The sequence below is a fragment of the Sturnus vulgaris genome, chromosome 20 (assembly GCF_052056855.1).
Source record: "Sturnus vulgaris isolate bStuVul1 chromosome 20, bStuVul1.hap1, whole genome shotgun sequence".
Taxonomy (NCBI): Eukaryota; Metazoa; Chordata; class Aves; order Passeriformes; family Sturnidae; genus Sturnus; species Sturnus vulgaris.
In genome coordinates this window covers 7,136,679-7,400,415 of record NC_142262.1, presented here as the reverse complement: position 1 = coordinate 7,400,415, position 263,737 = coordinate 7,136,679, and the positions used below count along the sequence as shown (strand labels likewise).

The window sequence follows — 263,737 nt, the reverse complement described above, 5'->3', positions numbered from 1 at the left end:
AGGAGGAGCAGCAGCCCTGTTGCCTCCTGCCCACATGTGGTTGGATTTATAAGATTTCTGGGAACTGAATGGCAAAGGATTGAGGATGAAATGTCAGATGTGCTGGGAAGCTTTGGAATCCTTGCCACCCGATATTTCCCTAAAGGCCTATGCTATTTTTAGAGCTCTAGCATTAAGGGCAATGTTATCTGTTGAAGTGGGAGGAGGGTTCCCTTCTGAGATTTCCTCTGGCCTCACTCCACCGCTGTCCTGGAGAGCTGGCAGCTTCCTGAGAGAGACCAGCTCCTCTTCTGGATGCCAGCTGGACAGGCAGCAAGCCCACAGTTCCAACTGGGATCCCTACAGCCACCTTGGGGACATCCCTCCACTGTGGGGACACTGCTGGAGGGGGCATGGTCACTCCCCCAGGCTGACCTCCCTCCTCCAGAGCAAACAGACAGACAGGAACTCCTGCTTTGCTCGCCTGTGCTTTTAATCATCCCCAGGAACAGGTTTATTATGTCTCAAAATATCCCCAGGACTCCACTAATGCCACTACAGCCACCCTGGCCTTGCAGTTCTGTCCCTCCTACATCCCACATTACCACTGATGGAGAGGAGCAGTGGAGCCTGGAGCAATGGCACATTCTGGGCTTCCACGGAGAGCTGGGTGGCAATAACAGCTCGGGCACAGCTGTCCTGGGCATGGCAGCGTGCAGGATCCCGGGGGTTGTAAAAGGAAGGGGCAGGCACAGGGTGACAAGTGATGCTGCTTTGCTCATGGGGTGGACTGTCAGTCAGAGTCAGCACCCCCAAAATTCAGCCCACCAGCCTGCACTGCTGAAGGTGCCAAGAGCTGCTGCCTCCAGCTTCCCCTGGAGTGTCACAGCAGCTGCTCATCCCTCGAGTGGAGGCATCCCTCAAACGGCTGCTGCTGCCTGGGTTAGGGATGGATGGGGAAAACCTGTTCAGCCATTGCCTTCCCTCCAGTGCAGGACTGGAGAGGGATCTCTTGGATCAAGACTGTTAGATGATATTTTGTGTGTGTGCACATCACGGGACTCTCACGAGCACAGCTCTGCTGATTCCTGCCGGGGCCCTGAGGCCAGCAGCACATATTTCTGATGAGTCCGTGTACTCCCTGTGCTCTGCGGATGCTGGGCCAGGGACGTTTCCGTACAGGGATGTTTCATCTTTAGACAAATTTTGCACATTAACCTTTGAGGTTAATAATCTCCAGGTGGGAATTTTATTTTTGCAGCGCAAACCCTTCCCCCCCGCACTTCCCACAACCAAAACTGGGCTCCCAGTCCACAGAGAAGCCACTTTGGAGTGTCTGGAAATTCTCCATGTTCATACCCAACCTACCCGTGTGCCTTGGCTTTTGGGGAGCAGCAGCAGGGAGGTTCCCCCATGTCCTCATTAAACAGTGCTTTGGTTTCTCCTTTTTTCTTTTACATCCCTAGAAAAAGCTGACCCGCTGCCTTGTGCGCCTACGTGTGCGTGTGCTGGGCTTGGGGTTTTTTCCAGGCACTTTTTCCTAAAGCAGATCCAGATGTGTGCAGCTGCTGTCCCTCGAGGAGCACCCCCCCATCAGCCAAATTGCAGGCCACTCCAATAGATGCAAACAAAAACATGTTTATTTTTATCAGCTTCGTAGGAAGTAACATGAAGCAGGAGGGGGCAAAGCTCAGGAGGGGAGGAGATGGAGATGAAACGAACGCCCCCTCTTTGGGGAGGAGGCATTGCTTCAATCCAGGAACATTCTCATCTGGGGAGAGATGAAGATAACACAATAAGGAAAAAGTACCATTCCAGAGTGACAGGGCTGATAAATGCCATGTGGAAGAGCAGAAAGGGGGGCCATGTCCTGGCTCTGTGCGTGGCTCTCTGGCACACACTCATCCATGCACAGCCATTCCCTGTCACTGCCAGCCCATCGCTCCCCCTGATCCCACCACAGCTGACTGGGGGCCCCTTTATCCTCATTTTGTTCAGGTCTTGCTCTCTGGGCCTTGACCTTTCACTTCCTGGCACACTTAGGCTGAGCTAAGGGCACTTTGGGCTGAGCTTTACTCTTCTTGGTGGTGGCAGGTAGGGACCAACTTGCAAAGTCTTTTCCCCAAAACTCACAGGTGAGAAGCTGAGGCTCAGGGCATCATTGCCAGCACACATTGGGGGCTGGCTGGTCTCTCTCTTGCCCTGTGGAAGACCCCTGTGCCCCAGGCCCAGCCAACCCCTGGCTCAGCCAGCACCTTGGCATGATCATCAGGGCTGGGCTTGGAGCTGTGATCCAGGTGGGAAAGCCTTTGTGCCCCTGCCAGAGGTAGAGAAATGCTGAGAGAAGGGGGGATTTGGTGTCCCCAGGGCAGGGTCTCCCTCGAGCACCTCGTCCTGGCTCTTTGGCAGCACCTGCTCATTTCAACAAACTCTTGTCACCTCCCCTGAAGCTCAGCGTTTGGTCAGAGGGAGTTGAGCACTGGAGGGAATGGGAGGCACTGGGCTGGGAGGGGGCACAGATCCCACCCACCCTGTGTCCCCATCCCATGGCCAACATTCATGGCAGGTTTAGCTCTGCAGGCACCCAGATAGAGACACCCCCCAACACCACCAGAACCCTTGCAGGCCTTCTGCCACCAACCTCATCTTCCCTTGGGGGGTGACAAATCCCTAAGGCAGAGCCTGATCTCTCCCAGGGGAGTCCTCTCGCATCTCTGCCACTGTCCCAGGAAAGAGGTCACAGGTGTCCCCACTCTCTGAGGGGATGCTAAGCGACTTCAGAGGGGACCAGATTTCACCTGGCTGGACTCTGGTGCCAGCACTCAGCCTTCCCTGCCCCTTGCCATGGGGAAGCTGCCCTGGTGTGGGGATGTCGGAGCAAGGGCTGCTCGGGGCCAGCACCACCAATGCCAGACAGAGGGGAAAAAAGGAAAACCCGCGTGCTGAGCTTGGACCAGCTTCGGGAAAGGGAGGGACAAAACCACCTGCCTGGCTCTGACCTCTTTGCCAGGCTGCAGCACTAATTATTTTCCATAGCTGAAGTTGTCTCTAATTGTTAGTATGTCTGACCCAGCCCCAGCGTGACCCACGGACGTGAATGTGCACAGTCTGATGTAACTCCGTGTCTTTCCTGTTCCTGCTGCAGATCCTGTTCATGTTTCGTGTTCCTCGGCGCTTCCGTGCTGGTTTTATACCTGCGTTCCGTGTATATGGGTGTAACTTGTTTTTCTTTTTGTAGGTTTTTAGTATGTTTGTAACCGGACAAAATGGTGTTATTAAACTGAAACTTGTATCTTCAGTGGATAAATCAATCAAAACCCCTCCAGCTCTGCTTGGTTTCTTTCTGATGGGGTGGCTGGAAGGTGAGGGGTGGTGGGGGGCTGCCCCGTGGCCGTGTGGGTCTGGGGGTTCCTGCTCACTCTTGGGGGAGCTTTTTGGCTGGAAAGCAGCAGCAAAGGGAGTGGATGTGCCTTCCAAGGGTGGTAGAAGTGGCTGGAGGCATCTTAGCAGTGCACCCAGGGAGGGAAGGGTTTGCCAGACCTCCAGGCTCTTCACTTGGCTTCCAGGTACCAGGAGGGGCTCTCCCAGGATCAGGAGCTATCCATGTGCCTTTGGCAGCCCAGCCAGTCCAAAATGCTCGCTGATGGCCACAACATGCAGCAACCACGACCACCAAGCTCTGTGAGACTGCTCCCAGCCTGTAAAAATAACAAACAGCTCCCTGGGCAGCAGCAGCCCAGTTTTCCACGTCTCAGTCCCTGGTGGCTCCTCCTGTGCCTCTGGCTGAGGCTGGATCACGTTGCAGGGGGACGGGTCCCAGAAGAGTTGGGTCACTTTGTGGTTTCCCCCCATAGGTCTTTCCAGCTCCCTCCTTTGCCAAACAGGACCTCTCAAGTTCAGTTCACACTGGCCAAGCTTTCCAAAGCTGTTGGCAGAAGATGGATGGACAGACAGACTCGTGCTGTGGTCCCATAAACTCCATTGCTGTGGGATACAAGGCTTGGAAAACAGATTCAAGCAATCCTGTTTATTGTGCTCCTCTTTACTCTGAGTACAGAATGGTCTTTCAGGGATGGGAAAACCCATCCCACCAGCACCTGCCCACAAGCACTTTCAAGGGGAGCAATCCCAGCTTTGGACTGAGGCTGGGAGGACACAGTTCTGAGGGATGAGGGCAGAGATTGGTGCCTTGGAGGCTCCTCAGGGTCTTGGGGAGCCTGGTGCCAATTTCTCCTGTTGGGCTGAAGGTAACAGTGCTGCTCTCCAGCCCTGCATGTTGGAAAAAAACAGCAATTGAGTGATGTTGTTTTGCATGAGCAGGCACTTGAGCTACTCTGGAATCCCCAAGCCACAATTGCAAGGGTGGCCTTGCAAGAGGAACCTTTTTTTTGCCCACAGCTTCATAAAACTGAGCCCAACCAGCCATGGCCACCCAGAGAAGGGATCCAGAGTCCTACTCATGTGGGGAGAGGAAAAACTGCCTGGTTCAATCTGTCTTCTCCTGCTGTGTCTTTTCTTGTGGGGTAAAATACCACTTGGTGTTGTTAATGTGATTAATAAGCCATCCTCGGAGTCTCTGCCACATCCTGTACACGCTTCCAGGCGGAAGTGAAAAGGCAGCAGAGCCTGCACACTGCTCTGCTCCAGATGGGAAACATCGGCTGGGAAACCACGAGCTAAAGGATTCAGCTCTGCAGTGGGGAGGCTGCAGTGGGGACCCAAAGCTCTCAGACCTTTGCACGCTGAGCTGAGAGTAGCCAGGACCAGCAGAGTGGCCAGAGGGTGCTAAAATGGGGCTGTTTTTTCCAGCAGCTTGTTGAAAAGGAGCAGGGAATTTCAGCATTACCTTGCAGGGAGAAAATATGTACACAGCCCTTCACTTCATACTAATATTTACCCCCAGATCCTGTCACGTCAGGGTGGCTGTGACGATCACGCCGTGACCCAGACCCTGTGGCCTCGCCAGGGCTCTGCAAGTGCTGGTGGAAAAGGACACGGTGGGAGGGTGAGGCTCACACCACACTGGGAAATTGGCCCAGAGTGGGACAATGGGCTCACACCCTCACTGTCCTGTCCTCGTGGAGTGCTAAACCCACCTTGTTCCCAAGTGTCCCAGCCTGGGGATGCTGCTCTCCAGGAGCCACCCTTCACCCAAGGGAGCTGGTGGAGATCCAGCTCTGAGAAAGTATCTTGATGGCCCTAGTGATGTTCTGTGGGCTGGAGATGGAGGGAAGGAGGAAATTGATAGCTAAGGCATGGCACAGGGTGTGCTCCTAGTCCACTTGCCATGCTCCAGTTCGAGGAAAGCCCCTCCAGGCACAGCACTGGCCACAGGCTGCAGTGCTCCTGCCCAATGCCTGTCACAAGCTGGGGGAATGATGGCTCCACCACCCTGGTGCTGGTGTGGGATCAGAGGTGACACATCTGCACCGTGTGTCTGTATCCTGCTGGGCCCTGGTGACAGCTGAGGGGAGGGCCAGGAGGTCGCTGTGAGGGACAGGCAGAAGTAAAGGTGCAGTGGGGAGATTAAGAAAGAGAACATGCAATAACTGCACTGCAGTTTTTAATATGGCTATTGAAATTCCTATGAAACCCCATCCCATGGAAGCTGGCAGTGAGGAGAAGTGCCCACATGGGTGTGGGGTGCCACAGGGTGAGAAGCCTTGGGAGACAGAGCTTGCAGATTCCCACCAGCTGGAAGGACACGTCCCTGCTTCCTCTGTTATCTGCCCCAGGATAAGAGCCAGGAGCTCCAGGTTTCCCCACCATGGCCACCCTCACCAGTGTGGGGGTTTTGGTGGCTCCTTGCTCTGAGCAAAGCCCCCAGGGAGGAGAAAAAAGGCAGGAAAATACCCTGGCAGCCCGGTGGGGCTGACACTGAGCAGGAGCCAGCCCTTCCTTCCGCGCCCGGCTCCTCTTCAGCTGCGCCGGCTGATATGGTTTATCTGAGCAGCGCCGAATGTAAACGCTGTCAGCGCCGGCCGGGATTAATTCCCGGGAGTTTGGCAGCCGAGATGAAATAACAGCGCTGCGGGGGGGGAGAAAGGGGGGAAGTGCACATCTCAGACTGAAAAATCCTCCCGGTTAATTTACAGCCGGGTTTCTCTTCTCCCAGGCACTCTTGAGAGAGAGCAAAGCCGGGGGCAGAGGGAGGATGGGGAGAGGACCAGGAGCAGGAGGAGGGCGGCTGGAGCAGGAGGCTGGGATGCCAGGGAAGGGGGAGGATTGTGAAACCACACTTTCCCCACCAACAGGAGTTGTCCCCATGGTGCCAGGGGCCATAGCCCGCAGCCCCCAGCCCAGCCCACCCTCAGCACCCCCCGGTGCCGCTGGGGAAGCAGAGCTGAAGGCACCGGGATGCTCCCGGACACCCGAACCTCGGGAGGTCCCGAGCAGGAGCCCCCTCTGCTCCCTTCTGGCCTGGGGGGCCGCTCCCAGCCCCTCTCTGACCAGCACCCACCGCCCTCTCCTTGGGAAAAAACCACCCAAACCCCACGTTCCCCTTGAACATCTCCATGTCCCACTAAACACCAAGAGATCACCCAAGGACTTTGCTGCCAGGGGCATTCCCAGCACAAAATAGGTGGGACTTTTACTGCTGTTTATTACAAATCTTTTTTATTAATTGACAAATGTGTTTTCTTTAAGGGAAAGCTTTGGAAAACTGCCCCACAGACACTGTTGTTTTGAGGCTGGTGTTCCAAATAGATCCTGAAATAAAATAGTCATCAAGCTCTGCCACATTGCTATGGTTTATATTTATACAGCAGAGAATTTGGTTTGAGGATACTTTTCTGAGGAATAGTGTGGTTTTCATTCACTTTCTTTGGATATTTAAGTAAATAACCACAAATGCTTTCACTTCTTTTCATTGTTTTCTTGGTAGAGGATTAGCTGGACTGAAAGCCCAGCAATGCATAGGCAGATAAATTACTTTATTTTGAACCTAGGAAAGTCCATGCCCCATCTGACTGCCAAGAGCTGTGCACCACTTGGGGTTCTGACAGCCAGCAAATTATTCTTTTAGTCAGGATTTAATATATTTTTATATATTTTATATCTACCTACATAAAATGTAGTCCTTGGCCTGCATCTGCCAGGGCACTGGGTGACATCTGCACCAGGTTGAGAGGTGAAGAGAGGTTGCAAAATGCAGGAAGCAGATCCTGGAAATGGTACTGTTTGTTTTGGGAACCTGATTTTAAAATAATCCTCATAGTCCTGGCTGAGTAGGAGGTCAGTGAGACAGTGGTTGTTCCCTGCTCCATGAAAATCTCCCTGTGCCATGGTTCCCTTTTGGATCAGGGGCTGGCAGAGGGTTTGGGGTGATGAGAGAAAAGGGTTTCCTGCAGGGTTGGAGTGTTTGCAGAGGTGCTTTGCCTACAGCTGCTGGGGTGCCTATGGAGAGAAGGGGTTCCAGCAGACCTGGGGGCTGCTGACAATGCACAGGGGAAGTGTCTGTCTTGGCAGTCCGGCCCTGCTCTCTACCCTGGGATGTTGAAGTCCCCCTGGACCCCTAGCCAAGAGAGTTTGGGGCTGATGGAGCTCTGCATCCCGCCCCCGCCCAGCTGCAGGCGTGGAAGCTCTCTGGAGGTGAACGCAGGTGAACACCGCGCTGCAGGTGAACACCGCCCTGCAGCCTCTGCTCAGCCAGCCGCGCATCCGCCGAGCCCCGCACACCGGCAGGCTCGGCAGAAGGAGCCCTGGGAATGCTGGATAAATAGCAGTGGGCGAGGAAGATCGCTTCTCAAAGGTCAGCGCTTCCTCCACAGCGCTGCTGTGAACTCGCCCACTTCGATCCCTGCTGCTCTCCAGGGCAGCATCCTCTGCCCCAGCCCCGCTCCCAGCGGCTGCCGCTGACCGAGCCCGGGGCAGAAACAGGTCCCCACCAAGCCGAGCTATTCCCAGTTTTGTCATCCGACTGGGCTGTCACTAGAAGGGAAATTCCCAAGGCTGGACTATCCTAGGTTATTTCACAGAATCATGGAATTTGCTGAATTGAGGGAGCAGGCAGCTCCCAGCCTCCTGCCCTTTCCTGTTCCACTAAATCACTCCAGAGTCCTCCCAAGTGTTTATTCTTTGAGAAAGCAATAAAAGAGGAGGAAACCCCAGAAGACAAACTCCCACCAGCCTGCCTTTGATTACATTTGATATTGTTTTATTTCTTAATGCTTTCCCACTGCAGGCTGGCTGAGGAGGGAGTGAGGGAGGGCCAGAGGGCAGGAGGAAACAATGCTTGAAAGGGGTAAACATACAAATTTTCCCACTGATATCTGTAGCTTAGGATGGCTCAGTCAGGGTGTGAGGATGGATGTCAGGGTCTCCCGGTTGCCCAGGCTGTGAATTTGGGGTGAGCAGGAGCATCCCTGTCTCTGCTGGGGTGCCAGGGCATGGGGGCAGCTGCAGAGCACGGCACGGTGGGCAGTGGGTGCTGGTCCCCATGTCCCAGCCCCTCGATGGCTGACGCAGAGGAGCAGCAGGGACAGGTGACAATGACACCACAAGCTCCGTCTCCCATACAGCCGGGTGACACCGCTGCCACCAATTCTAAGATCCCGGTGGGAAGACCTTGGAGGAGTTTTTCCTTGTGCTCTGCCCTCCCAGAACCAGACCTGAGCTCCCAATTTGCCCGACAGGAAATCTTCTCCTGTCTTTGCATGAAGCACCAAGAGGCACCCCAGGGTTCCTCGTGTCACCAGGAGCTGGGCAGGGGTGACAGCTGCGACAGCCGGCGTGGCACTGGTGGGAAGGAGGCGGGAGGGAAGGCAGCGCTGAGCCATGGCAGAGGCTGAGCATCCCCTGCTGCTGCTGGAGCAGCTTCCACCGCGCTCGGAGCGCGGCCACGGCCTGGCCTCTGCCGTTCGCACCGGGAACAGCAGCGCGGCACATCCAGCTGCGGCACAGCCCCCGCAGCGGCTCTGCTGCCTTCCAGAGAGCCCGGGGGATGGTGGCAGCAGGGACGTGCATTTTGTAACCCTGAGGGAGATGAGACAGCGTGGGAGCGGGACATGGAGGGTCCGAACCTGTGGGGAGGGATGGGGCGAGGTGTGTCCCCTCCATATAGGTTTTTTCCCCCAGGTTGTGTGGCGAGAGACCAGGGGATGAAGGGATGTGAGGGACAGGTGTCCAGGGCTGTGGGGACACAAACCAAACCCATCCGCCTTCGTGTGGGAGCAACTCAAGACAACCAGAGGGGTCTCACATCCATATGGGGGCTCATAAAACGCCAATAATGGGGAAAAGAATCCTGTAGAACCTGGAACCTTTAAGGAAGAAGTTGGAAAGACTAGAAAACCCAAGACCACAGTCTTGGGATGGGAGTGTGGAGTTTTTACGACACGAAAACTCTGAGGCTGTGGAAACTGGGAGCTTTTGTCCCAAGGATCCTTGTGACACTCCCTCTAAAAAGTCAGTGGAGCTGATGCCAAGCTCCTGGAGATCCTCCACAGGTGTGGGCCCACCCAAAAAACCGTTCCCCCAGTTCCAGCACATCCCATAATACTGGCCTTTTCTACTTGTGTCCCCCTGCCAGGGCTGAAGATTCCTGCTGAGGGGGAAGATCAAACCCACAGGATGCAGAGCTCCTTTCCTACAAGGAGCAGGAGCCTCTCAGCTCCACCAGCTCTCCCAAAACAGGACAACGGGGTTGATGTCACATGTCACAGCCTCACTGGCACCTGGGTTTGTTAAGCAGCATCCTTGGGAAGAAAAACTAGCTGCCATGCCTTCTTACAACTTACAACATGCCTGATTAGCAATAGAACCATAGAAGGGTTTGGGTTGGAAGGGATCACAAATCTCATCTGCTGCTACAGGGTACAAGGCCAAGGAAAACGGGGCTCAGTTTGCCCCTGAAAATCCTCTTTTAAATCCCCTGAAACCTTCCCTGCTGTGGTTTCTGGAGAAGCCTGATGCTGCTCAGATCTCCTGCAATGCTCCTCCACACTCAGGGACAGGACCTGCCCCAGCAGCAGCCCCCTCCCAGTCTTGGGTGTGCAGTGAGCAGCAGGACCTTGTTGGCTCTGGGCAGCTGGGGACAGATCCCACCCAGGAGGGTTTCATGGCATAAGAGGGACGAATGTCTCTTGCTGGGACATCCCAGCCCTGGGCCCAGCACATCTCTCTGGGGGCTTCCAGCACCCTGCATGGGATGGTGTCCCAACACTGGGAAACACAGTGCAGTGACCCCTCCCTGCTTTCCTTGGAATACAGAGCAGCCAGGACACTTCTGGCCAGGCTGTGGAGCCGTTTGCTCCACGAAGAGAAGTGTTCTGCAGAGCGTCTCCCCAGCAGTGACGCAACACCCTGTCGTTGCTGCCTTGGGGTTTTTCGGTCATTTCTTTTGCTTCCTTATTGCCCAATGCTCAGCAGGGTTGGCACAGGTGGCAGTCACCCTCCTGTCTTTCCCTCTGTGGGCTTTACCTGCCTGGCTCCTCCCTGCAAAGACACATCCCACAGGACACAAGCTTGGAGGTTGGAACTGGCAGTGATGGTTTTTGTCAGATGTTGTTTATCCCATCCAAAAGTTGTTCTGTCTCTTCCCAAATGCAGGGAGAAGGCCTGGCACCTTGGCACAGGTCTCTGCTTGCCACCTGCACCTCTGCTCACCCCTGAGTCACGGGCAGGGAACACCCCCACCCCTGGCACTGCCCGCGTCGGGGTGTCTGTGCCCAGACACCCACCCTGGCACCTGCCGGGCTCTCTCTTCTCCACCCGCTTCCAACCACAGCTTCAAAGGAGCCGGCAGGATCCAAAAGCTTCCTCCACCCTCCTTTCTACCAGGAACCGACAGAAGAGTTGCTGAGCATGAACCCGTGGAAGGCAGAGGGCTGACGAGAGCACGAGCTCAGCGCCCCAACAGGATCAGTGAATCCAGGCTGCACCACCCAAGGTCAGGTTTAACACAGTGGGTGTGCAGGTAAAAGAAATAAAAGGGGAAATTGTAGTTTTGGATAGCAAGGCATAAAATTCCTGGTCCTGTAAATTCAGATGGTGCTCGCCTGGAACCTGTAGCCAGCCGTGAATCAAAAATTTATTTTGTGGCAAAATCCAGAACACAGTGTCCTGTATAGACCCCTCAGCCATGCCAAACCCAATCTGCAAAGGTCTCTCTTCATCCCCCACATCCTGCAGCACCAAATCTCCCCCACAGGGAGGGAATGTGAGGCTGCTGTGGAAGAAGAACAAGGCAGTGCTGATGGTGATGGAGCAGGTGCAGCTCCCGAGGGGTGAACTCCCCCAGCCGCAGGATGAGTCAGGCTGTGAAAGCCGACAGGACCGGCCCTGTGGCACTGCCCACTGCCCCAGCCCAGCCGTGTGTCACCGCATCCAGCCCGGCCAGCGGGACATGCCTGGGCCTGCAGAGCCCTCGGGGCTGTGCCAGCCTGCACCGTGCCTGCCACCACACCGCTTGGATGTGGGGTCAGGGGGCCATGCCTTAGAGTCCTAATGATGGCCAGTTCTGCTAATGATTGGTCCTAATGATGACAGGTCCTAATACTGAGCAGTTCTTACAGTGACCAGCCCTAATGGTGACTGGTCATAACAATGATCAGTCCTAAGAGTGGATGATCCTAACAGTGACCAGTCCTAATAGTGACCTGTCCTAATAGTCACCAGTCCTAATCATGACTGGTCCTAATTGTGACCGTTCCTAATGGTTACTAGTCCTATTAGCAACTAGTGGTAATTGGTTAGTAGTAACCAGTAACCTAACAGTGGTTGGTCCTAATAGTGATCAGTCCTTATGGAGACTGGTCCTAATAGTACCTGGTCCTAAAAGCATCCAATCCTAACAGTAACCAGTCCTAACAGTGGTTGGTCCTAATAGTGATCAGTCCTAAGTGCGCCTGATCCTAACAGTGATCAGTCCTTATGGTGACCTGTCTTAATAGTGACCAGTTCTTATAGTGGCTGGTCCCAATAATGCCCAGTCCTAATAGTGATCTGTCCTAATAATGGCTGGTCCTAAAAGTGACCAGTTCTTATACTGATCAGTCCTAATAGTGACCGTTCCTTATGGTTACCAGTCCTAGTAGTAACTGGTCCTAATAGTGACCAGTTCTTCTAGCGGCTGGTCCCGATAGCGCCCAGCCGTGACAGTGCCGGTACCGCCAGTGCCGGGTCCCAGTCCCGGTGCCGCGGGGCAGAGAGCTCGGGCGGCCGCAGGGGCTCACCCCCACGGGAGATTCCCCACGGAGGGGCCGGTGCCCGCCGGGACCGTGGGACGGTCCCGGGAGGAGACCCCGCCTCAAGCCGCGCCCCGGGACACGCCCCAGACAAGCCCCGCCCCTGCCACGCCCCCAGCCCCGCCCGGCCCAGGTGGAGGAGGCGGCGGCGGCTGCCGCGGGACCGGCACCGGGAGTGGCACCGGGGGCAGCACCGGCAGCGGGCTCAGGTGAGCGGGGCTGAGGAGGGGAGCAGAGCGGGGCTGGGGTCCCGGTGTCTCCGCGCCGCTTCGCTCCGTGACCGCCCGGTTTGTTGCTGCTTTGTGAGCGCCGCGTCCCGCCAGCTTCCTCCTCCACCCCCCGCCTCCCGCCCGGCCCGGCCCAGCCCGGCCCCGTGGGGCTGCCTGGGCGCTGCCTCTGCCCACCCCGGACCCTTTGTGGGGCGGGGGGCGCGCCGCGGATCCCCCTGCCCGGGACCGTGCCCTGCCCGGCGCCTCCAGGGCGGATGGCGGGGGCCGGGCTCCTCCTCCTCCTCTTCTTCATCACAGGGGGAAGTGGGTGCGTGTTCCCGGAGGGGTGACCCGGCTGGAGGGAAAACCCTGCCCGCTCCCCGGCCGAGGCAGGGAGGAAAGCTCTAACCTACTTTCTGGCGCCGACAACCAGGCGGGCGGGTGGTTTTTGTTTGTGTTTGCTGGTTTTCCCCCTCCCCAGGTGAGCAGCGCCCTTCAGGAGCGTTAGCAGCCTCGACCCTGCCGGCGAGGGCAGGTGGGCGGCGGAGGGGACCGGGTCCCTGACCCCCAGCATCCTCCTGCCCGCCGGGGCTTTGTTGTTGTAGCTGGTTTGAGGTTTGGTTAAGGGCTCTGGGACGCTCGCACGTGCTGCCTGGAGTGGCGAGTGCTGCCACCAGCCCTTCGCAGGCGAACAAAACCCTTACAGAGCAGGGAGGTCGGGTCATCCTCCGTCCGTGTGTACACCCCGCCGGGAGCAGAGGGATGCTATGCGTGGATATTTTAAGTCAGATTTTTGCTGTTGATCCTCCAGGTTTGGGACAGAGGGGTGAGGCTGAGCTCTAGCCCATCCTACCCTGCCTTGCTGCCAGGCCATCAGGGCTGGGCAGAGACCATCCTTCCAGGCTTCCTATAGCTAGGCTGTGGTGCCCACGGTGATCTGAGACCCTGCAGTTCTCACTCAGCCCCCCAGACCCGCGTTCTGCAGGGGGAAGGGGACCTGATAGACTGCATTGTCACCACTGTGTCCCTGTGGCAAGAGGAAGTGTCCGCCTTCTTCCCCAGCGTGGCGTCACCCTTCTTGCCACGAGGAGCCAGGACATTCTCCTGCTTGCACGTTCTTAGTCCCTGGATGGTTGCTGCTGGGGATTTCCAGGGTGAACTCATCATGCTGCTGCTGTCCTGGGCACACAGCCTCCAGCCCAGCTGGGCAATTGGGGAGTGCAGCCCACCACAGTGCCGTGCCTATCCTGAGCAAGGAAATGCTGCCCACTCAGTTCCCTCCGTTGTGCCCTCTGAAGTAGCATCCTTTGCCTCCTGCCTTTTTCCCAAGTGGGAAATAACCAGCTTGGAATTGTCCCGTCTCCAAAATGAGCTGAAGGGTTCAACTGCAACTGAGCCTGGGAGAAACCAGCGCTGCCTCTGCCTGTGCCACCCTGGTCAGCTCTGGCTTCACATGTGGCACCTGGGCTCCCAGCTGCTGCACCTGGGCTCTGCCCTTCCCAGCTCCTTTGCAGTTAATGGGGTGATCCACACCTTTTGCTGCTTGCTGCTGTGGAGGGTGGCTTCTGCCAGCCCTGCTCCCGTTTGCTATAAAGTGTTTTTTTGCTCCCGTTTGTTCGTGAGGGTTGTCTGGCACCGCTGCAGCTGTGCTGGGGCACCTGGAGGTGTTGCAAGTCCCGGAGTGAGAAAGGGCAAACCACGGAGTGGGGTTTGACACCACAGAGTGGGGTTTGACACCACGACACGGCCCTGATGTAAATTCTGCAATACAGGGCCGAGCCTGGTGTTGGCTCTCAGATGCACGTGTGAGTGCTCAGCAGGAACAATAGATGCCTGTGGGTGGTGGGAGAGCAGCTCGGAGCAGGGGATGCAGAGCACGGGGGCGTGAATCCGGTGGGGAAGACTGCCTGGGTCCCCTCAGGGGGAATGCACTCGTTGGGATGCACTGGGAGACCTGGGGAATGTGGGCTGTGTTTGTGCTGGGATGCAGGATGAGCATGTGGCTCTCCTCTGGGTTCATGTTTTGTTCTTAAATGCTGCTCCTGTTCAGCTCTTATAGTGAAGCTGAGGGATCCTCCAAATACATCCTTATTCCTTCCCTTAGGTTGTTCTTGAGCTGAAAGCAGTCCTTAGGACAAGCCAGGAAACAGAACTCATTACTAAAGAAACTAGGAGGCAGGTGATGGAGGACCAGCTGGTGGGGGAGTTGCAGAGCTGCCCACACCAACGTGAGGCTTGTGAGGCATTTCCACATTTCCCATGGGCATTGGGAGTCCTGCAGGGACCTGACCCGGAGGAGCGAGTGCAGGCTTGGTGCTGTCAAGGGCTCAGCCCTGAAGGAGTCAATTAGTGAAAGCTGAAAATTAATTACTTAGATCTCTATGAGCCCACAAGTGATGGGATCATGAACTCTCCTCCTCTCGAGGAGCTTTTTACCTAATGACTTTTGGTTTCTGCTGTCCTGCCGGGCTGTGAGATGTCTGATAACACAGCAAGCTCCCAGCGGAGGTGGGCACAGTCCCTTTTAATTACAGGAATCCGGGAGTTGTGGTCATATGGGAGCATGCAGTGGTTTCAGTTATGGTCATTTCCTGGCCTCTGAGTCGACCTGACGAGCTCCGTGTGTGCTGGTGGGTATGGAGGAAATCCTTGCCCCTTTGTCCCACTTAATCCCTGTTACTTAAAAAAAAACCAACAAAAAACCCAGTTGTTTGGTGGTTGCTCTCTTAATGAGGCATTTAAGGTCGAGAATGGACCCAGGGAGGACCCCATAGCAACCCTGCCCTCTGTTTGTCCCCCACACAGGACCCCTGTGTCCCCCTCCTCCTTGGGGACTCACACTCCAAGGTCAAGCATTGCAGGGTGCTGGTCATGTTCGCTGAGCACAGGACAGGGACAACCCCCAAATAACTGCTCTGTGAGGGCAGGGGAGCAAATATTTATGAGGTTTGCATGTGAGGGCTTCCTTCTCCACCCTTGTCCTCCAGGAACTTAAAACTGGGAGAACTGTGTGGGTTTCACTGGAGAAGGAACCAGCTCCCTGCCTGTGGAGCAGCAGTGGGGTGAGGGAGCCTTACTGTATGCAGTGCCTCAGTTTCCCCACTTATGAAATGCCACAAAGGAGTCAGAAAGCACGGGAGTGTCCAGTGAAACTGCAGTTTGTCACTTTGGGGATGGTTTGTGCAGCCACAAGAGCAGGGTTGATGCTGTGGCTGTGCCTTGGAGGTGGGGAGAGTGCAGATCTAAACCCACTTGATGTTGTGCTGCCAGAGGCTGCAGTGGGACATGGGGTGTGAAGGGAGCATGACAGTGCCCAGGGATGCTCCTTGGCCTTTTCCCAAGCTGCTGACGTTGGATGGGAGAAGGAAACCCACCAGTGTGGAGGGTGGTACTGAATGTCCAGCCCTGTGAGGACCCATTCAGAGGGGTGGTGTGTGGTCACTCAGTGGATGCTCCTGCCTTACAGCCGTACCACAGGACCATCCCTCCCCTCTGCAAGGGCCTTTTTCAGCTGTTGCAGCTCCCAGGAGTCCCCTCTTTGAGCAGCCTCTGTTGGTTTGTGTTTTATTGATTTATGGCTTAAAAGTAATATTTCCTGGTGTAATTCCTCTGGTCTGACAGACCCACTTGGGGCAGAAGAGATGTGGCAGCTGTGTCCCAAGATGCCCAGTGTGCCAGTGCCCCCTCCCACACCATGGGGCTGGCTTCACTCCCCGTGTGTCATGCTGCAGCTTGTGCTGGGGGTCTGATGGAGTTATTCCTGTAATTTGCCATCCTGCAGGAACACCAGGCAGGGCTGGGAGTGACCTCCTGTTATGTGTGAGCCCCGAGGCTGCACTCTGTGCCCATGGGCAGCTGGGGGGAATCCCTGCCTGGCCTCAGCTCCTCCATGGAATGAGCAGGGACGTGTCACCAGAGCTGTGCTGTTGTCATACGCCTTTTCCAAGAGTGATCCCATAACCAGTTACCTGTTGTACGTGGTGACTTAACCCAGTCAGGCTCTCCTGGGGAGGACATAGGAAGTGGCTTCTTAAAAAGCAGCATCTCCAGCCCCTGTGCTGAGCTGAGTGGCTTCCCTGTGGGTGCAGCATCCCAGGGGTGGGATAGCAGGCAGGAGGAGGATGAAGATGGTTGAGGAGACCCCATTTCCAGCTCTTGGCAGCTGAGAGGCTGCAAAGTGCCTGGCTGGCACAGGTCCATAAGATGCTGTGGTGGGAAAAGCATCACATTCCATAGTGAGTGTAGGATTCCCTGTGCTGGGCTTGCACTGTGTTGGATGGGGATGAGCTGTTCTCAGTCTGGCAGGCTGCAGGTCTGGGTGCTTCAGGCCTCCTGCAATCAGGAGTGAAAGGAAGGAAGCTGAGGAGTGGCCCACCCACGCTTGGCTACTGCTGGCTGAGAGGGGGGAGGAGCACTGAGTCTTAATGGGGTGTCTGGGGGACAGCCTCCAGCAGAGGTGTCACCATCCACAGCCCCAAGGGACACCACAAGGTCCTTCTCCCCTCTCCTCTGGGAGCTGCTGGCCCTGGAATGGGAAAGAAGGAGGCTGCAGGTGTCCACTCAGGGCTCCCCCTTTGCACGGGGGCTGTCAGCACTCTGTACAAGGCTGTGTTGAGATAAGGAATCTGTTCCCACAGCCGGGGAGCTGCAGCCAAGGAGGTTCATCCTGCTGCCAGCCCAGGGCTCCTCTTGTCCCTGGGATGAGCCAAATTCCTGCACAGGGCTGAGCAGCACCTCCCAGTGCTGCGTCCCACACAGCGTGGGGATGGTCAGAGCTCAGGGCAAGGGAACCCTCTGTAAATATGGGGCATTTCTGCCAGCCTTGTGCTGCTTTGAAACAGGCAGCAGGAGACTGGGCAAGTCTGCAAGCCCAGCCAGAGCCCTGGCATTAAGAACTGCTTGAAGAATGAGTGTTCAGTGGAAGAACCAGAGGGAGGGGTGTCCCCTCCAGCCCCATTAACCTTTCATACAAAGAATTTTGCTTCGAGGAGGGAAGTGGGAGTGAACTCAGTAATGACCTGCAGCATGGGGATGGCAGACACATGGCCTGCAGGCACACTGTCCCCTTCCCTTGGGTAAATACTGACCTGGGACCCCTCAGCCCCTTCCAGAAGGTGCAGCCAGGGCTGAAACACATCATCATGTCTGTGCACTCTGTGTTTAAGCCAAGCTAATAAGGAATTGGAGTAGATTGAAGTAATTAATCAGTTCTTAGTTAAAACCAAGTTAAATCAATCCTGGTAGGCTGGGGGAAAAGGAAAAGGAGCTTTCCTTGTGTGTGCTGTGACCCTGCCTGTGGAGCAGCCCCCTCTGCACACTCACCAGTGGAGCTGCTGCTCTTCCCTCGCTCCCAGTGGGGACTTTGGCCCTTTGCTCTCCCCGAAGCCGTTGGGGTGACTCAAAGTCCCCACATGCACATTCCTCACTTGGCTTGAGCTCAGCCTGAGCAAGGGGCCATTGAGCCGAGGGTCCCCTTGTGCAGCCGCAGCCCCCCCAGCAGCACCCACCCCAGCGGTGTGATTTGCAGAGGCTGGGTTTGTGCAGTGCTGCCTGGTTGGGGCTGTTGTGCTCTCAGGGTGTGTGCACCCCAGGGAAGTGGGGAGGTGTGGGCTGGGTGGCCAGTGGCACAGAGGGACCCCATCCCAGCAGGCTGGGAAGCCTTTGGGTGTCAGCACTTGCTCTGCTGGGGTGGGTGGGGGTTGTTGAGCTGGTAAGAACTAACGAGAGGGGCAATGTGGCTGTGATGTGGGAAATCCTCCACATGGCTTTTTCCACCCGCTCCAGGCACTGCAGGCAAATCCTTCCCTCTCCATGCCCATAGGGATGGTGTCACCCAGGACTGCCGGGGAGCCCAGGCCACTTTGCTGGCCCTGCAGCCCTTGCAGCAGGGAAGCCCAGCCCAGCTGCAGTGGTGTGCAGTGGTGTGAGTGTCCCCGTGTCCCTCCCCGCGGGCAGGGCTCGCCTTATCAGCCCAGCACAGCTCCCCCGCCCGCCATGCTCTCTCTCCCCAGCCACTTTCCTTCCTCCTGGGGCGTGTTCCCAGCTCGCCCAGCTCAGCTGCCATTGCCCAATGTCCTTCCCGACAGAGGAAAATGGGAGAGGGTGTTCTTAATGGTGGCGTGGGTGAGGTGTGTGCTGGCTGCCTGCACACCCTGGGGATCAGACAAGATCTCAGCACTCATCCATAGCCCATATTCCTGCCCCAGCCATCAGGGAAATGTGGATTTAAGCCCCTCTGGGTGTCCGTGCTGACCATGTGGCTCTGTGATAAGGGAGAGGGCTGATGACCGTGCCCTCTGAGGCACAGAGGGCCTCTCTCAACACTCAGACTGAAACCCTGCATCTCACAGTTTTACCATCCAGTTCTGTTGTGACAGGGTTGGGACATGTGGGGAAAAAAAATGGGAGTGTTTTTCTTTTTTCTCTCCAATTATACGTTTTTATTTCAAGAGCTGTTTGTACTTTGGCTCCTTTTCTCCAGGCCTGAAACTCGAGACTGCAAAATGGTAAAAAGCTTTTTGAAAGGGAGCAGAAGCAGAGAAGGTGCTGGGTCTCTGCTGGGGTGTGAGTCCACAGGAGCTCGATGTTCAGAGCATTTGCACAAATTGAGTTTCCTATCTGGAGCTCTTAATAACTGGGAGCATCTTTTAACACGGCTCCAGCCTTGAGAGAGGTCTTTAACGTGCTTGTGAATCATTTATGGGCAGCAGCAGCAGCAGCTCTGCCTGATGGGCTCTTGGGTGCCAGCAGCTGCGGGGGTGTTTGGGGGCTCTGTGGCGTTGCTGGCCCCTTTCTCACTGCCCTGTGGAGGGGAGAGGAAGGGCTGGGCTCATCGTGCTCAGGGGGATGGGTATGATGGGTGTTCATGAGGGTCCCACTCCCTGCCCCATACCCTTGGGTGGCTCAGAGCTCCTGTCTGCTCCAGCTGAACTGCACCAGCCAGAGGCACAGTTATTCCAGTAATGTCCCTTCCCACAGTGACAACAAGCTCGGGGAGAGAGGTCCTGATCCTTCTCCAAGCATCCATGAATGCACTGCATGCACTCCCCTCCAGCCAGGGCTGCTCTGCAGGGTTGTCTCTCTGCTGTCTGGTGCTATGGCTGTGCTTGGCTGTCCCAGTTCTGCTCTCCTGGCCTTGCTGATGGTCCCTTTGTGTTGCTTGGACCATCCCATCGTGTCCTGCGGTGACCCTTTGTGTGAACTACATCATTTTTTCCATCACTTTCTTCCTTGGGTGTACTTCCTCTGATCAGTGCGTGTTGTGATTTGCCCTGGGGCTGGGAGCCAGCCCTCCTCACCTTCCTTGTGCCTTTTTTGGTTGAAGGCTCAAACCTCATCCCAGCTGCTCCCCAGTGACCCCAAACCTCTGCCCTCTTGGGAAAGGGTGGGGCCTGCACCCCCCTGCTGCTGTTGGAGCACAGGCTGTGTCCCCCACTGCTGGATGTCAGGCTTTGGTGACCTTCAGCTTTGGGAGGGGAGATGGGAGATCTCTTCTTGCCAACCAGACCAGGTGGTCCTCCCTCCACACCCTGCCCATTTATCTCTCCCTGTGGGTCAACAATTGCAGCAGCCCCAGTGCATGGAGATCTTTCCCAGACTGAAGTGACAACGTGCTGCCCCCAGGACCCTTCTTCCAGCTCCTACCAAGCTCAGGACATGCTTGTGGCTGCCAAGTCCCATGCCTGTCCCCCCCCTGCTGCTGTGACCTGCCTTGTTCCCACAGCAGGGCATGTGCTCAGCCATGCCCCCATGCCAGCTCTGCATGTCTCCTCTCACTTCCTTTTTCTGTCCCCAGGACAAAGCCACCACATCCACCCTGAGTGTCCAAGGGCTGGGCTGAGGCTCCCTGGGGACCCACAGCCGAGCTGTGCCCTGTGATGGGGTGTCTGATGCCAGGGCTGCCAGGCAGGGAGCCGTGCTCCTGGTGGCAGAGCTCTTCATGCCAGGGCTGGGGATGTGACAGGACCTGGGATTGCAGGGGATCTAGAGGGCCAAGCTTGTGGCAGGCTGTCTCTGGGTGGAGGTGCTGTCTGGCCCATTCCCAGCTCCAGAGGGCTTGGATGCCAGCACCAGGCACGTGGTGAGCTGGAAAACACCTTCCCAGCACCGTCCACTGGGGATTTCTCTGCCTGGCACAGGATAAGGCTCCTGGTGGCTCAGGATCTGTGCTCAGGGGGTGGCTGCTGCCTCCAGCCTGTGTAGCACGGGAACCTTGAACCCTCTGGGGCCGCTGCCCTCCTCCCCCTCGTGCTCCGTGCCAAAAGTGCCGATGCACAGAGCCGTGACAAGCGCTCGGGCCGTGTGACCGTGACTGGACAGCAGGTGCCCGCCGGGCTGTGCCAGCTCCCCCAGGACTGAGTCACCTCAGGGGAGGCCAGTGCAGCCCCCCCTGCATAGGGAGCTGGTGGGAAGGGAGACCAGGATTTTAAACACGCTGCAAACCTGTTTTTGCTGGGAAGCACAGAGATCTGGGGCTGTCCAGGGTGTGATGGGAGCAGTTGGGGATGGGGTTTTGGGGTGGGGCTGTAAGAGTGGGGCTGTGTAAGAGTTTGGCTGCAATTTCTGTGCTGCAGGCCGTGCTGGTTCTCACCACTCAGAGCAATTCCCCAGAGCTGGAGAAGGATGAGGGTGGCCCAGGGATAGCTCTGACCCCAGTGTGTTCCCATTCCCAGCTCTCCAGAGCAGCTGCCATCTCGAGCTCATTGCTGGCTGCCCTGGGAGGAAAACAAACAGAGTCTCCAGCTCACCAGTGGGATGGAAAGTTTTACTTGCTGAGCCTGGCACTCTCCCAGTGTAGCAGCTATGAAATACCCAGTGAGGCACTCATGTTCCATGCTGCTCTTCCTGGGTGTCTTGCTTCCCAAGAGCTTTGCCTGGCAGCAGCAGAGGAAAACTCTCTGCCTGTCCCATGCTATTCCCTGCCATGGAGCACTGCTATAAATGGGGCTTTTCCTCCTCCTGCTGCCCTGTGCCAGCAGCTGATCCCTGTCCTGATGTCCAGGCACCTGCAGCCCTGTCCCCAAGGTCTAGGGAGCACTGAACTCAGCTCTCCCTCTGCCAGGATGCTCCTGCAGCCCTTGCCTGCTTTCCCATGCACGGTTTTTCATCACAGCCTCTCCCTGCAGGAGGAATTGGGCCGTGTCCCGGGGCTCCCGTGCGTGAAGGACGGAGGCAGAGGAAGGCTGCCCTGGGTGTTTACCATCACTGCACAGGATCCCTGTCGTTCTTATGAGGTGAGGAGACCCTCGTGGGGACCAGCACTGCCTCAGCCTACAGGGGAAATTTGGGAGTTGATTGCTCTCAGCTTTGGTGCTGGAGCCCAGCTCCTGTTTTAATGCAGGAGCAGAAGGCTGTCACAGGGCCCAGGAGCTGATGGAGGGGAGCAATTCCAGCTAGTGCTGCCAACTCCAGACTTTCCCATCCCTGGGGAGCTGGTTCTGGACTCCTGCATCCCCATGAAGCTCATCCTTTGGGCACCCCATGTTCCTTAAGCCAGGCTTTGCTTGTGATGTGGTCTAAGGGGAGGGTTGTGTTCAGGGCTCTAAGTGCTAAGGGAGCTGCAAAAGTGTCTCTGTGCCTGACTCTTGCTTTGGGAATGGGCTGCCCAGGGGATCCTCTTGCAGAGGGGGCTGGTGGGATCTCAGTCACTCATCTGGTTGCTGAAGTGATGTTTCCTAAGGAGTGCAGAACTCTAGGAGTCTGGTTATTGGGATCTTGGGCAGGGAGAGGAACAGGCCTGTGCATCAAGCTGGCATTTTGCAGCCAGTGGCACTGTGCAAACGTGGCAGGTGACACCATTCCCATGGCTGTGGCTGTTCTGGAGGACGAGAGATGTTTGTGAGACCTCTGTGAGTCCCCTGGGCACTGGCACATGGTCAAGGGAAGAGGTCAGAGAGGGCTGTGCCTCCCCTTTGGTTGCCCTCGTAGTCCCTAGTAGGATCTGGGACTTGTTCTCCTGCACTCAGATGGAATTACTTTTCCTGCAAAGCCCTGCCTGATAGAGCTGGCTGCAGGGACCCTTGGGAGGGGATTTCTTGAGGAATTAACCACATCTTGGCTGTTAAGCCTCCCTCTGCTTGCACGTGCACAGTCTCCCAGCCTGGTGTGTGCATGAACGTGCCAGAGGGGAGTATCCTGCATCTCCCCTTCATGGGGCATCCTAACACGTGGCAGGTCCATGTGGGAGCTGTGGTGCATGTGGGGATGTGCATCAGGTGTTTTCAGGCCTTGTGCATCCCTCCCTTCCCACCCTGCACAGGCAAGAGGAGCTCCTTGCAGACATCCCCTGCAATCTCCCCTTGGCTCCCTTGCCAAACTGGGAGGGTTGGTGTTCCCATGTGCTGCAGCTGTGTGCCATGGCCCTGGCCAGGGCTTGCTGGGATCTCCCAGATTTCCAAGGCACATAGTGAGGCTCGTCCTGGCGCGATGTGAAACCTGAGTGTCCCACAGGCATATGCTGGGATGATGGGGATGCTCTGACTGGTCACTGTTGCCATCCCTGCCTTACTTTCAGCAGGTGAAGGGGTGGTGTTGGTGACCATTGGGGGACTAGGAGTGAGTGGTTAATATGAGCCTTCCCACCCACCCAAATTCAGGGATGCAATGTGGATTTTAGGGATGCAGCAGGTGGGTTCATGATGGCAAGGTGTCGCCATCACAGCCAGGGACACAGGAGGCTCAATCTGGTGACATCCCACTGGTGAGACCCCATCTCCTCCTGGGACCCAGCCTTTCCTCACACACCAGCTCCTGGGGGAATACTTCTCCCCCGGTGTCTGACTCCCTGCACTCTGCCAGCCTGCCGACCACCACCGGCCCAAGATGTCAGCGGGGGACAAGAACGGGGGCAGCCGCTCCAGCAGCAGCCGCCTGCAGAGCAAGAAGCCCCCCAACCTCTCCATTGTCATCCCTCCCCGGGAGGCAGAGGAGGACGGTGCCCACAAGGAGGTGAGTGCTGGAGCTGTGGGGCTCGGGGGGCTGCCAGGTGCCATCCTGTCCCTAATGCCCTGCTCTGCCTTGCAGCCCTCCAAGGTGCCCGTCTACCGCAAGAGCAAGAGCCTGCAGGAGCCCCGCCCGGAGCGCCGGCCCGGCTTCCGCCGGCAGACATCCCTGTCCCAGAGCATCCGCAAGTGAGGGCAGGGAGGCACCAGCCGTGCCTGGGTCACTCAGGGGACATTGTGGGTGCTGGCAGAGGGCTTGGGGTGGGGTTGGGGAGGTGTGTCTCAGAAGGGAGTGCAAGAATCACTTTCCTCCGCTCCCCTCTGACCCACAGCCGGGTCAAAACTGCCCTGCTGCAGGCTGGGCTGACACACCCCAGCCCCAGCCGCCTGTCAGAGGGGATGCCTGGGTGGAATGGTGGTACCTGGTGCGGGGGTCCAGCTGTGTGACAGCTGTGCCCGCCATGTGTGCAGGGGCACAGCGCAGTGGTTCGGCGTCAGCAGCGACTGGGAGGGCAAGCGGCAGCAGTGGCAGCGCAAGAGCCTGCAGCACTGCAGCATGAGGTACGGCAAGCTGAAGGCTGCCTATCGCGACATGGAGCTGCCCAGCCAGGAGGTGCCCTCCTTCCAAGCCACCGAGTCGCCCAAGCCTGCCAAGATGCCCAAGGTAGAGCTCGGGGTGAGGAGGGGTCCTGCTGCCAGCCTTGCTGTCCCAGCACTGACACCCCTTCCCTCCCCTAGATCGTGGACCCGCTGGCCAGGGGCCGTCCCTTCCGCCACCCCGACGACACCGACCGTCCCCACACGCCCCACCACGTCCTGCCCCCGCTCACCCCCGGCGTTGTCTCCTTGGCGTCCTTCAACAGCATCCGCTCGGGCCATGGCCGCCTGCCCCGCAGGAAGAGGGAGTCTGTCGCCCACATGAGCTTCAAGGCAGCTGCAGCCCTTCTCCGTGTGAGTTTGGGAGTGTGACGGGGATCATCTGCCTAAGCCGGGTTTCAGTTCTGTTCTTCACCCGTCATCTTTGTTTCTTGGCTGTTTGCTTTGCATGGAGACTGCTGTCCCTACAGGGTGGGTTTGAGAGGGGAGATTGTTTTTTTTAACCTGAGACCTGCTTAAAAGTAGGAGTTCTGGTGAAAATTGGACAATCTGAGGAAAAAAAACAGCTTCTGGGTTCTATTGCTGAGAGGCAAGGAAATCTCTCCAGCAGTTTTCTTACTTCTGAGGAGCCCTGGGCAAGCCTTGGTGTAGGTTTGTGGGTATGAGATCAGATGAATTCAGAGGTCACTTGTCATGCTGACTAACGTGGCCCTGGTCCAGTGCAGATTCTGAGGCAGCATCTTCTGCCAGTTCCTCCCCACACAAGGGGCTGTGGTGGCTGATTGGGATTTAATCCTTGCCACTTGGCTTTGGAGAGGGAAGATCTGAGAAACCCTCAGTGCTTCAAAAACTGAGGGCTTCTGGCTGCTTACCTTCATTTGCTTGTGCTGCCAAAGGGGCGCTCTGTCCTGGAGCCACTGGCTCCCAAGCAAAGGAGCAAGAGGAGCTTCCTGTACCCCAGCTTCATGGATGAGGACATGGTGGATGCTGCTGATACCCTGGACTCGTCCTTCTTCAGTAAGGCAAGTGACATTCCATGCTGGCTGCTGTGGCTGGGGCATGTCCCAGTGCCCTGTACAGGGGTCTGGGTGTGGTGCAGGGCTCTCACAAGGATCCCTGTGTTGGCACTGCACCCAGTAGTGACAGAGGCATCGTGGCTGCTGTGCCCCAGCGTTGGTGATGGTCCTTGGGTGTGACAGGGAATGATGTTGCTATCTGGTCACATTTCACACCCTCTGATGGGCTATTAGTGGGATATCATTGGGGATCACCCACTCCCCCTGGCCAGGGAGATGCTCAGTCAGGGGGCTTCTGAGCCATCCCACATATCAAAGGACACATATCCATCCCCTTTCCAGATGGACATGCACGATGAGACATACTCCATGCCTGATGACGTCTTTGAGTCTCCTCCTCTATCAGCCACATACTTACGCATGCACCAGGTGGGGGAGGATGCCAAGGTGTCCCCCGAGGTGGAGCAGCCCACCCCGTGAGTACCAGCCCTCAGCAGGTGTTGTCCCTGAGGCTGCAGTCAGGACAATGTCCCCAGCCTTCCCTGCGTGGGCACCAGGCACTTAGATGATGATCCTTAGAGAATGGAACCAGGAGGTGCTCAGAGCCTCATCTCAGGGCTCTGACCATGAGGTGTTTCTCACCTTTTTGGCAGGTGTGATGGGTTTCTCCTCTCTCCACAGGCGGGAGGGTGTCCGGCTGGGTTCAGTGCCGGGCAGTGCAGGCCCGGCTCCGCGGCGGGGCCGGCGCATCGCCTCCAAAGTGAAACACTTCGCCTTCGACCGCAAGAAACGCTACTACGGGCTGGGGGTGGTGGGCAAGTGGCTGAACAGGACGTACCGGCGCAGCCTGAGCAGCATCGTGCAGTCCCAGCTGGAGATCACCGACAGCCACCGGTAAGCAGGGGACACCTCACTCAGATATGTGTCCCCTTCAATGCTTGGGGATCAGGGTTTGGGGGACTGCAGTGTCTCTTTGCCTAGCCGTCTTTGATCAGCTCCAGTTTTGGATCCTGTCCCCTCCAGGCCATATTTCACATACTGGATCACCTTTGTCCACATTCTCATCACCCTGCTGGTCATTGGCACCTACGGCATTGCCCCCATCGGCTTCACCCAGCATGTGACGACAGAGTTAGTAAGTTTAAGAGCCATCTTTTGGGGGGGACTGTAACCACCAGTGTCCCGTGGTGTCATGCTCCTTGTGAGGATTGGGAGCATGTTGTGGGGCTCCATCATTTGAGAGGCTCTGTGAAATAGCCAGGGCAAGGGGACGAGCAGCACCGTGTTGCAGCAGAATACGTGGTGGGAGCAGAGCTGTTCCCTCTTCCCTTGCTGGTGGGACCCCACAGCCCTTCCTCTGGGATGAAGGGGCTGCTGAGCCCCTTTTGAGTGGAGGGAGACAAGGGTGCACTCCCTCAGCATTCACCCCTTCAGTGGGAGCTGACCCTGGCCTCTCTTGGCAGGTGCTGAGGAACAAGGGTGTCTATGAGAGTGTCAAGTACATCCAGCAGGAAAACTTCTGGATCGGGCCCAGCTCGGTAAGGACCCTGCCAGACCCTTGGCCTCTGGTCCCATGCTCTGCCTTCTGCTTCCCCTGCTCTAAGCTGAGGGGTTCTCAGAGGGGCAGAGCTTGACCTCCTCACTCCAGCCTGCTGTCCTTGGCCCCAATCCCACTGGGACATTTGGCATCCCAGTGGGATGGTCCTGCCTTCTCTTCACTGGGATGACAGAGACCTTTGCCTCTTGCCTGTGGACACCCCTGCCCCTGCTAAACTCTCCCTGGGGATGGCTGGAGCAAAGGGAGGTGCACAGATAAAGCATCTCCTTTACTGGCATCTCCCTCCCAGATCGACCTGATCCACCTGGGAGCCAAGTTCTCCCCCTGCATCCGGAAGGACCGGCAGGTGGAGAGGCTCATCCAGCGCGAGCGGGACCGGGAGCGCGGCTCCGGCTGCTGCGTCCAGAACGACAACTCAGGCTGCATCCAGACCCTGCCACAGGACTGCTCGGTGTGTGCCCTGCCCTGGGCAGCAGGAAGGGCTGGGGATCCCTGGGGAAACCATCTCAGCCCTGCACTGCACCAGGGCAGGATGCATGTGGGGTCAGAGCCGTGCATTCCCTGCTGCATCCTCCGTCTCTCCATGCTCCTTGCAGGAGACACTGGCAACATTCATCAAGTGGCCAGGCAGCAACGCACCAGCCATGGGCTCAGGAGAGAAGCGGACCTCAGGGGCTGTGTGTCACCAGGACCCCAGGTAGAAGTAGCAGCTGGCTGGAGGTGGCCTGGTCACCTGGCTGTGTGTGGGGCACAGCAGAAGGGGCTGCATTTCCAGCTTGGATGCCTTGAATCCTCTTGTCTGAGGGGATGGGGAGGCTTCTGTACACTGTAGGAGAGTGATAAACAGGGAGTCAGTGGGGAAACTGAGGCAGGGCCTGTCCTAAGCACAGGCAGCAGCAGGTGATGCTGTTGTGTTGTGCTTGGCCCTGTCCTGCTGGGATGGGAATGTCCATGGGCATCGGTGGGGTTGTCCAACAGCTCTGAGTGCTGCAGAGTTCACCTGCAGAAGGAGCTGCTGTGGGACACAGGATCAAGGCAGATCCCAGAGCTGTCTGTGCCTGAGGGGGTTCCTGGTCTGCAGGGGGGATGTGTTGGGGGGACCCACCTGACTCGCCTCCCTCCTCCTGCCAGGACATGTGAGGAGCCAGCATCCAACCCACCCCATGTGTGGCCAGACGACATCACCAAGTGGCCGGTAAGAGCCTGGTGCCACCATCGGCTGGTGACTCCATGGTGGCAGTGGCAATGAGCCCAGGACGGGGCTGCAGGGACAGCCTGCGGCCACACTCCTTTCCCTCCTGCTTCTAGATCTGCACCTACGAGACCAAAACCAACCACACGGGCTTTGCCCACCTGGACTGCGAGATCAAGGGCAGGCCCTGCTGCATCGGCACCAAGGGCAGGTGGGTCATGGCAAAGGGGACACCTGGCTTGGCTCCACCCTCTGCTCTCCTGCCTTGTGTTGTCCCATCAGTGTCCAGAGATGTGCCTGGGGAAAGAGGGAGGTTACAGAGCCTTGAGGGGTGGGAAGCACAGTGGCAGCAGGCTGGGAGCACAGGGGGATGCTCAGGAGCATCCTGAGTGTGCCCTGCCCCCAGCGAGCCCCCTCCTGCCCCCTGCCAGCTGCGAGATCACCACACGGGAGTACTGCGACTTCATGCACGGCTACTTCCACGAGGAGGCAACGCTCTGCTCACAGGTGAGCAGGGCCAGGGAGGCATGGCAGGGCATGTGGGATACAATGCTGGCAGCCATGCTGATCCCAGGGGGCTTTAGAGTGTCCTACCAGGAATGGGGCATGGTTGGGATGGGTGTGAGCAGGGAGGATTCAAAGTGCAGGGACTTGCCTGGCTATTGGCTGGGCTCCTGCTGCTGTGCCCACTTTGCTGCTGTGGGGCAGGAGGCAGCTTTTCCAGCACCCACAGCAATGTGGGTTCCCCACACCGTCCAGAATCCCCTCACAGCTGTAACATGGCATCATTGGCAACCCATCTCTGTGACCCATCCTTTGCTTCCTGTGACTCTGGGGACAACCCTGCTGCCTTTGCAGGTGCACTGCCTGGACGAGGTCTGTGGGCTCCTGCCCTTCCTGAACCCGGAGATCCCTGACCAGTTCTACCGCCTGTGGCTGTCCCTGTTCCTGCATGCTGGGTGAGCTGCAGCCCCCCATGTCCCCAGGGATGGGGGAGCTGGGGACTGGAGTGCCCATCGGGGTGGAGTGGGAGAGAAGAGGGAAGGGCACTCCCAAACTACGATGACAGGTGCCTTCAGTGGGGGTTTTGTGAGCTGTCTCATGCCCCGGGGCTGGGCAGGGGTCTCTAACACAGCGCCTCTCCCCCAGCATCATCCACTGCCTGGTGTCGGTGACGTTCCAGATGACGGTGCTGCGGGACCTGGAGAAGCTGGCAGGCTGGCATCGCATCTCCATCATCTTCATCCTCAGTGGCATCACGGGCAACCTGGCCAGTGCCATCTTCCTGCCATACAGGGCAGAGGTGAGGGTTTGGGAGCTCTGTCCCAAATCCTGTCAGCTCCCAGGGACCAAAGGACACCCCTCTCCATCCTCATCCTGGGCAGAGGGTTGGGGAAGGGGCTGGAGCATGGATTTTCACCTCCTGGCAGGGTTTGCTGCAGGGAGAGGGGGAGGGGGTGTCCCTGCCCCACGTGTGGCGTTGGCACATGCCATGTGTGTCACCTGTCACCACGTGTCTGTCAGCGTGCAGGGTCCCTGGGCAGGCAGATGGCTAATCTGCTGCCAGCCAAACCCTGTCAGCCTTTAAATGAGATCATGCCAAGGGCCCTAATTCCCCCACGGGTGTGCCAGGATGGGGCTGTGGTCTGGGAGGGGGTGATGCTGTCTGGCTGCTGAGTCACACAAAGTATCAGCTCTGCCAAAACAGCAGCAGCCTGCTCCCCTCCTCATCCTCCTGTGCCAGGGCTCGTACCCTTGAGCCCCGTGCAGGATCCTGCACAGGGATGCAGGAGCCAAATGCATTTTGCTAGGGGAGGAGGTGATTCCTGGGGCACATGAGGTTTGTCTGAGGTGATACAGTGACCAGCCCTGACTTCTCCCATCCCTACAGGTGGGCCCTGCCGGGTCCCAGTTCGGCTTGCTGGCCTGCCTCTTCGTGGAGCTCTTCCAAAGCTGGCAAGTGCTGGAGAAACCCTGGAAAGCCTTCCTCAACCTCTTTGGCATCGTCCTGTTCCTCTTCATCTGTGGCCTCTTGCCCTGGATCGACAACATCGCTCACCTCTTCGGGTTCCTGAGCGGCCTGCTGCTGTCCTTCGCCTTCCTGCCCTACATCACCTTCGGCACGGTGGACAAGTACCGCAAGCGGGCCATGATCATCGTGTCCCTGCTGGTCTTCGTGGGGCTCTTTGCCTCGCTGGTGGTGTGGCTGTACGTGTACCCCGTGAACTGGCGCTGGGTGGAGTACCTCACCTGCCTGCCCTTCACCAGCAAGTTCTGCGAGAAGTACGGGCTGGAGCAGGTCCTGCACTGACCCTGCCGGCAGGGATGGGGCTGGGAACAGGTGATGTTTTCTATGGGGTGGGTCATCCCCAGCCTGTAGGAGATGGTGGTGGCTGCTCCAGGATGGGGCATGGCTCCATCCTCAGGGACGGTTTGGGGTACCCCTTGCTCAATGCTGGGGATGCAGGGCTGAGCCAGCCCTGCCTTGAACCCCTTTGGGGCTCTCTCCTGATGCTGGAAAGCCATAACTGGTTTGAGGACTGACTCTGGTTGCTGCCTGTGTGGGGAAAGGGCTGAGGGAAGTGGGATTTGCGTGTATCCATGGCCAGGCTGGACTCCCAGTCCTGGGGTGAAGTTTCTGAAGTCTCCAGCCTGTGCCCCTGCCTGCCTGGGGCCCCGTCCCACCTCAGTGCCCTGCAGCACTGCAGCTCATACTGTGAACACAACCCCCTTTTTGCAGGGGCACTTCTTTTTATCCACAGCTCTTTAGGCTCAGGGTTTCCCCATTTTGGGCTCCCTGGAGTCTCTCTCGTGGCTCCAAGATGTTCAGAGCTGAGCTTCAAAGACGTTTTTCAGTCCTGTTCCCCCTGAGGCCCCCAAGGAGGTTTATGCCTTCCAGCCTGGCTCCTCACTGGATGGAGAGGCAGGACTTGAGACAGGGGGCTTTTCTTTCCCTTATTTCAGTGACATTCTCTTTTTGGAAGGGGAGGAGTGGCAAGGACCGTGTTTGTAGTGCCATGGTGGGAGGCAGCCATGGAGAAAAGCCCCTGGGGGGCTCGTGTGGCTGCTTCTGGAGCCCACAGACCTCTCAGGAAGCTGTCAGTCCTCCCACCCTCTGCCTTGAGTCCCTGCTGTTTCCCCTTTCCCTTCTTCAACGTGTGGAGACCCGGGTAGCCCTCCCTTCCTCCAGTGGTGCTGGTCAGATGGAGAAGTGCAGGATGGGGCAGTCACCTTCCCTCTTCCCTGCCCCAGGCTGTACATTCCCACCTGCTCTCAGCCCTGGGCTGCTCTCCCCAGCATCTCCTCCTCCTTCCCAGCAGCCATGGCACGAAGGCAGGTCCTTCCTGGGGTCCAGGTGATCCCCCTGGGCTGGTTTGGACCCAGGCTGGTGCCAGGCTGTCTCTCCCCTGAGATGTGTTGCTTTGGTGCTGGAGGCCTCAGTGCTTTTAAATGGGGGTAGGTGGGAATCCCACAGTTAGGATGTTTTGGGATAAATATTCAAGGGCTGAGAGCCTGGCTCCCTCTCCACAACCACTTGCTAAATGAGCCCAGGAGCATCTGCATCCGTCCCTGCATCCCTCCCTCCACCCTGGGCCAGTTTTCAGCCCCACTCTGTCCCTCCAGTTGCTGCTCCAGCCAAAGACAGACACTTCACCTCATTTGTCTCTTTTTGATACTTTTTTTAAAAGCTGTGGGTTTCCCCCCCTTAATAAATTTCTACCTGTATTTAATGAGATGCACGAGCCTTCTTCTCCCTTCTTGGGCCTGGGGATGCAGCATTTCTGAGGGGTTCTGGTTGTTTTTGGTGATGCCTGGCATGGCAGGGAGGGAGGGCAAGCTGGGGCTGGTGTCCTGATGGGCCACTCAAAACCCTTCCTGGGAGGAGACAGGGTTTGGAGGGTCTCAAGCAGAAGGAGAAGCCAAACACTTGGATCCATGGAACCTCCTGATCCTGCCTGAGGGCAGAGTCACCCCTACCTTTATCCCCACCCTTCTCAGAATGACCTGAGGCTGGATTTGCCCCTTCTCCCTTGAGGTTGAGGTGTCCCAAGGGGTCCTGGATTGCTCCCCTCATACCAGCTGGTGCCCTCCCTCTGGCCATTGTGGCGAGGTCATGATCAGAGCAAGGCAGGAACACACATGGGCTGTGTAGAAAATCACCACCACATCTTTATTTGCTGCTTTCCAACTACCTGAGTCGTTTGCAGAAGGCTTGTCCTGGGCTGGTTGTGGGTCTGGGACAGGCAGGACCAAATGGTTTGAATTGGTTCCCTGGGAAGGCTTTGTAATGTGCAGATGAGGATGGCTGTGGGCTTGGAATGTGCTCCAAGGGGTCTGGAAGGATGGCTGTGGGCAGGGGGTGGCTGCCAGGGCCCCTGCCTGCTCTGGGGGCTGCTCAGGGAGGGCTTGGCCATGGTGTGCTCCACTCGTGGTGGTGGTGATGGTGGGAGGGGTGCTAGGCTGGGGCAGGTGTTTGCAGGGCCTCTGCTGGGTGTCTCAGCAAACTGCAGTGCCCTCAAACCAGCAGAGCCCCCAGCCATTCCCAGGGCAGAGCCTTTCCATCCCAGGGCGCTCATGGCCCTGCAGCCCACCCCGACCTGCCAGCACAGCCCTGGCTAAAGCAGAGCCCAGGGATTTGATGCTTCCAGCAGTGCCCAGCCCTGCAGGGATGGGATGGGGCCAGGCTGATGTGGCTGGAAGGCAGATGTGACAGAGGGAGCAGCTGTGGCCAGGGCCAGCCAGGGAAGATGGATCACTGGTGGGGATGCAGAGGCCTTGCAGCCTCTCATCCCCCCAGGCAGGCCAGAGCAGAGGGCTCTCAGCAGCCGCTGTTCCTGCGCATGAAGGCGTGGCCCCGCACGGGGTGCTGCATCTCCACGAAGGCCAGGTCCCCCACGGTCACCTCACAGGGCCCCAGCGCCTCGAAGCCACACTTCTGGTAGAAGGGCACGAGGAAAGGCTCGCACATGAGCAGGGCGCGGCGGGCGAAGGGCAGGCAGCGCAGGTACTGCAGGTAGCGCCACATCAGGATGGAGCCCTTGCCCTGCTGGCGCACGGTGCGGTGCACGGCCAGCACGTGGATGTGCACGGCCGAGCCCTGCGCCTTGTGCAGGGTCAGTGCTGCCTGCGAGGGGGGACAGAGGTTAGCAGCACCAGCGGGTCCCACCCTGTGTCATTGCACCCCAAAAAATCAATCACGTCTTCCCCATCCCTGTTCGCCTCCTCCCCATCATGCTCGGGGGGCTTTTAAGTTTAAAATGAATGTTGAGGGGAATTACTTGGCATATTTTTTAGCAGCATCGTTTAAATTAATTAATGAGAAGGTTCATTTCTAGAGCAGCCCCGTAGCAGTTAGTCCTGGGAGAAGATTTTGAGAGTAGCCTCAGGGAGCTTCTCCTGGTCCCCAGGCTCTGGCAGTGCCTCTCCCAGTGCACGAGGTGGGAAGGACTGGGTCATACCTGGCTGAGCCTCTCCTGGTCCCAGAGGGAGCCGATGATGAATGCCACGAGCCGCCCTTCCTCAAACCAGCCGAGGGACAGCTCCGGGCACAGGTTCAGGAAGTGGCGGATCTCATCCAGGTGCAGGGGACAGTCCCCAGAAACCGATATAAAAGCTGGAGGGGGGCAGTGGTGATCACAGTGAGAGACACAAAACACACCCAACCCGGAAAAACTCCCAGCACTGATGTAGGGAAGGAAAGTGAGATGTGATGGGGAGTTCTGGCATGTATCCTGCTGCCTACTAGGTCTAAAGGAGTTCTGAGGGACACAGATGGTTCCAGGGAGCAGTTCTGCCTCTCCAAAGGCAGTTACTCAGTTACTCCCCATGGCCCAGTGGCCAGCTCCTAACTCTGCTGATTCCAGAGCTACAGCAGCAGGTGCTGGACTGAACCCTCTGTCTCAGCATCTCCCTGGCTGCCCCTGTCCTTTCAGAAGATGGAGAAATAGGCTGGGTGAGTCTGGGTGAAGGAAGCTATGGTGAAGGAAATGGGAAAAGTTGCCAGGATGGCACCTCAAAGTGCCCCTTTTCAGTAGGAGGCAGAGCGTGGTGTCCTTCCTCCCACTTCCCCTTTTCCTACCGTGTCTTTCAGAGATTTTGGGAGAGCTGGTCCTACTCAGCATCACCTCCCACCATCCCCACCCCAGGGTGAGCTGAGGCCGTGATTCTTCTCCAGCTCATTAACCACACTTCCTCCACCTCGCTAAGGAGCCCGTGGTGGCCTGGCCACAAATCACGGCCACTGCATCCCACCCACGAGGGCACACATAGGGGAATTCGCCACTATAGGGAGCACAAGAGACTGGAAACAGAACTGGAAACAGATGCAAAGGGATCCAGCTACTGCCTCCAGAGGATCTCCCCGGTCCCCCGTACCTTCGCGCTCGATCTCGAACACGCTGACGGCGTCCTCGGGGCTGAGGCAGCGGAACTCGCTGGCGGGCAGCGTGTGCCGGCGCTGGCCCCCGGGCGAGCTGCGGGGCGACCGCAGGTGGACCGGCTTCAGGAAGGGCAACGCGCTGAGCGCCGACATCCTCCTCCTCCTCCTCCTCCTCCTCCTGATCCTGTTGCCGGGCTTCCCACCGCTCCGTGTGTTCGGGGCAGCCTCTGCCGGCTCTCACACCCTTTATTCCAGCCAAGCTCCTCCAGCACTGTTAGCCAGCAGAAGTATCTGTTGGTCACAGACAGCATTAAGATTGCCTGTCCCCCTTTTCCTATGGGATCTGTGTGTGTGTGTGTATGTGTCAAATACCGCCCACAGTGACCCCGGCTGCCCTCGCTGTGAGCAGAACACAGGAGGCTGGCACCGACTGTGAGCTGAGCAAACCCCAGGGACCAGGGGGACAAAAGCAGAGTGATCCGCCACAGTGTGTCCCACAGGTGGTGGGACAGAGCAGGGAGAAGGACGAGAGCTGTTGGAGCTGGAGCAGGTGGGGGGCTGAGCATCCTGCCCAGCATTGCCCAGCCCATGACAGCACCAGGCAGTGGGACGGGCGAGAGAACCCTGGAACAAGACCTGCTGCTGGCCTGGGGACAGGCAGGGTGGGATGTGCCTCAGGAAGCCAAGAGCTGTAAAACAAGTATCTGTGTGAAAGTTCCCTGTGATGCTCTGGTGTTTGTGGAACAGCAGAGCTGTGCTGCAGTAAGAGGTCAGTGCCAGGCCACAGAGGTGCCCTGGCAGGGACACACACCAGGCAGCCAGAGCCACCTCCTCCAGGCAGCACAAGCTGCAGGATTTACCCCCTCCTCTGACTCACTGAGCAGGCGAGTGACACAGCTTAACCTCTGATGGCTTCCTAGGTCATGTCCACGCTCACAGAAGTGGGTCTCTGGCAGGGCTGAGCAGGTGACTGAGACTGAAAGCCTTGGGTGTCCTCCATGGTGAGGTGCCCTCAGGCTTTCACCCTGTCCCAGGAGCTTTGGGTAACGTGATCCCACCAGCCACAGCCCAGGTCAGGACACTCCACCTTCAACACGGGTTCCTCTAAGAGGGTCACCAGCACACAAGGTCATCTGGCAGCACCCCTCCTGCACAGCCCAGACAAATCCCTTGGCCTGGATCAGAGCCTGTAGCTTCAATCTGCCTCTACTTTCATGTGTGAGTGAACTGAGTTAATAAACCCAGAGAGAACCACAAACTGAGGGAATAACTTCACTAAGCACATGCATCCTGCAGACAGAAATAGTGGAAACGGCTATCAGAGCCATCCATTCAACCATCCATCCAAACTCAGACCAATATGCAAGCAATTTCCAGTGAGGCCAGAGTAAAGCTGGGTCATTTTTGATTATTGTTTCAGAGGTGCCGGCTTTCCCTGCTAATTATAGGCTTGCCTCCAGCTAATAGGATTTATGGAAACAAAAGCATTACCAACACAAACATTGCACCGGGCACAACCGGCGCAAGCTGGGAATTTTCCATCCCAAAATGCCAAGGGATGGATGCTTGAAATGCCAGTCTGAGGTGAGACAGGGTGGTCTTGGGATTTATTTTCAATGAATTGCTGTTTTGGTGTGTACCTAAGGGATCAGATCCATCAGGGAGAGAGGGTTTCCTTGGCAGGGGAATTATTTAGTATCCCCAGTGCTCATTCCAGTCACCAAGAACTAACTAAACTCATGCTGGGAATGGGTGGTTCATGCTCCTGCAGGAGGAAAGTGAAACAGGGTGAGCTGGCAGATAGAGTGGGGTGCTGAGGGAGTGGGGGGTGGGTGTAGTGTTTGTAGACCTTATTATCAAATCTTCTGGAACTCCTCATCCTACTAATTGGATTAGGGACTCATCTGCATGAATAAATCCCAGAGTAGGCAAGAGGGTAAGCTCAGGGGACCTTGAAAATGCAGTGGTAGTATGATCCTGGGGGGTGCTGAGTGCCTGGGGTGAGTTCTGGGGGTGCTGCTGGGGAGATGCTGCTGCATCAGGCTGGGGATGGCTATGCAGGGGTGGCAGGGCAGAGAGGGCAGTTGGATCTGGCCTCAGGCAGGGCCAGCATTTCAGTTGCCTTGGGAATTACGGAGCTGGACTGTGGAATCACAGAATAGTTTTGGTTAGAAAGGACTGTTAAAGGTCATGTAGTTCACCCCCCTACAGGGAGAAGGGACATCTTCCACCAGCCCAGGTTCCTCAGGGGTGTTGGCTCTCCAACAGACACCATTCAGTGCCCACTGTCCAAGAGCAAGTCTTCATCCCAGAGCATATGAAGGCTGGAAAGAACTGAGTCACAGGAAGTCTCTACAGGGACATTCACAGAGCTGAAGGGTTCAAAACTTTGTGTTTAATTGGCTGCTCCAGTCCCATTAGAGAAAACTGGGAAAGGGCAATCAGATCCCTCCAGCTGTTTTTAGAAATTCTCTGAGACCCCAACTAGCAACACCCTGGAGCAGTACTCAGGGAAGAGGAAAGGTTGCTCCTTGCTTGTTTTCCTTGTATTTTGTCCCCTCCAGCATGTTATTCCTGGCAACCCAGGTTATACATCTGAAAGGATGATATATTTATGTTTGTTTTCTGGAAAGGAACTTCTTGCTTTGCTTCTCAGCTCCCTGAAGAGTCAAAGGTGTTCAGGGTGGGGTGGGGGATGCATAGAACCTGAAGAGCATGGAGGAACCAACAGTGCTCCCCACCCCTGGAGAAAACCACGAGCCCTGCACAGCCATGGGGAAGCACCAAACCTGCAGAAGTGAAGGAAACTCTGCCCAGGTCCCAGAGTAAGTGATGAGGAAAATTCTCTTTCCATGGCTCATCTGTCCTCTTATGTTCCAGCAAAGCCTCCTGTATTTGTTCAAATCACTTACACCCCAGGTTGAATTTTGTGCTGACTCCTTGCCAGACCTGCCTGAGATGAGCCCACTATGTTTGTGTGTCAAAGCAGTGAACCAAAAGCTTGCTCTGTACATTCTTCCTGCCATTACTTGTGTTTGTGCACCAGAAATCAGAGCATCCCCATGGTTCAGAGAGATGCTCACAGGTAAATAAACAGGCAGGTGCACACTACCCCCCTGGCTGCATCTTTTATTAAGTTATGAATTGCCTGCCTGGGTTTGGAGCTGGATTTTTTTTAATTGGCTGACAATACAGAGTTATTCACCCAGTCTTAAAGTCAAATACTCTCTGCAAAAGAACTCAAGTTCTTCCCACGTCCAGAACACAGAGGGTTTCAGTGAGAAGAGTCCCTGCAGCTGGGTTTTGGAGCACGTGTTGGATGTGTAGGGATGAGACAGGGCTGGGATGAGAGTCACACCCTCCCCTGTGCCGAAACCATTTCTCAGCAAGCTAAGCACCCTCCCAACCCCCTGAGGAAATTCCCCCCTCCTGGCATACAGGAGCAGGTCGCAGTGGCCAGGGGTCCAGCAGCTGTCCCCAAGGCAGTCATTCCCCCCGGGATGTGACAGGAATGTGGGTGCTTACCAGCCGGGGACCCCGAGCCGCTCCCTGCCCGCCTGCCTCCCTGGGTGCCGTCTCAGTGCTGACAGGAGAGGAGGATCTGGAGAGGAGGATCTGGGGTTTTCCCTCCCCTCCTCTGTCTGCTGCATTCTCCACAGCCCCTGCTTATATATATTTATTATTCTTGGAGCACGTGATGACATCCTAAGGAGTTTAAAACTCCGATGAAAGACAAGCAGAGTGAGAGGCTTTAAGGTGTCAGGCCAGCAAAGGGATCACTTCAGGCTTTTTTTTTCTTCCCTGGCGTGACTGGCTGCAGAGGGATAAAGCATTTAGATCATTTAGCTGATTGCTCTGCTCTGCGAGCAGGGGACTCAGCCAGGAAAGGGAGCACTGTCCTGTGCCTCATCCTGACCTCTCCAACAGCATCAGGAGCCCATAGGGAGCCAAAGGCAGCCCTGCCCGGAGTGGATGAGCTTTATTTGGAGAAGGATGGGGAGGCTGCTGCTTGTGCCAGGCATAATCACTGCTTGGGCTTGAGCAGGGAGGAGTTTCTCGAGGAAATCCGCTGACTCCTTGTAGGATGGGGAGTCAGACCTAAGGTTTCTTGCCCAAGGAGCTTATTCCAAAAACCAAGTATCTGTCCGCCATGCAGCCCTCTGTCCCTGGGTGCTGTTACATAAGAAACTGGATGGGGAGAACCAGTAATGTTTGTCCCCCATCAGGACACGTGTAACAAAAGGGAGATTATCCCAGGCAGGAGCATGATGTTGGCATAATCATTATCATTGGGAACCAGATGCAGCCCTGAAAGAAGCCGGGAGCAGGAGGCAGAGCTGGCTTTGCTCCACTGGAGACATTTCCAGGGCAGCTCTGGACCTGCTTTAGCTTCTAGCCGTGGGCAGAAATGACCTGGAGCTATGCCCTTATCTCTCTCTTTTAAGTTTTTTCATGGAATCGAAACAGAAATATGACCCAGCAGGTTTTTGCTCTTCAGAAATGGCGTTTTGGAGCAACACCCAGCCATTAAAAGAGCCCAGCAGAGCAGAGGTTGGAATAGTCAATCCCGTGGCTGGAATAGTCAATCAGGGATGCCGCATTCCACAGTTTCAGCTGGGTCTGTCTCTTCCTGCTCCCACACAGCTGCAGAGGGTCAACAACTCCATTAAATTAGAGCCACAGCAGTGTGCCTAGATTTGCATATTTAGCAGCTCTCTCAGCATCTTCAAAGAGCCCCGAGCTGTCGCTGCGGCCGCACAGCCGGGCTGGTCCCTCTGTTGGAGTACCCACTCAGGAAGACAGCAATTATCCCCGGGTAGGATTTGCAGAGAGGGGCGACATGTGGGAGGCAGATGAATCACGGCTTGGCCCCCCCTCTGTCAGGGCTTGGGAATGAAGCCGTGCACACGCAGCTCAGGGGCTCCTCAGCTGCGCCCTGCTGTGTCTCCAGCCCCGCCGTGCCCCATTATCCCGGTGCTCAGCGGATTAAGCTGCTTGTGGTGTCTGCAGCCCTGGCTTTGAGGCGGGGTCTGCCATCACGGGATTCAGATGGCATCGGGATCCTTTCCTGTGTGACGATGTTGGAGAGGTTTCTCTCTCAGACTCACGTAATTGCATAATTCCCAAGCTGGACGTTGTTTACATCCCTGTTTAGCATCTTCCTCTGGCTTAGCCATAGGGACCCACATTTCCAAGAGGGTGATGCTTGTCTCCTGGCAATGACTTAACAGCAGGGCTCTGCACTTTGGCATTGCTGCAAGGTCAGCTGTGAGCTCTGATCTCCTTCTCCCTCACCTCCTTCCTTTTCACCGCTCGTGCTGGTGCTTCTTGTTGCTGTAACTTCCCAGCAGGATGTGGCTCTCTGGACACACTCAATATTCTCAGCACTTGCCAGGTTGCCCACCTTCTGCTTTTATCCCCCAGTGCTCCCTCTCAAGCTTCCAGGAGTGGTTTTAATTCACCAGCAGCCCCTGAGAAGCCGGCGTGCTTCCAGCTTTTCATCTGGAGCAGAGGTTTGTGGTTTAAGAGCCTGCCAGCTGCTGCTCTTTCAAAATAGCAACACAGGGCTCTTATGGAGGGTGGCCAGCTCCCAGGCCCACGCTCTGAACAGGCCCTGGAGGGGCTAGCTCTGCTCTGTGCCCTGAAGTGTTTGTATATATATTATATGAATAACATGCAAATATACATGTATATGTCTTTCCTCTGGCATATTCCCTTTGGCCCACCAGTGGTGGGACTGTTTCTCTCCACAGACGCTCTCAAGGAGCTGGGAAAGGATGAAAGGACGCTACTTCACAGCTTATTTGGGTTCTCAGCAATGGTTAGGGGAAAGGGCTTTGAATTCTGGCTTTGACCTGCAGTAGATAAACGTGTGCCTTTGCAGGGCTGGTGTATCTTGCTGCTCTTCTACCTTTGAGAAAGCAGAACAAACAAGTCTGCCAGACAGTTTCAGCCGTGTCTGCTTGGCCATGGCAACCTCAGCCAAAAGCAGCAGATTGGGTGCCAGGACGCAGCCAGGACGTCTTTTGTGCCCTGCCCGGAGCCCTGCACTGCTGGTGATTAACCTCCTCTCTGTGGTCTGGGGTTTGTAACTAGGTCACAGCCACTCATGGCACAGTCCTTAGGGGGTAGGGGGTCAGTGGGGACTGAGGAGCTTCTCTGGGAGGAGAGGGCCAGGCAGGTGGCAAGGAGCTCAGCAGAGGCAGCCCCACCCTCCAGACCCGGACCTCTAAGCAGTTTAGAGCCAGTCTGGCTTTGGGAAGAGGAGATTCCAGCACTCTGGCAATTGTTGGGGCATCATGCTGCTTATAGGAGCTGTCCTGCCCTCGATCCAGCCCTGATCCTGGCACACTGCTTCTGGGAGCCTGGGTGAAATGGCTGGAAAAAAAAATCCTGGAGGGTAAGGCTGAGCCTGGACCAGCCCTATTGGGGGAGTTCTGAGGTCTTGGTCTCAGTAAAATGGGTGAGAGGAGGGAGCAGAGGAGGATTGTGTTCACATGGAGTTGTTAATGTACAAGGTGATGCTGATCTGAGGTTTTTGTAGGAGAGCTAGCAGTGTTTGGTCAGGGCAGCACAACCAGAGAGGGGAAGGGCTGGATAATCAGGATTCCTGCAGGATCACAGAATGGCTTGAGGTGGAAGTGATCTCACAGGCCATCTCATTCCCTGCCCACCCAGCCTCCGGAGGCTCTCTGGGATCACAGAGACAGGATGAAGGATTGCCATATGCTGCATCACTCGCTCATATTTCTGTTCCCTGATGTTAATGGGGACAAAGGGACTCCTGCTGAGCTGTTTGTCTGCTCATGATGAAGATAAACCCCCAGTTCTCCCTGTGGGAAGTTCTGGAGGCATTCCCTGTGACACGAGCTGCTCTGAAACACCTTTCCTGAAGGCACCAGCTCTTCCCAGCAGGAAAAGTACAGGGACTCTGCGCCTCTGCGAAGCAGCAGAAGAGGCAAAACTGGGAGGATTGGCCAAGGAGGGGTGACAGAGCGGAGCAGAGGGAGGTGGACGCTCGGTCCGGCTGCAGCCCCGGGGCTCCGAACAGAGCTGCTGCCTCTGGGGAGCCACGGGCCGGTGTCGCCGCTCCCCCGCCACACCGGAGCCGCTGGGAGGCGACAGCCCACGAGGTGGCACCAGAGCCCCGCGACAGCCCGGCACCGGCACTGAGAGGACATCGCGGAACCTGCGGACACCCACGGGCATCGCGGTACCCTTGGGCACCTGGCACCCTCCGGGAATCCCCGGTGGACATCCCGGCACACAGCGGTCATTCCAGTCCCTGTGGACATCCCAGAGCCTGGCAGATATCCTGGTACCCTGCTGGCATCCTGGGCACATGCCACGCCTCCTTGTATCCTGTGGGTATCCCCAGCACCTGGCAGGCCCCCCAGCACCTGCTCCTTAAAACCTGCAGGGCCTCTGCAAAGATGCCCTGTGAGAGGACCAAGGAGGAAGGACAGGGCTTGCTTTTCACCAGTAACTCTACAGGGAGATAAAGGGTGTCCCGGGTATCCCAGTACCTGCTGGGCATCTTGGCACCCTCTGGGTATTCTGGCAACCTCCAGGCATTCTGACACGCCCTCTGAGCAGCAGTATCTTAGCAGGGAGATGCTGGTGATCTAACCTAAGTGCCATAAGGTGGTTAGATCACAGGGACAGCTTGGTTCCAGGGAGGATGTTCTCCTGCAGAGTAAAGGCCATCCCTACCCAAAACAGCCTTACCAGCAAGAATTCTCCCTAAAGCCGGCAGGGAAGCTGTTTGACGTGTGTCACTTTGCAGAAGTCTTGTGTGTTTTGCTGGGTGGTGTGGACTTGCAGAGGTACCTCATGGACACCTGAATAGTGATGTTAAATAGGAGATGCTCATTTTGACACCCAGGCACTGTAAAATCTGAAGGCTGTCCATATTGTGACAGCCCAGGCCCTGGGCTGTTGTGTCCTAAAAAAGCAATCAGTCCTCCTTCAGTGCCGCTTCCTGATGGAAGCATATCAGAGCTCCAGCTGGGATCAGAGTGCAAAAACCCACCCAGCTCAACTCCTGCTAATGAGCAAACAGCCCTGACTTGTCCCCATTATAATCCCCCTGCAGTGAGCTTGGTCAGGGGTATAATGTGATTGTTTTCATGGCTATTTGTGGCTACCTGAAACCCCACCACTGCTCTTCAGCACATAATTGCCCTGAAGAGGGACGGTTTCCATCTCCACACGTGATTGTAGCACATTACTGTATCTATTTTTTATCAGTGGCTGTTGCAATGTACATTAAGGAGATGATGAGGAGCATCACTGTGCTGGATAAAACTCTGCTTTGAAACCTCAAGCAGACATGGCATCAGATTAAATGAAGTCAAAGGGCACTTTCTGCATTTCTCAAAGGCCTGATTCTGCTTCCACAAAGGCACAATTCTCCCTGGCTACAGAGAGAGGGGGGGTTGGTACCTTGTCCACAGCTCCATGGATGAACACCCTAGGGAGATGTGTCATACTCGCCCCTCCAGCACAACAATGGTCAGAGGGTGAAATCCTCATGGCAGAGGCACTCAGGTGCTCTAGAAGTTCTGAATGCAGCCTATCAACCCTACACCTTGTTCACAGAGGTCTGGCCATGTGGATGCAGGTCTGTATTCCCAGGAGCATATCCCTAGAAACATCTGTAAACCTACAGTGGAGCTGGCTGGATATGTAAACTGACTTTCCCTATAGGGCATACTGCTATTTAGCCACCCAATGGTCCCTTTTAGCTCTATTGTGTTTCTTATTCCTGGGGTTGAAGCCAAAAAATGCTTCAGCAAGGAATCATATCAACATGCTGCCTTTCTGATTAACAAGATGCTGTGGGGAGCGATTAAATGCTGGGGTGGCCTGGGAGAAGACAGGCTGGAAGGCTTCACTGCCTGCAGCTCCCTGCTTTGGAAGCAGGACAGGGATAGTTTGTACTTCTCCATCCCTTCGAGCTTCCTGCTGCCCTGCCACTCACACCCAGGGGTAGTGAGGAGCTGGGCAGAGCTCCCATCACCCACACATTGCCTTCCACAGCCTCTTCTCCACTACTTCCCAGGGCTTTATAGTCATTTGCGAGATTGGAAAATCCCATTCTTGAGGAGAGGGTTCCAGAATTTATGAGGCAGACCTTTATCCTGGTGGTTTTTCCTAAAAGGAGAAACCTTGGAAGGTGGACTGAAAGCCAGCTGGTTGATCCAGCCAAAGCAGAGCAGTCTGGGAGGGAGAGGGCAAGAGGGAAAACACTGCTCTGCTGCTCCTGGGGTCTTTTCTGCAAGAAAACAAATTAGGCTGAGGATTTCGGGCATTTTCTTGACATTTAAGAGAGAGCTGCACAGGCAGGAAGGTTTAGGGAGAGAAGAGGCAGGATGTGTTGTGGTAAAAGATAGGCAGAGAAGGCTATTTTGGATTCCTTTAGTCCTTTGCCTGCCAGAGCAGCAGGACCTGCTCAAAAAAACTTTTCTATTTACAAAATCTCTGCAGACAGAGGGGAAAAATCCTTAGAGTCAATGAAGCCAAATATTCGGCTCATTTGCACACTTTAATGAGGGCTTCCAGGAGCCATGAAAAGCAAGACCAGGCTTTGATGTCAGCTGGAGAGCAGCTCCCAGCATCGAGCAGTGCCCAGTGCCAGGATGGACCCCCACCTGTGCCCAGGCAGACGGGTCTGTAAACAGCACAGCCCCCATCCCTGGGGAGTGGGAGATGATGCAGGGCAGCCCACAGTGACTGAGAACTGGGGGATGATGCAGTGCAGTGTCCCCCAGGCACTGGGGCTCAGGGACGGTGCAGTGCAGCCCTCCCATCTCTGGGGACCAGGAGATGATGCAGGCTCCTCCATCCCTGGCGACGAGGCAATGCAGCCTCCCCCCCATCCCTGGGGATGATGATGCTGCTGTCCCCCTCCATCCTTGGGGATGATGCAGAGCAGCCCCACATCTCTGGGGGTCAGAGAAGGACGCAGCACCCCCATTCCTGGCGACGATGATGCAATCCCCCCATTCCTGGGGATCAGCAGACAGTGCAGCCCCCCCATTTCCTGGGGCCAATGGCGCAGCGCGGTCCCCATCCCTGGGGACGATGCGGTCCCGCATCCCAGGGGACGATGATGCAATCCCCCGATTCCTGGGGATCAGCAGCCGGTGCAGCGTCCCCGCCCCGGGCCCTCCCCGTCCCGCCTTCCCCTCACGCCCCTCACGCTGTGGGCGTGGCCTGCGGCCGTTCTGGGCGTGGTCTCCGCTGGCCCCGCCCCCGGGCCGTTACTTGCCGCCCCTCCCCTGCCCTCCCCCTCCTGCCGGCCGCGCGCTCCCGCTCACCGGCGCCATGGCGGAACAGCCCGAGGAGGGGGCACCGGCACCGCCGGCACCGGCACCCCCGGCTCCCCCCGCCGCGCTGCCCCTCTCCGCCCCGCCGGGCGGCTCCCAGCGCCTCCTCTTCTCCCACGACCTGGTGTCGGGCCGCTACCGCGGCTCTGTGCGCTTCGGCCTGGTGCGCCTTATCCACGGCGAGGACTCGGAGGAGGACTCTGAGGAGGGCGGGCGCGGGGCCGCGGCCGGCGGCGCCGCCAGCTCGGGCGGCTCCGAGTCGGGAGGCCCCGGCGGCGGCGGGGAGGAGGGCCGCGCCAGCCCGCTGCGGCGGGGCTACGTGCGGGTGCAGTGGTACCCGGAGGGCATCAAGCAGCACGTCAAGGAGACCAAGGTAACCGGGGCTGGGGGCGGCCCGCGGCCTGCACGGGCCAGGGTCTCTCTCCGGGTGGCTGGCGCCGGTTGCAAGACCGGGGCTCCGCCTTGGAGGCCTCCCCGGGCAGGGCCTGCACGGCGTACGGGGCTCGGGGTCGGGTGCGCTGGAGGCTCCCGTGCAGGAGGTTGCTGCCCCGTTTTCCCCGTGACGCCCGTCTTTGCCTGCCCGTGCAGCCGGAGCGGGGAAGGGGGACGGTGTTCTCCAGAGTGTAAAATCCCGTTCCCTCCCTTCATCGCGCTCCCTTTGGCAGCCCAGCATGGATGCTGCTGCTGCCTTGCGCTGATGGCAGAGCACGGCTGCTCTGCTGAGGCAGTGGGGCTCGCTGGCATAAGGAGAAGCGTGCCTGTGAAGGTGATTTGAGCGAACTTCCAGACATCTCTCACTTGCTGGAGTTGTAGGCCGGTGTCTCAGCCTTTATTGCACAGTGTCGTCATCGCCTGTTCTGGGGGAGTCAGCAATCGAGCAGGGAAACCACCCCTGGATAAAGGTTTCAGCAGGAAGCAAACACGATTTGGGTCTGCCCTTGTTTACGTGACCATTTACCCCTTGCTAATGAGGCGCACGTAAATCTGTGGCATCTTAATTATATCTGACGAGGCACAAGGTGTAGATCTGCACTGGAATATTCCCACTTCCCAAAGTTGGTCTGGCCTGGGGTTTTAGCCCAGGCTGACTGACAGTTCAGAGACAAAAGCGGGCGAGGGGGGCACTGTAATAGAGCACAAAGGGGCTGCCAGGGATGGGCGTTGCACTGAGCAGAATGGGTGCCTGCACTGTCCCTGCAGGGTCCCCCTGCTCCTCTGGGCTGGCAGTGAGAAGCAGGAGTCTTCTGGAGAACCCTCTGCTTTGCTGTTTGAGAAACGGCCCCACACGCTGCAGGAGAGAGGGGAGACTGAGAGGAAGAAAGGTGTGTTGCAGTCCTAAAGGCATCGCTAGGATTGCCAGTGCTACAGAATGAGCTAAATTTAGGTGCTAGTGTCATTAGACACGTGACTGCTTGGAGATAAGGAAAATGAAAACAGGTATTCTGAAAAGATACTGCCACATGATGTATTTCTACCTTAAAAAAAAAAGAGCATCTTTTCTCTAAAGAAACTCCATAATTCAATCACTGCAGCCTTCCAGTAAAATCTTCATGTGTTGTTGCAGCAAAAATTTGTCCCAAGTTGAGTTTGATTTTCAGTATCTAAACAAAGCCACCTCCTTTTGGGTGGGTAAACAGGGATTTAGTTGGTGCTGTTGGGTTCTCAAATCCAGAAGTGTAACCTCTGACTTCAGTCACTTGGTAACTGCACCCATTGCAGTGTTAGAAAAAGCTGAACTGAGGAGGATCAGAAATCAAAGACAGTTATGTAAATAAACAGTCTGTTTGTCTTCCCTTTTAGTGCTGCTGCCCTGGTGTAGGTGCCTTTACCACTCCAGTAATGGACCCTGGGGAAAAGTTTCCTGAGTGCTTGAGAAATTTAGGTGTACTTCTATTGATTTGTTTTTTTTTAATTTGGAAAGCTGCCCACTAACCAAATTGAGAGGCATTGTGTACAGTCTGCACTGCAGTTTGGGGTTGCTGAAAACAAACCTGACACCACTGGAAACATGCAGTGACACTGATCGTGGTTTTGTGGTTATAATTGGGTTTTTTAACTGTCTACTGATCCAGCCCCTTTTGGGTTGCACTGATGTGTGAGAACCAGCCAGGTAAGCCTGACATGCTTGTCATTGTCCGTGCTGGGAGGAGTACAAACCATAGGCATTATTCTGGGTCTCAAGTTTGTGGGGTTCTTTTTGCTGTTACCTATGTCTTTTGGCTGTGCCTGACTCTCTAGCTTCTTTGGCCATGAGAGTCTTGTTTGGTGTCCTTAAAACGTTAACCTATCCTGGTGACAGCTAAACCCTGGACTGCAGAGGATGCTTGTTGCACTCTTATTTCCCTTAAATCTGAAATGGGAAGAGGGTAAAGGTGTTCTTGGATCCAAGGCTTTTGTGTGTCTATTTGGTATATCAGACCTGATTCCACACAGAAGACTGGCTGCCTCCTGTTTGTCAGGTGCTTCAGGATCTGGGAATCCTGGTGTGTATATTGGATAGAGCAAGTGTTGTAACCGAGGGAGAAATAAAGTTGTTGGAAATTGTGAGTCCAGTGAAACATCACCTTTGGCTTCCAGTGCAAAGGTCAAAAGCAATCTTCTGTACCCAGTTATAACTGTCTTTTCTTGGACAGTTTGTTTTTTTTGATGTAGGTTGTCCAGTGATTTTTGCTGTTGCCTCTGGAAGTTCAACACTTGCTGCTTTCCTGTTGGGAATGGTAGGCAGAATGCCACTTAAATCCAGGCACGCAATTATTGGTGTTAATCACTAATAGAAACTTTCTCTTGAGATAGAGCTTTAGCAGTTGGTGCAAAGCCCCACTAGCTCCTCCAAGAATTGTATATTTGAGCACATTCCTGCCTTTGGTTCCCCTGTTGATAGTCATTAGCAGCATAACAATGATGTGAATAAAAGAAGAGCCAGGATTTCTTTCTCTCTGGCTTCAAGTGCTCCTTTTCTGCTTTCCATGGCCATATCACCCACTTAAGACACTGGGAAATCACTGTTGCTGAGTATTGTAAAACCTGAGCAGACCTAGAAGGAGAAAGCTTCACTTTCCAAATATATTTGCCATCCAGGTCTTGCCTGACCCAGCAAATCTGCAGAGCAGTTCCTCTGGCTGGCTAAAGCCATATCTCTGGATGTAGTTTGGAAGTTCTATGAACTGCTGTGAACACCAGATGAGTTTTCTAACAAATTACCAGAAGTACTTGGGACCCAGCCGAATTTTAATTTCAGGATCTCTCCACTGTAGTTCAGCATTCCTACTGCACACTAGAGCTGCCTTTGGGAACTTCATGGAAATGCTTGAACATACTTGGTGTTAGTCAGGCTCTGGGGAACTTTAAAATGCTGCTGCCCTTCCTCCTGCCTCTCCCCTGAAAGCATCAGAGCTCTCTGCCACCTTTCATTTTCACAAAGCCTGGGCAAGGCAGATAGGCCTCTTGTGCAGCTGGGGGAAATGGAAAGTGCAGGTGTTGTGTTTCAGCACCTTATCTGAAGGCCTTCAGCCAGCCAGGCCTCCCGAGTTCCCTGTGCCTGCCTCTGGGAGTGAGGGCTTGGTGTGATGCTGTGATACACAGGCAGTGCTGATGTATGTGTAGGGACCATTGCAACACCCCAGGTTTGCCCTAAGAGTCCAGGTGCAATTTAAAAATGTTTTTAGCAGCCTTTTTTGTAAGGTCCAGAATGCAGTTTAATTTGGATGACTCTTACCTCATTCAACTTTGCTTTGGAAATAGATTCAAACTATCAGGACTCCTCAGACATAATCTGGTGGCTGATAAACTTATTACCTGGAAATGTTCTGATGTTATCTCCAAAAGGTTCTCCAAGAATTCAGCTCTGCTTCATCCCACACAAACCTTCTGTTCTTTTCCACCCTTTGCTCCTGTAATTTCCTGACCTCGGATATTGGGTCATGGATCTAATACAAGGTCACAGGAGGAGTTTCTGAAGATCCTTAAGGTCTGTGTTTTCCCTCTGTCCATTCACAACCATTCTGAGCCCTCACTGCTGGGATTCCAGCCCACCAGCATGTGCCCTACAGATTTTTATCCTAGCTAGTGACTCTGCAACTTATTTACAAGTGGGGCATGAAAACAGCCTTAAAAATCTTCCATCTTCAAACCTGGAAGGTGTTGGCCATCTGGAAGTGCAGTGATGCAGTGTGGGCACATTGGGCAGGTGAAGAGGGACGGGAGGATCCTTTTCGGGGCCGTGAGGAAATGCTGGCCACAGTGCCAAACTCTGGTTCTGTTGCAGCACACAAATTCCATGCCCATAAACTATTAATAGTGGGTTTTACTGCGTGAGGAAGCTGTATCTAACCCTCTTCTTGCATCTGACATTTCAGTCAGTCTCCCAGGGGGGTTCTTTGAAACCACCTGATGTTTGTAGCTGTTAAGAGACAGAAGAGAAAAGGCTTACTGGAATTTTTGCAGTTCTGCATAATATAGAACCAATTAACGTGTGACCTTTCCATCCTGTGAGTATCCATTGCAAGGTTAGGTACCCTTGGGTCAATTCCCTGTTTTACTTTGATTTGTTAGGCTCTTGTGATACAGACTTGGGGAAAATCATTAATATTTTACTGCAAAAGTGGAATCCGGCACAATTGACAGTGTAGAAGTCTCAGGAGTACTAAATATTGTACACTGTTAGTGCTTTGTGTACTGTGTGCAGAGTGAATTGGTAATTCAGGAGTTGAAAGTGGCCATCTGGGCTAAGCCATTTATTATAATTATTCCAAAAGTAGACAGGAGTGTTATTTTTAAAATGGACGAAGCCTGTCCTCAAGCGAGCAGTGTTTGTGATGTGCTCTCTTCTGAGGTGTGCTCCCTTTCAGTGCACTGCTATAGCTTAAAAAAACCCCAAACTAAATTAGTAATGCATTTAGGACTAGTAAACAAACTAATGTGCACTAAAAGCTTTAGAAGGAATCAATCAATGCCCATGACAGGCACTGAAATACCTGTGTGGGTGAGACATTTTGCTGCAGCTTTCTCATACAAGTTTATTTGCTGATGCGATGCAGCTTCAGTGCAGATTCTGGCAAAAAGGGACTTCAGGCAATTTCATAAAGTTTCTTTTTTGGCTGAAGATTCTTCATTGAAGTTAAATAGCAGCAGTTTTGACAGATGCTTTTTGGGACAAGGTCTTGCTTGCCTATGGCAGCTGTCCTCAGCCCCTTTCCCCTCTTCAGAGAAAAGACATTATTTTTAATGTTCAACATCTGTGTTGGTGTGGGAAATAATTGGTGTTTGGAAAGCTAAAAGCCTCTTCTCCTTTGACTGTTTAATTGCTTAGGGGATTTCAAAGGCTCAGAAGGTGATGACACCTTCCTAAATGCTACTTAGGAAAACCCTGCCTCATTTTTTCCATTCTGCTGTTAGCTCCCACCATGTGCAGGGTCTTTGCCCAAAGGGACCTGTGTTTAGGTCATCCTAAGTACAGGAGCTGATCATTTGAGCTGAAATCCTTGTGCTTGCTTTTGAGGTTGGCAGTCTTGACTTTCCTGCAACTGAGAGATGTGAGATGATGGCTTGGCTTCTGCATTTTACATAGTTCTGCAGAGTACTTGACCTGAAACTCAGCTCAGGCTCTACTTTTGTAGCTGGTGTCCCATTCCTGAGACCTTTATACCGGTGGCAAGGTATGAGAATGCTAACTCCTAGGGGAAAAAAATCCTGAGGGGAGACTCCATGGTAATGTTTGGGCTTTCTTCCATTTGCTTTTAAGCTGCTAAATAGAAATGTGCATGTTTGTGTCTGAATCAAAAATATTCTGCTAAGCTGAATTTGCAAAGTTAAGCAAAAGTGAGTTTCTCTTGGTGATAATTTCCCAGGACTGGGATAGGGTTTTTTCTTTCTGAATGTCAAATATTTCTGTGAAGGGAGCAGAAAACCTTGAGGGGTAATGATTGTTAGAGGTGATTAAAAACATGAAATACTATGAACAGCCTGTGGTTTTGACAGTAAAGATGCTAGGGATTGCTGAGTACTGTAATAGCTGCAGCACTTTCAGATGTGCCTCAGTTTCAAGTTGACAGGTGTCTTTTAGCTTTAATGTTAAATTTAATGTCTGGTCTGTGCTGCCTGAATTTCAGAAAATCCTGTGCCTGTGGTGGTGCAGAGCACACACAGCCCAGCTCGGTGCAGTTGGAGCCTTACAGACTTGGATGCATTTCTGGATAGAAAATATCTCTTCCTGTGCATTTCAGGGCTAATGTTCCCTCCCATGTGTGTTTGACTGCACATGTGGCCAAAAGAAAGGGATGGAGTCATGTGTCTGCTCTGCTTTCTGCCCTGTGTTTGGGAGCACTTGGACCAGGCCATGGAAGAGACACAAGAGGAAGTTGTGAACATTTATTGGGCTCAAACCTTCAGGGTGTGGTGTAGATGGAGATAAATATGGTGGTTTTGGATGTGGATTAGATAATTATGTTGGATATGTGCATGTGCAGGAAAGGTAAGGGGAACTACAGGTGATGTTATCTTTGTTTTCTGCACTTAATTGTCTTAGGGTTTAGAACAACTTAATGGAGAGACAGATCCAGGAAGTACCTGCTGATAGAATTTCTTCCTCTCCCAGAATGACCTGTAGATCAACACCAAAACAATGGGTTGAGAGTGGGCAGATTTGAAGACTAAGAAATCCATATGTCTGTACATGTTTTGGATTGCTTTTTAAAGAAATGGCATCACTTTTATGCTTTGTTCAGCCTTCTCCAGCAGTCAGGTGCAAGCTGTACCAGAGAAGCTCTGACTGCAGGGAGCTGGGGTTCAGTTCAGGTTACTGGGAAGACTTAAGCTAAATAGCTTTGATGCTTCTATGCTGTGAGATAAGAGTGTGAGCAGTGTACCTGCTGACCTGCTGGTCTAAAATTTAACAAATTAATAGTTAATGTGTGGAAGTGGTATCTTAGACCAGTATCTCAGTGAGCCTCTGTAATTTTGGTGGGTTTTTGAATTTGCTTGCTGTGTTAGCTGCTGGCATGGTGTATGAGGTTGCTTGGATATACAAAGTGGAAGCCAAGATACAAAATCTTTTTATGCACATATGCTGAGAACTTGAAAGTGGGACACATCAAACTATACCATAAATAATCTGTCCAGTTTTTCAAAGGGTTTGAACAACCAGCTCCCTGATGATGTATGTTGGATGCTCTAGGTAGGTAGGCTTCTTTGGGATTGCAAAACTGGGTTTTTTCCATGCTTTTGCCGTTGTCTTTAAAATCATGACCTCTGTTTCTTTCCTCAACAGCTGGTGCTGCTGCTCTCTGTGTGAAAGAATGAGCAGTGTGAAGGCTGTTGGCAGGAGGTGAGACCAAGGACTGGCAGCAGAGCAGGCCAGGAGAGGACAGGAGCACTTGGTGTCTTACTGTAGCTTCCAGGCCAGGAAAAATTAAATTCACAGGAGTGCATTAGGAACAAGGAAACCATGGTCAGCTTGCATTTGCAATGGTATCACTTCACAGCCTCTGGTTACAGCCTCTTGAATTGAAGAGAAACTGCACAGCCATACCCTTGGTCCATTAAGCAGGATTGGTTTTGTACAATAAAACTGCAGCAGTGGTACCGTGTGGTTCTGTATTCAGCACACATCAGACACAGTGTGTGGTTTGCTCTTACTGCTGCCTGTAAACCCTTTAGCTTTTCTGCTTGTGAGGGAGGGGTTTGGAGACAGACAGGTGAAGAGGGCTATTTAATCACCAGCTGAAAAGATGAGGAGCTTAAGGCTTTTAACTGTTTTTCTTAGCCTGGAGCTGGGAGTTCTGGTACCTTATTCCTGTGGAAGTGACTGGGTACAGTTGACATTTGTCAGTGGATGATGAGTCTTCTGCTTAGTAAAATACACTAATATGGTGAGCTGGAATTAGTTCCATCATGACTGATTTATTTTTTACCTACTTTTGAAAGTATATAACTTCTTTGAGAATAAAAGAACTTTGAATCATTAGAGTGTAAGAAACGGTGCTGCTTTTCTGCTGATAAAGGATACTTAGCAAATAAGTAGCACTTTTCATCTTCAAAGCATTTCCTGGGCTCTGATGTGGCAGTGGGTGTTGGAAAGGTGACAAAAACTCTCCCCTCAGGTGACTCTGGGTAACACAGCCAGCATTAGTGCTGCCAGGTGGTGTTTCCCTGGTGTGTGCTCAGTGCTTTTCTCTATTTGACCATTTTCAGGGCTCAAGAGCATGAGCTGGCTGCTCAGTGGAAAAAAAATGTTCCACTTTTTGACATTCCTCAGTGCAGTTACAGCTAGAGATTTGTCTGGGAAAATTTCTCTCAGGCAGAGCCACAATACATTGGTTATTTGGCATATGTGTGAAATGGGATGCTTGGGAACTCACTTGGCATTGAGTAACTCAAGTTTGATTTGGTTTCACTTATGTGAGGAGCTAAACTGAGTAACCCAGTGTTTTAAAAGTTAGTTTAGGTGTAAATCTAGTGAGCTGGGAGTTTTGTAAGGCTGGGTGAGAAGAGTAGTCAGTGAAGAGCAGCCGAGATTAACTCTTTAGTTCATAGTGTTGTATCTAGAATCAAGGGGGTGTTTCAGATCTCTTGGCTCAAGATCTCTCGTTAGAGAACTGGTCCTAAATCTCAGTCCTCAGTGAAATAGTTGGCAGCAGCTATACTGAAATTGGAGCTTGAGTAGTACTGATCGCCAAGGAACCTCTGCATTTTCCTTTACCCTCATGGCACTAAAATAGCTATTCTGCTTTACCTGCTGCTGGAGAGGTGCCAGAGGTGTCAGCAGTGTGAGGGGCTGCTGCCCATCCCAGGTGTGCAGTGCTGCCTCTGCTCTCTGCCCTCACATCTTTGCTTTTCAGTATTTAGAGTGAGGGTGCAGGAGCACTACTTAATATTTTTGTTGAGAGTTGATGGGATTTCCAGCAAGACCCTACTTGTCCTTTGGCTTTGCCCTTCTGTCTGCTTTTGAAGATAAAAGTTGGGTTTTTTCCCCCTCTTGGAAAGTGGGTTATGTATCTAATCCAAGTGAATAAATCTCATGACTATTGCAAGTAATATTTTTGCTTCCGTTCAGCCTCTGAGTCCAAGTTCCTTGAAACAACATTAGTCCTGAGACAAAATAGCCACATTTTCTAAATTTAGAGTTACTACACAGTTGGATAACTGGCTGGAAATGATACATCATGAACCGCCTCTTCAGATTTGTTTTGTCCTTAGCACTTGCAACTTCTGTCAGAAGTCTTTTCAGTGTATTTGTGCTGCAGGTTGTTGAAGTTGCTCTGATTTCCCATGCTGTGCTACTGCCTTGTCTTAGTGAACTCTCCATGGGTTCAGTTTAAGCAGAAAGTGGGAGCAGGGAAGAAGGAGGAGGAATCTCCATCCTTTGTTTAAAACTTGCTTTTGTGTTTTTTGTTTCTTAGAGTCTGCACACGTGGATGATTCGTTTGCTTCCTGTAAGGGGTGGTCTGGCCAAGGTTTCAAGTGTATTCCAAAGAACTTGGGTAGCTCTTCCTAGTTCTGGTAGTACATAGTCACAGTACTTCCTTGACTGTGCATCTCTGTACATTCTTGAAATACAAGGAAGAAGAGAGCACCCTGTGGAATGCCACAGCAGGGAAGATGACACTGTACAGGAAACACCAGCATTCCTGGCTGCTTAGTTTAGGAAGAAACTCCTGGATGACTTTCTTAATTGATATTTTTATCATCCTAATGTCAATGTTGTGAAATCTCACTTGTGTTAGAATTGGACAAGCAGATCCAGAGTGTGTCATTGACTCAGTAACTATTTTTTCACCCACCACATCTGACCTGTATAGCTGATTTGGCTTTTTGATGCTTTTGACTCTGGGGCCAGAAACTTCCTCTGTTTAGTTTTGTGTAGTGGTGGGGATTGTGCTGGTACATGATGGAGAAAAATGTCCTTTGGTTCACAAATGAAATCTGCCCTGTAATGATAAAGCATAGTGCAGGGTGACTTTATTGTAACAAAATGTGTTCTGGGCAGAAACTCCCTGTGAGCACTCTGTGGTGCTGCTGAGGGCATCACTGCAGAAGCAGCCTGCTCTGTCTTTCAGAGAAACTCTATTAAAGAGTTAACTCCTTGCTTTGATTCTTTGAATTAGGAACCTGTCCCAGTCTGGATGAGAAAAGTTGTAATTTCTAGCATAAACATGCAAACAGCTTACACCCATCTCCTCTAGTAAAAAGCAAATCTAACTCCTAAATAGCTGCTTGTCTTTATAAATGTGCTATTATGTGCTGAGGCACAATTATTTTCTCCCTTTTCACCCTCAGACTGTGTATCACTAACTTCCTTACTGGAGAGGTTCTTTCCCCACTGTTGCTGCAACTCTTGTCCACACTTTCTCCAACTCACACCGTGCTTTCTTCAGCAGGGTTTGCTCTGGCTGGCCTGATCAGCCTCGAGTGCCTTGTTGAATGCTATTAGTGTTTCTTTCCTGAGCCCAAGTGGTAGATGAAAACAATTTCCACATCAAGCACGCTTTGTAATTTCACAGGAATATTATGTTATTTGCTCTTGTGTTTCTTGTTCTGTTGTGGAGCTTAGATAAAATTTAATTTATTGAAAATAAATATCACCAGTATGGTAATTGCTCTGGTCACTTCAGTGAATGTGTAAACTCTTTGGTTAGAAGAGTCTTTCTGGTTTTTTTCAGTGTTGACATTCTGAACTTTGGAAGAAATCCAGGCTGAATCCCTGGCTTCCTCTTAATTGTGCTGTCTGTATTATCTTTTTATTCTCAGTAACATAATTTAGTACCAAATTGCCATCCATAAGCATTGGTTACCATATGAAATCTGTCTGTTTGTGCACAATGGTTAAAATAATTGTGATTCGAATTTCCCCCTATTTTAGTATAGTGAATGCAGCCCGAGTGTGTGTGTTGCACCAATTCCGTGCACTCTGCTGCTTAATTGGCACTGGGTGCAAACACACCATGTGTATTCACACCTCATGTCTCCCTCACAGGGATGCTTTGATTTCTTTTGTTAGTGCCCCACGCAGTTGCTTTCTCTTGAGCTCCAGCAGTCTCTAATTAGCATATATAGAGCCGTGCAGGGCAGCTCTGGAGGAAATGCTCTTATCTGAGAGCTCCCAAAGCGGAGCTGCAAAAGCGATTTTTTCCACTTTAGTGGTTGTGCCAGATTGGAAACTGGCAGTGCTGGAAACCCAGCCTGTTGGATTTGACAAACAGTATTTGACTTTGGCCATGGTCAGCTGGGTAGAGAGGTTTCATCACCCACCCTACCTCTCATAGTAACCACTGAGTGCACTTTACTGTCCTAGTGACTGACAAGAACCTTAACTTTCTCTTGTGGTAATCTCTTCTAATCTGGCAGTGATAAGTGCTTGCTGTCAGGAGAGCTGTGATGAGAAATGAAGGGACTGAAAAATCAGCTTTGAAGGTGGTGTTTGTAGGGCAGATTGCCATCTCTGTGCTCCTGTACCTGAATCTCTGAATGAGTGTTGTGTTCTTGAACTGCTGAGAGGGCAACAAACTCAGGGTGGAGAGGTTTTTTTCCAGAACTGGGATCTTTGTGGCTGCTTGGTACTGTTTGGGCTAGCAAGCCATTCTATAAAAGCATTTATGAGTAATCTTAGAGTGTGTGCTGTGTGTCTCCTTTCTGCTTCTTGGTGCTGGAAGAATTTGTGATGGTGGCAGCAAACTGAACACCCCAGGAGCTGAGGAGTCCTTGATACTTGTTCTGTAAAGCAGCCTAAGGAATCTTTATGAAATGCCAGTTGTTCTTGTTAGTGCTGCTAACTTAGCTCAGCTTTAGCACAGTTCAGGTTGCTTGCCTCTGATCTGCAGTGCTGGCAACGCTTGAATAAAGCCTTAAAACAAAAGATCAAGGATTAGAAGCAAAACGATATTCAGAGCATCATTGTCCAACCTGTGTATTTGACTGAGCATGGTAGAAAAGACACCAAATTGTAGTTCTTAAGTATTTGCTATCTGGGCTCTTGGCTCAGCATGTTCCTCTGCTGTGCTGTAAGAGGATCAGGTACTGCTGCTGTACACAAAAGTTTGTTGTTGTTGTAGCAGGTTGTTTTTTCATAGCTCTTTGATTTTGATACCATTTGGATGCTTCAGAGCTCCTGAAGCATTCATGCCCTTTCATTAGGTGCAATTTTCTCTCCACGCGTGGAGAGACTCAAAGACCCTTTCTCTTATCTTTGCTATTTTCATTGTTCTCCGGGAATTAAGTTATTCAGAGCGATAACATGTTCATCGCTCTTGAGAGCGGTCCCTACCCTGGTCTGGATGGCAGGCAGGGCATCCATTTGCCTTCTCAATTTTCCAGTTTCATCACAAAAAGATCCCTAGATATTCTCAAAATGCTTAACTGATTAATTATGACCTTCTAGCCTGGGAATGTTGCATCTGAACTGGGTGATGTTGAGCTGAGCTTTTAGGTTTTCCTGCTACTGAACAACGGCTGGCAGGTGAGCTAAAAGGGCATTTCCCACTCCCTCCCAGCACTAAATTGCTTTAGGGTGTAAAAAATGAAGCAGGATTATCTGTGTTCTGAAGAAGAATAAAACAAAGGATGTTTCTTCAGTTCTCATGGAAATGAGGCTCCGGGAGGAACATTGCAAGGTTAGTATGTGCTGTGTGCATACCTAGTGCAGCTACTTAAGCTTAGTCTCATCCGAATAGTGCCTTTGAGTTTATCTCCTGCTTTCAAGAAAACCAAGCACCTGCCACATTCAGCCACAGTGTGATTTAGCAAAGTGGCAAATCTTCATTAGAGACCTGGAAGAGCTTTTAATCAGGAATGACAACATGCAGTCTGTGATTTACACCCAGGCCTCAAGTGATGAGTGAAATCACCCTTCTCAACACCCACCTTGCTATAAATAGCTGTTTTCACTGAGGGCAGGTGCTACTGAAATGTCACTTGGGTGAAATCTGAGTGACGTGTTGAGTGTGTGTCTCAGAGCCCAGAGAGGCATTGTCTTTGTTGGATGTATTGAAACGTTCATTTCTCTGCCAAGAGATGTTGTAATGGTGAGATAGATATCGATCAGAGCTACTCTTGAAGTGTTTTGAAACTCTGATACTGCCTTGAATCATCTCAGTGCTCCATTCACAAAAGCTGCTGTTGTTAAAATGTTACTTGTTAGTTATGTCTTGGTTTTATCCTACCTTATTCTGCCACCATAAGGGATTTTTTTTCCCAGGAAACTCTTTATTTTTCAATTCCCTCCTTTTGTGCACATCACAAGGGTTTCTTTTCTCCCCATTGTTATGAAAAGAAGTGTTGTTTGAGTGCCCAGACAGTTGGTAACATCTGGCAGTCTGCTTTTTGGTGGAGTGCTAAGTATCTTCACAGTTCTGTTTTTATAATTGTCCTCTGAAAGAGTGAGCTATGGTGACTTTCCCAGTGGAATGTTTATCTGTCCATGCTGTCTCTGCGGTGTTGTTGTGGGAATATACTGACACTGATGGTTCCTGCAAGAGGAAAATTAGTTTGTCTTGATCTATCCATTGGGCCCTGGAGTGTTTCTTGAACTTTGTGGAAGGGTCTGAGGTGGGTACATGTGGTAGAAGAAAAGTAGGATTCAATTGCAAATTGCCATTATTAGGATCACTTACTGAGATGAGCTCTACCACTCATCGCTTGGTCTTGAGATGAGAGCAGCAGCTTCTTTTTAAACTTCATTGATGTCTTTTTTTAAAGCTACTTTATGAAAAACATCCTTGTTAGATGAAATAGATTTGGGACTTTTAAATTACAGACTTTGATTTTAAGCAGACTTCAGATCTTAGGGCTCTTCTAGTTCAAAAGGTGTATGACACTTAAATACTTTAACACTGAGGCTTCTGAGCACCTTGCTGGAGAGCTTGGACACCCCAAGCCCATGGAAGTTATCCCTGTGTTGCTCTGTTTTTGATTGTCGAGGAGGATGTTAGTGCAGAAGCCTGTGGGTAATGGCACTGTGGTGACACTGTAGTCCTCAAAAGGCTCTGGAGCACGGCTGTGGTGCAGACTCGAGCATTGATGGGCAAGAGTGTACCACACCTCTGTATAAATGATTTTTAGTCATTCCTATTTTTATCTTACCATCTATCTTATCTGGTCTGCTGAAAGCTGTGAAGAGCTCTGAATTTGGGGCTGAAGCAGCATGTATGTTGTACAGAGTGAGGGTGTTTGCTTGCACACAGCTGGGTTTGGGTGCTTTGTTTCTTTTCCCCAAGTGTGGCACGCGGGATGGAGAAGTTTTAGAGTAGATGCGATGCTGGAGCAGCACCAGGAACCTGAGATGTGCTGGTGCTGCAGTGAGGGGGTGGATGTCATAGAAATGGTGTCTGTGGTGCTGGTTGCTGCTGCAGAGAGAGACTCGGATCTGTCCTGCTGTAGAGAGCCTGGATTTGGATGTGGTCTGGCTGCCAGACCTGCCTGACCACTGCCTTAGTGCAAAGTTCTTTTCACTGACGTTTCCCAGCCAGTGTCTCAGAAGAGCTGCCTGAAAAAAGGAAGGAGTTTATACCAGAAAAAAAGGAGAGGATGTGCTTGTTTTCTCCCAATTACAGGGAACTTTAAGCCTGATCTTTCCTTAGTTTGTTCTGTTTGGAGTGATACGAACCAGTGGAAAAATCGTGGGATTTTCTTCATCTGTGATTTTCTTACCCCGCCCCTGGTGATCTCATATCTGTTTAAATCTGAGACCTATTTCTGTGCAACATAATCCTTGTTGTTTTGTGACAGCTTATTGTGTGTACATTCTCTGTGCATATCCTGCTCTTAACTGCTTAGTGTGTACCAAAGCAGGAGTTATTTTTACTGCTGTCAGTGGCGTTGAGCTTTGCAGCACTGGGCGTATCCTGGTTCTGCATACTGCATCCACAAAGCAAGCAGCTTTCAGAGGGATAGGGGACTTGTACTGTTGCTGGTGATGGAGAGGGCAGAAAAATGATGAGGTTCAGCCTGTAAAAACTGTTGGGTTTTTGAATGTCTAAAATTGATATGGAATTGAAAAACATATCTGAAACAATTCCAATGGGGAGGGTGCGCTGCTCAAATGTCTTTTCCAAAGGCTGTGGCAGTGAGGTGTGTTACTCTGTCAGTGCCTCTTCTGCCTTTTCTCAGTTCCTGTTGCATTCTGATGAGCTCAGTGTGAGCTGTTGTTCCTGATGCCCTACTGACAGACTGTGTTCATGTCCCTGGTATGCCCAGGGGAAGCTCTGAGCAGCTCTAAGGGATGAGCCCAGCTCCCTGGATATGCTGCCCCAGAGCAGCTTGACACAAATTCCTTCTCTTTCGAATTGTCTGTGTTTCATTTTTGGTTTCTTGGGGACTTTCCTAGGGTGGATTGGGTGTGTGTGTTTTGGGGGGTTGGTCTTTGCTAGCTCTCCATTAGTAGAGGCTGGATCTTGAAAGCAGTTTGAATTTCACAGAAGTTTTGAGACACAAGGGTTAGGTATAATCCTTACACCTAAGGATTTAGGTGTAAGGTGTGACTTGCTGCCTTTTTTTTTTTTTTTTTTTTGGTATTTTAATGCAGCCCATGAGTCTGCTTGTCTTTGTTGTCTTCACTAATGGCTCACAGGCTCTTTTCCTGTGGAGACAAGCATTGAGCTTGCAGAGTGCCCCAAAGCCAGCTCCTGAATTTGTCTTCCTACTCAAATCTGGTATTGACTACAATTTTTCCAGGAAACAAGCTCTTGTCCAAGGTAGAGCAGCTGGCCAGGCAGCTGGAAGCGTGTCAAGGCTTTGGTGTTCATCAGTCCCAGTGGGCTCTGGAGTAGAGGGTGCCCATCAGAACAGGTTGCAGGTGCTGCCTGCCATAATTTGAACCTGGTGGGTTTTTTACCACTCTCTCATGGAGCTTTTGTGATCTATGTTATCTGAAGAGACATAAGGCCACTCCATCTATCCCTGCTGAACCCTGAAAAAATGCTGGAGCTGATTAAAGAGGCACATTCCCTCTGGAGATGGAGCTCCTTTGAGCAAAGGAATGTAGGTCATGGTTAAGTATATAAAATGAAAAACTACTCCATTGTAGTGGCAGCATTTCACCACAATAATCCAGTGAGGTCCTTCCACTACAAGAGAACCTGTTCTTTTATATATGCTATTTAATATGACTCATTAAGCAAGCCTAATTAAACAGCAACTTCAGCCTTACTGAATGGCATGGCACGTTCAATCCTTAAGGCTTTAGTGTTGGCATCCTGAGCAGTTCATCCTCCTGTGTGCCATGTTTTCCCTGTTCAAATCATAGTTCTCTGGTGTCAGAGCCCAGGGCCAGGGTAAAGAGAGCAGTGAGGTTTGAGGCCCCGTTAAGTGTCTGATAGGACAAAGGTAACAGTGCATTCATGGCAGTCTGAGCCAGGCACAGAGCTCTGGGGTAATGAATCAAGAAATGAATCCAGGAAATTAATCTAAATGCAGGAATCAAGTGGGATGGCAGCTGGCTGTGTGGGGAGAAGGAGGTGCTCTGTTGTGACTGCTTGACTCTGTCACAAAGGTGTGTGTTGTAACATGCAGGGGACCAGCTAGTGCACACCTGATAAGGGATGTATCCTCCAAAAAATTCTGACAGAAAGATGAGGAATGCCTGTCAGCAGCAAGCCTCAGGCTGGTGGTTGTTATGCAGATATTCATGATTGAGGACTTTTCAGTAAAGATTCTACTGCATCAGGTGCTTTCTGGATTTTGTGGGTCATTTCATATTCCTAGTAAAAGTGTGCCTTTTTTTTCCTGTATACTCAACATACTTTTAAATCTTGACAGTATCTTGAGTACATGAGTAGATACTTGTAGATACTTGAGTATATGCAGAGTGTTCACCTTTGCATGGAGAAGTGCCGTTTTCTTGGTGTATTACTGTCCCCAGTTTAACAGTGCTCTTGGTTTTTCATAGGTACCATGTTCAACCCCAGTGCAGCTGTATTTCAGTGGCTGGTGGCACAGTACCCTGCATATGCCTGCAAAGCTGAGCAACCTTTTATAAGTAAAAATCACTGTTGTAAGCATAGGCATGTCCTGGCAGTGCCTTGTGTGACTTGGTTGGAGTTGCTGCTGGGGGTTACATATCTTGTTCAGAAGCTTGCCACATCTGAGTAGTGTAGAGTGGCAATTAATGAGCAGGGGCAGTTTTAAGGAGGAACTTAGTTTGTGTGTTTAATTAGGACTGACAGGCCATATAATGCAGCCTAAGGCTTATGAACCCATGGATCCTTCCCAGAGCATGGCTGGGGCTCAGCACCTCGGAGCAGTTCTGCTTACGGTTGTGCTAACGCTGTTCAGTTCATGCCATGTGACTTTGCAGCAGCTCTCAAATCTGCTGTCCAGTCATTCCTTTCCTCAGTCACAGGCCTGCAGCTTTGTCTCTGTTTCAAGGCTTTTTCAGAACAGTCCTCACTGTGGCATTTTGTCAGTGCTGGGTAAAGACAGAGTTCAGTTAACCTCAGTTTTTCAGAAGAGGAAGAGGCAGAGCACTGCTCCAGCTGTCAGGGGAGCAGAGCCCTCTCAATCATCTTGTAAGGGTATTTTTATAGTGTTTGCAAATCTGGTCTACCTGTATTTATGGCTCAGTGTTTCACTGGAGTTGTGATAGCTGAAATCCCTCTCTTATAGCTGAAGTCATTAAAGCAAAGGATGTGTTATGTATATATGGCACATAACAGAATCTGGTGTTAAAGCCAGATAAATACTCACCTGCTGTATATATGCATAGCAACATATCCTCAAAAAAGGTAATTTTAGGAAGTTGACATCCAGTGAATTACAGTTCCAGGAAATATGGGGCTCACTGTCAAGGATAACAGACTTGGCTTAAGGAGGTAAAATTTATTTTGCAGAGGAGACTATTGATTAGTTGTTCACCAGACTGTTTTTATTGTTTGATGTGTAGATGCAAAGGCATCCAGATGTACAAAGCATGCACTTGGAGTCAAGCCACTGCAGAGACAGGGATCAGTGGCTTTGTAATGGATTAGTTTTATCATTTGTCTTTAGTATTTTTGTCTTCTTGGTTAAGATATTTACTGTTAGCACAGGTACAGTGCAAGACTCTGTATTGCATCTGTGCTAGGACCTGGTGCCTTTCTGCTCTGAATGCTTTCTTTAGAGGGGGAAAAAACAACCTATCACTGCCTGGCCATGTGGCAATTTGGAGGCAGAACTGCTGACTTCGGGCAAACAGGCTTTTACTGCTTTTTTGCTTGTGCTGTGTGGAGTGAGCACTTACTTCTCTAAGGACATCTCAGTAGAGCTGCTTACATCCAGTTAGGTTTCACCTGAGGGAGTCCACAGAGGCAGTGAAGGTGCTTTAGGTGAAAGACCTTGGCTTGTCTTAGACCTTAGGCTGAGCTGGCACATCTGAAGGAGAGGTGGAAAGGGCAGGAGGGAAACAAATACACTTTGTAAATGTAAAACATTTGACAGTTTCCAAGTAAAAAAGAATCTCCCAATGGTATTTTAGAATCTTCTCTAACCAGCTCTGCATTGAAATTCCTTACAGGTGATGTTACTGTGTGATGTTTGTGACATTGGGCCAAGAAGACACTAAAGAAATTATCCTGTTAGGAGCAGCTTCCTGATCTGTATGCAAGGTGAAAGATGCAGCAAAGCATCCCTTAAAACAGTTTTAAACCCCAGTTTGGAAAATTCTGCTGCTTTAGTCTTTGACATTTATGGGGAAATTGTCAGCTCTGGAGTGAGTTCTGCTAACAATCTCACCTTGCTTGCCTGTAAGAGGTGACCTTTCAGAAATGTTTTTAGTGAAGGGGCAGTTCCAGGTCTCTCAGAAGCATTCCTCTTGTTAAAAATGGAATATTTCACAGCTTCCTGGTTGGTCTAGAAGTATGTTACTCCCCTGGGGACCCTTTGGATGCTGGGTCTCCTAAACACTTAAGCCTTCCTTGAAAACTGTATTTGAGTATCCTGGGAGATATTTTTTCACAGTAGTTTGTGATTGCTCTATAGCTGTTGGGCTGTAGAGCCTGTGCAGACCAGAGGAGCATAAAGATGTATTCCTACAGGAATTCTGTAGCTGTCTGTATGTTATGTCCAGAGGAAAACCACGCTGGCAAGGATTAATGCACATAGGATTTTGCCTGAAAAGACGTGTAGATGAGAACTTAAAAATCTACCTTTGAGCAGCCTACCCTTTAGAATGGGATCTGTGTGTACATCGTACAAAACAAGGGAACATCTGGCTTGATTGCTCCTGTGGTTCCTGTGCCATGACTGGAAGTGTTTATTTACACCAGGGGCTTGCTGAGTTCTGTGAGCCATCTCTAGATGTGCTGCTTGGTTGCTTGGTTCCCAAGGAAGAGATGGGGAGAAATGAAGATTCCCCGAGCTATAACCTTGAATTATTGTCACATCAAATATGCTGCTGAATAACTGAACCTGCAGAGTAATGTGGAGAGGAGTGGTGTTTTCATGTTGATGTTGGATGTTCTGCTGGGCAAATGCTGTGTTGTTTCAGGCTGCTGGCAGATTCTGGAGAGCTTACAGTAAATGGTTTAGAAGTCAGCCAAGAAAACACCCGAAGGCAAAATGATACAGGGATGTTGTATGATGACATTGATGAGTTTTAAATATGGTGTTGAAAGCTTTGTGCTCTGACTGAGATGGAAAGGAAGAAGTCCTGAGTCCAGTAGACTTACCTGTGCAAGGGGGAGAAACAAGGCTTTGCTCCAGGGGTGTTAAGTCAGACTCTGCCAGGCTTTTATATTTCTGTCTCCGTTGTATCATAACTGTCACCAGTTCTTGTTGAGATTTTTTTCAGATTTATTGAAAGGAATTGAAGGTTGGTTGCTTTTGTATAATAGAGTGCATAAGCGGAAGGCAGTGAACAAACGTGCTGTGGCTGGGAGATGCCTTAGTCCTCCCCCAGCCATTCCTCAGGTGGTGGATCCACCCCTCACAGAAAGGGATGCCACAGTGCAGGGGTTGCAAAAATCCAGTTAAGTATCTGGGCTTCTGTAGCTTGGTGTATGGATTCAGTAGGGGCTGTGCCTCTTGTAATGGCCAATACTGCATTTATGTATGTGGGGGATAACTGACACTCTTTCAGTGAATAGAAAATGCAGCTGAGGTTTTTTGGGCAATGATGCAATTGTGCTGCATTGTCCCAGTAGCATTCACATACTCTTCTGCAGTGTGAGCTGGGGGAGTGGCTTTGCTGTTTATCAGAAATAAACACACGCACAGGGTACCCACGCTGTCACTGAAATTTGGGTGGATTCTCTCTAGCATTCCAGAGGTTGCTTCAGCTGAATGTAAAGGCTTTATTTTTTTAAGCAATGTCTGACTTAACTGTGGATACAGCTAGCTCAGAGGGCGTGTTATTTAACAACAGGAAGCCTTTGCAGAATGCTTGCCCTGCCTTGGAGCAAGCATTGGCTGTTGTACCTCTTAAAGCCGTGTTTGCCTTTGCTCTGGGCCAGGAGGGAGCGAGGTGACCCCACACCTCTGCCCTGGCTGTGTCCCCACGAGGAGACAGTACCACTGGTTTCCTTGTCAGCTAAATTTGAGTGTCCCCGGAGTGCTCTTAATCACTAGCTGTGGGAAGTGCCCCTAAGGCCAGCCTGTATTTCTTAGCTAAGCCAGGTCCTGATCCTCCTCTGGAATCCACTGCCCTCCCTCTCCTCGTCGGGCTGCAGGCAGCCTGTGTGTCCATGCAGCATCCCTCCCATGTAACAGAGGCACTGCAGTGTGTTTGGGGAGTGTGTTCTGCATGTGAGAGCAACCCGGAATATTTCTCCAGGAGGATGCTCTGATTCCAGAGCAGGCATGAAACTCGGAAGGTACAAGGGAGGCTGGGCAGCTTCATGTGCTCGCTGCCTGGGATTGACTTGGGGATGTGGCATGACACAGCATTTGCTGTGCTTTCAGCTACAGCTATTTATACATTGCTTTTCAGGGTTATTTTGTCTCCTCTAGGAGATTCTGTACTTGATAAAATATTCTTGCTCAAGTTTATTAAATTTGCTTAAGTTCCTAGACCTATTTGAGTATTCCGGCTCTGTGGCAATGCTGTAGCTCTGGGTTCAAACAGGGCTGAATGTGAGGGAAATTTTTCTTTAAGATATGCCTGAGTTCAGTCCCTTAAAGTAATTTGACCTGCAGACTGGACTTACATTGAGTCTCATATGTGAAATAAAACAGGCACACTAGGGATTTAAGGATAACACACTAATATCTTCCCTAGGAGAGAAAATTGCAGCAATTGTGAAACATTGCTGTCTGTGGGGGAAGGGACTCCTCTGAGGGTGGTAGTGGAGGCTCTGGGTGAAAGAAAAGGAAAGGAGAGTGGGCTGTATTACACTAACCATCCTGTGTCAACCTCCTACGTTGGGGTGTCGCATGGCTGACATCCCATCAAAGAGCTCTGGCTGTGTCCAGAATTTTAAGCAGCTTTATAAATAGTGTTGCTCAAACTGCCTGTGTGTGCAGAGACTGTGAACGACTGGAGTAGACCAAAATATTATTGGTTTAGTTTTTGAACCAGTCCAAAAATGGGAGCAAGAGAGAGTAGAAACCTGAAGTGTAGGAACACCCGTGGATTATCTCCTTCCTCTGCACTGCCAACCGTACATCTGGGGGGGTCTGTGAGAGAGGAGCATTGCTGGAGATGGCAGGCTGTGAGACTTGAAAGGCATGAATATGTGAATCTTCAAGGCATCTGAAACCATTCTTTCTCTCCTACTTGCCTGACGTCTTCCTGCTTGCAGGTTATGCTGTGTCTGAATAATTGTGAACAATTAGAAGCTAATTTAAATGACTGGTTTGTATTCACAGCAGCAGCAAATGAGCTAACCAGCTGGAAAGCAGACACGGTTATTTTCTGTTGATAGGTCTCCCTCTTCTTGTTCCCTGGCAGTTTTTGCAAGGTGGATTTTTTGCTGTGGGCTAAATAAGGAGTTTCTCCTGCACACTGCTGACCGGATTGCAAAGGAGAAGGAGGATGCTTTGTGCCCTAGCACAGAGTTACCACCAACCCAGCAGAGTCCAGTTTAGCTCAGCAAAACAGCCCACCCTGGTTTGCTCCAGGAATGTGGAGCAAAGGAATATTTTTCATGGATACACTCTTTACTTCTACTCTCGAAGATGCAGAAAGGTGAGGTACACCTGTTGTGCCTTGGGAGTGAATTGGCCAACAACAGTCACACAGATTTCCTCACAACATCCTTTTTATCCTCTGAAAGGCAGATGGAGATCTGAGCAGCCCCACTCTTTGCTCCAAACCTGGCAGTAGGCCCCAAATGCAGCTCATAGTAGCCAGTGACTAATTTCTGTGCTGCTGATGATGTCCAGATGGCATCCCCATCCATCCAGGTCCAGCAAGAATCTGGAAAACCTGTTGCATTATAACTGCCATCTCCCCCCCAGGGCAACAATTTGGGGAATTCTTTTGCTTCAGGTAAATGAAAGAGCTGCTGGACAGACTATTTTTGCACACAAGGAGGAACACAGCTTAATTGGCAAGTTGAAACAGTGGGCTGTTGGGAATCCTGGGAATCCAGACTGGAGGCTGAAATGGGAATCTCTTCTTCCTATATCACACTGGATGGTGTCAGCATCCCTGTGAGCTCCTCAGGGGAGTTTCTTCTGGCAGTCAAATGCATCTCCCTTGAGCTTATCAGAGGCTGCCACAAGAGCAGCAGAGCCATTGCTTTTACCTGCATGGTCAGGTGTTCACCAGGCTCTCTGTGCCATTCCTTAGGTCCTCTTGGAACTGGGCATCTCTTGACACACTGGGCATGGGGCTCTGTGGAGCTGCTGAGTTCCTCTCAGCAGTTTCTTCCTGGAGATTGCTGGCTCTGATCTGTACTTTGGGTGAGGCTTTACTGCCTGGGTGTTGAGGCAGCCTCTGTGAGCAGTGTTGGCTGATGTACACACAAAATGTTGTCTGCTTTCCTGCTTACTGCTCTCGGCCAGCCTCTCCTGTGCCTGTGACTCCTGTCTCCTGCGGGTTTCCTCAGGTAACAGTGCCATCTGGTGCTGGAGCACTGCTCTTGGTCAAGCTTTCCTCAAACACTTAGAGGTGATAGAGTAGTATTGCTTTTACTCTGCCATCTTCTGTAAGATGGGAGGGGGTGTCCTGTAATAATCTGTGCTTTTGGGACATTGCACATGGAGACGATCCTTTTGTCTTTTCTGTTTAACGGTTGATGTTCCCAGAATTGTGTACCCACTGAGTAAATGAGGCAAGAACTGTAAACACTGAGAAGTGAGATAATTTTTTACTATAAACTGCTGCTAAGAACTGAAATCCAACATTCAAATTAAATCCTGTAACTGGGATCATCTTTGAAAGATTCCCTGTAGGACTCTAAATGTCTTTCTAGCCACTAAATCTTCTCTTGAAAGATCTTTACATATTTTCTAGTCATAGCCATGTACTTTTAAATTTTATCCTTCTATATCTTTATGCTGAGCATCATTATGTTCATGCTTTCTGAATTACTTTATTCTTGTATTTTATTATTTTTATTTCCTCTAAAGTTTTGTAAACCTTTTTGCAGGCACAGGGTTTGATTGCATTCCCAGATGAATGTCCTGGTTGATGGGAGTGAGTATATGGAATGTACAGTTTGAACAAACAGCACTTGATGACAAAGTTGGCAAAATTCAAACTCTTCTGTATTTTTTTTCTTTACATACCAGGTTGTCTTTGCTGCTTTACCCCTTTTTCAGGCATCCAACCCAGGCTGGCACATGTGGGTGTGTGGTGGTGTTGAGCATTTACACACCAGATAGAAAAGTGAGGCTGAGGATAATGAAAAGCTGAGAGTGGCTGTTGTTTGTGCAGCTTTGCTTGTCTACTTCCAGGATCCTCCTCTCTCCCAACCACATTCTCTCTTCTGGGAAATGCTCCCAAACCTACTTATTTTCCTTTAAGTAATAACAACTCAGTAACCTTCCTGTTGTCTTATCTTCCTTCCTTTGAATTACTGCTTTGTATTTCGTTTTCAGAGTGGTGCATTCACTGGGCCAGGGAATCTGTGTTGTAATGTTTTCCAAAAAGTCATGTAAATATGCAGAGCTAAAGAAGTGATTTGTTGCCAGTAAAATAAATAATACTTCTTGTACAAGGGAAATCCAAGCAGAAGGTTTACTTTTGCTTAGCAAAAGATTTCTATTAAAGCCAGATTCTTCTGCTCCAAAGCACAGCATTTACCCACGTTATAATTACAGTGAACTTTTGTTCATCCAGTGATTTATTCAGACTTTTTAACCAAATTCTACCTCTTGGCAAAGGAAAGTAGAATCTTTGTGTCGTTCTGCCAGGAGGCTCAAAGGTGATGTTTGTTGGGAGGAGGGGAAGATCCTGCATTGTTTGGCTGTGACTGAAAGACCAGAACTTTGCTGTGGAAGGAATTTTGTATTTTATTACCCAAAAATAATGTGGAAGACAGAAATAAAAAACAATAGGTTGTGTGGTCAGAAATATGAATAGGAGCAAAAGTAGCTATAAGTCCGTTGCAGATCAATGTGAAAATAGGGGAGACTTGGGAAGCTTCAGCCTGAAGTTGGAAGGGACTCAGCTGAGTGACTTCAGGTTTCTGTTTCCATAATGTGTCATAAAGACAAATTACAGAGCTGTCACTTTGCCTTGTGAGAGCTGCAGGTCCCCAGGGAGGCTTTGCAGCTTTGGGAGATTATCAGAACTAATGACACAGCTGGATTTTGAAGCTGCTGTGTTACAAGCCTCCCTGCACCTCTAGCAGTGTCAAAAGGGAATAGTGATGTGCAGGCAGTGATCTGGTTCTCATTTTTCAGGTTGCCTGGTCTCCTGTGGGTGTTGCAGAGACTTTTTTGCTGCCTGCCACGAACTCACTTGTTGTTTACTCAGTGACTCTACATGATGGCAGGTGCTGCCTGGCTCTGGCAGCCCTGGATACAATTTGTGTGTAATTAGATTAAAAAAAATCATGTTCCCTTAGTACAGGGGGTTTGGAGATTTGTAGACATTCAGCTGGTGACAAGCATGTGTGTTTTAGAGCAGTGTGTGCTGGCCTGGGGCTGGAAACTGCTGTGTTCACTCTTACCATTGATGGAATCTTCATGAACTAATTAGGAAATTCTGCTTTAGGCCATGCCTCTTTCTTGTTTTCTGAAAAAAATGTTATGTTCAAACTGTACAATCAATCCACAGTAGTTTGCAGGTAGCAGGCACTGCTTGGGGTAGGCTTAGTGGTGAATGTTAGTTTGTGCTGAATGTTGGATGATTGGCAGATTCAGAGCTGCTGTTTGTGTGAACAAAAGAATTGTAATCTATGATCAGGTGACTGCCTGCAGGTAGAGCTGCCTCAATGCAAAGCTGTCTGGGTTTCATTTTAGTCTCTGTGAAGTGTTCTAAAGCATTTGTTTAGGTCAGGGGAGCATTTTAGTAGCCCCACTGCTACCCCTCTTCTGTCCTTCTGTACCTGAAGTTAATCATCAACCTGACCTTTCACAGGGGGGTGTTTTGCACTGCCCAAAGCAGCCTCATGAACGAGCTTTTGGACTCTTGCACGGAATACAGGAAACAAAGATCCTGCTCATTGCCTTTCTTTTGACCAAGGCAAATGGAACTGTGTGTTCCTGAGTCACTCAAGGGTCTTGAGAGTTAGTTCAGTTGTTCATATTGAACAAATTTTTACTCTCCTGATGCAATTCCTAAGTAACTTAAATATTTTCTCCTTTTGTGATTCTTTGAGTCCTTTCAGATGATGAGAAATAACATATTATGAAAATGCAGAATGATGCCAAAGTAAAATGGGTGAAAATCTCCATGTGTCTACAGGTTGCCCAGAGAAGCTGTGGCTTCCCAATTCCTGGAAGTGCTTATGGCCAGGTTGGACAGGGCTTGAAGCAACTTGGGGTAGTGGAAGGTGTCCCTGCCCATGGCAGGGGATGGAATGAGATGGTTTTAAAGTTCCTTCCAGTCCAAACCATTCTGTGAATTAAAGGTATGAGTTATGTGGCAGAGCAGTGACCAGCTCAGTTCTGTGCTGGTGTGGGAAGCCACATACTACTCTGGCATTTGATACTTGTGCAGGCAAAAGTTTAGGCCTTGCCCCAGAAGGGTAGAGTTCTTCTGGAAGTAATGCAGGAGTCTCCACAGCCTTTGTCTCCAGCAGATTTTGAAGTTTTTGTCTGGAAGAGCCACAGACTACTTGTACTTGCCATGTAGGAGTAGCCAGGAGGTATCATAGGCAGAACTTCTGTACCAATCAGTGCAGAAGATTTATTGTCATATTTTTGCAGCTGCATCCCTCAAGGCTTGTTTTTAAAACCCTCTGTATTGTGTAGCTCATTGTTCAGCTCTTCTGGGTAGTAGAATTTTAGTTCTCAGGAGTCTTAAGTTTCTAGTAGCCTGTCTTCTGTCCCATTTGCCCATCTTTCTTTTCCATAAAAACCCAGCAGGGCTGGAAAACTCCAGTTAGAAGTGAAGCAACATGTGCCACTTCAAATGCCACAGTGTGAATCAACTCTGGGCTTCCAGGGGATTCTCTGCTGTTGCTTTTTACAACTGCTCATGTGCAGTGCAATCTGTAACACAAGTCTTTCACAGGAAGTGAACTTTGGATATGGAACATATTTTTCCAAGAGTAGTATGTGATGCCATTGGTAATGTGTTGATACTGAAAAGATATTAAAATATCTTGGCTTCAGATCTTCTGGGTCATTGAATTTCTGAACCTTTGTCATCTAACTTGGTGTATCCATGCTATATTTAGACAGCTGACTTGCTTTTTTAGACACCTCATCTAGATTTAAAATAAAAACAGCTTGTGTTGAGTTGGCTACCGTTTTAGCTGAAGTGAATTTGGGTGTGTAATCAGACCTTAGAGTTAAAAAAATAAGAACTGGGGGATGCTGAGTTGGGTTGGATGCTGCCAGCTGTGCTCCCTCCTGCCCATTTCCATGAGCACCCATCCCACAGCCATTCCAGTGCCAAGGCAGCTCTGGAGCTGCTTTGTTTTCTCCTCCTGCCTGGGGCTGGAGCTGGTGGTGGCCAAGAGCTGCTTCATGTAGTAAGAAGGTTTCCTCCTAACCTCCAGTAAGAGCCTGGCAGTGGTCCCAGTCACAAACCAGTGCATCTGGTGGAGGTTTCCAAGTCACAGCTTCAGGACTGGAAAAAAGGATCTATTTGCTTTTGGGTTTAGAAACCAGGCATGGGAACTGTGGTACATCATGTCCCGTTTCAGGTGCTGAGAGGCTGTCCAGGTGTTTCAAAATACCTCCAAGGAGCCTTTGTGTCAGCTCAGTGAAGCAAGGTTTTACCTTTCCCCAGCACCAGGCATTTGGATTTAGCTTTAACTGGTGTGTTCCTGAGGTTTGGAGAGGTCTGTTGTGCTTTGTTACCTGTTGCTGCAGGAGTTGCTTTCCCTGTGGTTTGCTCTTAACTTGTGGGTTTTCTTCATCTTCTGAGCACTGATGTTACAAGTTTCCATGGCAACTTCCAAGCTCTCAGGTAGGTGCTGTCCGTTCAAAACAGAATGCTGATGTGGTGATTGTAGGACACTGACAGTCCTGGTGACCCTGGAGGAATGTCCCAGGGAGTGGATTAATTTTTAACTCCAGAATAGATTCAGATACTGACTTGTCAGGAGAACTTTCCAATGCAGCTTCAAAAAACCCCTCCATCTGTGTGAATCTAAATTTCTAATTGTTGATGTTGGACAGAAATCAGGTACCTAGTTCATGTCTCCTCCATCACAATGGTTCTCCATTGTCACAAAAATACAAGTGTGACATGTTCTTTATAGATAAAACCTTGGTTTGATTTGACTAAAAAGGAGGCCAGAAAATAGTAATACATCTAAAAAAGGCATTATTTTTCCCTCACACTTTGTCTCTTAGTCCCATTGAGAGAATTCAAAATAGACTTCACAAATTTGCAAATCATTTCTTCTTTTTTTACCTTTTTTGTTTACACTTGTAGCTGCAGAGCCTGGGAGCAGTGCTTTAAATGAGATCAGTTACACAAGATGTGCAAGGGGAGGGTTGGGACCTGTGAGTTGGACAAGTAGCCCAGACTGAATAGAAGTGACAGGTCTGTGCAGGTCACAGCCTTGCCTCTCTGCCCTTGTGGTGGCCACTGCTGTTCAAGTCTTTGTTTAAGCCAAGAGGCAGAAGCAGCTTTCATGGTAGATAATTCACTTCTGAGTCAGCTGAAGTGATAACATCTCAACCGTCATACAGCAGTTCAGGTCAATGTACAGAGTTTCATATCCAGCATTGTGCTTTCCTCCATTTTTTCATGTGGTGCCTTGTACTTTCGTTTTTATAAGCAAATACCAGTGTGTGTGTGCTGCTTTTTCTCCTCCATCTGTACGAGCTTATTTCCAGAGCTCTTGTTTTGGAGGATGAAATTCAGAATATGTCTGGAATAGAAAGTGATGTTGTCACCACAGTGATCGTGTTGGAGGTAGAGGCTGTGGGATCACACTATCTCCCTTGGGCAAATGTAACTTTTATTGGTCAGACATGCCAATTCTTCAGGTTGGAAGAGACCTTTGAGTTCAACCATTAACTCAGCATTGCCACACCCACCACTAAATGATGTCCCAAAGTGCTACAGCTGCACATCTTCTAAATCCCTCCAGGATTTACAAGTGACTGCCACTTCCCTGGGCAGCCTGTTCGAGTGCTTGACAGCCCTTTTAATGAAGAAATGTTTCCTAATATCCAGTCTAAATCTCTCCTGGCACAATGTGAGGCTGCTTCCTCTTGTCTTGGGAGAAGAGCCTGACCCCCACCTGGCTATAGCTTCTATCAGGGAGTTACAGAAAAGCAAGAGGTTCCCCCTGAGCCTGCTTTTCTCGAGGCTGAGCCTCCCCAGCTCCCTCAGCTGCTCCAGAATCTGAGACAGCAGTGACCGAGCATGAACTTTAACACTGGGAGTTGGCATTGGCAGGCATTATGCTGGATCAGGTGCCCTCTGCCACAGCCAGGGTGTGCTCTCTTTTTCTGGGCAGCTGAGCAGAAATGCAGCTGTAAAACCATGGCTGATCCAGCTGAAAGGTGTGCCCCCAAATCCGTGTGTAGCTGAGTGTTGAGTCACAGTGCCAAGGTCTCCTGTCCTTCCTGGTGTCCCAGTGTGGGTTGAACCTGCAAGGCAGCTCAGCAGTCAGCTCCTCTGAAGGGAGGTGTGTCCTGGCATATCTGAGACCGAACAACCGAGGATTGTGTGTTGATGCATTCAGGCTCCCATCTGTGTTTTAACTTGTCCCTAGCTTCTGTTCTTGGGATGTTTGGAGCAGGGGACACTTTTTTCATCCCTACCTCCTGTGACAATATTGTCTACCTGGAGTGCAGTGTGGCAGTAGCAAATCCAAATGCTATTTGCATGCAGAATTACCACCTTCTGTTTCTCCTCAAGTGAAATACCAGGACTCCTGCCCCATGCAGGAAAGAAACTGTGTGACAATAGGAAAGGAAGAGATGTGCTGACAGTAAGCATGAATGAGTTGTCCTTTCTCCTTTGTTGGATAAAACATTCTGAGGGAGGGTGACTCTGGTAGCTGGAGCCTGTGTGGAAGTGGTTTTGTCCACTGTTGGGTACCAATGATGTTACAAGCAAACCTAATCTGCTAATTAATGAATTTAAGCTCTGCTTTAGGTATGCAGAGAGAGATCTGGGATTTATGCCACTACGGAGTATCTCCAGTACTCAGTTTGTTTGGATACACACCACCCAGAGCTGGTTGTCTCTGTATCAATACCAGCAATTCCTTTATTATTTGCCAGCGAACTTGAAGTGTTTGTTGCTTATTTACCTGCCACAATACTTGGCATTTGTGGCTAGTCCAAATCATCAAAGTAAATTGCTCTGGTTTTGAGCTCTTGTCAGCAGGGAGTTGTTGGAGAGGAAAATTGGCACCATATCTTGCATTTGTTCAATGCAGTTGAGAGATTAAACCCAGAGTCACAGTAGGAGTTTGGCCCACCCCTGCCTGGGGATGTTTGCACCTCACTGCCAAATTGTTTGCTAAAGTGAGGATCTAGCTTTCTGTCAGACATCTCTCTCAACCTCTGCTATTAGTTTAAACAAACAAAACCCAAACCACAAAGATTTTGTTTCAAATGACAAGTTTGTAATAACAAATCGGGCAAGTCCATGAAAGCACAAAGCTCCCAACACTTAATGAGTTAATGCTCAGTGGAAATGTCTGTCCTCTCCCAGTCTGCCCAGTTCCAGGTGTGAGCCCTGATGGCTCCTTTATTTCATTTGAGGTGAGATGACTCAGCTGAGAAGGGGAATGTGGTCCTGCTGATGCTTGTTCTCTATGCAGAAAATCAAAATTTGTGTGCCCCTCCTGCTGTTAGTGGTTTGAGAGCATCATCAGCCCTGCTAAAGTATCAGGTGTTCTTCAGATTGCAGCTGCTGCCTTTTGATGAGTAAATTTGCTGTGGAGCTCAGGCATTGATTCAGTGCTGAGCACCAACAGAGCATCTGAATAGCAAAGGAAATAAATAGGGGCCAAGCTATTCTGCCACTTGTTTTTGCAGTCAAGGCCCTAAGGAACAACAGTGACCCCAGGCTGTGTGTGTCATCCCTCTTCACCAGGGCAAAATGTGTGTGCAGTGATGAGTGTCTTTGGTTTGCCTTATTTAACATCTGTAAAAGTGAGTTTGTTTTTTAAAAAGGCGACACAGAACACATCTTTCATTTGAGGAGGGAGCTCAGTTTGGCATACAGGAACCTAGAATTCCTCAGAGCATCTCTGGGAAACTTATTTCTCATTCTTGAGGCTATTACTGAGGCACATGGCTAGAACTGAACTTGTTAATACTGACTTTCATAGAGGTAAATATAGCAACTGAGCGGTGGGGACCTATTTTAAAAGTGCTTCTGCAACAGAATTCCCTCGGTGCTGGGGGAGGTGGCTGTCCATCGGCTGATGATCACATTGCTCCGGGTGTGACAGAGGACAGGAGGAATGATTGAACTGTTGTTGTTCATCAACAGCCATTCCAGCTTACTCTGGTCGGGTTTCTTGTGGGTTTTGAGTCTTTTATGACATGACAGACCTGTGAAGTATTTATTGTTGATGCTGGCATTCTGCCTGCTCCTTTTCTTGCTTTTCCTTGCGACTGAGACAGGTGGGTCTGGCACATGCAGCTGAAAATAGTGCTGCCTTTAAAAGCCAAGAGACTGAAAATAGGTTAAATATAGTCCCCCTGTAGACAAGGTTTTATGCTTTGCTTTGGGAAGAATTTGTATGATTATATTCTTGAGGAAGCATCACAAAATAGGAATGCTGCTTATTTACAGTTTCTGTGATTTACCAGCATTGACTAATCCAAAGATACTGCTGCTGCTGGGTAACATCGAATCATCTTGATGATCTGGGTTCTTCAGAGGCTGCAGAGGGAGCAGTGATGTGTTGAAACACAATGCATCAATTTAAGCCCATAATGCATTTTGAAATGAAAGTATCATCATACACTTGGAGCTGTGCAGTGCGAATACTTCAGTTACAATACCCAAACTGCTGCTCATGTTTGAGTACTTACTGGAATGTTGCAGCCTGATTCTGGATTTTAAAAAGCTTCCTGTACAGTACTTAATTTAACAATAATTTTAGAAAGCTGTATAAAATTGATGTCTATCTATATACTGCAGTGGGATGTGGGAGGCAGTGGAAACACTTTTACAATCTGGAAATGTGCTGTGGGCTTCAGGTTTCCCACTCTGGTGTGGTTCTGACTCCAGAAGTTGGGTCTAAAAGCCTGCCTGGCTGGGTCTCTTCCTCTCTTACTGAAACACGCAGTCAAGGGGATGATAAATACTCAGGTCTTTGGTCTGATTCCAGATCCTGTTCTTGGATTATAGATTTGTCTAATTTAGTAAAGTAGGCTGTAAGCCAGGGAGTGGGTTAGGATGAAATGCTGACAAAGCACAGTGGAGTTGAGGCTGGGGATGAACAAGGAAAAGCCAGGAATGCAGCAGCAGTGGCACAGTTGGTTCTGAAAGTGACACGTGAGAGAGGCTCTGTCCCTGATGGTGCATTCATGTGGCACTTCCCAGAGCACAGGGTGTGTAATTAGTGTGTTTGCAGGGCTCGGAGTGATGTACCAATGCAAATAACTTCTGGACCACTGAAATGCAAATGAATCTTCTCCCTGTTCCGCAGAGGGAGATTTTACCTGAATTACTGGGAGGTTGAGCAAGCCTGGAATTGGAGTTCAGTCTTGTGGCCTCCAGTAGGACATCATCCCTCATGTAGCATTCCAGTGTATTCCATGGCAGCTGCATTTTGTAGTTTTAAGCTTGTTGAAAACACTTAGTGAAGTAGCCTGCAAGTAGTCTTGAGGTCACTGAAACAGTTGGATAAAGGGCCACTTTTGGAAGGAATCACTGGAGATTCATGAAATGATACATTCCCTTTCCAGGAGCACTCCAGGTGCCCACAGGTCTGTGTGAGCTGCTGTAGGGTACATAAGGATGGTCCAGACACATCCTTTGTTGCCAGAATGAGCTCTTTGCCAGCAAGTGCTTTAGCAGGAGCTGGAATAAGCAGTGCTTTGACTTTATCCATGGTCTTACTGATGTTTTGTTACCTGCATGTACCTGAGAGCTTCCAAGTGCAGAAACAGTCATTTATTTTCCTATTTTTTTTTCAAGACAAGTGCTTGCTGAAGTGGATTTGTCACCTATTCCCCTGCCAGGGGGAATTCTTACTGTACAGGAATGCTTTATGTGTTCCAGGCTAAACAGACTTTGCACAGATATTTGGGAGTATCTTGGGTGAAAAGCGTGCAAGAGAGGCACAGAACGGTGGTGTGATGTGCTGCTTCCTGTATCTGCTGTCTTCTCTACTGCATAGACTGGATGTGGGTAGGAAATGATGTGTGGTGCAGGCAGAGGAAGAGGAGAGGAAGACTTGAGGGGATGAATGAGTCAATGTCTGCACCCTTTTTGATGTGTCTGCTGACTTAGAGCACAGTCATGGATGGATCCCCTGGTTGTTGATGTCAGATCTGTCAACTGGATTTTCCAACTGTGCCAAGGGGATTAACTCTGTATGGAAGTACCTCAGCATCCTCTGCTGCAATCCTCCTCAGTGTGGAGGGTTGGGATGCTGTGCATTTGTATTTGTCATGTTATTTCTGACTGTGTCATCTGGGGTCATCACTAAAGCCAATCTCTCTTCTCTCTCCTTAGCTGAAGCTTGAAGATCGCTCAGTGGTCCCTCGAGATGTGGTCAGACACATGAGCTCCAGTGTAAGTGCTTTTTTTCCTTTGTCCCTTTTTGATTGTGATACTGCTGCATAAATTTCTAGGACTTGCCAAATTGCCTGAATGGAGCTGGACAGTAATGCTTTGAGCATATTCTGTTTTTAGTGTGTTGGATAGACTTAGCTGCATCCAGTGAAAATGGAATTCTGCTAAGGCTGCCTCTCTACAGTTGCATATCTGCAAAGGTCTCCTGAGCAAGCAGTCCTGCTCATGGTCAGGGAAGGAGACAAGAAGCCTATCTACCCTGCCATTCTTAAAGTTCTACATTAATCAATTCTGACATGTGGGGACTGTGGACCTGCTCTCCCAGACCTAACAAGGAGATTGGAGTAGGGGCTGATCCCAGTTCAGTTGCTTGCCTTTCTTTCTTTGTGTGCTCTGGTAGAGAATTTGGAGGCAATATTTTCAAACACACCTCTCAATTTACAGGAAGCAGCATCTTTTCCAGCTTCTCCCAGAAATGCAGCCAACCCAACACTGCTGGAATATCTAACACAGCTAGGTTGACAGAAAGCAATCTGGTTCTTAAACAGCAACTGATAATTGTTCCCTTTGCTCTTTCTGGATGCTGTTCTATGTCCTAGCCACTCTGTTCTAGTTGTATGGCACTCGTGCCTATCAGGGATGTGTGGATTTGGGTTTTGTGTAGGGAATACTGGGGAGATAGTTGAGTATCAATGATCAGATGGGATGTGCTCTCTTTAGGAGCTCAGCAAGGTTGGCAGTTTCTTGCTGTGGCTCAGAGCTAACCTCTAACCCTGAGCCATATGGGCCTGCCATGTGCTTGCCTCTATCTTCTCTTGACTTGCTTCCAGCAATGTGGCTACCAAGGCTGTGATGAAGGAAGCAGCTGGCCACTAACTGCTGCAGTTGTACCACATGGTGTGCAGCCTGGTGCAGGGATAGAGAAGGCTATTCTCTGACCTGCTTGGCTTGTTTGGGTTTTTGTTATTTTTAAATAAAGCCATTTTTTGTCAATTAATGCAAGTAAACCCACCCCCTTTTTCCACAGATTATTACAAAGAAAAAGAAAAGGAACGAAAAGCTTGAATGATAATTTGAAAATTGCTGAAGCAAAGTATTTCCTTAAGAAATTTAATGGTTGTTTGAAATGGAAATTTGAAGTCAACATATTTTTTCTAAAACTGCAGCTTTATGAAAGAGTTCTCATCTGAAACAATGAACAGGTAGAAACTGGAATTATCAGCTGTTGACAGTGTTTCACCTGGCACAGTTGGAGCTGTCAGTATATTCTTCTCACTCAAGGGGGATGCTTTGAGTCCTATCTCTCAACTGTTTGTTATCCAGTGCTTCTTAAAGTCATTTTAAGCTTTCAGGACAGCAGGTTGTTCTCCTCTTGGCAAACATGGATATGCTGCTTTTGTTTGCAGTTTCCATTCTCATTTGAGCAGAAATTGGCTCCCCTGGCTTGCTGCACATATTTTGGTAGATATGTGCCCAGCAGTTGTCTTGCACATTCATTTTTGTCCGTTTGCATGTTTAAATAATGGTATTTGCTTGACCCTTGTGCCCAGTAACTTCATTTTTTTAATTGATGGAATGGTGAGATTATAACTTATAATTTCCTCTTTCTATTAAAAAGCATAACAAACCTGAGGATGACTTATATTTCCTTACCATCAAATGTTTTAAAATGTTAGTGGTAAATTAAACAATAAACCTCCTTTATTCCCAAAGAAAACCTTCACTTGCTAACAGATATATTCCAAAAATTACAGGAGCGTTTAAAATAGAAAACCTGCAAGTGTCAGCCTGCCAAATTCAGGATGTGGGATGGTTGCCCTGCGCCAGTTGGCCTGGCAAATGGAGAATGTGGAACTTATTCTGTATTCAACACACTCTCTTAGGCCTTGTTTTTAACCTTGAGCGGGAAGGACTCAAAATCCTCTGTTCCTCAAGAGAGGAGAGCTGACTCAAATCCATGTGCTTCTCATTGAGCACTGTGTGTGGGGAAAAGACTGCTTCAGGGGGAAATGCATAAAATGAGATCATTTTCACTGAATGCAGTTGGGCCTGAAAGTCTAATCCAGCTGGAAGAGAAGCAGGAAAAGTGACAGAGTTAATTTTTCCAGGTGATATGCTAATTTGAGGAAAAGGTAGGAAGTAGGTCTGTAATCTGTCAGACACCTGGATTTTGTTGTTTCAAAGGATGCTGGGCTATGTTATCCCTTTTAAACAAAGCAATAAGGGTGGTGTAAGATCCTCTTATTAGAAAAGAGAGTACTAAGGGAAAAAGTAGAAGGATGGGAGGTAGAAGATATGGGATTGAAGGCTGTGTTTCCAGAGCTGCTGCTCTCTTGAATGGGAGTTTGCTGGTCTGCCTTAAAGCCTTGTCTGATGGGGCAGGAATTCATTTACTGCTTAAATATTCAGTATCTCCAGTGTGGTGAATGATGTCAGGGTACCAAAAGAAGCAGGAACAAGGTCTAGGGAGTGCACTCAATTGTGGAGTGAGTGGGGCTTGAAGCCATCAGCTCTCTTCACTCAGTTCAGTCACCTCCCTTTTCCAGTTCTGTTGGAATTGATGGAAACTGATTTTTGTAACAAAACTGTGAAATGTCAGCTTGTTTCATTTGGCCCCTCCTCTAATGGCATCAGCTAATGAAAGGGTGGGTGTGTTTGAGCTGTGCCAGCTGAGGACCTGCCATGAAAGATGAGACAAGTTGGCAATGTCTCTTGCTGGGACTGCACTGCTGATCACTGCTATAAACCCAGAGTGATTCAGCAGAACCCCTCAGCCTGCAAATCTGCATCCTCTATCACAGGCTAATGTTTCATGTGACAGGGAAATAAGTAAACTCATAGTAAAGGAAGGTTCAGTGGTAGGTGAGGGAGAACTGTGATTTGACAGCCCTGTAGGTCGTGGACCTGCTCACAACCCCAGATCGAGCTCATTGATCTTCTTTCTTAATGACAGACAAGGCTCTGCACTTCTTCAAACATTTGATAACTGGAAGGAGAAGCAAGCTGAGCTAAACCTGTTGCTCTTGACCATGACAAATAGCACCCGATGTGTTAGGTGGGAGGCACTTTTAGGGTGGTGCAGGTACTTTATCCATGGGGAAACTCACTTAGAGAATAGGCAAAGGGTGCTGGAGCATCAGTCACTCCAGTTCTGGTTTTATTGCTTGCTATACTTTCAACATCCATTAAAGGGGTTTTAGACCAGGATACAGTATGATCCACGGAAATCACAGGTGTTGGATTGTATCATGTCTCAGAGCTGCTGTCATGTTGGCTGCTGATAAAGGAAAAATTAATTCTGAAATGCTCAGTGTAGGGCAAGGAGTTTGTTTCTGGGTTTTTTTTTTTGGTTCTGACTAACAAACAGTCTAAAACACAGAGCCTGAACTGCAAAGCACAGCCAGAGGATGGTGTGGGTATGCTTGTTTTAGCTTACTCTGGAGGAAAAGCAGGGCAGGTGGCTGTGCTGCAGCCTGCAGAAGCTGTGGGTTTGTTGAGCAGATGCCACTTCTGAGCAGGCCTCACTCATCCCACGGCTCAAATCGTGCTGGCAGCAGCTGTTGTGAAGCCCATGTAGTTCTGGCCAGCCCTTTTCAGGTGAGAGTGATGGTACAGCTCCTGGGCTCTTTCCTGGCAGCCTGTTCAGGCAACAAGCTTAGATGCAGTCTGTTATGATGGAGCTGAAGCTGAGAAAGGCTCCCTTTGCTTCCCAGTCCTTCTGGAAAGGAACAGGAGTGATATGTGGAGCAGCTGGAGGGAATGAGCCCCTGCTGCTTTGGGGTCTGCCAGCCTGGCTCTCCCAGCCCTCATGTGTGCTGGCACAGCTCTGCCTGGGGCAGGTCCCACTCTGCTGATCCCATTGCCTTGGGAGCCTCAGGGCTGCAGGGCACTGGGCAGGTGTGGTGTGAGCACACAACTAGCAGCAGGCAGGTGGAGAGCAAGCCAGCCAAAAGGGCCGAGCAGTCTGTCCAGGAATTAGCCTGGACTCTCTTGGCTCCAAGTGTCAGTCCTCAAGATGAAACTGAATGAGTTGAGCACCAGCAAACTCCTGAACTCCCACAAGGGCTGCCCAGGGCTCTGAGTGAAAGCCTTGACTAAACATTTCTTGTGGTTGAAAGAAGAAAACTGAGCAAACAAATCCACTTCTTGCAGGGTATAAGCCCTTTGAGTGTTGTGCTAGAGTCCTGCTGGAGAAGAGACCTTGATGTTTGAGAAAAGGACAGCTCATACCAAGGCATTTGTCATGCTGGCCCTCAGTCAGCTTTGATAATGGATTTGTGGTCTTTAGTAAGTAAGAATATTGATTGTCCCAGCTGTCAGAAGGTCAGGGCAGCTGCTGCCTTTGACACTGTTTGGGTTAGCAGTCCTTCCTTGCAGGCCTCCACCATACGTGTGAGCAACGTGCACATTGTGTGCTCCTTGCCAAGCTGCCCCCAGAAGGCTCCTGACAGCATGCCTTCTCTTCTTGGGGACCAAAGAGATTAAAACTTTGTTAAAAAGTGAGGGAGATAATGACAGGCCATATTATAATTAGACCAGCTGTAAATTATCAGGGTGCAAACCGTGACCTTTGACCACAGGTGCCAGATTTTTTTTTTTTCAGTATGACACAAAATAAAGGCCATTTATAATGTTCTGAAAACTTATGTGAGTTAAAGTCCCAAGAGCTTTAAAGAATTTGTTTTGTTGTTGATCTACCCCTGCCTTTGCTGACTCAAGGCAGTACCTGCATGATGGTCCTGTAGAGCTGGGAGCCAGGCAGATTTTAAAGCAAGTAAATACTAATGACCTGATATAGTATGGTCTTATTTGACCAGGTGCAGGAGTCTCTGCTTTAGCAGGTATTTCAGATTGTAACTGGGAAGAAAACACTACAGGTCTGTAATAGTGATCTCACCTTCTGAGCTCTCACAGTGTTGTGTGAAATGCAGCAAGGACCTGAAGGGTAAGAGGGGATTTAGTCTTAAATTTTACTTGTCTCTGAACTTCTAACATGTACACAAAACACATACATCTGTATTTAGGATCTTCCCTAGGTAACAAACCTTTTTTCCATTTTGTGTTTTCAGGACAGTCAGTGTGGAACTGTAATTGACGTCAACATCGAGTGTGCTGTGAAGCTGGTGGGAACCAACTGCATCCTTTACCCTGTCAACAGCAAAGACCTGCAGCATATCTGGGTGAGAACACAGCCAAAATCCACACGGGAGCCAGAGCCTGGTGGTGTGGAGGGATGCTGCTGTACTTCAAGTCTCTTTTGAAGACGAAGCATCCATGTTGTGCAAGATGCATCTGCAGTTTGGTTTTATTTTAAACTTGCTGCAAGCAACCTCCCTAGCAGAAGATGATGCAGCATCTCCTCATCTCCCCATCTGTTCTGTGTTTCTCATCATATTGCTGAGACCAAATAGTCTTGAAGGGCTAGACTGACATTAAATTGTGTGAGGATTCCTGCACTGAGTGTGGAAAGCTGGTGTGGCAACCTGACCAGGGCAGCCCATGGCCGTGGCCCAGAGCTGCAACAGTACTGCTGTTAAAACAGGCTATAAAAAAGTTGAGATGAGTCAGGCATGTTTCTGTTAAGCTGGAACAGGCTCTAATATATTTCTTTATCTCTTTGAGTGGATAGGTGATTTCCAGAGACCAGGTGGGGTAGGATTTCATCGTTCTTTCTCCTCTGAGATAAAGATAATTTGGGAGTGAAGAGCAGGAATGTCATATCTCACCCCAAGTCACAGCCTGTGGGGAGACTGTAGGATATGAGCTCTTCTGGAATGAAAAATTAGTCTTTGTGATAAAAATTGGCTCCAGCTACAACAATTATTTATAAAGTTTTGTTTTCTGTTTTCATCACAGCCTTTCATGTATGGTGACTACATAGCCTATGACTGCTGGCTGGGCAAGGTCTATGACTTGAAGAATCAGGTCATCCTCAAGCTCTCCAATGGAGCCAGGTACTTTTCTCCTTCCTATGGAAGACTGTCCTCCCTGCTTTTCACAGTCCTAATCTGTTTTATGAGAACTAGAAACAGTTTGGGCTTAATTTACATAGCAGTAAGTTATCTGCTTGCATAATCTTCAGATGTAGAGCAAGAGAATACATCTTTCTCTGACAACATTGAGATTCATTGACCAACCCTCTGGAAAAGCTGTAGTCTGAAAGGTGACAATTTTTTTCAATCCCAGCAGATCAGTGCTCCAGAGCTAAAGCACATTGGTCTTTAAACTGTGCTTTCGTCTGCAAAAGTAGCTGTTTAAGATGGGTATTTGTTCCAGACTGTTTCTCAGTAGGAGAGCATAACTTCAGCGAGCTGCAGGGAGAATTCTTACCTTTGAAATGGTGGAAATTTGCAGGCTAATGGTTTTTATCGAATATGAAAAAGCAGCCAAAAGATATAACAGCTTTCTTTTTCACTGAATTTTTTATAAATGAAAACAGTCCAAAGTCTAGAGAAAGATTTAACCAGAGATATTGAAAGAAATATATGGTGAAATTCCTGCAAAGACAGGGGAAAGATCTGAATTCTATTCCTCTTACATCTGAGACAGTGACTTGTGTGCTAACCCTTATGAATACACTACATTCACTCTGTAACTGAGACCTGTCCTATCCAACAAACTCTTGATGCAAGGGAAGGAAGGAACCAGTGGAGGCCCAAGACGAGTATGGGCCTGGCAGCTGGGGAATAACCCATCTGTCTTGTAAATTGAGTGTTGACATTGATGTTTAAAACACAACAGTCAAATCCCCAATCCTGCAGCTAGCTCTGAGTCTGTCTAAGAGAAGTGAGTAATGTGGGAGCTGTAGCAGATGATGGGTGGATGCATCTGAGAGTTTGACTGTGTTTCTGTGCAGTTAACCCGGGATGGAAGGTTCTTAGGTGTACATTAAACTAGGAGTGAAAAATAGGCACACATATCTATCTGTAATGCCTGCAGTTACTGGTGCAATTTAAAACTTTGCTTGGAATCTTGTACCAGCTCCTGCACAGCTGTGTAAAGGGAGGTACTGCTTGCAAAGCCTCTTCCTAATTAATCATTTGAAATGCCACCAGAACTTATTCTGGAAATGAAGCTATTACTGAAGGAAATATGCCCAAATTGCCTTTAGGTCCTAGCATGGTGTGAGTAACAAATGGGACCTTTACAGCAGACGGATATTGTCCAGTACCCAGCCTGTTACATAGCTTGGTTGAATGGGACTTTCAGATACCTTTAATGCTTTTACAGCTTGTCTATAACCAGTTTTTCTCTGGACCATAAAAGCTCAGTGATACCCTGCTGGGTGCATGGCCAGACACGCTCAGGCAGTGTCAGTTCCTTGGGCACTGTTTGCTTTTGGGGTGCTGGCTCTGGAAATGTGACCGTGTGTCTGCTGTCTGCTTTCCAGGTGTTCCATGAGCACAGAAGATGGAGCCAAGCTGTATGATGTTTGTCCCCACGTCAGTGACTCGGTGAGCTGCTGGTTCTCCTGACAGTCCTTTTGATCAACTTTGTCTTGGAAACCTTTTGTGCAGGAGGGAGGGAGAAGGCAAAATTCGTAGGCATTTATTAATCTTAAGAATGTATCATTTACAGTAACAGTTTAAAGGTAATGTTAGTATTGAGCAGGGTTTGAGGAGGTATTACAAGTGATACATCCAACTGGTTTCTTTGTAAACAACTTGTGTAACACCCTGTCAGATGGCTGGTGTCAAGGCAATTCACTCACTGCTCCTTCTATCTGCACCTGCTTTAAAAGCTCTTACCCAATGTACTGCTTTTAAAAACTGTTCCTCTTCTGGAAAAGGGTATTTTGCTTAACAGGTGTTCTGCTAGAAGCAGGTTTTCAGGTCATGTAAAATAATGTCTCTTGTTACTGCAGTGCATGGTGTTTTTTGAATGGAGAGATACAACCATACTGGCATTTTCCAAATCACATGGCAGCAAAGGTTTTGCTGGCTTTTGGGTGAAACAGTTTGCTGTGTGATGGGCTCTAACCTCTCTCACCTTCAAAGGCTGATGACAGCTTGCTTGTTCTTCCAAAGGGCCTTGCTGCACTCCTGGCAGCAGTGTTGGGAGATGACAGAGGATGACGTGGGATTCTTAGGAACTAGCAAAGCACTGAGCTCTTATCCTTCCCAGCCTTCAAAGCAAAGGTCCCTTTGATCTAAAACTGCACTTCTGCTAAAACTTGATGCCAGCTTGTTGAAGAGTAAATGGAATATCAGTTCGATAGGATGTGCTGCTGTGGTTTTCTGGTTCTGTACAGAAAAAGAATGGTCTGTCACTCGATATTCTCCAATACTTCAGTCTCTGCTATTTTGGGTTGTGTTGTGTGTTTTCTGCTCACTAAATGGATGTTGTGGCAACATTCAGCTTCTGGTTACCCAATTTTGAGATGGCTTGTTTTGAGTCAGGCTGCCTTTAAAGTGTACAGAGTCCTCTGGGGAGTCTCAGTTTGGGCTGGATCACAGGCTGTCTCCAGTGTTACTCTTGATCCTGTGCTCAGAATTGCTGTGTGTTAGATGCTTACCTGACTTAGATCTTGTCACACTGCTCTTATCCCTTCTGACAAATTACAACACATGATGCAGTTTTGTGCTCAGTATTTTATCTACCCTAAACTGCTCTGTCCGCCCCCACACTCTGAATCTCACTATCAGTGGGAAGGAACTCTAGGAAAGCAATTGTTGTGTTTACTGTCCTGTTTTTGTTTTCAAAGAACTGTCATATTAACTAATCCACCTGAGACAGGAATAATACTTACACAGTTAATTTGACAAGCAAAGGAGTGAAGGCACACATCCTCTGCCTCTGAAAGATGTAGGTGCTTGAATTAGAGCATGGAAAAGAGAAAAGTGTCCTTGCCTGGCTGACCTTGGCTACCTTGTTACTGAGAGAGCCTCTATGTGGAACTATGCATCTTGTGTTTCTTGCAAGTACCTTTGCTTCTCCTGCACCAAGTCCTGGTCCTGTTTGGATGTGTGACAGAGCAGGTTGCTATAGGAACTGTTGGGTTGCCTTCAGGAGATGGGCATCTTGCAGACTTTACCTTTATAGTTAATCTTACTGATCACAAAAGATGGAAGGGAAGTGCTGGAATATTAAACCTTAGAGTCCTTTATGGGACTTTCTCCCCTCCATTTCTCCCACAGGGTCTCTTCTTTGATGATTCATATGGCTTTTATCCTGGACAAGTCCTCATTGGGCCATCTAAAGTGTTCTCCAGTGTACAGTGGCTCTCGGGTGTGAAGCCTGTTCTGAGCACAAAGAGCAAGTTCAGAGTGGTGGTGGAAGAGGTAAGAACTGGCACCCTGACACATGGCCACCTTCTGCTTTGCATGGTCCCTGGCTGACTGCTTGGAGCAGAGTCAGCTTGCCATGGTAACCTCCCAAGAGCAAATGTGCTGTGTCTGTGGTGTTCTGAGGTGACAAATTCCTCATTGGGGACTGGCAGGACTTTTGAGCATCCTAGCAAGGGTTCCTGCTGGCCTCCTGTAAAGAGATGACGTGTCAGCACGCTCAGAGGGCAGTGCTATTGATCGTTAGGGCAGTAGGAGCACATCTATTGAAACTTAATGTTGCATGCTGTTCAAAAAGGGAGAAATATTGCTGACTCTTTGCTTAAAGGAGCAGCTCCAAGTCCATTAGGATATCTCTTTGTGACATTGGACTGCTAATTTGTATGTACCATATCTTCCTTCCCAAGCCACTTTTCTTTCCTTGGAGTTAATAGCTGTAGACTCTTTGTTGTCAGAGATCAGGCTATGGGGGAACTGTGATTGTTCTGAATGTGGTGAAACTGCACTTGCCCACATTAAATGATAAAAGCAGATTTGCCACTATCCTATTTGTAAACTTTCAGATCTGAGACATTGGTCTGGGAAAGTCTCTGAAATGTTAAATTGCCTTTGCTATCACTACATTGTAGGTACAGGTGGTAGAACTAAAGGTTACTTGGATCACTAAAAGCTTCTGTCCTGGAGGTACTGACAGTGTGAGCCCTCCTCCCTCGATAATCAGCCAGGAGAAGCTGTCCAGGTGAGATCCCTTGAAAACCCTTTTCACTCCCAGCACTCAGGCCCTGCAGACTGTGGGTGCCAGGACTACCGAGTGAAGAGACACAGTGCTGCTATTTCCAGCTGTTTTCCAATGCTGTTTTGGTTTTTTTTCCATGTTGCACGCCTGCATATCGCAGAGCTTCAAAAATACGAGAAAACAGTTTCCAAATTAGTTTAGCAGACACTTGAGTTACCAGCACGAGGGCAAGCATCCCGCTAATGCCAAGTTCTCTCCAGGTGACAGGTGCACCAAGTGCTCTGGCAGCAGCTTCTTTCTTCGCTTGTCCTTTGACTGCTGCCTGGAGCAGGCTGCAGCTCCGTGTGTGGCTGGGGTGGGGCTCAGGGGTGCGGCTGCAGCCCGGGCTGGTGCTGAGGCAGTAACTGGTGCCCTCTGCAGGCTGCAGCTGCCGGAATGGGCTGGGAAAGCTCAAAAGACAAAGTCAGATGAGCAGCAGCACTGTCAGCATGGGTCCTACCTGGAGCTCATGTGCTGGAGGGGAACAGCTCTCAAATTACAGTAAAAAAACCCAAGTGTCTCTTGGCAGCTCTCTCTGAGGGGAAGGGAGGAGCTACAGGGAGAGGAGTGACTTGTGTCCCACCCAAACCCTTTGTGTCCCCACCCAGTCCCTGGTGAGATTCCCACTTCTCCTTTAGAACTGTGTGCCTGGAAATTATTTGGTGTGGTGCTCTGCCACCCCTGAAGCAGCACTGTTGGTGTGAGGCCATGCCAGCCTTGTGAAAGCCCTGGGTACTGCTGGGTTCTGTTACTGTTCTGTGCTCATGGCTCTCCTGTTCTGCCAGGGTAAAGCGTCTGGGGTGCTTTGACCATGCCCAAAGGCAGCTTGGGGAAAGGTGCCTCTACGTGTTCCCAGACAAAGTGGAACCTGCAAAAATCACCTGTGAATGTCCAGAGAGGAACTGTGTCCTGGGTGAAGGATCAGTTGCCAAAAAGGTGAGTTGAGGGGTTGAGGGAGACCTTGACTTCTCTAGGCATTTGTGGTCACTGTGGCTTTTAAAGCAGAGATCTTCCTGGTAGTCATGTGGTCTGAAATGTGACTCCTGAAATGGTTGTGAAGAGTAATGACTTGTTGTTGCCAGCAGGGAAGTCACCTTGTAGAGAGGTCTGACTGCTCTGGGTGAAGCATGCAGCTACACCTTGAGAGAACATGAACACAGCCTCAATGCAGAAGTGTCACATTGCAGGGGTCAAGTGTGCTCTGACAGCTGGGACTTAAAAGCACGTTGTTTTCCTTAGAATTCTCATGGAGATGAAAGGTTCAGTTAAATCCTTGCTACAGTGAAACAAGGAAGTTGGTTTTGCTTCCTAAGCCAAGTTAGTTATGCTATGATCTGTACCTACTGGTTGTAAAGCCCTGGTGTTCCTAGAACAACAGGATGTCATCAGTGTGCAAATGGTGACCTTTCTGTCTGTGCCTGTTACATGGATTAACTTGTGCAGCTTCTTGTGACCTTCCATAACAAAAAAGTTCAAAACATGCTTAAAATAAGCTGAAGGAGAAGAGCTTACTGTATTTGTGTTAGTGCAGTGCTGCTCCTGAGCAGAGCACTGTGAGATGCTGGTTTGCAGAATAGTCTGGTGCAGGTGAAATTTGCAGAACCCCATGGGTACTGTTTTTCCCTGCACAAAGCTGAGCATTCCTTAGGCTGGCTGGCAGCCTGCTGAGTGTCCAGGCACAGGTCTGACCCACGTCTGCTCTGTCCAGGTGAGACGGCTGCTGAAGAAGCAGATCGTGAAAATAATGTCGTGCTCCCCGGAGTCTCAGGGCACCAGTGAAGCCCCTGACAAAGAGTCTGCTGCAGCTGCTGACCAAAAATCAGAAGAGCTTAAACCTGAATCCAAGTGTGAGCTGGATGACTCTTCCAACAGTGCACCAAGTCCTGGGGAGAGAAAGGAGGAGCAGCCTGAAGAAGCAGGGAAGGAGAAAGGCGGAGCAGCAGCGCGGCAGCAGCAGCCTCCCTTTCTCCTGAAGGATGAAGGGCTGCCTGACTACCGGCTCCAGTCCATGGAGCAGGATGCTGACGATGAGGCAGCTGATGACACTGATGACACCAGTTCTGTCACCTCTTCTGCTAGCTCCACTGCCTCGTCCCAGAGTGGCAGTGGCACCTGCCGCAAGAAGAGCATCCCTCTTTCCATCAAAAACTTGAAGCGGAAGCACAAGAAGAAGAAGACCAAGGTTTCACGAGAGTTTAAGCCAGGAGACAGGTGAGCTGGATTTCCACACCCACGTGTAATTGCCAAAATCTCCCTTACCCAAGTGCTCAGCTGTGAAGCACCACCTGAAGTCAAGGTGCAGGGTGCTGGGGAGTTTGGGCACAGTTTGGTAGTAACTGACAGCAGTTACCTTGTGATGACTGTGCAGTGGCCTGTGTGGAATCAGCTTGGTCTCAGTCCAGCTTCTGATGAAACTGGGGCCATGTGACCTGACACTGATGCTATTCCATTTCAGCTGTGCCTCGGGCATTGACAGCATATCTGTGCTGTGCTAGACTCTGTGTGCAGGGAAAGAGGTGAATAAAGATCACACAGCTTAAACATGACACTAATTGGTTACCTTATTGGCAGCTTCTGCAGAGAGGCTGAGGACAGACCATGCTAGGAATGGACAGCTTATCCTAGAGAGCTGTTTCCAGAGCAGCACAGAGCTCTGAGCTGGCAGGTGGTAATGCTGCTGTGGTCTCTGTTATCCTCACCCTGCTCTGCTGAGATCTGCAATTTTTGCCAGCAGTATACTTCTTAATATTAGAATTTTTTAATGAATGAATTGAACTCACTCCTTGAGGGCCTTGGAAGAATTTATTTCAGTAGCTTGAGGGAGGAAGCACTGCATGTATCTGCCCGTTTCTAGATAAAACTGGATCTCGGCAGCTTTTGCCTTTAACTTAGGAATGTTTAAATTGTTTTCATGGGATTCAAGGACATCTGACAAGTGGTCTGCCTGTCTGCTGGCCTCCCTGGGTTGCTTAGTTGTGTACAGATTCTGCATCAACAGGTACAGGAGCACATGTGAGAATTCTCCCAGGAAAGTGACATTATCAGAGATTATTCAGGAGATCCAGTAGTTTGAGAGTGTCGTGAACTTCATTTGCATTTTTTGTAGGTATTTAGCCTTGCCTGTGAGTGGTTCTTGTACTCCTTGTGAGTTCTGGAGAAATGAGGTTTGAAGGTCACAAAGCCCAGCAGACCAGTATCCAAGTGTGAGAAAAAATGGGAGTGTGTGATAGAGTTCCTGGGAACAGATTCTCAGTTCACTTTTCATGTCTCACTCCCCCACTGAGTGTCTCTGTTTTACTGAAGGTTTTGCTAAGGAGAGCAAAACCTAAGCTAGGGCACCTGGTGGCTCTCTGCACCATATAGACAGTGGGGAGATATCCCTGTGGCAGCCCCAAGAAATTCCAGTGCTGGATCAGGACAGCTCTATACAAGGAGATGCAGAGACAACCACAACACACACAGAGTAGGAGATGGAGGCTTTTTCAGCACAGACTGAGAGCCCCCAGCTGATGCTGTGAAGGGTACATGTGGCAGCTGGGCACAGCTCAGTGTGAGGGGCCAGTGCTGTTGGATATTCCTTTGAGGGGATGCTGAGGCCATCAGGGATGTTCTGCCAGGCATTGCTCAGAAATGCCAAGTGCTTGGGCTGCCTGCACTTAGTCACCACATGTGATGTGTCAGTTCCTGGGCAGTGTGACTGCAGGGGCCAGCTCAGCATGTGGCTTTGCCATCAGTGAGTGACCTGCTGCTGCTCTCTGTGCAGCACATACACCTCTGGATATCTTTTAGTGAGGGAATACAGGAATTTTTATTAACATCAAGTCTTGATTTTTGATTGAAGCCTCTGCTGCAGACAAGAGTGCCTCATTTCCCTTTCACAGCCTTTCCACTCCCATCCTCAGCTGCACATGTCCTGTGTGCAGCAGAAACCATTTTGTTGCATATCACACAGACACTTGGCTTGTTACAGATCCTCTGTTAATTTCTTGCTATTGAGTGCTGGCCCTACTAAAAACTTGTTTCCACTTAAAAATATTTCTCTGACGTCTGCAAAAACAGGCTGGTGGCAAACAGCTGTATTTGCCTATTGTATTTTCTTTCTGATTTGGTTTTGAAACCAACATAAATCCAGCACTTGTGTTATTCTGGAAGGCCTGGCCAGCAAAGTAAAGGGAAGATTTAAAGCCAATGTGGGATTTGGTTTGTTCTGTGCCGTAGGAGAGATGAAATTAGTGGAGGGCTCATTAAAAGAGTGTCCAGTTAGACTGTCCCTCCTGTCCCAAGAACTTTGCCTCCTCAGGCATCCCTGTCAAGCCTCACAGCAGAGAGCCAGCATATGGTCCATTGTGGCACGTTTGGATTTAATTTTTGAGCTGCAGAGACATGCCTGTGTTTGAACAGCTCAGAAGGACATTCTTCTCTTTTAAACAAAATCCTTTTGCTTTACCCACACTCAATGTGTTGCCTCTTTTCTTTTTGTTTTTTTTCTCCCTGGAAGGGCTGTGATGATTTATCTTTCCAGTCGTGTGTTCTTCAAGTTTCAAAGTCTCCTCAGAGCTGTCAGGCTGGAAGGTGCTTCAGTGGAGAAGATCTCAAGTTTCAAACTATTTGAAGCTCCTGTCAGGGGCAGAAAGGGGGTTCTAGTAGATGTTAATTTGCCTCCATAGGAATAAAAATTAACTCAGCAGGAGCTCCCTAGAAAGTCCTCCTTGAGCAATGTAACACCTGCAGGGGTTGAGAACCCATCAAAACAAAGCCTCCGTGTAGCTGCATCCATGGGCTCTACGTGGGCTTTCCTGAGTTGCTTCCCAGCCTGCTGATCCACGTAGCTGTGTGTTACTGAGGTCCATCTTGATCTCTGATGTTCCCTTTAGTAACTCATTGCCTTTCTGTGCTGCCAGGGTTGCTGTGGAAGTGGTGACCACGATGACTTCAGCTGATGTGATGTGGCAGGATGGCACCGTGGAGACGAACATCCGCTCCAATGAGCTGATCCCTGTGCATCATCTGGACAACAACGAGTTCTGCCCCGGCGATTTTGTGGTGGACAAAAGAGGTATTGGGTGTCAGAACAATGCTCTTAATTGCAAAATGTTGTTCAGTTTGGATCCCCTAATTTGCTCTGTAGCTGTTAGTGCTCGCTTGAGGTGGGCACCTGACAGGAACAGCAGTGATTCAGCTAACTTGGTGGGAATGGCAGCAGAGAAGTATTATTTACATACCAAAGCTGAACTATGATAACAGGAAGGATGTGGAAAGAATGAATACTAAGGAGCCAAACTAAGATTTTCAGTATTTCTGCAGAGCAGGGATTGCCCACCTTGAAAGGGCCAGCAGCTCTGAGCTCTGTCCCAGAATGAGAGGAGAAACAAACAGCTTACCTCAGGCTGTTTTCTCTGTATGGCTGATCTATCATGACCCTCACGTTTTTTTTGTGGAGAGTTTTGGGATCCAGAGGCATCTTGAATCCCTTTTCTTCACCAAACCAATTGGTGATGCTAGTGAGGGCCACGACACAAGTTCAAGGAGACTTTCAGCTTTTGGATATTAAATATTGATGGCACCATCTGGCTCTCAGCTCCTTTTCTAGCAAGGGTAGACCCTCAGCAGTGGGGACTGGAAGACACTCAGACTGGGAAAGCAGGAAATATGCATAAATAAGAGGCTGTTTTATGTAGCCATTTCTGATGAGTAATAGTCTGACTGGTCTTCTGAGTTACACTTAGCCTGTGGAAACTAAAGTTACCCATTCTAGTTTGGCAACAATTTTCACTGTGTAGGAAGAAGTGTTTTTCCTCATGCCATTCACAAGTGGAAGGCTTCAGCCATGAGAGCCCAGGAGCTGACAGTCTCAGTCACTGAGCAAAGTCTGTGCTCCTTTGCCTGATTTGTCTGTTTTCTTCCCTACCATTGTGACCAAAAGCTCAGAGCTCCCAGGATCCTGGGTTGTATGGAGTGGTGCAGTCTGGGGACCACATCGGCCGTACCTGTGTGGTGAAGTGGTTCAAGCTGAAACCCAGTGGAGATGATGTGGAGGTAAGTGCAGGAGCCAGTGGCTGCTGCAACCAGCTAAAAGAAAACAGCCACGAAATAACACAGGCATCACAGATAAACATAGATAAGCCTGGAAATCAGCTCTGCATTGACTGTGTGTCCTTGAGGAAGGGACCAGTGCTTACGGGCCTGGGAGGCTTAGCTAGAGGTGATGTCACTTCGTATTTGTAGATGCCTGTGAGGTAGCAAAGACCAGACAGATAATTTACATCCCATGGTATCATCAGGTTCTAGTATGGATGAAGATTTTTGCTAAGGTTGTCACAGACAATTGATTTCTTGAGTTCACTCTAAGAATTTTTCCTCCCCACGTCTTTGCATGGTTCATAGAAAGAGAATCAATCTATTGCACGTTGTTGTGCTTGCCTCTGCCAGGTACTATTGCCCATAGTTACCCTAATGCCTTTTTCTTGGGATATGTAGGAATGCTGTATTTTCCAGAGTCTTGATAGACTGCAGTCTAGTTGGAGATGAGAGGGGGGCCTTGACACTGCTTTGTTTTAGCCTGCCAGACTACATTGTCATAACTGAACAGGGCCCTTCACATGCAGAAGCAGAACATGAGTCTGGCCTAGGGTTGTGCTCCATTTATTCTCTTAATTTGTGTGTTCCTAGCTCTCTTTCTCCAGGAGAAATCAAAGGAAGGATGTTTCCCATTAAATGACAAGTTTTTTGTCAGATACTTCCTGTTGCCTTGGATAATTTCAAAAGTAAACCCTCGCCCTTTGGGCCCCAGTGAACTGCTTTGAGAAATCTGGGTGTTCAGAAGGGAATAAACTCTGGTTGCACATCTCCTTGTTGTGTTGACATGGATCCTGAAGTGAAAGTGAGGGTGAGCAGATGAGACAGAATATCTGCTTGCTTTCATTGTTGTGCCTTGATCCACATGCTGCTGGATGAGGTGACAAAGAGGGACAGCAGCAACCCCTTGCAGGCTGTCAGAGCAGCTAAAAAGGGACGAAATAAAACCCAAAGTGCTTTGGAGTGCTGAAGGTGTGTTCTGGGGGTCAGTGCAGCCTCCTGGGGCTGATGTGTTGCACTGTCTTGGTGCAGCTGATCGGGGAGGAGGAGGATGTGAGCGTGTACGACATCGCCGATCACCCGGACTTTCGCTTCCGCACCACCGACATCGTCATCCGCATCGGCAACTCCGACGGAGCCGCGGCCAAGGAGGACGAGGTGAGTGCTGGCCACCGTGCCGTGACCACATTGTCACCAGGTCACCAGGTATTGCTGGAGACACTGGGAAAAGCTGATAGGAAGGCTTCAGGCCCCACACGGGCATCCTAAACTCCCTAGCTTCCAAATGATTTTATGTTGATGTCCCCTGCTGTCGTGAGTAACACATCAGATCTCTGTCTGGTGGAGATGTAACCTTGAAATCCTTTGACCTTAATGACAGTCTGCAGCAGAGTAAGAATGAAGCTGAGACAAGAGCTGAACATATGCCTGAAGGCTTTTCATAAAACTCTTGCTTAGGATTTCAGAGTAACTTCTAATAAAAGGATATCCTGTGAGCTCCTGAGCAGCCATGAAGGGTTTGTCATGAAACTGGTTTCACATAGCAACAGAAGACTGGGGTTCAGCTATGATGACTGAGCTATGTTCATGTTAATTTTGTTGAGCTGATGGATCTCCTTGGGGGAAGAAGGAACGATTTGTATTGTAGCAGAAGCACCCCTGGAGAGACCTCCAGCTTTTGAGCCTGCTGCCCTAAAAAAGTGTTAAAAGATTTAGTGTGGCTCTTACAGCATGAAACACATCCCAGCCTGCTCAGCTGACCTAAATAACCTGCTGCAGGGCAAGGTGCTCCTTGCCTGCACACCCTGCACAACTGTGGCTTGTTTGTTCATGCCTGTGCTCTCTGTGGAGCCCCTGGTGCTGGGTGTTGGGTGGGGGGGCTGAAGGCACCCCACTAGAGGGCACCCCCATTCCACGGAGGACCTGTCCCTTGCTGCCACTGAAAGGCCACTGGTCCTGTCAAAGACCGGGATCTCAGGGCCAGACCAGCTCCCCTGCTCCTTGTGGAGAGGAGTTCTCCCCACCTCCATGGCAGAGTTGTGTGGTTTCTGTATGTAGGGTGCAGGTGTTCCTCTAGGTGGTTCTCCAGCTGGGGAATGTGTTTCTCAAATCCTTCGTGCTCTGCACTGAAATGCCTGGGGAAGAAAAGGGACTGACAAACCACTCTTGTCTCCACAGCCTTCAGTTGGACAGGTGGCTCGTGTGGATGTCAGCAGTAAGGTGGAAGTAGTGTGGGCTGACAATTCCAAGACTATCATTCTGCCTCAGGTGAGGTCCTGTTCCAGCTCCCAGTATCACTGTAATTCTTAGCTGAGTGACAAGATTTGGATTTAAATGCTATGTGTGGAAAGATTGACTGGGTAAGGGACTCTTGCTCTGTCGATTGCTGCAGTCCCACATGATAGGTTGGCTTCCCAATTCTGTTAGCACAGGAAAATCTTTTTGTCAGGAGGTCTGGGCAACTGGTTGGTCCTAACTGCTCTCTAACCTAGTGAGTAGGAAAGCCTGGACAGGCTCTTTTTGCCTTCACAAGTTCACTGCCTGCTCCCAGCTTTGCCCACAGCCCTGCTCCTGGCCTCCAGCACCTGGTGCTTTGCAGAGCTCAGGGATCATTGGTTCTGGCTGGAGCCTGGGTTAGTGCATTGCCCAACCGGGGAACTGCCAAAAGACGATTGCATGTTCTGTCTCTCTTGTGAGAGACCATAGTGGAGTTTTCAGCTAAAGAAACTCCTCCAGGAGCTGGGCCAGAGCCACGAATTGTCACCTTAGCTAACCTAGGGATCAGACTCAAATCTTATCCCAGGGCAGGGAGGGAAAGGGTTGAGTGCAAGCTGAAAAATACAGATACAGCCACACTGCTAATCCACTGCACCCCACTGATTTGTCTGGAGTTCTTTTAAGGCTTTTGTTGTACTGTCTTGTACTCATACTTGCTATTCCCCATACAATTTCATCCCATGTCTTCTCTCCTTGTTGCCTGGAATGAAGGCAGACAGCTAAAGATGCAAGACAACCTACCTCTGTAGAGTCCCATTCTGTCACTGGCAGAGCAGCCACTGCCCCCACTGCAGAGATGCCTTAGCAAGTACAAAGTACTTGAGTAAGATTCCTTTTTAAACCAAGCAGCTCTGCATTAATTACAGTAGAATAGTCAATGCCTGCACTATGGCAGGGGACTGGGGCGTACAAAGCAGGCTGCTGTCTCCCTTCCCCCCGTCACATGTGCTCGGATCACAGGCACAATCAGAGGTCTGATGCGTGCCCCACAAAGGGCTGTTCTCACACTGCAGTGCCGGGGCTCTGCAGCAGCTCCTGCTGTGTCACGCCAGTCCCTTCGATTCTGCTCCTCTGCGTAATGATGGGAGTTAGGGAAATGTCAGGAGCATGAATTATCAGTTGGTAAAACCATGATTTATCAATGCCTGACCGTGTGCCCAGAGACGAGCTGTCTGGGTGCTTTTTCACAGCTCTAAAAATAAAGATGGCATAACAGGCTAATTAACTTTCCAACTCAGATTTGGATTAGCTTTAAGGGCAGTGAGTTTTGATGGCTTTTCCTGCCTGCAGTCACTTGTGTTGAACCCAGCTAACCTCTGCTGGCTGCCTGTCTCCGGGTGGCACAGGACTGCCTCAACAGTGCTGGTTCAGTTCAAGGCTTTGACAAGATGACTGAGGGTCCCTGTGCTTTAGCCTCTGGGGTCATATCTTACAAGATTAAGAGGATTCTTGGGCTGTCACTCAGCTGTCAGAAGCATGTGGATAAAATGCTCCCCTCCTGTAACTGCAAACACAGCCTTATAAAGGTATTCTTGCTACCCTGTGTTGGTGCTTAAAGCTGGAAGAGGTCTGTAAACCTCTGCAGAGACCTCCTGAGACATAGCATGTGCAAAAGCAAGTTGTAGGAGGTGAGGATGGATGGAGTGGGGATGTGTTCAGCTTCCAGTAGTGAGAGGGAAGAGAACATTTTATATAAGAGCTTATTCAGCAACTTGGGTGAGGCTCCATTGTCCTAGCTGAATTTTAAGCAGTAGCCACATATAACAGCTAAAGCAGCCTAGCAAGGCTGTGTTGGCAAGTGCTGTGTGCCACAGGAGAGGAGAGCTGCTATGGGAATGTGTTCCTGGTTCCAGCATTGTCTCTGTGGAAGGACAGAGTGGGGAGGCAGCCAAACCAGAGCTTTGTGCCAACACAGTTCCTGGTGCAGAAGCAGGACCAGAACTACCAATTCCTCACATGGTACCAAATACCTCTGAGCTCTGTGTTCTGAAACCTGGGGTATCCAGGTAGCTGTGGGACACCTGCCTGCTCTCCAGGGCTGGGTCCCAGACACCTAGGAGGACTGCAGCCCATTTAGAACTTGCCCTGGTTTTACCCCCAATACCATAGTTGGAAAAGTGGAGGATGAGGCTGTGTGGTTTTATATTCTCTGCCAGTATGGATGGAATGGGTTTAAACAGCCCAACCAATTCCAAATGGAAGCTCCTTTTTCATGACTTACTTTTAAAAACAACTGAAACTGTGCTTCAGCCTAAGTCTCATGTAACTCTGCTCTCCTTTAGCACTTGTACAATATTGAATCAGAAATTGAGGAGTCAGATTATGATTCTGTTGACGGCAGCACCAGCGGGGCATCCTCAGAGTGGGAGGATGAAAGTGACAGCTGGGAGACAGATAATGGCCTCATGGATGATGACCATCCAAAAATTGAGGACTTTGAGCCTGAGGAACCAGCAGCAGAGGAGGTGAAAAAAGTAGAAGAACAAGTCCAGGGAGCTGTGGCTATGGCAGTTGCAGATCTTGCTACAGAGAAAGCTGGCAAGGATGGAGCCCCAAAGAGCTTCCGGGAACTAAAGGAGGCCATCAAGATCTTGGAAAGCCTGAAAAATATGACTGTGGAGCAGCTGCTGACTGGCTCTCCCACCTCCCCAACTGTGGAACTGGAAAAACCCACTCGGGAGAAGAAGTTCTTGGATGATATTAAAAAGCTGCAGGAAAATCTAAAGAAGACCTTGGATAATGTGGCAATTGCTGAGGAGGAAAAGATGGAAGCCATGGTAGAGACAGAAAAGAAGGAAGAAAAAGCAGAGGCACAGACACCAGTGAGGTCAGAGTGGCCCAGTGAGACACCAGTGCTCTGCCAGCAGAGTGGAGGGAAGCCTGGAGTCACCTTCACCAGTGCCAAGGGAGAAGTGTTCTCTGTGTTGGAGTATGCTCCAGGTGAGTGTGGGATACTCAGTCCTTCACTACTGTCCTGCAGCGTTTCTTTATCCAAAACTTTTGCCTCAAAGCTTTTGGATTCTGTATCCTCTCTTTTTCTTAGTCCTTTTCATAGCCCATTAACTGGAAAGGAGAAAGTAAACCAATTTTTATAGCACAGTATGTTCTGGGACCTAAGCATGGCTTTTAGATAGCATCTCTCAGCACTCTTGCACCTTCTCAAGCCTCTGAAGCATGCTTCCTTCTTTCCCAGTGTGGTGACTAACGTGGAAGGGCTGCAACATCAGTTGCTTTCCACTGCAGACATTTTCTTGCAAGTTGCAGGGTTTGTTCAGGCTTTTTTTCAGGGCTCATTTTGTTGAGAAGCAGAGCAAAAAACAGTTGGTGTTCTTGTGCTGGGTGTCCTTGGTGAGTGAGTGTCCTTATTCACTGGCACCAATGTTAGTGGCCAGAAATAAAAAAGAGCATCTGGCTGTGTGGAACATTGGTGACAGTGGAGCCCAAGGTGCTCACGAGTCAGACATGGGAGAGAAAGGTGGCCAAACTGTTGGGAAGCTGCAGGTGTGGGCAAGGGAAAGTGGGGAGCTGTGCTTAGGTTTGGCAGAGAAAGAGCCATTGCTCTGTGGGATTGTCCCAGCTGTGGGACAAGGCTCCCGGCTGGGCCACAGGGGACAGTGTTGTGTGGGACAGTGAGAACAGGAGCTGCAGGTTGTGGTTGCTGTACTGCGTGGGAAATAATCTCTCCTGCCTCCTGGCTCAGCACGAAAGCAAGTTAACTCTTCTCTTCCACATGATGCATATTACACATGGGTAGATTTGCCTTCATGAGGAACCTGTGGCAGTTTAACAAAGGCAGGCTGTAATTCTCTTGTCTTCCTTGTCCCACAGATTCCCATGCCTTCAAGAAAATGGAGTTCCAGCCCCCAGAAGCCAAGAAGTTCTTCAGCACCGTGAGGAAAGAGATGGCTCTGCTGGCCACCTCCCTGCCTGATGGCATCATGGTGAAAACCTTCGAGGATCGAATGGCAAGTGCCTGCTCTCAGATTCCTCTGTGGTAGTGCTGGGCTCAGCATCCAGATCCCTGTCTTTGGAATTCCCTGCTTAGCCTTAATCCTTTGCATTAGAGCTGCAGGAATGTGTGCAGCATGTGAAACAGAGCTGTAATTACCCAAAATGGCTGCTTTTGCATTCCCTGAGTCAGGGTGGCAAAAAAGGAGCTGCTGATTGCAGTGAAGCTGTTCTGGGTGCTGAGTGGGAAGACTGGCTGGCTGTAGTAGGGAGTAAATTTGGGGGTTTTGCCCTCCTCAAAGCCCTGTTTCACTTTGTTCTCAGGGTGCAACTTGTGGTGGGGGAAGGTGCCCTGAGATGTGTTGCTTGAGCTGACACTTGAAAGGGCTGAGTCAATCACATCCCCACTCTCCTTCTGTGTAAATACAGCTCTGCCAGGGTAAGAGAGTGTTTCCCAGTGCCTGACCTCCTTCCTCTCCCCACAGGATCTCTTCTCAGCACTTATCAAAGGGCCCACACGCACACCCTATGAAGATGGCCTCTTCCTCTTCGACATCCAGCTCCCCAACATCTACCCTGCTGTCCCGCCTCTCTTCCGCTACCTCTCCCAGTGCAGTGGGAGACTGAATCCCAACCTGTACGACAATGGCAAAGTGTGTGTCAGCCTCCTGGGGACCTGGATAGGCAAGGTAATGCCACCATCCACCTGTTCCTGGGGAGCAGGGGTTGTGCTGGTCTGCTTTTGGAACGAGTCACTTCCTACCATTCCTGGGTGACTTCTCTCTTGAGTGGTGCTTGAGCTGGGGTTTGGGCTCTGGTTTAGGTGTCTGGAGCAGATAATTCGTGTAGTTTGGCTTTTTCTGAGTCTGTACTTGGCTCAACTGTCTCTCTTCAATGAGAAGTCTGTGGTCAGACCAGTCATAGCAGAGATGCCAACACCAGCATGGAGTGTGCCTGTGGGTTAGGGCTCTGTCTTCCACACTGTGGACAAATCATGTGGCGTGGTACAAAGTCCAGCTGGAAACTTGGAATAAGCAGAGCCAGGGAAATATGTTCTGAGCAGGACAGGGCAGCTGAGGAGGGGTTGGAACTGATGGCTGGTGTGTAAGGTTACATAGTTCCAGACAGAACTGGCCTGAGGGAGTGTGCTGCTGGTAAAAAAATAACGGAGAGATGTCTTGTTGAGATGGGACACCAGCACATCACGTGCTTGTGGAGTCAGTTCCTTGTTGCTGCCGTGAGCCACAGGATGTCAGCAACAGGAATGCAGAGTAGCTGGGGCCTCACTTCATCTGATAATAGTCACTGAGCAAACTGATGGTGCTTTAGTCCTTTAACATATTTGTATATGCATTTCAGGGGACAGAAAGGTGGACCAGTAAATCCAGTCTCCTTCAAGTACTCATCTCCATCCAAGGTAAATGCTCCTGCCAAGCCTGTGGGGCAGGAAAAGGCTGAGGGAGGAAGGGCTGTTGGCTTATGGGGGGCACACAGTTGGGATCTGCCACCCCATCTGGGTTAGTGCTGCCTTTTGCTCTCACCTTGCTGGACAAAGCAGTGTCCTTATCTCTCTGCTTTAGCCGTGGAAGCAGGTGCCAAAGTTTTCTCATGCCCAGAGTTCTGGCTGCATCCCAGAGCTCTGACACAATGCTTTCCCTTCTTCTCACTGCAGCAGCCAAGCACAGAGTTGCCTGCTTGTTACTCTGAGCTGACAGAGGTGAAGCACCGTGTCCTCAGCCTGTTACCAAAGTTAGTTGAAGTTGCTAAACTGGGCCTCGTTTGCAGGACTTTTTTATCCCCACTGAGTCACCCGCCCATCCTACATGGGGCATGTTTTGCACATGATGCTGGTGTTTATACTCCTACCAAAGCAGAGAATAATCAGGGGTGTGCCTGGACGAGCCCCAGGGCTTCCTGCCATGGGGCTTTGCTCTGCCCTATCCAGTTCGGGAGCAGACAGACTAAATCACGTAACTTCCTCATAGACGATTTTCTGTGCAGGGAGCTCAGGCATGTGATGAGAAACCTTTGGCACAGGGCAAGGGTTCCTGCTGACTGGAGGCAACTCCTGCTCCTCTGAACTCCCACAGTCCACCTGTATCCTCCTGTGAGGGAAGGACACCACAATAAAAGCCTTCCCTCGTTTCCAAAGCCAAGGATCCAAATTTAGAAAATGAAATACTAAATGTTTCAGTGGAGCAACTTGGTGTTAGGGGAAAATCTCCTCTCCTGCTGCCTGGGTTTTGAGAGACTCATGTTCTCCCCAGCGCTAATGCAACTTCTGGCAGGCTGCCAGCAGCCTGGCGGTGCTGGGGCTGTTGCTACATACCCGTAATTTCATTAGACCAGAAATAAGCAGGAGAAATCTTGGTAAAGGTGACTTGTCACAGTCTTCTGTGTCTCAGAACTGCACTGTGTGATGGGACTCTGCTGGATAGAGCAGAACCTAGCCAGCTCAAAGCCTGTTGCTGCAGTCTGGCCTTTGTTCTGGTTAAGAGGAGGAGGAAAATAAAAGCTTTTGTTGTGTCTGTGGGGTTTTTTGCAGGAGGGAAGTGAAAGAAGCTGTGAAACCTCTCCCTTCCTGCCCTTTTCACCTCCTCTGCTATTGTGTGCCCTCTGCATTGTGCTGGCTGTTCTTGCCAGCCAAGGAACTTGCCACTCCCTGCAGAGTCCGAAGTCCCTACCACATCACACTATGCTCCCCTTACAGCACCAGTCGTTTGCATCCTGCAGGTTCTGGGGGTTCAGCCTAGGCCGTGCTTGACCCTTAATCTTGATCTTCTTGGCAGGAGTGGCCTGGCAGGGGATGGCGATTCCCTGGCGTTCCTGCCTTAACCCCTCGGTGTCCCGTTCTCCCGGCAGGTCTCATCCTGGTGAACGAGCCCTACTACAACGAGGCAGGCTTCGACAGCGACCGGGGGCTGCAGGAGGGCTACGAGAACAGCCGCTGCTACAACGAGATGACGCTGATCCGCGTGGTGCAGTCCATGATGCAGCTGCTGCGCCGGCCCGTCGAGGTCTTCGAGCACGAGATCCGGGAGCATTTCCGCTGCAACGGCTGGCGCCTGGTGTCCCGCATCGAGTCCTGGCTGGAGACCAACGAGCTGGTGGAGCGCAGCCACGAACAGGCCAACGGGGCGGACTCTGCCTCCCTCCTGTGCGCCGGTGGCAGCCTGGCCGAGAGCCCCGGGGACACGGCGGGGGCGCTGGCAGAGGGCAGCTCGGAGCAGGGGGTGGCTGCAGAACTGTCCGACTCGGCGCTGGACGGGAAGGAGGAGCTGGACGAGTCGGAGTTCCCGACCACGACACCCAGTGCTGGTGACCTCCAACAGTACTCAGACTCGGAGAGCACAGGCCAAGCCAGGGGGGACCTGGCCAGAGACCGAACGGACGAGGGGAAGGCTGCCCAGGACTCTGCTTCGCAGCCCAGTGTGAAACCAAAGAAAAGGAGAAAGAGCTACAGGAGTTTCCTGCCAGAGAAGAGCGGTTACCCTGACATTGGGTTTCCCCTCTTCCCTTTGTCCAAGGGGTTCATTAAAAGCATCCGCGGTGTCTTGCAGCAGTACCGGGCTGCCTTAGCAGGGGCCAACATCCCAGAGTGGACAGAGGACAAATAAACCATCAGGTTAGGGACAGGCAGGTGCAGGGGAGAAGGGAAAGCAGCAGAAAGTAAATTGGCAAATGCTGTTACCAATCAACTGGCTTCTCCTTCCAGCTTTTCTTCCTCAGCTTGGTTTGTTCCAAAGAAGGTGGTAGGCCTGATTGCTCCTCTGAGGAAAGGTTGTTTAAGCATGAATAACTCTTTGCCCCCAACCCCTCTTCCTTCCCCCTGTCCCATGTACATGCTCTTCTTGCGAGTTTGACCCTGCAATGGTAAGATTTGAGACCTGCACAGAAGCAGTCTTGCAGCCACGTTCCCTCTGCACTTTCATCTTGGGGCACCTTTCCACACAAGGACTCTTCCCACCCAGCACTACACCCAGCAGTTTGTTCTGGTGGGGTTCCAGCCAGGAGAAGGGATTGCTGTAGTTTCTGGAAATGAAGGGCGATGCCCTCCTAGTCTTTTCTTTTTCTTGGCGTTCCCATGGGTTCTATGAAGTTTACCCCAGCTTATCTGTACTTAGACATTGGATTGTGTTTGCATTGGAGTTGTCTACACCATACAGAGTTGCTCTAGTCTTAGTTGTTCACCATTGCTACAAGGTTCTTCCAGTTGGGATTGGTAGGCAGGGCCAGAGCTCTGCACTGGCACTCATGCTGCCCTGCGAGTGCTGCAGACTTTCCACTTCTGCTACTTTCCAGGTCAGTCTCCTGGAGGCAAGTTTAGCCATCCCCACTTCTTTTTCTCCAGAGTGAGGCAAACTTCCCTTTCCCCACCATGCATGCCTGTATTCTAGAAATACATGGGATTCAGGGTTCTGCCCTCGTTTCTTGCTTAGGTATCTGTGTCTTTTGTTCCCAGCCATCCTGGCTGTCACACAGCACTACACCCACCCTGGATCCTGGCCTCACCTGGGCAGGCAGCAGCGAGTGAGCGAGTGCTCCTGGGGCCTTTTGTGACCTGGATGAATCTGACATGGCTGCTGCTCCCTCATCCAGCTGTGCACGGGTGTTCAGGAGCCCTGGGAGCCAGGGTCACCCCAGGGAAGCTGTGTCATGGCAAGGCTCTGTTGGCAGCACCGGCTTGTGCTGGTTCCTGTGCTGTTACAGCAGCGCTGTTTTGGGCTGTTATCAGCTCCTTCCCTTGCCAGCCGTTTCCCATGGTGAGCTGGCTGTGGCCAGCAGCACTGTGGGCACAGCACTTCCCATCCCTGATCCCAACCACGGTGCTGCTGGATGCTCTGGGGGACACCTGGTGAGGGCAACCTGTGTTTCACAGCCTGAGCTGGTGACCATGAGCACTTTGAAGCAGTGACTTGCCAGAGTCCCCTGGTCTAGTCCCCTTCCTGAGGCCTCTGCTCCTGTCTGCACACACCTTCACTTGAAGCTGGGTGGTCACACTCCAGCCCTGCTGCCTTTGCCCAGTGCCCAGGTGTTGGAGAGGCACCCACGTAGCATCCATGGGGAGCAGAGTGTGTCAGGGAGGGTCCTTGCAGCTGCACAGGGAGGCAGTGGTGCCAGGCTTCCTGGGGAGGAGTCGGGCTGAGCAGATGGCTCTGCCAGAGGTAAGGATGGAGCTAAAGCTCTCCTTTGTTTCTGCTCTTGCTCAGTATGGCTGTGGTGAGAAACACAACAGTGGGAGTCCCAGCACATTGGTGCGGTGCTTTTTGTACCCACCAGCCCAAATCCATCCCACCCAGCTCCCTGTGCTTTCCTGCTGCCCCATGTGATGCTCCTGAGCCAGGGGCTGACTGCACAAAGAAAGCCCTTCTCATGTCCCCATCCAGCATTGAGATTTTGGAAGACACGTCCTTCTCCCGGTGCTCCGGAGGATGCAGGGCTTGGCTGTGATGAATACCTGGGCTGCAGAGCTCTCCAGACACTGCTCTGTGGGTGGATTATGTGTGCAGCAGCTCCAGCCCTGCTCCGGGCGCTCTCCCTGCCTGGCAGGTGCGAGGTCGGGCAGATGCTGCTTAGGGGTGCAGAGGTGCTGGGAGCTGTAACCATGGCCACGGGAGTGAATGGATCCCTTTGAGCGGAGCACGGGAGCGGCTCGGAGGGCTGGGGTCACTGCTCCAGGGCAGGGAAGGACAGGCACAGAGGCTGATTCCAGGCACAACCACGGTTCGTGATCCAGACACTTGACACCCTCTGTCCCCAGAGCCAGGCTGTGGCTGCCCCTAGAGCCACAGGACCAGGGACGGAGGGAGGGAGAAACCCACTGGGGATGGAGGAGCTGTAGGCTTCCCTTTTTCCCTCCTTTACTCTGCAGCTCTCATCTCACAGGGCAGGGGTTGGGCAGGCACCACGTCCTCCCCTTTGCCCAAAAAGTCTCTGATCCTACACAAGAGCTTTTGCACAGGCTGGGCTCTCTCCGAGGAGGTGGATGTTGGCCTTCTGGAAGGGGACACTGCTCCCCCGGCACCGCTCGCTCTCTGCAGCTGTCCCAAACCCAAGCGTGCACAGAGGTTTACAAATTTTCTAAAGCTTTTGATAATGTGAAGCTCCTGGGTGATGAGGTTGGTGGTGAGCACACTGCAGCTATGTAATTTTTTGTGTATGTATGTAATATTTAAGGGTAACAAAATTTAAAAGGCTAAAACCTTTAAAAAAAACCACACAAAAAAAGCCAAAGCATGATGCATATTGTTAGCCTTAAAACTGGCTACACGACTGTGTGATGTACAAATGAGAGCAGCCTGTAACTGTTTTAAGTGCTGGGGAGGGGGAAGAAGCATTACAAAATCAGTTTGTAGCCTTGATTCTGTACAGTATTTAATGAATAAAAAAACAAACCTGACTATTTGAGGCCATGCTTAGAGGTGTGTCGTTCACGTGCAGATGTGGATGCTTGGTTGCTTATATGTATAAAGTGCTGTGTGACCATTAAAACTTTTTTTACCTGCAGATTTTTTTTTGTTTGGCTAACCAAGGTGTAATAAAGGAGGGAAGATGACTTGCCATTAAATTTTGCCTCTGTGAGTAGTTCTGTGAGTTGTCTCTTTCTTTCCCCCAGCACCCCCTGCCACGCTTCTGGCACTTGCCTGTCTCCGGCACATCCCTGCGCCAACCGCGGGGCTGGACAGGGTCCCGCTGGCTGAAGCAGAGTCCGGAGGGGTCCAGGCAGGGAGGGGCTGCCTCTGTGGTTCTCTATAAACTGTTCCCCAAGACCCTGATTTACACGGGGCGTCTGTCAGGCTGGGGTTTTTTTGTTTTCTGTGGTCCTTGCTGGTGCCTGGTGCATGCGGGTGGCTCAGTGTGTGCCCCAGCGCGGCTTCCCGGCAGCTTCAGTGATCATGGCCAGACTCAGGCAAAAAAAAAACCCTTTTGTAGCCCCCCAGCCTGGTAGGCTGCTGGGAGCTCTGCCCTGCCCTGCTCCTCACCTCAGCACACAGGTAAGTGTGTGATGGATGGGGCTGGACACAGCCGTGTCTGAGCCGCTGGGGGCCAAGGGCATCCTGCACCTGCCGGGTGCTGCTGGAATCTGGAGCAGTGATGTGGAGTCGGGAGTCCTGACTTAGATTTTGTCCCCCTGGGAGCCCTCCCTGGTCCCCCCAGCCTGCAGGAGCAGCTCGAGGTGCCAGTGCACGCCACGGGCAGTGTCTCGGTGTGCTGGAGTTGTTCGCAGCACCCACTGCCCCCTCCCTCGGTCCCGGGAGCGAGGGACTGTGCGGGAGGAGAGCCGGGGGCTCCCCGTTAAGAGCCCTTTGCTGCCGTCCAGCCGGTTTTGGAAGCAGATGGGCGATGGCAGAGCTGTGAAAGGAAAAGGGAAAGGGCGGGCAAGGGCGATCCCGGCCAACCTGCTGCTGAGAGCCACACAGGACCCCGGGAGGAGCCTGCGGGGAGCCATTCAGGGGCTGTGAGCCTGAAAGGCTCCGCTCTGCTGATCCGTGTCCTCTGACAGAGACAGCGAGAGCTCTGAGCGCATCCCCTGCCATGGGCTCTCCCTCCAGCAGCTCAGCAGGGTTGGAGAGTTATTGCTCAGCCTGTTTTTACACCTGGCCCGATGCCCCGGGGGAAATAACTTTATTTTGGGGGGTGGTTCCCAGCTGCTGCCTGCCCTGCTGGCTCATGGGCTCCTCTCCATCAGCAAGTGAGGCCATGGGGGGAGGACAATCGTGCTCTTCTTTCCCTGATCTGCCATCCTAATTGCATAGTTTGCAGTTGAATAAATGCAAACAGCCACCACTGTTTATTCTTCTGCTTTGTACTTGAGCGCTGAAAATGAGGTTTAATTACTGCAATTTTATACCAAAGAGGCTGAGTAATCCCCCCCAAGCAAGCCCCAGGGCAGGGACCTGTAGCAGGGCTCCAGCTGGCCCCGGGCAGCCCAAGAAAAGGGATGCAAGAGCCCCCTCAAAGGGCCCCTTGTGCAGGCAGAAAGCCAAACCCGGGAGCTCCAACGACCCCTCCTTGCCTTCCCTGCTATCGCTCAGAGGCACCCAACTTTCCCCAGGATGTCCCCAAGTGTCACTGCAGGGTTGAGCTCCCTGGGTATGATCAGCCCCAGCACGAGGCTGAGCAGGGAGGCATCGCTGCACCCCAAAAATGGGAGTGGGTGGTGGCAGCAATGCTCCCTGTCCTGCAACCTCAGCATCTCCGGGGCCCCCCGCTCCGTGCTGCTCCCGGCCCCGGGATATCAGGGAGCAAAGGGCTGCGGTGCTGAGCTAAACCTTGTCCTGCTGTCCGCGTAGCCGGGCCGTGGGTGAGCCCAGCCCGTGACAGCAGCCGTGAGCTCGGATTCAAAACCTAGGAAGGAATTTTTTTTTTTTTTTTTTTTTTTTTTTGCAAACGCTAGATATTTATTTTGCATTTCTCACAAGAATAAACTCCGCTTCTACAGGAAGCTTTGGGTAGAAACATTCTTTAAAAAGTCGGTTTATTGTATTAGATCTATTGGTCCTGACCCTCCCTGGGGGGGTGGCACTGGCTCCAGGGCGGGGACACAGCAATGCCACCGTGTGCGTCCGAGCCGGGGAGGGGACGGGGCTGTGCCGGCGCAGCCGCCTGGGGGCCGGGACCTCGTACCAGGATAAAACAACGCTGGCATCTCGCCGGCACCGAGTACCTGATGGGGCTTGTGGCTCATATTTGGAACAGCACTGGCTGTCCCAAGGGGGTAAAGCTAAGCGTGGGGGCAAGCGAGGGGATGAGCCCCACGCCCCCCCCCAAGACCTATTGCTATGGAAGGAGGGGGTTCCTGAGTGGGAGAAAGGCTCTGCCACCCTCGCGCCGGGCCGTGCCGGCAGCTCAGCGCTGCAGGGAGGGCGAACGGGGAGCTCAGGAGCCGCTGAGGACGCGGCAGAGGCGGGGATGGACCTGGCCCTGCACGGGCTCGCAGGCCAGCGCCTCCCCATCCACTGTCATGATGCCCGCGGCCACCCGCGGCTCCAGACGGAACGCCCGGACGGGGACGTAGCACAGGTGGGGACAGTTCAAGTCCAGGTGGGTCCCCCTGGACATGGCCAGGAAGAGCTTCAGCAGCGTCAAGCGGCTGATGCCGGCCTTCATGTAAAAGAGGTGGATGCAGCCGTCGTGCAGCCGGGCCGCCGGTGCCATCAGCAGGTTGGTGCCCAGGTGGGACTGGTAGATGGCATAGACCAGGACAAACTCCTCCTCGGGGACCACGGTCCAGTGCGCCGGCACGGGCTGGCCCAGCGGCACCAGCAGCGAGTCGGGGGGCAGCGAGCCGGGCGCGTCCGTCCCCGCCGGCTGCGGGATGTGGCCATTGGTGACGGGAGCGCGGGGGTCCCGGGGGGCCGGGGAGCTGCCCTGCTCTGTGGCCATGGGCAGGTAGGACAGGCGGCCCTGGTACACCCTGAGCTTGGCCAGGCACTGCAGGGTGCCCAGGGTGAAGCGGGCGTTGCCCAGCCAGCGGTACTTCTCGCTGTCGATGTCCACGTCCGAGATGAAGCCCCAGCCAAAGCCCAGGAAGGAGAAGAAGCGCTTGCCCGAGGCCGTGCTCAGAGACACCAGGTCCATCTGCGTGTACAGCCCCTTGCACAGGATGAAGGTGCAGTTCGTCAGCAGCTTTTTCTTGGCGACGTGGTCGTAGCTGTGAGGGATGGAGAGGGTGAGTTTGGAGCTCAGGACCCCTCCTGCTGCCCCGGCATCTACGTGCAGACCCCACCCTTGCATCATGGTTGGGGCATGTCCCAGCTGGGTGACAGTGTCCCTCAGGAACAGCTGCTGGGAGTAGTTTTGTTGGGGATGGGAGGGATAAAAACCAGTTCCTGAAAGAGGGAACTGAATCAGGCAATCCTGGTCCTCCACATCGTGGGATTGGCTGTGCCTGGGGTGGGTCCTTTGGGTTAATGTTTTCCCAGTCTCTGAGCCCAGAAAAAGGGAGTGGGGGAAGTAAGATACACAGGGATTAATCCCTTGCTCACAGCTGGGGCTGTGCTGCACCAGCCTGTGGGGAGTGAGGACCCTGCCAGGCACCCATTAGCATCCCAGCACCCTTCCCCGGGGTGGAGCCCCACACAGTCTTTCTCTTTCCTCATCCCCGCCTGGTTCCAGTGCAGCCCTGCAGGGGGGCAGTGGGTGCCCCACAGGGCTGGGACTCACCCTGCATAGTAGTTGATAGAGGCAGCCAGGGCATTCCCAGAGCCTCCTGGCAGGATGCACAGTGGCTTCTTCATGGCCTCCTTCCAGTCAGGACGCTCCATCAGCCCGTTCACCACCTGTAGGGATGAACGAGCCAGTGGTACCCAAGGTACCAGCCCAGCCCGGGGGGAGCAGAGCCCATGGTGTCCCCGCCCAGAGCAGGACAGAGGCGATGGCTGCTTTGCTCCAAGCTTGGTGCTGTCTCTCCTTTGCCATTCCCTGCCTGACTTTGTGACTCAGAGCTTGGCTCCTGCCCCAGGCATCCCCTCTTCCGAGCTCTCTGCCCAGCCCCGTGGTGCCCTCACCTCGAACAGCAGCCCATCCCCAGACATGACCACCAACGTGTCCCACTGCGACAGGTCCTCATCTCGCACCTTCTCATGCGCGTGGTGGGGTCTCTCTGTTGGGGAAAGTGGAGAGGTTTGGAGCATCACCCTCCATCCCTCTGCCCTTCCTGCTGCCACTCCCCAGACCGTGACCCCAGCCCCAGACTGTGACCCCGGCCCCAGATGGTGACCCCAGCCAGGGATGCAGGAGGCAAGGCAGTCACTCCTCAAGCGCAACATCCTGTGGGACCCAGAGCTGTGCTGATGCAGAGTCAAAGGCGCTGGGAGGAACCTGACCCCGCGTGGCAGGGCCCAGGTAGGATCCCAAGGAAAGGAGAAAGAGGAGGAGGAAGAGGAGGAGCTGCTCATGGACTCACCAGTGACGAAGACAGTGGTGGTAATGTCTGCCTCGGCCAGCATGGGCTGCACCACTGCCTGGTAGTCATCAAGGGCACGGCCAGAGCCGCTCTGTGGGTTCAGCAGCACCAGCGCGTGGCAGGGCCGGGGCAGCACCCCATAGCTGTCACCTGGGGGGGACAGGGGGCTCAGGGTGCTGGGTCATGGCCCTGCTCTGGGAGGGCTTTGCCAGCCAGGGCAGCATTTGCCAAAACCAAAAGGGGAAGGGGAACTGGCCCTCCCCCATCCTCACAAGCTCCCTGGGCTGCATCCCTACCCAGAGGCAACGGGGGTGAGCAGGGATGGAGAGTCCCTGCTGGGAATGCTGGAGAGGTGGCAGAGACAGGACACAGGGGCCTGCAAGGACTCATTTGAGCTTCCCCACAAGCAGCAGAGATGTTCATACCCAGTATGGAGCCCTGCAGCACTCCAGCCATACTAGAGTGGGGGGATGAGAACCCCAGGTCCCAATTCCCTGCATCCACCCAGCTGGAGCGGGGCCAGGACAGACAGTTGTGCTGGCAGACGGACGCTCCTGCTTCCCCTGCTCCCCACGGGGCTCAGGTTTCGCCTGCGAGGGCCTCGGCTGGGCTGTAATTACAAGCCTGGCAGGGGTCCCATCCCTCTGCCTCCCCAGTTGCTTCCAGCCCCTCCTTTCCCAAGCCCAGTGGTCCCCATACAGGGGGACAGGGAGAGGCCACTAAGCTGCCCTGTGAGGGAAGCACGGGGAAGAGGAGGAAGGCAGGAACCTCGGGTGCTGTTGGGCACTCCAAACCCTGAAGTTAGGAAGGGTGGTGGCCTCAGGTTCCCCTAGCGCCTCTGGAGATCCCTGGCTCTGCAGGGAGGAGCCAGTTTTGGGGTTGTTTGGGATGTCCCCACCAGCCCTGTGCCCCCTGAGCTGTGACCTGGGCCCAGGGGGGTGTGGGTGCCCACCCCAGCACATGGGCCCTGCACAAGGCTGCACCTGCTGACTCAGCAGGAAGAGCTGCTGAGTCAGGACAGCAAAGGCCTTTCCCAGCACTGTCCTGGGCTGGGAATCCCCTCTGAGCCCCCGTGGTGTGGGGGTGCCCCCACCTCATCTGCACACGTGCAGTGATTTGAGCTGTTTGAACACACAAGCTGGGGTTCTACAGCTAAACCCCTCCTGCCACCCACAGTGGGGACAGTGGCAGGGAGAGGTGAACATGGGGCCATGCAGGACACCACATGTGTCACCTCTCCTGGGTGACATCTAGCATCACACCAGTCATGGTCATGAGCTCCACAAGCTGCCTGGAGCAAGGTGGGACTGGAGCATCCCATCTCCATGCCTGTCCCAGCCCTGAGAGCACACAGAGCTCTGCTGACTTCATCATCACCAGGATTACTTTCTGGCCCCATGGATATAGCTCAGTGGTGCTGTCACCCTCTAGGACACCTCCTTGTCCCCTCACCAGCTGTTGGGACCTGCCACCAAATCCTCAACAAAGATCTGCCTGCGAGAGCCCCAAGGCTGAGCCTGGCTCTGGGTGATGGCTCCAAGCAGTGGCTCCAGGCTGGCTGCAGGCACTGGCTCCAGGCTGGTTCTCCCCACCGCTGCCCAGGGCCAGTGGCTCCCCCCTCCACCCTCCCCAGCCCCTTATCAATGGCTTCCAGACACAAAGGGACCAGCTGCCCTGGGGGAAAGCAGTGAAGCACCCAGAGCAGAGGCCACTCCAGCTTGGGTCAAGGATAACAAAAAGCAACCCCAGGGCTGGGATGACCCTGCTCCCAGCCCTTTGGAGCTTCCTTGGTCTCCACAGGCACTAAATCCCCTGCGAGCAAATGCAGACAAACGCCCATGCAGGGTTTGAGTCCAAGCCCCAGCTGCTTTCTCTCTGGGAGTTTTTCTCTTTCTTTCCCTCCTCAAGCCCTGGATGTTGAAAGGCAAAAGCCAAAGGCACTTCAAAAGCCTAAAAGCAGTTTTTAACCCCACAGTGTTAACCAGGCACATGGCTTCTTACACACATGGAGCTGCAGCTGAGTCTTGCCTAAAAATCCTGCCCAGACCTGTAAGTGCTGCCCTGTGGCCTCCTCTGGGCAGAAGGAAAAGGTTGGGACACAAGGATCAGCTTCTTGGCTGGAGGGGAAAACAAACCCTGCTCAGGGCACAGAGGGATGCCACGACTCCCTGCCAAGGGACAGATTGCTGGTACCAGGCTGTGAGTAGTGACAGGAGTGATCCCAGTGTGAGACTGGTCACATCAGCAGCACCAGGCTCAGCCCAGTGGTGGAACTGGAGGATACTGGATCAGAGCTGGAGCCCAGCGATGGTGATGCACAGGGAGACAGATTTCAGCAGCATCCTGAGCCATCCAACCCTTCCTGTTGCACAACACCGGCCAGTCCCTGGCATCCCAGCAAGATTCCACTTCCCAGCACAGTGTGGTCACTTCCAGCCTCAAATGCTGAGTAGAGCAGAATCTGAGTCAGCAGGAGGAAGGGGCTCCAGCTGTGCCACAAACTCTGCTCCCTCTGCCCACATCCTCCCATGTGATGTGTCCTGGCTGTGCTCAGGCCGGGACCACACTGCCACAGCTCCGCTGTCTGCAGCCCAAGCCACTCCACTGCATCTCTGCATCCTTCTGGAAATTCTCTGGGCACAAGGAGCAAGTGTGCCAGGCAGAATAAGGCTGGGGCTGAGCTTCCTGGGGCTGGATTTCCCTTTTGGGACACAAGCCTGGGGGAAGTTTGTTCCCTCCTGGGTAGCTGCAGTTTGGGAGATGCTGCAGGCAACCCCAGCTTTGGGGTTATCAGTTGCTGAGGAACTTTCTGTTTATTCCTTGGGGTGAAACGAGGAGGGGGAATCATCCCTTCATCCCTGCTGCAGCCCTCCACAGGGCTTTTATCCCAGAGGATGCTGGAGCTGCAACAGCACCAGGATGGGATGGCTGGTGGCTCCCCAGGTCCCCTCCTCATGGGGACAGGGTGACAGGACTCTCTGCACGGACTCACCCACAGCTTCCCAGCAGGGCCTTATCAGTGCTGCACAGGCCTCTCTGCCGGCACGTGCGAGCACAGGGTGTGGACGAGGGGCATTTTAAACTCTGTTCCAAAATGAGGGAGGAGGATTGCAAATCTTGATGTCCTCAGCGAGAAAAGGGACTGCAAATTCTACACTGCCTCCTCCCATCCTCCTTCCCCCCACTGCCCTGAGGGCCCTGCATGCAACGAGCTGCTCCTGCCCCGGCACCCTCGCACCGCCTGCTCACAGGGCGAGGGTTGGAAAGCGCTTGGAGACTTCCAGCTGCAGAGTTCAGGCTGGAAATAGAGCTGGGGAACTGGTTCTGCCCTCACCCCATTCCACTGGATTTTTTTGTAATTCTTTAGGAAGAGAGACAGAAAGTTGTTTTGTAGCTGCAGGTCATGTAAAAAAAAGAGCTGCATTTTAAAATCCAAGCAAGGAAGAGATGGGCTAAATGTGATTTGACAGGATCCCTCTAACCGCATGCCTCTTAATTTCCAAGTCTGATCAGAGCGACTGGACAGCCAAATAAATGAAGTAGTGCATATAATTGAATCTCTGCTCAGATGTTCAACTATCTGCCAGCACGCCCTGCCCTGCCTGCGGGAGCTGGGGGACGCGGCCCCCGAGCAGGACCCTCCCCTTGCAGACACTGACAGCTCCCGAGGGGAGCAGGATCAGAAACACAGACCCCACCAGGCTGCCCTGAGATCCCACTGGACCGCAGGGGTCCTGGGGGGATCTGTCTGACCCCAAATCCCAAGTGATGGATGGGACCTGCTGGGGACAGTGCCTGGCTCCCGTCCTGCCTGCGTCAGCAATGATTACTTTTTTTTTTCTTGGATCATGCTGCCCTTTGGAGCTTTGGAGTTATCGAACGGGAGCAATGGGGGGGATGGGGGGTGTGCAAAGGGCCCCCATAGTGTGACCACGTCCCTTAAGGGTGAAAGGGGAGAGAAACAATAGACACGGGATGTCCCTGTCCCCCCCAGACTCGGGGAAAGTGGGGGGAAGGGGGTGTTCGAGTGACCCCACGGGGGCGCGGGTCACCACCCGTCTGTGTCCCCTCCCGTGCCCCCGGAACGCGACACCGCGCAGCGCCCGCGGCTCGGTCACAGCCGTTCCGCGTGGGGCCCGGCGGCGGAGCGACCCCGACCGCGACCGCGACCCCCGCACGGCCCCGGCGCAGCGAACCCCGCGGGCAGCGGTGCCGGGCGGGCGCGGGGGGGACTCGGCACTCACCGTCCTGCGCGGGCACGGCGGGCACGGCGAGCTCGCGGATGCGGCGGCTCCAGGCCTGGGCGATGCGCAGGTTGCCCTCGGCGTCGGGACCCCGGGAGACGCGGAAGGTCCGCTCCAGGCGCTGGCGGGCGGGCGGCCCCCAGCGCGGCCCCCGCAGAGGGTAACACACCAGCGAGAAGCAGGCGGCGGCCGCGGCCGCGGGGAAGGCGGCCGAGCCCACGCAGTCGGCCAGGCGGAGCGCGGCGTCGGGACCGGCCGAGCCGCCCGAGCAGCCGCCGGCACGCCGCACCTGCAGCTCCCGGGCCGTCAGGGTCAGCGAGCAGGCGGCGGCACCGGGGGCCGGCCCCGCGCCGAAGATGCCTTGAAGCAGCACCGGGCCCCCGCCGGGCTCCGGGGGAGCGCGGCGGCCGGCGGCCATCGGCGGAGCGGGCGCGGAGCGGAGCGGGAGGCACCGGGGAGCGCCGCCCGCCGCCGCTCGCTGCTGACGCCCGGCGATGGCAGGCGGGGCGGCCCCATTCATAAAAATTTAACCCACCCACCCCCCGGCCACCTCTTCCCCCGCCGAGGGGGGCCCGTCCCGGGGCTGGTCCGGTACCCCCCACACCCCCCCGCCAGTTGCCTCAGTTTCCCCAAGCGCCGCCCCGCGCTCCGGGCTGTGCTCCGCGGGGGAACCGGCTCTGCAGACGGGCGGGGGCAAAGGGACGCCGTGGGTTTGCCGCGGGTGGTTCTGCGCTGCCGGGGTGGGTGTCTGGCGTGGGTGCTCCCACGGTGCTGGGGATGGCGAGGAACAGACCCACGGTCACGCCGGGAGAGGGGAGCAGAGCAGCCGGCAGCCACCCCCGCCCCAGTTCCTGCACAATAATTCCCAGGAAGGCACGGATGGGCGCTGGCAGGTGTCCCTGGAGCCCCCACGTTGGACTGAACAACGTTTTAATACCATTTCTGCATCTGTCCAAGCATGAGAGGAATGAAGTGGGGGCCTGGAGAAATCGAGGCACGGCGAGGGGTGAGAACAGTGGGTAGACGGCGTGGGACACTTCCAGGAGGGAGGATGGAGAGGGATGATGTCCTACCCACTACTGGTGGCTCGCCATCAGGTATCCGTGGGGTTTGGAGGTTGCCATGGGCATGAAGCCCCGCGGAGGGAGGTGGGCTGTGCTGTGAACCCCACCTTGGGGCACAGAGCTCTGGGGACAGAGCCCAGGGGACTTGTCTGGAGGGTGCCAGCAAGACTGGGAGCTGCTTTTTGTTCACGGCAGCTAGCAAAAACCATTGACAGCAGTTTTTGCTGGCAACAGGACTGACCTCACCCTCCCAAGGGACTGCTGGGCTCCAAGGGGTCTGGCCCAGCCCAACAAGGATTTTTTTTTTTTTTGCCAACCAATTCCCCATGGATGTAGCTCTGTCCTAACCTTGAGCTTGCACCTCAGGGAGGCATCACTCCTCACACTTAGGGCAGTTTAATTAGCAGCGAGCCCTCTGTCCCTGCTTAAACCTTCTGGAACTGGCCAAGAAATTGCAGGGAGGGCACGGGATAACCAGCTGGGCAGATAACATGGTTGAGTCTTGTTTTCCCAGAGCAGACCTATGAAGAGAGCCGAGATGCTGTGATTTGGAGCACTGCGCTTTCCAGAAAGACTTCCCTGAGTGCTGTGGGTACAAAGGGATGCTCAGAGGGGCAAAACTTGCTCCCAGCCCTGATGCTTTTGGCTTGGGAACTGCAGCACTCGCCGCTGATTCTGGGTGAGATTCGGGCTCAGCCTCTTCCCCGGCCGCTGCCATGACACAGTCCAGCGTTTGTAAACAGCCCGAGGTTCCTCAGCAAGGTGTCATGGGAGGAAATAGCTGGATGCCGGGGAGTGCAGCGTCCTGACCTGCCCCTCACCCTTCTCGGTGACTAACTCGCTCTCAATTTCCGCTCAGGAAGGCATGACTCGTGTTGGGAGGATGTGAGAGCAGCTGTCCCATTGCTCCTGGCAGGTGCCATGGGACGATGAGGCTGCTTTGGGCTCTGTCCTCACCATGCTACATCCGTCCAAGGCCCTGTGCCCCTGTGCTGCAGGGATCCCCCTTTGTCCTGCCAGCCTGTGCTTTAAATAGGAGTGGAATGCCCGTCCAGGCTCTGCTGGCCATGCTCGTGCTGTGGGAAAAGGGGCTGAGAGTGGCTTCATGGCTAAGTGTCAGGGCTGGCAATGAATGCAGGAAGGGTTGGGGAAGGGCTGTGCATGGTGGGGATGCCAAGGGCTGGGGGCTGCAGCCAGGTTTGTCTCAGATGGGGAATGGGACTGGCACAGGCTTAGCCTCTGTGATGGCAGGGGAGACACAGACAGGGCTTTTCAATCTCAGTCCTGGTCTGTGGGGACTTCCCAGAAGACTGACCTGATATTGTACCACCCTTGGATGCCCACTCCATGCTATGACCAGTGCAGTGGCCACCACCAGCCCCAGGCAAGTCCCTTTGCACTCCGCAGCCACAGACTGATTCAGCCCAGTCCCACACGGACACCACTTGCTTGCCTCCAGATGTGATGTCTAACGCGGAAGTGGGATCACTTCCTTCCCCGTGCTGATAACCAGTCGTTTGGGGCTATCTTAATTATGAGAGCCTTATCGAGGCTCCTCGACCCCAAGGGCAGCCCAGAGGGTGCTCAGCAGCTCCCAGCTGTGGGCAGGCGACTGCCGGTCGGGTTTGTCCTGATCGGCTCCATTCCCGCCCGCGCGGCGCTGCTCAGGCCGTGTGTGTGGGAGGGAAGTGCCGGGATGCGACGTGGGGATGTGGAATGGAGCCGGCGTGATGGGGGGACAGCCCGCGGAGAATCCCCCCACTTCCTTCCTCACTGCAAAGAGAACTCATCCATGGAGCAGAGCATCCAGTCCCACCATGATCACCAGTCTCCCTTCAAGAGCAAACACTCCTCCAGCTCCTGTCCCCTGAGGAATTCTGGTATCCCAGGATACCCCATCTGACTCTAGACATCATTTGGTGAAGGTTTGTGCATTTGAAGCACCGTGCCCTGGGTTCGCTGGGCAAGGTGATGTGTGCCCTGAGTTTGGGGAAACTGAGGCAGAAACAGCAGACAAGATTTGTCTTGAGTTGTGCAAGAAGCCAAGGGTTAAATACATCAATAACCTCCCTCAGCTCCCTCTGGCCCAGGACTCCTCCTGCTCCTCTCCCAGCTGCTGGAGGAGCTGATTTGCACTGGGAAGGAAAAGCGCAGAGCCTGGGGGCCTCCCACGCCTTCCATAACCCTTGGTGCCCCCAGGGCCTGCAGCAGAGACCTGAGGCTCTCGGTACAGGGAAGGCGCGGATTTCGGGGTCCCACTGCTACATCACAGCCCCAGAGGAGGCGTGCAGAGGACGCGCCTCTGCTGCAAGATGAACTGCAGCTTTTCCCTTCGAGGCACACAGCTCCTCCACATCCCTGCCCGCTCTGCCGCGTCCGCCAGCAGCCACCCGGGGACGGGAACGGGAGGGGGATGCACTCCTCCCGAATCCATCTCTTTTAGCATCGTTCCCACTGCTGAAGGTACGTGTCTCAAGGTGGAGCCAGAAATAGCGCGGCTGGCGCTGCATCGCGGCTGGCAGGGCTGCAGGCTTGGCAGGGGGACAGGCACCGACTGCAGCAGTGGGAACTTTCCAGGCAGCTCCTGCGGGAGCGGCCGGTGCAGAGATGGAGCTGTTTCCATGCAAACCCTGCGGATCAGCCCCTGTGGGGCTGGGGCTGACAGGGGGAACCAGCACAGAGCAGGAGGGGACAGAACTAACAGAGATATCTCCTGGAGGAGAGTGACTGAGAGATCACATCCCACCTGAACCAGGACACAGGTCTGGCCTCTGCCACTTATTTGCTGCAGAACTCGAGAAAGTGGCTGCACCTTCTACCTATCTCCATGACCCAAGGGTGGCAGGTTTCCCCCAAAATCCAGCTTCTCTCAGGGCCCAGGGAGGATTCTCAGCCTCCAAGGAGCTCAGGTTTTTTGTGACAGCTCCTAAATCACAGCCAGGCTCTGCAACTTCTTGGGGGCTCTTCCCCAACGCTGACCCTCCGCTGAGCTCTCGCAGCTGCCAGCACAGCCCTGAACAATGCCGACGAGCTGAGCTCATTCCTCCCAGCTGATAATTTGCTTTAAAATATTTCTGAGCTCAGGCCTCCTCAGGGAAAACACTCCCAAACGCTAGGCAAAAAAGCTGCTGAGTCTGGAGGAACCACACACCCACCATTCGCTCGCCGAGACGTCCCCCCCGATGACAAGCCCTGGCGTCAGAGGGACTGAGGCCAAAGTCTGTCATTTGATCTCCCCCTTCGCTGGGGGAAGCCGAATTTCAGGCCGTCCAGGGCTTTTACCACTTCCCGGTAGCGGTTTCCTGCCATGATGTGAGCGCAGGAATTTTTGGGAGGTGAGTCAGAGGCTGCAATGAGAACCACCTGGCTGGGGCTGGGTTGGGAGGCTCGATCCCGATGCAGGGGTGATCCCTGCGGCGATGCTCGATGCCGGGCGGGCAGCATTCCCAGAGTGGAACTACTTACAGGGGCAAACACATCATTCCATCCCAGACCCCATTTCTGGCCTGGGAAAGAAGAAGAGGGATTTGCTGCCTCAGTTCCCACGGCTCCTCCTTCCTTGCCGGGCTGGGATCGGTATGCTCTGGCTACCCCACCCGGGCTCCAGGGAGAAACTTGGGTAAGAATAAAGAGCAAAACCTCGTCCAGCGCTGCAGGAAGCCGCCTGGAATGGCTGTCCCACCCCAGTACCGGGTTGTCCCGAGCACGGAACTGCCCCAAAAGCAGTGTGGAGGCTTGGCTTTCCCTGGGGAGCAATGCGGGAGTTGGCAGAGCTGAGAAACTGCCTTCCCTGGTCTCTGAAATTAAACATACAAAATGAGTTCCTGCTAAAGGAACCTCCCAGGTTTTGCCTGCTGGGCTATTAAAGCTCCATGACCCCGTGCCCACTCTCTCCCCAGCATTACTCAAACCCCTCCATACAGAGAATAAGTGAATTGAATCCAGAGAGTGAGACTGAGCCGGGATAAGCCTTTGGAAAGGAGCTAAAGCTGCTCAAAGCCGGCACTGTTCCCTGACCCGCCCTCCTAATCCTGCCTGGCTGATAATGGAATAATAAAGGGCTGCACAGCCTCGCTCTCTGCTGCTCTGTGGGGGAGGTTCCTGCTGCCTCTGTACATGCCAGGAGCTGGGATATTAGTGACTCCCTAAGTAAACAGAATTGCTCCTTTCTTCTTCTTTGCCTGGCTGTAAAACCGAGCGTGACCTTCAGCCCGCAGAGAAATCAGAGTCGCTCCCCTTTCCAGGAGAAAGGCTGGTTGTGGCAGTGATAACACCGTGATCTCTGCCTGCCACCCTTCCCAGGGCTGATCCCAGCCCTGCAGCTTCAACAACCATCCCTGTGGGACTCGCAGGGCCACTCCTGCGAGGCTTTGGCCTCTCCCCGCAGGGATGAAGCCAGTAATTCAGTGAGGGGGAATATCAGGAGCACAGAATGGGGGGTTTGGAACACCCAGCCCCTCCAAGGTGTGCACACCTTGTCTGCTGTGCCAGGAGTTGCCCTGTAGCAGAACCTATGAACTTGTTGCATCTCAACCTCAGCAGCTGGGAAAAGGGCAGGGAAGTGACAATGCTGATGAGCTCCATTCCCTATGGCCAGGATGGCTGAGCACCTCACTGGGCAGCAGGAATGGTGACAGCAGGAAGGTGCTGGGGGACCCAGGGGCAAAGCAGAGGATGAGGGCACTCAGAGGCCACAGCATCATACCATGGCTGATGAGCGAGGAGCCAGCTGGGAAGGGGATAAACAGCCCTTCCTTCTCCACATGCCCGATTCCAGGCAGGAAAGGCACGGAAGGGCTTTATAGAGGAGGGCAACAGCAGGTCTCTGGGAGGCTGAGAGCTCTGCAGAGTGATGTTCTGTGGCTCCTGGAGTGGCAAGATTCCCTTCCCACCCTTTGGGCATGTCTCCCCGCTTGGGTGTCCCTGCAGCAAGATGTCCCTGGCTCCCCTGGGAACAGCCATTTCTCTGGTGGGTGCAGGAGGGATCTCAGGGAGCAGTAAGCTTCCAACATCACAAAAAGTCTGGCTCCCACCAAATGTTTTGAAGGACAAAGGCAGCAGCCTGTGAGGAGTGACCTCTGTACCGTGGGTGCTGTGACTGCTCTCAGCCTGGGGTTGGGGTACCCAGGAGGGGTGTCTGGACTCTCTGGCTGATGAATGTTGTGGATTCATCCCAGGATGATGCCAGCCTGGAGGCCTGATCAGAATCCCATGCCTGGCTGGTGCTGCCTCCTCAGAGTGAACTTGGGCAGCTGATGCTGTCAGCTCTCACCTCCCCTTGGGGAACGAGCTGGGATGCGGGAGTAGAGCTGGAATAGCCCCTGCTCTGACAAGGCATGAATTTAGGACCTGCAGGAGGCACAGCAGGAGGGAGGAGTGGGGCTGGAACTGCAGGGACACGTAAGGTGTCACCAGGTATGGTGGAGGAAGACAAAACTCTCCATCCCAGTCCGTGGGCAGTGCTGGCATACAGAGGGGACATGGATAATTCCTTTTTGCATTGAGGATGTTTGAGAGAGACAGCCTTTAATGAAGTGTCAGTGTGAGCGGGCTGATGGCAGCTCCCAGCTGAGTCTGTGACAGGGAGGCACTGCAGGAGGCACCATCACAGCTGTGACATGCTGGAGCAGCTGGAAACCACTGGGTCATGGAGGGGAACCTCGTCCATGTCCTGAACGAAGCCCACCAGGCCTCCTCCTCCTCACTCATGCCCAGCTGGGAGGACACAGGCCAAGGGACGATGGTATTGCACAGCAATTTAGAGAAGTGCCAGGAAAAACCTCTCCCTCCAGGGTGAACCGAGTGATGTGGGGTGATGCTGGTGATGAAATTAATGCTGTTTGCCTTCGCAGTGATACATAATTATTGTCATATACCCTCATTTCTGCTGCACTGTGGGGTGCTCTGATCGATCCTGACCATCCGTCCTGATCCTGACAGTGTTGTCACCTCCTGTCATTCTGCCAGCTGCCAAGGCTGAGATGTACATTGTACATATATAAAAAAAAATTAAAATAACATGTAAATATCTATATATATATATTTGTTCAGCCAAGTTTCACCTTTATATATATATAGATATATATTCCATGCATATAACATATATAGCATATAATATATACTTTATAATTACGATACACATATAATATGCATATTATATGTGATATGTACACTATATATTATGTATTTAATATTTTATATACGCTGTGTATTTTATCTATAAAAGTGTATATTATTTATATTATATGCGTTAAGAAATTTAATTTACAGGTGTTATATATGCTATATATAAGCACACTCGTAGTGCATGGAAAGTTCAGCCCAGCGCTCTGCCAGATGGGCTGGCGCTGAACTTTTCTGTTTAACTAAGCCATTGAATGCCTGTACCCGTGAGGATTCCAGAGCGGGCAGGGAGCGCTCCCCCAGGAAAAAGGTGCGGGATCCGCGGGCCGGCCGGGTCCTCCCGCCGCCCCCGCCACAGCGCGGGGCCAGAGCGCCGCCGCCGCCGCCGCGCTTCCGTTTCCCCCGCCGCCATCTTCGGCACGGGCACTTCAGCCACCGCGGACACCCCGCGCCTCTCACCGACGGGCAGAAGCGGGAGGCGGCCGCGCTGCGAGCCGCCCTCGGGCAGCGGGAGGGGTGTTTATCCGCCGAGGAGGGACGTTTCTGCCGCTGTCCTCCCGAGGTACCGGTGCAGTTCGGGCAGGCGGTGAGGGGACGCCGTGACGGGAGCGCGGCTGCGGTGCCCTCACCTAAGATGGCGGCGGGGGCGGGCTTTTCCCGCCGAGAAGATGGCGGCGGAGGGAGCGGCGCTCTGGCGGGGTGGCGGAACTCGCTCGGCTGGGTGAGGGGAGCGGGATGGGCCCATCCCCCACAAAGACCTCCCCCTTCACAGGGACTCCCTGTCCCGCCACGGAGAGCTCGGTCCAGCCCTGCTACATCACAAAGAACCCCCCAGCCTTCCTCCCTCAGCTCACCCGCACCTTCTCCAGCCAAGGCAGCCCCTCTCCGCCTTGCTATCCCCCCTTAATTTTAGGATCATCCCTCCCCTGTTGCATGAGGGGCCACTGGGTGGGCGTGGGGTGGGGTTGCCCGTTGCCTGTCTACCCTTTACTTCCCAAGGCAACTGCTGCTCCATTTTATTTTAATAGTCATAATTCCCACCCTCCCTTTCGTACTTTGCCGCAGGAATGGACCAGCAAGTCCATAGGTAGCGGAAGGGTCCCCACCCTCTCCTTCCCCCTCCTCCTCCCCACCCCTTAAGGGGCGGTGATCGCGGCGGAGAGGAAAGAAAAGGATGCCACGGAAGCTGTTGTTGCCTTACAAATCTGTTTTTTCTCACTTTCGAGCTCCACGGGGGTTGCATGACTCTTTAGCGATGAACGCGGCCAGAAGTGGCTACCGGGTCTTCTCGGCCAACTCCACCGCAGCCTCCACCGAGCTGGCGAAGAAGATCACGGAGTAAGTTGCCTTCTTCTTGGAGTTTCTTTCTCCCCCATCGCTCCCCGGCGCAGGCAGGAGCCCTCCCGGGCGGCTGGAGAACTTCTGGCATCCTCCTGCCTTCCCAAGGCTTCTCCTGCGGGCACCTTTGTGGAGATTTTGCACTGGGAATCTTCACCAGCTCTGCCTGACCCCGTGATGGAAATGGACCCACCACTTTCTCCCTTCTTTGACGTATATTTCACCGCTGGAAAGGCTGGGCTGCAGCAAAAGCTGTTACTTTTGGGGAGGGAGGAGGTGAAATTTGGCTGGACAAACCTCAGAAAAGCGCTTTTAGCAGGTTTGGGACAGGCTCAAAACTTTCTCCTGACCTTGTTTTCCCAACAGCTTCGATGCCTAGGGCAAGGGGAGTGTCCATGTGCACCTCGGCACAGCACCTTGCACTGACGAGAATGGATTTTGGGGAGCTGGGAGAGCTGGGCAGCCTGTGCTGTTTGGTTCAGGATAAAAGTCTGGCCCGTTTTCTTCAGCCCATCAGTTTAGCAGATTTTGACCTTGTCTTGTCCGGGATGCTCTGGGTCCTGTTGAGTGAAGGGTTGTGAGAGCAGCCTCCAAAATGGGGCTCTTGGTGCACAGAGCTCTGAGTTTTCCCCAGCACTTGGGGTTGAATTAGTTTGGTTCAAACTGGGGCAGTCCCAGCTGAAGGGACTATTCTGAGAAGGGCGTCTGTGTATCGGGCTGTCAACTTAGAACAGGATCTGGATTTTCTTTATGCTGTTTCTCAGCTGCAGTTCATAGGCAGCTGATCCCATTGTCGAGGGATCTCAGTGCTTGGTTACCTGCTGCAACCCACAGCATCCCAGTTATCCTTGCTAGGTGCCTGCTGTCCCATTCCCATCTCCAAGGGTGTGCTTAAATTGGAGGCAGGAATTAAGTACAGGTGTGCTGCCACCTTAAACTGCAAGAACACTTTGCTGTTCATCCTGCTCGCTTAATAAACAATGTTCAATCCTTAGTACAGATTATCTCCATGGAGCTGATTTGGCTGTTTGGCTGGGAGGTGTGTTGGATAATAGTGATGGACTTCTTTAAATGTGAGGCTAAGAGGAAAATCCTTGTGTTTGGGAGTGGAAAGGTTTTTTTTTTTCTGCTCATGTATTCTTGCTATATTTGGTCAGTTCTATTTCACTTTCCCTTCAACGAACTCTGAAACTAATGTATCTCTCTATAAAAAAGTAAGTTTTGCTGCAGCAGATGAGACAGAATTTACAGAGCTTGTCCTGTTACGTCAACACAGCACAACAGAATTCCCCTGGGGACGAGCTCTGATTTCTCAGGACTGGAGGAGCAAACGGGCAATCCTTCTTCCTTGCTCTTTGTCTTAAAAATAACTCCCTTCTTTTCAAAGATGAAATATGAAGAGACATGGAGAGGCTTCCCCAGGCCACGGCGCTGGCTGGGGTGATGTGCTGATGTTATCCCAGGGATGCTCTGGGGGAAAAGAAGCAGGATCTGGATGCAGAATGATCTCCTGGCTCCCTCCTTGATCTCTCACCAAGTAAATTTCTAATAGGGGCGATGTGGGGTTTTTCCCTTGGCTCTACCATCAGTGGGATGTTGGATGCTCTGGTGGTGACACGAGCACATCCCTGTGACACACAGCTGCTGCTTAACTGTGGCTTAAGGACATCTTTGTTATCTTTGTTGTGGGTGCAAAATCTGGAACTGTTCACAGTACAGATTTATCCACAGTAAAAATCTCTCAAAATTAAAGGTATTTTCAGCATCTAATGCAGTGATTTTGCACTGCTTTCCCTTAGGAGTTCAAGGGCTGTTTCAACTGATCTGTAACACATCCCTTGTTCTTTCAGGTTGCAAACGATGCGTGGCTGCTGCCTTTCCCCCTGTCTCACATCCCAGCCTGTTCTTTGCTGGGGAGGTCAGTTGCACCTTTAAATAGAGTTGGAGCAATCTTACAAGGGTGAGTCTGTCCTCTAATATTGTGCGTTCTTTTTAAAGTTTTTTTATGACCTTGAGCAAAAGCAGTAAAAGAACTTTAAAACAGCACGCAATATTAGGAGGGCCCCTTGAGACACCTGTCCATCTGGGCTCTGTTTTACCTGTAGGTATGAACTTAAGATCTCTACTTGAGTAGTTCTGACTTATCCATTTTAAAATCTCAAGCCCAGAGAGGAGCAGTGTGACACTGACCAGCTTGCAGACACCTGATTTATTTCCTCGTTTTGTTTACAGCAAAACTTCCAGAGCTACTTTCGTTTCAGGCTCTGAGCATCATGTTCTGGCACAGTTCTTATCTTCATGATTCCCCTTGAGCATTCTCTAGTTATGGGACTGTGACTAATGGTCAGTCTTTGTTCCACTTCAGGTTTTCAGAGCTTTAGTTGATAGTGACTTGCAGGGAGAGAAGATGGTGCTGGTTTATGAAGACTTTGTGAAACATGAAATAATGAAGATGTTCCTTATATTCAGTACCATTGAAACATAAACCCATATATTTACTTTTCTCATATAAATTAGGAGTGATGATTATTTTATTTTAAATTCTTTCCATGATGGAAAGAAAACTCTTGCTCTAACTAGGACACTTGGCATCTGATTACAGGCTGCATTTTCAGGGGAGAAAGATAATTTCTGTGACCAGTGCTGGTCCCTAATGGGCCTGTTTGTTGCTGGGGGGAGGGAGATACAGCAGTCTTTTTGATCTTTAATCCAACAGATGCATTTAGATCTCCCTCTGACTGCAGTGCTTGGCTCAGCAGGTACAAATATTACATTCTACTCACTGCTTATGTGTTTGGCTTGGAGGGGGTTGGTGATTGAATCTTGCTAATGCCTCCCCAGTGCTCCTGCAGCTCCATGATGTGGGATGTGATACTGTCTCACTGCCAACTGTGGATGTGAGTATTCCAAAGATTCACTTAGTCTGCAACATGGAAAGTGCTGGTGATCTGAAGATAAAGCATTGCCATGAGCCTAAACAACATGGATTTAGGAAAACATGGGATTTGTGTTCTGACCTCTGGCTGCAGGGAGCTGGGTCACAACTCTAAATCCAGGGTGGTGTTTTCTGTGACTGAGTGGGAAGTGATCCCTGCTTTGGGGGGAGACAGTACATTCAGAGGACTTGCAGCAGCCTCCCTCAGCTGAAGAGGATTTCTGGTAGGAAATGTATTCTTTAGGTCATCTTGCCAGCACATGAGAGGGCGGCAGAGGGAAGTCAGAGCATCTCTGTGCAGTTTAGGTGGAGCACAGAATGAGGCTGAGCAGGCCTCAGACGTGGAGCTTTAGGGGAAGTTCCTTCATCAGGAGTGAGCTGGTAGGACTAGAGGAAGATCTGCCTGGTATTAGCCAGTAGTTGGGCTACATGGCTTTGGTGTGGATGGAACAAGTGATTAATGCCAGAGGAGCAGTAGGGACTTTTCTTCAAATATCCAGTCGTGCTGGGTGGATGGAGAGAGGCAAAGAAGAGCTCAGATAGTTTTAAGGATATCTAAACAGATTGTATCCAGGAAGCTGCCATTCCCTTTCCCTTTCCTGGCTGTTCTTATACTGGGGGATTAGGAAGTGCACTGCAGAGCTGCCATTGTGCTGGCTGGACCATGACTGATCTTTATTTAAAGATTTGCTAAAGTTAGAAAAGCACTTCAGAGTCTGGCTTGATTTGGTTGCAGTTGGGCACAGCACAGACCCTCTGTCCTCTGCTCCAGCTCCTTCTGAGTCTGCACTGGTTTCTGGAGTCTCTAAGTCTGGGGAGAGTTGGGAGTTTGCAGAGCTGAGACCAGGGAAAGTGTTTATAATGAAGAGGATATTGCCAAAATAAAATATGGTAATTAAGAGCTTTGTGTGCAGATTTCTCTTCAAATTGAATATTTGTGCTGTGAGCTGGCCGGAAGCTCCCTGTGGAGATAACCTGACAAATGTCTTGGATTCTGGTCACAGAGAGGGAGAAGGAAACACAGCCTGGGCTGAGGACACTTCTCAGTGGCACCGAAACAGGCTCTGATGGCACAAAATACTGAGAGTACATTTGCCCCTTGAAATTTGATTCAGCTGAACATGGAGTCTCTTTGGCTGCCCTTTGTCTCGAGAGTCTGGTACAGTGGTTTTTAACAGTCTTCAGTCGAGCATTTTAAAGTACAATCTGATACAGTCTCACAGTGTTTCCTAAAATACTGCAGTGTGTCACTTCCTTATTAAACTATAGGTGACTCCTGAGCTGTTTGCATTTAGATGTGAATTTGAAGCAGGTTTTATAAACACTTTTGTATTCAGAGCTTAATATCCTCTTGGCATATTTTGAGACTGCAGAAAGTTAGATCATCCTTTCTCGGCAGTGTTTACAGAGAGATTCCAGATCAACAGGAATTTTGACTGACCAATAAAGCCATGAAGAGTTGGTTTTTTCTCTTAGATACTGTCATGCCCCAGAGGAGTTAATTTAGTGATGGAACTGGTGTGAGGATAGCAGCTCATTTTGCTTGGAGATGTGATTTATCTGCAGGACCTAAAATGCTACTTTTCCCAGAAGCAGCTTTATCTCTGCTGGGTGTGTGGTCTGGGTTACCTGCAGTGGCACCTTCTCTGTCCTAGGGTAGGTCTGCCTGTGTCTGCAGTTGAGTGATCAGTAACTGTGGTATAACCAATTGGGAGCTTCAGGATTGAGAGGATTTTGAGAGAAAAGAGTTTGGATGGAAAACAAGGGAAAGGTAATAGGAAGGGGAAATTTATCTTTAAACTCTGGCTGCTGCCAGGCTGTGTGGTTGATAAGGCTGTGCTCTGCCCTTGACTTCCATGCAAATATCCCTTTTGATAAAAGTCCTCTGGAATTTGGTGCTTTACAGCAGGAGTTGCACCAACACTCCCTTCTTTATTGTCCTTGACTCAGCCAAGGTTTATCAGACTCCTTCCCTGGCTGATATCTTGTCTAACCGAAGCCTCCAGCAAGGGATTTGGTGCAAGGTGTGCCCCTGGGGTGCACATACCTCAGCTGCTCTGGGGGAGCTGCCTGTGGCTCCTGGGACTCTGGAGTGCTACAGGCAGGGCTGATCTGGGACTTTAATGGGCAGTTTTATCTCATATCCACTGCTCTTGTTTACTTGCAGTCAGTAGTTGGAGCAGAGCTGGGATTTATTGTCTGACCAGAGCGACTCATTCCTCTAAGATGGCATCTGTGTCCTGACTCTTCTGCAGCTCCCTGCGCCCAGGTTTGACAACTGAGCTGTTTTAGTGCCCCAAGCCAAGCTGTTTTAGTGTTCCTCTTGCCATGAGGGAGCCAACTTGCCCTTCTGATTTCTTGTTTCAGCAGCACACAAACTGCATTGCTGCTGTATTTTGAGTAGGAGAGTACTGGGCTCTGGTTTCTGCTGGAATCATGAAGTTAGAAAACACCTTTAAGACTGAGCACAGCTGTTAACCCAGCTCTGCCAAAGCCACCACTAAACCACATCCCCAAATGCCATATCTACATCTTTTAAATCCCTCCAAGGATGGTGACTCCACCATTTCCTTGGGCAGTGTGTTCCAAGAGTTGACAACCCTTTCAGGGAAGAAATGTTTCCTAATATCCAATCTGAACTTCCCCTAGTATAACGTGAGAACATTTCCCCTTGAGCACCACAAATATGGTTTTGTTTGCCACCACTTAGCAGTAAAGTGCCACCTTCCAAGGGGTGTTTTGCTTAGATGAGTTTGGCTGGACTGGTTTTGGAGCTTTCTTTCCTGCCATGAGATTCAGGGCTGACTAAGAGCACTTGCACAGTCTCTCCAATGGATTTCTTTTCCCCAGTACTGTGGTAGGATTGTGCTGTGTGCAGTGAAGTCAGGGTGTACGTGCCTCCAAGGGGAGCTTGCAAGACTTGCCATGCAGTTGTGGAGGAACAAGTGTGAGTCACTAAACAATTCCCACCACACGCTGCTCTGGGGTGGGTGGATGTGTGTGTATGTTTCTGAACTTGTTTAGACTCAGATGCCTTTGCAGTGATTAGGACTAAGCTTGGTGGTTGCAAATGCCAGACTATCCTCATCAGGACAGCAGGATCCCACCTGCAAAACTCACCTCTGGTGTGGCTCTATCCCTGAGGTGCCCAGGATTACTTTTACTTGACCAGCTGCCAGCTCTTTTTGAAGATATTGAAGGTACTGAGGATGCCTTTGCATTGCAGCTGCAAGTTTTAACCCAGCTGGGCTGAGAGGAGCCCAGTTAGAGATCTGTGAGACTTGTCTGGCCTGGGCTGCAGGGTGATGCTGCAGTTGGTGCCCCAGCAGGACTGGTGACAGTCTGGCACGTCCAGCTCTCGAGGTGGCAGTTTAGTCACCAGCCCAGCCATTGCAAAACGTGCTGCCAGACACTTGGTGGGGAGGATGTGTGTGCCAGAGACGTGCTTTGGAGCCAGCTAAGCAAACATACCCCATGGCATCCGAGTGTCTGTTAGCTCAGCTGTCCCAGGCACACTCTCCAGGCCGGCTTCTAGCTGGGACCTCCAGCTTTGGTTCACACCTGAGCCCAGCAGTTACTGATGGGACAGAAACATGCCAGGGTCAGGCTGTGCTGCTCTTTCACTTCTGAAAGTGCAGATCTTTGTGACAATTGAAGTGCTAGGCTGAGTTAGTGGGTAAGGAGATGGGATGAGACTGACTGCTGAAGGCTGTACACCATAAAAAAAACGAGTAGAAGATATGGACTCTTCTATTTAGGGTTAGTCCTGATCTGCAGAATTTTGGCACATATTCAGGTAAATACAGTACAAGTGCAGAGGAAACTGCTGCCATAATCAGTGTGGTGAACAAAGGTATTTTTCAAGCATAAACTGTTTCCTAATTCATTGTGTGGCCATGGCCACAGAGCAGATCCTGGGAGAGGAGGGATTTGTGTCTCTGCTGCGGGGTCTCAGAGCTGAGGCTCTGGGTTAAAGCACAAATGCATTTAAGTGCTTACTAATGGATTACTTGTCAGTACAGTTAAATACTGAAGTGTCACCTGAGGGAAAAGTCTGCATTTTGGAGCCTTTTAAAATGCTCTTCAAAGTGAGTCTTTGTTTTGTAAGAAATAAATTTAAAAGAGGAGGGTGACTCATCTTTGTTGCATGAGTGTTATAGCTTTGATATTTGAGAAAAGGAAAGAGTAATTTGAAAAAAAATTTAAAATTGAAGTTAAAATCTCATTAATCATTTGAGTTTTTTTAGAAGGAAAGTCCAAGGAGGAAAAAAAAGGGAAAGAGGTGGAAGTCAAAAAAAGTGCCTCAGGTGCCATTAATTGAGTCTGAGTAAATCATTCAACTGCAGTTGCACATCAGACCTGCCCAAGGGGGCATTGCACAGGCTGGCAAGGTGTCCTTTGCCATCAGGAGTCACAGCCTGTGGTCAGTCATACAGGCTTTGGGTACAGCAGTGACCTGCTGCACGGTGTCCCAGGGCCTTCTCAGGGGCATCAGAGGGAAGCAGACCCCCAGAGAAGGGGGTGCTGTAGTTCTGCAGCCTGGCTGGCCCACTCAGCTCCCTCTTGGGCAGTGCTGTGTTTTGGTGGTGTGTAATGTGGTCCCTGCTTTGCAGCACAAATTGCTGGCTTCTTCCATTTCTAATGTCCTTTTCTTTCTTTCCAGGCGTCTCGGTGCTGAGCTGGGAAAATCTGTGGTGTACCAGGAAACCAATGGAGGTAAAAGAAATCTCTACTATTTGCAACTGTTTTGAGGCAATCTTAGAAATGCTGGGTAACTGCATTGGCCAGACCTGTCTGAGAAGTGCAGTGATTCAGCTCTGATGTTACTGCTGCTCCTGGCAGTGCTAAACCTCCACGGCTGACCTTGGACAAGGCAATTAAACGTGTTCCTTGTTTTCCCTGGTTATCTTGTTTGTTTGCCCATCTGCAAACTCTCCTCTAGAGTCCTGCCTCAGGTTTTTGCTGCTGCCAAATCTTTTATGCTCCTATGCAAAACAAAACATCTCCAGGTTTAAAAGTAATGCCCTGCTTTTTCAGTGTCTGCCTTGTGAGCTTTTAAATTATCCCTTTCTTTCAGCCCTTCCTGCCACACCAAATTTACAGCTGCCCTTGCTTTAAAAGCGCAAATTCATGGCTGTGCTGGGGAAAATGCCTCTCGGAGGTTGCTTTTGTTTTTAAGGAGGTTAACACTCCTTAAGTGCCCATTTTCAGATGCTGGGCTAAAACACAAGGATATTGGCCAGCAGAGTTCTGTGGCCAAGAATCTTTTACTGTTTGAAGACCTCTGTTACCTTGTTTGCAGGAGAGAGTAGAACCACAGAGCTTGTACAGGCTATAGGAAGGATTTGTGGTAGTGCTGCTGCTGTTGCAGCCTGAATGGCCTCACAGTGGGAGAGCTGCTGTGGGTATGGTTGGGCTGGCTGGTGCATTCCTGCCTTGGAGAGCTCGCTGTCCTTTGGGGTTGGTTTTAAATCAGGTTGCTTGCTATGAGGTCTGAGGTCGTTTTTCATCACTGCACAGCAAATCAGTCTGCTCTCAGCAGAGTCCTGTAGGGTTACTGCCAGGGCAAGGCAATTAGACTTGGAATTCCATAGCTGAGGAGCTGTTTCTCTCCTTTTCCTTACCCCTGCCCTCTAGCTTGTTACTCTGGTGAAGTGAGCAGCTAAGGCAGGCACCTTGGGAAACCTGGAGTCATTGCTTTGGCTTTGCAGAGCTGCTGGGGGCTCAGCTTCTGCATTTGAGTCAGGGACCATAGGAGTGGTGCTCAGCAGAGACTCAGACTTCCAGCCTGTGGCAGTGGTGAAATGCCTTGACCTTGACAGCCAAACTGGGGAGTTCTTGCTCTGAACTCGGTGCTGCTGGTGTTTCCTTGAGCTCTCCAGCCAGCATGGAGCTGATCCCATGGTAAGCTGTGAAAGAGTAAAGTGCAAACAGTGCTGAGTTACCTTCTTGGAAGTACTGAAGGTTGTTCTGCCTTAGGAGGTTAATTGCTCACTAATGAATGTGCTGTTGATAACTTTCAGCAATCCATGGAGGCATGAAAAGGATTTCTCATTGAATTAAATTTTCTTTTAAATTTAAAAATTTTAAGTTCTAAAATTGTAATTTCTAAATTCTAAAATTTTAAGTTCTATAAAAAATAAACAGCTATTCAGCCCGCTTTTGCTTTGTCAATACAGCTAACTCACTGGCACGTCATGCCAGCCCTACCCAGGTCCAGCCTTTGGAAAATCCACTTGGCTCATCTGCATATGTATGTGCACAAAGGGCAGAGGAGGAGTCCTCATCTGCCCTGACCAGGGGGCAAGGTCATGGACTACAACATGGTGTGTTGTCACTGTCAACCTGATGTTTGGAAACAAAACTGACTCTGTTTTCCATCCTTTTCAGAAACAAGAGTTGAAATAAAAGAGTCTGTCCGTGGACAGGATATCTTCATCATACAGACAATCCCCAGGTGAGGCACTCGGGGCTTGGTTTTGCCCATGTGCTTTGAATCCTGGATCAGCAGATGCTTCAGTGGGTTGCTCACTATTAACAACAACCACAATAACCAGTGGAGCTCGTGCAGTGTTGTCATTGCTCTTAGATCTCAGGCCCCACGTAGTGTTAAGCTGTTAACATTCCCAGGGGATTGATTGCAACACTGAGATGCTTCCCATCAAATAACTGGAGTGTGTCACTTGAGGTAGGAACAGGAGTGACTGATGGTTTCCACTGAAACACCCCTGGTCTGTGTGTTGGTGGCCTTTCAGGCTCAGCTGTTGGCTGATTTCTGGCTGGCATTTCCATCCCAGGATGGGTGATTTCCTCAGCCTCACAACCACCAAGCATCGAGCCAGCATCAAACAGCAGCTGCTGCTTTCATTGCAGGCTGGATTATTCTTCCTCTTTTGCTGCAGTGATGTGAAACTGTGCTTCCCTCCTGTACTTTTACAGTTCTTGATTATGATGGGCCTTTTTGGGTTTTATTTTGGGCTGTTCTTTGCTAGGAGTAAAAGAAGTGCTGCAAGTAAGGAGAGGGATAGAAAATCATCTGTAATCCGAGGAACCTTGCTCCTTCCTGGCTCAGGAAGAGTAATGGGACAGCACTAGGGAGATGGGAAGGGAACTACCAATAAATGATAACTGCAAATCGACCTACTGTGAGTAGGGGAGGTGCTGTTTTCAGAGATGAGGTATTGATATTAACAAAACAAGGATACTCCTGCTCTGATTGGTAACTTATTACTTCATGTGATCTCCAAAATCTGAGCAGAATTTGATAACTTGGAAAAAGCTGAGCTCAATTGTAGCTCAAAAGAAGCAGGGAGCAGAATTGCCTGGACACGGGATTTTTCCTTGCTTGCCAAAGAATGAGAAGCCACTGAGAATTCAAGTCCATTTCCTCTGTGAAATGCTTGGCCTGTTGTAAAGAAATCAGTAGAACTACTAGACCAGGACCAGTTTACTCACTTCTGGAATTCCTCTTGCAGGCAGAAACATTTTCCTAGGGCTCATCTCTCTCCAGAGAGATGCCCCAAGTGTTTCCTCCCTCAGGGAGAACTAAATCTCTGCAAGATGAAAATCCCTTGCTGTAGGATTATGTTTCGGGTGAATGGTGCCATTCTGTTGTCCCCTACTGAAGGAGTTCTCTGAAATAACTTGTAACTGAGAGCTGTGTAAACATGAAACAGATCAAGTGCTCAGGGAGAACTAATGCAGAGCATTAGGGATAGGAACAGTTTTGGGCGGGGAAAACCTTCCCTTTAACTTTAACCTGTTGATCCCCTTGTTTCTCCATTAACTGAATTCAGTGTTTTGGGCCAAGAAATGGATCTTTTTTAGCCAGAATGTTCAAGGCCCTCCAGGTGTGGAGCCAGTGTTGTGCAGCCAAATCATTTTTCATTCCTAAACTGCAGCTGTGCCTTGCTGCATTGCTAGAGAGGACAGGTTCAAGGACATCTCAATTTTGCAGTGGGTTTCAGGGAGCTTTTCAGGAGAGTCAAAACAACAACTGTGTGGAATAATCTAAGAATAGGACTTCCACACTCCGTAGTGGTTTGAAAAGAAAATATTAGGACTTGTTAGTAGAGAGGGAAACAACCTTGTTATGCTGCAGTGTGAATTCAAGTCTGCATCTTAAATGCACAGAGAGAACAGAAAGACCTGAATGTTTGATACAGGCTCTCTCTCATAAAAGCCGTAGCACAACCAAAAGAAAAGGTGACAAGGACAGTTCCCATCCAAGACTGGTGTGTGGACTGGCATTTGTATGAGGGAAAATCAAATAGCTCATGTTTAAGTGGCAGAAAAATGAATCAGTTTTTGATTTTGTGATACCCTAAAGGCAAAAGGAGCCTTTTAGTGCTGAGTGTTGGTGCTGATTGCTGCAAAGTCCGTGGACAGTGTCACATAAGGTGTGTGCTCAACCTCCAGAGCAGGGGTGTCCAGGGATGGCCCAGGCAGAGATAAGGAGCAGCAGGGGAGGCTCTGGGGTGGTAAGCAGGGTGTGGGGTAGCTGAGCTGTCTCTGAGTGTCCTGGTAATGAGCTGCCAGCCCCTGTGGGAGGTCTTGGCTCAGCCCTGCTAGCAGTAACTAACTGAGCATGGCTTCAGGGCCAGAGATGGGGAGGGCAGCAAGAAGCCTGGGATGCTCTCTAGGCTACCTGTTTTGGAGATGCAGGGGCTGGCCTTCCTCCACCAATGTCATTTTCCCCACCTGGTGCCCTTGGTTGGAGTCAGTGCCCCTTGCAGAGGAGCAGGTCAATGATGGCTCAGCATGAAGCCATCTTAGCCCACCCATCCTGGGCCCTGCTGAAGGGACAGACACATCTACCTCTGCCTGTGCCAGCTGGTCTGCAGGAGCTTCCCAGAGCCCAGCTTGAGATCCTGGGAGAAGTACCCTCCTCCTTCTCCATCAGTATGGCTACTGGTGTCCTGCAACAGCACCAGGACTGCTGGTGCCTTTTGAAGTCCCAGTCTTGTTCTCTACCTGCTTTCCATGTGAATATGTATGTATTTTCAAAGAGTAAGTTGAAAAATGATGATGAAAAATACTAAGTTTCTCAGATGAACTTTAAATATGCTTCAGTTTGACCACTTTGTTTTTATATGACACTGATAGTAGCATCTTTTTCTCCTCTCACAGCCCCACTGGCACAGCTAAATCACCAAAGGGAAGAAACAGTTCTTTGTTTGCTTGTTGTCCTGTGTGGCAGGGGGCTGTGTTTTATGTAATTCTTGGCTGGGTGCTCTGGAGCCAACAAAGCTTTCTTGTGTGTAAATGGCACTGTGTGCTCAGACCAGCGGGACAACAGAGACCCAGAGCCTCCCAAACAAAGAGGCACAAGTGGAGGTTAATTTCCAAAGGAAGGGAGAGCAGTGGAGCAATGGAAATGGTCAGAGGTTTGTCATGGGTCATGTCTTTGGGCAGCTGGAGAAGCTGTCTCTAGTGGCTGTTTCAAGAGGAAAGCAGGGCCCAAGCAATGTCTGGGTAATGTCCAGAAAGCTCTGCAGAGCTTTAGGCTGCTCTGTTTACTCTGCTGCTGTGTGGAAAGATGGCCCAGGCAGCCCCTGCCCTGTCACCGTGGGCTGCACAGCTGAGCCACTCCAGCCCTGCCCTCCTGAGCAGGCTGGGGACGTGCAGGAAACCCCCAGGCAGGGGGGTCTGTATTGCAGGAGTGCCTGTCCTGCCATCTGAAGCACGTGCTCTTCAGGTTCTAAAAGTTATCGAGTCAGTCTGGTGATGCAGACAGTGTGTCTTGGTGTTGGTCTTAAGAACTGAAGGGGAGCTAAGGGCTTAGTTTTTTTTCCTCATCCCAAAATTAATTAAAATGCAGATTAATGCACTCCTACTGGGCCGTTGCCGTCATTGTGAGGGAGCAAAGTGTAAATAGGATATTTCAGTCTCATGACCAGTGATAGACTCAAGGAAACAGCAGGAAGCTGAGTCAGGAGACGTTTAGGTTGATATCAGGAAAAGGTTTTTCACCCAGAAAGTGGTTGAGCACTGGAACAAGCTCCTCAGGGAAGTGGTCACAGCACCAAACCTGTCTGAGCTCAAGAAGCATTTGGGCACCACTCTCAGGGACAGGGTGGGATTGTTGGGGGTGTCCTGTGCAGGACCAGGAATTGTACTCATGATCCTGATGGACCCCTTCAAACTCAGCATATTCTGTGATTCCTCTGCCTATGTTACTTTTTGTTTGGTTGTTTCTTCTTTCAAGAAACAGTCCTTTAGCATTTCCTGTGCTATTGTTCCTTCCATCTCTAGTTAAGCTAGTGTGGAGATGCCAACCTCCACCAAAGTGCTGTGTCTGGAGTTTGTACTGCTCCAATTGCAGGATTTCTTAAGGCAGGAAAAATAACCTGCATTACATTAAAGAGGAAAATACTGTAAGAAATCCAGTGTGGATGAAGTTGTGTTGGCTGCATGTGTTCCGTTTCTTTTAAAGACTATTTTATTTCAAATTACACTGTCTCAAGTGACATTTGTTCCAAACTAAATTCTACACAAAGTCTTTTATGTCAGATGATGGAGGGAAATCATCATACACCTTATGTTAGAATATAGAATCAAATTCCAGACCACAGCTCTTAAGTGCTGGTGTCATGTCCTGTATGTGTAAGAGTTGATTGTAATTTGTTGTGGCATGGTGGAAGGAGCTGTATGGCTGCAATCTGGGTCTGGCATACATTGGCCTGAGATGTAGCATTACTTGATTGGAATTTTGGTGAGGGGTGTTCTGGGTATAAATTGAAAAGAAGTTACTTTGGAAAAACACCTGCTGATATTTGGAACCGTGTTCAAATCTCCTAGAGATGTGAATACTGCTGTCATGGAACTGCTGATCATGGCCTATGCACTGAAGACTTCCTGTGCCAGGAACATCATTGGAGTCATCCCCTACTTCCCCTACAGCAAACAGAGCAAAATGAGGAAGAGAGGCTCCATAGTCTGCAAGCTGCTGGCTTCAATGCTTGCTAAGGCAGGTGAGTGTCCCAGGGAGCAGCAGCAGGGCAGGCCTGGTGCTGCTGGGCATCCCAGAGGTCATCTGCCCTTCCATTCTCCTGTTTGATGTGGGAATGTGTTGCTGAGGTCTTGAGCCATACTGAGGGTGTTAATTTTCTTCAGCTTTCTTGTGTTTCTTTGTAACTTGCACCTGGGAAGTGGCCAGGAAATGTTATAGTGAAATACAGTGTCAGCCCAGTGCTGGGGCATTACATGCCTGTTTCTCATTATGTCTGTGGAATGTTCTGTGTTAATCTGTTTATGATTATTTTATGACATGACATAATAGTCTGAGTAATAGCTAAAACAGTCTGGAAAATGGAGGTTTTGAAGGAACTCCTGCCATGTGGGAAATATTTTCAATAAATTGTTGTCTTTTTTCCCCCTTAGGTTTAACACACATTATCACTATGGACCTTCATCAGAAGGAAATCCAAGGCTTCTTCAGCTTTCCAGTAGACAACCTGAGAGCATCCCCTTTCTTGCTTCAGTATATACAGGAAGAAGTGAGGTTACTCTAGTTCTGTGTATATCTACTTGTCTGAGCTCATTTTAGTGTGATGGCAGCATTGGGCCTCTGCTTAAGTGGAGGTGGTGGTGTCAGTCTAGGTCAATCCTTCTGTTAATGAATTCTTTCTCGGGGGTACCAATTGCATGTTTCATGGAAAGACTTTACACTTCTCTGATTGGATAGAAACTGAGCTGCAGCACAAGCAGGAGAGGAGCTTGCTCTCTGTGGAGTTAATGCCATTTGAGAGCTTGTGCTCCTGCCTCTTATCACCTCTGAAATCCTGTAAACTGCTTCTCCTCTCCCTTTGTGCTGTGCTGGATTTCTGACTGCTCTGAATTATTGATAGACTTTGTCTTGGGCTGAGTGTAGGAGTGCTGAGCTCAGCAGGGTTGGGAGCAGGGCACGGAGGTTTTATTCTCCATGTGCAAAAGATGATTTATTCCCACGTGGTGAGAGCAAGGCTTCCCCATATGGGGAGGGTTAAACATAGTGAACATTGCCACCTTTGCAGAATACACATATACGGGTGTTGGAAGCAAGTGCAGTTGCCTCTCTAGTTTCTTGTTACAGAATGAAAATTTGGTTCTGGGGAGGAGGATGGGTGAAATTATTCAGCCATATATCAAACCAGTTACTCCCTAGCAAGGAGGTCTTTTTTAAATTAATTAATTTTTTATCACGTCCAGATTCCAGATTACAGAAATGCAGTTATTGTAGCCAAATCTCCTGGTGCTGCTAAAAGGTAAATGAATGCTTTGCTAGCTGGTTAAAAGTTACTTGGAAAATACCTGAACTGGTGGAAAATATACCAGGGAAAGTGTGGGAGGGTGGCAGGTGGATTGACAATCTGGTCATAATTCCTTTGTGGCTGGAAGTGGGATGGATGTGGTGCAGGTAGGCAGCTGAACTTTGTATTCCCACCTTCATGGGAGTAAACTCTGTCAGTCCCACTGAAATGGTTGACTGGGGGTCAGACTGGCTGGAGTTTCAGCAGTGCCTGACCATCTCAGAAAGCATTTCACATGTGGAGGAGCACAGGAGACCCTGTGGTGGGGCCAAGGGCTAGAGTGGGATTTGGGATATTAATAAGGGATGAAAAGTCACTTCCAATGAGTTTCCACAGAGAAAAGCCACAGAGGTGCAGTCTTTGCTTGCTGTTATTGTGGGAGAGACTTGCTGTAGTGGGCTGTGAAGCTGAATCAGCCCAGCGCCCTCCTGAGGGGCTGTTTTTGTCTTGCAGGGCTCAGTCTTACGCCGAGAGGCTGCGCCTGGGGCTGGCAGTGATCCATGGAGAGGCTCAGTGCACGGAGCAGGACATGGATGACGGGCGTCACTCCCCTCCCATGCTCAAAAATACAACTGTGCATCCTGGCCTGGAGCTGCCATGTAAGATCAAGCTTCTCTGCTTACCTTTGGGGGAATAAAAAGTTAAAAGTTTGGTGGGAAATTTCTGTTGGTTTATCTGTATGGGTGTAACCAACCTAAAGGCAATTAGACCAGTGGAATTTTTTTCATGGAAAGGTTGATATCAGTGAGTTGTGGGAGAAGTCACAGGGGAAGGTTTTTATTTAACTCCTTCTGGCCATGCAGAGCATCCGTATTTTCTCCTTGGCTCTGCCTGCTTTATAATGTTAAATTGACAAACCTCTGATAAAGGTGGTGCTTTTACAGTGTTCAGCAATCAAATTCATTGAGCTGATGAAACAAAGGAGATGTAAAAGTGTAAGTAATGAGCTAACAACCACTGAGAGAGGCCATTGGCTCTATTGGGGAGGGGAGGGCTGGTCTTTGTCTTCCCTTCTCTGCAGCCATTGTTACTACTGGAAATTTTCTGTATCTTGGCACCCAGGTGATCATATTCCAGTGTCTGTTTTGACAAGGTTTTGAGGTTCATATGGCTGAGGTGATCAGCTTCTCCAAGAGCATTGCTGACCTGCTTCCAGAGCTCTTGCCCTTGATTTGGGAGCAGAGAGCAAAAGAAAAAAAAGGAAACTTGTGTTCTGGGAGATGCCATCCCCAGGATGTATTCCTGCAGCAGTCAAATAACAGCAGTATGATCAAAATCCAGCTCCCTTTTGGGAGGATTTTAGCTTTCTAGGCAAGTGGTGGTAGCACAGAAATTGGAAGCAGGAAGGTGACTGAGAGCTGCCAGTGGGAAAGGCTGTGTGCTGCTGTGTGTGGCAACATCAGCAGTGGTTTGGGCTAGTGATAATCATCTAATCTTTGGAAATTTAGGGAGAACATCCAACCACTTTGTGAGCAGCTTGGGAGGGGAGGCAAGTAAGACTGCAGGCACTTTACCCTAGTTGTGTCTCACTGGAATACAATCAGTTAAACAGTGCTTTTGTTGCTGGTGAAACTCCTCTTGGGCCTTGGGGGGCAGGTGGGGTTTGGCAGTGAAGTTTGGGGCTTTATTGTTCTACTTCTGACAAGGATATTTTTTTCATGCCTGTCCAAGAAAGCAGGAATTTGCATGGTTATTCCTCACTTTCTCCTTTCCCTCCTATTCAGGAGGATGCTGTCCTCCAGAATATCCGTAGCTGACATTTGCCTGCTATGGAGGAATTGATGTGATTGTGTTTTTATTTCCAGCCATGTCACTTCAAAGAAGCTCAACTGTGGAAGGTTGTGCTGCTGTAAATGGCTGTTCATACAGAAATGTGCCCTTGTCCAGTTTAGTTATGAATCCAATGGAAGATTGTTTTCAGTCCTCAGCTATCCAAACACAAACTAATTTGCTGTGTATCACCACTTTCTTATTTTATCTCTTGTTGCACAGACTCAGCACTTGACCAATGACCTTACATCCCAGCATGCCTAAGGCACAGTGTAAAACAGTCGAGCTGTGGCTTGGCATCTCGCTGTCATGGGGTGGATTGTGGGGCAAACTTGTCCAAAACTCTCAGTAGAAGCTGCATTTCTCTGCAGTTTTCTAACCTGAGACATACCTGGTTTTAAGTGAGCTGGGTTCTGGTGGTGCAGAATTCTGAGGTTATCCCTATCTGAAAGCAGTCTGTGCATTCTGGTTGTGTCACAGTCTCTGGCAGACAGAGGTGAAAGTACAGCTATAATGGCAATGCTGCAAGTGTCTGTGCTGACCCTCTCTGCTGTGCCTCCTTTCTTGTCCAGTCATTTGAAAAGCATCTTCCCACCTCAAATGTCACATAATTCCAACCCCTCGTTCAGCTTTCTCTTCCTGGTGGTGAAAGCTCTGAGGGCAGAGTGTAGCAGGGTTCAGCTGTGTGGTTGGTTGTGAAAGGTCAGACACGTGCTGCTGCTCAGAACTGGATGTTCCTTACACTAAAACTGTCCCCAAACCCTCTGATTGTCAAAACAGAAGCAGTCTGTGAGTCTGCCTGGCTCAGCAACCAAACCTGGACCTGCTAGTTTGAAAGTTGGGGATGTTCCTGGGGAGTGGCTGAGACTTCTAATGGAACATCCCACTCTGGGCTACAACCAGATCAGCGTGGAGCATCCCAGACTTGGCAGTTGAAGCTGCAGGCAGTTAGAGCCAGGAGAGAGGTGAAACCTGTGTCTGGGAGCAGCCCCAGAGCCCCACAGTGATGGCTTGTGCTTTGTGCCATTCTCCATGGGCTTCCTGGGGAATTGGCCGGGCTCCTGCATCCTGGCATGCACCTTCTCCCCCTGTTCTAGCAGGGATCATGTGCTTCTAATTAATGAGTGCTAGGCAGTGTAATGGCTTATTTATTGTCCTGTGAGCGTGGCCTGATGTGATATTCTGATTCGTAGGGAGCCACAACAGAAAAACGCCAGAGGTGCTTCTAAATTGCACTTAAAATGCTACGCTAGAGTGGCAGCAAGAGCCCATCACTGCAGCCCCTGAAATCAGAGCCTTGGAGACAGGATGTCACTCCAAGGTTATTCCCTTTGATTGTGTGCTTTTGTGTCTCAGAGCTTGCAGCTGGCTCGGGGCTGTGCCTTAACAAATGCGTGGAGACTCTTTGCATGTTTCCTCGAGAAAAAGAGTGGGGCACCATCTGTTATATCATTTCAGTGGCTTTGGAATTCAGTACTTTATACAGAGAGCTAATGGTCTGCTTGAATCCCAGAGCCCAGCAAACTGCCACAAAGGGAGTTTGGGGGAGAAACTGGAGTAACTAAAGGTCTGTTCCTACTTCCCTACCCCCATCTTGCCTGTGTTTAGGCTGGGGCACAGGGATGTTTTCTGTCCTTCCAAGGTTATCTCTACACAAAACAATTCATTCTTGAGCAGCCTTTTGCTCCCAGGCTCTGTTGTAAATGCAGCATTATATTTCTTGGTGATTGTCACTTTAATTCACACTGTCAGCTCCAAACTGAATTTATTTTAGTATTTCTTAACCTGGTTTTGACCACTTAATTAAAGCAACATGTTTGCACACCTGGGCATGTTCTTTCCTAGTGCCAGTGATCCTGCCTTTAACATGTGGTACTTTGGTGTATATTATGCACATCTGAATGAAAGTGTTCTTTGATATTCTTATTTTGTAAAAAATGCTGGTTGGTCTAGTTTTTTCTCTTTATTTTTCCCCCTCAGAAGCTACAGATACCACAAGCATCTTTTCTTACTCTCCAGAAAAAGTCAGCAACTCTTTAACCCAAACTTGTACGTGATCCAAGGGGTTACACCAGGCAAAAGTACCACTATGGCTTATTTCTGTTACTCTCTCCTGTCTACAAACATAGAGGGTTTGTGTCTGGGAGGAAAATATTCTTTATTATTTGAATCATTTTTCAAGGCACCTCCTCATAGCAGTTCTGACTTGCACATCTTGATATGTCCAAAGATTTTGAAGAAGAAACTGGCTGCACTAACCCTTGTGTAGACTCTCATCACCTTGGAGCAGTTGAGATTTGATGTGGTTGTGGGTAGATCTTTGGCTTGCAATTTTTTTTTCTTTTTTTTGCAGAGAAAATTGAACAAGGAAAAGGGAGAACATCTCTTTAAGATCCGGGTAGGTCGACATGTTGCCTACCATTCTTTAAAAATAAACCAAAATTGAAATACAGCTCTTTAAAAACAGACAGAGATGCAAAGCACTGCTAATCTTGCTGGTTGCCATGTTACCCTTTAAGCATAGCAAGGAATGTGTCTGCTTCCTTCAGGGAGTAGAAGGATATTGATTTGCCAAAACTCCACGTCTCTGTGAGTAAAATAGTGCTGAGTTTCAGCTCCCTAGGCCTGTTCACCATTTGTGTAGAAAAGTTTCCCCTGACCTGGCTGTTGTAAGCAGAGATGGCACTCATCAGTGGATACACACGGAGGCTGGGATGGCAGCCAGGTGGAATCCTTTTGATACTTCACAGCTCCCACCAGGAGCTCTGTTACTGTCCAGACCAGATAGTAAACTCATAACTAATCTAAGCAGGTCAGTAATGCCTGTAACTGAAATTTATGACCTGCTTATATCTCATGGTGCTTAATCTTCGTTTATTACAAATAATCTTCCTTCTCATGAGAATATTTTTCCTTCAGGATTTAGATGTGACTTTGCATTTGATAGGAGACTCAGAAATAACCATGCAAGGGAGGCTGAGAAATCTGTGCCGTGGAGCTGTTGATTAACTCTTCAGTCCAAGGTAGCTGTGACTTTTAACTGCAAAACCTGGCAATGAGTGATGGGACTTTGGGCAAAACAGAATTTACTGGACACCTTTTATACAGTTTTGGTAGGTTTATGGAAAACCAGCTTGTGGAGTAGGTTATGGATGTGAAGAACAGCTCTACACAAGAATCTTCGAAGTTGTGGTCCTTAAAATTGCTTTCATCATATCCCTCAGTGTGACTCATTCACCCCGTTGTGCTTGCACTCTAAGCATTCCCAGGCACTGATGAGATATGGGAATAGTACTGGATCATCCTGCTGTGCAGGATGGGGAGTGTAATGTAAGACTTTTTTGGTGAGGAGAGCAGAGATCAATACTCAGGCTTTTTGGTGGGCAATGGCTTTTGTTCTCCTGCTGCTCAGGAATTACATTGAAGTGGCTTATCCTAAAGGAGAAAAATCTTGCTATGTCTGAACTCCTTGAGGCACTTGAGAAGCCTCTGTGGGTGGAATCCTGCCAAGACCTGAGCTTACAAAAGGAGGGGCACCAAGTGCCTTGGTAGGAAACTTTGCACTCACTGTGGAGAGTATAAAGGAGGGATATGGGGTGTGGAGGTGGGCCAGGTAAGTGTTACAAAATGCTGGAGGTGCCTCTTGGCTTCAGTGGTTAGATCAGCCCAGATTGTCACCTGTTGACACATGTCTGCCCACCACAGTGTCCTTTCCATGCTGGAAGTTTTTGTACCAGCAGCCCATGGCAAGTGAGAGGTTTGGCAGATGGATAGCAAGTCCCTGGCCTGTGCTGGAGGTTGGTTGCTGTTTGGTGTTAAGTCTGAAGGCTGTGTTACATCTGGATACTCTCAGTGTATCTTAGTTCAGATTTCTGGTATTTTTATGATGCTGCTGGAATTTTGGCAGGATGAGGTTTTGCATGAACCCTGTCAGTGCAAAAGTAGTGTCAGGAGGGAATGGAACCTTATTTCCCAGCACATCTTTTCACTGTGTGCCAGGTAGCACAGCTTGTCAGTGTATCCTTTGATCCAATTGCTGGTTGCACTGTGCTTGTTGAACTGAGTTTCAACTGGATTTTGTCCTACTCTTTCCATTAATCCACTTCAAAAATAATCAGCAAATTTGCTTCTGCAAACTTCCTTAAGCTTTCTTTGCCTGAGCAGTTGGTATTAAGGTTCTTACACCCTCTCAAAGACCCCTCTGTGTTTGGTGATGTGAGAAAGCAAATGAGCTGCAATGTAAGTCTCTGATCCTACAGATGATTTACTGAGACCAAGAGGTGAAAAGTTGCACCTTGTAAAGCACCTGCCCTTTGAGAGGTGCTGCTTGGAAAGGCCCATTTGTTGTTCCCAGTCTTGGAATAGACCCCTTTACAAGTCCTGTGCTGGAGCACTGATATTGCCCATAAATCAGGTGCTGATTTGTAACTCTCCTTGCACAGGGTTCTGTTAGAGAGTTGAAATTGCTTTCTGTTACTGAGGTTAGTACAAAATCGCCACAGAAACAGAATTTCCTCTTTATGCAGCAGTGCTGTTCTCATTTAGGTGGGTGTCAGGATCGTGTAAAGCACGTCTGTGTCTGCATCAATGTAAGATGTTCAGTGGTTCAGCCTCTTGTGTGGTGGAGCTGTCGGGGTTTGACTCAAGCCTGACTCACCTGGACTCTCCTTTCCTTCTTCTTTAGTGATGATGGCCAAGGAGAAGCCGCCAATTACTGTGGTTGGAGACGTTGGAGGAAGAATTGCCATCATTGTGGTATGAGTGTGAGGGGAACAGGTGGGGGGTGGCTCCTTCACAGCACCTTTGCTTCAGCTGTTCTATCCCTGATGGACAAAGGGATGGCTGGTGTAGGGGTAGGAACATGTTTTTTAGGCACTCTTTTCTCCAGTAGTGCTGGTGGCTTTGGTTATTTCAACTTTCTGTTGAAAATCATTTGCATTTCAACTAAAATCTCCTTGCTTCCTTGATTCTAAGTGTCAGATGTCTGCAAGTAATGAATAAATCCAGGGCACGCAGAGAACACTCCTGAAGTGTTAAAAAGCCCCAAACAAACAAAAAACTTGCCAAGCCTCTCTTACTTGCTATGCCATGCTGCAGTGTAAGTAATCAACATGCAGCTCCTACCCCATGAAAAAATACTCCTTGCTGATAATAAACAGCCAGTGCATGTGCAGGGCCTAATTTGTTTCCAAGACACAACATTTGTTCTCCACACTAGCAAAAGGGTCGTTAAACCAGGGAAATAGCATTCACAGATTAGTCATGCACGTGGCTGTCCTCATCAGCGGCTGAAGTAGACAGGGATTCTGTTTTTCATCACCCTGCAGATCCACTCCTACCCTGCAGGCTCAGTAAACTTCTGCTTTTGATGTTATTTCTGTTTCTGCTCAGGATGACATCATTGATGACGTGGAAAGCTTTGTAGCTGCTGCAGAGATCCTGAAAGAGCGTGGAGCCTACAAGATTTTTGTGATGGCTACTCATGGGCTCCTGTCAGCAGATGCTCCCCGTCTCATAGAGGAATCCTCCATTGATGAGGTGGGTTTGGTCTCCAGACTTCAGAGTGGGGGCTGGCACCAAAACTCACAAATTGATGTCCTTCCCATGGCACGTAGCTCATGTCTGGAATTACTCATTTAATCAGGTGCTTTCAGTTAGCTGGTTCTTCATTGGAACAAAAAAAAAAATTGTGTGTGGTTAATACTTGCTCAGATCAGATCTGCTTCCCTGATTGTATTTTCTCCCTAATAAAAATATTAGTCATCCCTGCCTGGACACTTCCCTCTCTGCAGCTGGGGCTGTGTGGCTGCCGTCTCACTGTGCAGCCCCTCTCTCCCAGCTGATCAGGGGCTGCTGGTACATGAAGAGGACAGGATTTCAAACCTTAGTAATAGATCCTCTGATCTTAGTGGACCCACCAGCCTGTTGGAGAGTGCTGGTTATGCTGGTCCCATCAACAGACTTTCACAGAGAGGACACAATTAATTTTAATCTTTTTTCCTAATATGCAAGGATTTCTCCCCCTGAGCTGTGAAACAGCAGTACACACCCCTCTTGGAGTCAACCCAGGGTGGCTGCTCAGGGAGGGTGAATGTTCAGCAGCACAACTTCCTTTCCTTTCTGGCCCTGCATAGGTGGTAGTGACCAACACTGTTCCTCACGAGGTGCAGAAGCTGCAGTGCCCCAAGATAAAGACTGTGGATATCAGTTTGATCCTGTCAGAAGCCATCCGGCGAATCCACAACGGCGAGTCCATGGCCTATCTCTTCCGCAACATCACTGTCGATGACTAGACCTGAACCTGCCCCCGTCCTGGATTCCACAAGAGAAGGAAATCTGCATGGAAAGGCAATACCATAAAACATAGGCATAACACAACTGTTTATTTTTGTAGGAGCATTGAGGTTTTCAGGGTCTTGAGCCATGAGATCTAACAAAAAAAATCAACCTGACCAGCACTTTACAAGTGAATAGAAGGGGCCACTGGCAGTGGGGGGGATTACACCTTAATTAAGAGAGATGGAGAAATGAGGTGGTGTTGAATTTTTAAGTTCCTTTAATGATTTTTTTTAAAATGTGTTATCTCCTGCCCTGTAGGGGCAGAAAGAAAAGCTAAACAGAAGTAGCTGTCAGCTTGTGAGAAGGGAACAGAGACTGCTCATTGCTGTGTGGGCAGCAAGAGCTGCCTTTGGGGGTTTTTCTGCCTGTGTCTCACCCCAGAGCACAGAAGGGAACGTTCAGGCTGTGCTGCTGGCAGAGCTGAGCCAACAGCAGCTCTGTGCCAGCTCAGTGGCCTCTCCCCTCCTGCACAGCAGAGCAGGGACTTTCATTAGAACTAAGTTAGCGGAACATCCCAAAAGGACAGCTTAGGGCAAGCCATTGACAGGGCTGCTCCCAGGCCTGGCTCAGGGAGCTGGGAACAGGCTCACGTGTGTGCCCCAGCAGAGCAGGGAATGCTAGTTAATGTGTTGGCCTTTTCATTTTGCGAGCTTTGGATCATTATTGCTCTTCATTGATGAGTCACGTGAGGGTCTTGCTCCTCACTGGAACACTTGTCTGCACTGCAAAGCCAGGCGTGATTTTTGGAGTTGCCTGGGGCTGAATTTGTGGCAGAGTCTTGTGGGGAAGGGAAGTTGGAATGTCTGCTTCTAATGCAGCTGTGCTCTCCAAAACACTAACACTGAACCTGCAATAAAAAGTGTAAGATTTTTCAGCTTTAGTGCTTCCTGTGAATCCTGTGCCCTCTGAAGAGCTGCTGTGTCTGTTCAGAGGGGCTGTTGCTGTAACAAGGCTCACTTGGCAGCTTGCAGCCTTCTTCCACGGGGAAGTAGGACTGGCTGATCATTCCTTTCTTGAGTGATACTAATTTTTGGGTGGAGGGAACACTTGAGGAAGCAGCTCAAGATGCATGAGGAGGGCTTTGTCTCCAAGATGATAATAAGGTTAAACTCCCAAACTGATCTTTCCCCTTTTCCCACACTCCAGAAAAACCTACACTACTAGTCTGCTGATGTGAGGAACAAATAAAAGCTGCTGGAAGCAGTTGCTTCAACAGCACAGGAAATGTTCAGTTGTTTAGTTTTGGTTATCCTTATTCTACGCCCTTGTATTCTACTCCAACATCTACAATGTGCCACGGGGCCAGCAGTGACTGAGCAGGACAAGCCTTGAACACCAGGCAAACAAATGGATCTCAGCATGCAGTGCTTGGACCACCCTCAGTATCCAGCATGGATTAAACCTCCACGCCAAATTCCGTGAGGGATGTGCAGGACTGGATGAGGTATCAAAGCTGTTGATGGGTTTTCCTGTATTTTGAAACAAATCTCAGCTGTACTCTGTGACCACAGCCTGGCTCTTCAGCCTGGAGGGGTAACATGATACTGCAAGGATTGAACAGATCATCTGGAGCTGTGGAGTCCTTGCAGATGGTTGGGGCTCCTTTCTTCTGAGCTAGTGCTGGACAATGTTCTTCATTCTGGAAGCCAGTGTTAGAAGTGTGAGCAGTATTGCTGGTCTCTCCCCTTCAAGGTGCTTGTCAGACCTGCCAGGAGCAAGGCTGGGGCTCATTGAGGGTTGTTGCCCCATTCAGATTTGCTTTTGCTGGGCTCTATTTGGGTAGAAAGCATAGAATCACAGCACCACTGAGCAGAGGGTTGTTCCTGTGTGCCCCGGGCCATTGTCCTGAATGAATGTTTTATGGTTGCTTAAAGAATCATCAGCAAAGGGATTGGCAAAAGCAGGCTTAGTATAGAAGTGAAAGTTTCACAAAGTTGTTGGCAAGGTTCACTCTGCTACTTACTACATGGTAAAAGCAAACTAAAATCTCAACCAAATCAATCTAAACCCAAAATCAATCCAAAAATTATGTACATTGAGTCTGAGGAGGGGGGAAGGGTAAGAGTAGGAAAGGCAATGATGAAAGGAAACACGGGATGAATCACAAGGTTCAGAGTAGACCCCATTGCAAAACTGAGCCCCAGACTTGACCAACAGTTTAGGCCCAAAGGTTTAACAGCACTGAAAAGCATAAGCTGTTAAGCTATTGCTTATGCTGAAGTTAAACAATTTAACAATTTCATATAGCATTTACTTAAAAGTCTAAAGTACTTAAGAATCTAGGAGAACAATGTCCATAGTATATTTGCTATAGTGCATTCCCACTCACAGACCTGAAGGAGCCTGTACCAGGTACCTCTGAAAAATTCCCCTCAAGCTCCTGGGAATACTCACATCAGATGTCTTTGCTTCCTCTCAACAGGCAAAGGGTTGAGCTTCGAGGAATGGTCATAATTCCTTTCCATCCTGGTACAATTCAGGTCAGCAGCTTTCCTTGAAAGTTCGATAACAAAAATGTTATTCTGCTTGGGTTGTTATTCAGGCAAGAAAAATAATTTTCCAAGGCTGTTTGTTCAAAAACAGGAGCTTGTTAGACAGTACAAGTTCCTTGGGAGCAGACAGTGTTTTTGTTAAGATTGAGAGTTGCTCAGCTCAGGTGCTGTTCTCAAGGCCAAGGCCTAACAAGCATTTCTCAGATCATAGTGCAGCTCAAGAGCAGAGGGGGAGGCACCACCAGAATCCACCCCGTGACTAAAGACAACTTCTCTTGCTCCACAGAGTGGCCATGTGGTCACCTCTTGCCTCTGTGCCTATAAACAGGGATTTATTTTGTCCAGATTATAAATTGAGAGAAATTTTTGATCAGGTTAGCTAAATACTGTGATTTTTGAGACTGTTGAATGTGATGGAACAATACTGTGTATGCAAGGACATCTGTGGGACAGTGCTACCTGTCTAGCTAATATAAACACTCCAACATATAGAACACTACAGTACATTAAGCATAAAATGACAGAAATCAGTAAAATTACAATAGGATGGAACGTTAGATCTGGAATTCCTGTGGCAGGGTGACCACCCAAACACAGTCCCACCAGTGATATTCTCCATTTCTCATCACTCTTGGCAACAAATGGTGTATCTCTTGTGATCAGAGCTTTGTGTCCATTGCTTCAGACACCTTCCAGCAGTCAACACAGCTTGTCGTGCTGCAGTAATTTTTCCTCCAGTGCAACGTTCATTCCAGTGAGGGTGAGCAGGAAATCTGGCTGGGATGTGTAGGTGATTGTAGCAATTGATGAGTTGTGACAGAACTGAATAGTTGAAGTCACATCCCCTAATTTTGGAGAAAACTACAAAGCCAAATGTTTGAGTGATGCCTTATTTCTATAGTGGTGTGGTCTCTATGGAATCACAAATAGTTCTTACTCTTCCCAATGTATATAAGTACATTTTCAAGCATTTCAGCAGGACAAATTTCAAAATGACAAACATTTTTTTCCGTGTCAAGGTAAATGTCTTGGGCATTAGTGGTGTTACTTTCACATATAAATCCCTGTTGTTCCTGTATATCACACACATCAACAGTGACAGTTTGCCTTTTGTTCCCATTTTGTTGGGCCCATACTCTGTGTTGTATTGGAAATAATTCCATAGTGATTTAACCCCAGTGCAATGGTTTGGTACATGGGGTTTACCAAAGCAGTGTTTATTGTTAAAGCAAAACCTGTGACTTTACTGTTGGTAGGGTCAGAAGTGAAATTAACTGATGCCACCAAGGTTGCAATTCTCATTAAAATTTGTTTGCATTATCCCTGATTACCTTTTACATTTCAGTGGTCAAGGTACCTCCATAGCTTTCCCTTATAGTTGCTGCTGCAGTAAATTGTCTCCACCACTGAGGTTGGATGCAGCTGCAGACAGGGAGACATGCAGGCTCCAGAATGAGGAGGAGAGCAAAGAGGAAGGAGCCTGTTGGCTGTGTCCATCTTGCTCTATCTCCTGCCACCACCTCCCAGGTGAGATGCTTGGACACCTGGGCCTGTGGGATTTGCCTGCCCAAGAGAGCAGGGAGCCACAGCAGGGAATTGTGAGAGGCCCCTGTGGTTCCCACCCCATCAGACATGGAGAAGATAAGGAAGAAAGTGGAAGCCTAGCCCCTCTGGGTGCTCCCCCTGAGTCATCTCCTCCTTTGGGGTCTGCATCCCTCGTGCTTTTGAGGAGCTGCTGTCCCTTCTTGGCTGCTGAGGATGTGCTGAAGGCCAAGCCCTGCCTGCAGAGCCCCGTGCCAGCCTGGCTGGGCCCTGTGCTGCCACTGGCTCTGGTGGGGGCAAAGGACCTGGGCCCCAGAGACCCTGCCCTGGGGCTCACTCTGCCATCCCCCTCTCCTAGCTCAGGGTTCTGTGCCAGGAGCTCCACAAGGAGATCAAGGACTTGAAGGTGGAGCGCGTGGCAGGGAACATCTGGACCATCCAGGGGTCCCTTGACTTGGTGAGCTGCCACTGGTGCCCCCTGGAGCTGCCCCTCACTGCACTGCTCTGCTGCCCCTTCCCTGCAGGCCTTTGAGGCTCCCAGTGTGAAGGGCACCAGAGGGGAAGAGTGGAATGTGGGAGCTCGTCCCAACCCGTCTGGAGCCTCCCCACTTTCCTTCTGCCAGCCTCTCTGCAGACTGCAGGATTTCCTGGTGGGCAGCAAAGCAGAAGGAGGAAGAGGAGGCCAAGGCCTGCCAGTGGAGCAGGACTGCAGCCCCCAGCACCTCCAGTCACTGCATGCCCCAAGATCTCTGCTCCTGTTCCCTGCACAGCCTGGCGCAGGCAGAGCCAGGGCAGCTCCAGTGTGCTTTCTATTTGCTGCTCAGAAAAGGGCCATGCTCAGGGTGATGGGAGGAACAGCAGGAGCTGGTGACTCCCTGGGGCCAGACTGCATTGACATCCCACCACAGCCCCTCCTTGCTCAGCATCAGGCAGGACGATCAGGGCAGATGTCAGTGATCCCACTGACTGGTGATCAGACCTGCAGGTTTAAAAGGGAATTTCTATTTCGTGATTTTGTAAGGATTTATCTGATGGATCACTCTGGTTCTAAGATTTTTTTCCGAGTCTTTGAGTCCTTTACTTCCTAGGCTTGTCTGGAGGCTTGTGTTTATCTGCTTTTCCCTGCTTATGTGGCTCTTTGCTTTGGAGTGAGGTGTTGAAAATCTATGTGTTGATGGAGTCAGCAGCAGCTTTCCACCATTCCCTTATCTAAAGGAGAAGGGAAACTCTCATGCTTTTGAGACCTTAAAAATAAGTGACTAGAAGTGCTTCCTCTCTGGGGCTGGTTTCGTCCTGGAGTGTTTTGGAATGCTCCAGGCTGTGTGAGAACATGGATCACCTCTCCATAGGGCACAGCCCTCCTGGGCAGGCTCAACTCACCCTGCAAGCGGCTCCTGGGGCACCACCTGCCCAATGTGAGCTGTCCTTGGGAGTCATTTTCGGGGCTGAAAGTGGTAAAGGCTGGAGGTGGTGTGGCACGTGGACCCTGCAGGTCCTGTTGGTTGCTGGAACCAGGACATCACCAGCAGCGAGGGACAATGGGGACATTCCACACAGGGCTGAGCCATTGCTGTGTAACAATGGGCACTCTTTGTCAGCACAGGGGGACGCTGTAAAGAGGGACACAAGTGGCACGGGATCCAGAACAAGGCGGAAACCGAAGAGGAAGGAGACTGCTGGCTGTGCAGCTCTTCCTCCTTCTACCACCTCCTGCCACCACCTCCCACCCTACCTGCTCCTCTCCGGAGCAATGGCAGAAGAGGCTCCTGTTCATGACGATTCTGTGCTTTTGGACAGGTCAGAAGCAATGGCAACACTCACTCTGGGCCAGATGCTGGATGTTGCCCTCGGGTCATCAAAAGCTGGAGCCATCGACTTTGAGCAACTGCACAACCTCCTGAATGGGATGCTTTTGCACCTGGGCCTGCGGGATCTGGCTGTCCAGGAGAATGGGGAACCCCTGGAGGGATCTGAGAGAAGCCTTTTCTCTGCCGCTTTCCTTGAGGAGTTAAAGCGGAAAGTGGAAGCCAATGAAAATGAAATCGCTGAGGTAGAGGCTCTTCCCAGCCCTGGATGCTCTCCCCAAGCCACCCCCTCCTCTGGGGTCTGAACCTCCTCATGCTGCTGGGGAGCTGCTGCTGAGGATGTGCTGAAGGCTCTGCACTGCCCCTGACTCTGATGGGTGCACAGGACCTGGGTCCCAGGGACCCTGCCATGGGGCTCACCCCACCATCCCCCTCTCCTAGGTCAGGGCTCTGTGCCAGGAGCTCCGTGAGGAGGTCAGTGAGATGAAGGTGGAGCAGTCCCGCATGGTAGAGGACATGCAGAAGATGCAGGAGGATTTTGGCATGGTGAGCTGCCACTGGTGCCCTCAGGAGCTGCCCCTCACCCTGCCACTCCTGCCCTACAGCCCTTGGAGGCTCCCAGCGTGAAGGGCACCAGGAAAAATACGTGGGAAGGGTGTCCTAAGAGCAGAATGTGGGAGCTCATCCCAACCCACCTGGAGCCCCCCACTTTCCTTCTGCCAGCACTGCCCCGGGGAGGGCAGAAGGGCACCACTGTCCACAGATCAGGCTGCTGGTAGAGGTCACTGCCTCCTTCAGACAGGGCTGGTGAGGCATTTGTGAACTAAACAGCCATCAAAAAAAAGTAACCTGTGTCCTGGGAAGGTGGGGAGACAAAGGTCCACCTGTGAAATACAGCCACAGCCACTTGGCATAGCCCTGTCCAGGATCCCTCTGTCTGGTGTCCAAATTAATTTTCAAATGTTCCTTTTAAAACCTGCTCCTGTGTTCTGACTCCTGTCCTTGTCACCATACGCCATGGAAACTTCTAGAACATGGAAGACCTCCGTAACCAGCTGTTGGTATGTCCTTGAGCACTCCCAGGGCCTGCTCCAGGCCATCACATCAGGGCATGGTCCCCAGAAGTTCTGGGGGGTGGAGGGGTCAACACTTCTCTGGATCCCATCCTGCCCCCAGTTACATGAATGGCTCTGATGCCTTTCTTCCCAAAAAAAAGGCTGTAAAAAAGGCTGATGCTCTCCCCAGCCCCAGAGGAGGTGAGAAACGTAGTGTGCTGGGATGTGCTGGAGGACTTCCTGGTGGGCAGGAAAGCAGGAGAAGGAGGAGGAAGAGGAGGCTGAGGTCTGGCAGTGGAGGGAGATCGCAGCCCCCTGCACTTCCAGCCACTGAGCACCCCAAGGCCTCTGCCAAGGTTGCCCTGGACTCCTCTGCCCTATGCATCCCACCATCCAGGGAGCAGGACCTGGCATAGGCTGAGCCAGGGCAGCTCCTCAGCTGGCCTAACATGTTCCCAGCTTTTTTTCTGCTCAGAAAAGGGCCATGCTCAGGGTAAATGGGAGAAACAGCAGGAGCTGGTACCTCCCTGGGGCCAGGCTGCATCCCACCACAGCCCCTCCTTGCTCAGCATCAGGAAGGATCATGGCTCCCTGCCCTCCAGGTCTCTCTGGAATGGTGGCTAGGACTGGGGGGCAGCAGGAGGATGTTATGGGGCAGATCTGAGATACTGAATCCCATTGCTGGAGGGAAGAATGCCTTGCTGTTGTATTAGATGGCATCAGTCGGGTGTTTGCTGATCCCCTGGGTTGGCTGTTAAAACCAGGGTCATGGAGGTGCCCAAAGGGCTGAACTGGCTGGGGAGGAGCGTTTTGAAGTTCAACAAAGGCAAGTGCAGGATCTGTCACCTGTGGAGGAACAATCCCAGCACCAGCACAGGCCGGGACTGACCGGCTGGAAAAGCAGCTCTGTGGGGACGGAGCTGGGGGTCCTGGTGGACAATGAGCTGTCCATGACCAGCACTGTGCCCGAGGGGACGAGAAGGGCACTGGTGTCCCGGGGAGCGTTAGGAAGAGCATTTCCAGCAGGTCAGGGAGTGATGCTGCCCCTCTGCTCAGCCCTGGCGAAGCCTCCCCTGGAGCAGTGTCCAGTTCTGGGCTGCTCGGGATGAGAGAGACACGGAGCTCCTGGAGGGGTCCTGTGGAGGGCCCCAGAGATGATCTGGGGACTGGAGCATCTCTGTCCTGGGGAAAGGCTGACAGAGCTGAGGCTGTTCAGCCTCAAGAGGAGATGCTGAGAGGGAACCGAGGCTGGGAGGGTGATGCTGAGCATCCAGGGAGGCATCCATGCCTCAGTTTCCTCAGGAAGAGCTGGGTTGGGAGACTGGCTTGGGGATCCTGAATGCAGCCTGGTGTGGTAGTCAGCCCATCCTCTCCTTCCCAGGCTGCTGTGATGGACGTGATGCAGAGCAAAAAAGGCTCCCGAGACTTGGATGCTCTCTCTGGCCACTCACGCCCATACGATGACGAAGACCTGATTGTCATCGGCAATGAAAGTACCTCTGGGCACAGCTGGGGAGGGGCCTGGAGGGTGTGAGGGCACAGCAGCCTGGGCAGGGAGCCTGCAGACTGCTGGGTTTTTCCCCAGCCATGTTCCCACAGGCTCCCCTAACCCTGGAGAGCTCCCTCTGGTCTCTTCTTCCAGTTACCCTCCTGGAAAGACCCGTATCAAGAGCCCCTGGGGACACCCGGCCTGTCACCCCTCTGCCCCCAAAGGCCAAGGCACAGGGCAGAGGGAAGGGTTTGATGGAGGCGAATGCAAGCGGCCACCCGGTCTCCTTTGAGGCAAATGACATGGGACAGAACGTGGGACAGAAAGACACGAGATCGAACACGGGACGGAGTGACATGGGACGGAAAGGCATGGGACGGAATGTAGGACAGAATGACATGGGACAGAATGACGTGGGACAGGATGACATTGGTGGGAATATGGGACAGAAGAACATGAGACAAAATGTACAGTTGAGTGACACAGGACAGAATGACATGGAACAGAATGACATAGGGCAGAATGACATGGGGCAGATCAAGGATGAAGAGATCAAGAAAAGTATGGTCAAGGCAGAGACTCTTCCCAGCGACCTGGATGTTCTTCCTGAGATGATCGATGCGGGAGAGATCAAGATGAGCATCTCTGAGGTAGAGGCTCTTCCCAGCCCCCTGGATGGTCCCCCTGAGATGGCCAATATGGGAGAGATCAAGGATGAAGAGATGAAGATGAGCATCTCCAAGGTAAAGGCTCTTCCCAGCCCCCTGGATGGTTCCACTGAGATGGCCAGTATGGGAGAGATCAAGGATGAAGAGATGAAGATGAGAATCTCCAAGGTAAAGGCTCTTCCCAGCCCCCTGGGTGGTCCCCCTGAGATGGCCAGTATGGGAGAGATCAAGGATGAAGAGATGAAGATGAGCATCTCCAAGGTAAAGGCTCTTCCATCCCCCTGAGTGCTTCCCCTGAGACACCCCCTCCTTCGGGGTCTGCACCCCCATCTTGCTTCCCTTAGACTGAGATCTAGTTTGAGACCAAGCTCATAGTGGCACAGGGGACTTCCTTGAGGGAAAGGGTTGGAGTTTTGGGGGCAAGAGCTGGGGCTGAAACACTGCTCTGCTTGCTCAGGCTCCTCCTGATGTTCAGAAAAAGAGTTTGGATGGTGGTTTCACTGCCTCGAGAATGCATCCAGGAGCCCCAGTCCAGTGGGTACAGCCAGTGCAAGGCCACCCAGGATCCCAGAACCTCTGGATCCCAGACAAGAGTGTGCCTGGGACTAGCAGGTGAGTGCCATAGGGACAGCAATGGCTTTGGGGACAGCAATGGTCCTGTTCCCTCCAGCTGGGCCCCTGTGGTGCCCTGGCATTGGATCCATTTGTCCACTGATGGAACTATGGACTGAACTGTGATGATGATTTCCTCCCACTGACATCCAAGGAGGCACGTGGAGGAGGCAGCTCCAGGATGGAGCCATTCCCAGCTGAAGCTGGACTGGAGGTGCAAAGGCTTTTGTGACAATTGTGGGAGACAGTGGCTTGTCCCCTGGCAGGGCTGGGACATTCAGTTCCAGAGCCAGGTCGTGACCTGCCCTCCTGACAGGGCACAGGGGGGTCGTGGGTGCTGACCAAGCACGAACACAGATGTGAGGGCTGGTTGGGATGGCAAGTGGGAGCCTGTGCCCTCCACCTCCCATCCCTATATGTCCTGGGCAGCCAAAAGCAGCCACCATATTTTGGAGGCACCAGTGGGACCGAGGTGAGCGTGTCCCAGGCTGAGAGCATCCCACCCTAGCAAGGGGTACAGGAACCCTCCCCTTTGACCTTGCCACCAGCCCCACTTCCCATTGGGACTGGGATGCCCCTGGGAGAAATTCCCACAGCAGTGGGTTTTGGGAGCTTCCCTCTGTGTATTCATCATTGTCTAATACGAGCTGGAGCTTTTTCCCAGGTGGAACTCCACAAATAACCCTTTCCCTCGTGGCACCTCCTTAGTTTTGTAGCCAGCCAGTGGGTTGGATTGTGCTGTGGTGGTGGTGGAGAATCCAGGCTCAGCAACCCAGAATTCCCCTGAAAATGCCAGAATTCCCTGCAGTGCTGTGCCCAGCACTTGGCTCTGCCTGCATAGTCAGGGCTGTGTCCCCCAGGAGCCTGCCTAGCGCTTTTCCTCCTGTTTTAGGATGCTCCTAAAGGTGCCCTCTTCCAAGTACTCACCTTGTGACCCACTTCTGCAGTTGCTTGGCCAGAGTGGCACCAGTACCAGTGCATAGGGGGTGGTGGCAGATGGGTGCTGGCAGTGCCCTGCAGTGTCAGGGGTGGCTCTTCTGGCCCCTGTCACCCATCTGTGGCCCTTGTCACCCTCCCCAGACACTCTCAGATCACCTCATCCACGCCGCCGCCATCCCCTGGCATCTCTGGGCACCTGCCCCGTGCTTTCAAGCGGCACCCTTGTGTTCCAGTACAGCAGCACAGGTAGGGACATGGGGACCCATCCCTGGGGCCTCGGGAGCCCTGTCCCAGCAAGGAGAGCTCTTCCCTGGGTGGGGTGGAAGGGGCTGGAGGTGCCTGGGCAGAGAGGAACTGCAAGGATCAGCTGGGCTTGCCCCACGTCAGAGGGGTTTTACAGCCCTGTGCTGTCCTGTCAAGCCCTGAAGCCACGTGTGATGAGTTGTGTCAGGTGTCAGCCTGAGCTCAGGCTTGGTGGGGATTTCATGCCTCCTGTGAAAGGAGTTCCCAAAATCAAGTCTTGGAGCTGGGAGAGCCCTGCTCCTGCCTCCTGGTGTCCCCTGCAAAGGGCACCAGGACCTGTCACGGCCATGGGCAGATCCTGCAGGGCTGGGTGGGCAGGGGTCTCCTGCAGCAGCTGGAGGAGGGGGAGCACCCCCTGACCCCTCCCTGGCATAGCAGGTTGAAGCACAGGGTGCCACAGCACTGGGCACTGTGCAGCCCTGTGTCCTGTCCCACAGGGAGCCTCCAGCCACGGGGTATTCCCGGAGATCACCGTTGTACTGTGGGGGCAAACACACCACCACCTACCCCGTGCAACCCATGGAGCCCCTCCTTCCAGACCCCAACAAGGTAGGGATGGGGAAGGTGGGGATACAGACAGCAGACACCGAGGCTGGGAGGGTGATGCTGAGCGTCTGGGGGAGGATCTATGCCTCAGTTTCCCCAGGAGGAGCTGGGTGGAGAGGCTGGCTCGGGGATGCTGAATGCAGCCCAGTGTGGCAGCCAACCCCATCCCCTCCTTCCCAGCCTGGCGTGTGTGACCTGATGGGCAAGGATGGACTCTTGTACCGGGGCCGGACTCGCTAGGGGCTGGACTGAGCAAGTGACTCTAGCCTGCAGAAATAAAGGGTGACGAGCAGCTGAGCACCAGTGTCTCCTGAGTGGAGCAGGATCTTCTCTTCATGCACAAGGAGAGGCTGGCAGCATCCCTTATCCTGAGAACAGCCCCTGTGGAACCCCATCCCAGAGTCTGTGTCAGCCCCCTGGTGTTGTGCACCCCCTAACCCTCGGGAGCCCCACTTGTGCCCTGCCAGGGGAGCTGTGGCCCCAAAAGAGGTGTGGGACAGCAGCAGGAGGAGGAGGAGCTCATTTGTTGCTGGAGAAGGGGAAAATGGGGACCTCAGTGGGAAGGGCAGCAGCAGAACAGAGTTTGATGCCAAAAGCAGATCCCACCCCAAGCCACTGGTTTGCTGTCACTTATCCCTCAGGATGAGCATCACTGAGCTGCCTTCCCCATCCCCAGGTGAAGAAACCCCCTCTGTCATCCCCTCATCCCTCTTGCAGCACTGCCATTGATTGAAGGCACAAACCCCTCTGCTCCCCACCTCCAACCAATACACCACAACCCCAGGACAGTGACATGTCCCTTCCTTTCCCTTGTGCCACCCCCAAGGCTTGGGGCTGTTTCTCCCCAGGCCCCTGTGCCACCCACCCTCACCGTGGATGGGAGGAAGCCCCAGCGGGTGCTAAGACTGAACCCAGGTTGTGTCAGGGGTGGATACAGGGCAGGGAATCCCTGGAGCAGCACGAGGAGACTGAGGAGCGTCACAGCTGGGGACACGTGGCTGTGTGCACAGGGGGCTGGGGATGTCCCCTCCACACAAGCAGTGACACTTCCTGGGGGGACACAGAGCTGGCAACACCTCTTGGTGAGTGGGAGGGTGAGAAACCCTCAGGGGAAGCCCAGAGGAACCTGGGGTGATCCAGAGCTTATGGGGGACATCCCCTGGGGGCTGCCCTGTGGAAACCCTGCCCTCCTGGTGGATGTCCCCAAACCCTCCCCCCCAGGGACAGCCTCCATCCCTGTCTGCTCCACTGTACTCCACAGACAGTTCCCAGGGAGTTCCCCCTGCAATGTTCTCCCTGGTGGGTTTGGTTTTTCAGGGGAAAACCAGGTGCTCAAAACCTGCTTTGGGGGTACTGAGGTAGACACAGCAGGATCTGGGATCCCCCCAGTGCCACCTCCTGTAAGATAACTGGGAACACTCTGAGCAAACCACTGGGCACCAGAGCAGAGCCAACAAAGAACCATCCTGCACTCCTGCCTGGGGATGAGGGGCTTAAAAACAAACATCCTCGGGGCCAATTACATTTGCAGGACATGGCCCAGCTGGGGTCACCTCTTTGGTGCTCATCATCCCCCTGGCCCTTCTGCTGCCCCCAGGATGCAGATGCACCCTAAAAACATCCAACCCCCCAGTACCCCCTGAACACACCCCCAGCCTTGGGTGATCTTTGGGGCAGGTAAATTAATCCCAGATGGGAGATTTTTTTTGCCTTTTCTCCTTGGGGTTTGTGCCATCCTGGGGACCTCTCCCTCCCTGCAGGAAGTTTTGGACTGCCTTGAGCCTCCCTGTCTTTCCTAGAGCATTCCCAGAGCTGCTGTGTTCCCAGTTTTGGGGTTTTACCCCAGGTCGTTGTGTGAACAGTGACCATAGGCCTGGTGAGCTCCCATGTCCTCTGGCTGGTGACCCTTCTGCAGAGGGGGACATCATCCCCTCCCCCAGTGTCCCCACGGTGCTGAGGCCTGGTGGGTGATGGGCCTGGGGGGCCCAGGTTGCTGGGGGGCTTTTGCAAGCTCTGAGATTTTGTGAGGGGCCATAGAGGGGTGCTGCCTGCACCCCCTGGCACATTGGGGCTCCTCACTGTGCTGGCACAGCACCGCCATGGCCCTGGCTCTTCCCTTCCCTCTGATCCCCCTCTTTGGGGACAGCAGTGGTGGCTTGTGGGGGCAGAACATGGACTCAAGTCCCCACTGGTGACACTGCCTCAAAGGGGTGTCACCCCTATTTTCAGTGCCCTACCAAGCACCCCCTCCCAGAAGAGAGAAAAGGCAGGGATAGCTGGTGTTAAAAAAGTGATTTTTTTTTTAATTTTTATTATTTTTTAAATTAATAAAAAACCTTCAACCTGTTTTTTGCTGGGTCTTTTTTTTCCTTTTTTTTTTTTTTTTTTGTTTGTTTTTCTGTTTGTTTTTTTTAAGCAACATTGATTTGAAAACTAAAAAACCCCCAGCTCCCCCCTGCCTGGGGAAGCGCCACATAGGGCAGTCACAGGGACAGGGGGACGTCACTTTGATAAACCCCCAGGCCCTGGGGCTGCTGAGGGAGGGAGGACGGGGTTGGGGGCAAGTCCAGGGGAGGTCTGTGCAAGAAGCCGGGCTGAATTTCGGGAGCCAGAGAGCTGCATTTGCTCTGGGCACTGCAACAAGTGCCCAGGGAAGCCAGAGCTGGGGGAGGGTGTCCAGTGGCTCCATGTCCATGTGGCCATGATCTGGGGTGCCAAGAACCACCTCCATCCATTTATTTTTGTTATTCCTGCCCTGATGTAGAGATGCTGGGTGGGGATAGAGCCATAGGGAAAACCCCCCAGACATCCAGCAGTTGCCTCCATGCTGCTGCTCCTTCTCTCTGGATTTATATACATTAGATATATTTATATATTATAGTTATATATTTTTTTTAAAAAAGGGGAGGGGAGTAGAGAGCAGCCAGAGGCTCTCGTGGGTCAGTGCCCTCCGTGGCAGCATGTGCTCCCCTCCCTAAAAATAATAATAAAACCTAGAAAATTATTCCAGTGCGTTTCTTGGCGAGCCCCTGCTCCCAACGCCCCGGCCCGGCCCCCCCTGACCCCCCCAACCCTCCACCAGCCCCAGCCTTATCTCTGACCATCCATGGTGGCCACGGCTTTCTGTGGGGGGGCAGGGGGCGGGGGGGTGGGGGGCCAGGAGGGCTGCGGGTGGTGCAGGTGGTGGTGGAGGCCGTGGGTGGTGGGCGAGGATGGGGGCAGCCAGGCAGGCTGGTGGCTGGGGGGCGAGGAGGCCCAGAAGGGGCTGAAGCTGCCCGGGGGGGAGCAGGCCATGGAGGTGATGGGGCTGTTGCTGCTCTGCAGGCTCTCCGAGGTGCGCAGCTTGGAGAACATGGCCAGCGCGTCCGGGAAGTTGGGCGGTGTGGCCGGCGTGTTGCTGGGGGTGCACATCTGCAGGGCACAGGAGAACCGGGGCTCAGTCAGCTCAGTCACACGGGATCTTGGGGGTCCCAGCCCACCCGTAACAGCCAGACCCATCGCTGAGCCTGGATCCCACACCTGGCACCCCCCCGCATCCAAGGGCTGGTGTGGCCCCCAAGGGTCTGCGTGGCTCCTCCAAAGGTGTGGGGTGCCTGGGGAGAGGCTCCAGTGTTTTGGGAAGGACATTTTGGACCATCTCAGATGCTCAAAGCTCATGGATGAGGCGGGTTTGGAGGGCAGCACTAATAGGGCTGACACAAAGGGGTCCAGTATGGTGGGTAAGGAGGGTGCTGGGGTCCTACCTGGCCCCACAGGACCCCCTTTCATTCAGTTTCTTCACCCTCCTCCCCTTCACATCCCATTATAGCAGAGCAAGCACAAGGCAAGCAGGGCCCCCCACTTCCCGGTACAGCCCCTGCCTTCTTGGTACCCAGCTAAATTTAGCACCTGGACAGTGATGGATCCGTTCCTTTTTCCAGCAGAGGAAAAATCCACTAAGGAGGACCCAGCCCAGCACTGAGGCTCAGGGGCTGGTATGGGGACCCCAAATCAGCAAACAACTTGCTGAACTGAGAATTGGGGAGGTGCTAAAAGGGGAATAGGGGTGTGTACACAAATTCCCATGAGGCTGCACACATAGGGAAGGGCCTGTGGGCAGGGGGATGCACTGGCAGGGGATTCCTGGACATGAGGGAGCTCCATGCACAGGGAGATTTCACCACTCTGGGTTAAATCCATCCCAAATCCTTCTTGCCCTCCTGGAGCCACAGATCCTGATGGATGCATGTGGGGATTGTGAGCAGAGTTAAGGGGCTTGGACAGTCTGATGCCTTTTGCAATGGGGGACTGAGATGTTTCTGGTGGGGAATAGCTGCTTGATCTTCCCATTCCTGGGACTCATCCCAGGATTCACCCCTGGCTGGTGCTCAGCAGCCTCTGCTGCTCCCCAGCACAGGCCAACACCTAAATCTCTCTCACAGGTTCCTCATCCCCATCCCGGCCACCCTCAGTGGTGCTGAGATCAAAGGAGCAGCGGCCAAACCCTTGCTGGGGGGCCCAGACCCCTGAAGTTGGGGTGCTCTCCCAGCCTGAGGGAAGTAGCAGCTGGCTGCCATCAGCCTGTGGAGCTGGGGCACCCCAAAAATGCAATCAGAGCCTGGCTGGCACTGAAAAAGGTTCATAGCTAACCAGGGATATTCCTCCACAGAACTCACTACAGAGCTCAGCTTGAAGTGGAGCTAACCCAGCTTTTGCTTTTAAAATTAACCTATACATTTGGCAATATCTGAAAAGATACTTGTTGGAGAAGAAAAAAAAAAACAAAAAAACAAACCAACACACCCCAAAAACCTTAAATTTGCTCTGCTTTGAAAAAAACCCACTGTCACTACAGCCAGCCATGGAATGATGCTGGACACAGCTCTGAGCTTCTAGGGTGATGTTTGCCAGATTAATTTGAAATATTAATTTAAAAATAAGAATTTCCATGTAATTATTGCCTTCCTCCTTCAACACATCTTGAGGAGAGCTCTTGGATGTCAGAGGGTTGGTCACTGACACCCCAAACAACTCTGGCAAATCCTGGCCCCACAGCCTGGAATCTGCAGGAGTTTGGGGAGTGTGGGGAGCCCCCCATGGAGTGGGGGTGACGGGGACGAGCCCCCGCCCATCGAACCACGGCCACGCTCGCAACTTTGTTCCCTGACGCTTGAAAAAGAAATAGAAACTGCAAGCACAGAACTCCTCATTTCACACCTGCCCTGAGCCCTTTGGGGCATTTCAAACTCCACAAATCAGGATGCTGGGGAGCAGGAGGGAAACACTAAAAATAATTCCCTGAAATAGGAGTATCTGGGGAGAAGGTAAAAGGTATTTTGACACCACGTGGAGCACACGGCGTCATGAAAACGTTGTTGGGGAGGGGGAGAACCGAGTGGCTCCAGATCCTCCGTGCTGGGGGGGTATGGGGTGTCTGTCATGGCTGGGGTGGGTGGTGGGTCCCTGTGCAGGGATGGGGCTGGGATAGATTTCACCAGCCCTGCTTTGCATCCCGGCAGGAATTGCCCCGATGAGGCTTTTGGGGTGAAAACAGCAAGGCCTGGATCTGCCGGCAGCTCCCGCCTGCTCCCTCCGGGAACGCAGCTTTTCCATCGGGAGACCCCCTGCAAACTCGCCGGGGCAGCACGGAAACGTGCGGGGTGGGGAGGAACTGCAATAAAGGGGGGGTTTAACGGGAGCTGGCTGACAAAACGATTTTCTCCGAGGGAAACAGAGCGTTTGCTGCCGGCAACGCCGGGCCGGCTGGCGATTCCCGATGCAACGAGAAAAGGGGGAAAATTCGGTTTAACCCAGATCCGCTCCTTCCCCCACGCGCGGCACCGTTCAGTTCCCTCAACACTGGCGGGGGGGGGGGGGGGAGGGAAAACAAGAAAGAAAACCCCCCAAGAAACACGAAACAAAACACCCGGAGGGGAACAACTTCCTCCCTCTGACCAAGGGGATGTGCCCTCGGCCAAGGTCAAGTAGCGTGGGGAGAAAGGGGGGTCCAGCCGTGGCCCCCCCGGCCCGGGGAGCCCAAGTTGCAGCGCGATGCTCGCCGACACAAACTATTTCCTGGCAGACATTTTAGCTCGTGTTTACATTCTCCGGCTGCGTGTTCCTGCGGGCGCCCAGCAATATGGCTGGCAGGGAGCTGACAGCTCCGAGGGCTGGGGGCTGCACCCACTCGGGGGGCTTGGGGGGCCTGGGGTGGGGGCGACTGGTCTGGGGGGTGGTGGGGTGGGTGGTACTTGTAGGCGTGGGGGGGTATGGGGGGTTGGCTGGTGCTGGGAAGGGTCTAAAGGTGTTTTTGGGGCTGGGGGCGATGGGGAGGGGATGGGGTGGTGCAGGGCTGAGGAGGGGTCGGGGTCCCACTTACCATCTGGGGGGGGTGGTGGCTGCTGGGAATGTTGGTCTCCTGGAAGAAGGCGCTGAGGGCTGTCTGTGGGGGACAAGCTGTCAGCTCCAGCCCACCCGACACAAAGGGGGAGGGAAAACACGAGCCCCCCAAAGCTCACCCCGCTGACCCCCGCTCGCTCCCACCCCCCAGGACCGCCCCGAGGGGTATCGGGGGTGCCCCCAACCCCGCCAGGCCTAGGGGCTGCCCTTCACCCGACCCACCGGAGATCGTGTCCCCTACTCGCTCAGGGGCTCCCCACGCCAGGGGGGACACCCCAAACCCCGTGTTTACACCCCCCACCTCTCTCCCAGCGGCACCCCCAGATCGGAGCCCGAGGGAGGGGCCGGGGCGCTGGGCCGCAGCTCGGGTTACGGCCCGGGTATAAATAGACCCGGCGGAGCCCGGGGCCGATTGCCCCCCCGCCCCGGTGGGGGTGCTGGGGGGACGGGCAGGACCCCCCAAAACCCGGCCACGCGTGTCCGTGGGCCGGGGCCGCACAGGCCCGCCCCCACCCCCACCGCCTTCCGCCCCGCGGCTCTGCGGGCAGGCGGGCGTGCGGATCGGGATCTGCAGCGTCCCGGTTCGCGTGCGGCTTATCCCGATCCATGCCGCTGGCGGCCCGGCCCGTACCTCGAACTGCCAGTGTGCCGCCTGCAGCAGCTGCTTGGCCTGGTCAGCGGCGCAGCCCGCCGCTAGCACGAACTGGTTGATCATCACCTGGTGCCGCAGTTCTTCCATGTTCACGGACATGGCGGGCCGGCCCCGGCCCCGGCCCCGGCCCGCACCGCCCGGAGCGCCCCGCGCCCGCCGCGCCCGCCGCGCTTCACCGGGGGAACCGGGGGGCGCCGCCAGCCCCGCCCCCCAGCGCTGATTGGCTACCGGAGCGCCCCACGCCCCGCCTACCGCCGGCTTCGAACCTTCCAGCTGCCCCGGCGCCTCCCCATTGGCCGCCGCCTGTGTTTTGGCTGCAGACGGCGTCGTGATTGGCCAAGGGTCGCGGAGGCGGGGCCAGGCGGGAGGGAGCAGGGAGCGCCGGTCGCTGATTGGCTGTGGGGGGATTTTATCATGAGGCGTTAGTGACGTCAGGTTCATTGAGGAGGTTCATTGAGGAGGCGCGGGCGGGGCTCGTTGAGAGGAGCTGTTAATGGGGGTCATTGAGAGGGGGGGGCTCCGCCCGCCTCTGGGTGCCCTTGTTGGGGGAGCCACTCCCTCAGGGCTGCACCTGAACTCCCTGCCCGGCTCCCCCAGCCAGGCGCCTCATTCCCTTAGCAAGGCTCCTCTCTTCCTTCAGCAGAGCTCTCCCAGCACCCCATCTCCTTCTTCTTGGGGACCCTGTTGCCCCCTCCGGGGCTTCCCCCTTAACCCCCTGTCTTGACTCCCCCAGCAAGGCTCTCCCAGCGCCGCCCTCCCATCCGGGAACCGTTTACCCTGGGAATGGGACCCTAACCAAATGCCAGGGGCAAGAGCAGGGACCCATCCTCTTCATGCCCGTGCTCCTCCCATGTAAAGGCTACAGGGTTCAGCACAGCTCCCAGTTTGGGGGGTGGGATTTTTTGTTAATGGTTAAAATTCTGATGACTCTGAGCTCCAGTGTCAGCCTGCAAGGGTGAACTTCTCCCTGGTGTGCTTCCCCTGCCCTGCGTTTAGGGACCCGAGTGGGACTTGTGTGATTCTCGCCTTGAAGTGCTTTGATTAAAAAGGGAAAATTGGCACTTAAACCCCAAACAAATGAAGAAGGAACTTTGCAAATGCATGGTGTGAGAATAGGTTGTTCTGGGAAGAGGCATTGGAGGTTTGGATGTGGCAGTGGTGACCAGCTGGCTAGGGGAGAGGGAATGAGGAGGCAGAGCAATGGAAACTTGAAGCTGTATCTGCAGCTGGTTGTCCCCAGCAGTGAGGGCCTTTCTGGGGCTTCTGCAAAGTCCTGATGGTCCCATGGAAGAGAGTCCAGCAATGGCAGTGTGTGGTTGCCCAGGCTGGAAGGCTGGATATCATCCCGGGATATTTAGGGGAATCCCATCCCTAGGATTCAGCAATGGGTATGGAGGGTCCTGCTTGCCCAGTAAGATTTTGGTAGCTTTGTCTTCTTGGAGCAAAACCAGCCTTGAGGCAGGTGGAGGTGTGAGAGGAGCAATTCCAGATGCAGGGATCCCAGACCCACCTGGCGAGGTCTCAGAACCTCCTGCTTGCCAAAGCCACCCACTCATGTGCACAGCACAGCTTCGAGCTGGGAGCAGCCGGCTTTGGCTACTGCCTGCCTGGGAAACCCATGGGAATGCAGCTCATGGGCCCCTGGCACTCAAAGCTGTGACAAAGCAGTGTTGGTGACATTTGGATGAACTGCTTTTTGGGGCAGGATTCGTTGTCGCCTCTCTGTGCTGAGATGCTCCTCCAGATGTGCTGCCCTGACACTCTGCTGGGACCTTCCCAGGCAGGAGCTTCGGAGCCCTAGTTAGCAGTCACTAATGAAAAGTCACCCCTTCTGCAGCCATTGCCACTGCGGGGCTGCACAGAGCAGAACCAGCTCAGGAGCGGGGCTGGAGGCTCCACAGTTTGTGCCAGTGCCTGCTGGGGGAGCTGGGAATGGACTCGGTTTACAGACAAACGTTTTCTGCTGTGGGTGAGCTGCACACCCTCCTGTTAAAACATTAACTACTGTGCTCTCCCGTGACTCGGTTTCCCTCTCAGCACAAGGAGGCAGGATCCTCTCTCCGTGTCGAACACACATCCCAAATCCCACAGCCGAGCAGCACGAACTTCAGACTTGCATCTTGCCCAGCACCACGTGCATTTTGGAGTTATGCATTTCCTCTGGATTCTCCCTCCGGGTCAGCCCTGCTGGGGTTTCTCCTGGCTTTATGTGTGCTGGGATCTGCGACAGAGTAGGACTGGGAGAGACTCTGCCCTCGAAGCCGTATCGTCACCCAGCTCCTGCCAGCGCTCCACTGCGGCACTGTCCTACAAAATCCTCTGCTGCAGTAATCGCTGCGAAAAAAACCACGAGCCGTGCATGCAGGCAGCAGCTCTGCGTGTAATGACTGCCGGGTTATGGATCTGCACGGGGATAACTTTGAATTATTATCTGCACTAAAACCCTGCAGTCTGCTGTGTGCCGGTAATGAAATGTGCTGGCTCCCTCTCCCAGTTTCCCGCTGTCGGTGCTGGAGGGAGCGAGGCAGGGGAGCGGGGCTGGCAGCTCAGCAATGCTGGGCTGTGCTAGATTTTAAAATTATCCATGTGTAGAAGAGGATCCCCAGAAATGTATGTTGGGGTGAGAGGAATCAGTTCCTGAGGTCTCAGAGCTCCCAGCTGGGCACTAGCACTGAGAGCTGGAGCAGGCTCCCGGTGTGGATGTTGCCCTTGGCTCCTCCGAGAACCATTTAAGTTGGAAAAGACCTTTAAGATCATGGAGTCTAAATTCTCCTCTTCAGCCGGTGCTCCCGCTGGCACCCAGCCCAGGTGTGACATCCAGCAGTATGGACATGGTGTCACTGCTGGGAATGTGGGTCCTAGTGTGACGGTGACAGGCTGACAAACAGGGTACAAAGCCACCCCGGGCTGCTCTTTAATTCGGCTTTTCTCAGCTGCTTATGGGGCTGTGTGGATAGGAAGCAGTTGGGAGAGGGGTCCATGTGTCCCTCTGCAGGGAGGGGATAAAGGAGGGAGCCCCAGGACGGCCTTTGCTCGTCACCACTGAGTAGCCGAGGACGTCAGGGCAGCTGATCCACCTCCCTGCACATCTCCCGTTTGATATTTATAGCACTCGTGTTATCAACTCAAATCAAAATCATGTGATGCTCCACTAACTGGCGCTCCCGGACTAATTAATCAACGGCGGGTTTAAGTGAGCGATCAAAGGATCCATCCTTTCTCTTCGGCTCCAAGTAGAAAATGAGTAGGTGACCAGTGCTTCCCAGTAATTTAACGCTGGGGGAACTGGGGGAATCTGTTGGGGTGCACTGGAGAGGACAGGCAGCTCCTTGCCTCCAGAGGCTGCGCCCGGAGGATGCAGCTGCTGCTGGTGTGGAGCGGAGCTGGGAAGGCAGGATGGGGATGATGGAGATGTGCACTGGAGGGGGGCTTTAACCTGGCCCCTCCCCAGCGCTGCGCGCCCCTGAAGTGCTGCTGGAGGGGATCAGTCCCTGTGCCAACAGTTGCACAAAATCCTTCCCTCTATAACCTATGGGGAAAAGTGGGGTGCTTGTCTTTCTCCCAGGGGACACGCCGGCGGCAGGGGGTGCAGGGACCGAGGGACCATGCCCAGTCTGCCCCTGGGGGTCCCTGAGCTGGAATTGCTGCTCGGTGCCACCCAGCTGGTGGAGCTGGGGACAAGGATGGGAGGAGAGTGGGCCGCGGTGGGAGAAGTCACTGGGGGGTGACTGAGGGTGGCAGATGGTGGCGAGGAGGGCCACTGAGCGGTACTGGAGGCCACTGGATGACACGGTGGATGGCAGGTGGGTGGCACTGTGGTCACGCGTGTGCCAGGACGGGGGAACAGATAAGTGGCACCTGAGTGGGGGACCCCGCTGGGTGTATGGGGGACACCGGGGCAGAGTGATCCGGGGAGGCAGCGGCAGCATCTCGTCCGCCGAGCCGGGGCGGGTCGGGGCGTGCCGGCCGATGGCGGCCCCGCCCCGAATGTCGCAGCCCCGCGGTGCCGCGGAGGCGGCGCCGGGCGCGGCGCAGAGCGGAGCGGAGCGGAGGATGCTGCGGGCGGGGGCCGCCGCCAGCCCCGCTCCCGGCCCCCGTCCCGGTCCCGGGCGGGAGGAATCCCCGCCGCCCCCCGCCCGCTGAGCCCGGCCCGGCCATGGGGGCTCTGACCAGCCGGCAGAACGCAGGGGTGGAGGAAGTGGATATCCCCGCTAATTCCGTCTACAGATATCCCCCGAAATCCGGTGAGCCCCCCGGGGGTTCTCGCGTCCCGGTGCCGCCGACGGGGAGGGAAAAAGGGGAGCGAATCAGGCGGGCACCGGGCACGACCTTGCTCCGGGCAGGGGTGACCCTGCACACCCCAAAGAAAACGCTGACGCACAGGGGGGCACCCTAAAAATCTGGGTCTGGTGCGGGACACCCTGCGTGAGTGCGGCGCGGGAGGGATCGGGGTCACTCCTCTCCGGGCGCCCCTTGGCCAGTACACCCCGCTTCCCAAACTTGGCTGAGTTGACGCGACTTTAATGACATTATTGTGATAATTATTTCTGTAGCCGTGGTCTGCGGCACCGGGTTCCGGAGGCGCTTTTTATAGCCGGTTACTCGGGTGCTGGCTGCTCGGGGAAATCCCGGGTTTAAATTCCCGGGAGGATGAGGGAGGCTGGGGTGGGAGGGATTGGAGGGGATCCCTCCTTCCCAGGGCTCTGCCCCGTCGTAGCACCCCAGTCCCTGCCGTGGGAAGCCTTCCCCTTCCTGGCTCCTCTCCCTGCCTCCAGGCTTGCTGGTGATGCATCTCTCGCTCCCGAATCCGGCCCTGTCTCAAACCTTGTGCGTGACCTTGGAAAATCCGTCCCTCCCCTCAGTGCCTCACTTTTCCCTGCAAGGGCTGGGCTGAGCGAGTGTCCGAGGGGGGCACGCTGGGGAGGGAGGGGTGATGGGGTCCAGCCCTTGTGTGGGCAGCGCTTCAGAGCCGCAAAAATACCAGCACCGGTGAGTGATGCCCCGGAGCACCGTGCGTGCATGTAAGGAGATTGCACAGGATCCTTGCAGCACTAAATATTATTAATAGGTAACTATTTTGGTAGTTAATAGGATAAGGTAAACGCTCGGATCGTTAGCACTGTGACAAATTACTCGCTAATTACAACTAAAGACCTCCTTAGCAAGAATTACAGCCAACAGAAGCCCTGCTTGTGTCTTGAAAAGCTGTGCTTGCCTTTCTTTTAAAAAAAATTTAATCTAAAATAGGTTGCACAGCTGGCTGGAGATGGCTGATCCTTGACAGCCTGGCCTCCCGCAGGGCTCCCCCAGCTCTCCTTTTGACAGGGTTTCAAGGCCTCTGTCACTTTGATGCCAGGTGAGGCTGGGCCAGCCCATCCATGGGATTGCTCTTTGTAGGGACAGGGTCTCCATGCATTACAAGTTTTTCCCTTGGGACCCTGTCTTATTTAGGGGCTCTTGAAATATCAACTACAAAGGGGTGGAGGGTGCAAGTGCACCCAGCGCTTCCAAACTCATCTCAGCTGTCAGAGGTCAGCAGGCTGATGCTTAGCTCTGGTTTATCAGGGAGAGCCCGGGGCTCCTGGCTGTGCTCAGCTGGCCCAGTCCCACTGCTGGGTTCTGTGCTGAGCTGGGGGGAATGGTCCTGGTGCTGCCCAGGTCCTCAGGAGAGGGGCAGGAGATGCCCAGGTGACACAGCCATCTGCACTGGGACAAGGACAGGCTGGTGGCCCTGGGAGATTATGGCTGGTTTGCCTTTAATCCGAGTGGGATTTGCCTTCAGCGCTGCCGGCAGCCGAGGGAGGACGTGCCGGGCAGCGGAGCCGATTCCTCCGCGGCAGCAGCGCTTCCCTCACCTCAAAACAGCCACTGGCTTTGGAAATGCGGTCCTGGAGGGGAGTCTCATGGCTCCTTGGGGCATTTCCCTCTCTCTGTGGATGTGGCTTTGGCTTTTGGGCTCTCTTAGGATGGCCAGTGCAGCCTGTAGGAATAGGGCAGCTGTGTCTTGTCCCAGTTTAGCATCTCCCCATCCTGAGGGTCCCATCCCCTCCAGAGAGGGTGTCAATGGGATTAGTTAAGCCATAATTTTTGAAACAAAGGCTGAAATTTACTTTGGTGGCTGCCACTGGGAGGGAGAGCCAGCGGGGGTGCAGATGGAGCCCATTGCCAGGCTACTGGGATGGCTTTTGGGGCAAGTCTCCATCTTTCAGCCCCTGTCCCCAGCTGAGGTCAGCACCGAGCTCCCCTGGGGCACAAGGGACTGTGAGCAGGGCCCTGGCTGGGTGCAGGAGCACAGGGATTAATCCAGCAGTGACACCCCCAGTCCTGGGGGCACAACCCCAGGTGGTGGCAGAGCCACGGCAGGCGAGGGCTGATGCAGCAGTGCTGAGGACACGGTTTGGCATCAGCTCCCTGTCAGAGCCACTGGCTCTGGCTGCCTGCTTCAGAGCATGGAATTAAATAATGGGCTGCCCAGGGGCAGAAGCACCCAGAGCCTTTAACCAGCCCATCACAGCACTCTGTGCTGGCACCTGTGGCCGCAGGGTGTCCCTGTCCCAGCCCCATGCCGTGGCCACCCGTCTGGGCTGACTGCAGGCTGTGCAAACCTGGGGCTTCCCTCACCACGAGTGTGTGGATGAGCTGGAAGTGAACTTTTCTGTTTTTGCAGCTTTGGAGAGTGAGGCTATAACATTGGAGAGCCAGAGGCCCCAGTACCAGAGCCCAGCTGGGCAGCCATGGCTTGGGGCACAGTGCAGGATGTGTCACTGCATGCCAGAGCCACAGGCACAGCACACACCAGGGACCTCACCCTTCTCTGTCACCTGAACAAGGTGGCATCACTGGCACTCATGGGGAAAAGGAGCTGACAGCTGGTGCCAGATGTGTTCCTGTCTGCTGGTGCCAGCAGATGTGCAGGACAGAAAGACTTTTTTTTGCTGGGAACCTCAGGCAATTTGGGCTTATTGCTCCTTTCCAGCAGCTGCTCTGTGCAGCCCTTCCAGAGATGTGGCTGTCCTTGACAGGCTCTACTTCCCCAGGAGTGGGTGTTGGATTTACAATCAGCTCATAATAAGGTGGTTGTGCTGGGAAGGTGCTTTCCTGCTCTGCCCCCCAGCCATGCCCAGGGAGTCACCAACACGCTCCTGCCAGCCTTTCCTGTGCTTCCCTGGAAAAGCCTGGCACGACTCAAGCCTCTTGTTTAACAGCAAGGAGAACCTTTCCTGGGAGGTGAAGCCTCTGGGGGATGTGCTGGGAGCCTGCAGCACCCAGGGACGTTCCCAACCCCTGGCGGGGAGACTGGGTGATGGCAGCGTGGTCCTCACCTGCTCTGTCCATCCTGTGCAAGCCCCCTGCACACACTAAACTGTGGCTGGGCCAATCACAGAGAACCTGTGCTCCATTTTCCAGCTTTTTCTCAGTGCTGGGGTGGCTTTTCTCCATGCTTAAATATAATTTTCTTGCCATCTCCTGCTCTTACTCCAAGTTGGTGTCAGGAGAAGCTCTGGGTGGCCCCATTCTCCCCTGGCTGTGCTGTTGCAGGCACTTTGCTCTTGGGGCTTTTTTTTCCACGTGGCCGAGTCCTTCCAGGCGAGCTGCCTATAAATTATGTACATGGAAAATGGGACCTGAAAGCAGCAGGCATCAATAATTGATGGTCGACGTTTGCTAACGGGCTCGCTGCATCTGGGCATCCCTGCACCACGGGACCCACTCATCCCTCCTGGCCCAGGGTTAGATCCCCCTCCTCCTCCCCTTGGGCTTTGGGTTCCATTTTGGGTTTAAGTGCAGTATTTAAGCCTGATCCCGCCCTGGACGGTTCCTGCCTCTGTTGGAAGCTGATTTCAAGCTCTGATTTCAGTACCCACAAGCAGACCTGCAGCCCAGGCTTGAGCTCCTTTATCTGTGGTCTCCAATTGTTTGGTTTTGGGGTATCCCCCACGGTGTGCAGATAGATCTGTGCTGGTGGATTTGGGGTTTTTATAAGCTAAACCCTGTTCCTGTGGCTGTCAGGATGCAGGACACTGTGTCCATGTCTGACTCCTGGTGTTTCTGCTCACCCCTTGCTGCTGCCCCATCCCTGCCCACCTTTCCCTTTTTTCCCACCTCAAGTCCCAGCCCTCCTGCCTGGCCAGTTCCTGTGCCACAACATGCTTTCCCCACACAGCCCAGATCTCATGGACAAGGAGCAAGCACTGGTTGGCTCCTGACTGGGCTGGGAGGAAATTCTCCTCTAATGGAGAAGTGCCTGCTGACCTGGGGGCTGCTCCCAGCTCGGGGCCAGGACATTCCGGTGTTTTGGTTTTGTGAGGGAAGAAGGGATGGAACTCTGGTCATTGCCCAGCATTCAGGGCATGTGGAGCACTCTGCAGGGCAGGTGCTGACCTCCTGGAGGGTCCACAGGACCCCAAAATCCTGCCTCCTGCAGGTGAGCGCTTCCTAGGGAAGGCTGCAGGCTGAGAACTGACAGAACTAGGTTCAGCTGCAGCCAACCTGGGCAGTGCCAGGCTGTGGACTCGCTGCCTTGGGTGGCACACGAGGCGTGTGACCTCAGGCTGTGGGCAGGAGCAGCCCTGCCCGTTTTGAGGGTGTATGCCGGGTCCATGCTGCCCTTCCCGGCAGCATCCCTGGGAATGTGGGAGCCAGCCCGGCTCCTCCGGGGCTCGCAGGGTTCTCTGGCAGGTCAGGCTGTGCCCCTGCCTCTCCTGCCTCCTCGGGGAATGAGCTGATGTTTATGGCCACGATTAGCTCTGCTCTGCTGCCCCAGCAGCCGTCTCCTCCTCCTCCTCCTCACGGACCAGGATCCCTCTGCTCCTGCTGAAGGTCAGGGTGACCTTGGGTGGCTCAGGCCATTCCGGGGCTTACAGGGATTTCTCAGACAGGGAAAGGGGAGCAGGCACAGTTCAATGCCACGGATGGAGCAGCCCCCACGGCCAGCGCTGCCATGGGGCTGGACCCCCGCACCAGCCTCTCCCCATCCCGGCTCCGTGTGCTCAGGCTCGGACCGTGGTGCTGAAGCCGGGGGGATGCAGGAGGAGGGGAGAGCAGGCAGGGATTGCGGCTTCTTGGCAGCCTCTGCCTGCCTGGGGGCTCTCAGAGTGTGAGCTCAAGCAGAAAGGATCCCAGCAAGGTGACCCTGGGGACAGAGTCACCTCCGAGCCATCGATCCGGTGGCTTCGTGCCGCTCCATCTCCCGGGCGGAGCCCCCTCCTCCCTCTCCGCTCAGGCGCTGCTCTGTTTTGCTTTCAGGGAGTTACTTTGCCAACCATTTCATCATGGGCGGGGAGAAGTTCGACTCCACGCACCCCGAGGGGTACCTGTTCGGCGAGAACAGCGACCTCAACTTCCTGGGGAACCGGCCCGTGGTGGTGAGTACCGGGGGGACAGGGGGGTGGGGGGTCCGGAGCACGGGCGCGCCCCTTCCCAAAGCCGTGCTGGCTGTGTGTGTGTCATGGGCTGTGCGGGATGAGGCTGCTGGCTGTCCCCCTCCATGGACAGAGCCCTGAGTGGATTCTCTGATGGTTCATACAAGGGTTGGGTTCCTGCTGCAGCCTGTCCTCTATGCAGGAGTAATGGTGAAAGGGAACTAGGCTGATTAAATCCAGCTTCTTTCTCATTCCCTCTCCAAGAGTTGCATTTTCTCTTGCCTTCCCCATCTCATCCAGCAACTATATCCCAGACAGGAGGGCACATGGTGGAGACATAACACAGAGGAGCTGGTGTGGTTCAGGGTAGTAGAGCAGCTTGGGCAGGAACAGGTGAAATTACTCCCCAAGCTCTAGCAAGAAGGGGAAAGAAATAAAATAAAAGTAAAAAGGCAGGGGTTGGGGCTGGCATGGATGGGTTTTGCAGTGCTGGATGCCAGCAGCTCCAGCTGGTCTCGGGGCACAAGGGAATCTGCTGAAGGGGGGGTCCCTACACCCCACACAGCTCCTGGAGATGGTTTTTGTTCTTGCTGCCTTTGGAAAGGAAGGAAATGAGACCAGGGGTTCAGCCTGGGGGTGATGTCTCCCTCTCATCCGGGTGCCTCAGCAGTGAGACAACTCACAGCACTGGCTGGAGGAGTCTGGAGGGTCAAGTATTCAAAAGATTCAGGGTGAGGACTTAAAAGTCACCAAAGCTTTTCTGTTAAGTCCAGATAAACTTGCCTGGTGCTTTGGTCCAGCTCTCAAGCATTGCCAGCAAGGTTCCTGTTTCCTCCTTGGAATTGGCTTTGGTACTGTTTTGGCAGCATCATGTGGTGCTTCAGCAGGGAAGTGTCCAGCCCTGGGTTGTGCCAGAGCAGGGATCCTGGCAGAGCCAAGGTCAGGAGCAGCCACAAAGCACACGAACACGGGGTGGGCAAAGGCAGTGCCTTTCTCTGCCTTTCTCTCCATCCTGTGTGCTTCCCCAGAAAATGAGAAGTCAGCACTCAGGGCCTCTTCCATAAGCGAGTGTTGAGAAATCCTCTTGATTACAGTAAAAGCCTCTAAACTGCCCAGTGAGCAGTTCCCATGTCAGCAGCCCTGACAGCAGAGCAGCAGGGAAGGCAAAGGAACAGCTTGGAAACAGCAGAGAGAATTAATATAGCATCACGAGCTAAATTGTCTTGCTCTGGTTTAATTACCGATGGCTCTGGGCTGCAGAGCTGTGACCAAGATCCCACCTCCCTGGGGAGCAGGGTGAGTTCTGGGGCTGGACTTTTGGGTCAGGCCAGTTTTGGGGGCTCAAGGAGGAGCTGGGGAGGATCTGTGTTGGTTCTGGTCCAAGGCTGTGTCCAGGCAACACTTTGTGCCTCTCTGATGCTGCCTCCAAGTCCTGTCCTGATGCTTCTTGGCTGTGATAGTTTTGCTTTCTGGCCTTCTGTGAGAGCCCTGGCTGGGCTGGAAACAATAAAGACAACCACTGCTTTTTGGTGGGGGATTAATTTTGGGTTCCTTGGGGATCAAGGGCCAGGAGATCTTAGAAGAATTGTGTCCCGTGTCCTCTGTGAGCAGAGCACTTTGTCTGAGCTATGAACAGCGCTGCTGCCACAGGGATGTGCAGGGCAGCCAGAGGCTGTGCAGGTTCTCCCCTCCATGGATACATGATAATCTGGATTTTCCAGCTGAGAGCAGGTTCCCAAGGGGCTGGGAAGGGCGTTGCAGGTTGAAGTAGCTGCTACCATGCAGGGGCTGAGGAGCAGAGAAGCTGCTGGAGGCACTCAGAGAGCACAGGGGAAGCCAGGAACTGATGAAATGTGCCACTGGGTTTCCCTGCCCACGCAAAGCTGCTGGGGTTTGCTTGTAGAAAAACCCAAAAAGACAGACTTTTGAGGGTGGTTTTTATTTCACTTTAGCAGAAGCTGGCCTGCACCAAATGTTGCTATAGGCACGTGGATGGCATTCATAACTTCACCGCAACCATTACCCATTTTTTTCTGTTGTGTTTCAGCTTGATTTAAAGTGAGGAGATGCAAAACGTCCTCTGAAGAGCCCCTTTCTGATGTGCAAAATCTGGCTTGTAAAATTTAATTAAAAAAAAAAATCCAACCACCCCCAAAAAGTGCATTTCACACGTGGGAGTGAAAGAGCCTGAAGTGGTTTCTGCAGCACAAAATTTGCCTGTGGCACTTCCCCATCCTGCCAAACACAACGGCCCCTGTGGGTGGCACCCAGGGGACCTGGCTGCCCTTTCCCTCCTCTGTCACCCACCCCTGGCTGCTGCAGCAGGGTGCTGTCCCTGCCAGGGCTGATTTGGGTATGGTTTGACTGAGTGAAGCAATTTTGGATGACTGCATTAGTTTGAATAACAGGGGATGTATCACGACATGGCACAGCATGTCATGACATGGCTCGGCTTCAGCCTGGGGTGTGTTCTCACTCTCTCCCCTCCAGCTGCAATGGGTGACTCTGCAGGTGCTCAATTCTGCAGGTGCAGGTTTAGTGACTCATAAAAAAGTTCGTTAACAGCAGTTTAATGACTCTGCTGCCCTTTACCCCTCCTGGAGAAGATGAGAGCAGTGAGACGCAGTTCCACAGTGCTGGGAATTCATTTCCAAAGCCTCTGATGCCATCAGCCACACTGTGTCCAGCCTAGGCCTTAATCTGCATTTAGTGGCCCCACTAAAGTGTTGGGATCAGAGCTGTGCCTGCACTGAGGGGTTCTGCCAGCTGCTGTCCCATCCCGTCCCTCTGAGCCCAGCACGGGTCCCCCAGTCCCATCCATCCTGCTCTGCAGGGCTTTGGGGACAGGAAAAGTGATGGTGGCTTTGAGGACAGATTAAGTGATGGTGGTTGTCCCATGTGAGAGCACCAGGGACATGGGAAATGGGCATCTGGCTCCCTGCAGGGCATCCCCAAGTGCCACCTGCAATTTGGTCTTGTCCCCTTGGTATTGGGGTGCAGTGGGTGCCTTGGTGAGGGACAATGGGACATTATTCCCTCTCCAGAGGCAGCAGTTGAGGCTCTTTGACCATCTGCCATCCCCGATGGCACCTCACACCCTCCTGGCTCTGGCTGTCCCCTGGCACATGGTGGCAGTTTGCCAATGAGCTGGGCCTTAATCAGGGCTGATCCTTTCAGGAGCTAAACCTACCTGGGAGATGGAGATGGGTCCTGTGTCACTTCCCTACTGCACTCAGTCTCCTTTGGGTGACTGCTGTGTCCCCTGGGTGCCACCATGTCACCTCTCCCCAGGGAGCTTTGTAGCCCCTGTCAAGTGGACAGAAAGGACTGGGAAGGACAATGTCACCTTGGAGGAGGGATGCTGCTGCCTGCCTGCTCCTGCCCAGACACCTTGCTGGCTCTGTGCTCTGGGCACAGGGCTGGCAGGGATCCCACCACCCAAATCCCATCCACCACAGGGAGGAAACAGGGATTCTTGTGTCTGGTGGGCAGGGAGGGAGCTTCAGCCTCTCTCTTCCCAACCTCAAACAGCAGCATAAAAATCCATCAGTAGCCTTCCCTGTGCCCCACATCCTCCTCACCCTCCAGCCAAAGGGACAAGGAACAAGCCCCTCTGTGTGTCCCCTCCCCAGTGAAACTGTCCCTGCTGTCCTGGGCTTGCTGTTTGTGGAGGGATGTCCCTGTCATGGTGCTGCCTGGTACCCAAATTCCAGCAGGAGCTGCAGGTGCTCAGCACCCATCAGGATGCCCAGGCCACCCCAATTCCCTCTGTAGGGTGTTGGGTTTGGGTCACTGGGGGGTCCACAGCCACCGTAGCCCCCCGTGTGCGTGTGCCTTCACCGGTGTCTCTCTCGTCCTAGTTCCCTTACGCTGCTCCACCTCCTCAGGAACCCGTGAAGACGCTCAGGAGTTTAATCAACATCCGCAAGGACACCCTGCGCCTTGTCAAGTGAGTCTGGGCACCCAGCCCTGAGCCTCGGGGAGGGAGGGTCCTGCTGGGTGTGCTGGGTGCTCCCAGGGATGCTGGGCACGGGGCTGCTCTCATTCCAGGATGGATGGATGGATGGATGGATGGAGGGATGAGCTGCTCTCCCAACGAGCCCTTCCCTTCCTGCTTCCCGCATGCCAGCACAGGCAGTGCCGCAGGATTAAAGGAGCTTAGTGCTGCCTTTGAAGTGCTTTGCTTCTTCTTCCTCCCCCCCTTCCAAAGGCTTTGCTGGAGGGAGGCTGGGGATTGCGGCAGGGCTTGAGATTGGGGATTATGGCTGGAATCTGTCTGCGGCATTTCCCAGCCTGCAGGCGCGACCTTGGGCATGCCAGGCACTCTTGGTGTGCCTCAGTGTCCCCTGATGGAGGGCAGCAGCGCCTTTTGGTGCCGAGGGAATTAGTCCTGGAGCACCCCAAGGCCTGTCTCCTGGACCCTCTGTGCTCCCCAGGTGCTCGGAGGAGGTGAAGACCCCGGGGGAAGAGGTGAGCAAAGCCAAGGTGCACTACAACGTGGAGTTCACCTTCGACACAGACGCCCGCGTGGCCATAACCATCTACTACCAGGCAACTGAGGAGTTTCACAATGGGGTGGCGAGGTGAGGGGCCCCAGCCAGGCCTGTGTCACCCCCCAGCTTGGCCCATGTCCCCCCGAGCCTGGTGTGTGTCCCTGGCTGATGTACATGGAGCCTCCCCACTGAGCATCTTTCCTCTTCAGGACAGGGAACAGCTGAGGGTGGTGCTGAGATTGGAGGGGGGCTCCTTGTTTCCCCCAGGTGCCACCACCAGGTTTTTGCCAACCCTTGCCACCTCCTTCCTTGTCACATCCTGCTCCCTCTTTTAACCTTCCAGTCAGAACTGAGAATGGGGAAATAATTTCCCCCCCCCAGACCCCTCCAGGCTGTGGAGTTGTCCCTGTCCCCTCCCATGCTGTGTTGACTGCCCTGGGTTTACTTTACCCTGTAGATTATTTTAGCCCTTTTTAGAACTTCTCACCTCAGCCCCCAGAGCAATCTGGGAGGGGAGTGAACACACGTCCTCCCATTTTCCTGGCATCTCGGTGATCTGGGGAGAGCAGGAGGAGTGTGGGGACACCCGTGGTGCCCTGACCCTGTCCTCTCTCCATGGCACAGCTACACCCCCAGGGACAACAGCCTGCAGTCCGAGACGGTGCACTACAAGCGGGGGGTGTGCCAGCAGTTCTGTGTGCCCTCCCACACCATCGACCCCTCCGAGTGGAGTGAGGAAGAGGTGGGTGCCCCCAGCCCGACATCATCCCCTGGAGATGGAGGTGGGATGAAGCTTCAGCACTGTTCCATCTCACCAAACCTCCCCTGTCTCTCTCCAGCTGGGCTTTGACCTGGACCGTGAGGTTTATCCCATGGTGGTGCAGGCAGTGGTGGATGAAGGAGAAGGTGAGGAGGGGGTTCCTTGCTGGGCTGGCCTTTCCCAGTTTCTGGCATTGTGGTGCCAGCTGGGCAGAGCCTCCTGCTTTTCCTCACTGCTGCTGTGGCTCTGCCCGTGCCCCTGCACGTCCCCTGAGCCCTGCACGTTCCTTTGTGTCTTGCAGAGCACAGTGGGCACTGCCATGTGCTGCTGGCCACCTTTGAGAAGGTAAGTGCCAAGCTGGGACCATCCTCCCCCTCCTGCTTCCATCACCCACCAGCTACAAGAGCCTGGAGAATTGGGATGGTGCTGCTGGGCTGGGGATGTTTTGGGCTGCTCTTCAAATCCTGGGATTCTTACCTCATTTTAAGCACCCACTTCTAGGGCATTTGGGCTCAACTCCATCTTCCTTCCTCCCACAAGTCTCCAGCTTTGCAATGTGTGTGACCTCCCACAGCTGCCTGGTGCTGGGCTGTCAGGAAAAGCCAGAATTCCTGCAAAATGGGCTTGTTGGGAGTGGGGCAGGAGCAGTGACAGCCACAGGGTGGGTGCTCTGGCACAGCAGCCCAGGAGTGCCCACCCATGTGCTCTTTCCTCCCTCCAGCACAGCGATGGCACCTTCTGCGTGAAGCCACTCAAGCAGAAGCAAGTGGTGAGTGTTGGGGTGTCCCTGAGGTGCGGGTGTCCCTGCACACCCTGCAGGGAAGGCACTGAGGGATTTTGGGGAGCCCTAAAAGCTCCAAGCTTCTCCCAGCTTTGCCCCTGCCTCCCAGGGAGTGCAATTTCGAGGTCATGAATACAAAGAGAAGCCCTGGATGTTGGGGGGAGGAGGGCTGGCCCAAGCAGGGGGCAGGGAGTGGCTCTGGGCACTCTCTGCTCCTTACTCCTTTCCCTTCCTCGTGGGATTGCAGGTGGATGGTGTGAGCTACCTCCTGCAGGAGATCTACGGCATCGAGAACAAGTACAACACACAGGACTCCAAGGTGTGCCTGCATCCCAGGGGTCTTCCCTCATCCCTTCTTCCCTTCCCCTAGCACAGCTCTGGCCACTGAAACATGCTCAGGGCAAGAGTTTGCAGCACAGCACTGAGCTGGTCATGGCTGGGGACACTTCATGTTGGCATCGAAGCTGCTGGAGGCAGAAAACTGAAGCACTGAGCTTTTCCCCCCATCTTTTGTGATTCCATGGGGGAAGGGTGATGGTTTAGATGGGGAGCATGGGGCTCAAGGCATGGGATGTGCCTTATGCTCTGCTTTAACATGTAAAAAATGGGGTGAAAGTTTGGGTTTCTGTTTCCTTTGGCCTCACCTCCCAGCCTCCTGGAGGAGAGGAATGAGGTCCCAGGGGGGCATTCCAAGAGCAGGCAGCCCATGGACACAAGCAGAACTCTCTCTGAGCACCCAGCCAGTATTTTAGAGCACCCACCCTGGTTCCACGTGGGCTGGGGACCCCTGAGCAGTTTCCTGCTGTCCCTTGGGCAGGTGGCCGAGGACGAGGTGAGCGATAACAGCGCCGAGTGCGTGGTTTGCCTGTCGGACGTCCGGGACACCCTGATCCTGCCCTGCCGCCACCTCTGCCTCTGCAACACCTGTGCTGACACCCTGCGCTACCAGGCCAACAACTGCCCCATCTGCAGGCTGCGTAAGGCCCGGGGGGAGCTTGGGTGGGCTGTTGGCATCTCTGGGAATGGGCAGGTGTCTGCTAAGAAAGGCAGGAGCCTCTCTTTGAAATGGAGAATGTAAACTCCCTCCCTCCAAATTATAATTTTGAAATTAAGGGGCTCTCTCAGGCAAAGATATGGGAATAGGAATAACAGTTCTTTACTAGGAAAATTAAAATAGAAATACAGTATTACAATGACAGAGTCAGAATTAACCTGACATGCCATCAGTCCCATTAAATGGTGGGTGCATCCTCCTGCAGTAACAGATTTGGTTTAGTTGAAGCAGTGCTCCTGTAGAAGGGTGCAGCTTTCCTCTGAAGGTCCAGTGATGATGTGAAAAAGTCTTTCCTCTGGGATCCAGTGGAAAAAAGGCTGCCTTGGTATTCCAAATCTCAGTTTTTATCTAGGTAGGAAATTTTTAGCTCCTCCCCCTCGATGGAGCATCTCCCAAAGGGATGATAAAATTTTATCAGTCCTGCACTGAGACTCAATGGCTCGTTAACAGAAGATATCCTCCTGGAGGAAGGATGGGTTGTGGAAAAGATAAAGAACACTGCCCCACCTGGTTTAACATGGCCCATTAGCAGAGAATAAGATCAGAGATAAGGATCACTGCCCCACCCGGCCTCAACAGATGGTGATAGAATGCTTTTGGTCACATCCTGTATTGCAACCTAGAAATGGGCTGGCATCTCTAAGAATGGGCTGGCATCTCTAGGAATGGGCTGGCATCTCCCACTCTGGAGCTCTGCAGTCCCTCTACCCCACTGGGGATGCCCCTCTTGGAAACAGAGTGTCATTTTTTGACAGGTCTCCTTTCAATGCCTGGTTTTCACTCCTCCCTTTTTTTTCCCTGCTGCCGCAGCTTTCCGAGCCTTGCTTCAAATCCGAGCCATGAGGAAAAAGCTGGGCCCGCTCTCGCCCACCAGCTTCAACCCCATCATTGCCTCGCAGACCTCTGACTCCGAGGAGCACTCGGTCAGTGCCTGGCTGAGGGTGGGACCCTGGCCTCTTCCACCAGGATGGGGAGGTTTGGGGATCCAGGGTTTGTTTGTTTATTGCAAATTGATCTTGCAAAAAAAACCAGAGTCGATATTAAAAAAATAAAAGAAGAAAGGATTTTGACAGGGTAGCCATTCTCTAGGTGTGAGCTTCTTCCTGGGGCATCTTGGGATCAGCAAAATGGCCCAGGGAGGATCCTCACCCCGTGTCCCCCTCTCTGCAGTCCTCGGAGCACATCCCCCCGGGGTACGAGGTGGTGTCCCTGCTGGAAGCCCTCAATGGGCCACTGACGCCATCACCGGCCGCGCTGCCCCTGCGAGCGCTGGGGGACCCCCCGGGCGTGGGGACCCTGCCCTCCTATGGCAGCGATGGCCCCCTGCCCCCCCTGAGGGCCCTGTCACCCCTCGAGCGCCTGCCCGACTGCGGCCCCCCGGGGCTCAAGCTGAAGAAGAGCATCTCCAAGTGAGTACTGGGGTGGGCACGGGGGTCTGGGGGTGCTCAGAGAGTCTGGGGGCTGTGGGCAGGGGTGAAACCCTCTGCTCTGCCCCTTTGGCCAGGTCTATCTCACAGAACTCCTCTATCCTGCCCGAAGAGGAGGATGAGAAGTCATGCACCGAGTCAGAGCTGAGGGTCTCCAGGAGGAGATCCCCAGCCCGGCACGAGGAGGTGAGCACTGTCCAAAATGTGCTGGTAAAGAGTTGAGGCACTGGAGGGGGGCAGCAGGTTTGGGGGAGGCTTGGGACCAGAGAGACTGGCTGGGGTTGCCCCTCCTGGCTCTTCCTCCGTCCATGCTGAATATCCCCATCCCATCCTTCCCATGGGCTCCTCTTCCAGGAGTGTGGTGCGACACCAGAGAGTGAAAACTTCACCCTGTCATCATCAGGAGCCATCGACCAGTCCTCATGCACTGGGACACCCCTCTCCTCCACCATCTCGTCCCCAGAAGGTACAGCATGGAGGGGCTCAAAGGCGCTGGCAAGGCAGGAGAGTGGCATCATGATTTCAGGACTGTCACACTGTGGGGGGATGGAAAAAGGGGTGGGATGGCCCCTTCTTACCCTGCCATGGACATTGGATGGAGTCCCAGGGCGTCACCTCTGCTTTGTCACCCTATAGACCCGGAAACGGGGGGCTGTGAGCCCTGGGGACCTGCTGCTGGCAGCTTTGCACCCATCACATCTCCTTGGCATGCAGCCTGTCCTTCCTCTGCACCCCACTCCTCCTCATTAGCCCCTCATTAGTGGGTGCTGTGCCATGTCTCCCACCAGAGGGTGGGGGGGTCCAGCGGCCCCCTCAGCCCCTGCTCTCCCCCAGAGCCCGTGAGCAGCAGCCTGGCTCAGTCCGTCATGTCCATGGCCTCCTCCCAGAGCCAGCACTCCCAGCTCAGCACTGACACCGTGTCCTCCATGTCTGGCTCCTACATCGCCCCTGGCACGGAGGAGGAGGAGGAGGAAGAGGAGGAGGAGGAGGGGGACATGCTCCCCTCACCCGCGGCTGCGAGTGCCACAGCCTCTGATGGAGAGGTAGGGACTGGGGATTGTTGGTGGAGCCCAGGTTGGAGAGCTTCCCCATGAGATGTGACTCCTCCTCCAAAACCACTGGCACCAGACTTTTATTTTGTTTTCCTTCCATCTTTCCCATCTTCCTCCTACAGTCAACACCTGTGGAGTCCCCGGATCTAAATTTTGTCAGCATTTCTGCCGAGGAGCGTGATGCCGAGGTAACCATAACCATCCCACGAGGAACTGGGAGCTGTGGTGTCACCCAGCACCCTGGGGGGATCCCAGCTGTGCCCATGGAGGGGGAGGCTGGGCAGCTGGCACCACATTCTCCCAGGGCTGGGCTGGGGAAAGGGCTGCCCATGCATCCATTCCCTGCAGAATGCCCTGGGGATGGATGGAGCAGTGGGGCTGTGCCTCACTGACAGTCCTAATCCATGGAATGCCCAGGGCCAGGGATGTTCCCGCAAAGAGACCTGGGAACAGCCCCTGGCACAGCCCTGGGCTAACACTCGCTGCCTCTCATCTGTCCCACAGGGAAATGATGTGCTGGAGGACGAGGACGCCTCTCCCACACAGGAAGATGGTAAAAGGCCCTGGGTCGTTGTCCCCTCGCTTTCAGCTCACTGTCGCCACAAGTGGGGGTGCTGTGCTGTCCCCAGCTCCCCTGCTGCCATCAGGGAGAGCCCTGTGGGACTCTGCAGGCATTGGAGTCAGGGAAACATCTGTCACAGTGGGGACACCCACAGGGGTCTGAACACCAGTGGGTGGGGTTGCCAGCCAGCCCCAGGGACCCCAGAGAGCTCAGTGTGGGGCATGGAGCAGGTGATGGTAGGTGTGCAGGGTCCAGTGGTTTTTCCAACGAGCCAAATAGAAAAGAGGCTTCTCTCTCTATGTTTTTTTCCCTTGCCAAGGTCTTTTCTCAAATCTCTGAAACTCTCCCCTGTAGAAATCAGTGTCTGGGCTGATTCCCATAGGAAGGGGCTGCAGAGCTGTTCCCTCTGGGATGCATTCCTCACTTTCTTTGGCCTGTCCTCAATGTCAACACATGCACATCGAGGGCTCGTCTCACCTCCTCCCTTGAGCTCAGACAGCCATTGGCCACCAACTGCCCTGGATTGCTTTTGGGCAATAGGGAGGCCTACCCTGTGCCTCCTCCTACATTTCCAAGTCTCTTTTTAGCAAAAATATGACAAAACTATTTCTCCATCCAACCTGGATGCTCAGCCAAGCTGGAAAGCAGGAACACCCACGGAACACCCATCCCCAAATCATGGCCTCTGACCTGCAGAGAGGCTCGTGCTGATGGGGAGATTCAAGTATAACAAATAGGAACAACCAGGGGCTATGGTGGACATCCATGGGCATCCCAACAACTCTGGGAGCAGGATGGTTTTTCTCCTTAGGACACAGTCCTGCACCTGTTCTCAGCAGGGCTACTGGCATGTTTGGGAACATCAATCCTGAGGTTTAGTCACCTGCATCTGATGGATGCAGGTAAGAACCTGGGGGCTGATCTCTTGTAGAAGCAATGCTAAGAAGCAGAGTTACCTCCCTCATCCCCAAAAGCCTCCATCCCCCCTGCAAAAGCTTGGCTATGGCTTCTTTTGCCCCACGCATCCAGCTACTGCCTCTTCCTGGCATCCACGCAGCTCTCACTGCACTGCTGGTGCTGGAGAGGCTCCTGCAGGAGGTGATGGGTGCCACCACAGCCTGGCTGTGCCAGAGGGAAGGTTTGGCTGAAGCCCGGGCAGGTTCATGCGTGTCCCCGTGGCCGCATCGTCGCTGTTCCGCTGCGCTCCGATGTGGCCGGTGGGGAAGGAGCAGCTCGGGTTGTGCCCAGGCGTTATTGTCCACTCTTCACCCGCTCCCACCCGGATGCATCGTTTCTATGTCATTTTTTTTGTTTCGAAAGAGGCTGGGGAAGGGAGAGGAGAAGCCCCAGAAATCCCAGTGCTAAAAAGGCGACGTCGAGCCCCAGCCCGGCCGCGGCGTTAACTGCCTTAACTCCCTTCCAGGCCCGAGGACAGGCGCTTTCCTCGGTCTGAGGTGTGACAATAACAATGACATGGGCATCGCACACGTGAAAGCGCTGGACAATAAACTGTGCTCTGAGGCCTGCTTACCTGGTGAGTGGCCATCTGCTGAACATGAACTTGGGGTGGGGGGGACAGTTCCGCTCTTTCCTGCATCCCCTCAGCCCTTTGCATCCATCCCTCCTCTCCCATCACCATCATTGCCACCATCCCCGCCAAGCTGTCCTCACTGCACCTCTCCACCCATCCCTCCGTGGGGCTGAGCACCAGACACGTCACCACCCGTAGGTCACGGTGGCCTGTCCACACTGTCTGGCCTGTCCAGACTTGCTTTGCTGGGATTCTCTGTCCCTTGGCCAGGGGGCTGCTGGCACCCCAGGAGGCACCAGTCCTCCTTAGAAAGGTGGTTGTGTGGCACAACTGTAGCCTGGTACAGGCTTGTGGTGGGCACAGCAATATTTTGTCTTGGGATGTGATCCACAGGCAGTCCAGCTGTACAGCAGGAGCTGCCTGCCTTGTTCTCCTCTTCCTCCAAGGCCAGGGAGATGGGGTGTGTCCATCAGGTCATCTTTCTACAGAGCCCCAACCTTCATCTGTCTTTCCCATTTCTTCATGCTTTCTCCCCCACCCTCCTTCCACTTTTGTTTCCTCCCAGCCTCTCTCCATCCCTTTTTTTTCTTCCTTTCCCCCAGGCTCCTCCGTCCGTGTGAAAGTTCATGTTCGCTCTGTGCCAACACGGTTCTCTCCACCCACGCTTGTAACCCTTCCCTGCCCAGAGTTGCCCAAAGGTGACAAATGTATTGAACACCCCTGGCCCCTGTGGGGAAGGGGGCAATGGGCTGGGGAACCCTGCCCAGCCCTGCAGGCTCTGCTTCCTCAGCCTGTGTGTGGGGAAACGAGACAAAAAGCCAAAACACCTTCCATGGGGTCTCTGTCAATACATTTGTGGACAAGCTGAAAGCAACTCTGCCCCTGCCTTGCCCCTTCAGCTGACTTTGTGGCAGGCACCAGACCTGCAGCAGGTACTGGAGAGCCAAGAGAGTGGGTGAAACCCACTGGAGGGAAGGGAAATCCTATCTTCTCCCCTGCTCCTTTGGGAAAGCCTCCTCTCCTGCTGCCTTGCCTGTTCCTGGTGGTTTCTGTGCTGGAGAAACACGGCTGATGCTCTTGGAGAGGAACAGGCACCTGCCACAAAAGCCCTGTGTCCCCTCCATTACCCTCTGTCAGCAGCTGGCTGAGTCCTGCTGGCCTGGAGGGGCTGGCGAGGGAGCTGGGGGTGTCCCAGCAGCACCTCTGCTTTGCTGGAGGGCCTGCAAAGCATCCCTTGGCTGTGGCAATGGCCAGAGCCATCCTTGACTGCATCCCTCCTGGTTGTGCTGGGGGGAGGATGAGGAAGAGAGAGCTTTGCAGCCCAGATGGCTCCGGCACAGGGTCAGATTCTTGCTCTGCTGTGAGGTGTGCACTGGCCTTGTCCCCTGCCTGGGCTGGGGTGCAGGGGCTGGTCCCTGGGCTGAGCCCAGCCAAGGATGCCCTCTCCATCATTTGGCCAGCACATCTGCCCACGTGTCCAGCAGCTGCAGCCCTCAGCACGAGCTCTGCTGCATGAGAGGGGTGACCCAGCCTCAGCGTTTGTGGGGAAAAGCAGAGGGCTGCCCCCCGTGCTGGGACCAGGGGCAGAGGAGGTGCAGAGTGGGGGTTTGGGGGCTGTCCATGGTCCCCTGAGAATGGCAGACATGATGTTCTCCATCCCTTTTCACTTGCTGTAGGATACAAGACATTTTTTCCACATAATAATGGACAGTGATCATTGTTTTCTGACTTTCCTTTTTGAGTTGTTTGTACCAGTTTGTGTAGATCAGGATGTTCCAGCAGTTTTTAACCAGGGTAATGTCCATTTCAGTAGGGGATGGAGACAAAGTGTCATGTAACATATCTAACATACATTTTGGTGCACAGATTTTGGTAGGGAGTAGCTGAAGTCACACCCTGCTCTCTAGGTGAAGTTACAAATGCATGGATTTAAGCAGTTACAAAGCTGTATCTTTGTGTCATCCGCTGTTAAATTATCACAAGGGGTCTTAGACACCCACACCCTTATCCTGTGATACTGGAATGGGTTCAGGGCTATTATCAGGAGACATTTCAAAATTATAAACATAGTTCTGTGTCCAAACACACAGCTTAGGCTTACAAAATATTACTTCCACATACAGACCCCTGTCATTCTCTCACACACAACCATCTACATCAGTGGTTTGCCATGCATGTGTATGATTGTTCTTAAAAGCCCATGCTCAGTGTTCCAATGGATCTAATACCACAAGCATTTGGTGCTTGGCACGTACAGAAGCACTGTTAAGATGAATGCTGTGACCTTACTAGTGATGGGGACACAAGAAAATTTGATTAAAGACCACCAGGATTGAAATGCCCTTTTGGATTTCAACGAATAAAAGTCCCTTTTCCCATTCAGTGATTATCCCAGCACTGGTAGAGTGTAACCACAACTGAGCTGGACTAAAGCTGAGTGCTGAAGAAACTGCTTTGAGCAGTTCCCGGACCATCAGCCAGTTGGTCATCAGCATTTGGATATTTTTGATATTTGAAGCTGATCACTGATCACCAAGAGTGGATAAGGAAGACCTTAAGGCTTGATCTGTAGTGTTCAAATTATTAGTGGTTGCACCCAATTGATCAGTCAGAGTTTCAAGACTGATATTGTTCAATACTCCTATTGCAGTTCCAAATATATCAGTTAGATGTGTGAGGTAACAGTCTCTGGTTTAGCCAGGAAAACCACTCAGCAGAGGAGGTACCTGTAAAAGATGAACATTTTGGTCTGATAGCAGAAACATTGGTCTGCATCTCTTTAAGGACTAGGATTAAACAATATTTGTTGTTGTTCAACCAAATTGACCTTGAAAAATGTTCAGAGTTGATTTTTTTAGGTTTTGGAGAAATTTTTGGGGCAATCATGGAGGGTATGCTTGGCACCCTTAAATCCTCTAGGGTGCAGTCAGCTTCTATTTCATAAGGAGTTAAGATCAGTATTGTGTCTTTAAATTTACCCTTAGGCTCATGGTGAGACAGACTAGGGGTGTTCCATATTTTGTGGTTTTGTTCTGGCTGTATCATTCATAAAATTTCTCAGGGCTTGTACCCAGTTCTCATGATTGTAGGGAAGGCAGTTTCATCCTGGCCCTTAAGATCTGTGGTGTTCAAGAGCCTAAATCTAGGAGTACATCTGCAGTCTCCAAGCTGGTGACATTTAATAATGACGTTTTTGTCCTCTCTGTAATGGATAAAGGCGTGGGATGTGGTTCCTCAAGGGTTCTTTTGAAATCTCTGCAGATTTCAATCTGGTGGGAAAGAGCTTTGGGAGGAGGCCAAAGTCCCCATCCCAGAGATTTTAGGGCACGAGGTTTAACTGAAGCCATGTCCTTGTGTGGATCCTGCAGAGCACGGGTTGCAGGGACTGTCCCCAGGGTTCAGAGCATCCTCTGGCCACAGCCACAGCCTCTGCCAGGGGCAACGTGGCAAAAACAGCTTTGGGAAGAGAAACTGGGGAAAGGCATCTGCCAGAATGGCTGGCACCGAGGTGGCGGGGCTGGGGAGCTGCTGTAGAAAAACTGAAATCCCCTGAGGACTCTTGCTGGTTTAAAGCCACAGAATGCTCCGAGCTGTGAGCAGTGGGCTGGGCGAGCTTGGTTGGGTTCCACCAGGATGGGACTTGGGAGCTGGTCTGCCCAGGGCACATCTGCCAGCTGCTGACAGCAGGGGGACACCCCTCCAGCAGCACGAGGGGTGGGACATGGGTGGGACAGGGCTGATACCCTGCTCCAGGGCCAGACCATGTTCTGCTGCCCCAGCCCTGCTCCTTGCACTGAGTGCACTGAGCAGAGCTGGATCTGCACTGGAGCACTGCAGTGACTTTGGCAATATCAAGCTCTTAATGGGATTTCCTTGTGCATGTACATGTGGTCCTGTTTAATTATCCATTCCCTCCGGGATCTGCAGACTTAACGTGCCTCGCTCTCCAGCCTGAGCTCGCCATGAAAAGCCAGTCGAAATGGCAGCTGTCACCTCCCATAAATCAGCAGGCAGCAGGATTTTGTTGCTCCCCCTCTGAGAAAGCCTCTGCCCTTGGCCTTGGCATGCCCTCACACAGTCCCTGTGGCTCAGAGCTGCCCTGGGCACAGGGCTTAACCTCGCTGGAGGCTGCAGCCAAGCTGCCTTAGGGGTGCACCCCCTTCCTAAGGGCACCACGCAGCCTCTGATGGGTTTGGTGGTGGGACACAAGCCACGGGCCAAGCTCTGCCATCACCCTGCCCCAGCTGAGGGGTGCTGCCTGAACTGGGAGCCTGCAGCCAGAGAGGAGGCGTGCAGGGACCCAGCTGCCCCCACACCGCAAGCATGTCCACCCCTGGGTTCCCTTTGGCACAAAACCCCGGGAGGCTCCGTGCATGGGGGACCCCTCACAGCTCCCCAGCCCTTTCCCAGAGCCATTCACAGGCAGTGAGATCCCCAGGCCCCCCGGTCACCCCCATTTGCTCGCTCGTGTGCATGTCCCCGTGTCCCCATGCCGCCTCTGTCCCGCCTTCACCATGTGCCTTCTGGTCTCTCCTGCCACGCAGCCGCCGTGCCGGACTCCTGCCCCATTAACACTGAGGAATAGGTGAGACCATGAGACCCCCAGAGCTGCACCCGCCCCGTGCCCTGTCCCCCGGGGGGTTGGCATTGGGTTGTCACCCGTTGCTGGGCCGGGGGACATCCCTTTGTGCCTGACCTGCAGCCCCACAGGGCACCTGCATGTGGCCTCTGGCTGGGCAGAGGGGGCACAGGCAGCCCCCTTCATTTGGGTTCTTTAAACCCAGCGATGGTCACGCTGTGCTTCCCATTTGGCCCTGAGAAATTGGGAGTTTAAGGGGCTCCCCAAACCTGGAGAGGTAAGTGCAGGTACCCCCCAGCCCTCACTGCAGCCAAAACCCAACAGGGGGCTGGGGAGGTGGGCGTTACTTTGGGAGAATAAACTGCATCCCCATGGAAACATGAGCCGAGTGCACCAGTGAGCTTTGGGAGCCCCTAACCCCCATTTTCTCCCCCCAGGCCCAGAGGCAGCCAACAACAACGTGGGGCTGCAGCAGACCTGGCCCCACTGTCCCCCTGGCCCCCGGGACCTGGAGCAGGCAGTGGCCACCCTGCCCGTGTGAGGGCTCAGCCTGGGTGGGGGCACCGGCCCCCCTGCCCACCCAGAGGGACCCTGGTGTCTGGGCACCGTGGGCATCGTCACCGCCACCCCTCGGCTGTACCAGGACTGATTTTCAAAAGAAAAGATGGTAACTTCGACTTTTCTGTGGGGGCTGAAAGCCATGTCATTTTGGAACCTCCCATGAGCACCTTCCCATTCTCCAGCCCTAATGGGGATGGGCTGGGGTCCCCTCCTGCCCTCCCCCTCCCCTCCCATGGTCATCTTACACCCCCAGGCTCCTTTTTCCAACGTGTGGAGCCCATGGGACAGGGTCACCTCACCAAGGGGGTTTTGGGATGTGGGTGGGTGGGGACAATGGGAGGATCGTGTTCAGGGGAGTGGGTTCAAGGATGAGTGTTGGGATTGACACCCTTGGTGCACGAGCTGGTGACTTTCACGGGGGGGCCGGCCTCCCCCAGGTGTGCTGGCCCATGCCCCTACCCTGCCATGCACTGTCCCCATGCCATGGGATGTCCCCATTATTGCACTGGCAGTAATGGTGCCCTCATAGCTCCCCCTCCTTCTGCTCTCCTGAGCACCACCTGGGCTCCTGGGCCTGGCCCCAGGTTGCTTTTCCTGAAGGCATGGAGCAGGGTGGCAGGGGTGGGCAGGATGCCTGGTACTGCCCCCAGCCCGGTCACCACCCCCTGGAGTGATAAATTGATAATTTATCCTGTCTGTCTTCCGCCCTGCTGTGAGCTCAGGGCTCTGGGCTGTGCCCCTCTCTCTGGAACAAGTGCCAAAAGTGTCACCTCCATCCCAACCGTCCTGCCCTCCCCATAACACTTTGTAGCAAGGGGTGGATGAGGGTGTGGGAGCTGCCCCCCATCTCTATCATCATCTCTATCCCCATCCCTCTGGCCAGCATTGTGCTGAGAGCTTAAGTGGATTTTGCTCCAAGGGCAGACACACAAGGGTAGTAAAGGAGGAGGGATAAAGCCACAGACCTTGGGGGCCTGGTGGGGCCACTGGCAGAGGCCAAGCTCCACTCCAGAGAGCATCAGGGACAGTCAGAAATCAGTCAGAAATTGGAGGAGCATCAGACCCTGCATCCCAATATACTGGGCTCTGGAGCTGTTTGGGGCAACCCAGGGTGGGAAGCTGAGCCTGCTGAGCCTCCTTTTTCCCCACCTGGTTCTGTCACATGGCTGTGGCAGCAAAGGCCACCTCCTCTTTGCAGGACATAGCTGCATTTCAGAGCCACCTCAGCACAGAGATGTTCATGCACTGAAAGCAGTGTCCCTGGAGAGGTATTTGTGGGAAGCAGGTTGCCAGTGCTGTACTCATGGCAGAGCATGGGCTGTGCTGATGATGGCTGTGGCTCCTAAAGAGGGATGAAGCTCTTTTGGGGGCTGGGGGTGTTTTCTCTGCCTGGCTCACAGCCAGGGCCACGGTAGCTGCTTGCTCTGTGGCCCCAGTGTGGGTCCTGCCCGGGGTGGGTTTGGAGCTGCCCATGCCACTGTTCTGTCCTCTGGGCTGGCTGTGTCTCCTCTAAGCTCAACAGCTCCCAAATTCCTCCCTGGGAACCCAGGGCTGGGTGCTTGCTGTGGGGGGTGACATCTCCAAAACGCTGTTCTGTGGCATGCGGGGTGGGAGCTGCAAACAGGGAGGGCTGAAGGGGTGGGGACAAGCCTTGTGACCCGTTTGGGGACAGGCTGGGTGTCCCAGCTCCAAGGAGCCACAGCACCACACAGGGAGAACTTTGGAGGTTCACCATCATGCTAAGCTGAGAAAATCACAGCAGCCATCTCTTCCCTAAGTCTCCAGCATGGGCAGGGGAGAGAAAATCAGCTGATGCTCCAGGGGCACCTCGTCTACCAAAGCCCAGCCTTGCTCATGGTTTCAAAGGGGACAAGGACAGCTGGCCTGGCACCCTGCACAGGGTGCAACGGTGCTTGTGGTGCCAGCAGAACAAGGAGCACTTAGGAGCCACTGTGAGGGTTTTCTGGCTTCTCTGAGCGGTGTCCCCAAGGCTGCAGGAGCGGGCAGAGCTCACGGGGTGCCCGCAGACCCAGGGTGGCTGTGGATGGGCGCTGCCCCGCGTTCAGAGCGACGGTGGCTGCGATGGAGAGGAGCCGGGAGGATGCTGTGGCCGAGCAGTGCTGCTGCCTGGCTGTGAGCAAAGAATCCATCCTCTGGGTGGCACAGGAGAGACGGGATTTGGGCATGGGCGACACCAGTGCCGTCCTCGGCCACACAGAAGGGATAAGGGGCAGGCAGGAGCTGGCAGCACAGCGTGGGGTGAAAGGTGACAGCCCCTTGTCTCACGGGGCAGCCCCTTGTTCCAGTGACCCACATGTCAGGGATTTAAGGAAGGAAACCAGATTGCTGCTTATGATTTTGCTTTGAGCATGTTTTGGATTTTAAGAGTATGTTTAATAAAGGGTATCTTATGTCGACAGAGTGTCCAGAGTCATTTTGTGGTTGCAGGGTGAGGGCAGATGGGATTTGGGGGATTTGGTGTGCGAAATCCCAAAAACCCTTTTTGGCTGGAAGCACCCACTCACTTGTCACCCAGGTACCTTCTCCAAAACATCCCAGTTGATTAAAATGTCCTAAAACACTTCCCAAGGTCCCTTCCAACCTGCATTCCAAACTATCCTGTCTTGCCAGGATGGAGAAAGGGCAAATGCAAACTAAACCTCTGCAGGAGGAGTCTGGCCTGGGGTAGAGGCATCTTCCTGGTGAGTGGTGTGAGTGGTCTCTGTCACTGATGGGATGGATGAGGACACCCAGAGGGAACTTTTCCTGGGGGTGAAGAGAAGCAACAGAGAGCTGGGAAGAGAAATCCCTCCAGTAGTGGGGAAGAAAATGTGTGTTGGGAGCTGAAGTCTTGAAGGCCAGGAGGGCTGTAAGGGGGTTGTAATTTGGGTTTAGTAGAAGGAGCTGATGATGGTGGGGGGAAGCAACTTGCAGCTGAATCAGAGTCAAAATCAGAATCAATCAGACAGACCTCTGAGATCATCGAGTCCCACCCAAGACCGAACACAGTGGGGGGGAATGGATTGCAGACGGTCAGATGCTTCAAAGAGATCCTTCCCTGGCCTCTGTTAAAGCCCTCGGAACAGCAGTTAGGGGACAGGGATTTCTTAGAGAAGCCTTTGGCTGTAATTTTTAAAATCAAATAAAGGCAGACTCCATCCTTTATTTTTGGAGTCTGCCAGCCCCCCTTCAGCTTTGCCCTCATTGCCGTGGGTGCATCAGGAGCAAGAAATAGGATAGGGGACCCAGGCAGGAGGAAAAGGGCTGGGGTTGCCCCTGGAGGGTCAGGTTTTCATAGAATCACAAATGGTTTGAGTTGGAAGGGATATTAAAGACCATCCAGTTCTACCTCCCACACACCACAAGCAAGGACACCTTCCACTATCCCAGGTTGCTCCAAGCCCCATCCAACCTGGCCTTGAACTATTCCAGGGATGGAGCATCCACAGCTTCTTTGAACAACCTGTTCCACCCCCCTCATTACAATTTCTTCCCATAATCCAATCTAAACCTACTCTCGGTTTGAAGCCATTCCCCTTTCTCCCGTGCCAAAAGTCCTCTGCAGCTTTCTCACAGCTCCCTTCAGGTACTGCAAGCCGCGATAAGGTCCCCCCAAGCCTCCTCATCTCGGCGGGGCTGGGTTCGGATTCGGTCCCGGCTGCGGGGGTCCCGCGGCATCCCTGGGTCCCACCCCCCGTCCCCATGGCAACGCGCGGGCCAATGGCGTGCCCGGAGGATGTTTACGGGGCGGGGCGTTGCCGCGGCAACGCGCGAAGCCTCCCGGAGCCGCTACTTAACCCCGCGCCGGGGCGGCCGCGGCTCACGGCGGCTCGGCGGGCACGGCCCGGCCCGGCCACACCGCAGGCTGCCCCCACACCCACGGGGCTTCTCTTTCCCCTTCGCTTTTTTTTCCTTCCCACCCCCTTTTTTCTTTTTTTTTTTTTTTTAAATTTTTTTTTTTTTGGTATTTTTTTACCTCCCGTCTCCTGGTTTTCCAGAAGCTTCTTACTCTGTCGTGAACTCTGCCTGTGGCGGGGCGACACCGGGACGGGGTAAGGGGATGCGGCGGGGTCGGGAGGGCGGTGGGACGGGAAGCTGCGCTGGGTCTGCACGGGGGCGCGGCTCTGGTTATGCGCCCTCCAGGCGCTCTCTCCTGGCCCAAACACTCGGGATTTCGGGTTTACATCCACATCCCCCACACAGGACTCCCCAATGTCAGAAGCTGCCGCCTCGCTCTGACTGAGGGTGTGCTTGGGATGGGACCCCGCCTGTTCCCCTAACCCACCCCTGAGTTGTTTCTGGGTAGCACGGGAAGGTAAAAGCAGAAATAGCATCAAACCGAGACAAATTGGCTGCGAGGGGGAAAACTTTAAAGTATTTCGTCCTGGTGTGGAATGCTGAGAGTTAGTCCTTGCGAGTGCCAGCTGTCCAGAGATGTGTGCTCCCAAGAAAGAACCTCACTTTGTGGGATGGCAGGGCTGGATTTTGGTTGTTTGAGGGGTTCTTTGTGAGTTTTTTTTTGATTCTTTGTTCAGCCAAGAGCTTGCTGGACAGCAGGTCAGTGGGTGACATTGAGATGTAGGAGTTTGAGGGAATTTCCCCGAGGCTCAAGGGTGCTAAATCCCCTCGGGGCAGGTGTTGCAGGTGCCTTGCACAGCACACCAGGGATGGGTCTCACCCAAGCAGCTCCAGGAACACCCAGGGCTGGCTCTGGCTGTCAGAGAGAGACTGCACCTTGGGGAACCTCACCCCTGTCCCTGTTGTTATTGCAGGATCTGCCCCATCCTTTCCCTCCCCCTTCAGGTGCAGCCTGGGAAGCACTGAGGGAGGCATGGCGTGGCCGAGCCGAGCACTGAAAGCCAAGGGCAAATTGAAGTGCATGGAGGAAGACCTGGATGACAGCCTGCCAGACCTCATGTGGCTGAGGGACTTCACAGTGGCCCAGACTGGCCTGCCTCAGTTGTACTCTGGCTCAGACCCCCAGGACTGTTACACCATGAGTGAGAGTCTGTTCAGCCTGGTTGATTTTGAGTCTCCATGCTCGCCCCTGGCTGCTGACCCGGCCTGCAAGGGCACACGCCACACTCCCTGCACGCCTGTCTCCTCCTCCACCTCCTCCACCACGCACCACGACGTGGCTGTGCCCCCTCATCTCACTGGGGACATCGACTACAAGACCAACCCTCATGTCAAGCCACCTTACTCCTATGCCACCCTCATCTGCATGGCCATGGAAGCCAGCAATAAACCCAAAATCACCCTCTCTGCCATCTACAAGTGGATTACTGACAACTTCTGCTACTTCCGACACGCTGATCCCACCTGGCAGGTAGGAGATGTGGAGTCTTGGCCACTCTCCCTGCAGGGCTGAGCAGGGTTTTCCACAACCTCCACCCTGCAAGACAAGATCCTTCAGGGATGCTGGGTCCCACTGGGAAAAGAGTGACACCAGCCAGCAGTGGGGAAGGGCTGGAATGGGAAAGAGCTTGGATGGGCACAAATGCTATGGCCACGGGGGTAGCAGAGGGAAGGAGCCGTTCTGGGAGAGAGCCCAAGACCATTCTGGGAGCAGGGAGGTACTTGATGGGCTCCTGGCACCTGAGACTCCTTTTGGCTTCAGGGCAAAGGCCTCTCAGTCCCTACATTCCTGGAGCTCTCTGAGTCCCTTAGGGTTAAGCACACATGGAGAAGTTGCCAGATCGTGTCCCTGGGTGCTGAAAACCAGGCATGGGAGAGGGATGGAGATGCCACTTGTTGGACAAGTCTCTCTCTGGAGCGATTCTGAGCAGAAATGCTGCTGCTTTCCAAGCAGGGCAGAGTACTGGGCTCCTGGCCTCAGGGACAGGCTCCATCACTGGGATGAGCTGCTGGAACCTGCAGAGGGAAGCCCAAGAATGGTTAATTCGGGCTGCTGTCCCTAGCTAGCACAAGCATATCCCCAGTGGGGAGGGGACAGCCCCCAGGCTCACCAATTTTGAGGACGATCTGAAGCCCAGGGGCTTTTCCCAGCCACCTTGACTCGCTGCCCTCCTCTGTCACATGAGGAGACCTCTGGCACATGAGGTTTTCTAGGACATGGCAGGGCTGGGGGACCCTGGGGGGCTCATCCCTCCACTGGGGTTATTTCCATCCCAAATCCGCAGTGTGTCACTAACCCTGATGGCAGTGCCCATCCAAGCAGGGCTGGAGAACCCCACTGCAAAGCCCAGGCATTGCCCACCCTCTCTCCAGGCAAGTGGGTCTCCAGTGGCTCTTGAAACCCACCATGGTGAAGGGAACCTTTCCTGGTCCCCCTCTAGGGCCATCTTGGTCCCCCTCTTACACTCAGGGGACCTATGGAAGTGATTTGGAAGCAGGAGCTGGGTGCCAGCGGGTTGACTTTCTGCTGCACACTTCATGGCTGGGCATTCACAACGTTTTTAATTAAATGTGTTCATTAAAAAAAGAAAGAAGGTTTTCAATCCCTCTCTGCAGAGATGCAGGGGGTACCCTGGACCGTTGCAGGCAGGAATGATAAATATGTTGACTGGCTGAGTAATAATTCAGCCTGGGCTGAGTGAAGTTTGGGATGGGGAGGAGAGATGGGCAGCAGAGAATTCAGCTTTCAAGTCTCTGATCCTTGTAAAATTTCATTACACAGTAAAATTGGAGCTACCACAGCCTGGATTGTGTGGGGGAATATCTGTGTTCCTGCCTCTTCTTTCTTCTTTTTTTTTTTTTTTTCTTCCCCCCTCCTTTTTTTTTTTTTTTTTTAATCTTTTGTTTCTTTTCACTTTTTTTTTCTTTTTTTTTTTTTTTTTCTTTTCTTTCTTGTTGAGGCTGTGTTCTCATCCCCTATCCCGATTCCCGTACGTGAAGACAGCCTGGAAAGGTCATGCCACCCATAGTCTGGGGGGGAGATGGATATATTCCTGTGGGAGCTGAGTGCTTTGGAGAGGAGCCAACAAACCCAAGGAGCTTCAGCCCAGAGGAGGGTTTTGTTGTGTGTGTGTGTGTGTGCGTGTGCATGTTTTTCAACAGCTCTAAGCAATTGAGCCTTGTTTTTCCTATTTGGCACTACGGATTATGGATGAATAAGCATAAAGATATCCAGGCAACATTAAAAAAAAAAAACACCTCTACCATATCCAATCTCTTAGTACAGTCCTGGCTTTGTGGAGTCCAACGCTGGGTTATTTACCCAATAACTGAGTTTCCTTTCTGATTATTCACATCACTCCAGGCACATTCAGGGTTTCAGAACAGCTCAACAGGAGCAGAAACTCCTCCTTTTCTTCCACCCCCCACTTTTTTATTTTCCCTCAGCTTATTTGAGCAATGGCTGATGAAGATGCAGTGATTTCACACCGAGCTTCCCTGGGCCAGGAGGCACCTCTGGGGACACCCAGGGTGGAACAGCCCACGTGTCTCTCCGTGTTCTCCCATCTGATTTGTGCCAGCCTGGCTGGGGGAAGGCATGGTGCCTATGCTTTGTCCAAATATTTTCCTCTCAATGCTAACAATAGACACAGCTGAACTGGGGGATGTCAGCAGAGCCCTGATTGCCATCCCCCCACAGTGCTGCCATGTGCTGCCCCTCGTAAAGGGTGCAGAGACCCTCCTCTTCCTCCCTGGCATGCAGGAGGACCCAACCTCCTCCAGCCTAGCTCCATGCCTAGAGCAGTTCAAGCCAGTTTCTCCCAGTGCTCTGCATGATCCAAGGCCCCTTAGTCCCAACTTCCAGCCAAGGAGAGCTGCCCAAAAGCTTCCCATTGAGTGACAAGTCCTAGCTTGAACCCCTTGGCTCCTGCCACCGTTGGCTGGATGAGAGAGGAGGCAGGAAAACTGCTGGAGACTCAAGGGGGAAAACTCAGGGGTTTGAGGGACTTTCTGCTGGGCACGTAGCCTTGGATGTCTGGATGTTGCCAGTTCTGCTTTGTTTTCCCAAAGATCCTTGCTGAAAACCTCCACCAGCCCACCCAGGCAGGTAGGTCCCACGGCAGCAGCCAAACATTCAGCCTTGGTTTTTTTCTCTTTTGGCTCCAGAACTCCATCCGGCACAACCTCTCCTTGAACAAGTCCTTCATCAAGGTGCCCCGGGAGAAAGACGAGCCAGGGAAAGGTGGATTTTGGAAGCTGGACCCCTACTATGCCAACAGGCTCAAGTATGGGACGTACAAAAAGCGGAGGATGTCCCCGGTGCAGATCCACCCCGCCTTCTCCGGGAGAGTCCAGAAAGAAGCTCGGCACGTTGGCAGCCCAGCTGCTTCTTCCTGCAGCTCCAACAACATCCTCGAGGCCAGCCTGGCATCACAGCAGCTGCTCAAAGAGTTTGAGGAAACCACCAGCAGCCAGAGTTGGAGCCCAGTGGGTACCAAAGCGGGGCAGAAGAGCAAGCAGCCCTCGCCCCTGCCCACGGCCAAGGCGTCCAGGCTTCCCAGCTCTGCCCTGATGACCCAGGAGGAGCAGACGGAGCTGGGATCACTCAAAGGTGTCTTTGACTGGGAAACTGTCTTTAACACCAACCCCAATGGAGACTTCTCCACTCTGGTGGATATGGAGCTCCCACCTTCCATCAACCCTGTCACGTGTGACCTGGAGTGGACAGGACAAGGGCAGCACATGGAGTGTCCCCAGGGGCAGGAACAAGTGGTCACCGACTCCAACCAGTACAGCCTGGACTTTAATGAAACCCTCATGGCCACGACTTTCTTGGAGCATCCCTGGGATGAAGGGACAAGTGATTACCTCTCCAACTGTGTCAACATTGACCAGGTGTTTGAAGACATCGATGCCTCTTTGCTGGCAGATGTCATCAACCTGAGCAGTCTGGCACGCCTCTTGTAAGGCTTTTGTGAGATGCTCTGCCCAAGCTGGGACTTACAAGGGACAAGATTTCCTAGAGATGCCCATGGTGACTTTTACCAGCTTCATTGTAAGGTTGTTCCCAGAAACACCAGGGAAAAAATCCACCATCCCAGGAACTGCCTGCTGTGTCTCCAAAGGACACCTCAGAAGTCTCTAGTTTTCTCAAGAGAAGAATGTTAACACTACTTATTTTTTTACATTTTACTTAAAAAAAGAAATGTGAATTATGATGGGTTCTTTTCCATCAGGGCTAATATTACCTGTGAAATCCCATCTAAGACATGAAATTCCTGGTGGCTTAGGGTTTGATAGACTAAAGTGCAATTTTCACACCTCTTTGTCTTTCTGTTTCTCTCTGTCTTTCCTTTTTCTCTCTCAGTGCAGTTGGTAGGTACAGTGTGATAATTAGCTGGTAAGAAAATACAGGTCCCTTCTGGAGTTCAACATCCCAGCTGACTTGTGCCTAGGGAAGAAGAAAAGGTTTATAAACTCAGCAAGTGTGCCTCTTTAGATGTTTTTATATAATCTATTATATATTATATATTCAAAGAAATCTATATTTTTTAGCACTAGAATTTCTTAAGGGGGGTGGGGAAGGCTGGAAATGCAGTTTGAGAGTTGTTTTATATTTTCACTGTTTAAAGCTTTTGTGTTCACTGTTCTGTAAAACAAGACCACACAAGGGAGGACTCCTGCACCAACAGATTTTGTGAAGAATCCAGGAATTGGCCCTGGCAGGAGAAGAGCAGCAGGGACTGGGACGCTCCCAAAATCTTTTGTATTTTTTGTACCCAAAACCCTTGCTGCAGTTGCCAAAGGGTCTGGAGCACCATGAACCCTCACTTTCACCCACTGATATATCCCCTCTCTGTTTTTTTGGTCCTGGACTGTTGCTCTTCCCTTCTCCAGCTCTTCCATCAGGCTCTGAGTGCAAGGAAAACCCCATGGCCTGGCCCCCAGCTGGTGGTGATGGAGCCACTCCACACCGAACACTCCCAGGTGGGACTGAGCAGGAAAGAAATCCACATTCAGGCTCCATGCAGGAGCTCAGACCAAAGACTGTGCATGCAGCAGGCTCTGGGGACAGCAGTGGAAATGAAGTCCCATCCAGCTGGGAGAGACATCAGGATCCACACGAAGGGAAGCTTTGGCTCGATGTGCAGCAAGAGCGTGGTGGGGTCAGTGCAAGGTAACTTGGAAATATTTTTGGGTGCAGAGCCAAACTCTGCTTGACTTGAAGCTCTCAAGAACCAGATTCTTTGCCTCTGCTTTGCTGTGAGAGGTAGAGCAGCCATTAGGTAGGAGCAAGTAGAAGCTGGAATTTTAGTGGTGTGTCTTAGGCTTGGCAAAAGAAATGGAAGATTTTAATTAGATTCTGTTTTGGTTACAAAAGCACTTAGGGATGGCTTTGGGGTCTGTGTAGTTGTTTGTATTGACAATGTTTCTTTTTACTTGCTGTTTTTCTTCTGTTTTCCTGCTTTGGGGATTATGCTGGAGAACTACAGAGATACTTGTGCAATTTAACTTTTTTTCATGCAAAGTTATTTACAAATTTTAAAAAATAATAATAAAGAAAAAAAAAAAAAAAAAAAAGAGAAGAAAAATTCCCTTTTGCCTCCTTGTTTCCTTTCCCCAGCCCCGCCCTGCTTGTAAACTCAGTCCCAGAACGCAGGAGTTCTCACCCACTTGCACAACTGTGCAATTCCCTGTGGGGAAACTGAGGCACAAACCACCCTCAGTGAGACAATGGTTACACACACAAGGCTGGCCATGCCGGGTGTCCTGAGCCCTGGGAGCTGCTCAGCCCTGGGAATAGCCTTTCCTGGCCCTGCAGGGAGCTCCTGGGGCTGACAGGTGCAGTGTCTCCACACAGCCCTTTAGATGCTCCAAGTGGCTTCAGAGCTCTTTTGGGTACAGAGTGGGGAGAGGAGCTGCACAGAGATCCCTCTCCAGACCCTGCTTGGGGCTCCTCCAGCCTGGTGCTTTGGGTGCACCCACTCCTGCAGATCCCATCCCTCTTGGCTATCAGCTCCCCAGTGATCTGCTGGATCCCCTCAGCACCAGGCACTCCAGTAAACAGAGCTGCTACAGCTGCTCCCAATCCAGCAAATCCCAACCTAAAATAACCTGGGCTCAGGACAGAACTTGCCTTGGTCTGTGTGTGCTTCGTGCTGGGAAGGCAGGATGCTGACCTTGGGAAAAGGTAGAGTTATCCCTGGGGGAACAGCTTTGATGTGTCTGAGGAGGGGGAGGGATTTAGCAGCAGATCTGGGCTTTCCTTTCAGCTTTGGGATGTTGGGGGCCATGAATACCAGAAGGCATTAAGGAATTCCTTGTCCTGGCTTCTCCTCCTCTCAGCTCCTTGTTGGAAGCACTGGAGGAGCTGCTCCTTTCTTCCCTACCCCAGTACTGGTGGCACTTCAGGGCTGCAAAAACTGGCACTTCCCCTGTCCCTCAGACCACTTCTTTAATTTGTTTTGCCAGGCACAAACACGTAGTACTGTTTTCAAAACCCTTGGAAAAGAGAAGCCTCCAGCATCCCCACCCTGCCAGGGGACTGAAAAAAGCAACCTTGCCAGGAAAAAATATTCCAGCCTGCCGGAGCCAGTCGAGGGGTTTAAAGTGAGAAAGGGTGAATATAAAGGACGCACCAGGCGAGGCCCGAAACAACCCCGTTTTGTTCAGCAGCTGAAAGCAACCAAACCGACTTGGATGTGAATTTTCCTTTCTTTCAGCGAGATAGTTCGGAGGGGGTTGTGTTTTTCCAAGCGGCAGGCAGGAGGTGCAGGAGCTGGGGGTGCTCTGGGTGGTGGCATCTCTTCCCATGGGCGGGACACAAAGCGGGGCTGTGCTCGGGGCTGTGCTCGGTGCCAGCAGCGAGGTCAGGACCCGGCAGCCGCCGACCTGCCCGGGCTTGCCGGTGGCAGCGGGGTTGCAGCCGGGGCTGGGGCTGGTCCAGCCCCGGGGGCTGCCCCGGCTCGCCCGGCACAGGGGCAGTGATGGCTTGGGGACCCAGCGCTGGCAGAGTCCCCCCTGCTACAAGAATCAACTCGGAGCACTCCGGCTCAGAGCTGGCTGAGTTTAGGGTCTAGGACCCACCAAAGAGGGTTTGGGAAGAACTCAGCTCCAAAAACTCTCTGCAAGCTCAGCTCGATGCCCCAGTGAGGTCCTTCCCCAGCTGGTTATTAAGCACATGGCAATTATTCCTTTATTATTTATTTCTGCTATTTCCTCAGCCCTCCTCTCATCCATCATCCCTCCCTGATGGGCAAACATTGACACCTCAAACCAATCTCCCGTTCACAGAAGGAGAAAAAAAATATACACATAAGCCCTTCTTTTCTCTCCCTTTCTTGCCGTGTCTTTCTTTTCCCTCCATTGAGTGTGGGGCTGGCATGGAGCCATTCTGGCAACAGCCGGCTTTCACTTGCTAATCATCCTAAATATTGAAAATCAACCTTAGAATAAACAGCTCAAAGATTGGGGCCATCTCTGCTCTGTTTGGAAATGCTAATCTCGATGCCTTTTGTTTTCCTTGTGTGGATTTAGTGCCTTGAATTTGGAGGAGGTCACAGCTCATGGGTTCTCTCTTCATCCCCAGATTTCTAAAAATTTTTTCCCCTCTCATCGTAAAAAATTCAGCCTATTTTAACATCCTAGGCTGAGTTGGTTGGAGTGGTGAGGGGGGAGAAGGGGGAAAACAGGATGGAGGAGGGTAGGGAATGGACTCGCCTTGCATAGCAATGAATGAACCTCCAAAGTTTAGGAAAAGCCAGGTTCCCAAACATGCATCCAGGAGTTCACGTGGATGTGAAATCCCTTGGGAACCACACTGGGACAGGGAGATGTACTTGGTACAACACATCCCTGGTGGAGATGGGATGGGGATGACATCGGGGCAGCCTGGCACTCACACAAGGCAGGGCTTGGGGACAGCTCAGGGACTCCCTGCCCAGTGGTGCTGATTTTTTTAGTGTTTTATACCTGAAGGGGTGGAGGTGCCACAGCAAACTCCAGACAGGCTGTGCTGAGCCCCACGGCCGGATTCGGATGGCTTTGCCGGGAGGGATCAGGCTGGATGCAAACCCCTCTCTGCAGGGGCGCTGGGGGGACAGGGAGGGGGACAAAGCCCCCGTCCTGCTTTTCCAGCAGTGACCTCGCACTGCCAGCAGAGCCCAGCGAGACCTGTGGCACTCACACAGCCCGGATGGCTCTCAGCAGCCTGATGGGGAAACTGAGGCAGGGCTGACGTGGGTTTATCCCGATTATCTCGGCATAACTTTTGGAGCACGCCCGCACCTATTTCAGTCCTGTTCTTGTTCGGTGTGTGGGGCGCTGCACCCTCTGCCATGGGGGAGCACATCCAGCCAAAGTCCCCTCGGGTGCCCACGTCCCTCTGCGCCCCAGGGAGCCCCGGGACGGGTCAGTGGCTGTTGCCAGTGGCTGTTCCCGGCTGGCACAATGTCCCGGCAGGCCGGGGCTTGCCCTGCGGCAGGGAGGGGGGGAGTGCCGCAGCCACAATGCAGCAACCCCTGCGTAAGAGCCGTCACATGGACACGCTCGGCTGCCCCTTCCTCCTCCTCATCCTCAGCTCCACTGCCCCCTCGATACATGCCCGGGTAGGGGGCTATAGCCCCGCAGGGCTCCTGCTCCTCCAGGGTGCCTCATGCCATGGAAAGGGGTCCCTGTGGGCATGGGGGGACACATCCAGCTCCCCAGCGGAGGGGCTGAGCTGCCGGAGCAGTGCCAGCATCGCCTCCTTCTTTGGGAAACCACGTCATGCCAAGGTCGAAACTTGGCCGGTTTGCAAACAAGCACCGGGGCCACGGGGATTTCTTTACAAAGGCTGTTTTTCCAGGTGATTTATTTCCAGGTTTGGAGCGTTAGGACCATCCCATATCTTGAGATTGTGGTTTTTTTTCACTGCCATCATGACAGTGAGAAAATGGCTTCAGAAATCCAAAGCAAACACACTCCTTTGACTCCTTGGGATGGGTCTTAAACCCCTCAAAAAGGGTGGAAACAGGGGCAGGCAGCAGGCTATGCACTCCCTGGACACAGCTCTCCTATGGGTGCTGCTGTGGGCAGAGCCAGGCATTTAGGGAATGGCCCAGTTTGGATCAACGAGGGCCAAATATTGGGGGGTTACAGATGGGGCCAGCCAGGATGAGCAGTGGCAGGTGTGGATCCTTTGGGATGCTCCTATCCTGTGCACAGGGACCACTGGGCTGGAGGCTGGCACAGGCAGCAGGAGGGCTCAGGGCATTACGAGAGGCGAGTGTTGACCTAGAAATCGCAAAGAATTTGGCCTGGCACCGTGCTGGCAGGCAACGTGCCAACCTGGCACCGAAGGAAGCACGGCTCTGCTCCGAAGCAGTTGCTCCTTTTCCCCATGCCTGGCTGGGAGAGGTGACTGCTGCCTGCCCCAGGAGCTCTGGGAGCATTTGGGGCTCGCTGGTGTCAAGAGGTGGGGTGCTCATCACTCCTACCAGAGGCAGGTTTTGCTCCTTTAGGGAGCCCATGCTCCCATGCTCACGGGGCCAGTGCCAATTCTCAGCTGGGGAACGGGAGGGGGCAGCCTGGCAAGTGCTGGGGGCAGTAATGCTGCATCCTGGCAGCTTTTGGTTACGAGACACATTAACAGGCAGGAATGTGCAAACATCCAAAGGTCGGAGCTGTGCACGGCAGCTTTGGTGGCTCCAGTCCCTGGGAGTGCAGCAGACAGAGGCAGGACCCCCTTGTCCTGCTGCAGGCAGAGAGGGACGACCGAGGAGAGTCCCCTCTGCACGGGGCTCATTGGACCTGCACCCCTCAGCAGACCCCATGGCCTCACTGGTCAGCTCCTTGCCATCCCTGAGTGAATTCCTGCCCAGGGGCTGAGGCCAGCTGCAGCCCTGTATGGCCTCCCCATTCCTGTCACGTGGGGGATGTGTGCCCAGCACCAACCCACATGGCAAACACCCCCCTTCCTTCCCCAGCAACGTGGCATAGGAGGAAAATGAGCATCACCCCCCAGCCTGGCCCCCAGCTCACAAAACACAGTGCCCTGGAGCTGCCCTGTGCCCTGGACCAAGGCTCCTGCTGCATGCACACACATCCCACCCATCCCAAACCCATCAGGGAGCCTTCTGCTCCAGAGAGGCTCTGCCATGTGCTGGGTGGCACCTTGCAGGTCGCCAATATGTGCCAGCTCCTTGGTGGCCCAAGGGGCTTGCCGAGAGCAGGGGGTCTCTATCCTGCTCCCCTCACTCTCGAAGAACATTAAGTAAACAGTGATGAGGGGAACCTCGTTAATCCTGGGCTTTCATTTACAAAAAGCCATTTAGAGCTGGCTCTGCAGGCAGTTATCAGAGCACAGGGGAGGTTTTCCCAGCAGGACCTTAATTCCCTCTGCAAATAAAGCCAGAGGGAAGGAGAGCACAGCTTGGGTCTGTGATAGTTGAAGGCTTGGGGGGGCTTCTGGGGCCAGCCTTGGAGGGCTGATTGCCTTGAGCTCCTTCCTGCAAGGAGCTGGGAGGGCTGTTGAGGGATTTCCCTGCTAGGCACTGTTTCAGGGCAATTCCAGCTGTGCTACCTCCTTCCCTGCAGCAGCAATGCTGGCACGGCCCTGCTCAGAAATGGCTGAGAAGCTGCTGAAGCCCAAGCCCTGCCCTTGTCCCACACGGACCCGGTTTTCCGGGAGCAGGGCACATCCCTGTGGCACATTGCAGTGCTCTGGACCCGGGTCAGGATCAAAGCGAAGTCAGAAGGGCTCAGGCGTTACCAGGGAGGCAAAGTCCTGTGGTGGATTTGGTTCCTGTCTCATCCCTTCAAGTTCATGGGCACGTAACAGCCAAGGGAATGTGCCTGGTGCATCCCGTACCCTGTCTGTGCACACTCACTCCGTTTTTCAGGGGCTCCCTGCTTATAACCCCTCCTGGAAGGGAAAACTGGGGGCTTGTCAGGCAGCTCAGAGCTATTGGTTTTCTGTCTGAAGATTAATTTGGCTGAAGATTTATCACTTTTTCTGTTCAGCTGACCAGAGGGGAGACAGAACAGGCTGTGTCTGGGGAGGAGGGAACACCAGTGATGGTGTCCCCAAATGTTCCTGTAGCCTGAGGTACTGATGGGTCACACCATGGGGGAACACAGTCCAGGACTGCCCTGCAGTTCCGAATGGAAGGTTTGTAAATTTAAGTTAATCCTGACTCCGCCATACTCTGATGTCCCTCCTCTCCTACATCAAATGCAAAGCCATTCTGGGGGCTCCTGGCTGTATTAATCTTGTTTTGCCCTCACTGCATCCTCAGGTAGCTCCTGCAGCTCGGGAATGCTGCTGCCCTGTTGCATCTCCAGCATCCCCTCCTCACTGTCCTCTCCTGCACGAGCAGGATTAACCCTGCCAGTGGGAAACAAGAGCAGGCATATTTTTTTTTTTCAATGAAATGGTTTATTATTTATAAAATGACACTATATTTTAATGTAGGAACTGTTCCTGGGGTGAGCAGTGCCAAGCCCCAATGCAGCGAACAGAAAGTCCCTGCTTTAAGAGCTACTATTAATTAAATTTCTCCAAATCTTGTCAAGATCACACTTTTGTGCAATGACCTTTGCCACCATAAAGGCAATTAGTAGAAATAGGAACTTGGGGTATATCTGCGTCTATCCAGCAATTCGCTGCCAAGCCCTGAGCAGGCAAAGCAAAATCCTTTTATGCCTCAGTTTCCCCCCTTGCTAATCAGGCTCTGTTCTCTTTCCTGTGGTATTTTGGGTGGCCAACGCCCTGAACACCTTGTCCTTGGAGAGAAGTGACTGTCACGTCCCCACCAGCAGGTGCCACTTCCTCATGCCTGTGGTGGTGAAAACTCCCGTTGCTGAACAACAGAGCGGTGCCGTGTTCGAACCCCGCAGTCTCCACACCCCAAAGGTGCTGGGCTCCGATCCGAGCCGGGGTTCGGAGCACTGGAACCAGTTTTGTTCAGCAAATGGACTAAAAAGGACTCGTTAATTCTTTTATTAACACACCAGCCCCCAAGTGAGCACCGCACTGAGGATGCAATCCTAAATTAGGCGCATTGGCTGAATTTTCCACCTTCTGTGCCGGTGCTGACAATGAAAATCCCTTCTCCGGTGGGGGAAAAAGAGGCTTTGAGCCTCACGGAGGGGAGAGCAGAAGGTGACTCAGCATTCCCGCACGGCCACCGCTGTGTCCCCACGGCAGTCACGGGTGTGACACCGCTGTGTCACCCTGTGTCCCCACGGCAGTCCCCGCTGCTGTGGCTCGGGAATGCTGCTGCCCTGTTGCATCCCCAGCATCCCCTCCTCACTGTCCTCTCCTGCACGAGCAGGATTAGCCCTGCCCGTGGGAAGCAAGAGCAGGAATAATTAATTTTTTTTTTCTTTTGCAATAAAATGGTTTATCATTTATAAAATGGCACTGTATTTTAATGCAGGAACTGTTCCTGGGGTGAGCAGTACCAAGCTCTAATGAAGCAACCGCTGTGTCCCCACGGCAGTCACCGCTGTGTTCCCACTGTGTCACCGCTGTGTCCCCATGGCAGTCACCGCTGTGTCCCCACGGCAGTCACCGCTGTGTCCCCACTGTGTCACCGCTGTGACCCCATGGCAGTGACCGCTGTGTGCTCTCCGCTGTCACCACTGTGACACCGCTGTGTCCTCGCTGTGTCTCCCCCGTGTCCCCGCTGTGTCACCGCGGCAGTCGCCGCTGTCATCGCGGCATCCGTGGCGCGCAGAGCGCGTTCGAGCCCGCGGGGACCCGCGTGTGGCGGGGCCGCGGGCGGGAACAGCGGCGGGAAGGGACCGGGATTGTCCCGCAGCTGCCGCTCCGCCGGCTGCTCCCGCTGCTGGGGAAACAGCCCGCCGTGACCTGGCGGGATCGCCAGCCCGGGTGTGCTTTGCCTTGTTTTAACACACGCTCAAACTGCAGCATTTATACCCTTTGTTTTTCCTTTTGCCCAAAATAACCCTTTGGACTCTTTACGTTTGACCAGCACTTTTTTTTTTTTTTTTTTCCCTGCTGCTTCCTCCTGGATGTGGTGCTGCACCTCACCGGCAGTTTTTACACAATGCTCTGCATTTGTTTCTGTACATTTATTCACTCCTTATCACCCCACACAGCTGTCATGTGGGGTGGGTGTATCTATCCGACTTTGCTCTAAGGGGCTGTGGCTCCATAAAGGGTGGGGGAGCCTTTCTGGTAGGTTTTCAGGAAACAAACAGCATTATTGGGTGAAACACACACAACTGCTCCCCAAGGGAGGTTCCTTTTGGCTCTGGCTGCCATTTGAATGAGGGGGTGAGTGCTGGCAGAAAGAGCATGGAATGCTCTACAGAAAGAGATGCATCTGCTATTCAGGGAGAAAGATCTTTCCCATTCACACCAGCCCAGTGTGAGGAAGCTCAAAAAGTGCTGGGTGCTGAGCCTGGACTGGGATCTTCTCTCTTATACCCTCAAGATTCCCTTTATCAGGGAATTACTCCCTTTACCACAAAACACAGGCAGGCGGTTATGGCCACACAGGGAAACCAGAGCCAGAGCTTGGGCACATCCATGGGCAGCAGGAGAGGGTGGGTTGTGAAATCCATTGCTGAATAAAAAAAGAGCTTCTCTCTGGAGCTTGAGGTGGTTTGACAGGGGGAAGACAGATGGGCACACGCCGGTCCCTGGGCATGGCAGGACCCTTGGAGCGGAACGGGACAGCGGGAGCTGGGGCTGGAGAGCCTGCAGGGGCTGGAGAAGCAGCTCCCTGCTCCGGGCTTGGTGTGGGTCAGGGAGATGCAAGAAGAGCCCCCAGTGTGTGAAACCCTCAACCATCCCCTCTGTGCTGCGGGAGGGACCAGGGGCAGCTCCCCTGCGGGATAACCTTTCTCCCTAGAAAGTGGATGCAGGACAGTGGGCTGACATAATCCACACTCAGGTTTCTCTAATTTCACTTCCCTGAGCTCAAACCCCTGCACTCTCCCTCCACGTCTGTTGTGCACAAATTTGGATTTGTTACTCCCAGTGCAATAAGCCAATTATGACACCCTCAAGAGAGACATTATTTATTTCAGAGTGGCACAAGCCTGGGTGCTTGTTGAGATTCCACAAACCAAGCCATGACAACTATCAAAGCCTTTTACTATTTACACATTTTAGAAAACAGAGGAATTTGTGTTAATTGGCTACAAGTTACATAGTTCTCTTATTAATTATTATTCTATCTTCTGTTGGGAAATTATTCTATCACTTCCCATGCTAATTAGTGCACGTGCTTAGTCTTTCTCTTCTTTTGGGTTAGTGGGTTTCTTGGATCTGCCCCTGCTGGAATTACAGTTTCTCAGCTGGAGCTGATTCAGCCCAATTGCTGAACTGGTTTTATAAGTTTCCTTCTTATCTTGGAGATTCTGCCAAATGTCCTCGTAGCCCATAAATTCTACATTCTTTGTGCCCATTATCAGTAGTACATCCTTCTTTCCAAGCTTTGTTAATGTACCTATAAGTCTGAGATAATTTTAAAATGTCAAAATCTAAACATTATCAAGGCAATTCTACCAATAAGCAATTTGTTTTTCTAACACCTGGACATCACTTAGAATTTGTTGGCTATTGTGTTTTTCACGGATTAAATCTCCTTCATTGTTGATTAGGTTTGAAAGTACACAAAGATCAAACATCAAGGAACATCCTCTCTTAAGAAAATTTTACGCAACAGTGCCACGCTCAGGACAAGAGGATATAGTTTCAAACTGTGCCAGGGGAGGTTTAGGTTGGAAATTAAGAGGAATTTCTTCAAAAAATTGTGATTTAGACAGGGCTGCCCAGGGAGGTGAGGGAGTCACTGTTTAAGACTGACATTGTCACTGTTTAAGACAGAGTTTAAGACTGGACGTGGCACTCGGTGCCATGGTCTGCTTGACAGGGTGGTGTTGGGGCACGGGTTGGACTCGATGATCTCGGAGTCCAAAATAATTGATCCTGTGGTTCCGTGACCCATCGCGCCACGCCCAAGATGGCGGCGCGCCCCTCCTGCCACTCCCAACATGGCCCCTCGTAGAGCAGTGCGCACGCGCTGTCACCCCCGCCACTTCTAGGGCCATCCTTGAGCTGCGCCACTCTCAAGATGGCAGCGGCACTTTCTGCGCATGCCCGGTGCGCCCCGCCGCGCCCATCATGGCGGCGCGGCAGTGACGGGCCGGGCGCGGTGGGAGCGAGCGGCGGAGCGGCTCCGGCGCGATGATCCCGAGCGAGGAGGTGTCGGCCCGCAGGAGGGAGATCGAGGACAAGCTCAAGCAGGTGGGATTGAGCTCGGGACGCTCTGCAGGCGCTGCCGAGGTCGGGGGCTGGGCCTGGGCCCGCAGCCCCCTGGCGTTGCCGGGGAGACGAGGCTGGGTCTAGAGGTCCTCACCGGGCCTGGGGGCGTCCCGGGACCCCTCAAGGCTCTTGTCACCCCCTCCTGGTTTGGGAGCATCCCCAGGCCCCCTTCGAGGCCTGGTTTGTAGAGTCGGGGCATCTCTGCTCCCCACTTTGGGCCTGGGCTTTCCCTCTTCGTTCTTGGCAGGATCTGTGGGCTCTCCTGTCAGGTTCTCGGGTGCAGCCTGTGAGACCAGCCCTGACAGGCTGCAATCCCTCCTCTACCTGTGGGCTTTGGGGACTTTAAGCCAGCCCTTCTGGGCTGCTGTTCCCCTCCATTTGTGGGCTTTAATGACTTAAAACCATCCCTTGGTGGCTGCTTTGCATTGGACACTTGAGTTCCTGGCAGATTTGGAAGGTGCCAGTGCAACACCTGTGTTGGGCTGTGGCAGAGAAATGTGTGTTCTGAGTCGCTGTGCCTCAGTGGGAAAGGTGTTAATTTTGTATTGTGCTGACACTCCTGGCATTGAAGGGAAATAGCGAATTAATAAACCCCTCATTCATTACACGGTGTGTCCTCACCTTGGATTACTTGCCCTGATTTCTCTTAAGAGGTGGTAATATTAAAATGTGGCTGCAGAATCAGCATCAGACCAAACACGGTTTGCAGCAGAGTTTACAAGATTGGTAAAAACCTACATATAATGTTTAGTGACTTAAACCTCAGTGTTCAGAATTTAAGAGTATTTTTTCGTCTTACTCACAGGAAGAAGAAACTCTGTCCTTCATCAAAGAGAGCCTCGAGAAGAGTGACCAGCTCACCAAGAACATGGTAGGGAGGTCCTAATGTTGGGCCTGGCTTTACTTTTTCTTAGGTTTTTACGTTTTTTACTTTTCAAGGCTGTTGTTTTGCTTACCTGAGGGATGTGGAGTGATGAATCACTTTGGGCTTCAGTGACTGGGCAAATGGGAAACCTGAGAAATGCTTCAATACTGAGCTTCTGTCCTGCTCTGCTGAGGGCTCATATGAGCTGTTGGCCTCATCTCTGCTACAATTAGCCCTCTCTTGGGGAAAAGGTATTAAGGAGCCTCAGACTAGTTTGTGCAACAGCATCATGTTGTTGCTTCAAAATCCGGGTTTTGTTTGGAGTCTTATTTTGCGAGTGTTCTGTGGAAAGGTAAAAAGTAATTATTATGTTGTAATTGCTCAGTTTATATACTGTGTCCAGTTTTGGTCTCAGTGCTGTAAAGAAGTCACAGAGGCACCCCCAGAGAAGCGTGGAAAACATGACATAGGAGTGAATCTTGTAGGAATTACCTTTTGGCCTAGGGAAGATGACACTGAGGCACCTTTTTATGAGCTTGCTGTGGTTTTCCACCTGTCAGAAGTGCTATCACAATCCTGTTTAAAATCCAAATGTCTTTGGTGGAAAATAAGGTTCTCACTGGACTGGTCCTTGTGCAGCTCCTCTTTGGGTCTCAGTGGTGTGGAGCAAAGGGGCTTCTGGTTTGTGCTTTTGTTGCTTTTTTACATGGGGCACCTCCAGGCATTTCCTGTGGCTTTATTTTCTGTTGGCAAATAAAATTTTGCCTGTCCTTTATACTGTCTTGAAACATTATCTTCACTTTTTGCAGGCATTTAATTTGGGATTGGCCCATCCCTATATGGCAGGTGATCTGTTTTGTGATTGTTAATAAAAATCAGGACATAGGGGGATGGAAACAACTGTTAAGGAGTCATAGCAAATTAGCAGCAGAGCCCAAAAAGAAAAGTTAGGCCCTGAAGATCCCTGAGTTCCCTGCTGTAACTCCTACCCCACAGGAAGGAAGTCCTCAGCTGTTGGTTTCTCTCTTGGTGTGTAGGTTTCAATCCTCTCCTCCTTTGAGAGCCGTTTGATGAAGCTGGAGAACTCCATCATCCCTGTCCATAAACAGACAGAGAACCTGCAGCGCCTGCAGGAGAATGTGGAGAAGACCCTGTCCTGCCTGGATCACGTCATCAGTTACTACCATGTGGCCAAGGACACGGAGAAGATCATCAAGGAAGGGTGGGTTGAGCAGATAGATCCTGCTGGGAGCTTCATCCTGTTGGATTTTTGAGGTAGAGGTGGGGGAGCTGACTGCACACACCCACGGTGTGCTTGGTACCCTTCCCACACTCGTTCCTCATCCCCAGTCCACACTGACTTGACCTTCAGCCATTCCCACAGGGCAAAGACAGCTCAGAATCTGCATTGGGATCTCTTCCAGATCTTGCAGAGGTGCTGCCATAGCAATCTCCATGAGCCCTGGTGGCTTCCCTGTTTTCCTGTGCCCTTTTCCCAAAGGTTTTCCCTGCCCATCCAGGATGTACCAGACTGTTCTGGAGCCTCCTTGTCTGGGAGGGTGTTGAATGGCTCTTGCCTGGGTTGGGATGTGCAGTTCCCTCTGCCTTCCCATCAGAGCCTGTCTGGGAGAGGAAAGCAAGACTGAGAATTGTGTGCTGCTCCATCATCAATATTTCTGCACTTGCTGTGTGGGTTGGGTATCTCTTCTCTGCTGAAGAAAAGGAGATTGAGATTTTCCTTGTTATTTTTATCCTGAGTCTGGTCCAGTGTTTTCTTGTTATTTTATTTGCTTACTTCTTGGGACACTACTTTTTATTTCTGATTTTATTTTTAGCCCCACGGGGAGGTTGGAGGAATACTTGAATTGCATGGACAAAATCCAGAAGGCAGTGGAGTACTTCCAGGACAACAACCCGGACAGCCCCGAGCTGAACCGTGTGGTGGGTCATGGACCTGGAACCTGTGGATAAGAGGGGGACAGACACAGCCCTGCTGCCTGTCCCCTGCTGGGTTTGCTGCCTGGGGAAGGTGGTGTTTGGGCTCAGCTGAAGGAATGATTGCTTTGGTTTCTGTTTAAGCCTGTACTGGGCAGCATTTCTGCTCCTGGCATTTTGCTCTCTCTCTGTTGTGCCAGGAGGATTCTGAAAGCAGCTCCTGCACCTGTGGAGGAGGAGTTGATTGAACCTCCTCCTGAGCAGCTCTTGTCAGTCCTTCAACTGCTTGAGCAGAATGGGTGATCTGTTTAAATCCCACTTGAACAACTCCCAAGCATTTTTTAAATTTAATTCACTTTAAAAGTCTTTCAGATAGTCTGAATTTGAACATGGTTGGAGTTTGAAGCCTTTTGACAGTGATTAGGAAGGATGTTCTTATGCAAAAATAACTCGTGAGTGACTGATTACAGAAGTCCTGTTCTACTTCTGTCCTGCTGTTTTGTGCCAGAAATCCCTCTTTGAGCGGGGCAAGGAATCCCTGGAATCGGAGTTCCGCAGCTTGATGACACGACACACCAAGCCAGTGCCACCCATCCTCATCCTGGACCTGATCAGTGGGGATGAGGAGATGGACACACAGGAGGAGATGTCCCTGGAGCACCTCCCAGAGAGTGTCCTGCACGACATCATCCGCATTTCGGGCTGGCTGGTGGAGAACGGCAGGAATCAAGGTGGGTGCTGCTGCCTGTTCCCTGTGAGCATCTGGCAGCACTAGCAGGATGAGTGATGCCTTAGTGACACCTTTTAGCTGAGTAGTTCAGTCTTTCTAGCACCTGAAGATTCTGCTTTTTTTGTTGTGAGACTGAAGCAATGGTTTGTCAGTTGAACAGAATGAGCTAGGTAAACAAAGCACAAATTATGTCAATGCAGTCTGTCCTGTAGCAAAAATTCACTGCACTTGCTCCTGTAATGCCTTCAGATGAAGCTGCAGCTATCCAGTGCTCAGGTTTTATAAATGTGCAAGACACTGGGCACTTATTCCGATTTGGGAAATATTTATGACCAGAACTCTGTATGAAATATGACCAAGGGCAGGGGGAAAGCAGCACAGACTTTCTTCACTCTGTATATGTCTCTCCTTTCCAATCCTTTATTAACTTTTCCTTCAGGATTGAGTGACTTTGTAGACTTGTACAGGAAATGTGAACTTTCACATTCCTGCAGTTCCAAGAATCACCCCCTGCCTCAATGATTTACTCCTGAGGGGGGGATTACTGTGCTTACCAAGTATGATGAACGTCCTTAAAAGCTTCTTAAGAATTTTTCTATGATCAAAGGCAACTCATGCATATAGAGCATATTTTATTACTCAGTTTGCATTCTACTTTCAAATGATGAGCACCTCATTAAATTCCCAAGTGCCCTGAATCCTGAAAAGTGTGTAAAGTCTCTCATGCTGGAAACTGAGCCCTTGAATTGACAATGTCTTGCACAAATATCTCCTGTCAGTTCCACCTGAACTGGAGTTAGTAGTGGTGGAATTAACGTTGTGTGTGATGGGAGGGGCTGGAATGAAGATTGCAGAGGAAGGGTGAAGAAGTTTCTGAAGAAAACAGGAGAGGCTCTGAGAGGGAAGGATGCTGACTTTGGATCCCACACCAATGCTTGTAACTCCCTGCAGGGGCACAAAGTGTCTGCTTTACCATATAGTGTTCCCTTTGTGCTTATAATCTCATTTTTACCTTGTCTCCTCAGATTTCATGACAGTTTACTTCCAAATCCGCTCAGTGCAGCTCGACCGCTCCATCAAGGGGCTGAAGGACCATTTCCGTAAGAACAGCTCTTCCTCTGGGGTGCCATATTCCCCTGCCATTCAGAACAAAAGGAAGGACACCCCCACCAAAAAGCCAATCAAGAGACCAGGTGAGTCCCTGAGGAGGGATCACTGCACTGGGTATTAACACCTCTTCAGGCCTTCTCATTGCTGAGGTATCTCTAAAATGTGTTTGTAGGACATTTAGGTGAGATTTTAGAGGTAAGCACTTCTCTGCTCTGGAGTCAGCATTGGGATTACAGGCTCTGTCTGTCTGTCAAGCCATCAGTTGTGTTCTGTGGGTGCTGTAAAGGGAGGAGAAAGGCCCTGTGTATGGGGAGAGGAAAGGCCTTAACAAAGGAGATGAGTAAAAAGAGACCTGAGGGGGCTGTAAAAGGATTTGATCTGAGAACTCAGATCAAATCCTCAGCCTTGGCATATGGAATATAGACCGTGCCACAGCAAATAGCTCATATCTGATAAAACACCTCACTTCCATCATTAGCTATGAATAAATTATTATTGTGCTAGAAAGCAAGACGCCTCCAGGAGTTGAGATGGGGATTAGGTAGGTGCCTATAAAAATGAGATACAACATTGTCAGAAGTTTAGAAGGGCTCTTAAAGCTCTTGCCTCAGCCTTTCTTGGAAAGAGCTATGAATGTGACTGGAGGGTTATTCCTCCTCTCTTCCCAATGCAGTTTTGCTGCATTTGGTGCAGCTGGTGAGATTGGTCACTCTGGAGTTTGGGAATTTAGGACTGGAGTTCCCCATCTCTGGAATGTGCCATCTAGCGGGAGACAGCCAGGAGGAACAGCAAGAGCCAGCACAGAGATATTGATTCTCTGTGTCCCAGCATTCTGTTGTGTCCTCTGTGATCACATCAGAAAAGTTCATATTCCTGTAGGTTTACCTGGCCAATGCCCTTCTTCCCTATTTTGTCCGGTGTTGTCCAAATACTCTTTGTGGGTTCAGGAAAATAGTAAGAAATGTGGGTAATAGTAAGAAACTGGGAATGGATGGGATGGGGAAAGAGAGGAAGAAGAAATACTCATTTTAATTGTGTTGTGTTTATTTTTATAATCCTGATGTGAATGCAGTCCTCATCCCAGGTAATGTGTGTCTATGTGTGTGTGTGCTGGCCCTGGTGCTCACTCTCTTCACTTCTGTGTGTGGAGAGGCTTTGCTGGGCCTCTTCTTGCTACAGCAGAGGGTGTGCCTGGGATATTTGGAGAGGGAGGGCTGCCTGGGGAAGGCTGTGTCATCCAGACATTACCCCTGTAGTCTTTTAAAATCCATCTTTGTCATTGCCACTGTGCCCTGGAGCTGTCCCTGAAAGCTGATGGAATTTCAGTGAATGTTCCCCTGGCAGCAGAGAACCACCTAATAAGGCTCAGAGGCACTGAAAGGTGCCAGTAGTTGAGCCATGGGAAGCTCAGGTTGCAGATGCTTCAGATTTGGTTGACACTTCTCAGTTATCAGCTGATTCTGCAAAAGATTCCTGTGTTTTTATTGCTGTGAATTCAGCATGGTCAGCAAACATTTCTGAGCAGCCTGACAAGTGATAGTATCTCCTCCCCTGTGCTCTTAGGTAGAGAGTCAGGGATGGGCCAGATACTTTGTTTTCATGGGCAGATTATTGAAAAATCCCAGGGATTTTTTTAAGAGAGTCTCAGGTCTTGGATGCTCCCGTAGAGAGGAGCCCACACACTGGAGAGCACAAGTTCCAACAAACAGGACTCCTCCAAAGTGGATGCACTTGGGCATCCAAAATGACTGTCATGAGGAAAGTCTTAGCTGTAGATGTGCCAGAAGATTTTCATGTCTTTATGGCCCAGTTTAATTGGATTTTGTGAGATGGAGCAGGTAGAGCATGGTCTGAATGCACTACAGAGCTGATGGTGCATGAAGGAAAGAGTGTCTCAAGTGATCCATTGGGTTATTGTAATGTCAAGAAAAAATAGTGGCTCATTTGTCTCCAATCTTCCATGAAGCAGACAGGCAACCAGACTGTAGCTCCTGAAGGACAGTGGATGTTGAACCTCATACACCAGCCATCACTTATGACTGCTGAATTGTACTTAAGTGAAATTACAAATGGGGAAAAATAGTCTTTAGGCAGAGATTCACTGTTTTTTCTGCAATTCCATTAACTTTCAAGTACAGCTCTTGAGGTGGAGGTCTCACACCATCTTCACACTGGCACAGTGGCTCTCTTCAGAGCAACATGATCTGGTAGTGTTTGAGTCCGCTGGGTTTAGCCTTTGTTCAGTTTGGACAAAGGGTTTTTTTTTTCTGTTCTGTTACTTTATTTCAATGAGTAAAGCCAAGTTCTGCCAATCTGGGTTTCAGACAAAGGGGTTTTCTGACAGTTCCAACAAGAGACTTGATTTCCTTGGTCCTTGAGGAAGAATATCCCAGTGCACACCCCAATGCACACTTTAACCCGTTGCAAGGGGTAAATAACAAACTAAATCTGATGTGCTGTAGCTTTTTTTTACCACAAAATAAAGCACAAGAGAGACTAAAGGGAAGGTGAGATATTATGGGCAGGGCAACAAGGCAGAGATAGCCCCAGGGACTGTGTTGAATTCTGAAGAACATGCTCCATATCCATGTGTTGTTTCAGAGAGTCTTCATCTCTCTGTTCCTGTTTTGTCTGTTGATGTGCCCCGTGCTGTCTCCTATGTTACATCATGCAGTTAAAAATCTGACTGCTGGAGATGCTTCTAAAGCAGAGTTGTTTCCTCTTGAGTGACACTTGACAGGTCAAGTTGAGCTGATGATCTGTGGGCTTTTTTTGGTTTTAGTTTGCTGTTTGGAATGTCAGCATTCCCTCTCAGAGAGCAGGTGTACTCAGGTTCCCAAATCATCTTGCTGCAAACATATGTGCATAAAATTAAATTTCTTTGTGATGCCTGTAGACCCTGTGCTGTCTTGTGGCTTGAGAGCCACAGGCAGCTTAACAGCTCTGCAATTTTGGGGAAGGATGGGGCCACCTGGCCTAGCTGCCTACAAAAGCCAGAGAGCATTGTCTGTTTTCATGCAGATTCCTGCAGTTGGTGCTTGAGGAGAGAGGATGTGTTGCCCTCCTGCTTAGATAGAAAACTGCCTAATGGAAGAGAGAAACAACAGTATGAGTTGCATTTGGGAAAACGTCTCATGCATGCCCAAACCCCACTCTATAGAACAACTGGGCCACAGAAGCAAAGGTTTCAGGTGTTTTTTGACCTTTGGAGGCTCTTTTCAGATTACAGGGGAGCTCTTTTTCCAGTTTCCTTAGAGCTCTGGTGAGGTGGTACCTAAAGGCAGGTTGAGTGGCAGAATAAAGAGCCCATTCCTGTTTCTCAGACTGATCACTGCCTGGCTTGAATGTGATGTTTTCATTAGTAGCTGAAACACAGTCCCATTTGGTTAGGGAGCTGCTTAATAGGGGAAAACAATCCTGGAACAAAAGCATTTGGCTTCCACCAGAATCCATTAAAGCCTAATTATGAAGCCAAGTCAGAGGGATCCAGCAGCACTGAAGTGATGCCCTTGGACACTGAACACTCAGTGTGTGTCAGTAAACACAGGTAATTGTGCTTATGCAAATAAAATCCAGCATAATCAGCTCCTGAAACTGAGAAAAATAGGAAAAAAATTGAAAAAGAGAAGAAACCATCAAGTGTGGGCTGTGCAAACATCTGCTGCATACCTATGGAGTGAGAGCCTGCTGACAGCAGCAGCAGTTGTACTGTCTGCTTGGTTTTCACACCAATTCACCCTCTATTTTTATTCCCTTGTATTTTTTCCCTCCCCCTAAATGCTTGGAAAATTGGAAAGATGAAAGAACAGGTGGAAGAACAGTACCTGAGTTGAGCTGCTCTGCAGCTGCTGGGCCATGGGAGCAGCAATAAGGAAGAGCCCTCCTTGCTCAGAGGAGCTTGCTGGTGTGCCCAAACTCTTGAGGTTTCTGGAAGTAGCTAAGAATAAAGTGGAGATCTGGGGTGTGAATAGCATCAGGAAGCTTGGAAGAAGAGGCATAGCCCTCATTTGATCATATGGCAGAAGCTTGGGAGCAATGCATCAGCCAGCAAGGGTGTGAGACTTCCCATCTCCCTGGTGTGGGTCGAGAGGGGAGAAGTTTCTTGCTAGAAGTGTTGCATGGATAAGTTTTTTTTTCTTTACAAAACAGTTGAGAACACTCTGAAGTGCTAGAAGGACAATTTTATCAGTGAAATACTACATTTTGGGAACCATGTTTGGGAGCCCATAAGTGCACCAGGTTAAGGCAGTTTGGTAATTCAAGGGGAACTTCTCTCTCATGTTCTTCCCCACTGTGTCGGGGGAAAGTTTCCTTTCCCTTGCCATAAATCCCTTTATGGGATGAAGCTGTCCTGCACCCTGGATTGTTGTTCTGCAGCACTGTGTATTTGGGCTCCCCTCAGTATTTGGGCAGCCAGCACTCATTTCCAGGCTGCACTGTGGCTCACAGCTAGTCATTGAAGCTGAGATCTTCTGCATGTTTGAAGCATTTATTTCTTTATAGCAGAAGAACAGTTCTTAATTTTAGCAGCAGCATTTTTATGTTTTTGGCTTCTTCATTTACTCAGCCCAGCTCTATTTCATTTGGGATTCCTATAGAAACCCCTTCCACCTTCCCAAAACTTCCAGTTCCCTGTTGTGCAGGCAACAGCAAAGCTCTGCTTTGAGAGGGTGTCGGTGTGCTTGAGATAATTGTAGCTTGTTGCATGACAACTAACCTTTTAATGTGGAAACACTGCCTAGGCTTCAGTTGTCACATTAATGCTTTGTTTTGTGCTTTCCAGCTGTATATCCAGCACTGCCTTTTGTTCAGTTCTGTCTGGTTTTTGTGTGTTTAAAATATAAATCTTTTAACCCAGTGTTATTTTTTTTTCCACGGTTTTAATTGATTTGCAGTTCTTTAGAACAGAAGTGTCTTGGGGATTAGGGTGGCTTAGTGCAAGTTAGACATGGGTGGGCAGCATCCATTATTCTGGGATTCCTGTGATGGGAGTTGCTGCTGCAAAAAAAGCCCAGAGGTTGTCACCCTTTTACTGCTTCCTGTACCATTCCTTATCTTGGCTCTGGGGCTCCCGGTGGGTCTTTATTGATTATGCTCAGAAAATACCCCTCAGAAAGGCACCTCTTACTGAGTGACTGCAGTTGTGGCTCCGAGGAGCAGGCAGCATGTTGCCAGACAGGAATTGTCTGTATGCAAAGCCCTGCTTCCACAGCTGAGGAAAAGCAGCAAACCTTGTGTGCTTGGATGCAGAGCACCAACTTCAATAAACCCAGTACAGAGAAGGGAGCTTCATGCCTTCCCTTCTCTGGTTGTGTATATCACCCAGCCATGCCATGCTGTGTCTCCAAACTGATTCTGTATCCCTGACTGGAATTTATGCCCCCAGCCTCAAAGCAGGGAAACATTCTGGAAATACCATTGTATCTGCACACTTGGACACGAGTTTGGGGTTCACATTCCTGTGCTGAGCATCCTCATTGCTGCCCAGCATCCTCTTGCTGGGCCCAGGTGACTTACTGGTGGAGGGCTGGTGTTCTGGGTTTGTTTTCTTTCACTCATTTTCTAGGTCTTCTTGTCTCTTCTCTCTGGTTCTGGTGACAGGCACGATCCGTAAGGCTCAGAACCTTCTGAAACAGTACTCTCAGCATGGTCTAGATGGGAAAAAGGGGGCCTCTAACCTCATTCCTATGGAAGGTAATCACAGCTCAAGCTACTTCACCCTTGACTTTCTCTGTGTATCAGCCTTGCTTTCCCAGGTGGGGCTTCCATTAGTTCAGTGCTTGGTGGACAGCATGGGATTGGGGAACCAAGGAGATACTGGAGAGCCACATTATTTTTGGTTTATTTATTCTATTTATTCAGAATTTATTATCTGAATTTCAAAGTCTCTGTAAGCATGAGTAGAGGTGGAGAGGAATGTTACCTTGACACTGACCCACCACAGCCACCTGGGTAATGGAAGCTCTGCTGACATCTGTTTGTGGTGTTCCTGTTCTCTTTTCTTTTTGTCTGGACTTTGAGACATTCAGTTTCCTAGTGACTTTTCCAAACCTGATGCTGAAGTGTTGGACCACAGGTAGTTCAGTGCATTGTGCCTGTACATCTTCTCTGTGCAGACCTGCCTAAATGGCTGTCTCCTGTTTTCTGACCTCCTCTGCTCCTAGAGGTTGTGCCAGATAAGGGAGAAGATGCTTCAAAGCATCTCTAAGACATTCCTGCCTCCTGCTATGAATCCATCCTAAGCAGGTCTCTTCAGCACTTCTACTGTAGCCTGCTAAACCCCACGTGAGGGAAAATGCTCATGCTGAGCAGGAGAGGGGCTTTGAGTTTGGATTTTTAATGGTTGTGGGTAAAAATTGGACTCTGATGCCTGCAATCCCATTCAGAACATACGGCAGGAGGTTCAAGGGACTCCTGTGGTCCAAGAATCAACTTCACTCACACTTCTCATCAGGTTTCAAAGGGTTGCTACTGCTATATAGCCCAACAAAAGGATTTGGTCAGGAAGCATTCCTGGGACTGTAGGGAAAAAGATATCCACCAGATCAAATAAACCAGGCTTGAAGCAACTTCCAACCAGAGTGAGCATCCTTGCTGTGACCACCCTGGATAAATTGCGCCTTCTGTTTGTGCGGCTGCCATCTCACTAGGTCATGAGCATGACTTACGCGTTAAGCACCTTTCCGATGCCCTGAGCGACAAGCACGGGCCGGCTGTGGGTAAGTACTGGTTGGCACTGGGAACCAGCTGGTCCCCCCTGCTTCCCAGCCTGTTCCATGTTGTGTTGTATTCAGGGCTGTTCCTCCCCATGGGCAGTCCTGAAGCATGAGCCTCCTCTGGTTAAGAAGCTCTGGCTCTTCTCTGTACAATTCCCTCCTATAATCACAGCCCCCTAAGCCTTCAGACAAGGAACCTAACTTTGTCCAACCAAAGGTCACCATGCTGAGGGACGTTCTCCTGTAGGTGGCTGCTGGTCTATTGAGTGCTGAAGCAAAGCAAGCAGGAAAGTGGAGCACACACTACACTGCACCACAGGCAGTCTGTATGTCCTCTGACCAAAACTTTTGAAATATCAACCTGAGGAACCTGTCAGCATAGGGAAGAACTGGTTCTTCTTCCATCAAAAATCTCTGGGATGAGAGAAGCAGCAGCCTATAGCTTAGAGAAGGCCTCTCTGTGTCATCTTACTGTCTTGCAGGATGGGGTCTGTCTGTGTCTGTCCTGCAGACACATCCAGCAGTGGTTGGCATGAGTTGGTGCTGACCCTTGTATCACTTCTCATGCCTACCATGGAGGATCTTTGATGGATCTTTGACCGAGACATTCATATTCTAGGACTCAGATATTTGCATTTGTATGCAGCACTGTGTGGCAGATAACTCACCTAGCTGTGCTGATATTCCTGCTTCATAGGATGTAAATGTTCATCAGCCTGATTTTTATCTTGTTTCTGCAAGTGGGAAGAAGCTGCCTTCCAGGACAGCCTTTATTTCCCAGAAATGTTGATGCCAAATGGCAGTTCTTCATCTACATGACGGATGGAGATAAGGAATTCTAAAAATACAAGCAGAGATATTGAATAATTCACCTCAGACCTTCCTGAGTTTAGTACTCTGTGTTCAAGCCCTTGATTAAATTTAGTCTGTATCCCAGAAGAGCTCCAAACTTCCCTTCTGTCACGAGGCTGGAAAGAGGTGGTGCCCTGATGTGCATTTCCTGAACTGTGGGTGACTTTTCCTGCCTCCTGCAGGGTACTCAGAGATTTCCACACACAAACCCCGGGCAGGAGTGGTGAGAAGATGACTCTTGTTCTCACACATGGATGTGGGTGCAAAGCCAGAACCAAATTTCCCAGAAGAACCTCGTGCTCCTTGTGTAAACCAAAGGCATCTTGCCCTTGCAGGGAGGGACGACGTCTTCGACATCGAGATCGACGCGTACATCCACTGCGTCAGTGCCTTTGTCAAACTGGCCCAGAGTGAATACCAGCTCCTGACAGAAATTGTCCCAGAGCACCACCAGAAGAAGACCTTTGATTCTCTCATCCAGGTCAGTTGAGCCTCTGTGCTTGCAAAGGATGCTGGCTTGTCCTCCAGGACCTGTGGAAGGAACCAGGGCCTGCAGAGAGCCTGGATAACATGTACTCAGAGTCCCTCACTGGTAGCACAAATGACACGTCAGCCAAATGGTCATTTTGAATGGGTGTCCTGCACTGAGTCCTTTGTGCTGCCTGGGCGCAAGTCTTGTTCCTTTTTCATGAATCTCTGGCTTTGTTGCAGGAGTCATTGGATAATTTGATCATGGAGGGTGATAACATTGTCTCAGCTGCCCGCAAAGCCATCATCCGACACGACTATTCAGCTGTGCTCACAATCTTCCCTATCCTCAAGCATCTCAAGCAGATGAAGCCAGAATTTGACCAGGTCTTGCAGGTAAATGTGATGGGATTGGAGAGGGTCCTGTGGCTTGTGTTATCTGGAGAATTTTTTGAAACGGATTATCACAGTGGCTTTGATCAAAGCCATGCTGCTTCTGTCCCCAAGCATGGACTGCAGTTACACAAGTGCACCTTGCTCCTTTCTGGTAAACCAGCAACTCAGCATTTCTCAGCAGTAGCTCTTTTCACTTCAAGTCCTGACCCCGATGGACCACCACGACATCTTCCCTTTCTGCCTGGAGAATATGGGGTTTCATGTGTTGCTGATGGCGCTATAAATATTCTTCTGTTATATAGGGAGCTGAGAATGAGATGCTGGGGTGGAAGGTGAGGGAGGGTAGGTGCTGGGTAGAAGTTCAGGTACTATTTGTTTTCCTTTTCTGATCTACTGTGGAACTATTCCAGGGAACTGCAGCAGGCACTAAGAACAAACTGCCAGGGCTGATCACTTCTATGGAGACCACTGGTGCAAAGGCACTGGAAGAGTTTGCAGACAACATTAAGGTAGGATTCTCCTCAGTGGTCTCTGATCAGGCTTGGAAGAGAGATTTTTGGAGCAAAACCCCTAGTTTACCTTCCAGCTTTCCATGAGACCTGACTGAACCAGGAACTTGGATTGCTTGGGACAGTCAAATACCAAATGCTTGGTGCTGGTTTCAAACACAGAAGGCCTTAGCCTGAGATCCTTAACAGGCACACTACAAATAATTGGACACAAGCATCCAGCCTCTACAGATACCAAGTCTATCTTAGAATTAATCCTATTTAAAAAGAAAAGAAGTTTGCTGCCTTGAAAAGTTTTGGAGGACTCATGTTAAGCTGTTCCTGTGTAAGGTGGGCTTGGTGAATGGTGGGTGAGCTGAAGGTGTGATGGTCACATGCTGAACAGAGCCCTGAGGTTCTGAGCTGCTGGTGCCTGGCAGCTCTGGTTTCTGAGCACCAGGAGATGGCACTGCAAGAGCTGGGCCTGAGGGTGTTGGGAGTGGCTGGATGGAGAAGCCTTCAGATCACTTGTAGCAGCAGTTGTGTTGTAGGTGTCTCCCTCTATATGCTCATCTTATGTCTCTCTCTTCCCTTTTCAGAATGATCCAGACAAGGAATACAACATGCCAAAAGATGGGACAGTTCATGAACTCACCAGCAATGTACGTGATGATGATTTGAACCATTCTTTGTGGAAAACAGCTTCTGAAGGAGTTCTGAAAAGAGCAGTAGGGGAACTTCCTAAATTAAGGTGTCTTGGCATTACCAATTACACAAGTACCTGGTTTCCATGGCAGGATGAGCTGGTGACCCTTGCTCAGCCATGGCAGGACTGTGTGGGAGAAACTCAGCAGTTCAGAGGAGTGTAGTGATTTGTTTCTTGAATGCCTGTAAGTGTGGGGAGACAAGTGGTGCTTCATGATCCTTAATAGCAGAGCAGAGGAGATGTAATGTTGGTTGCTCCTAAATTCCCTCTCTTGCTTCCAGGCCATCCTTTTCCTGCAGCAATTACTGGATTTCCAGGAGACAGCAGGTGCTATGCTGGCATCACAAGGTATGTACATGCATGGGGCTTGCTTGGGCATGCAATTCCTTCCTTAGATTCCCTGGACATCTTCCCTGAAGTGATCAAACCTCAGCATGCACTGTGAGCTTGTTCTCCTCCTATCCTTCACCCTGTGGTTTGTCTTGTCCTCCCATCTGCCTTGACCACATAGTTGATTGTCTGGAGAACTCCAAGGGATGCAGAGTTCCCTGCTGGCCTTCCACACTTGCTCCTGGCAGGTACAATGAGGATGGTGTTTACTGTTTGTGTGCTCTGAGAGAGGATGCCTGGGTCATTTAGCTCCAAGTGTGGCCCTGGCCTGGTGCTGTGTGACTGTACTGGAGTGAGGGTGGCTGCTCCAGCTGGGCTCTGTATGGTGAACAGCACCATCCTCTGCTCAGAGTACAACAGCAGCAGCAGCAAGATTCTCCTCAGCCTCAAGACATGGCCAAGGTGGGACTCTGGAGCCATTTGTGCATCCTATCAGAGAGAAAAGTTTTAGTCCTGCTCTCCAGGCTGCTGAAGAGACTCACTGCAGAAATAAATGCATAGATCAGAAGCTGAGAACTGCTCGTGTAGCAGGGTGGTGCTGCTTATCAGTTGGAGTGGGATTCTTGGTTCTGTGCAGAGCAGCAGCTCCAGGCTCTCCAGTGAGCTCTTGGCCTTGGCAGAGCTTGTGCTTTCAAGGAGGTTGGAATAGAGCAGACTGGAGATTCAAGGGGCATAAGGCCCTAAGGAGGCACAGACTGGAGAGGGTTAAAGAGCCCATTAGAAGCAGAGGTGGGAAGAAGCCTAGAGCTGCCTCCAGACTGTTACCTGCAAAGTTCTGTTTGGAAATTTTTGCAAATTCTAAATCAACCCAACCTAAGATGTCCCTACTTTTGCCCCATCTCCTCTAGCCACTGCCTTGTGCCTTTTGCACTTGCAAGCTCAGTGTGCTCAAGCCCTTCTGGGCCTTGGCTCTCTCTCCTTGGCCAAAGAAGTGGTCTGAAATTTTTCTTGGAACAATCAACTGTTTCCCATGTTGTCCCCTGAATGGTGATGTCAGCACTGTTTGGAAGTCCTGACATGTCTTGCAGTGAAATCTGTCTTAGCTGATTGAAAAGTCAGCATAGATTTAAGGTAGCTTTGCCTTGAAAGCGGGTTTGGACTGATTTGGAATGAGGTGCTGTGCTAAATGCAGCCAATGACAATGCAAACGTATCTCCAGCAGGGGAAGGAGCTTGGACTCTGCCTTTCCTCTGTGATCTCCATTCCATTTGTGGCCTTGGAGGGACTCCTGCCTGGTCTCCTGTGCACCTGCCTGTGGCTGCTCTGTTAATATCTGCTTTGTTCTCAAAGGAATGGTGGTCTCTAACCTGTCTTTTTGCACTTTTGCATTTCTTTTTCTCTCTCATCCCTCCCCTCTTCTCTCTGCTCTGCCTAATCTCTGTAGTTCTTGGGGACACATACAATATTCCTTTAGATCCCAGAGGTAAGCAAACTTACCCACACCTACCTGTTCATATTGCCTCGGACTCTGGTGATGTATGTTAATTCTTTATCCTCCAGCAGTTGTAAATAAATTAACACATAATTGAAAAGGGGGGAAAGGGGAGGGTGAATAATCCTTGCCAGTGGACTGGGGAGAATAGGGAGGGCTTGTCAGCAGCAGACAATGAGAGATGCCACAAGAGCTGAAACAGGCTCAAGGCACTGTGGTGGCACTGAATCTCTTTGGCACAGGTAGCAGATTGGCCCAGCTGCTGTCATGCTTTATCCCATGTGCACTCAGCTCCTCATTGTCCAGCTCCCAGCAACAGGAGCCTCGAGGCCTTTCCCATGGGGTGCTGGTGAACTCAGACCACCCGAGCTAGGTCTGGCTGCCAAACTCTCTGGAGGGGGCAGGAGGAGGTGGCCACCCCACGTGTCTTGTGGGCCCCCTGCCCACAAGCCCTCGAGGGCAGAAAGGCATCTCCAAACAGAGGAGCATGTGCCAGCCTGGAGTCACTGCTGCCTGTAGGGGCAGCCTCCCATGCTGGCACAGTCCTTCCTAGAGCCAGGCAGGCCCTGTCAGCAACCATGGGGATGGCTGAAGCTTTCCAGAGCCCTTCTGCTTGTTTCAATTACTGTTGTGTGCTTGCTGTTAACAGCTCCAGCTCATTGTTCTCTGATTGCCAATTTCTAGTGCTTACCAACCCTTTTCAGGCTGGGGGAAAGCATGGGGAGGAGGAGTTTAATGACTCTCTTTTCTGAAAGGATGTTCCCTGAGCACCTGGAAGGAAAGGAGCGATAGGGGTGCTCTTCACTTGATGCTGACACAAGGACTGAGGGTGCAGAGCTCTTGCCCCCTCGCCCTGGATGAGCTGCTGACAGTGGGCTCTGAAGCAGGAGTGATTTCACTGTTGATGGGAGCTAATTCCATAGCAACAGGGATGAGGCTTGTTGGAATAGGGGCAGGCTGACCACACACCCCCCCCTCTTCCCAGGGCATGTTAACTGGCCTAAGACTTTCCTTTTCAGAGACCAGCTCCTCTGCCAGTAGCTACAGCTCAGAGTTCAGCAGGCGGCTGCTGAGCACCTATATCTGTGAGTACACACTTTTGATGCTTTAGGATTTCAGCTTTTGTATTTTTCATATATTTGCAGTCCTGCAATTCTTCAGTGTATAACTCTAACCTCCATATAAAGTGTTAGCTACTGGTTTCCCATTTTGGTCAGACAAAACAATTCCTCTCTAAGCCTGGGAATCAAGGACATCTCACTGTCTCAGGCCCCAAGAAATGTAAACAAAAGTGAGTTGGGGGGAAGAGCAAATTTAGGGTAAATTATTTCATTACCTGAAGCTGTAACTGGAAGATTAACCCCCAATTTGCAAATGGACCAAACTTATAAAAGTATGAAAACTTATGACCTATCATCCATTTTTGGGTGTAGCCCCTGAGGAGCTTCATCTGCCCGAAACATACCTGAAGGCCCTGCAATAAACATAACTGCTTTTTATTCTTTTAATTTTGCCTAGCCTCTGTTTTTAGGTAGCCCATAGAAGGCATCACCTTCCTGCTTCTTCCCCATGGATATTCCTTCACTGGGCTCATTCCTGCGTGAAGAGCACAGGCTGTGTCTTTTCTCCATGTAATCTTTCCACATTTGAGCTGGAGTCTGACAGGAGGGATGAAAAAAGGGTCAGACTGGGAGTTTGACTATGAGAGTAGAACAGGACAAAGCACAGTGCAGCAGCTCACTGTGCTGCAGAGCTGTTCCCTTAAATCACTGTCACCTTCAGCCCCATGAAGGCTCCCAGCTGCCAAAGGGGAGTTTAAGAAAGTGAAATCAGTGATTTCTCTTTCTGTTACAATGAAGATCAGGTCCTTCAGCTTCTGAGAGCTGAGCTTGTGTTGTGGCTGGTTCTGGGAGTTCCTCTGAACCCAAACTGCACCTCCACTGCCAAGGCATGGAAGGCAGTAGTTTGCAGAGAGGCTCTGGTGACTTGCTGAAGAAAAATCTGTATAAGGACTGTTAAGTACATGTGATTGTAACCTTTGTACAGGCAGTCAGGCCTGTACTGGTCGCTTTGCTGTGGGCCCACAACTTGGTTTGCTTTGTCAATAATAAAAAGTTTCAGTGCAAAACTTTTTGTTCTCTGTTTTTCCATCTTTAAGGCAAAGTTCTGGGCAACCTGCAGCTTAACCTGCTTAGCAAATCCAAGGTTTATGAAGACCCAGCTTTGAGTGCCATTTTTCTGCATAACAACTACAACTACATTCTGAAATCTCTGGAGAAGTAAGTGTGTCTTGAGTGAATCTCCCTCAGTTCCAAGGCTGATTGGATGGTTTTGGAGCAGAGCTCTGCATTGAGAGCATTTACTTGCCAGCCTGTCTCTTTCTTCTGTCCTTGAAACTGCCTCTTTGAAGATTTTGCAGTATTATAAACATCACATTACCTGAAAGTGGAAGATAAAAGCATTAGGAAATGCCTTAGTTTTCAGAGAATCCTTTGATCTTGGGAAGATTAAGGATGTGGCTTTGGAAAGTAACTCGGAGTTGCTTCTGTCTCCCAGTTTGCACATTTCAAGGAACATTTTATTGTGAAGGGCTAAAAGGAACTTGTTGATAGGAGGTTGAAATGCTGCCATCCTGAGAGCAGCTGGCTCAGGTGCTTCTTCAGGTTTCCTGCTTTTCCAGGTCTGAGCTGATCCAGCTGGTGGCTGTGACACAGAAAACAGCTGAGAGGTCCTACAGGGAGCTCATTGAGCAGCAGATCCAGACCTACCAGCGCAGGTCAGTGACATCCTCTGCCTCTCCCTTGCTTTTGTCACTTTGGGAGCTCTTTGGGAGCCAGTGCTTCTGGAGCAGTGGGAGTGATTCAACCAGAAACTTGTTTAAAACCACAGCAGAGTATTTTTGGTTTCCACGTGATTAATCCTACTTGGGAAGGGGTCTCTGTGGGAAGTTTTGGCATGTGTATTGTCTGAGTTGGCCTTTGGGTCATGGGTGAAGACAGAGGTGCTCTGGTAGAGGTGTGAGTAACTCTTTGCTTCTCTCCCATCTCAATGCACATGCAGCTGGTTGAAGGTGACAGATTACATCTTGGAGAGAAACCTGCCTGTCTTTCAACCAGGAGTGAAGGTGAGAGGGTGGGCAAGGATGGGCTGGACATGACAGAAGTTGCCAGAAACATCATCTCCTTTGTCATAAAAATTCTCAGAATTCTCATGCCAGTATCACTCTGCAGAGTGAGCACTGTGGCTGGCACAAGTGCTTTCTGATCTCCCCTGCCCCAGATTCATCCAAGTATTTTAATCTGCCTCTATTCTTAAATCTTCTGAGCAGATGTCTCTATTTTGGATTTTCTAAACTCTGAGACCTTCCCTTGGAAAGGACTGGAAGCATGAAAAGTCTATTTTATGTCTGTTGTGCCTGAAAATGTTAAACCTACTTCAGCTGAGTGTAGGGTCTGCTGCTTTCTCCATCTCTCTCCTCACTGCTGTAGGAGAGGGAGTCCAAACCAAGTACTGGATATTGCCTAGGTTGGATGGGGAGTTGTGGGCGAACACTGCTGTTGGGTATTTATTTCTGGAGATGAAATAAGATCCTTTCCCTCCTTGTTGCAGCTCAAGGACAAGGAGAGGCAGATGATAAAGGAGCGCTTTAAGGTAAGGAGGTGTCAGAGCATCCCCTGAAGAGGAGACCTCTTGGTGGTCAGCAGAGCAGGGAAGGATTATCAGTGTGGAGATGTGCTTGCAGATGGGATGCTCACTGAGTTTCTCTTTGGACAGGGTTTTAATGATGGGCTGGAGGAGCTGTGTAAGATCCAAAAGGCCTGGGCAATCCCAGACATGGAGCAACGGGACAAAATCCGCCGGGCACAGAAAACTATTGTGAAAGAGACCTATGGTGCCTTCTTGAACAGGTGAGACCTCCTGCAGCACTGTCCTCCTCTTTGGGTTGAGGTCTTTGGGGCCTTGCATAGCCTGAGCAGGCCACTTTTCTGTTGTCGTGTCTTAGCTACGCTACTTTGCACATTCAGATATCCTCAAGCTGACCTTGAGTATTTGCAGACCTCTGCTGTCACACTGATTCCTTGGTCAGTGAGCACAAAGCCCTGAGCCACCCTGGGTTGTTCATGTAAAACTTGTGAGGCCAGTTGTAACCAGGTCACTTGCTCTGTACAGGATACTCTGTCACATTCGAGTGGGGTGTGCTGGACTGGAGCTGACTGGTCACAGAGGAGCGGCCACTGGGTCTCTTTGCTGTGTTCCAGTTGTTTGTCACCTGTTTTCTTTTGCAGATATGGCAACGTGCCCTTCACCAAGAACCCTGAGAAATACATCAAATACCAGGTGGACCAGGTGGGGGAGATGATCGAGAAGCTGTTTGACACATCAGCATAAATTTCCAGCTGTTGTGAACTCTCCAGATGCCAAGTACAAGCCAATGCTCTCTCAGCAGCCCTTGGGACTCCCTTCCCTTCTCCCCTGCCCCATTGTGGTGGGCAGGGTGTTATACTTGTATTTATCAGATTTATAAACCTGTGGAAACACTAACTCCTGCCTGTCTTTGCTCCGGATCCATGAGATAAAACAAAGTCTGCCCTGTGGGCTCCTGTGTTGGCACATCCACCTCACCTGGGTTTGTGTTAATGCCTTGATGTGCAGCAGACAGGGACGGTGTGCTTAAAAACAAAAATAAAGAAAAATACATGAAAGAAAACCCCAAAACAAACCTGAATGGGTACAGCCCTTTTATTAAGGGCAGGAGGCTGTGAGCTCTAAATGGTGCCACATGTTTCCCTGATGGGTTTAAGGAATCTCAGTTCTGTAGGATCCCAAATTATTTTCACATTGTTAATCTCAACTGTTATTTAGTGATGGGGCTTGATGCTGATTTGGGGTTTAGGGGTGCCTGGCAGGGCTGCAGTCCAGTCATGTACAGGGATATTTTACCCCCAAACCAGACCTGTATCAGTGCTCTGTTCCAGGTGAGGCAGTGGCAGTGGGGTGGTGGCAGTGCCTGGAGCTGTGACAGAGCAGTGGAAGCAGAGGGAGCTCCATGGTGGCCTGGCTGGATGCTGCTCCTTATTGACCTGAGGCAGAGCAAGTATTCTATAGTGAATTCCATTCAGCACCTTCCTCCCATCCCTGTTCTTCTTTGTCTCCTGTCTTCCTAAATCTGATGCATCTCTTCCCTGCAAGCAGCCAAGCCCATTCCCTTTGTTTAACCCATGGGCATGATGTGAAGAGCAGGTGCTGCTCTCCCTCGTACTTTGGAGCAATCCTGGCAGGCTTTGATACAGGAGCTGGACTCTGACACTTTGCACCAAGGCTTTTCAGAGCGTTGGAGCACCTGTGTTGTATCTGTGGTCTCTGTCCAGGCATTTCCTGTTCTCCTCTCCCTCTCTCCTGCTGCTTGCTCCATTGTTTGCCTGTAACAATGGAAATACAATTGGGTTTCCATAGAGCGAGGAGCATTCAATAGCTGCTGCTTTGCAGTTTGGAGCAAATCCATTGTTCACCTGAGCAGTGTTTACAGCAGTGTTTGCTGGTGTCTGATTAGCCCAGCAGTGGAAGAGCTGTTGGATGTTAGAACCTGGATGAGAGCACAGGTCATGCTGTGGCTGACCCAGCTGCCTGCCTGGGCTGTGCCTCCTCAGACAGATGTTATTCAGGCAGCTCCTGCCCTTCCTGAACCCCTGGCTTTCTCTTCCTCAGCCTGGTGTAGCAAATGCCTGAAAACCAGCAGTTTTGACCGGCCCGTCCAGCCCAGAGCTGGACCACAGTGTGAGTTTGAGTCTTGACCACTGCACCTGCTTTTATGTGTCTGACCATGCAGGCACACATTGCCACCACAGGAGCCTTCCCTGCAGAAACCTCCCTCCTGCTGTCAAATCTCAAATGTCTGTGGAAATCTGAGATCTTGTACTTGCTGTTTTTAACCTCTGCCAGATCCAGGAGCCTCCGGAGGCCGGCAGGCGCCGGACAGTGTTTTTATACATAAGCAAAGCTTTGCTGACTTGTGTTTCATGCAGTTGAGTCTGCTGGATACACACCCTGACATTCACCAGAAGGAGCTGGATTCCATCTTTCTGGATCTGTTTCTGACACTGCAGCAGTCTGATATGAATTTCTTTCTTGAGGAGAGTGCGTGGAATTCATGCTGAGCCGTAAAACATGTTTTATTGCAGCTGATCTCAGGGCGAGGCAATTCACCTAGAACGGTTGCAGGAAAAGCCAGGAGAGGGGAGGGGGAGCTTTGCCTCCAGCTTTAGTCTGCAGGAGCTGAAATCCTCTGAGGTGATGTTTTTGTGCCAACTAAAGCCCAAAGAAAATGCATGAGGTCATTCAGGAGTCTGGGATGGGGCCACATCCTGTTCTCCAGACGCTCTGGGAATGCCTCTGCGTGCCCCCCACCAAAAGAGGCCTTTCTGGGCTTTGCTGTCAGCCTGTTGCCCCAGGCAGGCTGTATCAGACCAGGGCTGGGGGGCAGATGCAGCCAGAGATGGGGTGCAAAATATCCTGCTTCCTCCTGGTCACTCCATTACCAGCACCAGTAGCTGACTGCATTGTTTCTACCCCAGGGGTGCCCTGGCTGCATCTGTAAGAAAGAATGAGGGTAAGAGGCTGCTGGGGGCTGAGAGCTGGGCTTGGTGATATCTGTGCAGTGAGGAGGAGCTGGAGGTGGTGATTCCCTGGGGGAACAGGTAACTTCTGCTGCTCCCAGGTGGGAATCAAGACCCTCATTTCCCTGAGTTAAAGGGAAAGTTGAGCCACTTGGCCCCTGTTGCCTAAATCCAGCCTCTCACTCAGCCTGGCTCTGAGCATTCTCTCACTGTCTGCTTCTCCCCTGCACAGGGGATGAATGTGGGGAGCCAGACCTGCTTTGGGGCCAGCAGCACGGTTTTTCCTGAGCCACTCCTTCCTCAGGGTGGGAGCAGGGGAGGCTCCAGGCTGAGCTGGTGCCCAGCACTGTGCAGCGCCGGGGAGGGCTCTGTGAGCTCCTTGGCTTTTTATGGTAAGGAATGTGTTTGCAACACGTTAATTAAGAACGACCATGGCAGCCAGCACAGTCTGACCCTCTCACAACTGAGCCCTTCATGCCCCTCTAAGAGCTGAGAGTGGAGCCTGGAGTTGTGCTGAGACCATGGCAAGGGGCCATGGCAAAGGGCCCCTCTGCCTCCCCCAAGGCTCCTGTGGAGTTTGACACCCTTCCCTCGCCTCCTCTTCTGCCCTGACACAGGGAAGGTGTCTCTAATTTCCAAGGTTTTGGGGCCAAGGCCCTGTTTCTCTGTTGTTTGGTTTTTAGCTGCCCAGCAGCTCATGCTGGGGGCTATGTCAGGGTTTGGGGGTGCTGCCTGCTGCCTCCTCAGACTGGGGAGCAAACTTGGCAGATTAAGTATTTGAAAACAACCCCACAAACCAAAATAACTTCTCTAACCCAGTGATAAATCTGTGTGGAAAGCTCACTGGAAAGTTCATACTCACTGAGGTTTCAGCCAAGTGTCCCTTATCTCCCTGCCCACTCTTGGGCTTGATGGGAGCTCAGTTTAGCCTATTCATTTTTCACTTCGAGTTAAATATGCTTTTATTAAATTTTAACTGGAACATAACGACTTGCAGTGCTCTTAAGATAAAACCTCCCAAGGGAATGGACCAGGAGCTCATTTCTCTCAGTTGGGAGCATGTTAAGTGTCAGCAGTTCCTGATGCTCTTGTCTTTTCCATCTGGGCCTGATATGCTCTGTTACTTGAGGGGAAAAGTAGCTTTCCCATATGGTTTTGTGTTGGCAGCAAAACCTTGTGTTTGCCCTTGGAGGGCTCATAAAGGCATGGGCTGGGTGTGAGTGTGATGGTTTCCTCCTCAGATGAGCAGGGCCAGTGTCAGATAAGCTGGAGAGGGCTTTTTTCTCTAATTCTGTATTTAGTGTAAACAATGTAATGATCTGGCTTCACTCTTACAGCCTGCAGACAAGTGAGAGCCAACTGATGGGTGAAGATCCATGAAATGAGGAGGGGTGTTGGATGTGTCACAACACAGAGCCCTGACCTTGTGAAAGCCCTGACCTTGCTGTCTGACCATCACCAAGGCCCTCTCTGCTCCTGGAGAGGGTGAGAGCATCCATGTGAGCCATGGTGCATGTCAGAGGGGATTTGGGGGTGCTGGAGGCAGCAGTGAGGTACAGCCCACAGGCTGGGAGCTGTGCAGAGCCTGCTGTCACCCTTTGGGATTTCATTGCTGAACAGTGACCAGAAATTATCAAGTGCCAGTGGTGCCCACAGCCTGGGAAAGGGGCCACAGTGATGTTTTGGGCTGGGAGCTGAGTTAGGGGTATCCTGGGACATGTCTTCAAAGTGGTCATGGCATGGCTGGGCAGCTCTAGAGCAGTTGGCAGGGTGAGCCATGGGCTTGGGAGACTGTTGGAAAGGCTGGGGTGGGATGGATAGGGCAGCAGAATCAGTGTCTGACAGGGGACATGGGGCATATGGCACTCCCTGCCATGCCAGCACAGTGATCTGTGCCCTTGGGCACTGCAGAGGTGCTGGGCCAACATCTCCATCTCCAAGGTGAGCTGATAACTGTCCAGGAGAGTGGACTGAACCCCTCAGCGTGTGTGGGATCTGTTGGAGTCAGATCCTGTGGCTCTCTGAGCAGAGGTAGATGAGGGCACGAGGAAAGTAAGGCTTTTAGCTGTGTTTGTGCAGCTGCTTCAATGTTTTCCCTGGCTGTGAAGGGTTGAGCAGGGAGATAAATGCAGATGTAATTAATGGAGCTGCTTATACACTGCTCTCTGTGACTTATGCTGGGAACAGGACTAGACTAAATATCACCATTACTGATAGGAGGAGGTGGCCAATTTATGGCCCTCTCTGTGGGGAGAGGAAGATCTGGTTATAATAACACTCAGCAGGGGAAAAGAAATGTTTTACAGTCAAAAGTTTCTCGAGAAAATAAAGCCAAGCACTGGGGCTCTGTGGAGGAGGGCTGTGTCAGGACCAGAACCCCAGGGAGAAGCAGGGTCCTGGACAGAAATACCCATCCCAGTCCTGGGGAGCTCTGCTGTGGGGATTCACAACAGTGAAATCAGTGCAGACAGACTTAGAGCGTCTGTAATGGCAATTTACAGAGACATGACCTTCATGGGGGCTGTTGGGGTACACACCTGGGAATTGTAGGGATGCACAGCACAGCTCATCCCAGCTCCCCTGCACTTTCACCACCACCTCTGGCTGTGCTCTGCCACGGGGTTTTCAAAAGGATGATTTGATCCTAGTGTGGTGATGCTCTTTTGGTAAAGAAGAGGAAGGTCTTCACTTAAAGCCCTTGGCAGGGGGCAGTCAAAGGGCTCAGGCACCCGTGGAGTCTTTGCAGGGCTAAGAGGTGGGAGTATGAATCACAGCAGCCTTTTGTGGGCAGCTGCACTCAGCGGGGTCAGTGACATTCCCGTGCTGCTGTGCCCCCTCCAGAGATGTGCTCAGGCATCACCCACATCCTCCATCCCCCCTCAGCTCCCCTGCATCCAGCACGTCCCACCCCCCAGCCTCTCCTTCACCGCAGCTGTGGGGCTTTTCAAAGGATCTGAACACGGCAGGTGGGATGGAGGGGCTTTATTGAGGCTTGCTGGGCACTCCCAACTCTCACACAGCCTTGGCTGTCCTGCCTCAGGGAAGCAGCAGCAGTGCCCTTCTTGTCTCCACGAGCATCTGCCTGCTTGAGATGTTGAGCTGTCCCCAGGCTGTCCAAAGGCATTAAAATCCTTCCCCTACCATGGGTCCATGGCTGTGCTTCCCTGGCAAACAACCTCCATCCCCTTGGTCCTTGGTGACCTTCTGTGCTTTGCTCCTGGATTTTCCTACCTGAGCTGGGTTTGTGCCCAGTGCTGCCCTGGGATGCAGCTCCTAAATCAGGACACAAACAAACCAAGACTTTCCAAATGTCCCTAAAAGTGCACCCATTAACTCCAGATGGTTGGAGGGGCCAGAGCTTTTCACAGGCTCTGGGTGTAGATGCAACAGGGAGTAAGTCTGTCCATGACAGAGGAACAGGTGTTTACACACTACAGTGGATTTTTGGGTTTGAGCTCTCTGCTCTCAGCAAGAGCTTGGTGGAAGCAAATCCTGTTCTTGGCTGAGTTTGTATCAGCAGCATCACAGCTATGATATCTGGATGCATTTGAATGAAAAGGGTTCAACTGGACCCACTTCAACTCAAAATGTAGCCCATCCCCAGGCCTGGATGCTGCAGGAGACTGCAAAGCCATGGGGTGGCAGGAAGCTCTGCTAGCTGACATTGAAGGTGACAGAGGAGCCATCTGCTCTCTGCTGCTGTCCCACCGGCTCTGCCTCCCCGCAGGGCTGTGCAGGGACCCTGCAGCGCACAGCAGAGTGGCTGGGCAGGGCTTCACTCAGCTGGGTCACCTCACTGAGCTCTGCCTCCAGCGTGCTGACCGTGTTGGCAGCCTGGGCCACGTGCACCCTGTGTGCTGCCTTCTTGTGCAGGAGGCAGCTGAAGATCTTCTTGAAGCCCTTGCGGAAGTGTTTGGAGACCAGGGCGTAGACGATGGGGTTCACACAGGAGTTGGCGTAGGAGATGACGTGCGAGAGGATGCGCAGCACGTACGTGGAGTGGTTGAGGGGGAAGTACCCGAACCACATGCAAAGGATGACCAGGTGATGGGGCAGCCAGCAGAGGCAGAACAGGACTGCAACAATGATGATCATCCTGGTGACCTTCCTCTTGGCCTTCTTGGACTCCGACATGTCCTGGAGAGGGTCCACAGAGCGCCAGAGGTAGCGAATAGTCCTCACGTAAGTGAGGCTTAGGATGAGCACGGGGATGATGTAGCTGAAGATGAAGGTGCAGATGTCCATGATCTTGCGCTGGGAGATCTCCCAGATGGGGTGGCAGACAGTCAGGTTGGCCAGCTGGAACTCCTGGTAGTAGGTGAGGTAAGGGCCCGAGAAGATAAAGGAGAGCCCCCAGATGAGACAAATAGCCAGGAGGGCGTTCCTGGGTGTCCTCAGCTCCCTAGAGTGCAGAGGGTATCGTATGGCCAAATACCTGCAGGGGAAAGGGAGAGGGACATGGCTGCAGTCCCGCAGAGGGCACACAGAGAGCATTGCCAGGAGCAGATTGGAAAGGGCAGGAATGATGGATTTGAGCTTTCCAGGGCAGTTAGTCACAAAACTGATTCCCTGCTGCCTCTTAGGGACCCTGTGCAGCACAAAGGATTGAGGAAGATTCTCTCCCTGACCCTGTCCCATCACCCTCTGCCCTTAGCAGTGGTTGTGGGAAAAATAGAGATGGTCCCATTCTGTCCCTCCCCTAATCCAGCAGACCCTCACTTAACCATCACTCTCTGGCACAAGTGATCAGAACAGTGAGGATACAAAGGCAGGAGCAAGTGCCCAGGATTCCCAGACACAGCATTCCTTGTACTGGCACACATGAGATCACATCACTCCTCTTGAATTCTGTAATTAGCTGGTCCCTTAATTGCACCCAGATCTGAGGCTTGTGCAAACCCTCCCTTGCTCAACACATCTGTTCCCTCTGCTCCATGGGATACAGGGGGAGAGGCAGCCCCTGGATGTGTTTTTAGCTCCTGGGGAAGCTGTCAGCAGCCAGTGCAGTGCTGTGCTGGGATGGCAGGACACATCCGGCTGGGCTGCAGTCCCTCCCAGGGGACTTTCCCCTATGGACTTTCCACATCCCATTTCATAGGTTTTGGCCTGAGTGGAGCAGCACCAGGAGCTCCCAGCCTCTCACTTGCTGCAGGGTCACCAGACCTTGCAGAGGCAGGGACTGAAGTAAAGCACAGGCAGGAGCAACAGGCTTCCCGGTAAAACCCACCCCGGAATGGACTGGGATAATCACTGGGACAAGGGAAGCACTGGGACTTTTTGAAAGGTGCTTTTTGCTAATAGAAGGGGAGAGTGGGAAAATCAGTGTCTCAGCTCAAACATCCCAGTATTTTTTTCTCCTCAAGGTCTGCCTGCTTTGCTGGGGGCTGTTGTGGGGTAGAGGCTGTCTCCACGCATCTCAGGAGGAGCCAGAGCTGCACAGGGACTGAGTTTTGCTTCTTTCTCATTTTTCATCTCCATTTCACTGCCAAGGCCTGTGGATAAATCCCAGTCCTACAGCTTTGGAGTCTGAGAGCTTCCTCCAGCTGGGGACTGGGGCCAGGGATCCCCATCCAGCCCTCTGCAGGATCTCATACTGGGTGGCTGCACTTCCTTGCATACAGCAACTGGGACATGCTCCTTGATTCCCCCAGGAGCCCTGGGAGGTCACAGCAGTCAGGATTTAGCTCCAGGGGATTTTGTGCCCTCCCTGCCCTGTTGGGATCCAGAGAAAGGGGAGCCTCAGGGTGCAGGGAGCCCCCCCTCCCCATTCCTTTTCCTACCTGTCGAGGGACACGGTGGCCAGGGTGAAGCTGCTGGCATACATGGTGAGGTAGATGAAGAAGTGGACAGCCTTGCACATGAAGGGCCCGAACACCCATCCCTCCAGGGTGTAGATGGTGGCTTGGAAGGGGACGCAGAAGAGGATGAAGCAGAGGTCAGCCACCCCCAGGTTGAGGATGAAGAGGTTGGTTGTGTTCTTCACCTGCCCATTGCGCAGCAGCACGGCCAGGACCAGGCTGTTGCCCACGGTGCCCACGAGGAAGATGACGAGGTACACGAGTGGGATGATCACGGATTCAGGCTGCCAGCCCGCCCCGGAGCCAGCCAGAGAGCCGTTCATGGCCGGGAGTGCACGGACAGGGGCTAGAGGTGGGGAGTGTACGTGGAGAAGGCACCGGGGTGGCACACAAGGTGAGGGGGTGAACAGAGAGATCAGTGTGGGGTGTACCAGGGGAAAGGGGGTTCAGGGAGAGCACGTTGGGGAGCACAAAAGGGAGGAAAAGGGATAAGGGGGTGCAGGGAAAAGGTCAGTGAGGAGCACACCGGGGATGCACAGGAAAGGGGTGGACAGGAAGAGACGTGCAGTGGGGAGTGCTGCAGGGATGCAAAGGGAAAGGGGGTGCCCGGAGAAGTCAGCAGGGATTGCACGGGAAAAGGGGTGCACAGAGAGCACGCTGGGGAGCACAGGAGGGATCCACAGCAAAAGATGCAAGGAAACTACAGCGGGGAGCACACCAGGGATGCACGGCAAGGGTAAAAGGGGTGCACGGAGAGCGCACGGGAGATGCAGGGGAAAGGGGGTGCATGGGGAGCGTGCGGGGGTCCCGCCGGGGCGCACGGGGATGGTGCGGGGGAGCCGGGGGCCCTTCACCTCCTCCGGGTGTGCGGGAGCCCGCGGGTGCTCGGGGCGGCTCCGGCGCTCTCCGTGCGCCGGCGGAGCGGGGGGGCCCGGGGGGCTCCGGACGCGGCTCCCGCCCGGCCCCGCAAACCGCGCCCCGGGGAGGGGATCCCGACCCCGCTCCCCTCGGGGAATGTCGGTGTCAGTCAGTGCTGTCGCCCCCGGGAGGGGCTGGGGCAGCCGAGCTGGGCACCCCAAAGGGAGCTGGGCACCCAAAGCGAGGTGTCAGCGGGGGTTTTCTTATCGGCCCCCTCTTCAGCAGTCACTGGAATAGGGTTTGTTCAACCCCAGGGGCTGCAGGGCTGGTTTTTAAGAATAGGGGTCTTCTGAGTGCCAATGTGTCCGCATTGTCCAGAGGGCAGCTAAATCCTCGTTAAATACCAAAACACGCCAGGCGAGCCCACGTTTTCAGGAGAAACTGCATTTCTCCCCATGGCTGGGAGAGCAGCATGATACATTGCATCGAGAACAAATCTTTTCATGCTGTGCCTCCTTCCTGTAAAATTGCCTTTTTGGTGCTGCACAGATGGAAGTCTTGGGACCGGCCGGTGCAATCAGTTCTCTAAGGACTCTCGGTCTGACCCCACCCCAGCCCGCCGTGTTTTGCTCCTGTGGAGAGAGAAATATTTAATGCATCGATTCCTCCTGTAACTAACTCGCTCCGCAGCTTCTCACTTCTCTTAGTGGACGTTCAGAGCTGAGCTCTGGGGACACTCACAGCCCTGTGACATTGCCACCGCAGCACAGGGAGCCCTTTTCACCCTCGGCTGCCCACAGGGAGCCCCAAAAACCAGCTCCCGTTTGGAGGAGGCGCATGGGGAAGTGAACAGACCCCTTTGGTGTGAGGATGCTCCGTGCTCCTGATGACATCCCACAGGGGAAAGCAGGCAATTAGGAGCAGCACAGCGGAAAATCGGCCACCCCACAGGGCTCAAGGAGCGGCTGAGACACAGAACACAGCTCTGCCTTCCCCTCCTGATCCCAGACTGGCCGCATGCCCCCAGGGAGCCACTCCGGTGCCACATCCCCAGCCACGACCAAGGACATTGGTGGGAAACTCGTGGGGAAAGCCTGGCCCCAGAGAGGTTTCACCATGTGGGAATTGCCCCAGTCCCAGGCAGGTTTCACCAGTGGGATTGCCCCATGTCCTCAGATACCACAGGGAATATGTGTGATGGTACTGGTGATGTCTTTGGTCTCACTGGAGCTTTGGTCAGCCTGCAGAGAGACCGGGTCCACCCTTATGCTTCAGGGTGAGATTATTACAAAAACCCACAACGCTGGAAAACACTCAGTTTCTTCCCAAATATCAGTAAAATTCACGAGTAGCAGTATAAAGGTAAATCGGAAAATATATTCTTGTCCTGAGACACAGATAGGTTATTTGGGCAGGGGTGCAGAAGGATGATCCAGATCCCCAAAAGCAAGATCCTCTGGCCAAAATCAATAGGAAAAGGCACACTGTGGGCCTCCCAGCCCTTGCAGGCTGCAGGGCTGGCTGGAAGAGGGATGGGAGTGCCTGGAGCCTGTAACTCTGTGGATTTATTCTCTGCAGCAATCCCTGTGACACCAAAGGCAGCTCAGCCTCACTGCAAGGCTCCCCTCGAGGCTCTGCAGGTTTGTGTGATCCTCTGTCCCCCTGCCCTGCAGGAGAGCAGAGCCAGCCCTGCAGGAGGAATTCACGATTTATCCTCCCATTTCCAGATTCCAGAGGAATCCAGAGGAGCAGCAAAGCTTCGTGCCAGTGTACAAGAAAGGTGGTGTGGCAGAAATGTGCCTGTGCCACAGCTGGTGGCTATCCTGACACTGGAATAGGTCCTTTGGGGTGTTTTTTTTGGCACCTGAGGGTGAGTGCTGCTGTGCCAGCCCAACCCAAGTCTATCTGAACCACCACAGCTGCAAGAGAGGAGCTGTTGTTTGTAAAATAGGCTTTAATTGCCATGCCTGCTTAGTTCAGCATCATCCTGGAGCACGGTTTGGTTCAGATAGGGACTGAATTCTTGGGAGATCCATTTGGAGCCTGGAGCAGTTCAAAAGATTTGCACAGAAAGCTGCAACTTGAGGACCTGGGTTGATTTTTATTTTTTTTTTCCCCTTTGGGCTTTGCTGTCTATGAGAGGAAAGGAGAAGTTTGAAATCAGGGATAACAGAACACAACTGAGCCCTTGGAAGGGGAGAGGAGCCAAATTGCTTCTTGTAGTGTGACAGCAAAGTGCAGCCAGGCAGGCAGAGCCCAGGGCTGGCAAAGATCGGTCTGGGGGCATGAGCAGCTCTTGGAGCAGTTTGTACTTACAAAGGTTCATGTAAATATTATGATTATTGCTCAAATAAGTTTGGTATTTGTCCTGAATGAGGTGTTCAACCCCATATGCAAAAAGACCTGTTCTTAAGTGCTTACACCATGAAATAGCTTCAGGATTAGGGGAGATAACTGCAGTCTCTTCTTTTACCAGGTGCACAGCCCGAAGGGGTTCAGGCAGCTTGAGGTGGGTTTTGATTTTAGTGCTGGGCCTGGGGGAATTGAAATCCCCTCTCTCGAAGGGCTGCCCAGAGCAGCAGGCTCACAGTGTCCTGGGAAGGGGCAAAGGGATGGATGGACAGGCTCGCCCAGGACTGCCACAGCACTGCGGAGGAACAGCAGCAACAGCATGGCCAGGAGGGGGGTCAGGCTGGGGGGTGACCCTGGGGCTGATCTGGGGGTCAGCTCTGGGGTGAGTGGGGCAGGGTTGGGGGTGGTGACCCTGGAGGCTGATTTGGGGGTCAGCATTGGGCAGAGCACTGTGACGGAGCTGAGGGGCTCAGTCCAGGATAGATGAGCGGGATACGGGCAGGAGGGCCAGAGGGATGTATCCAAGCGCTGGGTGAGGCCCAGCCCCGGGAGGCTGCCGGGATCCTCCGCTCTCCCTTCCCGGCTCCCCGATCCCAATCCCGATCTCGGGCTCCCCCCGGGTCCTCCCCGTTCCCGGCGGCCCCCGCGTGGCCGCTCGCGCCGCTCCCCGGCCCGTGATGCACCGCGGCCGCGGCGCAAGATGGCGGCGGAGCGTCAGGGAGGCGGCGGCGGCGGCCGCGGGGCTGGGGCGGAGGAGAACAAGGACCACAAGGACGGCAAGGACAACAAGGAGAACGAGCGGCCGGCGGGGTCACAGCCCGGCGGCCTCGGCGACAGCCTGGGCCTGGAGAGCATCCTGCGCAGCGGCGGCAGGGGACGTGGCAGGCCCGGCCCCGTGGGCGGCGGGGGGACGTGGCGGCAGCGCGGGGCTCGCAGGGCCCGGGCGGGCAGGGACGGCGGGCGGCGGGGACTCCCCTGGTCCGGCCTCGGGCCCCGTGCAAGGGCGCCCCGGAGATGCAGGCGGTGCTGGCCTGGGCCTGCCTGAGGGTTTGATTTGGATAAAACGAGTCAGCCTGGCTTTCCTGATTTATGGAATTGTGCTCTACCTGTGCTACGTCTCCTTCCGAACCGCGTGACAGCTGGCGTCAGTCTCCACAGCGGAGCTGTGTGCTGGGCCGTGTGCTTGAGGATAAGAGCTGGTCATCTGTGAGCTCCTCGTGGTGAAGTTGTAGCTTGAAGTTATCAGTAATATATAAAAAAAATGTAATAGGTGCGCTGAGGTGGCAGACTGGCTCCTGCAGATTTAGTGCTTCTGAAATCTCGGCATGTAAAGCTCGTGGAGGTTTTGTAGGTGAAATTTCGATGTGAAACCAGTCCAGCTGCACAGCTGTGATAGAGCTGAGTTTTATCTTCTGGGTCAGAAGGAAACCCGAGGGAAATCAGGTTGCAGTTTTCCACGTGGCATAGGCAGGTGTTGTGTAGTCAGTTACTGTTGAGTAAGATGCAGGCAAAGCAATTGCCCTGGGAATGTCTAAGTCAATGAAGAAAAAAAAAAAAGAATATTAATTCAGCAAGTAGCTGTGCAGGATGAAAGAGAGTCTGAAAAAAATCCTGGGTAGACAGCAATGATGAGGAGGGCTGTGTTGAGACATTGCAGTTTGAATTGGTTGTTCTGCAAATACAGAATAATTCCGTGTAATGCAGTGTAATAACTATTGATTATTCAGAGTTCAGAAACTTTCTTTTAGGTGTAGTCCCAAGAAAACACTTTGATCGACATCTGGCATTTTAAACAATGGTGTTTCTTTTCTTGGGATTGTTGTACAGTCTGGTTATGGGTTTTCTTTAAAGGCTTCTTGGTAGAGCTTAAAAGGGAAATTTTAGGATATGAATACATATAGAACAGACATTTCTTGTGTGCGGTGGAGATTTTATTTCATAAAATAACCTGCCTTGTAAACTGAATGAAAAACATCAGATTTACTAGAGTGTGGCATGGTTTTATTTGGTAGGAATAACTGAGGGAGTAAAGGAAGTGCAGGAACTCTGCAGATGCACTGAAGGATGCAGAGACTGAATGGAAATGATGGCTTGATGGTGCCCCAGGTCACAGGGCAGTGCTTTGTGTCACAGATACTTGTTACAGCAATGTGCAGCAAGACTAGAAATGTGTTGAAAAATTGAGAAAATCAGCCCTGGAGTTATTTCCAAAAGCTCTTTTTATGAGATTCTGTGCTTTGAAGGCACTTGGTTTGTGGAAGCTGTGCTGGGAAGGCAGCAGTGATTCTGTTTAGGGTATTTTTATCCTTTTCCTGAGCAAGGGGACATTTGTCTCATGGGATCTATGGGGTTCTCTGCTGTTATTTTGGGGTGGAAGGAGGAGCTGGTGCCAGCTGCTCTGTGAGTGTGCCTTAACAGAAGCTGCAGTCCTGCAGATCGTGAAGGAGTCACAGCAGCAACACGGCCTGAGGCATGGGGACTTCCAGAGATACAGGTTAGTGTTGGGAGCTGCTCCCGGGGCTTGGCTTCACTTCATTTCAAATGTAACTCCCCTGTAGCAGGCAGCAAATGCCATCTTTCAGGTGAGTACCCCTGGCAGTGGATTCTCCACCTGAGGCTGTGTGTGCTCATCTCCCTTGGCTGAACTGTGCTGTGGCTGTGCAGACTGGCTCTTGCATCTCCACTGCCCATAGGAGCTTGTGTTCACACCTCCCTGGAAGGCCCTGTACTCCTCCAGAACTCAATAAACACACATAAAGCAGTTGGTAATGAGCACATCACCCTGATTTTTCACGATCATGAATAACTACATGTCTTCTTACCTTGTTTTCTATTAATTGCTGCTTTACAGGTAGTTTTTGAGCTACCATATGTCACACATGGAGTTTTAATTGTTAAAACATTACCTGGTACAGCTTTTAGTATTTTTTTGTTGTTGTTCTATTTGGATAGAGCAATAAACAGAAGCAAAGTTGTCCTTTGGCCAAAATGACTGTGGTTATCTTTTTTTTAGGGGTTATTGCTCCCGCAGGCTGAGGCGGCTCCGTAAAACTCTCAACTTCAAGATGGGCAACAGGCACAAGTTCACTGGGAAGAAAGTGACTGAAGAGATTCTCTCAGACAACAGGTACAGGGACTGGATGGAATTGAGAATTCAGTGTGTTACTGAAGAGCTTCAGTAATTTCTGTTTCAGGTGGAAAACTATTCTGTGCAATATCATCCAAAACATTTCTTTTCAGAGATGTGTATTGTTGATATTAATAAAAATACTAGTGCAGGTGTGAGAGACACTGCTCAGCCAGTGGGAGAAGAAGGAGCAGCAACAGTCTGTTCCTTCTCTTCCCTCATAGTTGCAAATGGATTCTTTTGATAATCAGTAAATTCTGTGACATTGAAGAGGAAATGCTAATTCAGATCTGTAACCGTGGAAATGCTGGTGGTATAAATGGTGTAGCCAGCAAGGCTGTGGTTGGAGATGCAATCCCTTCCATTTGAGCAAAAATACTGCACTGCAAGTTTTATTTAATTCTTCTAAATTTGACAGAATGCTTGTCTGACAGAATATGTGGAGAACAGCCAGGATTTTGGGCTTACTTCCCATCTTTTAGGGATGCTTGAAATGTTTCCTGTCTCATCTTTTCTTGTGGGAAGACAACACATGATGCTGCATTCACCTGTGTTGTTAAGAACATATTAAACCAGTTTGAAGAGAGGCCTAAAATGATAAATCACTTGTCTTTGTAGTGTCTGTGGTACTGCCGAATGATATCTAATTCTCTTCCTCAGCTGGGTAATTACACTTCTGAGTGAGAAACACAGCAGAAACCAGTCGGGAATAGCAAGACTTTGTGTGCTCAGTACTTTAAGAAATAAAAGCATCTGCCTCTTACTAAGCAAACTGAACTGCTATCGAACTTGGCAGACGAAATGGCAAAGAACTGGTGGAGATGCAGCTCTTGTCTGAGTGTCATTGTTGTCCCATGGACCCTCCTGTGCCCTGCAGGTATTTGCTGCTGATCCTGATGGATGCAGAGAGGGCCTGGAGCTATGCCATGCAGCTGAAGCAGGAGGCCAACACGGAGCCTCGCAAGCGCTTCCATTTGCTCTCGCGGCTGCGCAAGGCTGTGAAACACGCAGAGGAGCTGGAGAGGCTCTGTGAGAGCAACAGGGTGGATGCCAAGACAAAGCTGGAAGCTCAGGTAACCACTGATACTTTCATCTTGTCGTACAGCAAAGGCTGAGCGAGAGACCTTTGGAATTTTGGTGAAGAAATAATGAATATCTCTGAATAGATAATAAAAATACAAAGAATTGAGGGCAACTAAGATGGTATAACACAGCTTGAGAAACTGTTTGTCTGCTGAGTAACCTTTTTGTTAAATGTGCTGAAGTAGCCATCTAGAATGCAAGACTTGGGGGTTCAGTTCCTGGAAAACAGGAAACAAATGTTGTGACCTCTTTGGACAAGGGGCTGCAGTGCTGTACTCAATTAATTAAACTGCCATTGTATATCATATTGCTGGGGAAAAAAGTTTTGTGATAGCAGTGGCCATTGCATAACAAACAAGAAGTATCTTTGCTTTAATTTCTGGGCAGCCTTGTCTAGTGGAAGGTGTCCCTGTCCATGGCAGGGGGGTTGGAACTAGATAATCTTTAAGCTCCTTTCCAAACCATTCCATTCTGTGATTCCTTTGTATGATTTAGTGGTTTGTTAGAAATGTAGCAGAGTCAGTTAAAGGAGAAGAGGTAGGTAGCTGTAACCTGTCATCCAAATCAGTTGTCTTCTGTAGGAAGCCCCAAGAAAAAGGGCAAAGCTTAGTCACTCACTGCAGGAGTCACAGCAGCCTTCATGCTAAAGGTGGCACTGATTAGGCTGGTGATGGTGGGGAGGTGACCTTGCCCTTGCTCTCTGTGCAGGCATACATGGCTTATCTCACCGGGATGCTTCGCTTCGAGCACCAGGAGTGGAAGGCAGCAATGGAGGCTTTCAACAAATGCAAGTGAGTCCCTCACTTCGTTCAGTAAAGAGTGTTGGATCACTTCAGTTAGTACAACAACTCTAGGATTTGTTTAGTTAGTTGTGCTTAACTGGCAGGTGCTGCTGAAATAGCATCCTCCAGAGCACAGACACAAACTGTTCCCTTAGGATAGCGCCTCCCAAATAATACACACTGCAGTGTTAATATTTGCCCTTTGCTGTAGGACCATCTATGAAAAGCTGGCCAATGCTTTCACAGAAGAGCAAGCTGTGCTGTATAACCAGCGTGTGGAGGAGATCTCGCCCAACATCCGTTACTGTGCCTACAACATTGGTAAGGGCAGGGGGGGCTCATCTGTGCACAGGAAAGCAATATTGATTTAATTAAACCCTGGTCTAAGTGACATGGAGGCCATAATATTTTGGGCAAATTCTGCATGTGTTCTGGGACAGTTCAGCAATGCAGAAAGGGCCTCATTTTGCAACAGCACCTGTGGTTATGTGTAGAAAGACAGAATAACAGTTTGTGGTAGCTTGCCTATGAAGTCAAGCTATGCAAGCTTAGCCCTAAACTGCCAGTATAAAATCTAAAGATTGATTTTTGTTTATGAAAGTAATTTTGAAGTCAAATGGAAATGTGATCTCAATTTATTGATTCTTTCAGGTGACCAGTCTGCCATGAATGAGTTGATGCAGATGAGACTGAGGTCTGGTGGCACTGAAGGTCTTCTTGCAGAAAAACTGGAGGTAATTTATTTGCATGCCTCAACTTGAAATACTCACTATTACTGTGCTGAGCATGAATATTGCTGCAGCAAACCGTTCAAGAGCCAGAATAGAACAGAAGTGAGCAAGCAAGCCTAGGCTCTGTGGGAAACAACACTTTCCCAAAAAGCCCTTTTTGATTTCAAAATAGTCAAGTCTGAGACGAATTCAGGAGGTTCAGTTTTGCATCCCTGTAAGTTCAAGGTGCTAATCCGGGTGTTTTCTTTGCAGGCACTGATCACCCAGACTCGAGCAAAGCAGGCAGCCACGATGAGTGAGGTGGAGTGGAGAGGGAGAACTGTCCCAGTGAAGATTGACAAAGTGAGGATCTTCCTGCTGGGGCTGGCTGACAACGAGGCAGCGATTGCTCAGGTAACCCGGCAGCCTTCTCCATCCTGCCCTTCTCACCATCCTCTCCTTCTGTGCACTACTGGTACCTGAGCTAAAAGCTTTTGAATAATCTCGTTTTTGTTCAAACTTCAGCTGGAAGGCTAAAGGTAGAAGTGGGGGAATACTGATTATAACCCAAAGCTGCAGTGTCAGCTGGGGATAGCTCTCACAGTCTGCTGAGTGGGAGATCTGTTCTGAGTGTTCCTGCTCCTTGGAACATTCTGTGCTGCCTTCCAGCACTAGGGTGATAACCATTATTATTAGTACATCAGTAGGAAATGAAGGTTACTTTTTTAAGAGCAACTGGTTTTGAAATGCTCTTCTAATTTCTTTAAGCATCTTGCTCAAGTGCTCCAACTTCAGAGTAGCCAAAACAAAGAAGATACATTGTGACCTTTTTTTTTTTCTGAAAAAAATAGCCATTTGCCAGGTGTAGCAAGTGCTATGAGAGCTATTCAATTCTTTTATTGACTAATGGAAATTTTCAAAAGCAGGAAATGGATTAATAAATGTCAGAATGTAAATCAATTTCACATGTAATAGTTCTGAAACACTTCATAGAATCATAAACACTTCATAGAATCATGGAATATCCTGATTTGGAAAGGACTCGCAGTCGGCATTAAAGTCCAGCTCACTGGAACTTGCAGTGGCACATACTGTACATGTCTTTAGTGTTGTAGTCGTTTTCCACATGTAGGTTTTTCCTTGGAAATGGTGACCAGATGGGGTATCCTGCTTTTCAGTGGCTGCATACACACTCAGAGTTTGAAAAGACAGTGAAAGGATCTTCACTAACAACTCTTGACACTAAAAATGGGATTTTTGCAGCATTAAAAACTTTGTATCACCAGGAGAATAATAATGATAAATAAAAAATAGAAATGATAAAACAAAAATCCTACAGAGGAGTAGGACCAGAGTAGGGGACAGTGGTAAGAGAGTGTGAGTAGGATAAAAAGGATGTGCTGGGTGGGAAACCTGAGTGTTACCCACAATGTTAGGAATTGGATGTTGCTGAATGGATTTGGTTTCAGGAAGCACCTAAGTATGGCCAGCAGGTGGAAGTACAGCTCAGAGTTCCCTCATTTAACTTCCATCTTGGCAGCTGACAGTTGGACTTTTTCAGTTTAATTTCTCTCTAAAGTAATGGCAGAACAGCCTGAATTTGTTCTCATCTTGCTCTGCATTCCTGGGAAGGTCTGGCTAAACAGAGGAGTCGAGTGGACTCGTGGGAGCTGAGTATGCAGCAGCACTATTTACATTCCCAGAGGGCTAAAACTTGCTTTTTGGCAGCAGTTCTGGAGTTGTGTCAGCTGTGATGGGCAGTCCAGCTTCAGGTGAATGAATTGTGCTTCCTGGGATCTTTGGCACTTTTCTGCTCATCTTCACTGAGCTGAAACCCTGACATAACAGCAGGGCTCTGCAGGGTTTAATTAGAAGTAAAACCAGTCTGTTTTGTGTAAAAATGGAGTCTCCCAGTGCAATTATACTGTTGCCTTTGGTGCCTTATTGGTAATGGGAGGAACAGAATAAAAAAGCCAAACTGAAGCAGGAATCCAAGTTTAAAATTGCTTGTGTCAGCCCTTTTGTAGATTTGAAGGCATGACTTTGGGGGCCCATTGACTCTCACCAGGTAAGAAGTGACAGGGCAGCAGGGCAGCATGACACAGGTGTGTTTCTACCTGGTATTGCCTCAAGGATTCTGTGCTCATCTCTAGATTGCAGCAAAAATTGGAATTGGGTTCTGTGGGATTGATTTCCATGAGCCATTTAAGATGAACCTGTGCAGTTCTGTCAGGACAGTTGAATCACCATCTGTAGCACTTGTGTCTCAGTCCTATTAACTGATATCTCCCAAATCAGAACGGTGTATTTATGCATAGAATCAGCTGAAGGAGTTTTTGCTTGGAAAGGAAAGCCTTTGTTTCATTGCAGGGCCCAGCCCTTGCCCTCTTTGTGCCTGAATGATGATCTGGTAGTGTCTGTTTTCATTTTTGTGCTTGCAGTGAAATTGCTGTGCTGTTCTGGGTGAGGTTGAGAATGCAGTCAGACTCGTCTCTGGTTATTCTCAGGAGTCAGTCCCACCTTAAAAATTCTCACAGCAAATCTTAAATTAAAAACAAAAAAATCCCAAACCCAGAAAACCACCTCCATCACAGGATACAGAGGCTTTGTGAGGGAGTAAAAATAACATTCCTGATTGGGTTTGTGAATGTGGGAAGTGGAGAGGCAGAGACTGTAGAGCTGTACAGTAGATAAACAAGTGAGCATGGTTTTTAGACAGTGTTTTATTCATTTTGACAATTGCAAATTTATTGCAGCAAAGCTCGTCTTGCACTGCTCCATGGCGTGGGAGTGGCAGAACATGGTGCTGGTGCCCTTGAATCCTCCTTCAATCACTGAGGCTGAGGTTTACTCGAGAGTAGCTTTTTTTTTTTACTGAATCAGTGAGTCTTGCAATCTTCACCTGGTTTCCTTCTCAGCATCTGAATAAAGGCTGAGTTTGGGAGCCTGTTTAATTGGGCACATGATAGGCTAATAAATTAGGCAGAGATCAGGCTTCAACTTGTTTTTCAGAAGTTGTTTTCAACTTCTGGTTTTGGGGCAGAAGGCCAAAAGCTGCTTCACTTTTTTTTTAGCAAAACTTATGGTGACAGCAAAAACGCACTCGGTCACTCCTGCTGCTAAAATATATGGTTGCTGTGAAAAATGCTTCAAACAAGCAAGTTATTGCCACTGTGAGCATTGCTAGAGTGGGAGTGGAGGAAAGATAATCATCTGCATGTTCTTACCACATGGGAAAAATTAAATCAGCATAACAAGAGCTGTCTGCATTGGTTGTTTGCCAGTTCAGGACTGCTCAGCTCTTCTGTTGCTGAGCCTTTCCCACAGTGCAGCCCAGCCTCAGCTCAGGCAGCAGTGCAGGTGCCATCCAGGAAGGGAAGGAATGAGGCCATGAGCTGTGTCTGCTAGGCCTTCACTGCTGTTCAGTTCTCTGCACCGACCCTATTCCCCACAATTTCTGGCACATTTCCCCCAAGAATGTGTTGCAGACAGGCACAGATTGGAGTTCTAATTATTCATGGACCTTAAAGACGTAATTTGGGAGAAACTTTGTTTAATGTCCCTAGTTAATTCATGCATCATACAAAAATTTTTGATTTCTGATCTGTCTTGAATATCCTTTGCTCTTAGGCAGAAAATGAGGAGACAAAGGAACGCTTGTTTGAGTCTTTACTCAGTGAGTGCAGAGATGCCATTCAGGCTGTTCGGGAAGAATTGAAACCAGACCAGGTAAGCAGCAAACACCAGTTTCTACTTCCAATGACTCTCTGCTTCCTTGGAACTGATTTAATGTTAAACTTGCTGGGATTTCTTTAATAAAGAGCTGCAGAATTTGAATTTATTCTCTTCAGAACTGGAGTGGGGAATAGCAATGGAGAAGCCCTCCCTCTTTTGCCTGTAAATGTGTTACAGTTTCCCCAGTTTACTCAAACCTTGAGTTCTGTGTTTTTTCGTCCTTTGGCTACCAGTTTTAAGTAAATCATGCAGTGTTTTGTCTCCATTGCCCACAGAAGCAGCGAGAACACTCTCTGGAAAATGATTCTGGGAAAGTGTCCAACATCCAGTACTTACACAGGTAATAGGCAAACATTGCTGCTAGTGCTGGTGCGAAGAAGCCATGTTCTTTTGTCAAGATTTTATTTTTTGTTTGATTTTGTTTTATGGGGTTTTTGTTCTGGGCCTCTTGGATCCCAAAGGATGACTGTACAGATAAGGATCTGGTTGAGACAGCTTTGTAAACGTTTTACTCCAGACTCACATTGACCTTCCAGATATTTTTCCACCACCAGTTGAGAGCACAGAGTAATGTTTGAGTAGCTCTGACAGTGCTGACGGGATTTCTCTGGTTTTTTGGCAGTTATTTGACCTACATCAAGCTGTCCACAGCCATCAAGCGCAACGAGAGCATGGCCAAGTCCCTGCAGAAGGCCCTGCTGCAGCAGCAGCGCTCTGACGAGGACGGCAAACGCTCGCCGCGGCCGCAGGACCTCATCCGCCTCTACGACATCATCCTGCAGGTACTGCTGAGATAACACACCCAGCTCTCCAGCCTGACCAGACAACAACTGTGGTACAAAAGGTTACTGTAGAAATACAGCACTGCAAGTGAGCTACCATGAAGTCTGAAGAGCAGCTGAGTACCTTCAAGTACTTCAAGGATGTTCAACATCTGCACGAAACACAAAAAAACTTCTTTTAGTTATGAGCAGAACCTGCTGCTTGAATGGGTGTCCTTTGTTGTGCACTCTAATACAGTTTTAAAATAGTCTTTGTGACTCTTGTGCAGCTCCCTTAGAGCTGTCTTAGTTTCTGCTGGGCAGGGAAAATAGCAGCTAAAAATACTTTTTCTTCATAAGCAATTTCTCCATTTCTCCCATAATTTTGTAGTTAACTGACGGAGCCTGTGGCTGAAGCAGTTGTGAATGGGAGAGGGAAATGCCTTATGAAAGAATTAGTTCATGTGAAATCTAAGGAGTCTTTGTCCTAATTCCTGTTTGTGTCAGGAAGTCTGTCCTGAGGGCAGCTTGCACAAGTTTCAATGAGAGTCCTTCACAAGGTTAGAAAACTGATAATTAGAAAACTGGAAACTATTTCCCTGGGAGTGTTCTATTGACTTGTCAAAAGGGGCACCTTTCTCTTAGACCAGCAGATTCCAGAGGAAGGCAATGCCTGCATTTGTTATTCTGACTCTGTTTTGCACAGAACCTTGTGGAACTGAAACAACTTCCTGGCCTAGAAGAGGACAAAAACTTCCAGAAGGAGATTGGATTGAAGACACTTGTGTACAAAGCTTACAGGTGAGTGAGAAACAGCCAGGTTTCCTTTAGCACACATGACACCTTTGGAAGTTGTAACTCCACAGCTCTGTGTGCTGTGCGGGCCTTTGATGCAGTTTCCTCTGTCCTTTGAGACTGGTTCCTAAAGGGAAACTACCCTCTGCTACTTAAGGATATTTCCTACTGTCAGTCATTTCAGTTGGTAAAAGGTGTGGATAACAAACACGTCAGGAATGCTCTCTTGACTGTTGCAGGTGTTTCTTCATTGCCCAGTCCTATGTGCTGGTAAAGAAATGGAGTGAAGCCCTTGTGTTGTACGAGAGGGTGCTGAAATACGCCCGTGAGGTTCAGTCAGGAGCTGGAGCTCACAGGAACAGCTTGAAGGTAGGAACCCAGTCCTGAAGCTGAAGTTTTATGAAGCAGCTCTGTCCCACTATTTATTGTTAATTAGGTGCCAGGCCATTACAATTCAAGATTGATCTTTAGGTAGGGAGAATGTTCATTATAGCAGAGACTTTCTAGTGACATGGGAACACTTCACCTGGCCACTCACTTGGAGGAGGGACAGACCTGCACCAACTCCAAAACAATTGAACACTTTTTCTCACCTGTGCATTTTCTCTTATACAACTTCTATAGTGCCTGAAGCACAATACCGTAGCTTTTCCCTTTCTGGGAAAGCTTGTCAACACTAGGAATTAATTTCTTAGTTCTTACTCTGTCTGGTTTTACCTTTGCTCTGACTCCTACATTTCAGGCTCTCAAATAATTTTCTTTAACGCTGTAGGAGCTGCCTGATGTTCAGGATCTCATCACTCAAGTCAATGCAGAGAAGTATTCCTTGCAAGCAGCAGCTATTTTAGGTGAGTAACACAGCTATACTAGAACTCTGCTCTAATGTGTCTTGACTAAAGCCTCTGCAACTACGTCGTTCCTTTTGTTTGATTTCTGGAGTTCCAAATGTTTTTCCATCTGGAAAAGTATTTTTCACCCCCCCACAGTTCTAGCTGCTTCTAGCAGTGTGTAGTGCAGGTAGGCAGGCAGTGACTGGACCTTGGCATCTTGTTTCCTGCCCAGAGATGTTAAAACCCATCCTGGGGATGTGCACCCATTTTGGGAATGTGCACAGAACAGTTTAGTGTTTTGCTTTTTTGCTGCAAACACTTTACTCATCCCAGTTTTGCCTGGCTGGGCGAACTACTAAGAAGAGGGAGAGCAGTGATGTTCTCTCTGTCAGTGTCAGCCTGGTCAGCAGAACTTTGGGGGATGGGTGAACATTTTGATTTCTTGGGCTGCTGCTGCCTGCTGCTGGAAATCCAGAACAAGGAGTGTGTTGCCTCCTTTATTGCCTTAATATTGCTTTAACAGACCCCCTTTAGGGTGTTCTCATCATCTTCTCCTGTGTCCTTCACTCCAGAGTCTGTGCTGCTTTCCAGACCTTCTCATGACAGTGTGAAGGAGAAGCTCCACCACTGCTGTATTGGCTGTAGATGAGTGTGTGTGGTGCTTGCTCTAGAAAGGAAGTTGATTCTGCTGAAAATACTGTCCTGTGCATCCCAGAGAGCCAGGATCATGGCTAATCTTGGAGCACAGCTGCTTCTTGAGACAATCTTACTCTACACCAAGGTCAAGCCTGTTATTCTTACCCCCTTTTGTTCAATTTTGCAGATGCAAACGATCCTCACGAGACTGAGTCTCCATCTCAGGTCAAGGATGGCAAGGTAAGAGCCAAGAGCTCAGGCAAATTCCAGCTGTACTCTTAATCACCATCACCTTTATCCTGTTACCTGAGTGTCTCACAGCACAAGAAATGTCACATTGATCAGGATTTGGTCCTGACTGGTGAATTATGATTTTATTAGGCTTGGTGCTGAAGGTACCTGACACAGTGGGGTGGGAGCTGGGAGGCTGCTTGCAGCTTTCTAGTGTGGCAGCCTGTTTTATTTAGCTCTGCACATGGGAAGGATTTTCCAGAGATCTGCAGCTGTGCTTTGACAGGAGGTGAAATCATTTTCCAAGTCCCCAGAGGCCTCACAAGGGAGCTCGAACTTCTCTTGTCTCAATTGCTGCTCAGTCCTGTTTGATGTTTGACCCTTTTGATGTGACTGGAATTTAATTTGTGTCCCTGCCTGGGTCTCTTGCAGCCACTCTCAGAACGGTTTGAGACTTTCTGCCTGGATCCTTCCCTGGTCAGCAAGCAAGTCAGCCTCGTGCACTTCCCACCAGGATTCCAGCCCATTCCATGCAAACCCTTGTTCTTTGACCTGGCCCTTAACCACGTTGCTTTCCCACCTCTGGAGGACAAGGTGGAGCAGAAGGCCAAGAGTGGCCTCACAGGATATATAAAGGGCATTTTTGGATTCAAAAGTTAACCAGGACCCCCAGAGGAACAGAGGTTTTATTCTGTATTGAAGGAAAAGCTCCAGGAGGTTCTAGGACACAAATACCTACACCTGAAACCAACAGAGGGAAGTTTTACCATCTTCTCCCCTGTGTCCTGTGTTTATGTCTGTGCACACACATTCTCTCCCAGTGTATTAAAGACAAACAATTACTCAGAAACAAACATACACTATAAATAGCTGAAAATAGCCTGGAGCACAGAGAAATTCCTTTCTACTTGGAGAAGTTTCGTGGTCAGTGTCCAGTGCTGGAACACATCTCCTTGCCATGGATCAGGGCATAGATACAATTTGATTCCTGCCTCTGCCCCGTTATTTGACACTATAATTTGGTTTTTTGATCAAGAAATTGGGGTATAATTGGGAAACAGAGGCAGAAGTAGGTGCAGAACTAAACCAGCAAGGTGAGGCTCCCACGCAATGGCTGTGGAACAGTAGCCAAGGGGGCAACTTCTCCTTCCCTTTCACCCCAGAAGTCTCTATATTTTTTAAGAATGTAACATTCAGAAATGACAAAATAGAGCCTCCTTCCTTATCAATAAGGATGGCAAATGTCAAATGTTGATGGTTATTCCTGCTGTGGTGGTGAATTTGTACTCTGGGCCAATAGCACCATTCTTTATTCATCCACACACTTCGTTAAATACCTAAATACAGTATAGAACCTATTCCTGAAAGTATTTTCCTGGGAAAATAGCTTCATGGGTGGCTTTAGAAATAGCTACTTACTCTTTTTGGGAAGTTGGGTCTCTTGGTGTTCGTTTTGTCTCTGATCTAAACCTTGTCTGAAAACAAGATGATCTTTTTCTGGAGTTCATCTCTTTCTTTGTTTCTTGTCCCTGTTCATGAGCTACACCTGAAATGAGGGATAAGGAACAGGAGACCAGTAGGTTTGTGAGTGATCATTCATCTCTGTCATGCCAGACAGCATTTTTTATAAAAGCACCCAGGTGCCACTGGGATGGGCACTTTGAAAGTGCAAATAATTTCATAATTGTGATTACTTCAACAGGAGAAAACCCCACAGCACATGGGCAGAACTGTTCCTAAATAAAGCATTTGGAAGATTCCACCACCAGCACTGTGTGGGTTTTCACTCGGCCTGTAGCTGGCAGGTGAAGCAACAGTTTGTTCTGGTTGTCTAGACTTCGTGTTCTCCTTTTTTAGGCATTGGAATTAAGGTTGGAAACAGAACTGTTTTGAATTATTGCCTCTTCTTGTAATGGGAATTTTCATTGCAAGGTGCATGTCAGATGAATGGAGGGAATTAACAATTCCCATTATTTTAATATGAATGTTCTCTTTGTTCCAAGTTGGTCTGATTTGTGAGTTCTCAAAGTACAGGACTGTGCTTAGAAAGAGGTGGGGGGAGGAGGAGGAGGAACTTCTTGTTTGTGTTTAATTTTTGCAACATGGAGACAAAATGGGCATTTCTGGTGTTGTAGCCAATTCCCTTTGCCTCTAGATTGCAGGGGCATTTTACAGAAGAAAGGGAAGTGTAGAGGCGAAAGAAATTAAAATACTTTATTAATCAGATGACAATTTCTAGAAAACTTGGTCTTGACTGGCAGCTTTCTCTTCCCCATAATGCCCATTTCCTTTTAGGCAAGGAAAAGGCCCACAATGACCAGGCTCACCTGGTTCCTGTGTCCAGCTCAGCTGCTCTTGTCAGCTTTTGGATCAAATCACAGAAGTGTTTCACTTTGGTTTGCACCAAACTCTGCTTTCCTTCCACGGATCTCTGTTGTGCCTGGATTGATTCCAGGGAAACTCCCTACTGTGGCCACTTTCTAGTTACAGTTACAAAAACCTAGGAGCAATTGGCCTTTTTCTGCCAAACCTCTTTTTGACAGCTAACTGATGAGTTGAACGCAGATAAGAAGTTTGAAAACAATAAAGTTTTATTCCTGACCTCTGAGGCGTGTAGTTTGTATTAGGAACACTGAGCACTCTTTGCCTCCCAAGCACTCAGAGGATTGAGGTCACACCATCACCTGGGGCTACTAAACCCCTGGGGAATGGCCACTTAGCTCTGGAGGAGAATCTTCTGCCCAAAGGCTCAGATAACACCGCTCTGAGGTGACTTGGCTTGTTTGTTTTGGTGCAGTGTTAGTGGAAAGTGAGTGGAGTTTGTGAGCAGTGGTGTGGCTTAAATCATGGAAGGTGCTGGTGAGGCTCAGGAAAAGAAACCTAAAAATGTAAAGAAGGGGAAAAAAATGTTATTGCAGTCCTCATTACAATGCAGACCAGAGCAGACTGACAAAACTGAGGCTTTTTGCCCTGCAGTGGAGCCTGGGCTGGCACAGGTGAGGCTCACAGAGCTGCAGGGGGACAGGGCAGGCAGGTGAAGTGTCTGATGTGCACAACAAACCAATTCCCCTGGGCCTGGCCAGGTGTAGGGCCTGGAACAGCCAGGGCCAGGTGCAGAGCCCTGGCTTGTGGGGCTTGGAAACTTCCTCATTGCTCTGCTCTTTCATTGCTGCTCCTTTAAAGTGCTTGCACTCTTTCCATGAATTAATTGGCAAGGAGGCCACGTGATTGCCCTCCAAACAGGAAACTCCAGCAGAATGGTCAAGAGGATTGCTTTCAATCAACTTTTCCTATGGAGTATCTTCGGGATTAGCACTGGAATTTTAATTACAGGCTGAGCTAGCTGTGCCTGGTACCACTGCATCCATTAAAATAGGAATGAGATGTTCATCATGGCCTCACTCCACCACCAGTGACAGACCTGTGTCTGAGCAATGTTTATTTCTGGTTGTGCACTCTGAGGGGTCTGGAGACAGTGGATGGGTCTCGAGAGACTTGTGAGGAGGGACAGAGGTGAGGAGCATGAGGCAAACTGGACAGTGAAAGAACTGAAAAGTAGCCTGTGGGATTGTAACAGAATGGCCTGGGAGCTCATAAACAACAATGTCTGCCTCCTTTGAAAAAAGGGTTGGGGTATTTTAAACAAAGAGTTGTGTTGCTAGAAAATTGTTTCCTAATCCAAGCTGCTCCAGGTGTGAGACATTCCAGGTGGGCACTGTCAGAAGTTGTCTGGAGCCTTTGTGGCCGTGTCTGGAGCAGCAGGTTGTAGGCTTGGCTTGCAGGTGCTGAATTGAGGAGTGGGAGTAGAATTCATCCTTGGGAGAAGATGCATCTGCTGAGGAATTTCTGTGGTCCCTCACAGCGTTTGTGAATTGTCCTGTCAGCACAGGTACCCTGTGGGCTGCAGCTGGGCTGTAATCGAGGTGTTTGCTCACTTCAGGAGTGATTTGATGTGATACTGACTCTGTGGCTGCTCCTCTTTCTTCAGGATGGGATTGCTGTTTTCAAACAAAAACAGCTGGAGGTCGGTTTTCCTGCCAAGGAAGAACCCTTTGTGACCCGGCTGGGATCCCGGTGCAGGAGGGCTGGGAGCAGCCGCTGTGCTCGGGCTGTCCCGGGGCTGCAGCAGGAGCAGCACCGGCTCTCCCTCCCTGCTCCGGGCTGAGGAAGTGCTGGGGCTGCAGCTGAGAGCCCGGGGTCTGTGCCCGAGTCCCTCTCCTCCCTGGGACGTTCAGCCCTGGCACTCGCAGCTTCCCCGGGAGCTGATCCCGCAGGGCTCCGGGGACAGACACGCACCCACAGCCGAGCTTCGTGCCGGGCTCTGGCGTCTGGGGCTCACCCAGACCGAGCCGAGGGTGAGCAGCTTTGAGAAATGCAGCCCCTCCCTGCCCCTGTGCCTTTGGGTGAGGTTTCCTGGGCCTGACTGTGCTGCTCTGTGCCTGAGCAGAGGCTCGGTCCTGCAAAGCCACGGCGTGACAGCTGCTGTCACTTGGCTCTTGGGGAAGCAGATCACGGTGGGGTTTGGGTGGTGACAAAGCAGGAGAGTCCTTGTTCGGGAGCATCCACCCCGGCGTGTGCTGATTCTCTGTGTTTGCTTTGGGGATTTACTGTGACCAGCAGCTCAGTGCTCGTGCTTGGTTCCAGCGTTAGAGCTGAGCCCAAGCACAAACTCCGTGTGGGAGGGACGAGGCTGTGTCCATCCCCAGCCCTCCCCTGCCTGCTGCGAGGGACCTGTGGTGAAAACCTTCCCACCTCTGGCCTAAAAAGCAGTCATGGCTCAGAGGGGGAGGTTTGAAACCACTTTCAAAGGGTGTCATTTACGTGTCTGTTGTGCGTGGGTGGCCCTGGGCACAGCTTTCATGTTCGCCAGTGCCATCCAGCCAAATCCAGACCCAGGTCCAGGCGTGCACTTGGCATTTCCAGGCACTGCCACTTTGGGATCTCAGTCAAACTCCTCCACTGTTGAACACCCGAGGTGCTGCCGTTATTAAAGTCCAAATTCTTGCTCTGGAAATGATCTCCCTGCCTGGCTGGGCTGCAGGACAGTGCTGGCTGTGCACAGCACAGACCCAGGCTTTGCCCCAGGCTCACACGCTGCTCATGAGGATTAGTGAGTCCCATCCCTGCCCGTGGTCAGTCTAGGGAGCGATGCCGGGGCTGTGGTGCCCGAATGACTAAAGAGCACCATCAAAGCCTCTGAATTACCTTCAGTGCTTGCCTTTTTCCACAGAAGCAGGAGAACGTCTAATTTTCCCAGAGCATCAAATTAAGTCGGGGAAGGTGAGGCCTGGCCATGCAGAATTAGCTGTGGCAGACACATTCATCCTGCTCTGGTCCCTGCCTGTGACACAGAAGCACTTGCTGCTGAGTCAGGCAACAGCAGCTCACAATTGGAGCTTTGCAGGAGTTTTATGTGTGATTGAAAATCATTTGGGGCTCGGGGCTGGAAGCTGTCATTTGGGGTATGAGCCCCCTTGGCTCAAATGTTCCTGGCTGCTGCACCCTCTGTCTTCACAGATGGCTTGGGAGGTATTTGGCAGGGGCTGTCACTGTTTTGTCCCCTGCCTTAGTTACCCTGAAAGAGTTTGTCTCCTCTCTTTGGTAGCCCTGTGGTGCAAGCAGAGCCTTTCCAGGGCTCAGTTTGGTTTAGAGGGTGTCTAAAAGCAGGATCCTTCCTAGTTGGTGTGAGCACCCTCCTTTCTAAGGGCCTCTGGCTCTTGCCAGATGGGGTGCTCCAACCTGGGCCCTTCTTCTTTGAATGCCTGGTGCTTCAGTCAGCTCTTTGTGTTGAGGTTATTCTTCCAAGCAGGAACATCTGTGAGCTGTTCTAAGCGTATGTTTCACCTGCCATACACCATCCTGCAGCTCTTTTGCACATTGCAGGTCCTTTGCCTTTAAAACCTGAGTGTGGAGAGCAAAGCTGCCCTCGTGTTTAACTTTCCATCATCCCAACATGGGCTGGTTCCCTGGTGCTTTATCCCAGCATTTGCAGGTGATGGTCCCTTCTCCAGGGTATTGCTGTTTGGGCAAATAGCTTGGAAAGAAACACTCCAAAAGCTCTGATCTCCCACCCTGATTCCATGAATTCCTTCTCCAGCTGTGCCATGTGTGTGAAGGCTGCCTCTCCAGGCAAGTGTTTAATTACCTCATTGCCACGTTAATGATCTAGGACACATCTTGTTCAGATCCAATCGCTCTGTTTGAGAGCAGCTCCCTTCAGCCGTGTCACCAGATAATAAAGCCAAATTTGCAGGCTGCATCCTGTAAGTTACAAGCAAGTTTTCCAGACAAAGTGTCCTGAGAATCTGCCATTAGTGAATTGATTCAGTGCTATTACAGCCTTGCTAATCCTCTGGGGAGAGGAAAATGAGGCTAATGCATTAACTGCTGCAGGGAATTGCCCTGATGTCCTGCTCCTTAGCTCTGGGGCTTGAACTCAGAGGGAGCTGCAGGATGCTGGAATGAGCCTGGAGAGGCCGTGGGGTGGGAAGCAGGCAGGTCCTTTTGATGTCTGAAGGGTCTGGGGATGAGTAGTTCACAACAGCCCTGGGACTGGCGTGGTGAGAATGTCCCCTGTACTTAGAGAGATCCAAAGGAGCAGGACAAGAGCTGCCCATTTGTGCTGTGCTGGATTGGGCTACCTCTGGTTTCTGGGGAAAGATCCCTTGGAGCTGAGCTGGCTCTGCATTCAGAGCCCCCTGACCTCTGCAGACCCTGGCAGGATGCTGAGCCTGCCCCAGCCTGAGGAGCTTTTTAATGGGCCCTAATTCCACCTACAGGGAGGAGTCCTGGGGCTCTTGCACTTTCCCTCTGCTTATCAGTTGGCAAAGATAAGGCAAAGCAAAACAAGGTTTGAGGACCCAGTAATTTTAGACTCTAGAAAATCAAGTGTCTTATTATTCCAGTGGTGAGGCAGTTTTTTTCAACTAGGCTATTCTGAGGCTCTGGAGATTCACTTTGGCTTGTGGAGTATGAAAACTGCTCCCCACAAGGAGGGAAAGGGGCTGGAATGGGAATTGTATGAAAAGGTGCCATTCTTGGTGTCTGCAAGGCAAACAGAGGCTGATGAGTGTGTGGGACCAGGCTCTGATCCCTCCCAAGGTGGTGTCTGGGGCTCTGATTCCATGCTCCACTGTTCTCCATGGCTTTGGAGACTCTCAGAGGGGTTTTCCTGTGGCTGAGGTCAGCTCAAGTGTTACAGGCTCAGTCTCCAGCTGCAAAGACCAGGCAGGCATCCTTTGTAAGTCTTGGCCTGGGCTGCCTGTACCTGCTGGTCCTGTTACCAAACAAGCAGCATCTCCACAGAGCAGAGCATCCCTCCTGGATGCAGAGGGCTCCCTGGGGATGTGGTGGTGGGAGCTGCTGCTGAGATGACCCTTTTTTTTTTTTTTTTTGGTGTAAATATGGGTCACCAGGGGCCTTACAGGGCGAGGAGATGTACAAGCTGCTTTTCCACAGGTATTTTAGAACAGCTCCAGGCTGTTTCCAGGTGCCAAACAATTGAAGACCAAACCCCAACCACCTGCATGTGTGCTCACTGGTTGTTCCTGTGTTTCTCCTCCTACTTCCCAATGGTTAAATTTGTTGTAAAGATCCTTCCCTTG

General features: G+C 51.7%; 12 protein-coding genes and 1 long non-coding RNA gene across 41 annotated transcripts; 9 read left to right on the top strand and 4 right to left on the bottom strand.

The window, feature by feature from the left end:
• The first annotated feature begins 12,285 nt into the window (after positions 1–12,285).
• RHBDF2 (rhomboid 5 homolog 2) lies at positions 12,286–31,410 on the top strand. Of its 9 annotated transcripts, none has more exons than XM_088176401.1 (20): positions 12,286–12,376; positions 21,502–21,609; positions 23,000–23,075; positions 23,174–23,323; positions 23,399–23,505; positions 23,788–23,980; positions 24,055–24,267; positions 24,810–24,935; positions 25,272–25,405; positions 25,611–25,823; positions 25,953–26,064; positions 26,393–26,467; positions 26,777–26,938; positions 27,084–27,184; positions 27,619–27,682; positions 27,796–27,890; positions 28,111–28,186; positions 28,538–28,638; positions 28,829–28,982; positions 29,571–31,410. In XM_088176401.1, the coding sequence occupies exons 2-20, from the start codon at positions 21,605–21,607 to the stop codon at positions 29,988–29,990; spliced, it is 2,577 nt and encodes an 858-aa protein (XP_088032527.1). In that variant the 5' UTR covers positions 12,286–12,376; positions 21,502–21,604; the 3' UTR covers positions 29,991–31,410. The 9 variants fall into 9 exon arrangements, with proteins under 9 accessions (XP_088032527.1, XP_088032526.1, XP_088032525.1 ...); XM_088176400.1 differs by having other exon boundaries at positions 25,583–25,823; positions 25,953–26,060; XM_088176399.1 differs by having other exon boundaries at positions 23,174–23,505.
• A 116-nt stretch (positions 31,411–31,526) lies between these two features.
• On the bottom strand, positions 31,527–34,323 carry AANAT (aralkylamine N-acetyltransferase). The gene is made up of 3 exons (XM_014889205.2): positions 34,055–34,323; positions 33,139–33,293; positions 31,527–32,804 (listed from the first exon to the last, which is right to left on the bottom strand). Exons 1-3 carry the CDS (start codon positions 34,209–34,211, stop codon positions 32,499–32,501), a joined length of 618 nt encoding a protein of 205 aa, XP_014744691.1. The 5' UTR covers positions 34,212–34,323; the 3' UTR covers positions 31,527–32,498.
• Positions 34,324–44,372: 10,049 nt separating this feature from the next.
• UBE2O (ubiquitin conjugating enzyme E2 O) lies at positions 44,373–106,523 on the top strand. The gene is made up of 18 exons (XM_014889157.2): positions 44,373–44,762; positions 77,520–77,579; positions 82,649–82,759; positions 83,436–83,533; positions 84,970–85,033; positions 86,717–86,860; positions 87,493–87,602; positions 88,424–88,574; positions 89,347–89,849; positions 92,540–92,694; positions 93,562–93,674; positions 94,746–94,871; positions 95,892–95,981; positions 98,273–98,930; positions 99,819–99,955; positions 100,424–100,627; positions 101,298–101,355; positions 102,801–106,523. The coding sequence occupies exons 1-18, from the start codon at positions 44,388–44,390 to the stop codon at positions 103,553–103,555; spliced, it is 3,912 nt and encodes a 1,303-aa protein (XP_014744643.2). The 5' UTR covers positions 44,373–44,387; the 3' UTR covers positions 103,556–106,523.
• A 1,863-nt stretch (positions 106,524–108,386) lies between these two features.
• On the bottom strand, positions 108,387–115,626 carry SPHK1 (sphingosine kinase 1). The gene is made up of 5 exons (XM_014889167.2): positions 115,092–115,626; positions 110,848–110,997; positions 110,450–110,544; positions 110,106–110,221; positions 108,387–109,593 (listed from the first exon to the last, which is right to left on the bottom strand). The coding sequence occupies exons 1-5, from the start codon at positions 115,609–115,611 to the stop codon at positions 108,819–108,821; spliced, it is 1,656 nt and encodes a 551-aa protein (XP_014744653.2). The 5' UTR covers positions 115,612–115,626; the 3' UTR covers positions 108,387–108,818.
• A 3,139-nt stretch (positions 115,627–118,765) lies between these two features.
• PRPSAP1 (phosphoribosyl pyrophosphate synthetase associated protein 1) lies at positions 118,766–148,181 on the top strand. Of its 11 annotated transcripts, none has more exons than XM_088176503.1 (13): positions 122,689–122,840; positions 123,505–123,616; positions 125,004–125,153; positions 125,467–125,576; positions 131,215–131,267; positions 132,942–133,008; positions 137,352–137,524; positions 137,934–138,049; positions 138,741–138,796; positions 139,295–139,440; positions 145,296–145,366; positions 146,003–146,149; positions 146,746–148,181. In XM_088176503.1, exons 3-13 carry the CDS (start codon positions 125,082–125,084, stop codon positions 146,902–146,904), a joined length of 1,170 nt encoding a protein of 389 aa, XP_088032629.1. In that variant the 5' UTR covers positions 122,689–122,840; positions 123,505–123,616; positions 125,004–125,081; the 3' UTR covers positions 146,905–148,181. The 11 variants fall into 11 exon arrangements, 9 of the variants coding, with proteins under 9 accessions (XP_088032630.1, XP_014744648.1, XP_088032629.1 ...); XR_015807796.1 differs by lacking the exons at positions 122,689–122,840; positions 125,004–125,153; positions 125,467–125,576 and adding exons at positions 123,024–123,365; positions 142,965–143,009; positions 143,531–143,634; XM_088176506.1 differs by lacking the exon at positions 125,004–125,153 and having other exon boundaries at positions 122,704–122,840.
• Positions 148,182–151,754: 3,573 nt separating this feature from the next.
• LOC148221574 (uncharacterized) lies at positions 151,755–160,691 on the top strand. 2 transcript variants are annotated; one of them, XM_088176502.1, is made up of 9 exons: positions 151,755–153,034; positions 153,231–153,335; positions 153,821–153,850; positions 155,226–155,337; positions 155,487–156,262; positions 156,459–156,613; positions 157,694–157,798; positions 158,293–158,404; positions 158,582–160,690. In XM_088176502.1, the coding sequence occupies exons 1-9, from the start codon at positions 152,315–152,317 to the stop codon at positions 158,639–158,641; spliced, it is 2,175 nt and encodes a 724-aa protein (XP_088032628.1). In that variant the 5' UTR covers positions 151,755–152,314; the 3' UTR covers positions 158,642–160,690. The 2 variants fall into 2 exon arrangements, with proteins under 2 accessions (XP_088032628.1, XP_088032627.1); XM_088176501.1 differs by having other exon boundaries at positions 158,293–160,691.
• Positions 160,684–165,631, bottom strand: UBALD2 (UBA like domain containing 2). The gene is made up of 3 exons (XM_014889168.2): positions 165,411–165,631; positions 164,760–164,822; positions 160,684–161,812 (listed from the first exon to the last, which is right to left on the bottom strand). Exons 1-3 carry the CDS (start codon positions 165,528–165,530, stop codon positions 161,492–161,494), a joined length of 504 nt encoding a protein of 167 aa, XP_014744654.1. The 5' UTR covers positions 165,531–165,631; the 3' UTR covers positions 160,684–161,491.
• A 3,911-nt stretch (positions 165,632–169,542) lies between these two features.
• RNF157 (ring finger protein 157) lies at positions 169,543–194,010 on the top strand. 4 transcript variants are annotated; one of them, XM_088176496.1, is made up of 21 exons: positions 169,543–169,675; positions 174,678–174,796; positions 178,654–178,742; positions 179,230–179,376; positions 179,911–180,028; positions 180,126–180,192; positions 180,348–180,391; positions 180,768–180,815; positions 181,075–181,146; positions 181,645–181,804; positions 182,692–182,804; positions 183,052–183,290; positions 183,386–183,494; positions 183,663–183,774; positions 184,143–184,351; positions 184,483–184,548; positions 184,865–184,913; positions 186,346–186,456; positions 187,056–187,151; positions 190,998–191,038; positions 191,470–194,010. In XM_088176496.1, exons 1-20 carry the CDS (start codon positions 169,588–169,590, stop codon positions 191,036–191,038), a joined length of 2,097 nt encoding a protein of 698 aa, XP_088032622.1. In that variant the 5' UTR covers positions 169,543–169,587; the 3' UTR covers positions 191,470–194,010. The 4 variants fall into 4 exon arrangements, with proteins under 4 accessions (XP_088032622.1, XP_014744671.2, XP_088032623.1 ...); XM_014889185.2 differs by lacking the exon at positions 187,056–187,151; XM_088176497.1 differs by lacking the exons at positions 187,056–187,151; positions 190,998–191,038.
• Positions 194,011–195,430: 1,420 nt separating this feature from the next.
• Positions 195,431–202,021, top strand: FOXJ1 (forkhead box J1). Of its 3 annotated transcripts, none has more exons than XM_088176500.1 (3): positions 195,431–195,645; positions 196,397–196,922; positions 199,619–202,021. In XM_088176500.1, exons 2-3 carry the CDS (start codon positions 196,425–196,427, stop codon positions 200,417–200,419), a joined length of 1,299 nt encoding a protein of 432 aa, XP_088032626.1. In that variant the 5' UTR covers positions 195,431–195,645; positions 196,397–196,424; the 3' UTR covers positions 200,420–202,021. The 3 variants fall into 3 exon arrangements, with proteins under 3 accessions (XP_088032626.1, XP_014744672.1, XP_088032625.1); XM_014889186.2 differs by having other exon boundaries at positions 196,366–196,922; XM_088176499.1 differs by lacking the exon at positions 195,431–195,645 and having other exon boundaries at positions 195,799–196,922.
• Positions 202,022–211,570: 9,549 nt separating this feature from the next.
• On the top strand, positions 211,571–232,363 carry EXOC7 (exocyst complex component 7). Of its 5 annotated transcripts, XM_088176494.1 has the most exons (22): positions 211,571–211,715; positions 212,539–212,604; positions 213,636–213,820; positions 214,434–214,539; positions 215,042–215,264; positions 216,289–216,456; positions 217,446–217,457; positions 221,975–222,065; positions 223,007–223,092; positions 224,277–224,422; positions 224,653–224,805; positions 225,216–225,314; positions 225,893–225,955; positions 226,281–226,347; positions 227,774–227,812; positions 228,841–228,906; positions 229,980–230,100; positions 230,502–230,597; positions 230,882–230,945; positions 231,431–231,472; positions 231,596–231,729; positions 232,108–232,363. In XM_088176494.1, exons 1-22 carry the CDS (start codon positions 211,656–211,658, stop codon positions 232,208–232,210), a joined length of 2,190 nt encoding a protein of 729 aa, XP_088032620.1. In that variant the 5' UTR covers positions 211,571–211,655; the 3' UTR covers positions 232,211–232,363. The 5 variants fall into 5 exon arrangements, with proteins under 5 accessions (XP_088032620.1, XP_088032618.1, XP_088032619.1 ...); XM_088176492.1 differs by lacking the exon at positions 223,007–223,092 and having other exon boundaries at positions 221,975–222,067; XM_088176493.1 differs by lacking the exons at positions 217,446–217,457; positions 223,007–223,092 and having other exon boundaries at positions 221,975–222,067.
• A 5,050-nt stretch (positions 232,364–237,413) lies between these two features.
• On the bottom strand, positions 237,414–241,009 carry GALR2 (galanin receptor 2). The gene is made up of 2 exons (XM_014889133.2): positions 240,216–241,009; positions 237,414–238,870 (listed from the first exon to the last, which is right to left on the bottom strand). The coding sequence occupies exons 1-2, from the start codon at positions 240,554–240,556 to the stop codon at positions 238,090–238,092; spliced, it is 1,122 nt and encodes a 373-aa protein (XP_014744619.2). The 5' UTR covers positions 240,557–241,009; the 3' UTR covers positions 237,414–238,089.
• On the top strand, positions 240,695–243,772 carry LOC148221573 (uncharacterized). The gene is made up of 3 exons (XR_015807793.1): positions 240,695–240,969; positions 242,670–242,731; positions 242,819–243,772. It is a non-coding gene; the product is annotated as an uncharacterized LOC148221573 (long non-coding RNA).
• A 345-nt stretch (positions 243,773–244,117) lies between these two features.
• SRP68 (signal recognition particle 68) lies at positions 244,118–257,901 on the top strand. Its single transcript, XM_014889199.2, has 16 exons — positions 244,118–244,294; positions 245,871–245,937; positions 246,457–246,570; positions 247,448–247,643; positions 248,362–248,444; positions 248,647–248,756; positions 249,087–249,169; positions 249,419–249,559; positions 252,776–252,874; positions 253,156–253,220; positions 253,503–253,662; positions 254,348–254,442; positions 254,676–254,805; positions 255,209–255,284; positions 256,090–256,142; positions 256,566–257,901. The coding sequence occupies exons 1-16, from the start codon at positions 244,144–244,146 to the stop codon at positions 256,791–256,793; spliced, it is 1,851 nt and encodes a 616-aa protein (XP_014744685.2). The 5' UTR covers positions 244,118–244,143; the 3' UTR covers positions 256,794–257,901.
• The last annotated feature ends 5,836 nt before the right edge of the window (positions 257,902–263,737 follow it).

Excerpts from the sequence above, each read along its gene's own strand:
- RHBDF2 (XM_088176398.1), top strand. Across the intron at positions 23,981-24,054 it reads AGCCTGCCAAGATGCCCAAG|ATCGTGGACCCGCTGGCCAG; the intron begins GTAGAGCTCGGG and ends TCCCTCCCCTAG. Across the intron at positions 25,406-25,582 it reads GAGGTGGAGCAGCCCACCCC|GTGTGATGGGTTTCTCCTCT; the intron begins GTGAGTACCAGC and ends CCTTTTTGGCAG.
- AANAT (XM_014889205.2), bottom strand. The coding sequence starts at position 34,211 with ATGTCGGCGCTCAGCGCGTTGCCCTTCCTGAAGCCGGTCCACCTGCGG. Across the intron at positions 33,294-34,054 it reads GTTCGAGATCGAGCGCGAAG|CTTTTATATCGGTTTCTGGG; the intron begins GTACGGGGGACC and ends GCCCCCCTCCAG. Across the intron at positions 32,805-33,138 it reads ACCAGGAGAGGCTCAGCCAG|GCAGCACTGACCCTGCACAA; the intron begins GTATGACCCAGT and ends CCCCCCTCGCAG.
- RNF157 (XM_088176495.1), top strand. The coding sequence starts at position 169,588 with ATGGGGGCTCTGACCAGCCGGCAGAACGCAGGGGTGGAGGAAGTGGAT. Across the intron at positions 180,392-180,767 it reads TGCTGGCCACCTTTGAGAAG|CACAGCGATGGCACCTTCTG; the intron begins GTAAGTGCCAAG and ends TCCTCCCTCCAG. Across the intron at positions 183,495-183,662 it reads CCCCAGCCCGGCACGAGGAG|GAGTGTGGTGCGACACCAGA; the intron begins GTGAGCACTGTC and ends CTCCTCTTCCAG.
- UBE2O (XM_014889157.2), top strand. The coding sequence starts at position 44,388 with ATGGCGGAACAGCCCGAGGAGGGGGCACCGGCACCGCCGGCACCGGCA. Across the intron at positions 82,760-83,435 it reads AAGACCTGCAGCATATCTGG|CCTTTCATGTATGGTGACTA; the intron begins GTGAGAACACAG and ends TTTTCATCACAG. Across the intron at positions 99,956-100,423 it reads AAACCTTCGAGGATCGAATG|GATCTCTTCTCAGCACTTAT; the intron begins GCAAGTGCCTGC and ends CTCTCCCCACAG.
- SRP68 (XM_014889199.2), top strand. The coding sequence starts at position 244,144 with ATGGCGGCGGAGCGTCAGGGAGGCGGCGGCGGCGGCCGCGGGGCTGGG. Across the intron at positions 252,875-253,155 it reads AAGAATTGAAACCAGACCAG|AAGCAGCGAGAACACTCTCT; the intron begins GTAAGCAGCAAA and ends CATTGCCCACAG. Across the intron at positions 254,806-255,208 it reads CTCACAGGAACAGCTTGAAG|GAGCTGCCTGATGTTCAGGA; the intron begins GTAGGAACCCAG and ends TTAACGCTGTAG.
- UBALD2 (XM_014889168.2), bottom strand. The coding sequence starts at position 165,530 with ATGTCCGTGAACATGGAAGAACTGCGGCACCAGGTGATGATCAACCAG. Across the intron at positions 164,823-165,410 it reads CGGCACACTGGCAGTTCGAG|ACAGCCCTCAGCGCCTTCTT; the intron begins GTACGGGCCGGG and ends TGTCCCCCACAG. Across the intron at positions 161,813-164,759 it reads GCCACCACCCCCCCCAGATG|ATGTGCACCCCCAGCAACAC; the intron begins GTAAGTGGGACC and ends TGTGCCCTGCAG.
- FOXJ1 (XM_088176500.1), top strand. The coding sequence starts at position 196,425 with ATGGCGTGGCCGAGCCGAGCACTGAAAGCCAAGGGCAAATTGAAGTGC. Across the intron at positions 196,923-199,618 it reads ACGCTGATCCCACCTGGCAG|AACTCCATCCGGCACAACCT; the intron begins GTAGGAGATGTG and ends TTTTGGCTCCAG.
- PRPSAP1 (XM_014889163.2), top strand. The coding sequence starts at position 123,212 with ATGAGGGGCCACTGGGTGGGCGTGGGGTGGGGTTGCCCGTTGCCTGTC. Across the intron at positions 137,525-137,933 it reads TTCAATGCTTGCTAAGGCAG|GTTTAACACACATTATCACT; the intron begins GTGAGTGTCCCA and ends TTTCCCCCTTAG. Across the intron at positions 138,050-138,740 it reads TTCAGTATATACAGGAAGAA|ATTCCAGATTACAGAAATGC; the intron begins GTGAGGTTACTC and ends TATCACGTCCAG.
- LOC148221574 (XM_088176501.1), top strand. The coding sequence starts at position 152,315 with ATGGATCACCTCTCCATAGGGCACAGCCCTCCTGGGCAGGCTCAACTC. Across the intron at positions 153,336-153,820 it reads TGCAGGAGGATTTTGGCATG|AACATGGAAGACCTCCGTAA; the intron begins GTGAGCTGCCAC and ends GGAAACTTCTAG. Across the intron at positions 153,851-155,225 it reads ACCTCCGTAACCAGCTGTTG|GCTGCTGTGATGGACGTGAT; the intron begins GTATGTCCTTGA and ends TCTCCTTCCCAG.
- EXOC7 (XM_088176494.1), top strand. The coding sequence starts at position 211,656 with ATGATCCCGAGCGAGGAGGTGTCGGCCCGCAGGAGGGAGATCGAGGAC. Across the intron at positions 214,540-215,041 it reads GCCCCGAGCTGAACCGTGTG|AAATCCCTCTTTGAGCGGGG; the intron begins GTGGGTCATGGA and ends GTTTTGTGCCAG. Across the intron at positions 215,265-216,288 it reads GGAGAACGGCAGGAATCAAG|ATTTCATGACAGTTTACTTC; the intron begins GTGGGTGCTGCT and ends TTGTCTCCTCAG.
- SPHK1 (XM_014889167.2), bottom strand. The coding sequence starts at position 115,611 with ATGAATGGGGCCGCCCCGCCTGCCATCGCCGGGCGTCAGCAGCGAGCG. Across the intron at positions 110,545-110,847 it reads CACCACTGTCTTCGTCACTG|AGAGACCCCACCACGCGCAT; the intron begins GTGAGTCCATGA and ends TTTCCCCAACAG. Across the intron at positions 109,594-110,105 it reads TCTATCAACTACTATGCAGG|CTACGACCACGTCGCCAAGA; the intron begins GTGAGTCCCAGC and ends CATCCCTCACAG.
- GALR2 (XM_014889133.2), bottom strand. The coding sequence starts at position 240,556 with ATGAACGGCTCTCTGGCTGGCTCCGGGGCGGGCTGGCAGCCTGAATCC. Across the intron at positions 238,871-240,215 it reads GCCACCGTGTCCCTCGACAG|GTATTTGGCCATACGATACC; the intron begins GTAGGAAAAGGA and ends TTTCCCCTGCAG.